General features: G+C 39.2%; 20 protein-coding genes and 1 pseudogene across 23 annotated transcripts; 11 read left to right on the plus strand and 10 right to left on the minus strand.

The window, feature by feature from the left end:
• The first annotated feature begins 9,208 nt into the window (after positions 1-9,208).
• Positions 9,209-14,478, plus strand: LOC139935109 (alpha-(1,3)-fucosyltransferase 7-like). The gene is made up of 3 exons (XM_071929570.1): positions 9,209-9,290; positions 12,058-12,126; positions 12,954-14,478. The coding sequence occupies exons 2-3, from the start codon at positions 12,115-12,117 to the stop codon at positions 14,181-14,183; spliced, it is 1,242 nt and encodes a 413-aa protein (XP_071785671.1). The 5' UTR covers positions 9,209-9,290; positions 12,058-12,114; the 3' UTR covers positions 14,184-14,478.
• Positions 14,479-34,538: 20,060 nt separating this feature from the next.
• Positions 34,539-35,579, minus strand: LOC139934417 (galanin receptor 2b-like). The gene has a single exon (XM_071928645.1). The coding sequence runs from the start codon at positions 35,577-35,579 to the stop codon at positions 34,539-34,541; it is 1,041 nt and encodes a 346-aa protein (XP_071784746.1).
• A 5,044-nt stretch (positions 35,580-40,623) lies between these two features.
• Positions 40,624-58,349, plus strand: LOC139934982 (uncharacterized). 2 transcript variants are annotated; one of them, XM_071929418.1, is made up of 11 exons: positions 40,624-40,732; positions 42,147-42,559; positions 43,844-44,019; positions 45,009-45,116; positions 46,256-46,396; positions 47,341-47,525; positions 48,353-48,419; positions 52,086-52,190; positions 53,155-53,226; positions 53,625-53,723; positions 55,236-58,349. In XM_071929418.1, the coding sequence occupies exons 2-11, from the start codon at positions 42,178-42,180 to the stop codon at positions 55,344-55,346; spliced, it is 1,446 nt and encodes a 481-aa protein (XP_071785519.1). In that variant the 5' UTR covers positions 40,624-40,732; positions 42,147-42,177; the 3' UTR covers positions 55,347-58,349. The 2 variants fall into 2 exon arrangements, with proteins under 2 accessions (XP_071785519.1, XP_071785517.1); XM_071929416.1 differs by having other exon boundaries at positions 40,634-40,748.
• Positions 58,350-60,130: 1,781 nt separating this feature from the next.
• On the minus strand, positions 60,131-70,521 carry LOC139934983 (uncharacterized). The gene is made up of 8 exons (XM_071929419.1): positions 70,285-70,521; positions 68,091-68,167; positions 67,012-67,093; positions 66,078-66,594; positions 65,354-65,500; positions 62,424-62,609; positions 61,471-61,665; positions 60,131-61,116 (listed from the first exon to the last, which is right to left on the minus strand). The coding sequence occupies exons 1-8, from the start codon at positions 70,351-70,353 to the stop codon at positions 60,746-60,748; spliced, it is 1,644 nt and encodes a 547-aa protein (XP_071785520.1). The 5' UTR covers positions 70,354-70,521; the 3' UTR covers positions 60,131-60,745.
• A 109-nt stretch (positions 70,522-70,630) lies between these two features.
• On the plus strand, positions 70,631-76,166 carry LOC139934987 (inositol monophosphatase 1-like). The gene is made up of 7 exons (XM_071929426.1): positions 70,631-70,780; positions 71,233-71,366; positions 71,643-71,747; positions 71,864-72,018; positions 72,555-72,663; positions 72,962-73,113; positions 74,075-76,166. Exons 1-7 carry the CDS (start codon positions 70,694-70,696, stop codon positions 74,179-74,181), a joined length of 849 nt encoding a protein of 282 aa, XP_071785527.1. The 5' UTR covers positions 70,631-70,693; the 3' UTR covers positions 74,182-76,166.
• Positions 76,167-76,350: 184 nt separating this feature from the next.
• LOC139934985 (uncharacterized) lies at positions 76,351-82,360 on the minus strand. The gene is made up of 8 exons (XM_071929423.1): positions 82,181-82,360; positions 81,760-81,838; positions 81,157-81,292; positions 80,471-80,626; positions 79,815-80,112; positions 78,707-78,887; positions 78,297-78,590; positions 76,351-77,177 (listed from the first exon to the last, which is right to left on the minus strand). Exons 1-8 carry the CDS (start codon positions 82,258-82,260, stop codon positions 77,031-77,033), a joined length of 1,371 nt encoding a protein of 456 aa, XP_071785524.1. The 5' UTR covers positions 82,261-82,360; the 3' UTR covers positions 76,351-77,030.
• Positions 82,361-82,448: 88 nt separating this feature from the next.
• Positions 82,449-88,578, plus strand: LOC139934986 (large ribosomal subunit protein uL3m-like). Its single transcript, XM_071929424.1, has 8 exons — positions 82,449-82,573; positions 83,458-83,716; positions 84,248-84,352; positions 84,629-84,728; positions 85,567-85,627; positions 86,209-86,320; positions 86,512-86,589; positions 87,063-88,578. The coding sequence occupies exons 1-8, from the start codon at positions 82,464-82,466 to the stop codon at positions 87,306-87,308; spliced, it is 1,071 nt and encodes a 356-aa protein (XP_071785525.1). The 5' UTR covers positions 82,449-82,463; the 3' UTR covers positions 87,309-88,578.
• A 98-nt stretch (positions 88,579-88,676) lies between these two features.
• Positions 88,677-108,518, minus strand: LOC139934984 (uncharacterized). Of its 3 annotated transcripts, none has more exons than XM_071929420.1 (23): positions 107,945-108,518; positions 106,728-107,268; positions 105,915-106,097; positions 104,974-105,708; positions 104,404-104,750; positions 103,661-103,753; positions 103,161-103,247; positions 102,479-102,552; positions 101,820-101,946; positions 101,162-101,235; positions 100,112-100,208; positions 97,403-97,527; positions 96,843-96,930; positions 96,603-96,701; positions 95,897-95,981; positions 95,062-95,125; positions 94,389-94,560; positions 93,164-93,576; positions 92,883-92,931; positions 91,545-91,986; positions 90,892-91,008; positions 90,109-90,215; positions 88,677-89,687 (listed from the first exon to the last, which is right to left on the minus strand). In XM_071929420.1, exons 4-23 carry the CDS (start codon positions 105,599-105,601, stop codon positions 89,580-89,582), a joined length of 3,396 nt encoding a protein of 1,131 aa, XP_071785521.1. In that variant the 5' UTR covers positions 105,602-105,708; positions 105,915-106,097; positions 106,728-107,268; positions 107,945-108,518; the 3' UTR covers positions 88,677-89,579. The 3 variants fall into 3 exon arrangements, with proteins under 3 accessions (XP_071785521.1, XP_071785522.1, XP_071785523.1); XM_071929421.1 differs by having other exon boundaries at positions 106,534-107,268; XM_071929422.1 differs by lacking the exon at positions 106,728-107,268.
• An 878-nt stretch (positions 108,519-109,396) lies between these two features.
• Positions 109,397-124,092, minus strand: LOC139934610 (aspartate aminotransferase, mitochondrial-like). The gene is made up of 10 exons (XM_071928899.1): positions 123,929-124,092; positions 122,110-122,263; positions 120,454-120,582; positions 118,275-118,408; positions 117,103-117,190; positions 116,393-116,461; positions 115,864-115,899; positions 115,221-115,537; positions 114,006-114,156; positions 109,397-112,977 (listed from the first exon to the last, which is right to left on the minus strand). The coding sequence occupies exons 1-10, from the start codon at positions 124,015-124,017 to the stop codon at positions 112,855-112,857; spliced, it is 1,290 nt and encodes a 429-aa protein (XP_071785000.1). The 5' UTR covers positions 124,018-124,092; the 3' UTR covers positions 109,397-112,854.
• Positions 124,093-124,298: 206 nt separating this feature from the next.
• On the plus strand, positions 124,299-132,644 carry LOC139934611 (NADH dehydrogenase (ubiquinone) complex I, assembly factor 6-like). The gene is made up of 8 exons (XM_071928900.1): positions 124,299-124,479; positions 125,871-126,051; positions 126,453-126,551; positions 127,409-127,511; positions 128,302-128,435; positions 129,352-129,453; positions 129,776-129,986; positions 132,506-132,644. The coding sequence occupies exons 1-7, from the start codon at positions 124,334-124,336 to the stop codon at positions 129,959-129,961; spliced, it is 951 nt and encodes a 316-aa protein (XP_071785001.1). The 5' UTR covers positions 124,299-124,333; the 3' UTR covers positions 129,962-129,986; positions 132,506-132,644.
• LOC139934612 (fucolectin-like) lies at positions 129,967-143,001 on the minus strand (annotated as a pseudogene).
• A 1,159-nt stretch (positions 143,002-144,160) lies between these two features.
• LOC139934614 (DNA replication complex GINS protein PSF3-like) lies at positions 144,161-148,583 on the plus strand. Its single transcript, XM_071928902.1, is given in 4 exon segments — positions 144,161-144,558; positions 144,561-144,598; positions 145,650-145,698; positions 145,701-148,583. Coding segments are annotated over 4 exon segments (633 nt in total). The 5' UTR covers positions 144,161-144,197; the 3' UTR covers positions 145,886-148,583.
• LOC139934613 (centromere protein L-like) lies at positions 147,244-158,162 on the minus strand. Its single transcript, XM_071928901.1, has 10 exons — positions 158,081-158,162; positions 156,808-156,970; positions 155,989-156,164; positions 155,127-155,217; positions 154,758-154,957; positions 154,196-154,283; positions 153,038-153,149; positions 151,985-152,087; positions 150,850-150,912; positions 147,244-149,875 (listed from the first exon to the last, which is right to left on the minus strand). The coding sequence occupies exons 2-10, from the start codon at positions 156,968-156,970 to the stop codon at positions 149,807-149,809; spliced, it is 1,065 nt and encodes a 354-aa protein (XP_071785002.1). The 5' UTR covers positions 158,081-158,162; the 3' UTR covers positions 147,244-149,806.
• Positions 158,163-158,348: 186 nt separating this feature from the next.
• Positions 158,349-166,910, plus strand: LOC139934615 (RNA polymerase II subunit A C-terminal domain phosphatase-like). Its single transcript, XM_071928904.1, has 6 exons — positions 158,349-158,667; positions 159,754-159,837; positions 160,841-160,931; positions 161,196-161,321; positions 161,797-162,047; positions 162,515-166,910. Exons 1-6 carry the CDS (start codon positions 158,414-158,416, stop codon positions 164,037-164,039), a joined length of 2,331 nt encoding a protein of 776 aa, XP_071785005.1. The 5' UTR covers positions 158,349-158,413; the 3' UTR covers positions 164,040-166,910.
• A 200-nt stretch (positions 166,911-167,110) lies between these two features.
• LOC139934617 (small ribosomal subunit protein uS17m-like) lies at positions 167,111-168,877 on the minus strand. Its single transcript, XM_071928906.1, has 2 exons — positions 168,648-168,877; positions 167,111-168,009 (listed from the first exon to the last, which is right to left on the minus strand). The coding sequence occupies exons 1-2, from the start codon at positions 168,765-168,767 to the stop codon at positions 167,680-167,682; spliced, it is 450 nt and encodes a 149-aa protein (XP_071785007.1). The 5' UTR covers positions 168,768-168,877; the 3' UTR covers positions 167,111-167,679.
• A 42-nt stretch (positions 168,878-168,919) lies between these two features.
• On the plus strand, positions 168,920-181,411 carry LOC139934616 (N-terminal EF-hand calcium-binding protein 1-like). Its single transcript, XM_071928905.1, has 11 exons — positions 168,920-169,054; positions 170,478-170,502; positions 171,952-172,086; positions 173,266-173,363; positions 174,148-174,284; positions 175,451-175,569; positions 176,515-176,630; positions 177,307-177,416; positions 178,088-178,165; positions 178,561-178,652; positions 179,231-181,411. The coding sequence occupies exons 1-11, from the start codon at positions 169,010-169,012 to the stop codon at positions 179,275-179,277; spliced, it is 1,002 nt and encodes a 333-aa protein (XP_071785006.1). The 5' UTR covers positions 168,920-169,009; the 3' UTR covers positions 179,278-181,411.
• A 1,924-nt stretch (positions 181,412-183,335) lies between these two features.
• On the plus strand, positions 183,336-189,783 carry LOC139935002 (uncharacterized). Its single transcript, XM_071929444.1, has 2 exons — positions 183,336-184,311; positions 185,183-189,783. Exons 1-2 carry the CDS (start codon positions 183,965-183,967, stop codon positions 185,610-185,612), a joined length of 777 nt encoding a protein of 258 aa, XP_071785545.1. The 5' UTR covers positions 183,336-183,964; the 3' UTR covers positions 185,613-189,783.
• A 605-nt stretch (positions 189,784-190,388) lies between these two features.
• Positions 190,389-212,753, plus strand: LOC139934596 (vacuolar protein sorting-associated protein 35-like). Its single transcript, XM_071928879.1, has 17 exons — positions 190,389-190,436; positions 191,732-191,830; positions 192,347-192,443; positions 193,496-193,619; positions 194,319-194,501; positions 194,998-195,211; positions 196,091-196,174; positions 197,001-197,110; positions 198,019-198,115; positions 198,750-198,898; positions 199,417-199,693; positions 201,988-202,077; positions 202,908-203,030; positions 203,720-203,899; positions 204,850-205,089; positions 206,518-206,661; positions 206,858-212,753. The coding sequence occupies exons 1-17, from the start codon at positions 190,434-190,436 to the stop codon at positions 207,035-207,037; spliced, it is 2,394 nt and encodes a 797-aa protein (XP_071784980.1). The 5' UTR covers positions 190,389-190,433; the 3' UTR covers positions 207,038-212,753.
• An 8-nt stretch (positions 212,754-212,761) lies between these two features.
• Positions 212,762-222,313, minus strand: LOC139934597 (cystine/glutamate transporter-like). Its single transcript, XM_071928880.1, has 11 exons — positions 221,730-222,313; positions 221,095-221,304; positions 220,266-220,391; positions 218,057-218,159; positions 217,570-217,614; positions 216,714-216,837; positions 216,313-216,419; positions 215,609-215,705; positions 214,796-214,945; positions 213,939-214,116; positions 212,762-213,150 (listed from the first exon to the last, which is right to left on the minus strand). The coding sequence occupies exons 1-11, from the start codon at positions 222,136-222,138 to the stop codon at positions 213,077-213,079; spliced, it is 1,623 nt and encodes a 540-aa protein (XP_071784981.1). The 5' UTR covers positions 222,139-222,313; the 3' UTR covers positions 212,762-213,076.
• Positions 222,314-224,510: 2,197 nt separating this feature from the next.
• LOC139934993 (uncharacterized) lies at positions 224,511-231,222 on the plus strand. Its single transcript, XM_071929433.1, has 5 exons — positions 224,511-224,753; positions 225,769-225,970; positions 226,796-227,007; positions 227,824-227,988; positions 228,311-231,222. The coding sequence occupies exons 1-5, from the start codon at positions 224,612-224,614 to the stop codon at positions 229,186-229,188; spliced, it is 1,599 nt and encodes a 532-aa protein (XP_071785534.1). The 5' UTR covers positions 224,511-224,611; the 3' UTR covers positions 229,189-231,222.
• An 8,887-nt stretch (positions 231,223-240,109) lies between these two features.
• LOC139935359 (uncharacterized) lies at positions 240,110-242,915 on the minus strand. The gene has a single exon (XM_071929902.1). The coding sequence runs from the start codon at positions 242,866-242,868 to the stop codon at positions 240,112-240,114; it is 2,757 nt and encodes a 918-aa protein (XP_071786003.1). The 5' UTR covers positions 242,869-242,915; the 3' UTR covers positions 240,110-240,111.
• Between the last annotated feature and the right edge of the window lie 18,684 nt (positions 242,916-261,599).

The raw sequence follows: 261,599 nt of genomic DNA on the forward strand, positions 1-261,599 counted from the left end.
TGCAGTGCATAACCATAACGTGTAAAAATGAAACCACTCGGTCGTGCTTACAGGCCGGACGTTATTTCACCCCGAAACCGTTCCCATACCCTGCAGGACGGAGACTTGTTCAGTTTCCCGCATGCGCAGATTGATTTTTCCGCTCCCTTACCGTACTCTCCCTCCTCCCGTCTCGAATCGAAAGCTCCCTATCCTCATCTTGGGAAGGTGGAAATAAACTCAAAAGAGGGCGCTATCAGACGAAAATTTTCAAAATTATTGCCGTATTGGAGCAGATTGTGTGCCCCCCTGGAGATTCTGTCCTCATATGGCGAACTGTGTACACATTTCTTCTGATAGCGCTCTCTTTTGAATCAACCTCCTTCAGCTCACAATCTCCCGATAGGGGGGGGGGGGGACACACAGAATTTCCGGGGACAGATTTCCCTGTTTACGTCTGCAGTTTACGTCTGCATTGCAGTGATTTATAGGGATGTCAGACAACTCGTCCCTCGGACAACTCGCCCGTTCGGACAACTCGACGGTTCAGACAACTCGACTTTGAGACAACTCGAGGGATGGCTAAGACAAGTTGACGGTTGAACGGTCGACCTTAGTAACTGACAAATCCTGCATTTCTATAATTGTTTTAATCATTGTGTAACCCCCTCCGTCTCAGGCGGTACAAAAATTAAAAAAATATGGCTTGACCTGGCTCTATAGCTCTTTTAAGATTTACTTATAAAGCAGTTCCGGCCGTCACGGCCATCCGTCGACTTGTCTTGGTTCTAAGTCAAGTTGTCTGACGGTTGAAAAAAAAACCATTCGTCGAGTTGTCCGAACGGTCGAGTTGTCCGACGGACGAGTTGTCTTAACATCATTTATAGATGCTTATACTAACTGTTTAGTTTATGCAATTAATAATGTACATGAGCGTAGGCCTACTTTGGTTTATCACGTCGCTTTATAATTGAAGTATTATTACTATTATTTTTTGTTGTATTACATTTGGCTTGTGGGCAGATCGAGAACTTATCAGCACCTTTTGCTACAATTGCCAACGTTGAACCTGGTTGGTCGGAATACAGAATCAAACGCATTACCAATCCCTTAATTTTTTAAATAAATATAAAATAAGGAGATGCACGCTACGTTATTGATGCTCCCTTAAAGAGTCATTGCCTGATTTTATGCCGATTACGATCCAATGTTATCTCAATGTTAAATTGCTAGTTTATGTGGTAGGTTAAAGTTATTAAAGCTGTCATTTTATTTGGAGTAATAAATTAAATACGAAAATAAAAAAAACAGACCTCTGACGTACATAAATTGCATGTTGCCACAGTTGAGCAATTCACATTCATTAGATCATACGGGTACGCACGTGTACGTGGGTACCATATGTGTACGAAGGTACAGTAAAGTCTCGGTCACAAGCCACCGTGCGTGTTTTTAGTCCGTACGTTTTTTGGGGGAGGCCTCGGCCGCCACGTTTTTCTGAAAACGTGGGGAGGGAGTGGCAAGAGCAGGGAGGGAGTAGGCCTGCGTCAACGCACGTCACTCGCACGGTTTGCGCAAGGTGTAATTACGTGGCCCGCACGCCACGCCTGGCCGTGAGCAGTTGCGTGCATCGTACGTTGCGCACGTGGTAAGTGAGTTGTACATGCTTACAACGTACGATCATCTTGCGATTGCCACATTATCGTACGGAGGCCGTAATTACACGTGCCGGTCACGTACGGTGTCCTTACTAACTGGCATGTCAACCATTTCAACAACCCGACAACTGCGAGAAACTCCGGTTCTATATAGGTAGACTTTACAGTGGAAACAACTGCCAAAAAGGTATTTTCTTAAACGATGACCCTCTACACAGTTTTACAATAGACTGTTAAAGTCTCTCGCGTATCGGAACGAGAAACACGTTAAACGAGAAACCTTCGTTTCTGAAATCAAATCTTTGTTTTTAAAATATACTATATTGAATTAATTTCTACACAATTTTCTGCCTGTGGCAACAGAATTTCCGGGGACTCATGGCATCGAAAGTAGATACCGATGCTAACGTTTACCCTTATGGGGGAGTGGCTCTGTAGCTGTGACTGGATAACTGTACTTTCTTTCTTTCCCCAAACCCTGTACACTGCAAATTTGTTGGTCAAAAAATGTGTTGGGTAAATGCATTACTAATTTGTTGGTCACAAATAATGGACGTTGGTTAAACAAAACCGTTGCCCAACACGCTTGGGCAAAGTTGACCAAATTATTGGTAAACTGGTTGGTCCAATGTATATATTATTGTAGTTGGGCAAGATTTGCCCGAAAGTTGGTCAAAATTACCACAGTAACCAATAGTGTTGTGCACAAAGCTTTCTGGTTGTTGGGCAAAGTTACCGGTGTGCAATATTGTAACAAAACTGTAATGATTTAGTATTGTAGTGTACATGTACATGTACAACGTTCGTACTGTATGTAGTAGTGGTAGGCCTACACACACACACACACACAAGCAACATCATGGCGGCTGGCTGTCAAAAATACTCTTCGAGATTGGGGAATGGAGTGCTTCTCTGAAACGTTATAAACTGCTCACAAAAAGTAAGGAAACTTTTTTCAATCCAGTATATTTGTTATTATTTAATACTCTCTTTGTATATGGTATATATCAATGCAAAGCTGAACTGTTCCTCTTTAAAATGATACCACAGTTGCAATGATTACATGTTGCTGGACTTGACCACGTTAATGAGAATGAGACAAAGTCACAAATCAAATGTGCCAAAATCAGCAATTTTGTGTTACTGTGTGAACAATCAAATTGACACTGTAATTCAAACAAGCAAGACAACTTACTGATCTTAATCCACTTTATTGAGACAAGAAGTTTGGTATAGAGCAAGACAACTTACTGATCTTAATACACTTTATTGATACAAAAAGTTCAGTAACAAGTGGATGATCCGAAGGCGTTGATGACAGCATGGCACCTTCTTCTCATGCTGCACACAAGTCTTGTGATGCGCTTATGATGAGGGATGGCGTTCCATTTTTTATTAAGGAACCTGGTTAGGTCAGCCACAGTTGATGTGGCGCGGACAGTGAGGCCAAGCTGGTCCCACAGATGTTCCATGGGGTATTCAGGTCTGGATGGACTGTAGCAGGCCAATCCATCCGGTGCACCCCAACATTTTTCAGGTAGTCAGTCAACAGTAGGGATCGATGGGGGCGAGCGTTGTCATCTTAAAATATGGCATTTGGTCCAAGAGTCTGCAAGTATGGGACTGCATTCGGCTGTAGAATATCGTCTTGCAAATACCCATCAAACAAGATGTTTTTCATGAGATGAGGGTTAATTGTGTCCGATGAGCTCACTGGTGCAAATCATCGTGTAAACCATTAATGGTTCTGAAAAGCTTGATCGGTTCGATTATTGAGCATTACCTATTGACCATTCACAGACAACGGTAATTTTGGCACATTTGATTTGTGACTTTGCCTCATTGTTATTCGTGTAGCCAAGTTCAGCAACATAATATCATTGCAAATGTGGTATCATTTTAAAGAGGAACAGTTCAGCTTTCCATTGATATATACCATATACAAAGAGAGTATTAAATAATAACAAATATACTGTATTGAAAAAGGTTCCTTACTTTTTGTGAGCAGTTTAGGTTAGAATCAAAAACAACCAATATTTAAAGGTTTACCCATATAATACACTGATTCATGTGTAGTGACACAGTTTAGTTTTTCAGAAGTAAAGTAGGACGGAGCCCACCGTGCATAGTTTGATGTTTACTCCCGTGTTGGGGAAATGGCTGAACAGTCCGCTGTCGTTAACGATCGAAAGGCAAGGGTTAGATTAAATCCGTTGTGTTCCGGACTGTTTGATCGGGCTCAGTTATCTCGACAAAATTATATAGACCCAATATTATTCGGAAATTGTCATTTTAAAAAAGCAAAAAAAAAAAAAAAAAAAAAGGCAATGAACACTGTTGATTGCTGACTCTTTTACCAAGTTACTTCTGACATGATAAATTTATTTACCTTTAAATTGTGAGCTATATAATTTGGGCCTTTTGGATTTGAGGAATAATCCATTACAAGACATAATGCAGTATTAAGTCAAGAAATAAAATAATTTTTGCAACGCAGTATATAGTCAGAATTAGATTCTTTCAAAATGCATTTATTATCACACCAAGGGCATTTTACCGCACAACAGTTACCGACTTGATTTCAAGACTACATACAACCCGTAAAAAGGTATTGTTATTATTATTGTTATTATTGTAACACGGGGAAAACAAGGACACGTCATGCGGCTCGGGGCCAACAAAAGTAAACTTCCATGTAAAACTCAAACCTCCATGTTCAACACAAAGAGCAGGAAATTGGAACCAACAGTGGCTGTTTTCACGACCTGCATGACATTAAATTGCGCTATTGTTATTCAATAACTCATTATTTCAGGTTCAGAAACGATAATCCCCATAGGAGCGATAAGTGCGTCTCGTTAACGGCTACCAGGAATTGTGTTTTTTATAAAAGGATGAACACAATTAGTTTTAAGGGTTTCGATAGATTGCTTGTCAAATATTTGTGGCGATGATATTATTTAACCTAGTTTATTTCGCTTTCATCACGATGATTATGTTAACAATTCATGACAATAGTAATTAGTCAGTCCGAGCATTTGACGCTTTCGGTGACCTAGAATTTTGTCATCTACATTGTAACAGCCATTTTATGTAGACATTGGGTCGACCACTGGCAGGCCGACCATGCGCACACACAAAATGGGCATAGCACATTATGATAATGATGGCCGCCTGCAGGCACTGCAAAACAAGTTGGTCAAATCATTTTACCCAACAGTTGCCCAGCTTCCAGCAGATTCAACAAAGCAGAAGTTGAAGCAGAAGTGAAGAGGAATGACTGGCTGAAAACATTATATACTGCACATATCAGATGAATCCAGTGTTGAAAGAGTACCGCAAATTAGATGCCCTTTCCGAATTGAAGTTTTTGTTGCATCATATTTTACATAAAAAAAGGGCCCTCATCTTCCTCTTTTTGGAAAAAACCGGACGATCAACGGTCTTGTTTTTTTGGCCTAACCAACAATTGGATAAAGGAGTAACCAACAAATAATCAATCATTGCTACTTTTGTTGAGTAACAACCTTTGCCCAACACGGTTGCCCAACGTTGGTTCAAATATCAACTGACTACATTATTTGGCAACATCTTAACCAACATAATGGTAAACAAACTTGCCCAACTATTGGGTAAAATGATTTGACCAACTTGTTTTGTTAAACTGTTTGCCCAACTATTAGATAAACGTTATTGCCCAACCACTGTTGGTTAAGTTATGCCCAATTATGTAGTCAGTTGATATTTGAACCAACGTTGGGCAAAAAAGTTGGGAAATTTTTGACCAACGGGATTTGCAGTGTATTATTCACAAGAACGAATTAACAGGAGCTCGTTAATCATAGTATGTAGATCACCTCTAGGAGAAAGGAACTTTGATTTCAAACTCGGATTGCTAGGACAATTCGGATTTTTAAGCCCGGGTTGGTGGTGCTCGAAGCCTTGGTTGGCAGCCCACCTAGGAGAAGGAAGCTCTGATTACAAACCCGGATTGATGGGGCTCGTAGGCTTGGTTGGCAGCCCACCTAGGAGAAGGAAGCTCTGATTTCAAACCCGGGTTGATGGGGCTCGAATCCTTGGTTGGCAGCCCACCTAGGAGAAGGAAGCTCTGATTTCAAACCCGGGTTGATGGGGCTCGAATCCTTGGTTGGCAGCCCACCTAGGAGAAGGAAGCTCTGATTTCAAACCCGGGTTGATGGGGCTCGAATCCTTGGTTGGCAGCCCACCTAGGAGAAGGAAGCTCTGATTTCAAACCCGGATTGATGGGGCTCGAAGGCTTGGTTGGCAGCCCACCTAGGAGAAGGAAGCTCTGATTTCAAACCCGGATTGATGGGGCTCGAAGGCTTGGTTGGCAGCCCACCTATAGGAGAAGGAAGCTCTGATTTCAAACCCGGGTTGATGGGGCTCGAATCCTTGGTTGGCAGCCCACCTAGGAGAAGGAAGCTCTGATTTCAAACCCGGGTTGATGGGGCTCGAAGCCTTGGTTGGCAGCCCACCTAGGAGAAGGAAGCTCTGATTTCAAACCCGGATTGATGGGGCTCGAAGGCTTGGTTGGCAGCCCACCTATAGGAGAAGGAAGCTCTGATTTCAAACCCGGGTTGATGGGGCTCGAATCCTTGGTTGGCAGCCCACCTAGGAGAAGGAAGCTCTGATTTCAAACCCGGGTTGATGGGGCTCGAATCCTTGGTTGGCAGCCCACCTAGGAGAAGGAAGCTCTGATTTCAAACCCGGGTTGGTGGGGCTCGAATCCTTGGTTGGCAGCCCACCTAGGAGAAGGAAGCTCTGATTTCAAACCCGGGTTGATGGGGCTCGAAGGCTTGGTTGGCAGCCCACCTAGGAGAAGGAAAACTCTGATTTCAAACCCGGGTTGATGGGGCTCGAAGGCTTGGTTGGCAGCCCACCTAGGAGAAGGAAGCTATGATTTCAAACCCGGGTTGATGGGGCTCGAAGGCTTGGTTGGCAGCCCACCTAGGAGAAGGAAAACTCTGATTTCAAACCCGGGTTGATGGGGCTCGAAGGCTTGGTTGGCAGCCCACCTATAGGAGAAGGAAGCTCTGATTTCAAACCCGGGTTGATGGGGCTCGAATCCTTGGTTGGCAGCCCACCTAGGAGAAGGAAGCTCTGATTTCAAACCCGGGTTGATGGGGCTCGAATCCTTGGTTGGCAGCCCACCTAGGAGAAGGAAGCTCTGATTTCAAACCCGGGTTGGTGGGGCTCGAATCCTTGGTTGGCAGCCCACCTAGGAGAAGGAAGCTCTGATTTCAAACCCGGGTTGATGGGGCTCGAAGGCTTGGTTGGCAGCCCACCTAGGAGAAGGAAAACTCTGATTTCAAACCCGGGTTGATGGGGCTCGAAGGCTTGGTTGGCAGCCCACCTAGGAGAAGGAAGCTCTGATTTCAAACCCGGGTTGATGGGGCTCGAAGGCTTGGTTGGCAGCCCACCTAAGAGAAGGAAGCTCTGATTTCAAACCCGGGTTGATGGGGCTCGAAGCATTGGTTGGCAGCCCACCTAGGAGAAGGAAGCTCTGATTTCAAACCCGGGTTGTTAGGGCTTGAAGCCTTGGTTGGCAGCCAACCAAAGAGAAGGACAATTCTGATTTCAAACCCGGGTTGATGGGGCTCGAAGGCTTAGTTGGCAGCCCACCTAGGAGAAGGAAGCTCTGATTTCAAACCCGGGTTGATGGGGCTCGAATCCTTGGTTGGCAGCCCACCTAGGAGAAGGAAGCTCTGATTTCAAACCCGGATTGATGGGGCTCGAAGGCTTGGTTGGCAGCCCACCTAGGAGAAGGAAGCTCTGATTTCAAACCCGGGTTGGTGGGGCTCGAAGCCTTGGTTGGCAGCCCACCTAGGAGAAGGAAGCTCTGATTTCAAACCCGGATTGATGGGGCTCGAAGGCTTGGTTGGCAGCCCACCTAGGAGAAGGAAGCTCTGATTTCAAACCCGGGTTGATGGGGCTCGAAGCCTTGGTTGGCAGCCCACCTAGGAGAAGGAAGCTCTGATTTCAAACCCGGGTTGGTGGGGCTCGAAGCCTTGGTTGGCAGCCCACCTAGGAGAAGGAAGCTCTGATTTCAAACCCGGATTGATGGGGCTCGAAGGCTTGGTTGGCAGCCCACCTAGGAGAAGGAAGCTCTGATTTCAAACCCGGATTGATGGGGCTCGAATCCTTGGTTGGCAGCCCACCTAGGAGAAGGAAGCTCTGATTACAAACCCGGGTTGGTGGGGCTCGAATCCTTGGTTGGCAGCCTACCTATCAGATTGAAGAAAAACTCTTAATTTAAACCTGGGTTGGTGGGGCTCGAAGCCTTGAGTGGCAGCCTTCCAAAAAGAAGGACAATTCTGATTTCAAACCCGGGTTGTAGTGGGGCTCGAAGGATTGGTTGGCAGCCCAGGGCCACGTTACTTCAAAGTAAAATGATTCCCAAAATGTTTGATACTATCGAAAGCTGGTAAACTTTAAATATTTGTTATTGGCAATAGGTTTAAGAGTGATTACAAAACGTATACAATATAAAAGCACTTTAAATTGCCTGACGCCGAACGACGTTATTGTTTGTCTAAAATTTAAATTGTTAGTTTTGTGTGGTAGGTAAGGTTATTAGCTGTCAGTTATTTCACTGTAAAGAAGTCGTTCCAGATAAACAAAAACAAACGTAACACTTCATCAAACTATAAAGGTACAGAGGGTGCCTCTGTACCTTGGGCCGGGTGAGAGTGAGATGGACGACGTCGTAGAAGTAGAGTTCAAGCAGATGCTTCTCAATACACTTCCATTGTGCGGTAAGTTAATACACGTTACACGAGGAGTCTCACACTCATTTAATATAATCATTTTTTTACGGTATGAAAAGTATCAATTTTAAACGACCGTAGTCAAACAAACATACGGCCCAAAATTTACAAACAATCGATATGTGACGTTCAGTCATGATGTGTAGACAATTAATTCAACAATAAGTTTGACAATTTTTACATGAAATTTTAAAGCAATGCGCATTGTTATTTCCAACTATGAAATGCGAGTTTCGTTCCGTCAAAGTACAAGACAGACTAGCGCAACATGCACTCATCAACGTAAACCCCTCCGTGGAAAGTGCATCACGGCATCATGAGCAGAGCACATCTACTCTGTCTGAAGACTTGAACACAATTGTTTGTTTGTTTGATCGTTAAAATGGGGAAGCTCCACTGTCATCCGTTTGCATTAGGACAAATTAGTTTCCTGCAAGATGACCACAGGTGATCCTTGGGATTTATGGACATTCAACCACCTCCCCATCAACACTCTTCGTTACAAATACTTCTTTTAGTACAGTTTTCAGGTATTATTATCACTTCAGAAAACTTATTGGCGAAAACACTAGGGCAACACAAGAGGGCGCTAGACCAAAAAGGCGTAACTTTGGGGGCAGAGATCTATTGAACATAACACAGTGAGTGATATACAGCTCTATATGGTTTGAAGCGCACAACAGTTTCCCGGTTGAACGAACAACTTGGTTTGCAGAAGAAAAGAAAAAAATGCATTTACTTTAGAATTGTTGGTGTAATGGAGGACCTCCATGGTGTCATAGACTTGGTTTAAGCTTGGTTCCAGTAGGGTCTGTAGTTTGGTTCAGTCGCGTGGTCGCATACAGTCAACTTTACTACACACCAGGTAATTAATTCATGTGTATTTCGTTTATTGCCAAAGAGAGCTTACATTCGCACTTTTGATTAAATGATCGATTGCATTTAATAGGCCCTATCTATATAGTTATTTTGTTCAAAGGAAAAAACATTCAGTGTGAATCATTTCACGTGAGATTTGGGGGTAAGTAGGTTCGAAGAACGGTTATAGCCTCGGTTTGTTTAGTAAAATAACGTCTATATAAGAGCTGTATAATCAAACTTTAATGAAATCATTTTACCCGAGCATTTAAAGGCAGTGGACACTATTGGTAATTGTCAATGTGCATAAAATAACAAACCTGTGGAAATTTGAGCTCAAATGGTCATCGGAGTTGCGAGATAACTATGAGAGAAAAAACACCCTTGTCACACGAAGTTGTGAGCTTTCAGATGGTTGATTTCGAGACCTCAAATTCTAAACTTGAGGTCTCGAAATCAAATTCGTGGAAAATTGCTTCTTTCTCGAAAACTACTCCACTTCAGAGGGAGCCGTTTCTCACAATGTTTTATACTTCCAACCTCTCCCCATTACTCGTTACCAAGTAAGGTTTTATGCTAATAATTATTTTGAGTAATTACCAATAGTGACCACTGCCTTTAACAATTGTTATGATTAAAAACGTATGAAAAGGAGGGAATTTGTATTCTTTCCGGCTACTCCGAAAACAGTGCGTTCGAACAGAAGTCGCTGTTCCAACATCACACTTTCAAGTGTGGGAAATCAAACTGCCTTGTGGGGTGCAGCGAGTGGCTTCGAGTTTCGGTATAATAAAGTGTCAACATCCAGCCCCTCTTCTCGGCACAACTTTGGGGTGCGTTCGTTTAGCTTCCCTGGGTCGACCCCGACGTGTGGCGGTTTTTTCCCCAGGACGAACGTGTGCAGATAATTACCCACGTTCGTCCTAGAAAAAAAAAACTCCAACGCACCTGGGTAGACCCAGGGGAGCTATTAAACGAACGCACCCTTATTTAAACACTAATTTTTGGTAAAGTGCTGTCACCCACTGGTTTCTTTTATACTGACTTGATACACGCTTGAGTGCGTCCATTGAAGTCACAGCTCAGTAAACGTCATATTTAATCACCAAAAAACAGCCACACACACACAGCGTGGGCATGCACATTTTTGGTATACAATCCTGTCTTTTTAAACGAGTTATTTAGCAAAATGCCTGCTTGTTCGATAACAGACTGCATTAACACTACACTCCCGTGATTGTGAAAACACATTTGATTTAAGGCAGCCTATCTATGTATTTTTCGCGAATGTTTATTGTAGGTGGATTTCAGGATGAAAAGTTGTCCATCGCATCACACTTAAAGTTGTGAAACTTTGAAGAGTTTTTTTAGACAATAGAAGGCCGCTCGCCGAGTTGACAAACGCGGCATTGATATAGCCATCATTAGTCTGGAAGAAAAAAAAAAAAAAAATGAAACTTGCCCTTGGGTGTTTTTGGTTGTCCACCGTTTTAACATTTCCTTGCTGTTTGCGAAATTTTGTTTCAAAATAGACCCTATAGTGTTTCAAAGGCCCAATCAGTGATAACTTGTGGTTGATTATAACATGGAATCTGTCATGCTATAATTTCAGATTGTTTGTGGCCCTGTGTTTGAATAAAATTGCGATAAAACGTGAAGGTTAAAATCATTCATATAATCAAAGTTGGTTTAGAAACAAGCTAAAATCTGTCTAAAAAACTTGGTATCAAGGGAGGACAGCCTCATCTGCTCACACGATTTATCGTCTTTTATAACACCCCTGACAAATATTCTTCATTTTCATTGGTTTAGAGCGCGTCACATGATATGTCTTAGTTTTACTAGACGGCGGTCGTGTGATAGTGCATCGTTTGCCGTGTGATAGCCCGACGACTATATATCACACGCCGCGGCGTGCAGTATATACTCAGACGTCTAATTTTTACCCACCTCGAACCCAATCAGTTGTGCATCTGTGTATTTGAAACGCGCGTACGAACGTTAAATGTAAAAAGATGATTAGTCTGTGGGGAGTTAAAAAAAAATATTGACTTCTTTAACTCGGGCTATGGTTAAAAACTCCGACTCCCTCGGTGATCCCCGCACCGTTCCATTTTCCCTCGGCTGCGTCTTGGGAAAATATAACGCTCCGGGGATCACCTCGGGAGTCGTAGTTTTAACCATTGGCACTCGAAACAGTCAATATTTGTATTCTAGTTTATTGGGGAGTTTCTAAAACCGAAACTTACTCATTTGTCTGCTCATTTGATTATTACCTATTTTAAAGTTAGAAAACAATGTTACATCTACATGAGACGAGGTGAGAAGACAATGAAGAAGTTTCATTTTTAGAAGTGGGAGGAAAACCCCAGAGAATTTTTCCAGGGAAAACCAAGACGTCAAAATAGGGACTAAAAATCCACCCACATAGTGGCCCCAGTAGGATTCGAACCGGGTCCCTAGAGGTGGAAGGCAAGGCAAGACACCATGACTGCGCCACCACTGCGCCAAACTGACTAAAAATATTCAATTGTTATTAGGCTCGCGGTAACACAATGTGTGTATCTACTTGGTGGGTTGATTATATTTTTTTCTTTCCCAGTTCCGAAAAATCTACTCCGCGGTGGTAGAATATAAAGCAAGAAGTTCAGAAAAGAACAAAATAATGGTATACCCAGCAAGTAGATTCACATGCTGTTACTACAAGCCTATAACATTTTATCAATACCTCAATATGTAATGCCTCAAATCCCATTATTTTTTATTCATTTCAGAATCGGCATTTTGTTTTGAATATTCCTCCTGTTGGTGCTATAGCATTCAAGCTCAAAATGGCGACAGCGGTGAGTGAAGTATTCTTTAACACATTACTCGCAGTGGTATATTATTTCGGTACTTTTTAGTTCTCCATCTCATCTCCATCTCCATTGGTTCAGTCAGCAAAATATCCTGCCGGATACATCTACGCTAACTTTAGTTTACTATTTGAATTGCTTTTCGAAAGTTAGTTCGCAGTGAAATGTTTTATGTCGTGAGCGAAAAGGCCATATATGGGCCATTTAGTTTAGTGTGTTTCCAGCGAGAAACTTTTCTGACCATTCCATGATCGTCTGCTCGGAAACCAGTCTAATCGTCCCAGCAAAGTTGCCCGCAGGGTCGCACACTACAAAGTCGCCTCTAGAAAGTTTGTCCCCTCACTTACAAAGTCGCCCCTCTCAAAGTAATCTCCTCACAAAGTCGCCCCTGGCAAAGTCGCCCCAGCCAAAGTTGCCCCCGATATTCGCTTCTTGATTGGGGCGAGGAATCAGAATGGTTGTTTACTTTTCCTTTGTTTTTAGAGTGTTGTAATAATTGTTTAAATTTTCAAACTACTTTATTTACTTAAGTACTGGTTGTCTTTTTGTATTCAATTTCAAGCCCTTCTTGTCATTTTTACTGTTTCTTTGTTTCTTTAGTTTGGGTGATGGGATGTAATTATACATTATTTACTTAGTTTTAAGTTACTTGTGAAATCGAGTTGGTCGATGTGCTACTCAGGATGTGACACGATTAAAGGTAGTCAGAGTTTTGTAAGAAATGTATGCTCCAAACACTCATAAGACTTTAAATCCACACTAATTGTAAAACTATTTTTTCCAATACAGTGTTCCATTTTTTTTTCTGTCTTTAGAAACAAATCGTCTGTGGCGTTTTCAGTGTCGGTCTGATTATACAGGGATATTACTGGACGACTTTACCAAGCGTCTATAAAAGTGTAAACATGACGAACAATCACAAAGTTGCTCATGATCCGCCTCCTTCACGATTATTCCACAGCAAAGTACTGTCCACAAATACCAAATTACTAACAAGTAATCAAACTACCACTGCCAAGAACATTTCACCGAACTCTTCAGCATCCGAGGGCCAGTGTCATTACAGGGTCCAATTGATTGGAAGCCGCGGGTTTCGAAGATTAAATGCTAAAAACATACGTTGTGCCAATCACTGTAATCTTGAGCTCTCATTCGCTGATGGAAAGAAAGTCCTTGCAGGGATGGATGCAGTTGTCTTCATTTTGAAGAGCAACCTTAAGGGCGTGGCCGCACCCGCAAACCCCACCCAGGCGTGGATATATCACTCACGGGAAAACCCGCGAAACGCCGGCAGAGGTTTCACCCTTCCAGTCCACGCCACCTGGACGTACCACCGGGGCTCTGAGATCAGCGCTCGGTATGGATTCTACGAACCAGGGGTGCCTATGACAAATCAGACAAAATCACCCGAAGAATGGGTTGAAGGAAAAAGCAAATTGGTCGCGTGGATAGCCAGTAACTGTTACAGCACTTACTGGCCAAGGACTGCCTTTGTGCACGAATTGAAGAAGTTGATTCCCATCGATATGTACGGAAGATGCGGGAACTTAAAATGCGACAAAAAGAGGAAATGTTCGGTGGACTTGTTGCACCAATATAAATTTTACCTGTCATTGGAGAATACGGAATGTGGTGATTACATTACGGAGAAGTTTTGGGGGAAACCGCTCCAGCAAGGGGCTGTCCCGATCGTCAACGGCGCCCCCAGGAAAGTTTACGAGGAACTTGCACCGCCCAACTCATTCATTTACGTCGGTGACTACAAGAACATGAAAGAGCTAGCGGATTACCTAAAACTGTTGGACTCCAAACCTGAGCTGTATGCCCACTATTTAGAATGGCGATACAAGGGTAGGAGCATTGCAGTCCCGAACCCAAGGTGGACCCCCTCCGCCTTCTGCAAAGTTATACCGATAATAGAGAAAGTTAAACGGGGAGAGTTGAAGAGAGTACCGGTTAGAAACAGCCAATTCGCAAAATCGTGTAGGGCTTCAAACAGGGGTCAACCAGTGTCAAATTTCGGTGTAAAATGGGTCCCTTGGTGAAACACAACAAAAAGCATACAGGGAAACATCAATTTTTCAAGGGTTTTTGAGGTATTTTTTTTTTTTTTTTTTTTTTAACGTAGGCTTAGTGTTTTTATTGGGTGTCAGGACACTTCGTACCTTTGCCACTTCGTACCCTGGACACTTCGTACCTTTTCAAGGTGCGAAGTGACTTTGGACACTTCGTACCTTGGACACTTCGTACCTTCTTACAAGACACTTCGTACCTTCTCACGAGTCACTTCGTACCTTCTCACGAGACACTTCCTACCTTCGTACTAATTTGGGATTTCTGCATCGTTTATGATTTTTTTTATGCCATGATGTTTCAGTGAAACACCACAAACGGTAAATGAAAACGTGTATATTTATTCACAATTCTTGTCTCCAATGATTCAACTTTACAAGATGGCAAGAGCGCAGACTGGCGGTACCACCCGTTCTGTACAAAGAGATTTAATCCCGCTCGTTAATCGGCCGTCCAGCTGGAGGTCCTCTATCTTTTTCCACTGGTCAGACAGGGGCATTGTCAGAGTATTCTTTTGTTACTCTGCGGTTTTGCGGGTCGTTCGAGCGCCAGTCTGCGCTCTTGCCTGCTTGTAAAGTTGAATCATTGGAGACAAGAATTGTGAATATACACGTTTTCATTTACCGTTTGTGGTGTGTCATGGAAACATCATGGCATATTTTTACATTTTTTGTGACTTTCCGGTCACTATAGCGGTGGTTCAAAATGTGGGTATTAGCACACGAGGGTGGTTGGTATTCAATTGTGTTTTTCGATTTGGTGGGCACAAGTGTACACAATTTTTTTCAGGTCTCAAAGTTTTTTTTTCTGTATTATATCCATACGACATACGACACCATAGTTGAGTGAAGAACCAAGTGCGCACGCGCAAACTCACATACGCCAGGTCGCCCATTGTCTGTATAAGGTATGTGGGTGATTACGAGGTGTCGTTAAACGACCGCGGTACCGCAGGTTCGACTTTTGAAGTCCCTTCGTTGGAGCTCCTTCTCTTCCTTCCTCCATGGTATAACCATAGAGGTAGCTACCTCCATGGTATAACCGTTATTGACGTACAGTTGTTATACCTCTGATGGGGATGGGTTTGTAGTTATACGGAATGGGAAAATGCGGCAACATTGCTATAACAGTGATTGGTATACAGCGGGCGGACACCTTAGCATAATGTGATTGATATACAGGATAACCCTGTTGGGAATGGGTTAATACTTATAATTAACTTATATTTATACGGAATGGGAAAATGCGGCAACCTTGCTATAACAGTGATTGGTATACAGCGGGCGGACACCTTGGCATAATGTGATTGATGTACAGGATAACCCTGTTGGGAATGGGTTAATACTTATAATTAACTTATATTTATACGGAATGGGAAAAGGCGGATACCTTGGTAAAACCGTGATTGACATACAGCGTATACCTTTAAGAGAATGGGGGGTGTAATTATACGGGATGGGAAAATGCGGACACCTTGGTAAAACCATGGAGGAAGGAATAGAATGAGCTCGAACGACCCGCAAAACCGCAGAGTAACAAAAGAATACCCTGACAATGCCCCCGTCTATAACCTGTGGGAAAAGATAGGAGACCTCCAGCTGGACGGCCGATTAAAGGGACACACCGGCCGAATTGGGCTATTTGGGCTACAAAATAGACTAAGATATGACTTCAACGGTCTTCCAGGAATGAAGAAGAACAGTCCTTAAAAAAAATCATCAAGTCTAGCCGTTTTTGAGCATTTTAAGACAAAAACGCAGGTCGCGTGATTGTTCTAACCAAAAAGTGGTACAAACAATCACGTGACCTTCCGGGCTAGTTTTACTTTCAGCTGTCTAAAAGTAACTTACTTAACCAAATTTATATCTTTTTTTTACAAAATTATTTACGAATAATTGACGAAAAAGATCATGTATTCAAATTATCGCTACAAAATGTAAATTATGGTGAAAATGGAACGTAAGATTCACATTCAAAGAGTCCGTGTAACGGAAGCTTGTTATATGGCCGCTTTGGTTTTTTAAAATTATTTTTCGCTAAATACGAGACATTTTGATAATTTTTCTTACAGCAACCATCTATAAAAACATTATTTATGATTCTACACCCCTAAATTGCGTAAACGGTGAGCCGGTGTGTCCCTTTAACGAGCAGGATTAGATTTCTTTGTACAGAACGTGCGGTACCGCCGCTCTGCACCGTTGCCTTCGTGTAAAGTTGAATCATTGGAGACAAGAATTTGTGAATTATACACGTTTTCATATACCGTTTGTGGTGTTTCACTGAAACATCATTGCATATTTTTTTCATTTTTTTTTTACTTTCCGGTCACTAGCGGTAGTTCAAAATTTGGGTATTAGCACACGAGGGGGGTTGGTATTCTATTGTGTTTTTCGATTTGGTGAGCACAAATGTACACAATTGTTTTTCTGTATTATATCCATACGACATACGACACCATGGTTGAGTGAAGAACCAAGTGCGCACGCGCAAACTCACATACGCCAGGTCGCCCATTGTCTGTATAAGGTATGTCGGTGATTACGAGGTGTTGTTAAACGACCGCGGTACCGCAGGTTCGACTTTTGAAGTCCCTTCGTTCGAGCTCCTTCTATTCCTTCCTCCATGGTAAAACCGTGATTGGTATACAGCGAATGGGAAATGTAATGGGAATGGGTTTGTAATTATACGGGATGGGAAATGGGAATTAAACAAATCTCAGAGACCTATTTTTGTTCTTATATTGATATTTTCTGTTCAGGTTGCATTTTGTTGGCACATTTAGTATTTTTGTTAATGTTTATTGTTTGTGAAGCGCATTGAGGGTTCATACTCGTCTGTTTTTTATAATACTGTAGTCGATGATAACTCGTTCATCACACGATTTACCTGTGGACGCCGCCATGACAACTCGAGCAAAACAGAGTCGACTCAGCCCTGCACTAAAATCGACTACTTTTGATTGCTGTGCGCAGGTATGGCATGACGTAACACTACCGTATTTGGTAGTCCGGAGCTTTGAGCACACCAGACATATGAGACCGCGACACCGGTATTATTTCCGTTCTTCTTGAACATCTTGCAATTGTTCATTTACGCCTAAATTTAGCTAAAATCACGCAGCCTCAAAATAATCGATATGAATCTTGGCTCACCTTGATTCGTTTTAAAAGTTAATTTAAAACGCACCAGCAACACAAGTTTGAGTTGAACAATTAAAGAGTCGTTAATACGCGTCCGTTATTATTGTGTCTGGCTGTTGTCATTTCAAGGGTTGCTATAGTTACAAGTTTAATAGTGACTACATTGTACACTTATTTTTACTCCATCATTGCCAACTCTTTTCGGTGATATTGAAGTTTTTTTTTGCAACATTCTAAAATACAACATCGAGACGGGTTTTTCGTAATTTATATAAACAGCTAGATGGGTGCGATCGATTAGCTTCCCCGAGAACGACCCCGGTCTGCCCCCGGTACGTTTGTGCCCTGCTTGTGGAGTGGGTCACTTGGGGCTGGTCCGAGGTGCACGACGTCTCCACTGGTGGGCGAGTGATCGTTCAATGGGAGATTTTGAGAAATTGCCATTGTTTACGTAGTTATGAGCATGCGCACATTATCGAGAACAACGGATTTTACCTGGTAAGTCTGCTGCCACCAAGCGTCCTGAAGTCACCACTTAGCTCTTGTCATGGGCTCATCCCAATGAGCTCCGCAGGGTCGACCCGGGGAAGCCAATCGAACGCATCCATTATGACAAACTGAAAGCTTTAAAGGCAGTGGACACTATTGGTAATTGTCAAAGACTAGCCTTCACAGTTGGTGTATCCCAACATATGCATAAAATAACAAACCTGTGAAAATTTGAGCTCAATCGGTCATCGAACTTGCGAGATAATAATGAGAGAAAAAATACCCTTGTCACACGAAGTTGTGTGCGTTTAGACCTCAAGCTGATTTCGAGACCTCAAGCTTAGAATTTCGTGGAAAACTACTTCGTGCTCGAAAACCATGCACTTCAGAGGGAGCCGTTTCTCACAATGTTTTATAATATCAACCTCTCCCCATTACTCGTCACCAAAGAAAGGTTTTATGGTAATAATTATTTTGAGTAATTACCAATACTGTTCACTGCCTTTTAAATTGGGATTGCCTAATTTGATACTATGTTTTAATGGTTGATTCGATTATAGAGTGGATGGTGTATTAACAAAAACTTACATTTCCAAGAATGACCTTTCATTATTGAGAGACAAATATAGGAAAGCGGTTCTTGAAGTGAATGGATAAATAAGAGCCAGCGAAACATTGAAATGAAACGACCACTTGTCGTAAAAAAAGTATTAAAATGCAAATTTTGAATAACTTGTGCTTATTTTATGTGGGGCAATATTTTAAAATTTGGAAGTATAATCTTCATGGCACATATACTGACGTCATAATTTAAACAGAGCGTACTTTTATAATTTTTTTCAAAGATTACATTAAAAGCAATTGTTTTACCTTCCCCACTGTACAGGGCGTGTCCTCTGGATAACAGTACAACAAAAACATAGACTCTTTAAAATGTTAGTCAAACAATGCAATCAATGTCCAGCGGACCAATAATTATTGGCAGTTAACAAACACCATGTATTGGTCGTGTGATAACTGCAGACATGTCAATAAATCACACAAATAGCCACCTGAGAACGGTCTGTATAACAAGTCCCGCCTACGTCCCTGGTATCATACATTTATTTTTTAATTTAATAACACATGTTTGCTGATGCAAGAAGCAGTGTACCAACTTTCCTTAGACGCACGCCATCTTTGGAACGCAGAATATGCAAATCGAGTGACGTCACCACTTCGAGAGTGGGCGGGTCGACTGGTGCCTTTGAAAAGTGTATGAGAAGAGCGTGTTATTCATATTTCTTTTGGAGTGCTGCTTCAAAAGCTACCACCGCGTCGTAACTGCGTTTGTCATTTCAACTCGTGCCACAACTGAAAGGTATGAGCTGAAATTTTAATTCAGCAATCTTGAATTGAGAGGAAGTTAAAGACTTGTGCGATTTTAGTGGCATCATCTACTTCTATTGAACATTTCTTTCCACCCACTTCCAAGATACCAACTGAACGATTGATATCAAGTGAATAAACTGATTTTTGCACACACAAAATTGTTCCGAGATGGTTTGTGTTCTCTTTTTGACGGTCATTTGTTTGCTTTCGGTCGGGGCAGCCAAGCTCTGTCAAAATGCAACCGCCGGCACCTCTCGAAGCCTGTATTTCAGTGGCATAGCCGACTTGATCCTACACGGGTACGGATACCGAACCTTGGCGGGTATTTCGGTGATCAGCTGCGGCAATTTGTGTCTGTCTGATACTCGATGTTTCTCCATCAACTACTCCGAGCAGGATAAGGTGTGTGAGCTGAACGGGGCTACAGCGTCGCAGTACCCGCCGGCTATGGTGGAGTGGAACGGTAGCTACTATTATGGACCAGAGGAGGTAAGGTAGACAGTTTACGCAGTAATTTTGCATATTGAAATATTTATATATACTGTTGTCTTATTAGTGAAATCCGTACCTGATCACAAAGGTGTGCATATACTTAGCTATAACTAAACGAAAGCTTTTGTAGAGCGCATATACCATCAATTTCGCTAAACTGTTTACTATGTGGCAATGAATTAGCCGTTGAAAGTTGCTTGCAATGATGACGTAATAAAAATGCAAAAACAAAAACCGATGGCCTACTGCTTTTACCCTAGCAGAGTATTTTCAAATGCTTAAAAAGGAAAACAAAATGGTTTCTCATAGCACTTTGGTTTGTTGCGTGCACTAGTTGGTAGGGGTGGGTACGATCTAGCTGGTTGCACGAGTTGGTTGCAGTAAGAGTTGGTTGGACGATTGGTTGGCATACGAGCTGGTGGCGAGTATGTTGGAGAACGAGCTGATTGGATGAGTTGGTAATAGGGGTACGAGATGGTTGGACGAGTTGGTTGCGTACGAGTTGGTTGAACGAGTTGGTTGCAGCATGGAGGAAGGAAGAGAAGGAGCTCGAACGAAGGGACTTCAAAAGTCGAACCCGTGGTACCGCGGTCGTTTAACGACACCTCATAAAAATCACCCCATACCTTATACAGACAATGGGCGACCTGGCGTATGTGAGTTTGCGCGTGCGCACTTGGTTCTTCACTCAACTATGGTGTCGTATGTCGTATGGAAATAATACAGAAAAAAAACAACTTTTTTGAGACCTGATAAAAATTGTGGACACTTGTGCCCACCAAATCGAAAAACACAATTGAATACCAACTACCCTCGTGTGCTAATACCCAAATTTTGAACCACCGCTAGTGACCGAAAAGTCACAAAAAATGTAAAAATATGCCATGATGTTTCCGTGAAATACAAACGGTAAATGAAAACGTGTATTTTCACAATTCTTGTCTCCAATGATTCAAATTTACACTAAGGCAACGGTGCAGTCTGGCGGTACCACACCTTCTGTACAAAGAGGTCTAATCCTGCTCGTTGATCGGCCGTCCAGCTGGAGGTCTGCTATCTTTTTCCACTGGTCAGACAGGGGCATTGTCAGGGTATTATTTTGTTACTCTGCGGTTTTGCGGGTCGTTCGAGCTCCTTCTCTTCCTTCCTCCATGGATGCCAGTAAGAGCTGGCACGGACGAGATGGTTGGAGTACGAGCTGGTTTGATAAGTTTGTTAGAGTACGGGCTGTTTGGACGAGTTGGTTGGAGTACGAGCTGGTTGGTTGAGTTAGTAGAGGACGAGCTGGTTTGACAAGTTGGTTGGAGTACGATCTGGTTTGGCGAGTTTGTTAGAGTACGAGCTGGTTGGATGAGTTAGTTTAAGTAAGAGCTGTTGGACGATTGGTTGGCGTACAAGCTGGTGGCGAGTTTGTCAGAGAACGAGCTGGTTGGATGAGTTGGTAGAGGACGACGAGCTGGTTGGACGACTTGGTTGGCGTACGAGCTGGTTTGACAAGTTGGTTGAGTACGAGCTGGTTGGACGAGTTGGTTCAAGTAAGAGCTGGTTGGACGAATGGTTGGCGTACAAACTGGTTTGCGAGTTGGATGGAGTACGATAGGGCATGGAGTACGAGCTGGTTGGACGAGTTGGTTGGAGTACGAGCTGATCGGATAAGTTGGTAGAGGACGAGCTGGTTGGACGACTTGGTTGACGTGCGAGCTGGTTTGCGAGGTGGATGGAGTACGATATGGCATGGAGTACGAGCTGGTTGGACTAGTTGGTTGGAGTACGAGCTGGTCGGATGAGTTGGTAGTGAAGACTTCGTTTGAGTACGATTTATAGTTGGCGTACGAGTTGGTTTGAGTACAAATTGCTTGAAGTGCAAATTTGAAGAAAAAATAAAGTTCGAGTAAGAGGGAGACTGTATATTTCCCAATCGACTTATATTTCGTTTTATTTCATTTGATTTGCAGCCGATGTTTATGAAACAGCTCAAGCTAATCCGAACCCACATACGAGGTATGTCATTATATCTCTCCCCCCCCCCCTCAATATTAATATTTTTCCCTCACTTGGTGCGGTAATTGAAAACAGTAACTTTGCATGGTGGAAATATGATATGGAAAGGTTTGCGGTAACACCCTGTAAAATGACTATCTCTAGGGTGGTTCTGAAAAGAAACCTTTTTTTGCAACTCGACGTTTCGATCAGTATGTTCTGATCGCCTTCTGGAGAAAGCGCTGATCGAAACACTGAGTTGAAACCAACGGTTCTCTTTAGAACCACCCCAACTCGTTAAGAGATAGTCATCACATGGTGTTACCGAAAACCTTTCCATATTGTTCACTGTGTCTTCATCAACAGCTACACCTCGTCGCATAGATTCACACGACTCTGCTTCGTCCGAGTGTCAAAGAGCCAACCAGCACCTGTGTCAACCATGGGAGATACATCAAGCCTACGAGACTGGCTACTACCGAGACATACATGTACCTATTGCTACCAGCTTCTGGTACTCTGTACCTGATAGCAAGATCCTGGTGAACACGACTGGAGTGTCCTACACAGAATACGATACATCAAATCTAATCACTATAACGAGTCAGAGTTACGATGTTACTGACCGTAATGGACAGGCACAAGCTTGCTCTGATTTAGACGCTAACCAATGTACACTGGCCGAGTTGAAGGAGGCATACTTAAGAGGCTATCGACAACCATACAGTCAATGGCTTTACTTCTCAGTACCCGAACGTGATGCCCAACTGTACAACGATGGCTGTTGTGGATACTCAGGTGACGAGTGCTATGAGGGCATTGTAGCAAACACACCGAGGCCACGTTCCTCTTGTCCGGTGTTCTGCTGCCCAACGTTGAGTGAAAAAGTATCTTCTCCTGCCATGTGCTGCCCCGGGCTCATCATCCCTCGATACCCCATCATCACACAAGAGCTGTACGCTAAGGAAGACCGTGATGGGATGGCGAGTGCTTGCTCTGCTCTGCAAGCTCACCTGTGTACCCTTGCCGAGTTGAAAGAAGCCTACATGCAAGGGTACCGTCAACCTCATAGCCACGAGCACGACTGCGAGGAAATCTGGCATTATTTTGCAGAGCCCAACCGAGACGCCATACTGTACAATGACGGATGTGGTCCCTACACAGGGAACGAAGATGAGTGCTATGAAGACATTGTGGCACACACTCCAAGGCCATATAACTATGGTCGAGTGTTCTGCTGTCCGCGGCTTCTTTAAAGCCATTATACACTTTCGGAACAGAAAAAAAAAAGTTCACAGATTTACAAATAACTTACAGGGTTTACAGAAGGTAATACTAAAAAATAGTAAAAGACTTCTCTTGAAATATTATTTCATGAAATGCTTTACTTTTTGAGAAAACATTTAAACAATATTATCAATTCTCGACAACGAGAATTACGGATTATAGTAAACACATGTCATGACACGGCGAAACGTGCGGAAACAAAGGTGGGTTTTCCCGTTATTTTCTCCAGACTCCGATGACCGATTGAGCCTAAATTTTCACGGGTTTGTTATTATACACGAATTGTGGGCCTTTGGACAGTACTGTTTACCGAACGTGTCCAATGGCTTTAAACAATAAACATTTAGAACTGCTCATATTGATCCTTGTCGTTTAAAGCTACAGACAAAAGCTAAGGGAGAAAACAAAACAAAACATGTACTTTCTTTAAAAAGGTAGAAATATATACACAATATAATACGACAGAATGTTAAAATATCGCGCGTATCGGAACAGGAAAGCAATTAAACGAAGAACCTTTCTTTCTGAGGGAATCAAAATATATTTGTTTTAAAATATACTTAATTAGTTTTTCGCCCCGTGGAAACATATTCTCTTGGACTACATGTCACAACGGCCATGTGAATTATGTATTCAAAAAAAAAAATTAAAAAAAAAAGCCCCGGGTCACAACAATCTGGGTCACAACCTTACCACAACACATACATGATTTTTAAAAATCTTTTCTTTCTATTTTGGTTCTATGGACAATAAAAATGGCGTCTGATCTTATATCTGTGCTTTATTACACATCTTGAAATTGTTCATTTTCATACGCTTCATATAGCTACAATCACACAGCCGCAACAAAAATCGATATGGATCGCAGCGACCTTCCTTTGTTTTTAAAGTTAATCAAAAACGCATCAGCAACTCAAGTTTGAGTTGAACAAAGAGCCATACTAATAACGCGTCCAGTCTTATTATGTAGCAATCGTCAGGTCTATGGTTGAACACTCTTTTTACTCCACCATTACCGTTTCAACAACTAGCCAATTCTTTGGTGAAGTTTTTTTACAAATCTAAAATACAACACCGGGACAGTTTTTTTAAATATATGTCAACAGATAAATGGGTGCGTTCCATTAGCTTCCCCGGGTCGACCCCGGTCCTGCCCCGGTACGTTTGAATAGCTTAGACGGCATTCAAGGGGCTCAGCCGGGTCAGCCCTGAGTGTCCTGCTTGTCGAACGAGTCACTTGGGGCTGGTCCGAGTTGCACGACGTCACCACTAGAGGGCGAGTGGTCGTTCGATTAGCTCTTTCTATTTCTGTCGACGCGGGGGCTAAATTTGTTTTTCATAAAACGACATTGCAATGATTTGGTAAAAGAGCAGGCCAATTTCATTTTGACGTAATTTGACGGAAAGAGCCAATTTTGACGGAAAGGGGGAAATGTCGTTTGGAAAAGAAAAAAAATCGCGACCCGGGGAAGCTTATCGAACGCATTCATTACGACAATCTGAAAACTTTCTTTGTAGACTCTACTTAAATGGGATTAGCATTTGATACTATTTGATACCATGTTTGTACTGATTGATTCCAACATAGAGTGGATGATGTATTTACAAAAACTTACACTTCCAAGAATGAACGTTCATTATTGAGAAAGAAGAAATACAGGAAAGCGGTGTATACAAACATACAAGTGACTGTACAAGACAGTGCATGATAAACAAGAGCCCGCGTGAGGCCGAGTCACACTGCAGCGATAACGAAAACGAAAGTGATAACGATCATGACGCAAAGAGAACGCATTCAATTGGTTGAATGAGTGTATGCGTATATTTTGCGCGGAGCAATTCAACCAATAGACTACGTTCGCTCCTTGCGTCGTGATTGTTCTCGTCTTCGTTATCGCTGCAGTGTGACTCGGCCTTCAGTTGTCGTAAAAAGTATACAATCGGCAAATTTTAATTTTATTTTTTTTGCTTATTTGTGTGTTGCTTTATTTTAATTAATAAGGGAATCAATGTGTGGTGAAGAGGTTTTCAACTAGTGGTTTAATCCCAACGAGGCCTGGTTCTTGATAAGTTTACCGAGACGAAGTCGAGGTAAATTATCAAAAACCAGGCCTCGGCGGGTTTAAACCACGAGTTGAAAACCGATTCAACACACTTTGATTCCCATTCATAAAACAATACATTTTCGGTCAAAAAATAAAATAAATGCAACAATTATAATTGTTCAATGATTTATTTCAACACAACAGCCCTCCAGCTATGAAATAGTAAGGCCCTCCGCCGCCCTCGGGTAAACAACTCCTTATAAGTGAATGTTGTGCGCGTCGTGCGTATCGCGTGATTTGACACAACTGCCCCGGCCGTTGCTCTCGACCAATAGGAATGAAGAAACTGTCTTATAATCACAGGTGCAAGCTCGCGTGCCATGCCCATGTTTCAACACTTTTTACTGGTCATAAACAAAGGTTTATACACACCCACGCCACGCGCTCTCCACCAATAGGAATAGCGAAACTGTTAGAGGTATTTATGAATGATCTTTAAAGTATAATCTACATGGCACATTTTATACTGACGTAATAATTTAAACAGGGTGCTTTTATCTTTTGGTTTTTATTCAAGATTACATTCAAAGCAAATTTCTACCTGTTTAGCGCTTTTCCAATCGAATAATATTACAAAGAAAAACAAGACTCTTTTGAATATTAGTCAAACAATGCAATCAGAGTCCAGCAGACCAACAATTATTGTCATTTAACAATACATCACCAATTTGGTTGTGTTATAACTGTAGACAATGTCACAATTTACACGAAATAGCCACCAGAGAAAGATCTGTATATAAGGTCCGCCCACGTCACCGGTATCCTACATTTATTTTTCATTTATTAACACGTATTTGTATTTGCAAGAAGCAGGGTACCAACTTTCCTCAGATGCGCGCCATCCTTTACCTTGGAGTGCATATTATGTAAATCGAGTGACGTCACCACTTCGAGAGGGCGGGTCGACTGGTGCCTTTGAAAAGTATGAGAAGAGCGTGTCTTTCGGGTTTTCGTGTTTCAAAAGCTACCGCCGCATCGTCACAGCGTGTGTCATTTCAACTCGTGCCACTACTGAAGTGTGAGCTGAAATGTTGATTCCGAAATCTTGAAATTAGGAGGAAGTTAATGCGATTTTAACGGCACTTATATTGTTCTATTCTATTGAACATTTCTTTAACCCAATTCAAAATACCAACTGAACGATTGGTACCAAGTGAATAGAATGACTTTTGCACACACTAATTGTTGCGAGATGGTATGTGTTCTCTTTTTGGCGGTAACTTATTTGCTTTTGGTCGGGGCAGCAAACCACTGTCCAAACGCAACCACCGGCACCTCTCCTCGAAACCTGTATTTCAGTGACTTGGCCGACTTGATCCTACACGGGTACGGATACCGGACCTTGGCGGGTATTTCGGTGATCAGCTGCGGCAATTTGTGTCTGTCTGATACTCGATGTTTCTCCATCAACTACTCCGAGCGGGATAAGGTGTGTGAGCTGAACGGGGCTACAGCGTCGCAGTACCCGCCGGCTATGGTGGAGTGGGGCGGTAGCTACTATTATGGACCAGAGAAGGTAAGTTGACCATTGACAGAACGGGGTTTGTAAATGTAGTACACAGTTAATTGGGCGTATCGGTTAAAAAACAAACCGAAGATTCACTTCTCATTTTCTTCACCGTCACTTCCCTTGGACCCCATTTTACGTTTTTATGCCATAGCCGGGAGCCACCAGCGTATGCAGTGAAATCTTAAACAGCTACCTCAGCAGATGTTTTCAACGGAAATGGTATTTTTAACTTGTTTATAATGCAATTGTTCACCATTTAAATGTAACTTTGATATGTGTACACTTCTGAATTTTTCGTAATTATCGATTAAAATATCAGGCCCCAACCGAAAGGTTTGGGAAAACTAAAAACACTTCTGCCATTGAGAGCGCGCGTCAAAGGATAATGCCGCTGATGTCATCTCTGGGAGCTTGCTTTGTTATGCCTCAACGCTGCAGCAAAGCGGCTTTACAAATTGGATCTCCCAGAGATAACGTTTTGAGAGTGATTAAGTAACAGGGCTTTTCGGAAATCTCTCAGAAAAGCCCTGGATAAGGGCATTCGAAATGATTGTTTTTTGACGCAATTGAAATCTTTTTATAGTCATATGACTCGATTTCCCTATTCTTTGAAAAAAATTTAAGTGAATTTCACCAAAGTTTACGACTTGACATATTACAATACGTGTTATCCTCCAATGAAGTAATATTGACATCAGCTATTAACAGTCTTCCTTACATTCCTGACACATAATATCAACAGGGAGATGATTTTAGCTGTGCTCATAAAAAGGTCGTGCGAGATTGAAAAACTATTGTTTGGAGTAACTTCGGACTCGTGAGCAAAAGACCTGAATGTAAATTTCTAGTTTCTTGGTGATAACGTTTAATAGCCAAATGGAAAAACGCAATTCGTACATGTTATGGGAGCGTGTGATGCATGTATTCAGTATCAATGCGACCCCGGTTCCTATCGAGCCGTAATTAGTATTAAATGACAATAGTAATTATGTAGTGTTCATTTGTCTTTATAATTGTCGGCTTCGCTGGCAATACTTATTTCCAAGGACGAACTGCGACAATGATTGCTTTTGCCGAAGGATGACATTTTTTTAAACTATAACCAAAGTGCAGGATGGCATTAATGGAAATATCGGTGTAGATTTCCACCTGCTTAATTTCAAAGCCACAAACAAAACGAAACAGCATGCCTACGTGTCAGTCAGCCCAGAAGACAGTGACTGCGAACATCATGTGACACAACGAATGCCTGAATTGGTCAGCTAAAAGTAATCAGTAACCTTCAAGTATTGGCCGCCATGTGTTGATCAAAAGTTCTACAGGCAGAAGACAACTCTTAAAAATGTGTAAAAAGAAAGCTACAATAATATGAGCAAAATAAACAGCTACCATGGTAACAATAGGCCATTTCAGATGTTAACGCTGTGTGCATTCAATGACGTCACAACAATGACAATAATGCTATAAAACTGTTGTAAACCACCAAATTGCCAATGGATGAACAATTATGCGCTGACCTGGCCCTGGCGGCCTTACACTTTCGTATTATACCACAGAAGGGTCCTAATATGCCTACAGGGCTAGACAATGACCATACTTTTTAAGTTACTCGCACCCTTTATGACGCTAATTTAACAAAAGCATCAATTGATTTGTTTGCCTTTACCCAACCTGGTAAATTAATATTTGCAGCTGCAGCAGGAATTATGTGTGAACAACACTAAACAAAACTTATGACTTGTTTTCCCCCTTTAATTTTCAGCCGGGCTTTGTTAAACAGCTTCAGATTATCAAAACCAAGATACCAGGTAGGTCTAATTTTGTGTAATTTCTAAGATAACTTGTGAGTGTGCTCTCTTGGTATGTTACTTGACAATATTGTGTATACTTTCTTTACGATGTCTTCAGATTCGCACCACTCAGCTTCTGACGAGTGTCAAGGAGCCGGCAAACATCTCTGTCAACCATGGGAGATACATCAGGCCTACAAGGCTGGCAAGTACCAAGACATACCTACTGCTACCAGCTTCTGGTACTCTGCACATCAGGCCTACAAGGCTGGCAAGTACCCAGACATACCTACTGCTATCAGCTTCTGGTACTCTGCACTCGGTAGCAAGGTCCTTGTGAACGCGACTGGACTGACCTACCAAGAGTACGATGCACCAGACCCAATCATTGCGAGTCAGACCTACACTGTTAATGACCGTGATGGGCAGGCGCAGGCTTGCTCTGACTTAGACGCTCACCTCTGTACACTGCCCGAGTTGAATGAGGCATACTTGAGGGGCTACCGACAACCTGACAGCAGCCAATGGTTCTATTTCTCGATACCCAACCGCGATGCTCGACTGATCGACGATGGATGCAATGATTACTCAGAGTGCTATGAGGGCGTTGTGTCAAACACGCCGAGGCCAGATCCATCCGGTCCAGTCATCTGCTGTCCAGTCCCGAGTTCAGAGAGTTCTTCTCCTGCTATGTGCTGCCCCGGGCTCATCAGCCCTCGAGACCCCATCATCACAGAAGAGGTGTACGCTAAGGAAGACCGTGACGGGATGGCGAGTGCTTGCTCTGCTCTGCAAGCTCACCTATGTACCCTTGCCGAGTTGAAAGAAGCCTACCTACAGGGGTACCGTCAACCTTTTCACCAACCCGACAATGTCTTGAATTCACTCTGGCTTTATTTTGCAGAGCCCAACCGCGATGCTAAACTGTACAATGACGAATGTGCAGCACATACTAGTACGACAGGGCCCGTAGTTGAGTGTTATGGAGGCATTGTGGCACACACCCCGAGGCCTGACGACTCTGGTCGAGCTTTCTGCTGTCCGCAGCTTCCGTAATGAGGGACAGGTAACACAAACATTGAAAAAGGTAAAAAGAATACTGCAACTGTGTTGTTCCCTTCCCTCGAAATAATGTCACGTTCCCCCTAGATATTACTTTGTTCACCGAAATGTTAAAATGGTGTCTGATGCTGGTGTGAATATTAAGAAGTAACTATAAGTACGAAATAGTACACTTGCGAGTATACAACAATGTATAATATCTCTTTTAAGGGGGTGCTAGCTATGATGAAAAGAGCCGGTGTCGCATGCAATTCTGCCTTTATGCAATACTAACCGGAGGACATTATTGCATGTGCAATAATGTCCGCCGGATGGTTTTCCATATGCAATCGTGTCCGCCCGGACGCTGCTGCATAATGCAATTGTGTCCGCCCGGACACATTTGCATATGCAGTTGAGTCCGCCCCCGTGCAAAACCATCCTTGCAGTTAAACGCCCTTGGTCGACGGAACATGTTCGCCTTTTCTTTTTACAAGCTAAGTGCATGTCATGAATAACATGGCAAAATATGTTCGGCCTTTGGGTATTCGCTGCAATCATCAAATACGTGATGCATAACGTAGGTTCAGTGCGTGCACGCATGCTTACGCGCGCACATACATGCATACAGTCATGTACATGTCCACCGGACGGTTTTTGCATAGCCCCGGACACGTTTGCATGTGCAAACGTGTCCGGAGTGGACAGTATTGAATGGCGGACACAATTGCCTCTGACACCGGAGTAGTCTCGACGTTTCAAAGTATACTCAGTGCTTGTCTTCAGGAGATTGCTGGACTAGTGGTGGTTTGGCTGAATTATCGCTGGAGGGATGCACATTAAACTGGGTGGGAAGAATCCAACTTGTACATCCCTTCAACCACCACCAGTTATTCAGCATTCCCCTGAAGAGTAGCAGAGTTTGCTATTCGAATTGTCGAGACTACACCGGCTCTTTTCAATTCGATTCAATTAAATTCAATTCAATTAAATTCATTTCGATTGAATTTATATATTTATTGTTAAACTTCCCAAGAAAAATATCGACAATTACATGTATAACAGAGTGAAGCAAAGATATCATTAAGTGTAGTAAACATTAACAGCAAATACTACTTCAAAACAGTATAAATAGTTGTACTCCTCTTCCCCTGAAATGTAGTCGTTGTTCAAGACTCTCCTGGATTTGTCTCAAGAGGGCGCGCTATCACCCCCAACGCGCTATCAACCACGAACCGCTATCAACCAAAAACCGCTATCATAGGGAGTCTTGAGAGTCTTGAACCAAGACTACCTGAAATGTTATTTCGCCCCTTCGAAGTAACAATTTGAGTGTTTCGACGCAACGAAGTGATCGCGGGGAATGAAAGGTTATTTTGAGGGAACGAAATATTTCAACTTCTTCTTTACCTTGTCAATCTTATGTATTACCTGTGTCCATTAGGGGCTCCGTACAATTATCTTAATCGCGTACAGATAAAAAAAAAAAAAATCACGGCCAAAAGAAAACTGTTCAACACTTAACTAAAAAGGAAAGGTTCGTAATGTTTACCTACATAACGTTTACCTACATTTCAATCGTTTTGTTTTTCTTGCCTTACTACAGAAAAGCAAACTATACTACTATGGTAGTAGACACTTTTTTGTTCAAGCACAATGTTCCGTTTAGAACTAAAGCTTATTAGTTACACAACACTATAAATGTTAACCACATTACGCCAGTTCTGCGCCAAGTTCACTGGTTGCCTATTGATTCGTAAGTTCTCATTTTAACATACAACGCCTTAAATGGTTTAGCTCCTAAGTACATTAGTGATATCATTATGTGTTAAGAAATCATCCACGTTCTAAAAGTGAGTTGTGTTTAGCTTTTCCCACGTTACAAACATTGGGTGACAGATCATTTTCATAGGCTGCCCCCACACTATGGATTGAACTGCCATCTGACATTCAACACGTTCAATCCATTGACATGATTAAGGGAAAAGTGAAGACTTATCTTTTTAATCTTGCTTTTTTGTAAGTTTGCTAGTCTATAATTTGTCTATACGTTTTATCTAAAATGTTTTTAATACTTCTTGTTGATGCGCGATTGGTCATTATTGTGGAAATAGCGTATTTTGATTCTCGAATTTAAGTATTGTTACGAAGTACATGTACAAGCTTTCATAAAACCCTGCAGACCGACACACAAGCTGTATTTGTGCACAAGAACACGAACAAAGACAGGCTCTAGCATGCTCTAGCCGACAATGTATACGCTCATACAAGACGTTTAATAATAATTTCACATACACGAAAATTTGGCATTGAAATATGATGCTTATCACTAACACTAGGATGAACATTGTAAACAACAACACTGTGCAGTCTCATTTACATTTTAATGATACCACAACAAATATATAAAGCACGCTTATTAAGGGGAACAAACCATTCGGTTGTTATAAAAACTAACCTGTGAACAATTCATTTCTAAATAGCATTTTAAAAGATATCGTCGAAAATCTGGAGCGCCGGGAAGAATAGTCTGTCATTGCGACACACAATCTGAGAAACGTATCTGACAGAAACGATTCTCAGATTCAAATTCTTGGGGATAAAAACCGACATAATTTTCCTTAAAGACACTGGACACTATTGGTAATTGTCAAAGTCCAGTCTTCTAACTTGGTGTATCTCAACATATGCATAAAATAACAAACCAGTGAAAATTTGAGCTCGATTGGTCGTCGGAGTTGCGAGATAACTATGAAAGAAAAAGAAAAAAAACCTTGTCACACGAAGTTGTGTGCTTTTAGATGCTTGATTTCGAGACCTCAAATTTAAAACTTGAGGCCTCGAAATCATATTCGTGGAAAATTACTTCTTTCTCGAAAACTACATTACTTCAGAGGGAGCCTTTTCTCACAATGTTTTATAATATCAACCTCTCCCCATTACTCGTTACCAAGAAAGGTTTTATGCTAATAAATATTTTGAGTAATTACCAATAGTGTCCACTGCCTTTAAAGCCTTTGGACACTTCTGAACAGAACAAAAATTAAAAGTTCTCAGATTTACAAATAACTTACAGGGTTTACATGCATATGGTAATGGTGAAAGACTTCCCTTGAAATATTATTCCATGAAATGCTTTACTTTTTTAGAAAACATTAAAGCAATATCAGTTCTCGGTATCGAATTTAATTTAACCACGTGTCATGACAAAGCGAAACGTGCGGAAACAAGGGTGGGTTTACCCGTTATTTTCTCCCGACTCTGATGACCGATTGAGCCTAAATTTTCACAGGTTATTTTATATATAAGTTGTGGTACACGACTTTTTTGTGGGCCTTTGGACAATACTGTTTACCGATGTTGTGCGATTGCTTTAACCACATTTTAAACTTCAATGTGAACAGATTCTCAAAACGCTGTATACTGTTATGTGACTATCTGGGTGCGTTTTGGCAGTCGTAACCAATAACTGTTTCGCTTGAAATTGTCATTGGTTAAACACTCGATCAGTGATCGAAACAGTAAAGCCCGGTTCATACTTCCTGCGAATGCTTCGTAAGATGCGAATTTCATTGCGTCACAAAGGGAAATGGAGCGCGTACCGATTGTTGCATCACCAACAGTTTGTATGATGGCGTAGTGATGTTATGAGGACTAATATTAAGAAAGTTGTTTTACTTAAACCAGTATGCAACCTGTAAGCCTGAGCGTAATCTTATAGAGCTGCTAAGCACGAACATTAATTTTTGCCCAGCAAGAAATTTCTTCCTTGATAAAAAAAACCGGATTTCCAACCCTCTATTTGTTGCACTTTGCTTGTTACTGGCATTCGGCTGTTGTTTGCTAATCCTGACAATCACGTGGATATTTAAATCGTGTCTTTATCAAGAACAAACATTCATGCTAAGCAAATGTGTGTGCTTAGCAGCTCTATGAAACTGGGCCAAGGTCTGGGAGATTGGAGTCACGGAACTTTTAATTGTTTATATTATATGTAAGGTTAGTTATAAATTAATCAACAAAGTTTCAGTGCCTATGTTTAATTTGAAGTTTAACCAAAAGTTAGTTGTTCAAACCATTCATTTTAAGAGTGATATACACAACGTATACATTCCCTTTATGTGAATCTAATAATTACATAATTCAGTGTCATAAGTAACTATGGAAATGGTTGAGGCAAAAGTTTTGCCTTCAATACAAATAAATACGCAAAATGAGCCTCACCAAAGCTTTATTGTGATTTGTTTTTGTGCAGCGGTTGTTAGGGCAGTGGACATAATTGTTAGTATTGCTTAAAACAATTATAAGCATAACAACTTACTTGGTGACGAGTTATGGGATAGGTTGGTGGTATAAAACATCGTGAGAAACGGCTCTATCTGAAGTAACGTAGTTTTCGAGAAAGAAGTCATTTTCAACGAATTTGATTTCGAGACCTCAGAATTAGATTTTGAGGCTTTCTCTGTGAAACACAATAATTGTTTCATATGGTGAAAACCCAATTATTGGGGCTTTTTTTACGAACGACTTGGATACGAGATTTATGTAAACAAAACTGTGCCATATCCTTAGGGTCTGCAGTGATTATTTCGCATACAGTCATGACATCGTGACGTAGAGGGCAAGTCGTTTAATCACTTTGGCGTGGTGTATTTTTAATGAGTTGGGTGGGCGGGTCGGGGGTCGGTGTTATACGGATCTGTCCCCGGAGCATGTCGGAAATTCGAAGTGGCTGAAGGAGGGTTCGGACAAAAATTTGCGCTATCGGAGGCAGTTTGTACACAGTTAGTTCGTCATAATGGGAGAGGGAGGTACATAATATCTGGAGACAGAACATTCTGCCACACCGGCAACAGACCATAAGCAGACATATACAAAAGTCAACGTTACTACCAACTAAAGGTGTCCATGCTCAAAACGACTTCGTTTGCTGCCACCTAGCGTCCAAAGCTTTCCATTAAAATAAACACAAGATGGGTTTAAACAATATGATACTTTTTAACGATAGGTGGCAGCAGACTTACCAGGTAAAATGTCCATTGTGTACGTAGTTCTGAGCATACACACTACAGAGTCTGCTGCCACCAAGTGCCCTGAAAGTCCCTTATTTGACGTGATTTTACACACCCCATGGGCCCTTTGATATACCGGCTACATTAGCTGTTGAAACTACCGGGGCCACTGTGATCACGGCTCCACCAACTTTATTACTCCGGACACAGCGGCAAAATAGCTTCCTCAACTCACCCTGGAACCTTTTGTACTTAAACAAATAGATCAATGGATTGATACACATATTCAGAAGAACGAACACAGTGAAAGTGAAATGCATCGAGCTGCTGAAATCGTAGTCATTCCCCATGTTGTACAAAAGATAAGCAAACTCAGTTGGTGTCCAGCAGACCGTATACGACACAAACACAAAACACAGCGTGAAGGTGACGTTACGTTTGGCCCGTTGGAACGTGTTTACGTTGGCGTTATCTCGCTTACTTCTCGATCGTAACGTAATAATTATGTTGGCGTAACTGAACGTCATGATGCTGAGCGGAATCAAGTACTCGCAACAGAAGAACACCGTGCCTCCAACGGCCTGGGCAGCTGGGCTCGGCCACACAGCGTAGCATTGACCATAGGTGACTTGATGTAAGGCCGCCCAGTACGATTGGTAACTGAAGCCGATGATCCAGGCCAGTAGACGGGCTATATTAGCTCGACGAGTCGTGATCAACGACCGGTGTCGGACGGCGTGGCAAATCGCGAAGTACCTCTCCAACGAGACGAAGAGGAGATTTACAGTGGACGCGATGAACAGGGACCACATAATGTACTCGGAGAACCACAATCGACACGCCAGCTCGGTCACAACATCACCATCTCCCCTCTTGGAGAATTGGGGCCCGAGTCGCAGTATCAGAAACAGAAAGGAATCGATCAGGTCGATCATGGACTGGTTCAGAATTAGAAGATTGGTGACCGACCCAAAGGTGCGGCGTTTGATCCAGAAGGTGACGCAAACAAGCCCGTTGCCGATCATCCCAAACACACCGATGAACGCGTAGATTATGGGGAGAACGTTGTCGACAAAAGTCGCGCCAATGTCCGGCGCAACAGTAACCTCATTGGTGTCGTTATCCATTAAGTGTGATACCTCCTCCATAATAATATTGCATTCGATAATTATTCGTTAAAGATAATCCCACCAGCTGGCAAAGGCCCTTTATAACATGACAAATCAATGAAACTTTGCTGTTACAGCAAGGTAAAAGATGCTACAACATCTGCCGGACGACACGCTGCTCCTCTAGCGTCCAGCAGTTGCTCCGATGACATTAAAATACGATTGCGCAAAGTTAACTCAGCTTGTCAGCATTTTTGGGCGTTGTAATCGTTACTCCAGGCTTTGGTGAACCGCTGCTAACTTGCCGAAGAATCAGCCCGCCGGACAGTTACGACTGGTGGTCTCTAGCTGCATGTGTGATGTGGCGGTTAACATTTATTGCTCGGCAATAAAGATTCCCAGCTCGCGAATCCCCCACCCCCCCCCCCCTCATCATCACCAATATCCTTCAAGATCTATGTGCTCCTCAGAAAAATCCACAAATTATGAAACATTCCAGCTGCCACACTCGACCCTCGAAAGACGTTGGTTTAATCTCTGAAGTAATCAAACGCGCAATTAGAGATGTCCCACAGTCGGAATGAGTTTTATAATCGCCTTGCCACTCGAGCTCGATTGCGTCGATCATCTTAAAGGCAGTGGACATTATTGGTAATTGTCAAAGACTAGCCTTCACAGTTGGTGTATCTCAACATATGCATAAAATAACAAACCTGTGAAAATTTGAGCTCAATCGGTCATCAAAGTTGCGAGATAATAATGAAAGAAGAAAACCCTTGTCACACGAAGTTGTGTGCGCTTAGATGGTTGATTTCGAGACCTCATGTTCTAAACTTGACTGGTCTCGAAATCAAATTCGTGGAAAATTACTTCTTTCTCCAAAACTATGGCACTTCAGAGGGAGCGGTTTCTCACAATGTTTTATACTATCAACCTCTCCCCATTACTCGTCACCAAGAAAGGTTTTATGCGAATAATTATTTTGAGTAATTACCAATAGTATCCACTGCCTTTAATACAACAACACATTCTTCATGTAATTCCCTCACAGCTGCTTGTATACCGCTGAAGTGGTTAATATGATAATTGGGCATCTATGAATTCCAATAGATGACGAGATTCACACACTTAATATTGGGCATTACGGGTGTCTTTGAGGTCATCGTTCGCTCGGCGAGTGAACCAAGCATTTGATATAGGAGAGATAACGTGTGGTGAATCGTCATGACTTCTGAACAAAACCCGGAGAATGACTTCTCGTGTTTTTGGTGGTTTTTTGGGCACAGACGATTGATGCATAATGTGCTTACAGTTACTCGATTCGTAAACTATTTTTATTTTGTGCGGGAGACACAGACACACCCACACCCACTTACTTTGTGAGTTAGGTCATTTACCAAAGACACCATTCGCAAGACCGTGCTCGGGCCCAATGCGACAACGATCTCTATTGAGGATGAATTGGGACTGTCATAAGTGTTTTTTAGATAAATATGTATACATTATTTTTATCCCTCCCCATTTTCTACACGGCATCAGTTGAAAATTTAATTTAAATTTAGTTTATCTTTTTTTATTTTATTAGTTAGCAAACTTGTCGTAATGGCAGAACGCACCCATGCCAATCAATAATTGTTAGCACTACTTCTCTGAATAAAAATTATCCAATACAACCGATCATCGCAAGCATCTTTTTGCGTTATATATTTGGCTTGCCTTTGTTTCCACTAGCAGATCTGTCTTACATCCAAATATTCCGACGGATTCGAGAAAGTCATATCATAAGAAAGCGAAGCTACACTCTCATTTTTTTTGAAAATGGCCTTACAAAATTCAGTTTCACCAACCATACTTCATAATTAATGGAAGAACGTGTCTAGATCGTGGAATTTGTACGTAGTAATTCTACACACATAGTTTTGTACTCACCGTCTGTTGTGGAAGTTTGAGAACAGTTTTTGAGCAACAGCCTACATTCTCGAGGGTGTCATTGTCAGCATCTGCGGAGAGGAAGACCAGATGCCATCAATCAAACATCCTCAAATAAAAAAAAAACACTAATTTGACATTAACTTTTCATAATATTATGTTTAAAATAAATATTCGATGTATTTTTGTAATAAATCGTAAATAAATTTTAGTGTGTATTTTTTATATAACATATTTTGTTAGAAACGCACAACCATAACGCATTTCACTGTACAAATATTTGTTTTTATACAAGTGACAATAAAACATTATTATTATTTTTACAAGTAGGAATGTGTTGGTTTTAAGCCAAAAAAAGGCAACAACATATTGAAGAGTATAAAAACACACATCCAAAGCAACACAATTTGTTTTAAAGACACTGGACACTATTCTTATTCTGGTTTTATTTGTCTTGGCAATTTTAAGATTAACAGTAGGCACTTTCCATCACGGTAAACCTAGAACAGATTTTTTTTAAATGATCTGCAGTTATTCGTTTTCCTAAAGCGTTTTCTGAACTCAAACCACAAACCAGAAACTCGTTAATTCTTCATTCCTTTCAGACGTTTCGTTCCATCTTGCGAGATAAAGCCAACTGAGTTCTTATTGGTTCGGCCCGGTAGGTTTTACGTTATTAATACATTGGTTCAACTCATTTGATCTTTCCTTAAGTTTAATTTTTACATGTACACATTTTTATTTCATCTTAGTATTGTATTTGTTATTATTTTACTACCCCCCCCCCCCCCCCCCATTTTAACTCGTATTGGTGTTTCTGCTTATTATTTGTTTTGGACAATTTAAGGGTCTATGTACTTTTTAGTTGGTTAATGTACATTTTTATAACAGAAAACACAATGTTCACGGATTTACATTGAGCTTACACGGTTTGGGAATGGTGATGGTGGAGGGCTCCCCTTGGAATGTTGCTTGCTGGTGTGCTGTGGGTTTGGGGGATGAGTGCACGGGGCAATGTCGCAGGGTTAATTTTCGTCTCAGTTTTGGCATGTATGGGATTGGCCAGTTATGGGATGTTTGGGATAATATCATGGCTGGTTGATGGGTTTTTGCATGCTGAAGACGAAATATGTTTTGTGACTTGTTTTGCCCATCTCTCAGGGGCTGCAGTTTCTCGGTAAGTGGTATTTCGGGGGAGGCTTTCGACTGTCATTGTCTTCGGGCCCTGTAGGTTTGGTGTGAATCTGTAGACATTTTGAACAAGTACCTTGTGTAATTGCTTTTTACTGCAATATTTTAGAATGTTTAATGTGTAGTATATAAATGTGTATTTTTTTATGAGCCAGGTCTGGGAGGGCACATCTTTTTTTATGACAGTTTTTTTTTATACTTTTGCCCTTCCCTGGACGGCCTGTGCTTGTTTCATTGTTTTGCTTGTCCGAAGAATTAAAATAGAAATAAAATAAATAAAATCAAATTGGTAATTGTCACAGATGGGTCTTCTCACTTGGAGTATCTCAACATAGCCATAGCTTAATAATGAATATGAAAACAATTTAATATTTGATACAATAGTCATCATGGCAAAGAATTTTTATAGTACAAAACTATAAAACGAATCAGGAATAAGAAAGATACACTGATTAGTCAATTGTAAAACAAAAAAATTAAAAAAAAAGTTAGTATACAGTATTATATAATTATTAAATCAATTAGGCAAGTTCTCAAATCACAAATTAATCAGATTAATTTTTAAGCGAGAACATTAAAGGAACACGTTGCCTTCTTGGATCGGTCGAGTTGGTCTTTAGCGTTTGTAGCCGTTTGTTATAAAATGCATATGGTTAGAAAGATGGTTTAAAAGTAGAAAACAATGATCCACACAAACTTGCCTCAAAATTGCGTGTTTTTCCATTCACTTTACGAACTAACACGTACGGTCTTGACTCCTCTAAATGGCCGACGTGTTAGTGGACGAGGTAAAAGGAAAACCACACAATTTCGAGTCAATACTTGTGTGGATCATTATATTCTACTTTTAAAATATCTTTCTAACCATATGTATTTCATAACAAATTGTTCAAACACTTTTCAAAGACCAACTCGTCCGATCCAAGGCAACGTGTTCCTTAAATTGTGAGAAATCAAGAGCATTACAAAGAAATATACAAGCAATAAAGTCAAATTGGATAGTCTTTTTCAACTGGACGGTTTTGGTCATTATTAGAAGCAGCTAAAGTAAAATCAAAGTTTATAGAGTAACATAACCAATCAGAAAAGAAAGAAAATTGAGATAGGGGGTCAGGGGCTTGGTCACATGTTATCAGTTTAAATAAATTGTCTGAACTTACCCTATATAAAACCAATGAACATATCTGTTAGACATCTCCAATTTTCATTCACAGACCAAAAACTTGATATAAAAAAGGTTCCTTTAATGTCCAACGTATTGCATGCACTTTACACTTTACTTAAGTTCCATAATATTGCAGTCCAAAATATCAATCAACTGTGCTAGGGCTTTGGTTGGCACCGCCGTTCATACCTGCAGGATGACAAAGCAAAAATAAATCATACTCGTCAAAAAAGTGTCACTCTATGCGTCAAAGATGAATACGAATTATGCCTGTGCCATTATAACCAACGGAAACCTGTTCATTTATTTTTACAAAAAGGACTAGGTCTGGTCTGTTATATGAATAAAGCATATTAATATTCTTTATTTAACAACGAATGAAAAAGTAGTGGCAGGATACGGAAACTAGTCCAGAATTGAACAAAACAAACTGATATGTGATTCCCTGATCTGTGCATTACCGTTTACGCAGCAAAGCTTCCAACCAGCTACAGAAAAGGTCTCCGTTTTTGACTCCGTCTTTATAACTAAACAGCGGATATCTAAATTCCAAAAATTTGACGACTGAAGCTCAAAAGCTTCCTCTACCAAATATGCCCTGAAATATTGTGTGAGCTTACAAGTTTTATCGATGATTTAAAATACAAAAAACTTCACAAAAATTACCGTGGTCTTGTTTCTTGAACATGTTGGAGATGACAGTTTTAATTCATGCGTGGCGCAATTTTTTTCATCGTTGTTATTTATAGAGTGCGCCCTCCAGAGTTTGTATGAACTTTGGGCCCCCCGCGGGAAGAGTACTGTTTCTCTCTGTAGTACGACTTACGTGCAACATTGGTGTTTGATTTATCCTGTTCCAGTCTCCAGTCGTTTTCTTCGCAGGCAGCCGCTGAGGTTCTTATTGAAGGTAAAAAGTTATCAAGGTATGCAATGATTGTCCGGAATGTTCCTCCACTTGTACTCACTTTTGTTCAAAAAACTAATTGAACTGGGAAGAACTGTCAATGTCATGATGTTTTTTTTATTTTCTTTTAATCACAACAAGCTTTACTCGGCCATGTCGGCTCGCCTTGTTGAATGTTGGTTTTTATATTGGGGGCCATTTTTCTGTTCCAAAAGTGGAATTAATTTTTATCTAATAATGATTCAGTATACCCATAGCTAAAGAAACAATGGCCAGCAGTAGCACCAGGTCCAGATAACTAACCTAAGCTAAGGCCTAGCCCCCTAGCTAGACTAGATTCTAGTCTAGAAATAGAATCTAGATAAGACTCCCTCCCCTAGCTAGGGCGCTAGGGCTAGCTAGCTAGCTAGATAGATAGACGCGTACTAGACCCAGTAACTGGGGCGCTGTTACTCCTTTTTTCGAATTTTGACATTTTCTGTCGTTTTTTGAATTTTGACATTTTCTGTCGTTAAAGTTAAACGGTGGTGGTGAGCTTTGAAAAATCTCACGCATAGCTGGCCTCTAGTTGCGATAACGTAACGGCCGCCATCACATCGGGAGGAGGGTTACGTTATCGTAACTATACAGAATGTAGGTAGAGTCAGTACAATAATTTATAGTCAAATGGAAATAGGCTTACTAAATGTACAGCCAATGCCATAGCACTGTTTTAAGAATAGCTAAATTCTATACCTAAGAATAACGGCTTCTTAATCTTAGTTAGATATATAGTTATAATACTAATAGGATGGCGGCGACGAAGAGTTTCTGAACAATGGCTAGAGCTTGGTAGCAAATAAATAAAAAGCATTTATTATTTTATGTGTCTAGCTAAATTATAGTATTTAGTAAGTTGAGGGGGTGTTAAAACCAAGTCTATAATTGGTTGTGCATTGTGTGTATTCCTACCTATATATAGAACTATGAGGTTCAGGGGTCGAAATTGCCACTAGCCCGCTAGCCCGGGACTACCAGATTTACAGCCGGGCTACTGATTTTTCCAGTTTGATAGCCCGACGGGCTAGTGGAAAAACAAAGCAAAAATCATCATTACAAATAACAAAGAACTGTGCTATGGTGTATTGTAAAGTTTGAGCCGTGACGTGAGACATAATGTGTCTTTCGGGCTACCAAAATCTCATCAGGGCTACTAAAAATTATTGGTTACTAGCCCTGCTGACTACCATGACAATACACTTAATTTCGACCCCTGAGGTTCATTCTGCTGTATCGGAACAAAATCATAAAATAGTTCTGTAGATAGTATGCAGCTGGGTTCATTGGAATCCGTTCATACACACATCATTTTATGTTAACTAAATTTAACACAGTTGACATAAAATAATTTTAATTGCTTTTTTATTTTATTCCTCAGAACTCAAACCTAAACATCGGCTTGGTATAAAATGGAGAATGCAATACAAGTTATTGTACATGCGGGCAACATCGAAGAAGACTCTGTGGCATTACAGGTGCAAGAATGCTCTGATGGCACAGCAGATGTACAGAGCGAAGTTGTTAACTTCGGTGGCGGAGACCTCTTCAAAGTCATCGTAAAAAATGACTCAGCAGGAGGTCAAGTTGGCCGGGACGAGTCCACACCGTTCATTCAGACCAACTCCGCTCAGGGCAGCACGTATCATACTTTATTTGATGTTGCGTTGTCAGAGCGATTTGGATATGTCTACAGTGTGGAACAGGCACAGAAACTAAGGCGAAAATTTGAACTGGACAGCAATATTTCATTTGTGGCTACAAACAATATAAGGGTCAATTTTGGGCAAACAGGTAAGCATGACAGTAGCAGTTTGTGGGTTCCTTTCTCTTCCAGTTCACTAATAGAGCGAGGCATAGTCTTGGTGCAAGACGTTCTTTTGTTGTTTGTAACATTCATGCACACTCAACACTGCATTAGGTGATGCAACAGTGCCCACTTTCTGTCGATGGTTCGTGGTAACATTTTGTGGATAGAGAGAATCGCGATAGTATAGTGATAATGAACAACAGCGTCTTGCACCAAGACTAGGCGAGGCACTGCCATTTTTCATGACTTAAAGGCTGGAAGACACTGAGGTTGTACCTGAATCGGCAGCTACAGACTATTGCTTGAAAGCCATTATACAGATTCACAGATTTACAAATAACTTACAGGGTTTACAGAAGGTCATGGTGAAAGACTTCTCTTGAAATAATGCCTTACTTTTTGAGAACACATTAAAACAATTATCAACTCTCGATATCGAGAATTACAGATTTATTTTAAATACATGTCATGACACGGCGAAACGTGCGGAAACAAGGGTGGGTTTTCCCGTTATTTTCTCCCGACTCCGATGACCGATTGAGCCTAAATGTTCACAGGTTTGTTATTTTATATATAAGTTGTGATACACCAAGTGTGGGCCTCTGGACAATACTGTTTACCGAAAGTGTCCAATGGCTTTAAGAGTAGTGCTTTAGCATGCTGTGGCCGAATTGTGAATTCAAATTGTGGTGGCCAAGTATCCTTGAGCAAGACTATAACTGCTCCCCGGCAGGTATGCCCTAACTCATGGACCCTGCCGAGTAATGAAGTAAGTTGAAGTAGAGGGATGTACTCAGCTTCAATGGACGATGACACAGAAATCTAGACCAGTACATTAGCTGTATAGCTGTAGTGTAGCCACCAATCAGTACATGGCCTGGGGTGGATTTCACAAAGGTAGTCATAACTTAGGGCTAGGCTAGGCAATGCTAAGAGATAGGACTAGTCCTAAGTTAGGACCAGTAACTCATCCTAACTTAGGACTGGTCCTATCTCTTAGCATTGCATAGGACTAGTCCTAAGTTAGGACTACCTTTGTGAAATCCACCCCTGAATGGTTTGTATTTATGATTGGCATGGCTAATGGCAAACTAAAATTACACTTTTTTTATCATCGGGTTATTTGGCAAAGTAATTTAGAAAAACCTCAGGAGCTTCCAGAAAAAAGGAAAAGTGATAAATAAAAAATCTCCCTTCCGAAGTAATGACGATAACTTTATTTTTGCATTTCTCAAATAATGTTGATAAATGTTTTTTTGTGTGCTAAGAACTGAGTGAAACAAATCATCGCATCTTTTGGGAAGATTCAATGCAAGAAACAAGGAACTGCTCAAGGATCCAATTTGATGGGGTGCCATTCATCATGCTAGCCAGGAGAGTTCTGGACTGCCAGCACGGCCGAAAGTGGAAAAAGGCTCTCAAAAAGAGAAAGGGCGATTCTAAGGTTTGTTTCGAGATTTTTACTTTATTTTTTGGGTTTAACAAAGAATTGACCAGAGTGGGATTCGAACCATCGACGTGCAGGTTAGCAAGCCGGCGCTCTACCAACTGAGCTATCTAGCCCTACATGTATGTTGGCGGTAAGGTGTCCCTATTTTGTCAATATCTTTGTTTGGGGTGCCAGTCGGATGCCGTACAGCTGTTAACTGTCGTTTAGCCAGGGATCACACCCAAATTATGATACAACCTGGGAATCGGCAGCCATGGAATAACCTTAAAAACACTGGACACTATTGGTAATTGTCAAAGACAAGTCTTCCCACTTGGTGTATCTCAACAGATGTATAAAAAAAAAACCTGTGAACATTTGAGCTCAATTGGTCATTGAAGTTGCAAGATAACTATGAAAGAAGTTGTGTGCTTTCAGATGCTTGATTTTGAGACCTCAAAATATAATTTTGAGGTCTCGAAATCAAATTTGTGGAAAATTACTTCTTTTACTTTAGAGGGAGCTGTTTCTCACAATGTTTTTCAACCTCTCCCCATAACTCGTTACCAAGTAAGGCTTTATGCAAATAATTATTTTGAGTTATTACCAATAGTGTCCACTGCCTTTTAGTGGATGCAACTTTTTGTTTCAAATACAGTGTATCAATATAAACCACAAGGGAAACTGACTGGGTAAATTTTATTTTGTTTTATTTTTGTTGTGGTTTTTCTGCCGGTACACTTACGAATGAGTTTGGCTGTTTTGGGGTTATCCTTTGATAATTTTGTGATGTTTTTCCTCCTTTTTTTTGTTTATTACATTGTTTAACCTCCTGATGTTGTGTATGTAGTTTTGTCAATACATTTAATTACAATTAACACAAACGCAATCAATCAGTCAATCAATCTATCAATCAGCGCATTTTGACAGAAGGAATCAGGTTAGATATATTGGTGGTACATTATTGAGAAAGTAGGTTCCATTTCATTTCTTTATTTCTTAAGAGTGAGAGAAAGAGAAGGAAGAAAGAACCCCACACCAAGGAGACGAAGAAACTTGGATGTCTTGCCAACATAACAATGCGAGAAATTATCTGTTTTACAGACTTCAAGGTATTGAGTTTGTGTTATTTGAATTAACAGTTAAACTAATTTATTGATTTTTAAAGACACTGGACACTATTGGTTATTGTCAAAGACCAGGCTTCTCACTTGGTGTATCTCAACATGCATAAAATAACAAACCTGTGAAAATTTGAGCTCAAGTGGTCGACGAAGTTGCGAGATAACAATGAACGAAAAAACACCCTTGTCACACAAAGTTGTGTGCTTTCAGATGCTTGATTTCGAGACCTCAAAATCTAATTCTTAGGTCTCAAAATCAAATTCGTGGAAAATTACTTCTTTCTCAAAAACTATGTCACATCACATTAGAGGGAGCTGTTTCTCACAATATTTTATACATTAACTGTTCACCATTACTCGTTACCAAGTAAGGTTTTATGCTAATAATTATTTTGAGTAATTACCAATAGTGTCCACTGCATTTAACACATCAAACAGCACAATTAGCACGGTTAATAGGATAAACAGGAAACGAGAAGAAATGTTTAGTTTTTTATGTGGGAGGACAACCCCATACATGGGGAAACCCCACACCATCAGGTCGAAACTGAAAACTTAATCCATAACTGAGGTAGGATTCTAACCGGGGTTCACAGAGGTGGAAGGCACGCTAGTGAAACAACCTGATTTCCAATGTACTGCCCGTTTGCTTATTTACGAAATTAAACACAGAAAAGCAATCACACTGATTATTGTCTTTGACCCTACTTAAAAAGGGAGAAACTACAGTGAAGAGTAATAATTTATGAACTTAAAATTCAAGAGAAGGACATTTAACCCCCCAAAAATGCAGACTTCTTTAGGAACATTTTTGGTTTTAATTTACATTCTGATGTGGATAGGCCTTACCATTTCTTGAATTTTATGACCAAAGGTTTGTTTTTTGTTGGGGGGGGGGGCTTTTTAGCTGTTTTTTTGTGTCTAAAGATTCTAAAATGAATTGACTTGAATTATCAACAAAATTACAACAAGTAGCTTCATCGAAATGAGAGAATAAACCTGTGCTCCTAAACATGACAAACTACAAATTCTTATTTGCATTGTTGCTGTTGTTAATTGTACAAACACAGAATTAACCGCAAGTTACTAAAACTGCGTCATCGGTTATTTGTGAACAACGTTTTTAGATTGATAATAAGGCTGAACACAGAAGAAAACGTGCTTCCAGAAAGCTGAGGGCAGCCCTTGAAGCAGGAAAAGCCACCGGTGAAAGGAGAATTTATGTTGACCTACCAGAACTCGCAGCTCACAACCATCCCATCGATGAGGTAAATTTATCCCAACTTGCCTTAATATATTGTGTTGAACTCAACATTGAAGTTACCCATGAAAAACCCTTTGTTTTCATTTTATGTTTTGCAATCGATGCCATAGTATTGCCGCTTCAAACATTTAAAAAGTGCAGGGCTCAAATTTGGGGTTGAAATTCCACAATTCAGAATCTTTTACTGGACCAGGATCTATCTTACAAGACCCGAATCAAAGTGAAAAGAGACTAGATTCAAAATGAGAACAGGTATATCGTCTAAACGGTTTCATTTAAACAAAAACACTTTTTATCTGTTTGTTAGCATTAGATGTCTATAGTATTGCCTCTTCAAAAATTTAAAAGTGCAAGGCTTAAATTTGGGATTTAAATTCCACAAAACTGCAGGACATGTAGCTCAGAATCTTAAACAGCCCAGCATCTTTTTATTACAAGACCCACAAATGAAAAGAGACTAGATAGAAGCAAAATGAGAACAAAGATTTATCATCTTGGCATGACTGTTTCTTTTGAACACTAATAGAAGAACTATAATTTTTCCTGATTTCAAGAATTTCAAAAATGTCTCCTGTTGATTCACACAAGCATGCAATTGCCTCTGATAATGCCACTCCTTTGGCAGTATAGGGGGGTGTAGGTTTGGGGTATAGGTTTGTTTTCTCATGGAAATGCAGGCTCAACGTCTTATAAAAAACATGACCAATTCAATTTAAACAAGTTTTAAAAGTTAGTTTTTGTTTTTGTTGCTGTTTATTGAGCTTGAAGACCAATGTACTCAAAACCACTAGTATTGCCGTTGCTGTTGTTGTGCCTTTCTCATCATTCAAACGTAGTCCCACATACCTTGCAGGAAAAAACTACCGCCTTGAGAGTTACTGATGCGCAAATATGAGCGCTACATAAGAAGCCACTATTCACTATTATTATTTATTTTCATTTTGGCAGAACTTTTGTCTACCACATCAACCTCTGGATGAGCGTGTTTTAGAGAAGCTTGAAGAACTTGTGGGGCAGGGTGTGGTAGAAGTTGAAGAGATGAAGCAGACACTACAGCTGTTTGTCAAGAACGACATACAGTTCCCACCTACTTTGTCTAATAGGCGTTTCTATCCCAGCAGATCAACAATCAGGTGGAATGACACTTTTTTTACAAAATCAATTTATTATTTTTTCCTTGACGGTGACACCATGTGTACAATCGCTCTAAGGTAGTGGTGTTATTATTTTCCAATGTGAGTATTTAGTGTTGCTATAGCTCCTCACACGGGCTCCAATGATCCGGAGACTGATTGAAGTCTGTATGCAACTTGTATTCAAGTCTAAGTTACTTCAGTGACGTCAGATCAACAAAAAATCCATAAGCCTTTTTAATATGTGTCGGACACAATACTACGACACTATTAGATTTTGGTAAGTTTGTCTGTATACACCCAAATCAAACGGTGTACCTACTCCTATAGTGTTCCGCCATACCTCAAAAAGGCTATTGAGATTCTACACAAGGTGTCACCGCTAAACCTCATCTGGGCCCAATGCATAGAGCTGCTAAGCACAAAAATTTGCTGAGCATGAAATTTCTTCCTTGATTAAAACAGGATTACCAATCAAATTTCCTTTAGTTCCACATTGCTTACTGGTATTCAGCTGTTGTTTGCTTATCCTGAAAATCACACGAACATATGGTTGGTAATCCTGTTTCGCGCTTAGCAAATTCATGTGCTTAGTAGCTCTATGAAATTGGGCCCTTATTGTCTTACTCCCATTATGCAAAGTTTCATATCCTAATTAATATCAATTGAATAAATCAAAACAAGCTTTAGAGAGGTGTATGCAATTCAAAACCCATTTCTGACAAAAGGTGCACCTCAAATTAGCTGCATATTTGTTATCATGGTGCCTCCCCTTTCTATATCAACATTTTATTGACGTTTTCAAATTCTTTATTGCTCTATTAAAGATCTCATATACGCAGATGTCGTTTTCAGAGGGTCCGTACAAAGGAAGAACAAGAAGAGATAGCAAAGGTAAACAAAAAATGTGCACAATATTTTTGGGGTAATTTTTGGAAAATATGTGTTGCATTTTATTGATTGTTTTCTTGGTTTGATTAAATAATTGTTGTCATGGCAAACGTTCAAGCACACCGGACTCAAGCTCTGATGTGGCCAGTAGAGTATTGATTCGACCTGTAAAATCAATGGTGAGGGAAATTACCATTTTAACACTGTGCCGTCAAACGTGTGGCATATCCTATAGCAAGTATAGTCCATCAAAATCAGCAAATGTGTCTTTGAGCTTGTGTTCGCTTTGATTGCATTTTTTATAATTTCTCTTTAAATGTTGTATATCAATTTAAACTTTTAAATGCATGGTATTAGTTACACATTTTTTAAATACAGGGAACTCATTTTCTGTAATACCTTTTAGACTGTGACAAAAAAAAATATTGTTAAGGGATGACAACTGACAAGCGAATGAGAAAATAAAATGAGCTGTTGTCTGAATTCAGGCTTTTTGATGTGTTGCAGGGATGTGATTGTTCAGCCTTTTGGCTGAATTCAGACTTTTTATGTCGACTTGGTGTAGAAAATCAGACAATATTTGTTTCCACAAATAAACAAATCCTGCTCATCGGTCTAATTTTCTGGTGCTTTGGATGCTGTTTCCAAAAGCTCATTGAAATATATAACCCTAGGGGTTACCAAGCGGCAGAAATGCCATCATTTCAACATACCTTTGAATTTGTATCCAGGTTTCAGAATTGTTTTTGTTAGTAATGACTCTCACCCCAAAAGCTCCTTGAAAACTCCATGGTTTATCAGAAGGTTGAAATGCTACCATTTCAATCAGGCCTGTTTCAATGTACCTCCTTAGAGCTGGATCCAAGTTTCAGATTGTTTTTGTCCGCAATTATTCTCACCCCTGTTGTCATGATTAAATTTCAAACAACTGGGCCAGTTGGGCCTTATTGATTTGGTTGGTGAGAAAAGAGACTTAGCTGTTGCAAACTGTTTACCATCCAAAAGGACCTCTTGTATGAATGCAAAAAAATAGTTAATGGCCTGACTTTTCGGCCTCAGTTGAGTCTTTCTTGAAGGCTAAATGATTTGATTTGTGTTTGAGATGCGAGGTAAGGAGTCCCAGGGCTGTATTGATTATGACTGATGAGAATCTGAAGAAAGGAGCAACTAGATGGAAGGGTTTGCCCCCCATTAGTTTCAAAGTGAATTTTTAATTGTCAATCTTTATGGTAATACAGATGTTTCAGGCATGTAGTGATTTTTTTATGGTAAATGTTTATTATTGATCATAATTACAGTTTACAAATGCAGTGAAACTAATTGCAGCGCCTTCATGTTTTTCTATGAAAACAAAAACCTGTAAGGGGGTACATGTGTGGGTGATATTCTTCCACTGGATGGCATGTGTTTAACAAGTGTTCTTTGGAACAAGTGTTCTGTGGAAGTGTTATTCTTGTGAATTGCTTTTTCTCCCAGGAGCACCTTTTCTAAGTGTAAAGTCATTGTCAAATGATTTATAGGCAAAATTTATTTTTTTGAAGCAACATTTATTTTAGCCAATACTATCAAGAAATAAACGGTAAATTCACCTGTGAAAGTTTTAGTTGAATAAAATACTGTGAAGTCAGGCAAAAAATAACTGTTACAGTATTTTACTCAAGAATAATGAAACCATTTGTGTTATTAAGTGCGGGTGACAGCGGGTAAAACTGTACATGTATCTGGCTGTTCAAACGGACGCCACAACAATTTCCAAAAGTCTCAACCATGTTTATAAGAGAATCAAATTTCTCAACATACTTTGATTGATTTCTCATTGATAAGGGCACTGCATGCCTGCAAAAGTGTTTTGCCGGAAGAAATTACACAATTACCGGTACCGGGGTAATAATTTTTTCAGGGTCACAATTAATAATCCTGCAATGAAACAGATTATTTTCTTTTTCACCGTCATATATAATGCATTTAATCTACTCCTTAGTCTTACAAACACTTGGATTAAATAATCAGAAGGCCTCTGCACAGTACAACCAAAATAAAATATCTACAGATTTTACATTTCACAAACTATAAATCATGGTGGTTTTGTCAGTAAAATATAATAAGAAAATACATCTTGCATATTTTACTGCAGTTTAAACACCTTTCACATCAAAAGATTCGCAGCAAATGGTTGGGTAAAATGAAATTATTGTTGGTAACACTCCACCCCTCACTTATAAACATAAGATCCGCCCATAATTTATAGTACCGGTAAAAATGTATTCTTTGGAATTCGAACGGTTTCCAAAAGAATCGATACCACGAGAATAAAGTAAACCAACCTCGCACCCATAGTTTACTTTATTTCTAACCCTGTTTACAAGAGGCTGGCAGCCTCGTGCTGCTCAACGCACTCTGGGGACGAGGCGTAAAATAGACTGGTACCCATGTTGGCGTTTGTAACAAATGCCCGGCTTAACGTGTAGAGGAGTTCAGGAGAAAACACGTACAGAGACCGAAATGTCAAAGGTCACAGTTTACTGAGGAGGAGCGGATCTCCAAAAATTTCAACCGCCAAAAAGCTAGATACAAACGCACTTTTCGGGACAAATTGTCAATACTTCTTAAGCTGAATAGCAAGTTATCTCTATATAAGACGGGGTTATATTTCGTTGGGCTTTTAAAACAATTTTAAAACGTGAAGGGTTGTTGCAGAAGAAATTGTTGTGTTGCAATCGCACAACAGGTCGAGTTGGTACACAAGTTACTTTTCACTCTGTATTGTAAATTTTCCGCACACCCAGCGGTGTGACATATTGACAATAACAAATCACTCACTCACTGTGTAGTGCAATTCAGAAAAGAAAGATGGATGCAGTAGCACAGGTAGGACTTTAATTTAAGTTTAAATGTGTGTATAGAATAATTAAGCTTTTTCTCACGATTCATTCATTTGAATTGAATTTTTGATTGAGTTTGATTGACATTTCATTTTCAGTTTCATGAATATAGTTTGTTGTTTTTGTACTTCTAGGAACTATAAGGCTCCCCTGTGAGCCTTATAGGGGTCTCATATTTAGGGCCTCCTTAAGTTTAACGCTATACGTTCTTCAAATCAGCGTTTATGGGTGAAAGTTTTACGACCGTTAGACAGCCAGAACTGAAGTTTCCTGTGTACTGTACACCTAAAGCTTTCCCCAACCTACTCAATATACATTCCTAATGCTTGCATTTCCTTTTTGTTGAGTGAAATTCAATAACATCGTCAAAAAAATACAATTTTCTGCTGATATGATTAAAATTTCTTCACTAAATAATAAAGCGGATCCTAAAATAAAGTGTCTGAGTTTAGGGAAACAGAAGATGGACCCCCCCCCCCCCCCCGATCTGTTAGACTGAGTCTGAGGTCATCATGCAACAACAAGCTCTTTGAGAGCTACGGGGGAAAGGGGCCTTTCCTTTGTTGGCTCTAGTACAGATTACCTGAACACAGAGAAACAGACAACATCTCGTTTTTTTCAGCAGCAACTGAAACATTTTTCAGAAAGGCCTTTTCATGAACTTCAGTTTTTTCTTTTCTTTCAGACTGCCGCCTTTAAAAGTTCTCAAAGATATTTTGCGCCTATTTATTACACTACAGATCTATAATGTGTTTTTCCCCTCCCCTCTCGTTTGTCTACCTTGCAGATGAAAGCAAATCAAGTTCGCGCTGAAGAAATTGGGAAGAGTTTCTGCGAAGCATATTACAAAACTTTTGATGCTGACCGTGGGCAGCTAGCAGCTTTGTATCATGTAAGAAAATATACATCTACCTTGGCTTTAATTTTATGTTTTTTATATTCAGATTTTATTTTATCAATATAAACCACAAGGGAAACTGACTGGGTAAATTTGTAAATGATTTTTGGGGTTGAACAAAGAATTGACTAGAGTCAATTCTTTGTTCAACCCCAAAAATCAGATTTTATTTAATGAGGTATTTGCACTTAACACTTGAATGATTCACCTTTTTATTATACATGTAATCTGGCCTGATGCTTTGTAGCTGGAGAGCAAGAAAAGTTTGCTTAAAGTAAAGGGCAACTCAAATAAGTGAATATGCAAATTTGTTCTGGCACATTTCAAAGGGCACCAAGGCAACAGACCGGGTAATGGAGGCAGTTGACTCTGTGAGAGAGGCATTCACCATTGTAAAATACATGGACATGGGTTTTCAAATTAGGTGTGTCTGATGCCTGTTTTGTGGTCGTAGTTGGTAGCCTTATGTGATAAAAAATATGCCTTTTTTTGCTGTGTTCATGTACAGCACAAATTCTCCACACTCTGCAATACATCAAACTAAAATCAAACAGTACTGACATCAAATTATAATGTTAATGTTTTGATGCTGGGGGAAGGTCTGTTTTGACAGTGGTAATAAGTTGGTCGTATCTGTTAAGTTTGTAACTTGTATGGCCATGGTTCGGGTTGTTTGCCTTTACAAGCAATTTTAATGGCTTTTTATTTCACTGGTCTTCGGTCTGCTGGCTTTTGCCCTTGTCCAGAGTTCATATTTGATGTTTTTTTGTTGTTTAACTCTTAACTAGCTTTCCGTACCTCTTGAAAAGAATTTTGATCGGTCCTCAAAGTGTTTTTGCTTGGTTTATATTGTTGAAATTGGGCCCAGATTCCTTGCTCTATGGTCATAATCTGTATAAAAAAAAAGTTGTCGAAAAGATATTTGATTTTAACGAGATATTTGATTTTGTAATTTCAGCCAACACACTCTATAATGTCATTTGAAGGTGCAACATTCTACGGTGCTGCAGATATCACTAATCATCTAAAGGTAGGTTGAGTAAAGGAGTAAATACAAAAACCAAGTTCTACATTACTCGGGCTTAACTTGTCTGCACACAAATTGTAGTGCTGGACTTGACATAATGTTGTGATATTTAGAGCTCCAAAATGAGAGAGTGTCACAATCTGTCACTAACTCATTGACATTTTTGCAAAAGGAGACTCCATGATTTGCAAGAATAGAGCTCCAAGATCTTTGGTGAAATTTTTGTTAAACTAAAGCTTTAAAATGAAAGAGTGTCATACGCTGGTCTTGAGGATATTTCTCCCAAATTTAGACCTTGCCTCAAAGACTTTGGGAGGGGGAGGGGCAGGGGGAGGGGGTGATAGGCACAAGCCTGCTAAACCAATCCCAAACATTAAATATTTCCCGTCATTTTGTTTCAGGCACTTCCTTTCCAGACGGTTGCACATGCAATGACTTCCATAGATTGTCACTGTACGGTAGATAACAGCATCCTAGTGGCCGTGTTAGGACAGCTAATGGTAAGTTTAACATGGAATGTAGTGCAGAGGCCTTTCTCAAACCGCGGCTTGGGCTCTGGCTTTATAGGCTCCATGCTCTGTCTGCTGATGTTCGAACCACCGGTTGCAATACGTGCTGTTCCAAAACAGCAGGCTAAAGGCCAAGCTGCGTTTCCACTGTGTAAGCCTGAGCCCAATCCGAGGTTTGAGAAATGCCCCTGGCCTCTTTTTAAACCCACTGCACACACAGGAGATGTGGTGGTGCCCTTTGCTTTTGCTGTGGCACCCTTTGCAAGGTTTCAATGAAAGTTTAAATTTTTCTCAAAGAAGTGCCTCTTGCCATAGAAAAATTGCTGTGCCCCATCGAGGCCTGCGCCCAATTTCATAGAGCTGCTTAAGCAAAAATATTTGCTTAAGCAGAAATTTCCTTGCTTAATAAAATCAGAGTGCCGGCAAAGACTCAACTCAATTGCTATGCTAAGTAAACAACAGCTAAATACAAGTCACAAGCAATGTATATGTCATGAAATTTTGTCCAGTAACATGTGTAAAATAAGCAAGCTATTTTCGTGCTTAAGCAAATTTTTTGCTTAAGCAGCTCTATGAAATTGGCCCCTGGTAGTGATCAGACATGGAATGTTTCATTCAAAGCCAAAAGTTTTTTTACAGCATGGTATTCCATTTTTCATCCAACAGCTTTTAAAATATCAATTTGTTGCAAATGTACCACCAATCTCAGTAACAGTAATTGAGCAGACTTTGTGCTTAAAGCCATTATACCCTTTTGGTACAGAAAAAAAAAAAAAAAAAGTTCACAGATTCACAAATAACTTACAGGGTTTACAGAAGGTAGTGGTGAAATACTTCTCTTGAAATATTATTCCATGAAATGCTTTACTTTTTGAGAAAACAGTAAAACAATATCAATTCTCGTTAACGAGAATTACGGATTTATTTTTAAACGCATGTCATGACACGGCGAAACGCGCGGATACAAGGGTGGGTTTTCTCGTTATTTTCTCCCGACTCTGATGACCGATTAAGCCCAAATTTTTACAGGTTTGTTATTTGATATAGAAGTTGTGATACACAAAGTGTGGGCCTTGGACAATACTGTTTACCGAAAGGGTCCAATGGCTGTAAGCTTTTTTGGCTTACCGGGCTAGAAAAGCTGTGCATTTTACTTGCCCCCAGGAAGGGTTAACAACTCGGATTGTAAGCATGAATCATCGCACAATATTTCTTTCTGATATGTTAATGGCAGTGATTACAATCACACACACAAAATAAATTAATACATTTTGAAAATGTACGATTCACATTTGAAATTTGAATAGAAAGAAATATGAGCATTACAAACAAGTAGGTTGCATAGTTTTTTGTAGTCCACAGGGCTAGCTAGTTATAAATGTACAAACCATTCAACTTACATTTCAGTTGTAAGTTTACTGTATTAGACTATTGTTTACCCCCCTAGTATCCAAGTCCAATTAAATTCTACAAATAACTATACATTCTGATCTTCTTTCACAGGTGGACACCGACCCCAAACAGACCTTCCATCAGACGTTCATGCTGAAACAAGACGGAACCACATTTTTTATAACCAACGACATGTTCAGAATCGGCCTGCATAACTTCTGATTGTCCCCTCCACTATACAGCTGCTTAAAAAAAATTAAAGAACAAATGAAGTACGATTATAATAAGCGTTGACGATCCTCGTCCATCATTTCGTACTGCGTGGGTTCGCATTTCATCGGTCTGGGACAACATTTGGAAAGCACACCTTTTGAGCGTCGTTCATGAATTTTGTCAACTTTCCGTATGGAGCAAAGCTTTAAGAGGACTTTTTTTGGAAGATCTCCTAGGGCATTCTTTCCTTTCTAAGTACACAGTTTTAAGTCTAGTGGTGACAACAACTGGGCCCAATTTCATAGAGCTGCTTAAGCACAAAAATATAGCTAAGCAAAATTATGCTTAGCAGAATAAGGTTACCAGCCAAAGTACCATTGTCACATGTCATGTGACATGGTACAATTTGTGACTGGTATCCTGCTTAAGCAGCTCTATGAAATTGGGTCCAGATTACCAAGTGCTTCAATTGTGTCTCTACGCCAATCATCACATAGCTTTTAACACCAAACTTTCACTGAAAGTTTATTTATACTGTGCCATGGTTGCGCTCCCAAATTATTTTACAAAAAGAACAATTAATAATAATAATCCAATAATCAGTGTGGCTACTACACCTGAGGGTATAATGTGCTTTTAAGCTGCATATTTATATGCAATAATTCGTCTATTCAATGTGCCAATAATATTAGAGGATATGATATTACAGTCACAGTGTGAAAGGGCAATGTCCCACAACGCAACATACAGCTAACAGTTTCTGGCAATGTCTAAAAAGGTAACAATACTTCACATCACTCTTTGGGTTGGGTGAAGACAATGCAAGGAAAAAAACATAAACATTGTGACTATGAAGAGTTCCTTTTGCATGCTGTACAGTTTGTTGCCTTCAAGTTGCCTGTAAAAGACTTTGCCAAATGTGACAAGGCCTTCGGATTTATAACGTTAGTCCATGAAGCCCTCAGAATCTGATAAGCTTGGTGTATTTGTTTCTATGCTGAGATACAATTAAGTATTTAAGGGATTAGGGACAATCGTTGTGTGATCGATCTGTAATTTCTTACAAGCATGGTTTGATTGTATGTACTAATAATACTGATTTAATGTTTTAAAAAAAACTGTTGAAAAGACCAGAGAAGGATGTTTACCAATTTGCTTGTGGTTTGGGATAGCAATTTCTTTCTTCATATAATAAAATTTCTTGTAAACATATCCTAACTTTTTAAAATTTGAACTGAATGTGATTTACGCGATAAAAGTTTCAATTGAAAGAAATTTGGCGATGCTGCAGAGGCGACATACATAGTGCTCACTTCTGTCATTGCATTGCAAAGTTTTCTGAAAGTAAAACCTGCAGAGTAATTACCGCTACTGAATTAGTAAATGCAGTTTACAAACGCAACATGGGGATTGCCAAAGTTTTCAACATTTTAATTCTTCACCACCAGAGCTTGACTGCTCGGACATGACACACTCCATCTTAGTGTTTTGTGAAATCAAACACAGGGCTTACAAAGAGGTTGCAGTTGAATCATTTCAAACTGGCCACCTAATATTTTGATCTTATTTTGACATTTTTGTCTGCAATAACTCTCTCATTGCTTGTTTGACACCGTTTTTGTGATGTATCGGTCACGGTTGCAGTTGGCCATTGCATGAAGTTATATGGATTCTGAAGTGTATGTGTACTACGTTGTTTCTTCAGAAGCGAATCAAAGACTTTGAAAACAGTGTTTTAGTATTTGGTTCAAAAGGGAATGCTGTGAGACAAACATGTACTTGTAGCTAGTAATTTGTTTTTCAAAAAACTTTGCATTTTAACATGTGTTTATTTGATGGAATTACAAAGTTTTACGAGAATTATTCATTTGGTTCAGAGAAATTTTGATGAGAAAATAACAATGTATGTTATATCGCACTAACTACATATTGTCACATTTTGTGAAAGCCAATTGTTACACTAACTCAACATGGATTCATAGATTTATTCCAATGGTCATTGATTACAACAATAAGTACATTCAGCGTAGGAGAAAAAAACAAAATCAAAGAAAATATGCAACTTTGTTCTGGGGAGAATCCTTAACTGCCTAGAACACACAACTCTATGTGCTTTTTGTTTTTCTAAAGCACTGAAAAAAAAGGAAATTGGATGAGAAGTTGCATGCCTGTAAAAAGAGCCGTTCAGACCAGTTTCCAAACATAGAGTTGAATTTTTTTGAAACGAAGCAACCCATCATGGTATTGTGTTTTTTATTTTTTATTTTTTATTTAAGGATTGCAGAAATGTTGAATTTGGTCACAACATCTGTTGACACTTTTGAATGTTTTTCTTGCATTCAGCTGTCCATGCAAACCAGCTCGGTTTGTTTATCAATAGAAAGATCTATCACTGAAATCGGGGGTAATGCTGTGTGAATTAACAGAATAAAGAAGTGTTAAAAAGACCAGTTTATAATAATTAGAAGCCCTATATATAGACAAGTAACCAAACAAAATGGCTGTTTATCCATGATAAGTGGTTCTTGAGCTGTTGTCTGTTAAATATTGGTTCTAGTCGATTATCAGCGCGATGTTCTGGACAGGTTTTTTTCCATTACATGTTATTCTAAAAAGTATTCAATGCAGAAAAGATGGAGAAGCCTTCAAAATAATCTGGTGTTAATGTAATCAGTAAGACTCTTAAAGGGGCTTTTATGGTCAAAGCAGGCAGGTGGCTATACATGGAATTGTGAACTCTCACCCATTAGCTGCCAATGGAGAGCCGGTGCATGCGTGCTGTAAGTGAGAGTCCATAATTCTACGATCATGACAACACAGCCCCTTTAAACTTTAAATTAATTAATGCATCGTTAATGATCATAAACAAATAAAAGTAGTTGATCCATTTTAATTGTAAACAAATAAATTTCAGCGCAAATTATATCGATTGGCAAACGAAAAATGCATGTGTCATACTAACCAATGATGATATTACTGACATAAAATAAAACACTTCAGTGACATTTTGTACATGTAGCGTCAAGAATCGATGTCTTTATTTATGTCATGAAATGCTCAAAATAATGATTTCTAAAGAACAAATATTTGTAACAACGTATCCCTAACTTGAGGCCTTCCTAGAAACTCTTTAAAAAGGGAAAAAGTCATGAAAAACAGAAATAATTTACTGTTGATACTGTTAATGATGAATTCTTTAGAGAGCAGCATACTTGGTAATCTACTCAAAATAGTTGTTAGCATAAAAACTTACTTGGTAACAAGCAATGGAGAGCCGTTGACAGTATTAAACATTGTGATAAATGGCTCCCCCTGAAGTAACGTAGTTTTCGAGAAAGAAGTTATGTTCCACTTAACTATTTGAATTTGATTTCAAGACCTTAGAATTAGATTTTGAGGTCCCGAAATCTGAAAGCAGACAACTTCGTGTGACAAGGTTGTTTTGTCTTTCATTATTTTCTCGCAACTTCCACTACCAGTTGAGTTCAAATGTTCACAGGTTTGTTATGTTGTGCATATGTTGAGATACATCAAATGAGAAGACTGGTCTTTGGCAATTACCAATAGTGTCCAGCGTTGGAAGGAATTAAGAAATGTCCACTGAGTGACTCAAAACACTAATTAATGGTAATACATGTACACAGTATCTACATGTATTTTCCATGAATGGTTGAGTAGGATACAAATTTTAATTTGGACCATGGCACAAAAAAAAAATTCATGTTAAATATTTCAGGAACTACGCAGAACAATTACAGTATCCATCTACATATTCAAACTTGGTGACAAATTTGAAAAACTTAATGACAAATTTGAAAAACTTAATGACAAATTTGAAATAATTTGAAACTTTAAGGCGACAAAAAAAACCACAATATTTACATTGACACTAATGAACAATGAGTTGACTACATTTATAATACAAGTATACACATTTCCAACAAACTCTCTGAAAGCCTCATTTGATTTTTTTATGCATTTTTTATTTGTCGTACTACAATGAGCAAAACTGGGCGGTGACTAGGGTCAACTAAACTTGACCCATAATCAATTTCGATGTCATCTGAACGTTGCAGGGTTCGACTAGCTAGTCCAACTAAGTAAACCAAGCCCCAGAGCACGGTTTCTGTGGTCAACTCTCAAAAGTTCAATCATCATTTCAAGACGAAGGCTAGTTTATGTGACAGAGAAAGTGTTTTTAGTTCTAGCACTATCTTCTGCAAGGGGTAGAGAAATACAAGACATTGGAAAATGACGGGCCAAAATGTTAACACAGAGCATCTTTTAGTCTAGATCACTTCCAATCTAACTCAAAAACACCGCTTGCAGCAGATATTGGCGCTTAAAATATTGCCATTATTATTATTATAATTATTATTATCATGGAATGTATCTATTACAAATCAATGTGAACAATGGTCTTTTGTAAACCTTGTCTTAAGCTCCAACTCCAGCTGTGCTCTTTCATCAATTGTTGTTAAAGGAACACGTTGCCTTGGATCGGACGAGTTGGTCTATTAAAAGCGTTTAAAACCGTTTGTTATGAAATGCATATGGTTAGAAAGATGCTTTAAAAGTAGAATATATTGATCCACACAAGTATCACTCGAAATTGCACGGTTTTCCTTTTACGTCGCGAACTATCACGGTCGGCCATTTATGTGAGTCAAAATTTTGACTCCCATAAATGGCCGAACGTGTTAGTCGACAGAGTAAAAAAGAAAACCACGCAATTTCGAGGCATATTTATGTAGATCATTGTATTCTACTTTTACAATATCTTTCTAACCATATACATTTTACAACAAACGGTTACAGAACGCTTTTCAAAGACCAACTCGACCGATCCAAGGCAACGTGTTCCTTTAAAAAAAAACAGTGTACATTTTGCACGCCGTTTCCAACATCAAACATAGTCTAGAGCAGAGGTGTGGAAAATTCCCCCGCCCAGTCTGCTTTTCAAGGAGACTGCTTAGGAAAGGGTGTTGTTATTCTTGAAGGTCTTGGGCAGGTCCGATACCATCCTGGGTTTCTTAAAACCCGTCCTGCAGGAGTCTTGAGCATTATATACACACACGGTAGCAGCAACAAAATCAGACGTGATTTTTGACACTCTTCCAGTTGATGCAACTGCAGAAAATCTTCGGGAAACAGTACAAAGCAGCAAATTTTGAGTGGCACGCTCAATTTTGTACAGAATCAGCCTGCACATAACTGCTGTCTGGTGTTTACCCCAGTCGGCTGTCAGCCAGCTGATGGCATTGTGATGAATACAGCTGGTAACCATTCAGGTGCAGTTAGTTGGTTACCAACTATACTGCAGCGCACCTATATGTTACATACCAGCTTCTGTTGGTATCCGACTTTCATACACCAGCCCCTGATGGAGTTCAACTGCCGTATACCAGCTACTGTTGGTACCCCGCACCATACTGACCCTGGCTGTACCCTCCGTACCCACCACCTTGTTGGGGTACAGGACCAGGTCCGACTGATCCCACAGGTACAGGGCCTGGGGGTCCCTGGCCCGGAGCCTGGTTGTACCCGTACCTCCCCTGGGGACCTTGGCCTGGTGGGTAACTCCCATAATTCCCTGGCTGGGGTTGTGGCTGAGGCGGCTGGGGTGCCTGTTGGGGAGGGGGTGGTCCGGGTTGTTGTGGGGGCGGTTGGCCTTGGTATTGGTTGGTGTATGGTTGGCGGGGTCCCGGCTGGGGATACCCGGCCTGCTGAGGCGGGTATTGCTGGCCGTAACCTGGTCCTTGTCCGTAGGGCGGTTGACCTATTGACCAATACAAACAACAACAATCTTGAGTTAAATATTCATGAAATCTACAGGGGGGTTGATTTCTGTTGATAGTATTTCTCTAGGCCTGCTGTCACCTTTCCAAAATACTCTTTACGAAAAAAGTGAGATTTTTTACTTCCCCCCCCCAGAATAACATGATGAGGAATTTACATGCACTAATTCTTAAAAATCTTCCACTTTTTATCTCTAACAGATGCTTGGTCGGACTTTTTGCCGATTTGACCTGAAAATTCAGTTTTAAAATTGTAAAGCTATTTTTAAAAAGTATTAAAAAGTTATAAGCTTTCATTTTCAAACACACAAACAAACAAACAGACAAACAATCACCTGACTGTGCAGCCTGCCGGTACCCGGTCATAGGCTGCTGGCCTGCCATCATCTGACTAGCCTGGCTACCATTCTGTGATGACCCACCCATCATGCCCTGTGCCTGCGGTGGATACCTCTGCTGCGGCATGTGGAACTGTTGCTGGCCAGCCGACTGGTTGCTGGGTATGCTTTGTTGTGGGGGCATCATGCTGCCTGAAAATAAAAGAACGGAGAAATAATATCTGAACAAAATTATGTCTGCGAAAGTTATAGTACATTTTATGGTCCAAGAAAAAAGAGAGATGGTTCTCGAGATGGATTTAGTGGGATGCGCTACATACTTGGCAGCACAGGCTGTAAACGTGCAGTTTTTGGAACCGTTCCATCGTTTTAATCCTATATAACATGTATAAAGTATTCAATTCAACAGCGTTCATTTCAAAATACACAATCAATATAAATACAACCTAAATATACAAGAGTTTTAGGTATGGGAGACTTTTGGAACACTTGGTGGCAGCAGACTTACCAGGTAAAATCCATTGTTCTCAGTCATGTGCACACGCTCAGAACTACGTAAGCAATGGAAACTTACCTGGTAAGTCTGCTGCCACCTAGCGTCCTAAAGTCTCCCATTGGGGACACAGCCAAGGAAGCACAGCTTGTGTTTGGGAGTGCCCATACACGGATGTACAAAATAAAACTAACATCTGAATAATTTATTTTAAAAGGTGGTCGCGTTTTTTGAGACTCGATCTGAATGATGTGTATGGCACAATGCTACCAGGGTCTACTCATCTTGAGGTTATTCTACAAATGCTTGCCCCGAACCATTTGACATAGCAAATGTCTCTATAGTCTATAGAATTCAAATGTAAGCGATAATTTGTGACTAAGCAAGTCATTGTACCAGACATTATTCAAATCCGACTCGCAAAAAAAATGGCTTATTGACAACGAGTGACACCTACCTTGTGACTGGGGCATGGCGGCGTGGGAGTGCGCCGACGCCCCCTGGGAGATGCTTGGATTGTAGCCGCTTTGCATGCTGGGATTAGGAGGCATTGTGGGATTGCTGGGTACGTTGGCGGCCGGCATGTTGTTATTAACGGAGCTGACTGGGGGACCCATCAGGCCCTGCTCACTCATCGGTGGAGCTGAAATACCAAGAAAAAACCCAGATGGGCTTCAACACACCTTCAACCATTTTGTCAACCAAAAGATCGTACAACTAAACCCTAAACCTACATCCCCACCACCACTAACAAATTTCCCTAAATTTTGTTTGAATTTTGTATTTTTTTCTTAAATTAAAACCTATCACCATAAGTACTGCTAAACCAAACTAACAGTGGCTCATACTTAAATGAACCAAATGTATCAGAGCACAGAGTATCTTTGGTGAAGCTTATCGATGGATATTGCATGCCTGAGCAGTTTGGGTTGTAGAAATAAACCTAGGTAGGGAAAAGAGACCTCAAATAAGCATGCCGGCAAGATCCAGCCGATAAAACCTACAATCTTTAAGAGAAAGCGTGTCAACTGACCACATGGTGTAAATTGTTATTGAGAACGTTTCTGTTTCTTGTCAGGTTTGTCAAGTATGCATTAGCTACTTCCTACTAACATTTTATTATTATTTATTATTAATATTATTATTATTTATTATTATTAAGTATTATTTATACATGGTAGCCCCATCAGTGTAAAAACACTGTTCTCTCTGGGGGCCCTGTAGAAAAGCAATACACCGAACAGGAGATAAACAAATACACATGTATAAATAACAAACCCCACAAAAGCCACAACAGCACCCTATACCACCAGGAACAAAACAGAGAGAAAGGGGCAACAAAAAGCCAATTATGCAAAACAAATCAATGACTCCGTAAACGCCAGTAATATTTTCCGGCTGGTTAATTCAACCACATGAAAACAATTCAACGGCATGGATTATTTATGGTGGCACCAGCTGTCCACAAAACCTTACAGTGCTCATGTGTGTGCTATGCCTATGTACATGGCAGAGGCTTTCACTTCATAAAATCATATAAAAATTGGTGGCTGATCTTAAATAGTCAGAAAATAAAAGGGTTAGCCCCTATGCCTCAGTGCAAAGTAACAATCAAGAAACACATGAATTCCACACACACAAGCAATTGTATTCAATCTAACATAATATAAACCTAGGAAAACACTACAATACTCAAAGTGCTTTACCACATACTTAAAATGAATCAAATAAAAAGCAATATGGGGTAAAACAAAAATAGTTAGAATTTAGCACAATTAAAGGAACACGTTGCCTTGGATCGGTCGAGTTGGTCTTTGAAAAGCGTTTGTAACCGTTTTTTATAAAATGCATATGGGTAGAAAGATGTTGTAAAAGTAGAATACAATGATCCACACAAACATGCCTCGAAATTGCGTGGTTTTCCTTTTACCTCGTCGACTAACACGTCGGCCATTTATGGGGGTCAAAATTTTGACTCCCATAAATGGCCGACCATGTTAGTTTGCACAGTAGAAGGAAAACCACGCAATTTCGAGGCAAACTTGTGTGGATCATTGTATTCTACTTTTAAAACATCTTTCCAACCATATGCATTTTATAAAAAACGGTTACAAACGCTTTTGTTTTGACCAACTCGTCTGATCCAAGGCAACGTGTTCCTTTAAAAAAAAAAACGCTTCTCTTAAGATATATACTCTTAGAAAATTGCAAAGATGAAAGGACACAGATTGACAGCAATAATACATTTTTAAAAGCAATGAGAAAAGTTATATGAGATAATGAGACAGATAAGAAAATGAGAGAAAAGGAAAGAGAGATTTTGTGATAATTGTATTTAGGATAATGATAATAACAAGAGCGATAGTCATTAGAGAGTGTTCTTTACACTGAGTGGCCAATAACATAATGTTACAAGAGAACAGGCCAGCCGTCGATTTCACAAAACTCTTCCTAACTTAAGACTAATCTTATAGGACTTAGGACGAGTCCCAACCCTGCACTGTAGCATGCAGACCTTAAGATTAATCCCAAGTTACAGGACGAGTTCTTTGTGAAATCGACCCCTGGCACCTACAAAGGCCAAGACCAGGGCAACAAAGCTCATGGCCTCTGTGTTATTCAAGGCCTGAAAGATTGAATGCAAACAAACCACAAGGCTTAATAAACAAAAAATATTAACAAAGGCAAGCAATTAATAATAAAAAATACTTAATACTGTGCTTAGTACTACATTTCTAAGCGCTATGATGGTGTTGGCCTTCAAGACTATAAAAGTAAAACCAGGGAAATAGCACTAAACAATACCAACAAAATCAAATCAACAGTTTTAAGCAGGTAAATATAATAAACATGAGACAGATCAATTAAGTTATAAATAGTCAATTCAACACCATGTAATTTCAACCCCAGACAGGGCTAAATTTCATAGACTGCAGTAAGCACAACAACCTGCCAAGCATAGACAAGCTTGCTCAGCAGAAGTGGGTCACCAGCCAAACTACCGCTTAGTTCACAATGAAGTGACTAGTGCCCCACTATTTTTATGCTAAGCAAAGAACTTTGCCAAGCAGAATAGCTCCACAGATCTGCTTAAGAAGAAAAAGTAGCTATGGAAAACAACAAATATGCTTTAAACTGAATAAGATCACCAGCTCAAATAAATAGCATGCCTCTTGTGTCAGATGTGACTGGTATCCTGCCAATTTTTGCTTAGCAAGTGACCTTTTCTGCTACAGAGCTCTATGAAATTGAACCCAAATAGGGTACTAATATAAGCAGTACATGGTGCCTTAAAAAAAAAAACACGAATGAAAAAAGCGGACAACTGAAATTGAAATGTTTCAAGAGTATTCTTAAATACGACCGTCAAATTAATTGTATTCCTACCTTGGCCCGGCTGTTCCTGCGGCATTGGACCCCTTGGGAAGCTGCCCATACTCTGTGTATTGCCTGCTGTGCTGAAGTTTGGCATGTTACTGCTGGTCGTGCTCGCTGGGGGCCCCATAGAGGTCGGCCCATCAGCCATCTGGGCACCTTGGGGAAGTAAATATATACAAACACGTAAATCTCACAATTGAACCACTCCAAATCCTTGTAGCCCTGCCAAAAAGGATTCTAAAGGAGGGAGGGTCTTGGGTCCAGATTACAATTGCTTATTACTGGGTCAGGAATTTCAATCTTATCCAAGTCCAAAGAATTGATGTGGAAAGATATACATGTATAGCAAATGAGGATGTTGGAGGATTGAGGTCACCTGCTGGCAAAATTACAACAGGATTTAACAAATATATATATATATATATATATATATAATATGAGAAAAAATATCATAATAATAATGAAAATATTAGTTAATCTATAGCATCTTTAATAATATTGTATCTTTACACTTTTTCATAAAATTAAAATAAATGTAACCCACAAGGGAAACTGACTGGGTAAATTTGTAAATGATTTTTTGGGGTTGAACGAAGAAAAATTGACTAGAGTGGGATTCAAACCAACGACCTCCACATTAACATCCAGAGGTCGGTCGAATCCCACTCTAGTCAATTTTTCGTTGTTGAACCCCAAAAAAGAAATAAATAAACAAACAAGTAAACAAACGAACCAGGCTTTCCTTGATTCCTTCCCTGCATCTGCCCCATGGGGATGCCCGGCGTTGTTGCCGGGGGCAAGGTAGCTGGACCAGCACTCATCTGTTGTTGTTGTTGATGCTGCTGTTGCTGTTGCTGCTGCTGTTGTTGCTGCTGTTGTTGCTGCTGCTGCTGTTGCTGTTGTTGTTGCTGCTGCTGTTGTTGTTGTTGTTGTTGTTGTTGCTGTTGTTGTTGTTGCTGTTGTTGTTGTTGTTGTTGTTGCTGCTGCTGCTGCTGCTGCTGTTGTTGTTGTTGCTGCTGCTGTTGTTGTTGTTGTTGTTGCTGCTGCTGCGGGGTCATGGGGGTTGGTGGTGGGGGTTGTTGTTGCTGCTGATGCTGTTGCTGCTGGTGCATCATGTTATCTTGCTGTGAGTTGACCATCCCGCCGGGCCCCATCGGCGGAGGGTTAGGGGGGTTCATGGCCTGAGGAGGGGGGTTCATGGCCTGAGGAGGAGGGGCAGAGCTCATATTGGAACTGCTCTGGTTTGGACCCTAAACAAAACCAGAAAAGAAATATTTATTTATGTATTTATACCAGCCAACACAAATTCCTTACATATACAAATAAAACTTCAATAATTTGGATCCAGAATGCCCCCAAGTTTGGAAAAATCCCGGGGAAAACCCTACAGTTATTAATGATAACAATATAAGCGAAAACTTTTATCAAGTGAGGGAGTGCTTCATGGGGGAATTAATAATTATTACAAACAAAGAACAGATCAAAGAGGAAGGGCTGTAACAAGAGTTTTGTTCACGGGAATCATCCAGAATTTGTATTAATGGTTTAAACATTCATACATGATTCCCAAATGCGAGAACACATACAAAAAAAAACACATTTAAAAGTGATTTCTTTGTTGCATACCCTTTGTTGGTCTTGGTTTGTCAGTTCCAGTTAAGACTTACCCCAAGCAGGTTCTGAATCCCTTGATTGGAATCAGCAATCGTTGCTAGGTACACTAGATTCCTGTGCAGTATCTGTTGGTACCTGAGAATGGGACAAAGAAATAGTCCAATAAATAATAATAATTTGGGAGGCTAATCATCCTAACTCGCAGCTAAGAGCTGCATTGTGAAGGACGCGGCTACAACATGTTCGGGAAGCTGGCATTCAAGGGTGCCTTTGGCAGCCAGCCACATCAACCCGTTATGACCACGGAGCACAGCCAGAGATCGAAAGTGTTTGATCTTTCCCGAGGGAGGAAACCCGGATGTTTGAAAAACCTTCGTGGCAACAGCAGAGAACCAACGCACAACTCAACTCACATATGGCCCCGACCGGGTATCGAACCAGGGTCACCTTGATGAGAGGCGAGTGCTTTACGCACAAGCCAAACCATGCCTCGCAAATTAGGTACTCATGACAGTGTAGTGGCCTAGCAGTCTAGCGTATCCTACTTAAATTCTGAGTAAGTTAAGAGCATCCCCCAATGGAAAACATCACAACAACTTTTTGTTAAGAAGACAATTGGATAAAGAAATTCAAGTTTAATACATGGAAGGAAAATCCCCTAGGAAAAACCCACGCAGTTAGGTAGGGACTAAAAACCCCAATCCACATGCAAGGCTTGTCCGGGTATCAAACCGGGGGTAACACAAAGGTAAAAAGCAGGGACAGAAACCACTGAGCTAAACTGACTGCCCTATTGACTGCATCATCTGAGATAAGTTTGAATCCCAGTCATGACATCCAATGTCCTTACATAAGACACTTACAGAGGGTCTGCGAGTACTCTCAGAAAAGCAAACAACCTCATGGAGAGAAGACAAGGAAGGAAGTTTCAGTTTAGAGTGGGAAGACAAACTTGAGAGAATTATGCATTCCAGGTTGAACTCACACAGTTAAAGGCAATGAATGAATACCCAATACACATGGTGCTCTGATGGGATTCAAACCAGGGTCCTAGAGGTGGAAGTCGAGGAAAGAGACCAATATGCCAACCTGATTGACCTATGACCTCAAGAAAAAAAGGCCTAATACTTACTGGGTAACCTCTGATGCCCGTCCCTTGTTTTGATAATCGACGATTGTTTGAATCAGCTGATTATTCTCATCCAACATCTGAAAACAAAATGAGGGAAATATTTTATTGCTGCAAAAATATCCTAAATCTCAAAAATATTTTCGTTCACTACAGACCAACTTGGTCTTAAAGGGTCATATTTCCTGGTTAAACTATTTCCCATCCACACAATGTTTATAATAACAACGGTGGAAATAGTACAGCTTAGTTACAATAATTGGAATCATATTAATACAAAAATTTTTTCAATTTACGACAAGTCAACAGATACAACGTCACTGGATGGGAGAGCACCAACATTTATTATCCTATCTTATCCAAATTTAAACAGATTTTACCTAAAACCTATCCACCATTTTGGGTGTTTTCTAAGCACCATGATCAAAGGCAAAGCAACCCTTTCAATTCTTTTCTAGTAAATGCATTAAACAACAAAATAACCTGTTAACATTTCATTTTGAGTCACAGATGAATCATGAGTGAGATGATATAGTAAGGTTTGCGGTAACACTATGTAATGATAATCTCTAAATGAGTTGGGGTGGTTCCGAAAAGAACGACGTTTCTCCAGAAGACGATCAGAGCATACTGATTGAGTTGAGTTGAAACTTATCATCAAAGGTTGAGTTGAACCAACAGTTCTTTTCAGAACCACCCCAACTCATTTAGAGATTATCATTACATGGTGTTACAGCAAACCTTCTATTTCTATATTGTATTTCCACCATGCAAAGTTTCAAATCCTATTATATGAGTGAGATGATGAGTTTGTTATGTTTGTGGTATTTCATGAAAAGAAAGCAGTGATCCAATGGAGAAGGCAATACCGTCATAAAAAATGTTGTTTTGTCGGCACAGTATACAGAGCCCTCTTTGTTTGATGGGTAGCAAACATTATAACAAAATTACCCAATTTAGCGTAGGATTGCACTCACTCCCTCTTTAGTATTTGCTAACACCAATGCATTCTGCAAATGATTTTTTTTTTAAATAGGCCTAACTAAGCCTAAGAAGACTTGAAGCAAAAAATATCCTTCACAATTTACCCACACATCCCAACACATAGGCTAAATACATTAAAGATGCTATGTCAGATTTTTGGCCCCAAACATTAAAAAATAGATTTTGTTTGAGTGAATGGTATTTCGAAGAGTATCACCCACTATAACGAAAAAAGTTTAACGTTTACTTTTAATGGTAAGGAACCATGACAAAAATTTAAAACGTTTCTTATAAAACACATAAGCATTGGTCACGTGATATATTGTCGGGATCCCGACAGAAACTAATTTTGAGCATTTTATTTCACTGTTACTATTAATTGGCGGACTCTTTCGAGCAATGACTCAAATGAAAGCTTGTAACTTTCTCAACCCCCATCAAAATACCTTAAAATTGAATTTTAAATCAAAATTTTTGGGTCAAATCGGCCAAAAATCTGACATAGCATCTTTATAATTGATAGTATAGTCTATAGACGATGTGACCTATGTTTACATTCAAACTGCCCTCTGTTGACAAAACACTATATACGTCATGTTTGGGCACTGAGTTGCGTATAGTCATAGTAAGATTGCGTACACTTTCTAGCTGGCTGCCAAAAACACAAAGGTTTTGCGCGGGGGTATGTGCGCGAATCATGTTATGGTTTTCGTGTGACGTCAGAGGTCACATCGTCTATACAAATCACATGATTTCTTTTTCTCATTCGAGGAATTGAGGATTTTGTTTTTAGGAAAAATTTATTAATACATCGTACATGATGCAGTCTGTCTGAAATTGCGGTATGCAAATTAGCATTTACCAACACTGCCTAGAAGAATAGTAGGCTAGTGCAAACAAAAAAAACAGCCCCCCCCCCCCCAAAAAAAGGCAATTTTTTTTTTTTTAATAAAGTAAAGACTAAAGTCATTGTAACAAATTCTTAACAACATTGACAACAAACAAAACAAGTTGGAATTGAAGTTAAAATCCCGGAAAATCCCTGTGACTCCCGAGTCCTTTTCACTACCTTGTCTAGCCCACCTCAGCATGATACTTGATAAATTCAGTTGACAGTGTCCGAATATTATGGTTTGTCTATCTCCGGATTAAGCCCCCCCCCCCCCCCCCCCCCCAGTACATTCTTGACGATAAGGAATCATGCATCACTAACCTTTTGTATTGTTGCCTGGTCGGGAACCGATTTACCCCGCTGTCTGGGCGGCACGAACGCAAGTGACATTTTCCCCACAGCTGTTGCAGTTCGTGGTGGAAATGATAGCTGAAAAACAAACCAATACAATTTACTACAGAATTTCTCTACCGTTGGACTCAGAATCTCGGAAATTGAGCACTAAACCGCCAGACAATTTGCTGTCAATCGTGCGTTTTAAAAACACGCTGTGTAATTATTTTTTCTTCTTTATGATCGCATGTTATGGCGCCCTCCATTGACTGAAACAATCAGCTGGTTTAAAATAAATAGAGAGGGCGCTGTTTCATTATTTGTTTATCAGAAATTCACACACGTCAAGTAAACAGGCACAACACCACACGGAGACACCCCGATACCGGGTAGAATTATGGCAAATTTACAAGGAAACCCAAGTTCAACGGTGCATCAGGAGTACCTCAGTGCTGCCGTCGAAATTGCAAGAAAAGCAGGAGAGGTAAAAATATATTTAGAAATAAATTAATCATAATTATTTCATAAAGAATGATAAACATAGTCTCATTCAATTCATATAATTATAATCATTTAAATAAATTTAAATTATATTATTTCATAATTATTCAATTGACAAAATAGGGACACCGCCAACAAAATAACTCAGTTGGTAAAGCGTCGGCATGTTAATCCGGAGGTCGTTGGTTCGAATCCCACTCTTGTCAATTCTTTGTTCAATCCCCCAAATCAATTTATTTATGTGTAAACTTTTTTCCCGTTTCATTACGGAATGTAGAACCGACTGACCATAAATAAGGCAAGTGTTAAATGAGGCATATAGGGGCCTACTCGCTTAAAAACTAACAACAAAAACCTCTGTCACATGTAAGTTATTTGCTAATCTAATGGTTGTACTGTATTATATAGTTTATGGATCACTTTCTGTTTCAACAGGAAATTCGTACCACATTCCAACTCAAAAAGACAATTGAAATCAAGAGTTCACCGGTTGACCTGGTGACCGAGACGGATCAGAAAGTGGAGAAACTCATCATCTCCTTCCTTCAGAATAAGTTCCCCGATCACAGGTACAGACCGCTTGCATCTGTGCATTGGCCGCCATCTTTGATGAATTGTGCATGCATGATCATTGTGCATGCATGATCAGTTTGCACAGCCAAACTGGTTTCCAATGTTTTACATCAAAGATTTTGTTTAACTTTTTTTAATTTTTTATTTTATGCAAGTCGCCAGACACACAAGGCCTGAAGACTGCTTCAAGGTGCGGGCTACAAATCATAATTATTTCATAATGGCCTGATGTTTCGCCCCTAGCAGAGTCTTTCTCTATTTTTGTCTTGCAGTTTTATTGGTGAGGAGTCAACAGCAGCTGGAAGTCATTGTGAACTAACAGATAATCCAACATGGATTATTGACCCGGTGGATGGAACTACAAACTTTGTCCATTGGTAGGTTTTGTAGAGCTCACCGGAATCTATTAATAGTAATACTCTGTTACTTCTCTTTCTCTTTTTTTTCTCCAAGCGTATGCAGAAAATTTAAACACCCTTTTTCTATTTTGCAGCTTTCCATTTGTGGCAGTCTCAATCGGACTGTCAATAAATAAAGAGAATACCGTTGGTGTGATCTATAACCCAATACTGGATGAGATGTTCACAGCAATAAAAGGAGGCGGAGCGTTTTGCAACGACAAGCCCATCAGCTGCTCAAAGCAAGAAGGTTACAAGTGCTCAAATTTGTTATATTTAATTTTTCAATTATTTTTTCATCTCATTTAATGAGGGGCACATTGTACTCGAATCTCTCAAAAGTTTGCTGTTGGGAATTGCTCCTTATCCTTTTAAAAAGTTAATCATGCACAAAGACAGTGTTTTTTTTTAAGGCCTCTTGACATGCACTTCACGGAACATGGTCTGCCACTTTGTTGAATAGCAAATTTGGTTCTTAATAATAGCGGACCCTATTGCGTCATGAAATTAAACCAAAAACACACTATTCAAGGGATTTGTATGAATCATTCTTTGTAGGGTTGTGCAGATCATGGTAAAACCAACATCTTTAGAAAAAAAGAATTATCAACATTGATGATTCACCCCCCCCCCCCAGATATCTGTAAACAGTGTTTAGCCATTGCTGAGTTGGGAAGCAGTCTCGAATAAAGCTCATGTCAAGACCAATACTTAACTGTACATGGTCAAACCAACATTATCGTTAAAACCTTTTCACAATGTTGATAATTTCTTTTCTTCTTCCAGATGTTTGTAAATGTTTAGCCATTGCTGAGGTGGGAAGCAGTCGCGATAAAGCCCACGTCAAGACCAAGTTAGGCAACATTGCTGCCGTCATTGATCGAGGGGCTCATGGGTAGGTGTTTTCTACTTATAGTGTCATAGAAAATATCACCACAAAAGGAGAGCAAAAGCACAATTTGCTTACCGATAAATAAACTTTATGAAATGGTACTTTGGCTTGTAACTGAGCCCACTTCTTGAGCATACAGTTTTGCTTAAAGCAAACAAATTAACAGGATACCAGTCAGAAATGGTGCATGTGACATGGTATTTTGGCTGGTAACTTTATTCTGGTAAGCATAAGTTTGTTGTGCTTAGCTACCTTTGTCTTTTTTTTTTTTTTTTAATGTGTCTCGTGTTTTGTGATCCAGATTACGATCTCTAGGATCAGCAGCCCTGAATATGTGTCAGGTAGCGAGGGGTGGAGGGGACGTTTACTTTGAGCATGGCATCCACTGCTGGGACATGGCTGCAGGTGCTGTCATCGTAACGGAGGCTGGTGGAACAGTCATCGACCCAAAAGGTAAGAGATTACAATTGGACTATTATTAGAACTACAAAAACCTTATGCGTAAAACTACTGAAACCTCAGCACAATTAAAGGCACTGGACACTATTGGCAATTACTCAAAATAACTGTTAGCATAAAAACTTACTTGGTAACAAGCAATGGAGAGTTGTTGATAGTATAAAACATTGTGCGAAATGGCTCCCTCTGAAGTAACGTATAGTTTTCGAGAAAAAAGTTATTTTCCACTAAAATATTTTAACTTGATTTGGAGACCTCAGAATTAGATTTTCAGGTCTGAAATCAAGCATCTGAAAGCACACAACTTCGTGTGACAAGGGTGTTTTTTCTTCCATTATTATCTCGCAACTGCGACGACCAATTGAGTTCAAATTCTCACAGGTTTGTTATTTTGTACATATGTTGAGATACACCAAGTGAGAAGACTGGTCTTTGACAATTACCAAAGGTGTGCGGTGTCTTTAACGGAGTAGTTGAAAAACAGTAGTAGGCCTAGCGACTGGACTAATGATTTAAAAGTCGCGACTACAACACTAGTCGCATTAGTCGCCCAGGACTACTCCGTATTAACTTCACTACCACGGAGTGAGTTCTTAATTGTTTGCAGGACCGCTGCTAAAACATAGGATTCGAACTGCCTCTAGCTACCGGGCAATCTCGGTGGTCTTGTTGGTATGACACTGCTCTAGAATTGCAAAGGTCGTGGGTTCGAATCCCACCCGAGTAAAAATGCCTGTGATTTTTTTTCACAGGACTCGGGGGAAAGTACTGAGTATACAGTGCTACACACATTGGTGTATATGGGTAAAAACCAAAAATTAATATTCTTTATCCCCGATGCAAATTTAACATCTATTAAATTCTTAATTGTTCTCACTGTTTTGACTAGCTTGCTCCAGTCATTGTCAGGCGACTGAATTATTAATCAATTGCAATGATTGTTTTTTCACTGTAGGTGGGCCGCTCGATTTGATGAAGCGAAATGTAATAGCAGCAAGTTCTCCACAGCTTGCAGAAACTATATCATCATGTCTAACCCACATAGAGTTCCCCAGGGACTAGTTCTAGGGTGTTTTTTTATTGTGCACAAGGTGTAGTCATTTAGAAATTTAACAAAGAATATGCAGAGACATTGAGTGCATACTGTGGTATGCATTATCGGCGCCCGCACAGGATTAATAGGTGAGCACAATATACTGAGTTTGAAATCTACCGAGCATGAAAGATTTATGAGGAATATCTGACGTCCAAAATCAGTACTGTCCAATACCCACAGCAAGGAAATGTATGCGGGCCATGGAATCTTAAACCTGGTTAGAGTAGTAGATTACAGGAAATATTTGAATTATGGAGGTCTTAAATTTTTCTTGCCCTAAAACGGACCCTCGGGACTCTGTATCTGCATGATCTGTGTACAGCACAGAGGAAGAAGTCTACATAGGACTAGGTATCAATGTGTTCAACATTGTACAATGCTTCCACAGTGGGCAAGGAAGGCAAATCAGGGGCCGCTTTCACAAAGAGCTAAGATTGATCTTAACTGCAAAACAATCGCGGTTGCTTAAGTCACAATACAAATCGCTATGGTGATATTGACAATTTGTCTAATGATGAATTGTATTGCTTTGTGAAATCGACCCCAGCTCATTAACCTCTGGGCTTTTGGCAGATTTGTTAAGAGTAAAACCTTAGTTGTCACCCATTTGTCAACTGTGAATAAAAACAGGCAAGTCAAAACACTTTCCTTTTCAGCAAGGCCAACTAGAATTTTGTTAATTAGTTAAACTAAAATGTTAACTAGTAAAATTACAATGTGGGGCACGACATAGCCTGGTGTCAAGCACTCGGGACTCAAGCTCTGGTGTTTCTGATCACCATAGAGTGGGTTTGTGCCCCGGTCATGACACTTTTGTTGCCACCCATTCACAAAATGCGAGTAAAAGCAGCAAGACCAATTAAAATTTTGTTAACTAGTCAAACTACAAAGTAAACTATGTAATTAAAATGTCGGGAGTGACATGGCTGAGTTCAGTTTCTGGTGTTTCTGATCATCATAATGTGGGTTTGATGCCGCCCCCCACCTCATTTTAAACACTACACGACTGCCATTAGTTACTGCAGCATGCAATACGGTTGGAAAACATGCTCATGTATACCTCATTACCTCTAAATTATTTCATGATCACAAACTGGACAACCATCCGTCGCAAAAAAATAGAGACGTGAAATATGATGAAAGTGCTTTTATAAAGAATATTATCCGTTGTTAAAATTTTGTAATTAGATAAATGAAATAAATATAACTCATTTAACTAGATTGTGTATTTACTTTGATGTACGAATATTCCTATTATCACACTACTGCCAAAGTAGTAGTTCAGTTTAAAGGCACTGGTAATTGTCATAGACGAGTCTTCTGGATAAAATAACAAACCTGTGAACATTTTAGCTCATCAATTGGTCGTTAAAGTTGAGAGATAATAATGAAAGTAAAAACACCCTTAAAGTCACACAAACTTGCATGCTTTCAGATGCCTTATTTGGAGACCTCAAAATCTAATTCTGAGGTCTCAAAATCGAATTTGTGGAAAATTACTTCTTTCTGGAAAACTACGATACTTCAGACTCAGAGGGAGCCGTTTCTCACAATGTTTATACTACCAACCTCTCCCCATTACTCGTTACCAAGTAAGTTTTTATGCTAATACTTATTTTGAGAACAGTATTTTGAACCTGGAACATCGAAGAGCGCAAGATAGACAAGAGTGGAAAAAGAAAATTCGTGGAGCCAACGTCCTGCGGGATACGGTGCAAGATTGATTGACGAATAGTATCCACTGCCTTTAAGTTTTTTGTTATCATGTACCGCATATTGTCAGCTAGATGATGTTGTCTTTTAGATTATGTTTCAATAAACTGATGTTAAAAGACATTTTCTGTTCGGAACACCAAATTCATGCTTGTTGTGTTATATTAAGGCACTGTAATAAATATCAGACAGTAATCATGGTACTGTCTTAGACCCTTGGCAGGATATAATGTTAAAATTTACAAACAATAATCTAAAAATGAACACATTTCAAAATTATAAGGAAAGAAAATTCAAAAATCCTGCAATTTCGCAGTACTGTTTACTGTAAATACAGTACAACTTTACATGTATTTTATTTTGTTCAATGAAAATTAGAGACAAACTCTGGCAATCTAATTAGTGAATGTAAGGAATGTACAATTTTTTTTGCTATGGAATTGTACTGTACAATTCATGCTCAAACATGAAGGGGCCATTCAGATAGGTTCAACGTTTTCAAAATGTTCATTGTTGATCTTATTTCTTAATTGGTTTGACCCATCTAACCACACCAACTTTCAAATTTTAAAGACAGTGTACACTATTGGTAATAGTCAAAGACCAGTCTTCTCACTTGGTGTATCTGAACATATGCATAAAATAACAGACCTGTGAAAATGTGAGCTCAATTGGTCGTCAAGGTTGCGATATAATAATGAAAGAAAAAAACACCCTAGTCACACGAAGTTGTGTGCTTTCAGATGCTTGATTTTGTGACCTCAAATTCTAAATCTGAGGTCTTGAAATCAAATTCGTGGAAAGTTACTTCTTTCTTGAAAATTATGTCACTTCAGAGGGAGCCGTTTCTCACAATGCTTTATACTATCAACCTCTCCCCTTTCCTCATTACCAAGTAAGTACCAAGTGTCCACTGCCTTTAAATACTGAACGACTACCCCATACATGTACACTGACATGACCAAATAAAATAGTCTCAAATGAGGCAGATATTTCAAATTAAATTTCAGCCATCTCAGGAGATTTCCAATTCAATAGCTTTCTTCTGGCGTCCAACAGGCAACCTATTCAAGTTATAACGATGAATATAGCATTGGGAGTGTCACCTTAGTTGTTGGTTCTGTCTGGCCGCTTTAAATCGAGACACTTTCTTGGGCGGGGCTGGTGGTTCACTACTGGTAGGAGGCAAGTTTACTACTTCAGGAACGACCCGTGTCTCCTCTCTTTCTGTTACTTGACCTGAGAATGCCTGCATTTGGAGGGAAAGTCGAGACCTTTACCAGGTTGTTCTTTATTTACACACGGTTAATTTTCATGCAGACATGTAGTGTTGTAGGTCTCAAGATCGATTCAATACCCAATTTGTTGAGGCCTTAACTGCTTCCAGGTCTAAATTTTTTAGACTCCGTCTCCGTCTCAGTTTTGGAGCAACGTTTTGGGTTTTTTGTGTCGAGACCTTTCAAAGTGTTCACTGAAGTTTTAAAAATCTATAAAAAAACCCAGAACAAATAGAAGAAGGAACCCAACAGGGCCCAATTTCATGGCTCTGCTTACCACCGAATTCTGTGCTTACATTCACGATTCCCCGCTTACATGCCAGCGCCGAATTTCTGCGCTTGCCTTGTAAGCGTAGAATGCATAGTAACGTGGAGTACGCACGCGCAGAAGCCAAAATTCACCGCTATCCCGTAAAATATGCTTGACGTAAGCATAGAATTCCCTGCTTCTGTAAAGCGCCAAATCTGTGCTTACGGTATGCAGATCCATGAAATTTGGCCCTGATTTACTGTAATTTTTTTTAAACTTTTGCTGTTTTTTTCTGGGGCCAAACAAATTGGAAATCTAATTAAAAACAGTGGACACTATCGGTAATTGTCAAAGACTAGTCTTCACAGTTGGTGTATCTCAACATATGCATAAAATAACCAACCTGTGAAAATTTGAGCTCAATCAGTCGAAGTTGCGAGATAATAATGAAAGAAAGAAAAAAACTTGTCACATTAAGTTGTGTGCTTTCTGATGCTTGATTTCGAGACCTCAAATTCTAAACTTGAGGTCTCAAAATCAAATTCAATGAAAATTACTTCTTTCTCGAAAACTACGTCAGTTCAGAGGAAGCTGTTTCTCACATTATTTTATACTATAAACCTCTCCCCATTACTCCTAATCAAGAAAGGTTTTATGATGATATTTATTTTGAGTAATAACCCAAAGTGTCCACTGCCTTTAAAGTAGGCAGAATGCCATGCTTGTTCACGTTCTTGGAAACTTGGGTCTCGCCCTCGATCAGGATCTCGGAGGGGATATATTGGTTGTGGTCTCAAACCTCCCATTTCCTGGTCTTGACCTGTCATCACTTTAAACTTACCGAGGGTGGAGCTGGGAGTATCACATGATTTTTTGCCTCCTTTTTCTGCATCCTTTCTGGCTCCTCTGGTGCCCTAACCAAATGGGATCTTGGCCCACTCTTGAGAATTGATTTTAAGGGCCGACTCTTCCCATCGGTTTCATCACAAGGTGCAGCTTCTTCGAGCGAGGTCCCTCCCCCTGGATTCTGACCCATTGTAGTTAGGTACTGCTTGTAAATGTCTGCAGGGCTGTTAAGTGTAGTTGAGATTTCAGAGGGAGCACAGGCAGAGGGCGATTCCTTTGCAACAGGTTTCTGAAACAGAAGTTGAAATATGCCGAGAACGTCATTGTTTGCCATTTTTGTGGTACTTAGTGCAGAACAAAGAAAATTACATTAGAGAGTATACAAGACCCCAAAATAAGCATTACCTCGGTATCCGTGACAGCCTTGGTATGCCTGAAGGTGATTGTAGTCGGCTTAGGGTGAACGGTGTCATCGTCTGAGTCTGATTCTTCATACTCATCATCTTCCCATCGAACATGCCGACCCATGTCATCCCCACTCTGCGCAGGGTTGGGATTTTCACTAGGTACAGTGTTTTCGTCTTGTCTGAACAGGAAAGAACAGAAAGACAGGAGAAAATAACAGTGTAAGCTTGTATTTTGTTGGGCCTCTCATTTCCTTAGCCCATGCTTACAACCTATCCCCATTACAATGCACACCCAGACACCAGTGTGCAGATTGGCTGTCTGGGACAAGACAAAATTTATGTGTTTTTATTTAATGACCTCTGGCCGCCCTCATTGACCATGTCCCACTAACCCAGTGTATAAACATCCTGTTTTCCCATACTATTCATTCTCGTCTACTCTCGTCCACAGACCCTCCTGGTTAGCCCAGTGAGAAATCTGGCACTGTGGCCCGATCCAGTATTCTTTTCTCTAATCCTGCCTTCTCTTAACTGATCTTGTATGTTAAGCCTTATACAGTTCTTTAAAAAAACAATACTCTGTATGTCTAGCCCAAAGAAAAGAGTCTTTATCCGAGTTTTATTCTTAAGTGTTATCAGCCAAGTTTAATCGTGACACCTGCAATTTTCAAGTGTTACAACAGCAATGACGTTAAAACACCCTCGGGCCTCAAAACACTTCAGCTAACGAAGATATCACCAGACCATGTTCCTACACCAGAGCACTTGGACCTTGGCATTTGATTTGTTGACTTTAACTCACCGCTGTGACCTACACCTTGACCTTTTTACCCTCAAAATAATTCCCCCCCCCCCAAGTTTACAAGTCAAAATGGCACATCTTAAACATAAGCTACAATCCGGAAACTCCAAGTTCATAGACAGTTCCAGCGCTACAAATTTTTTGTTTTCATTAGTTGTACAATACAGGTTAACCAAACACATGAATCATAGCACAAGTTTCAGACAGACATGTCTACGCGTTACAGTGCATAGACCGCTTTTGATTTTTCCTTGGATTTGTTACCTGAAAGAAATGTTAATAATGATTTCACACGCCAACTTACCGTGCCAACTCGTCTAACTCCTCTTCTCGTCTTTCGAGCTCATCCAACCTCGCCCACAACTCAGTCATTCTCATCCCTGTTGCCTCTGCTTGGTCCCCCTCCTCCACTCCCACCCTGTCGCCCTCCCCCTCCTCCCTCGTCTTGGCTCCACCATCTGAGTTGTGCGATGTGATGGCCTGCCCTCGACCACCCATCAATGGTTGATTTGACCCCTGACCCTTGTCCCCTTGATGACTCTCTGAGCTCTTGCTCTTTGTGACGCCTGAAGCCGCAGTTCTCTTCTTTGTTTTTCGTTCCTCTATAAAGTTAAAAAAAGTTCATAAAAAAAAGTTAACAAGTTAAAAAATTAAGAAATAAATAACCTCTCTTTTTTTGCTACATTTGATCCAATACCTTAACTAAAAAAATGTATATGCGACATGGCCCAAAAAAAAACTTAAATCCAAGGTTAATAATTGCATGAGTGATTTACTAATCGTCCGCGCAATTTTCTATTGTGGCCCATGTGGGATACTTCTCCACTGCCCACCCTTGGTGCTTTAGTTTGTAATAATCTATACAAAGTAATACCTCTGAAAATGAACAAGAAGTTTTCAATGGCTTTTCCTGGCATAAAGGCCCTATGAAGCATTTAATGAAGATATCAAGAAACTGACCTCTCCATCTAGCCTCCTTCTCAGGGTCGTAGTCCTCTCTAATGTCAACAAGATCACCCTTGTTCTCGCTCATGTCTTTTAGTTCTGATGTAAAACCAAGCCTGGATTTCAAGAGATCTGACTGCTTGGCTAGATCTGAGAGCATGCTGTCCACATCTGTAGATAAAAATTGCAAAATAAATAGTTAGTGGGCTGATGCTTCTACCCTGCAGAGTTTTTCTCGACACTTTGGTCAAGCAGTTAGCTATCTAGGTGGTTATTTATCAAGCATCAAGCACCCGAAGACTTACAAAATATAAAGGGGAAAGGGAAATTACCGTAGCTATTAAGTCTCTATCGCACAAATAATAATTCTGTGTTAAATTTTTGCTTTTTTAATATATCTAGTTTACCCCAAAAGAGGCTGCAAGCCACTCTTGGTTAGGGGCCTACGACAAGAACAAATTGAAGGTAAATACAAATAATTTTTGAACTTGCCTTCCACTTATGAGTCTCATGGTTTGTCAGAATAATTAATTTTTGTCATAAGAATTGCCTAAAAACAATGAAATTAGCGTTTGTTATATATTTTGCACAAACCAATGTCAGGTTTAGAGCCAGAAGTAGCCTATAACTTATTTGTATTGGATGAAAAACTGAATATTAATGATTGCTACATTGGGATTTCCTCTTTTGACTATACTTACTTTCTTTCCTTCTGTCAACTATTTCACAAGCCTGCTTAGCGGATCTTTCACAAAACCAGTTGTCCCCGAGTAGAACCATGATTTCATTTGTGTGTACGATTTGGCCAGGCATGAAGGCAACAGACCCAAAGGGAACCTGGTAGTGATAAAAAAGCAGCCAGAATAATACCAAGAATAACATCATCTACAGAATAATATCGCCAATAGTATCCACTGTCAGACTGTAGTATCCAGAATAAGTTGTGATAACGTAACCCTCCTTCCGACTCCTCCTGCCTAGCGGCCTTCGGGAGGAGGGTTATGTTATTGCAACTAAATAGCCTATAATGAGTCATGTTTTAAAAACTCCAAAGTTCAACCCTATTGCACAGTGAACAGTTTCTGGATCCCAGCAATAGTTGGGTCCCAACTTTTGTAACACTCGAGTTAGTTGGGACCGATCCAAACTAATGTATAGTGCGGACGATTCCAAGTTTTTTTATAAGGAAACAATTGAGGTTTTTTTTTTTTTGGGGGGGGGGAAGAGGGTTGAGCTTTTTTAGATGTGCATGGGTGCTGACAGAAATTTTGTCTTTCTTTTACATTTTCTGTGAATATTTTTACCATGATATTATGAGACACTTTGTCCGGCAGAGATCTGAGCCTGTCTTGAAGTGCAGTGTAGTCATCTTTAAACTTCTCCCTGTCAATAAAGCATATAATGGACGGGTAACTTTCCGTATGGCGCCACCACTTTTTCACAAATTTTTACAAAAAGAGACATTGAGGTAAATTAGATACTGTATTATTTTTCTATGTAGGGAAAGGTTTCCGTATGGCGCCACCACTTTTTCATTCGATATGAAATAATATAGTATCTAATTTACCTCAATGAGATATCCCTTTTTGTAAAAATGAGTGAAAAAGTGGTAACGCCATACGAACAGTTATCCACGATGAAAAATAAAAAGAAGAAAAACAATTAATTTAATTTTTGAAAGGAAAGGTAAAAAATAAATCATAAAATGTCAGAAAATTCACTCACCATTTCTTAGTTTTCAACTCTGTTTCGTCCAAGCATCGTTCAATCTCTTCCTTCAGACGAGATACGTGTGCAGGGTCCATGATATTGTCTCAACAAATCTCAAGCTATGCTCAAGTTACGGAAGAAAATTAAATGTATTTCTGCCTGGTTTAGACCGCCGGCCCTGGTGCACAGACTGCAAAGTTGTGAGTGAAACAGCCGTCGAAATTTGTTTATGATTTACGCCGCGTTTCATTGGGCGATGTTGAGCAGATAAAATCCAAGTGTCCAATGAAATCTTCGAATGTATAAGAGACTCGGCATTGCAAAGATGGCGGCGCCCATGGTGATCACACGGGTAATACAACTTGGCTCGAAAAACTCACTTTTAAACCTTACTGAAAAGATTTCAAGGTATGTATAATGTATGCTCTGTTTCATCATTTCTTTTTCATCGAACTTACCATAACTGTTAACTGTTATCAAAAGCGTCCATGCCACAAACGTTATTGTTGAACATGTTGATGTTGAATGAACATCAATTCAATGCTCGAGTGCGCGGCCCGTGTGGCGTGTACTGTGCTGTGCGGCCGGCCCGGCGGGTCACTCTCTGTGCAGTTGGCATTGTTGGGCTTTTCGTTGTTGTTGTGAAGATTGATGGTGGGATATGGATAGATGGGAACCCGATAGATGGTGGAAGGGCTAAATCAACTTTGGTTAAAATAATTTTAGAACTTGAATGTAACAAAAAAAACTATGCTGTCCCTTTTTAAAAAACTTTTTTGTTTTTTTTGTAAGCTTTTTTAAATGTTTAAAACAAATTCACCACAGTCTGTATGCGCTATGCAGACCTTAAAACTACACACACCTGTACAGGTGTTATCCTATTCCCAACCTATTAAATTGACTTTGCGGAGTCGGCGTAGAAGTTGTGAGTGAGTCAAACTCAGTATATAGATATCTGCAAGTACTAACAGCCTGCAAGCCAGACTAGTCGAGTCCCGATGTTGATTGCTCCCAAATCGAAAAGTTCTCTCCGTAGCATAGCAGGCTCACCCAATGTTTAAACAATCATGACTCCCATCTACCTACCTTCTAGAACTATATGAGGTTTTCCCCTATCGTCTCCACGATAGCGAAACAAGCTCTAGTGACTAGTCTATACGGTAATTTTTATAGTTCTAGGAGTAGCCCCCATCATGCACACATTCAATTAAATTACAAACTTGCACTGGCAACAGTCGGGAGGATCAAGGTTTTTACTCAAAGTGAAAAAATTATTTATTTATTTTTCTCAGAATATGCAGCTGCAGTGTCCAGAGACGAACATATTACGACTATGATTACGAGTTGGACATCTCTAAAGAAGATGAAGAAGTTATATACAAGTGGAGCAAGATCAAGAACACCCTAGGGCCTAGCCCGCTAAAAGAGGCACCCTGGCCGAGGGGCGAGTGGGTACCCAAGTCTAAGAGATGTGGCCTGCTAGCCATCAAGCTGGGTATGACACCCATATGGACTAAAGAAGGCGAGAGACTAACGGTCACAGCACTTCAGGTATGAAATTGTAGTTTCTAATTTTTAATATAACTTTTTAGAGAATCCATCTTCCGCACAGGTTCATCAAAGTTTCTGAATCTCCCTAAGTCATTTAATTTTGTCACAAAAAAAACCTTACTAGCCCAAATGCTTGGAAGTTCTCTTTGCTAAAGTGAAAGATTTATCTGGACTGTTTTTTTTTAAAGGACATTGCAGTGGAGTTGGATCCAGAAGGATTGAAGCCATAGTGGATTTAGATGTCATAAGACCCAATTAGTGCCCTCACTGAGTTCAATCAAGACCTACCATTGGCTGAGAGTTATGCACGGTTGACCGACCTTAGCGCTGCGATGGCTGCCAATGCAAGGGGTCTATTGGGGTCGTTAGGCGGTATTTGACATAAGAGAAAAGAGATAGGTTGGGTTCTTATGCAGCTTGGCCATCTTGGGATTCAGGTCCCAATTGTCCAGGGGGCATATACATTTGTATTGTTAGCAAGACTGTGATAGATTACAACGTTAAGAAATATTTCTGGGTTTAATTTTTCAGGTAGTGGAGAACAACGTCATCAGTTACACACCTCCCGAGGAGAATAAATTCAGTGACACAAAAGGCTATCTCATTGTTGGTGCCAGGAACGCCAATCCCCTCAAGGTATTTTATCTTTTAAATGATGCACAATGTAACTGTACTGTTAAAGACACTGAACACTATCCCTGTATATGTTTGTAGTGTTGTCATTTAGCCTTCCAGAAAGACTCTGCAAGGGTCAAAGTTTTAGGCCACTAACTATCGGTCATCGGCCCTTTGGGTATGTAGGCAGTTTGCAACAGCTACAACTATTTTTCATAACTTTGTTTTTCAAAGTAATATTGGTAACGATTATTGCCATCGTATTACTGACACTTTATAACTGTTTGCTTCCAACAGAAATCATTTTTCTACTCGGAGCAGTTTAAGGAGGCAGCAGTACCAGTGAAAGATCATTTAGCAAAGTTTAATGTGACGCCCAATGCCAAGTTGCAGCCAGGTACGTATGTGTAGAAGGTCGCCAGCCATGGTTCGAATCCCCCTTTGACCAGAACCTTGCATGTGGATTTGGTATTTAGTCCCAACCAATCTAGACACTTTCATATGATGTCACAAGCCCAAAACAGCACAACAAATTTTGCTTTGCAAAGATGTTTTACCAGGCAGAACACCATTACCATTAGTGCTACCGGTGTGGCGGTTTCAACTTTCCGCTGTGTTCAGTTTTCCGAATTACCAAATACGGTAGCATTACGTCATGCGATGCCTGCGCACAGCAAGCGAAAGTAGTCCATTTTTAGTGCCGTATTGAGTCATCCGTTACCCTCCGGTAGCTGTCATGGCGGCGTCCACGAGTCGAGTACAACTAGCGGCAAACGCGTGGATCGTATGAGTTGTTTTATATGCAAGCAGAGTGTGACCTGCCTAAAGTTGTACCCATGAATACATGTAAAGATGGGGCAAGAGATTATGTGACTATACACATAAAAGAATCGTAATAAACAATTTGGGGTCACTGCTGGGAGAACTACAGTACTTGCCAGGGTACTCGCGGCGGATCTGACAGGTCACCCGGAAAACTGAACACGCCGGAAAGCTAAAACCGTTCGAACAACGTGATGATATGTTCGACTACGTCACCCGGAAAACTGAACATGGCGGAAGACTAAAACCGCCACACCGGTACCCCTGTCTTTTCTTGTTAAGCCAAGAATTTTGCTAAGCAGTTTTTCGAAATTGGGCCCTGATATTAAGAGCACAAAAACTGCAATACAGAGGCAGATTTTGCTTAGCAGATGTACATATTAAAATCTTTGTGGTTTCCACTTTTATTCTAGGTACACCGCTCTTCGCTGGGCACTTCAGACCGGGGATGTATGTCGACTGCCGCGGTAGAACGTAAGTGAATTATTCAGAAACTGAAAAACTGAATGAAGAATAGTGTCCTCAAGCGCATTGAGTTTCAATGTATGTTGTTACTTTTCATCGGCTGTTTATTGATTCGAAAGTTGAATTGACCAATCACAGCTTTGATTATCCAACAGTCGACAGTCTGCCATGCTTGTAATATGCTTAAAGGTGCGGGGCTGCATGATATGTTTATGTCTACATGTATGTGCAGGGTTTTTAACACTGGACTTTGTTGGACCAAGTTCATAAAAGCTGTTTACTGGTAATATTTTATGGCTAACTACAGCAGTAAAAAATGCATAGGTAAAACAGTGAAATGACATAAACAATCATGAACATTTGACAACACAATGAGAGCTTTTTTGACAGCGGTGTGTCACTGATTGACAGTGATTGTCGAGTCACTGATTGACTTTAATACAGTGTTGTGTCAGTGTCACTCATTGACAGTGAATGACTGTGTTTGTGTTGTCACCGATTGATATTGTGACAGTGTTGTGTCAGTGTTTTGTTTCTTACAGAATTTATACAAATGGGACTCCTTTTTGGTTTTGTTTACCCCTCAATAGGATTGACAAAGGTTTCCAGGGCGTCATGAAACGATGGGGAATGAAGGGTCAACCGGCAAGCCACGGAGCCACCAAGACCCATCGTAAAATGGGCGCATCTGGGGGTGGAGGGGTGAGTAATCTGGATTTACATCGAGGTTGTCGTCTCTATGTTGTGGTCTTGGCATTTATAATACTTATATAGGGTTTCCTAACAAGCACTTTATCCCACCCCTAGGAGCATATCAAAGCACCCATCCATTTTATTAAGCAGATCTACATTTTGAATTAATTGATATGATTTTCTTTTCTGTGTTATTGCAGACTCCGGGAAAAATTTGGCCGGGCAAAAAAATGCCTGGACATATGGGAGACAAATGGCAATGGACGTATGGACTGAAGGTTAGTGTATTAAAGTATTAGTAGATGTATAATGTGCTTAAATGAAGTTTTTGAGAAAAAGGTAATTTCTCAAATACCGGTATTAACGCATCTGAAAGCACACAGTTGTGAAACAAGGGTGTTTTTCTTTCATTATTTTCTTGCAACTTCGATGACCAATTGAGTCCGAATTTTCACAGGTTTGTTATTTCATGCATATGTTGGGATACACCAAGTGAGAATACTGGTCTTTGACATTTACCAAAGGTGTCCAGTGCCTTCAAGGGAACAAGTTTACAACCCATCCGCCAGCGCTAGGAGCTGCTGATATTAATATTCCTCATATAACAATCAAGATTGTAGGATGGGGGGAAATATGCACCAGGTAAGGAGTTCCAAAGAGATGCAGTACGTGGAATAAAGCTGTTAGAATTACTCCTATTCATAAAAAAAGCTAACGCTAAAACCAGAAATGACTTTCATTCATATCACAGATCTGGCGTGTAAACACCAAGTACAACATAATCTACGTCAATGGCAGTGTGTGCGGCACAAAGTACGGCTACGTTAAGATCATAGACACCATCCTACCCAAACGGAATGATTTTAAAGACCCCCCTCCGTTCCCTACGTACTACGAGGAAGAACAGTTGGACAAAGATCTGTACCATGAGGATATGTTTGAACACACGGAGCCAAGTATTCAATATGAAGAGGAGGAAGAAATCCCAAGTCGATGAGGAGGTTTTTGCTGGAATAGTGTTATTTCATGCCATCCTTTGGACATTTCCTTTAATGCTATCTTCACAATTCAGGTGTGATATATTACCAACTTTAGTCGGTTTTCTGATTTTTTTTTGCCCTGAAAAATTGTGATTAAATAGTCTGAAGTGTACATTAAAGCCTTCACCATGTGTGAAACTAAATAAAATACCCGTACTTTTTTTTCCCAAAGACCCAATATCATGCCTGTTACATACAGATTGAACTTTCAACGGCATTTTTTATATTACTATCATTGAAGCAATTTCAAACGCAAACATAGTGCATGCTAACTATTCATCATGTACTGTGGTTTTGAAGGATATGTAAACTTTGGTGTCGTTATTGTTTAGGTTATTTGTTATGCAGACAGCAAATACATATGCACAGTACACAGTCAACCCTCCTACTGTCTGGCCAAGAGGTATCTAATGCATTTACACAGTACACCGTCAACCCTCATACTGTATGACCACTCAATTTTAATCCACAACTGTGGTTGTGAATGACACTTGATAGATGAAACCATACCAGCCCGCCAATATGATATCATGTGGTGAATGCATATGGATCATCTCAAGTGGGAACAGTCTAATGGGAGACTTTCAGGACGCTTGGTGGCAGCAGACTTACCAGGTAAAATCCATTGTTCTCGATAATGTGCGCCTGCTCAGAACTACGTAAACAATGGAAATTTACCTGGTGAGTCTGCTGCCCCCTAGCGCCTCAAAGTCTCCCATTAGATCTGAATTCCAGTGCATGCTCATGGACCGTTCCATTGGACCGGCAGAACGTTTCATTGAATTTTCCAATGGAACTAGCGCCTATTCGCTCATGTAAGATTGCTCCTGTGTTTTGTGGGCGTCTGCCTAGAACGTTGTCAACTTTTGAGATGTTCCTCAAGTGATGTGCACAGTTCTGCCACCATACACAACCAGTGCAGTGTAATGGTTTGTTGCTCAAGTCGTTTGAAAATGTTACCAAGACTAGAGAGGTGTTCAAAGTCGGGGTAAATTCTTTTTGCCACATGCTTGTATCAAATAAATTACAGCGTTATAAAAACTCATCAGAGAAAACAGACTAAAAGTCGCAAGTACCACTCAAAGTAGTAATCTTTGAAGAATTTTATTGTAAAATATTATTTTGACAATGCAGTTGTTTACTACACAGTTTCCACAACAAAGTGATAAAATACAGAAAGGACATTTTACAAGATCTGTTTGTAAATAATAAACAAAATTAATTGAACACATCTGGTGCTTTTTGTGATTATTCGAAGTAAGTCATGTTATTAATATTGCACTCTCTACAGATAGAAATACTTGTTAATGTTTATTTTAAAAAAAAAATACTGGATGCAAGTGCGTGCATTGTCGCAAAGTATAATCCCAAGGTGACATTTGGATTATTTCATGTGCCAAGTGAATTGGAAAAGCCAGATTTCACAGACTGATTATCTACTGCGACTTTGCACAAACAAAATGCACCAAACATTTGTTTTATTTAAACTCGCACATGGATCGTTGTCATTTGAATTTTTTTAGGACAGTAAACACACAATTGCTTAGACAAAGGGAAGAAACAATATCATATTGGACTCAAATATGAAGTTCTGGAGGGTAACGTCAGTATACATGACAAATGTAGGATGACACATCAAATGACAACGATCTGTGTGTGCGATATATAATTTAAAACAGGAGCATACAAATCTAGACAAACTGGTAGTGAAAGTTGTTTTGACTAAATCAAGTGTGAACATAAAGATGCTCTTGTACAGTTACCTGTTTCTTAACAATCTTTTTACACATGTGTATGTTCATCGCCTTGGCTCTACATTGAAGTTTTTTGCCAAGACTTGACACATGGTCGGAAAGAAAAGAACAAGGTTAGAGTAGGAATCTTAAAACTTAGTTTTGATGAAGTACATTTTACTCGCTGAAGGGACACAACACAATCTGTGTTCCACACCTCTTGCCTTTCCAGGAACTGCCTTTTGACTCCATGAATTGCAAGGGTCTTGGGTTTGAATCCCACATGGGTAATATGCATGTGATTATTTGTTCACAGAGCTCGGGAAAGTACTGAGTATACAGTGCTAACACACATCTGTGTATATGGGTAAAAACCAAAATAAATATTCCATGAACACCATTAATTATTGTATATACTGGATACTATGAACCCTTCATCTCTTTTCTCATGATAGTCACGCTATGAAGTAAGGGAGGTGACTGGCCATTGGACGGTCACATGACCCTGATGAGGTGAGGATTGCGGTCTTTCTCATATTTCACGGTTCCCGTCTCCAGTCGTTGAGTTCTGATGCATTCTGCAATGCGCTTGTAGGTTGCAGTCTGTTGAATAGAGATTAGACTAAAATATTACACTCCAAATATTGACTGATTCATTCAACATCATGGAAATCCATATGCAAAAACATGCCATGGCCCAGTCTACGGATCCAGCATAAGGTTTGGACGGTAGTGCATTCTGCTCTACCAACCAGGCCTCCTAGTGGATGATACCCATGCCTACATCCTTACAGACTGTGAAGGGGGTATACATGTAACCCAGTGTCGGCCCCAGGAGTAGGTGCCAACGTGTCCCTGGTGACAGTTGATTTGGATTTATAGCCGAAGTGTACCCCCCACTTTGAAGTTGCCATCCATTTTTTTATTTATTTTTTATTACAATGACTAACAACCACCCAGAGTCATCTCTCAGAGACTGCTGTAAACTGCTATAAACCCTTTACACACACATCATGTAACCTACCTTTGGGTTTAGCACGGAGACAACGTCTGTGACAGGTAACAGTTTCCCATGACGAGGATTGGCGGTGAAATAACGCTTACCCTTAATCACGCCATCAGTATCACCGACTGGAAGAGGTATAAATGAGTACACAAATATTATTATACACAATCTGGGAATGAATTTATATAGCAAAAAATCCATCAGTAAAAATGCTCCCTGTGGGATTGATTTCAAAAAGATAGTCCTAACTTAGGACCAGTCCTAGGAGATATTGAAAAACTTAAGGCTAGGTCTAAGTTAGGACAAGCAACTCGTCCTAACTTGAGATAAGACTAGTCTTAACTCTTTTTGAAATCCACCACTTGACTTGATTTCACAAAGGAAGTCCTAACATAGGAATAGCCTTGTTGTTCTTAACCAACTCCTAGGACTAGTCCTAAGTTACGACGATATTTAATAAATCGACCATTGCTCACTAAAACCAATAAGGGAGCGTCTCAAAAGTCGGAACGGTAGGAACGTTCTTTTTGGATCGCAAGAGTATCCCCGCCGCTTTACTTGGACCGGTCCTTTGGACCGCCAGAGCGATCTTTTGGATCGTTCCAAATGCGTGACCGCGTCCAATCTCATGTTAGAACGTTCCTAATGTCATGATTTTGCGATCCTGCGGGCATATGCCCGCACGAACGTTCTTTTGCGCTAGGAACGTGCCCGACTTTTGAGACGCTCCCTAAGCAGCCACTCCCTCCCTCCACCCGACCACCTGTTGGTCCAAACAATTAATTGAATTGCTGTACTGACCTGCCTCATCTAGTCTGATGCCTGTATACAGCCGATGATCATTGTGGTGAAATTCCTTGTCCACCTTGCCGACAAACTTTACAACTCCAGTCAAGATGGCGCCTTTTCTCCTCCCCCCTGTATTAGTAGAAGTATGTACAGTAGTTAATACATCGAGAATGGAGCGCGGGTCAAAAGGTCACTGAATTAACTGCAGTAACAACATTACTTGTTAACCTATTGAGAACATAACACTACAGACCTTAGAAATAACAAATAAATGATGTTTGATATTGTACAGAATCAGGAGCTGCTAAAGTTATATTTTACAGGTGAGTCTATAAGCCTATTCGGAGTTCCAGCTGCGCATGTCTGTTACTGCTGACAACACATGTGTTGCTCTCCCGTGACATTTTGACAATACCAGCGGGTATTGTCGAAAGGTCACTAGAGAGCAAAAAAATTGCATTTTCAGCAGTAACAGACATGCGCAGCTGGAACTCAGAATAGGCTTATTGAGACTAATGACACTAAGTAGGGTTAAACATAATTTTAAAAATTGTGGAGTTTGCAAGAAAGAAAACGATGTTCAAAAAGGAGGAAAGAAATAATGGAGAAATATGGTTGGAAGAGAATGGGAGGTAGTAGGAAGTTTTCTCTGCCAAAGCACAAACCTTTCTTCTTCACACGCACTCTGTCTCCCACTCGGAGACACTGGGCCACCAGAAAGTCATCCTCAAACATCACTGTCCCTTTCTGCATAATGGAAGCTCCCTCAGTCTCCAATCGTGCCATGGACGACTTGGGTCTGAGGTGCGTACCGTTTTTCAATGAAGGGGTGGCAGACCGTGAGGTGGGTGCGTAAGAGCCCTCTGGGGTGTACAAGTCGTATATTGTAGGCATGCCGTCTTCCGCACTGCCTTGTTTATGTAGGAGTCGTAGAAAGCTTCCGTTTGATGTGTTCAGGGAAGTGACCAGGCTGTCTTCGCTTTCCGGAGTATCGAGTCGTTGATAGTCCTCGAGCTTTGGCTGTTTGCAATCTGATTGGCTACCACTGCTACTGCTGCTGTCATATGGAGGTGTGCCAACATCTAGCTGAGTACTGTTGTATGTGAGCTGGTGAGGGTGGAAGTACAATCAGGAATAATGTTTAAAAAGTCTGCAGTGTTTCTTTTATTGATTTACATAGACTTATGTTCAAGTTGTTATTGTCGTCACATGGAGGGGTGACATTATCTAGCTGAGTACTGTTGTATGTAAGCTGGTGAGGGTGTATTGCTTAAAGTCAGTGGACACTATTGGTAATTGTCAAAGACTAGCCTTCGCAGTTGGTGTACAAATGTATCGCAACATATGCATAAAATAACAAACCTGTGAAAATTTGAACTCAATCGGTCATCGAACTTGCGAAATATTAATGTAAGAAAAAAACACCCTTATCACACAAACTTGTGTGTGTTTAGATGGTTGATTTCGAGACCTCAAGTTCTAAATCTGAGGTCTTGAAATCAAATTCGCGGAAAATAACTTCTTTCTCAAAAACTATGGCACTTCAGAGGGTGCCGTTTCTCACAATGTTTTATACCATCAAGTTTTATGGTAACAATTATTTTGAGTAATTACCAATAGTGTCCACTGCCTTTAAAGTGTCTGCATATATAGACTTGTGGACAAGTAGTTATTGTAGTGATAGCGTAATAATGTAGTACACTCTGTCGCTAGCTCTCGCCATCTTGGAGGTAAAACAATTACACAATGGTAAATGCTCATCTATGTATGCACATGATGGGCCCAAAAGAGCAACCTTTTTTTACTTTTGGTCCAAGACGCCCTACTTCTATGAAGTCTTGTGCATAAGGTCTATTGTATGCGTGTAATCAGAATCAAAAGAAAAGGCAGTTTGTGAACGTAAAAACAATTCGCACAACTAGTCATAGCATTTGCCATCGAATGGACACTAACAGTATTTAGAACTTTTTTCCCCCTCTATATAAATGATGCAGTCTGCTCACCTTGGACCGTCTTGACTGTGCTCCAACTTGAATGCCCTTAGAAGGTCTTCTGCAAATAATGACAAGCAATTTGTCAAGAAGAACTTTTGTTAATTTGTTACGATTAACTCCGACAAAGATATCTAAATCTGCACGCTTCAAAATACATCTCAGTTAAATGTAAACAAATCAGTGACCGATACTAATATCCTAAGTTTCAATATGGATTTGGGTCACCGCATAACGAGAATTTCAATATCAATAATAAAATAATGAAGAATTTGTTTACTGCTGTCGCTTACCTTTTTTGAAGCCTCACGATTCTAAAGTTTGTGCCATTGGTCGGACCACCATTCTTCCAACCAATTCCCTGCGACTTGTTCTCTGACTCCACCCACGTCTCTCCATGGTCTGTTTCCAGTCTCTCCTTCACAGTATCCAACTCATGAGACTTCTGCATCACCAGACTATCTTTGCCTACGATCAACTGTTTTAGGGTGTAAATCTCGCACTTGGCGATGTCAAGTTCTTTTTCGGTTGCGTGGAGTTTGGCAAGCTCCGCCTCAAGGCCCTTTATCTTGGTTTTGTTTTCACCATTGACTCGTCTTGTAAGAATCAGGACGGCGTTCCTCTCCTCGAGACGTTTCTCGCAAAGTTGGAGGGTTTCTTTATTTTCGTCCAACTCCTTCTGAAGTGGCGGCAACTTCTTCAATTCCTGAATATTGTAAAAAAGGGAAAATGTCAAAAATAAATTGCATTAAAAACACGGAGATTGCTAAGCTCAATTGTCTTCTGTGTCTTCTGTGCACACCCTCTCTGTCAGCTTTGGTCATCTCATGGTACATGCCTGTTACGTAAGATTATCCAGGGCCCAATTTCATAGAGCTGCTAAGCACACAAATTTGCTTATCATGAAATTTCTTCCTTGATAAAAACAGGATTACCAACCAAATTTTAATTTGTGTCATATTGCTCGTTACTGGTACGTATGGAGATTTGGTCCTGTTTTTATCGAGGCAAAAATTTCATGCTAAGCAAATTTTAATGCTTAACAGCTCTATGAAATTTGGCCCTGATCATCAACAAATGGAGAAGCCTGCTTGTATACATATATATTGGTTTTGAAAGCCCGGTCTACTATGCAATCTGGGGTGTTCCATATGGTTCTATCTTCATTTTCTGAAGAGAAAACCCACTTGCTTCAAACGGTTGCTCAACTTCCTGGGCCCAATTTCATAGAGCTCCTTAAGCACAAAGTTTTGCTTAAGCAAAAAAATCCTTGCCTAGTAATATCAGATTACCGGCCAAGACTCCACTCAATTGTTATTCTAAGTAATTAACAGCTAAATACCAGTCACAAGCAATGTACATGGCATGAAATTTTGGCCAGTAACATGTGTAAAATAAGCGAGCTATTTTCGTGCTTAAGCAGCTCTATGAAATTGGCCCCAGAAAAATTATCTCACAGGAGATAAGGAAGTAGGAAAGGAGTAGGAGAGTCATGAACACAACGCACTCGAGACTTACCAGTTCCATCCTCTCATTGCGTTTTCCTTCATATCTGAGCTGTTGATGTAGATCAGCGATTGCCGCTTTGCCGTTGTCGACCCGTGACTCACACTCGCTCAACTGCTTGTTCAAATCCTCAATTTTCGTCTGATGGTCCACAATCTCCAGCTCACGATCTCGTACTGCACCCCTGGTGATTTTTAAACAAAAATGTTCCTTTTTTTAAGTGAAATGTCTTCACATGAAGATGAGCAGAGCATAGGCTAAGGTTGGAAGCATCAAGTCTAATCTTTATCTTGTTCTTCTATTTTGGGTTCCTTATACATTTTCCATTGGAAGAGTGTCACATACGATCGGGTTTGACACTTTCTTAGAATGACGCTAGGGGTTTAAATATTGTTCACACCTTCATAAGGACCCTATCTTTCGGAAAATGTGTGCATCACAAAACTTAATTTTGTCTTTGAGCCCCTCTTTAAAAAACCAACACTCCTACCCGAAAGTGATTCATTCACAAGCCTGTCACCTGTAAACCTACTTAGTCCTCTTCACATAAAATGCTTTTCTGGATTGTGCACACTTGAAGGTACATCCAATATAAGTACTCTTTATCTTTCAAAGTTTTAACATCGCACTCTTTCTCTTCTGACAAACAACCTTTAACAATTTCTGCGTTAAGAATTGTTCTTACTGGCAGTTTCTGAGAACATCTCTCATGGCTTCCAGATTGGCCTCTGTTCTTTCTGCCTCAGCAACTGAAAAAAAGAAACAATAAGATTTCATCACCGTAGCTCACAAGCCTGAGGACACCTGTACAAAAATTGGTGCTTGCTATGTAAACGGAGTTAAAACCCTACTCTTCCTCGATAAGTGTTCTGGGTTCTTTTACGTAAAATAAAATGTAAACAGAAAGAAAACCATATTAGTGACATCATTTCTTAGAGCAAGGTTTGAGGTAATAGCAGTCAATGGAGGAGTTTCTAGTAAGTACGGTGGTGGGGGGGGGGGAATGTTAGCCTGAGATATGTGTGGTGTGTTTACTGATAAATGGGACAGAGCTTTGACGTTCAGTGTGTCTAAAAAAACACTATACACTAATAAAAAAATATGGAGTGAATTTTGTATCTTCCGAAGGACTAACCTCTCACAAATTAGAAGGCTATTACTGCGCATCCTATGTTTCATACCCTTTACAAAAGTGAGCAGTGCCCACCCAAGCATGAACTATTTTCAGACTTTTTGGTGTCATATGAAAGTTGAATCCATAAGCTATCCATACATACACACCTTTTCCCCCCAGAATCATATACTTTTTATTCAGCAGCAATTTCAAAAGTGTATAGTTGTTTTTTTGAGACACCCTGTATAATATGGGCCACCTGCGGACATAAATGAGGGGCTTACTGAATTTTTAGAGAATAATCCTTATTATCACAAAGCCAACCTGATCCACTGGGGGAAGGGGATTTTTCGTCAAGCCGTTAGCAAAACAAAACTTAAGACTCTTAGAATGGGATGAAATATACCTCTTTCTTCAAGCTGCTCAACCTTGTACTTCAGTTTAGTAATCTCCTTGTCCTTGGCATCAAGAAAGATACTTTTCTTTTCACTCTGCAAAGCAAATTGATACAAGAAGGGACGTCTTATTTTCAACTACAATTATATTATTTTAAATCACAAGATAACAGGTTCAAACCCAGCTCTGGGAATTTTTTCTTCGTTCAACCCTAATGATGATGAGGTATACTATCTGCAATTGAACAATGGTAGCAATCCACACCATTGATGTCACTTGTGGTAAAAAAAACCACCTGGATGTCAGAAAAACATTCCACCGTGCACTATCATCCAAAACAACATCATCACCTCATTGGCCAATCAGAACGAAGTAGCAGTATAGCCTACAGTCAGTACACATGGGTAAACATAAAGTCTGGGCCCAATTTCTAAAAGCCTGTAAGCACAAAAGTTTGCTAAGCATTAAATTCTTCCTTGATAAAAACAGAATACCAACCAAAATACCACAATATTTTAAGGCTAAGCAAACAACAGATGAATACCAGTAACAAGCAATTTGTATCAAAATTAAAATTTGGTTGGTAATCCTGTTTTTACCGCAGAAGAAATTTCATCCTAAGCAAATTTTTGTGCTTACAGGCTTTGTGAAATTGGGCCCAAGACATATGTAACGCACTCATACATTGCAACAACAAACAGGAGTACAATTTATACCTCTGCTCTACTCTTCTCATAAAGTCTTGTGACTTTCTGCAGCTCCCTGCAAGTGAACGCATTCTCAGAACTCAAGGTGGTGTACTTTTCTTCAAAATCCTAAGAAAAAGAACAAAGATGCCTAGCTGAAAAAATTGAAACAACACATGAACAACTTTGACACATCTCAAAAAGCTTTTATAAAAAGGAACATCTTGATTTGGCCATAGGGAGATTAAGAAATGACAGTCAAATGCATACCGTCCGCAGAGCTGACTCCTTCTCAAGTTTTTCTTTGGTGACTTTGAGTTCTTCAGACGTCTTTAGGAGAACTTTGGCTGCATCGTTTCTGTTCATGTAAACAAACAAAAAATAACAAAGGAATCTTTTTAATTTTGCAAACTATTTTAACAACTAGTTCATGTAGGAAGAGGCACAAGGCAGCCAACAAATTTATCTAGAATGGCTCGATGGACAGTTTATTTTGACCGAAACAATTTGGAACACCCTCAATATTTGCTGGCAGATATGCCTCGTGAAATGGAACAGTCCGGAAATTACCTTGTGAATATGTTCTCGTTCTACTATGTACTCTTATCCATACAATATTTGCATCATCAGGCATAATATTGATCCTCGGGGAAAAAAGGAGAAATATTTTGTACATATATTGAGTACGTAGGCTGACCATAGAGTTCTTGCTCTATGCTTACATAGATATTTCAGGCTTTTCAATCACAATTTTTGAAAGATTTTTCCCAGACAGCAAAATCGGAAAACAGACTAAAGTAGGAAGAATATATCATGCCTGCATAGCTTACCTGTGTTTGAGCTGGTGTTGCTGCATGGTGACGATGTGATTTGGTGGATGCCTCAGACTCTGCCCGGTTCTCTTGTTAAACCAGAAAGCACCTACGTGCCGTGTGCACAAAAAAGTCCAATCGTCCTGAAGCAAGAAATATTATTTCATTAAAAACTATCCAAGTTGTGCAAATATATTACCTCATAACACTCCATGATCAACAGTTTTATTCATGGTTTATTAAAATTTGTCTTTGTGGCCAGAGGCAAAATTGCATCAAATTGTACATTATATCAAACGGGATTTTATATTGGAATTTTGGCTCCTGCAACCGTTGTCAAGAAAAACTCATTTTGGTTAGCAATTCCTCATATTTTTCTAATAACATTTTGACAACAATAATGATAGTATCCATTTCTTGAAATTAATATCAATTTATCACACACGAGGGCATCTCAAAGCAGTTATTGTTTGTTGTACTTGGAGCTAGGTTTGGGATTTAACAATGATAAAGTATTTACATCTATATAGCACCACAATTTATTAACACAAACAAAGCTCTAGACCAACTAATTGACAAAAAAAGTTTTTTAAATACATTGTAATGGATTACAAATAACAGATCAATCTAAAAATGTATTATGTATCAATCAAGTGCTTTAAGTCATCGAGATACTGCGAGGTACTTACTTTGAGTATTAGTCCAAGAGATAAACTTTATGTCATTCAATTATTTAAAACAACCACTTCAGCTGGAATAAATACATTTCAGGTAAGTCTAACTGTCTGGTCCTGCCGGGGAGACAACGTTTATCTCAAATATTTACTCGCTAAACGATCAAAGTGTAGATAAATATTTGCCAACTCCAAACGTAGTACCAGACAGTTTCAAGGCATGGTAACTTGTATGTGCTACTGAATGTATCCCATAAAAGTGCCTTTGCCACCTCCCAGAGAAACCATAACCCAATCAATATCCCCTTTTATTGGTTGCCAGGAAGTCTGCTGCCCTCTTTATGCTAATTAGCATAACAACCAACCAATCAATACTCTGCTCATCATGTGACAATGGATGTCTTTACCCAGGGGGGTAAAGTGACTCTGTTGAATTTTGAATGAGGTGCACAGCTTTGTTGGGGAAACTCAGGGACTTTTCTCTGTTCATTGTGAATGGATTTTCAAGGATAGTATTTAGCATGTTTACCTGGATGCTGTTGGACTATAACTGTCTGTGAGATCAGACTGTGGGGACAACAAGCTTTGTGAATGGGGACAGTTATGTGTAAATAAGCTATAAATCACATACTTGAGCTGTCCTGGCTTACAGTTAGATTAATCCCAGAAAAATGGTACATTTTCAATTAAGAGCTTACTTAGTAAAAGTACAAATCTTCTTGAGACATTTGTTTCTATTAAAATGGTCAAACTTTTTTCAAACCTGTGTTTGAATTTGAATGTTTATACATTGCCTGGTCAGCTAAAACAATAGCTAGTAAGTTACTAAAACAAACATAAACAAATATGAACAAAAACAGGCTTTATGTTAATATTTTTCTTCTTTCTTTATGAGATTCCTTTTTTTTCTTCTTATGCATCCTACACAACTGCAGTAATATCTAAGACGGAATAAAAGCTTGATTCACGGGAGAATATTTCAAAGAAAATCAATCACCTTATTTTCAAAAAAGTTGTCCTTTTGCAACCAAATTTTTATTTGCTACATGTTGATTGAAATTAAGCACATGTGATTCAGGTCGTGAAACTGTAAATCCCTGGTACCACATAAAGTTAATCATTGCGTTACTTGTTTACTTCTACAGGTTCTCTTTTATTTTAATACACCATTTTTTTATAGTAATTATTTATCTATTGCCCAGTCTCACTCATGCATAATGTCCATGTCCCTTTTGTTTGTTTGTGTCTGTTTTTGTGTAAATTGTCCTCGTCTTTAGGGAAGAGGGAAAAAAAGCTTTTGCTTCTTCTTTTTCCTTCATGATAATTCCTTTTATCACCATAAAGGATAAAAGGCCTTATACTCAGCGCAACCTTCATTGTACTTGGCATGTGCCCAGCTTATACACACAGGGTATATATATATATATATTGCAAGCATTAAGTTGTTGTTTTCCCTGTGCTGCATAGTGCAGAGTTCCAAACTCATAGCTGTGTTTCTGGGTCATGCTGTATTACATTTAGGTAGCAAATCGATGTATAACATTGTTTTTGTTTCAACCAATCAAAGCGCCAGAAGTTTTGTTTTGGCGGGTTTGTTAATTTTATCTCTCACTTCATCATCACAGTCATTCGTTGGATCAAGTTTCCATTAGTTCAAGTTATTACATGTTTTTCTGAACAATGTTATCACAATGTATTGATTGATGTTGACCATAGAGTTATATATAAGAACTAGAGCGCGCACTGGCCTATATACGCGCCCCGGTATGCGAGCAGGCGGCCATTTTCTAAGTTGACAAAACAGCTATCTCACGGCGTGTGTTTGTGCGGCCATTTTGTAAGTTGAACAAACAGCATCGCGTGAGCGTTCAATAAAAAAAACCTCAAACGTGTATTTCATATTCAATGCGCGTGCAGAATGACGCGCTTGTCATCTTGCGGTCGGTCCCGTGGCGTTTGTGCACGAAGCATCAATCGTGCGCCCTCTAGTTCTTATATATAACTCTATGATGTTGACATGAAATAAATGTATCTGAAATGAACTTCAGCTCACCGTCATTGGGTCTCTAGCAGAGAAGACAGCCACTATCAGTCGTTTGGCTAGAGGAAGAAACTCACTGTAACACACGTTGGAAACCTTGCCTGCTTCACTATACACACAAAAACATTACACCAAAAAGAACACTTAAAGACAGTGGACACGATTGGTAGTTACTCAAAATAATTATTAGCATAAAACCTTTCTTGGTGACAAGTAATGGGGAGAGGTTGGTGGTATAAAACATTGTGAGAAACAGCTCCCTCTGAAGTGCCATAGTTTTGGAGAAAGATATAATTTTCCACGAATTTGATTTCGAGACCTCAAGTTTAGAACTTGAGGTCTCGAAATCAACCATCTAAACGCACACAACTTCGTGTGACAAGGGTGTTTTCTTCTTTCATTATTATCTCGCAACTTTGATGACCGATTAAGCTCAAATTTTCACAGGTTTGTTATTTTATGCATATGTTGAGATACACCAACTGTGAAGGCTAGTCATTGACAATTACCAATAGTGTCCACTGCCTTTAAAGACACTGGACACTATTGGTAATTGTCAAAGGCCCGTCTTCTCAATTTGTGTATCTCAACATATGCATAAAAGAACAAACCTTTAAGTTGCGAGATAATAATGAAAGAAAAACAACCTTGTCACACGAAGTTGTGTGCTTTCAGATGCTTGATTTCAGGATCTCAAATTCTAAATCAGAGGTCTCGAAATCAAATTCATGGAAAATTACTTCTTTCTCAAAAACTACGTTACTTCAGAGGGAGCCATTTCTCACAATGTTTTATACCATCAACAGCTCCCCATTAGTGGTTATACCAAGGTTTTATGCTAATAATTATTTTGAGTAATTCCCAATAGTGTCTTCTGCCTTTAAATTCTCACCATTAGCTTGTTATTCTTACATTCAAATCTGTCTTAAAAATTAAACAAGTGGCACAAGAATATTATGTGTGATATTTTTGTCCTTTCCACAAAGCAGGGGCGTTTTAGAATCTTTATAAAACTGGGGTTATCATACTTCAATTAATAATAATAATTAAATGACGACTTACTTTTTAAAATGTTTACTGATTTCAGAGATGTCTCTTTTGGTGAGAATAAGCCCGAAATCTTCTGAGTTGATGATCTGAAAAAAAAGCAGAAATAAGGACATTTTTAACAATGTTCATTTGTTGACAGATATGAAACTACACATGGATGCTATGGAGGATGAGCCAAAAATTGTTTTTATTTGGTTGCAAATTAGGTTGAAATTGAAAATGCAGATACTTTGTTGTGTATAAAAATATTATACGAGCATACAGTTGGTAGAGCACTTGGTGGTATTCAAAAGGTTGAGGGTTCGAGTCCCAATTGTGCTTAGCTTTCCACTCATCCAAAAAGGGAAATAACAGTGGCAAACTGCTCACCTGGCAACAAATGTTTCTGTCAGTTACAATTCTCAGATTGCGTATTTCAATTACGAATTGTTCTGCCTGGGTGAACATAACTGCTTTTGATTTTCGGCAATATCTCAAAAAAAGTACCATCTTTTATTTTTTTAAAATCCGCAGGTTGAGTTCTCGTTTATACATAACAAAATCCCAGTTTCATAAACCAATGTATACAATCCCTTAGTCTTTTTGACGGCATTTTTTGATAAAGACTTGCCAGGGTCCAAACATGAGGCCACCAACAATGTTTGCGTCTGTGATATACATGTACACTTACTCTGATGAAATCATTGAGATTGATCCTGCCATCTTTATTCATGTCTGCCGTTTCCATGGCATCCCTCAAGGCATCCTCAAAGAGAAAAAGCTCCGGTTGGTTGTCATAGTCAACTGGTCTGTCGGACCTGAAAAACGATCAATCACAAAAAAATGTTGTTTTTTTTTAAATCACAGTAGGTTTGTGGGTTAATTATTGTATACACATGAAAAAAAATGAAAAAACCCCATTAACTTTCATACATTTTTGGGACAATGGTTTTTATTTCATCCCAAATTACCTCTTTCTCTAAAACTGCCTTGTTTTAAATGCGGAACAAAGTTGTTTAATATCAACAGCTCTCCAGTGCTTTTACCAAGTAACTTTATTCTACTTAATTTGTGTACTTACCCAAGGAGAACCCTCATTTTGAAACAATATATTAACTAATCTTGTTGACCCATTACACCATGCGCCACACGCAGCAACTGGCATGGGGACGTCTGTCATGCTCGCCATTTTGGTAGTCAAATTGCACAAAGCATGTTAATGCCGGGCCACCTAAATTGCACATTACACACAGGGACATTGACTCAAAAAAATGATTCAACCAAGAATATTGTGATGATGAATGAAGTCACTTAAAATCAGTCAATAGAGGTTTAAACGAAAATACCTACCGAACGGTTCCTGTGTGTTTGTTGAAGTAGTAGGGTGGTGAATCCTTCCCTCTATCAAGAATGCTCCATGGATTCTGAAATATCAAGAGATATAGATTATCAAAGTTGAAGTCTAAAGTTCGATTCCAAGGAATGACTTCCAAATCAGTCAGGGAGCAACTTTAGAAGTTAAAGGCAGTGGACACTATTGGTAATTACTCAAAATAGTTATTAGCATAAAACCTTCCTTGGTAACGAGTAATGGGGAGAGGTTGATAGTATAAAACATTGTGAGAAATGGCTCCCTCTAAAGTGACGTAGTTTTTCGAGAAAGAAGTAATTTTCCACAAATTTGATTTTGAGACCTCAGAATTAGATTTTGAGGTCTCGAAATCAAGCATCTGAAAGCACACAACTTTGAGTGACGAGGGTCTTTTTTCTTTCATTCTTATCTCGCAACTTAGACGACCAAATTTTCACAAGTTTGTTACTTTATGCATATGTTGAGATAAGCCAAGTTAGAAGACTGTTCTTTGACAATTACCAATAGTGTCCAGTGTCTTTTAACCAATGTTTGTCTGAGAGAGATTAGCTGTTGTAAGCTTTTGTGTTTATATCCCCTTGTGGGTGTTTGCCGAGTTCTCTTGACAGGTAGATAATCTAAACAAACAAACAAACAAACAAACAACTGACAAAATCTCACCCTTGAGTTTGAATCCTCCTTGTTGTAGAACAGCATCAGCAAATACTTTGCCAGAGGGAGAAACTCATCAAATGATACAGGCAAATCCTAGTAAGAAATTTTAAAAACAGAGTTATCAAATACACAACAGAAGTATCAAATACACAATAATAGATCTGATGCACATGACGTCATTTTTGTCGGGTTCAAAGTCAAAAGAAGGTTGCTTATCAGCTTATTGGCCCATCGTGGCACAACTTCCAGATTTTGTCGTGCACAAATTTTTCACAAAGAACCATTATAAAAGTATCAAAATATATATTACATGCATTTTATTAGATTTTCTTTCAAAAAAATTTATTAAACTTTACACACATTTGAACAAATGGGTCTGTAGATTGCAAAGAGGAATAATTTTTGTCAGTCAATATTACTATAAAAAAGGACCCTTAAACAAGTCCTAACCTTTTTTAGTCTATTTCGTGCATATAACAAAACTTTGTTTCCGTTTCTATAATTACCTTAATGTCTTTCCGTCCGCCACTGCAATCCTTCTCCAGTTTTCTTATGTCTTCCGCAGACAGTTCTAGTTCTATTGATGGTGACTTCAGAACCTAAACAGAACATGCAAATGCTTAAATTAACAAAATTACTCTTTGATGCTTTCTGGATAAGGTTGGAAATTAGTAAAAACTTGAAGACCTACAATTCTGCCCCAAATTCATGTAGCACTTTATAAGGGTTAACAATGTAAAGTTGTGGCAAACTTGGCAGCCACTGCCACAAACACAGGAGCAAACCCCTTCCTCTTAGTGTAGAAGGGTTCTTCAACGTGTATTACACAATAAACATGACCTAAGGCTTTATGTCTCGTCCAGAGGATGAAGCAATAATAGTAAAGTGTCTGGCTTCAGGACACAAGGTTCAAGGCTGTGACTCAAACCAATACTCTTCTGGTGAGAAACGCCAGAGCTCGAGTCCGGAGCCCTTTACCACTCAGCCAGGGCACCTTTAATGGGAGACATTTGGACAGTCCTTTTATACAGTTCTTGCCAGCCGGTGTGGCCAGACCTACGCGCGCCGTGCTGCAAAAAAAGGACCATTATATATCCGCTGCTGCCAGCATCTCAAGAGTCTCCCCTTAGCCATTTTGAGGTATGGCAAAGAGTGCAGTGTTTGGTTTGGGTGTATACAGATAGTGTCTTATGAAGGTGTTCCCCAAAACTCAAAATGGATTAATGTCAGCATTTTAAGTTATACTCACCGAGGTGAACTCTGCTCGCCTAAGCCTCTTATCACTATCCATATCGGCGCTGTCAAACACTACAAAGGCCAGCTCCTTGAAGGGATCCTCAAAGCGCCTCGCTTGGCGGCTGAGCATCCTCGGAGACTTCCCAGACTTCTTGCCTCGACGAGGCCTATCACACGACCACTCGTCGTCATCCTCCTCCATCCAGACGGTGGGCCTGAGTTTGACCTTGGGGAGCTTAGCGAAAGGGTCAGCGCATACCTTACGGGATGCCTTGCGCCTCTTCTTCGGAGCTGGTTGATTGGCGGAGGGAGGTCTCGGAGTCAAATCTTCACCAGATGTATTGCCGGTTGCCATGGCAACTAAAGATTTTTTTAACAAATTAGAAAGTTTGTTAATTGAGGATGGAAAATCTATAAAAAAATCAGTTTGATCTTGTCCCATAGCTCAGGAGAAAAATTGTAAAAATTTTTTTTAAATTAAATCAAAAAAATTAAAATAATCCCAGACCAATTGTAGATTTTTTATTTTAATCCTACATAGAAAGATATTGCAGATTTTATCCAAAGTAAAAAAGTGAAATACCTCTCTCAGCTGTCCTGTTATCTCCTTCAAGAACCAATTCCTCTTCATTTGAGTCCTGCAGAAGTAAATTGAACAATCCCTGACTTTGATGATTTGGCTGAAAATTACCCTTTGGCGCAGTGGAAGAGTCTGCTAATCCACCAGGAGATGATCTCGTTGTGCTCAACTCATTACAGTCATCAGCGGAAGGTTCCACACTATGAGGGGAGATATTTTGGAAAGTTTTTGCATCCTCACCTTTTGAAGGATGACCCCCACAGCACTTCCGTGACCTTGGTCTCACCTCAGGGTTTGTGGTATCTGAGGAATTATTGTCCCTGTGTTTCAAAGCATTGCCATGAGCTGCTTCATTAGTCATTCCATCCCTTGAAGTTGAACTGTGACCTAACGGGGTATCTTTAGGGTCAGGGGTCAACTCATTAATGTCCATATCCGAGTCTCTCACAGACAGAATTGAAAGTTTCCTCTCAACAATTTTCGGCCTGTCACCACGCTCCCTTCTGATTATTCCAGGACTCTGATTGGCTGGGTCTTGCATTGTATCCATGGCTGTGACTCGTTCATTTTGAGGCGTACCGTCATTCAGATGAATGACGATTGGTTCCCTCCTGAACGCTGAAGCCATCATTGGTAGAGTCCTGTGAACCAGTGTGTTGCAATGTTTTATTTGCTGGTGTCTGTGTATCTTTGTCTGACTTTGTGAAAACAAGCATTTTGGTCTAAGACCTACATTGTCTGTTGACAGGAAATAAAACAATAAAAAGTGAAAATTATTCACAAGCTTCAAAAAATTAATAAAATTCTACACAACAATACAAATCATTACACTTCACAGAATGGCAAACTGCTTATACACAAAACCATTGTACAGAGCAGTGATGACAAAATACCATCCCAGAAATACAGATATCACACAATTAAAACCATATTCTGAAACTTACCCTTTTACAAAGTCTGCTTATCTTGTGAACGACACAGTCAAGATTGCTATCTCTCGTGCAAGATGACCATTCTTAACGATACGCATGAGCACGTTCCAAAATGGCTTCCGTAATCCTGACAACAAACTCACATTCATCCCCATCAGAAAATAGGTTCCATCTCCAAGCAGTTGATCGAATGCTCTGCAACAAAAGAAAGTTTGCAGAGCTCAGTTTAAATTTTAATGAGAAAAACATATGAAAGTTTAATTAGGATGGCTTGGGACTTGGATGGCTAATAGTTACAGGAATGTCATTAAAATTTCATTTTGACAACGAGATGGTTATGAAATATTCATGATGTGAAACATCATTGTTGGCTGATTTAAGACTAGCATTTTGTTGTGGCCTTCGTGGCTTAGACAGCTTTGTAGCTGCAAAGTGACTTGAACCAGAGACTACATGTGCAAGTAGGGAGTTGCAAGTCTGGCTTCGCTTCTTCTGCGTGTTGTATCCAGTTACAGTCACTTTGCAGCTGCAAAGTTGTCCAAACACTGAAGGCCTTGACAAAAGGCTAACTTGAGAACAAACATCAGTCCATGTTCCAGTGGACTGATTAGGTTAGGACTATTTAGCTTACCCATCTAACCTGACATGAAGACTTCGCTAGGTTCAAAACGCAGGGCCAATCTACCACTTTTTGTATCAAGTCAGCCAAAAGACAATTACAATGGGTTGTAGATTCTAAGCACACTGAGTTTACAAATCAAAACATTCTTGATGTAGGCCTATTATATGAAGCATATCAAGTCAATGCTACTATCCATTTCTCACCATACAATGTCAAACCATGATTAAAACCATGGTTGAAGTTGTTTAATGCTCAGTTCTCCATCTGTCCTCACAGCTTCACACTTTGTACACTTCAGAACACAAAACCATGTTGGTATAAATCCAATACAATGTCACACAGTATGTGTACAATTCTTTCCCAAAGCAACAAAATCCTAGTGAAGATGTTTAATGCTCAGTTCTTCGTCTGTCCTCAGAGCTTCACACTTTGTACATTCCAAGACAGAAAACCCTGTTGGTATAAATCCCATACAATGTCACACAGTATGTATACAACTTTCCCACAGCAACAAAATCCTAGTGAAGTTGTTTAATGCTTATTTCTCTGTCAGTCCTCAGATCAAGAGCTTCACATTCCGAGACAGAATACTCCGTGTTGGTATAAATCCTGACCTCCAATTACAATCCCACAGACGAGAATGAAGAACAAAACTTTTGCGAGGGCAAACGCACTGCTGCAAAGACGAAACCCCGGCTCACTTTCTTGACAATAGTTTTTGTGTTCAGCCAGGTGATTCTCAACCTGTTAGAAAAGATTTCAAGTGGATGTCTTAAGAAAAGGAACACTTCTAAGTGAAGCTGATTAAAGAGAGGCTCAGATACACATTATTAAGGAGGGGGTAAGGGATTAAAGTGATTATCTCCTAATCCTATTAGAATCAGGATCTAATAATGCCCATGGTCTGTTTGAAAATAGACTTTTATCTGGCTTTTATCCCACATAAAAGTAGGGTCATTTGTGATTGAGACCGAAAATGTTTCTTCATAGTCCCATTATAAGAACCGCAATGCTAAAGTTGCAAGAGATGCCCAAAACTCATTGCAAACTTACATTATTTATTTACTTTTACCTTTTTAATAGAATATACAAAGGCAAAAAATAGTTAATGGCCCGACGTATAGGCAGAATATATAAATGTATAATATTTGGGATAGAGACAAAAAATGTTTCTTACATCATCAGGGGTCAATTTCACTAAGAGTTAGGACTAAGTCTTAACTTAGGACTAGTCCTAAGAGATATCAAAAACGTACAGTTAGTCCTAAGTTAGTACCTCGTCCTAACTCGAGATAAGACTAGTCCTAACTCTTTGTGAAATCCACCCCAGTTTCAGCATGAAATATACATGCCCAAAACTCATGCAAACCAATATAATCACAATCAGTTTTTTAATTGAATATCTAAACTTCAAACTTACCGTTTTAAACCAGTGGTTTATGTGTTAAATGCAGACAAGATTCTGTCCAGACAGTAATAAAAGTCATTGTGATGAGTTTAGTTGATATATATTTTATCCATATTTCCCAGTAGCTGATTTCACCATAGAAGCGTGACAGGATGAATAACAGAAAGTGCTCATCCAGATGTTAATCAATAGTAATGGATACGCAACCTGCAAACTTTATGTTGGCAAGATCAAAAAAATGTAGCCTGGTTTAGCCACAATTCTCTATTCCTACACTGTGTGAGTTCAAACGCAATGTGATTTCAGGCTGGATTGGATCCCTCTCAAGTGTCAATATTGATAATCAATATCTTGAACAAACACGCCACACACTGAACCGTCTCTCACCCCCATCAACTCTTTTGTGTTCCCTCATTGTAGGCTTAAGAAAACATGGCATCTTAAAAAAAAACAAAGGTGCATTAGTGACTAGAGGGTGAATATTTAACTCAAGAGCAAACTAAACAGTATTGAGGACAATTGTGGTAAAAATATAGTGAGCTCCGCATGATAGCGCCACTGTGGACAAAAATTGACCATGGCCCAATTTCATAGAGCTTATGCAAAAAAATATTGCTTAAGAATTTTTTGCTTTGCAGAAATGAGCAGAACACCAGTCACAAGTTGTACATTTGACAAAGCAGTTTGGATGATAACCTTCTTCCAGTAAGCACAATTTTGTTGTGCTTTACTATACTTTTTGTTCTTATAAGCAGCTCTAGGAAATCAGGCTCATTTCTCCTTGTGGGTGACTGCTTTATATTCTGACATCATGTTCCAACAACCTTATGTTAAACAAAACCTCAATGTTTACACAACTGGGTTAGGTTTAAGATTAGGAAAATTCACTAGGGGTGTCAGAAAATATTGCTTTCAAAGAGTTAAAACTAGTCTTATCTTGAGTTAGGACGAGTTACTCGTCCTAACGAGTTACTTGTCCTAACTTAGGACTAGCCTTAATTTTTTCTTCGTGAAATCGACCCCAGGAATTGTACAAACCGATTAAATTATCAAATGTGCCCGCTGCATTTTTAAGAGATGATAAAAGACATTCACTCAAACCTTCATAAAAGAATCAACTGTGGTCCAGATAAAACTTGATCTATTTTGGTACGAAACCAAGACTAAGGTCACAGGGGGCCATGGTCCCATATTGCCATAGTCTTGGCATCAAAAGTTTCCATCAACTTTAATATTTCCCAATAGAAGTGCCATTTGAAAAATGAAATTGGTCTTGCCCAGACCTGGAACTACCTAGAAACCATGGCCTCTGTTGCTCTAGTACAAGCCTTGGTGCCCCTTCAAAAGTTTCCCATATACTTTAAAATAAATTTCCAATGGAAGTGCCCTTTGAGAAATACAAAAGGCCTTGCATAACAGGCCTGAACCTTTCCAATAAACAAAATGATACAATATAAAATATAATTCACTTTAAATTCACACATTTATTCACTTAGAATTTGTTTTAATCAACAATGCAGGCAGTTTTAAACACATTTTGAATTGTGGTGGTTCCCACCTTTAGACTATAACTGAATGGGATGTTTTGATTTTAATGTGGAAACTAATTTTAAAATGTCTTTACAAAAAATATTTGTGAATATGGCAACAAATGCATTGAAGGGAAGATGACAGTCCCTTCAAAACGGAATTGTTCAAATCTGTATCAGTTTAAAGCACTGGACACATTTGGTAATATTGTCAAAGACCAGGGGCCAATTTCATAGAGCTGCTTAAGCAAAAATTGTGCTTAAGCACGAAAACAGCTCGCTTATTTCACACATGTTACTGGCCAAAATGTTATGCCATATACATTGATTGTGACTGGTAATTAGCTGTTGTTCACTTAGCATAACAATTGAGTGGAGTCTTGGCCGGTAATCTGATCTTACTAAGCAAGGATTTTTTTGCTTAAGCAAAATTTTGTGCTTAAGCAGCTCTATGAAATTGGGCCCTGGGGCCAATTTCATAGAGCCGCTTAAGCAAAAAATTTGCTTAAGCACGAAAATAGCTCGCTTACTTTACACATGTTACTGGCCAAAATTTCATGCCATACACATTGCTTATGACTAGTATTTAGCTGTTGTTTACTTAGTATAACAATTGAGTGGAGTCTTGGCCGGTAATCTGATTTTACTAACCAATAAATTTTTTGCTTAAGCAAATTTTTGTGCTTAAGCAGCTCTATGAAATTGGGCCCAGCATTGTCACATGGTGTATCCCATTATATGGATAAAATAACAAGCCTGTGAAAATTTGGGCTCAATTGGTCATCAAGAGAATAACGAAAGAAAGAAAAAAACCTTGTTGCGTTACTTTGTGTGCTTCCAGATGCATAATAAAAGGCTTCAGCTGAAGTATTTTATTATTCGAGTGAGAAATTACCTCTTTCTCAAAAACTACATTTTTTCACGGGGAGCCATTTTATACTATCAACAGCTCTCCAATGCTCAATACCAAGTAATTTTTTTATGCTAACAACTATTTGGAGTAATAACCGATAGTGTCCAGTGCCTTGAACTATTTTTACGCTGTTATGTACAGTTCAGCTGCCTCGAGCATCACTGAGCGATGGATACGCGCACTATTATTATACAAGCCACTATTATTATTAATTTGGCACTACATGTACCTTCTCACTGTTCCAAAGACTTTATCAAAGACTAACCATTTCAATTTTAATTTTGGAAAACCTTTATTTGCAAATTTTGTCTAAACTTGCTTACAGCAGATGGTTTCTGTTGCCCAGTCGTAATTTTTGTTCTTCTTTTGCACCACATGCTGGCCACGAGGTCAACAGTGAAGGGATCTGGGAAAGCGTCCATACCTTATGCATGTATGCGATGACCAGCATGTGGTACGAAACAAAAATGGCCCAGTCCAACTTCAGTAGACTTGGTTTCAAGGCTGCGATCGTGGCTGTTAGTCTCCCCGATAGCCAATACATTGATGCCTGAAATATTGCACCCTCTTGTAGATTCACCCATGTCACTATCCTATGAAATTGTGAGTTGGGGCATTTTTTGTGGCTGATGTATTTTTTGTGGCTGATGCAGAGGAATAACCACGATCTAAGACTTGAAATCAAGTCATCAAGTCTACAACTTCAGGAGCAAATAACCCCTAGTGAGTTCAGAGTTTAATCTTTAAAAAACCATCACTGATGAATTAAGTTTACACTCAATTGACAATGGATGTGCCTCAAACAGCAAAGAAATATCTAGCTAACTTAAGGTAGACTATCCAATGGCTGTCTATTTATTGTACGAATGCACACCGTAAAAGTGAAGTTTATAGAAGTTGAATTGTCATCCAAAACTACACACTCAAAACCACTATGTTAAAATCTTTGAAGCATGCATGCTAAGTATTACGTCCAACATACCTATGGATTGTTAGTAATAAGCCATTTTGAGGTATGGTAGACAGAATACTGTGACACTACTTGGTTTGGGTAAACTTTTGTCTGCAGACACCAAAACCAAACAGTGCAGTCCTATAGACCAATCCGACATGCAACGGGATGCGCAAGTGTTGAACACCGCGCGCCATTAGCTCCGGTGTCTTCAATGCCTAGATTTTACACAAAGACACCGCAGTTGTTAATCTTTTCAATAGAGGGCGCTACCAATTTTGTTTTCGTCGGATTGGTCTATAGTGTCTATTACCATACCTCAAAAATGCTAATTGGGGCATGCTAGGAACGGTTAAGGATACAAAAATCTGAGTACTTTATGTGTGAAGAGAGATAGTTACCGAGTTTGTCTAGTGATCTGGGCCCAATTCTGGTTCATACAGAAGCAGGGAACTTCGCACTTACGTCATGGGGTAGCAGGTACTTTTTCGCTTGAGCGCTTGCGTACTTCACGCTACTAGGCATTCTTTGCTTACACAGCTAGCGAAGAAGTTCGGTGCTTGCACAAAAAGCGGAGAATTTTGATCGTAAGCGCATAATTCGGCAGTAAGCAGAGCTATGATGTTGGGCCCAGCTGCCAAGTACAGCTGGTTGTTATCAAGCCTTAACAAACTTTATAGTATTTTTAAAATATTGAAATATTGAAAATAACCATTCTAAAATGATGAAAACAATTTGTAGTATACAAATTGTTTTCATCATTTTAGTACACCTATTTTCATATATCTATGGAACAGGAAACAAGACCAGTATATTAATCTTTAAAATGTTTGTAGGCCCTTTTCGAAATCACGGCTTGGGCTTAGGCTCAGCCTTGGGCTCTGTCAGTAGTTTCGAAAATAGTGCACTTTTAGTACAGGACTTCAAACAGGATCCCTAAACAAGTACCCAAGCCTAAACCGTGGTTTTCCCCAAAATGGCCACATCCCAACATTTTCCTATAAAATTTACAAATTCAAAATTTTCTCAGAGTTTAGTAGAAACTCAAGTTGACAACATGGAAGAAGGAAATTAAAAAAAAAATTCAGAAATAGGAAAAAATTGAGATGCGGTTACAGACCCCTTATTGTTGAAGGCTTTAAGTGGACAAAATATGTTTCCAAAGGTTGACGACACTAAAGACCTTGGTACACTCTAAAGGGTTACCAGTAGCTGCGACCCCACTTGACCTCATTACTGAGGATCTATCAATGGGTTACACATAACTGTATGAGATAAATATATTAATGAGGTTTCAACAATCACAATGAATGAAGATTAAAATTGAACCAAACCGGTACCAGACTATTTTCCTCCAAGCCTCAGTTTGGTTACATTGATCTGATTGGATGAACGTGACTGCATCTTGATTCAAGACAGGGATTTACGGTGATTTAAATTGCCTCCTTGAACAACACCTACATGTAGGGTAGCTTTAGTATACGACTCATTTGAAAGGGGTCTACAAGAATTGTTCCTCTTCATTCCTTCACTTTGTGACTTCGTGCATGGCATGGGCCAAGTAGGCGTTGTTCTTAGATGAGATACCGGCGACGGAAATTCGACCGTCCTTCGTCAGGTAGACCGAGAAATCCTTGGTGATCTTCTCCACCTGAAAAGGAAGTTGAAATAAATTGCATGCAGCCCGAAAAAACACACGAAATAGACAAATTGACCCTTCACGACTGCTCAATTAATTGACCCTTCACGACTGCTCAATTTAAATAACTCTGATAAGACAACCCCTATAATTTAAATTGAACTTTTTTGAAGCTGCAACACTCTATTAAAACCAGTAAAAAGTAAAAACATAATAAAATACCAAACTTCTTATTTTTAAAAGATTTATTCTTAAATCAAACAACATCATCATAAAGCGGAGTGCTAGCTCAGGTTAGCTACCAAAGGTAAAACCCTAATCCTGATCTAAATGATGGGACACCAACGTTGCTTCGTACTTGTCAACAAACGTGTTAATGATAAAACGGGTTATGACTTGTTATGCCTCCAGTTGAGAAAATTGCCTCCGTGAAGCATACAGCCTGGTGTAGTAAAGTGCTTCAAATGTTACATTTGTTCAACAGGGCCTAATAATAATATTAATAACAAATTCTTATGTGGTGCATTTTACAATAACCGTATCAAGGCGTTACATTAGTGCCCTGGGGTTGATTTCACAAAGAGTTAGGACTAGTCCTAACTTAGGACTAGTCCTAGGAGATATTAAAAACGTATGGGTAGTCCTAAGTTAGGACGAGTAACTCGTCCTTAGTCGAAGACTAGTCTCAACTCTTTGTGAAATCCACCCCTGGTGTTTTGGCCAATAACATTCTGAAAATCTTGTTCAGCTCCCTTGGGGTATACAGCCTGGGCTATCATGGCTCTCCAAAAGCTTTTTTGTACAAAGTATCAACCTATGCCCTCACAGGTATTCATTTATAGTAAAGCATCGTGCTTAAAGGGCACAACCAAGTTTTACAACCGAGATTCAAACCCGCACTTTGATGACTTAACAACCAGAACTTAAATTCGATGCCTTAAAACTACTCGGCCATGACAACCAAATAAAGGTTCAATTTTTATTCAAATAGGGGATGGGGACTAAAGGGGTACTCCATCCTAATACAAACATGAACATACCTGGTCTGGTTTGAGTCCAGTGAAGCAGAACATGCCGATCTGATCAGTGATGTGCGACCAGTCCCGGGTAGACCCTTCCTTAGTCAGGTTAGCTACCAGATGGTCTCGCATTGTGATGATACGACCAGACATCAACTCTAACTCCTTCTTCCTGAAAATTAATTGAATGATCAACTTTTTAAGCTAATTATAAGCCCCTACTGTTCTCGAAGTGGACCAACCAATTCAAAACCATCCAATTGGAACACCAGGGTGGCAGCAGACTTACCAGGTAAATTGTCGTAAGTAGTTCTAAGCATGCGGACATTACAGAGAACAACTTATTTCCAGAAAAAAAGTTCCCCATAGCAAGGGTTGTGTAGGTGGCACTACTGTGCACAGAACTAACTGTGTGTTTGCACATGCTGGCATAGTTTACCGTTCAAAACCACAGTTGATGAAATTAATTGGTCGAATAGTAGGAGGGTTAACTGTGTTCTGAGTAGATGTGCTAACACCGTCGTATCAGATTGCAGGCTGCTAACCACACAAAACCACAGAGGATCAAATTGAATGGTCAGGTAGTTAGGAACATTAAAAGTGTGCTGTGAAGATGCATTAACCACCAGGTATCATACTGCAGACTGGTTTTTAGCTTATCTACCATTCAAAACCATTGCAGTCAGATAGAAGGGGGTTAAAGACACTGGACACTGTTGGTAATTGTCAAAGACCAGTCTCCTCACTTGGTGTATCTCAACATATGTATAACAAAATAAACCTGGGAAAATTTGAGCTCAATTGGTCGTCAAAGTTTTGAGATAATAATGGAAGGAAAAACACCCATGTCACACGAAGTTGTGTGCTTTCAGATGTTTGGTTTTGAGACTTCAAAATCTAATTCTGAGGTCTCGAAATCAACTTTGTGGAAAATTACTTCTTTCTCCAAAACTACGTCACTTCAGAGGGAGCCGTTTTTTACTATCAAACTCTCCCCATTACTCAGTACCAAGTAAGGTTTTATGCTAATAATTAATTTGAGTAATTACCAATAGTGTCTACTGCCTTTAATTTCTACACCACCTATTCATCACATGGACTCAAATTTTCTCCTGATTTTTTTCAAGCAAGTGAGGGAAAAAAAGCTAAAAAAGTAAGATTAAAATAGCACATGCTTCATGCCTGCTGATTAAAACTCTTTAAAAAAAAAATCAAGATAAAAACCTAGAAACTTACCATTCTGCATTAAGGTCTGGTGTATTGAGAATAGTGCTTGCAATTCTTGCCCCATAGGCTGGCGGGTTGGAGTACATGGGCCTGATGATGATTTTCAACTGAGACTCGCAGCGCTTGGCCTCCTCAGCATCTGCGCAAACCAGGCTGAATGCGCCCACTCTCTGGCCGTACAGTCCCATGTTCTTGGCGTAGGACTGGGCGAGGGCAACTGTGTGACCCTCGTCCAGGAAATGCCTGAGTGCCCAGGCGTCTTTGGCGAGGTCCCCGCTGGCAAAGCCCTGGTATGCCATGTCAAAGAAGGGGAACAGCTGCCTCTCCTGTTGGAAGTAAGTTTTTAAATATATTTTAATTAACTTGCAAAAACTACTCCGCCGAGTAAAATATATAGCAAGACAGTTCTCTAAAGAACAAACTCTATCTGGCAAGACGGTACACATGGTGTTACCGCAAATCAAATATAATATTGGTACCTCACCATGTAATGCCACAAATTACATATAAATAATGTGAGCTTATTAATCTGAAGGTCACAAGTTCAAATCCATCCCACTCCCATTAAGCTTTTCTTCGTTCGACACAAAAGTAAATAACTTTCTATCCAGATCGTTTCATGTTTTTTTTTGTATCAGTGTTAAAGTCTTACCTTGATCAGTTTGCCCATTTCTTTCCATTGCTCTGGCTGGGGGGAAAATTCAAGGATATGAAATTAATAGATAAAAAAAGAAATTCTTGCAGAGTTTTGACTTTTTTTTTGTTTTTTTTATCACTACTGACTACTACAAAGCAGTAAATCATCTGTTTATCATCTCAATAATTATTATTGTTAAATTAGTGCCAAAAACAAGTGTTATAATTTTTTGGGGAAAAGTGGAACATACGGTCTGCTATTGTACACATCCAAAAAAATGTATCTTATTCTCTCATGAAAAAAACAATCACAGGAACACTTCAAGGGATTTTTTAAGCGAATCAATATATTCCACTTTTTATCATATCCATTTCATAAAAAAAAATCACAAATGAAGTCACTTAAACTAAATTTAACACCCGCCAACACAAACAAGTTTAAGTTTACGTGATTAAAAATGCATTATCAAAAATTAAAGCCTTTTCTCAAACAATTGGCAAAGTACAAGGTTCAGGTCAAAGTTCAAGTTCATCAGGGAGCTTACCTTAGGGTCCACTCCTGTTGGGTTGTGAGCGCAGGCATGCAAGATGATAATAGACTTCTCTGGGATTTTCTGTGGATTTTTAGAAGAAAACACTCTCACTCAAAAAAACAGTCAAGAAAACCCAATTGTTTCCTGTCAAATCCCTCACAACAAAATAATTTACAAAAAGTTTCAAACTTTCCAGACGCTTGAAATGCATCTGGACCCAAATCTGTATCCATGACATTTGTGCATCTTAAAGGCACTATGATGGTAATCACTCAAATTAATTATTATCATAAAACCTTAATTTGTACGAGTAATGGGGAGCTGTTCATACTATAGTATAAAACATTGTGAGAAACGGCTCTCTCTGAAGTGACGTAGTTTTCGAGAAAGAGGTAATTTTCCACGAATTTGATTTTGAGACCTCAGAATTATATTTTGAGGTCTCGAAATCAAGCATCTGAAAGCACACAACTTCGTGTGACAGAGGTGTTTTTTCTTTCATTATTATCTGGCAACTTCGGCGACCAATTGAGCTCAAATGTTCACAGGTTTGTCATTTTTTGCATATGTTGAGATACACAAAGTGAGAGGACCTGTCTTTGACAATTACCAATAATGTCCAGTATCTTTAATACGGCCTTTATCATAAAGTGGTTAAAAAGATTGTTGACAGTTTTTTTTTTTTTCAAGGATACCCAAATAAATCTTTTTCTTTTTCTTACCGAAATATCTTCCATAGCCCCAGCAGCATCAAAGCCACACGTTTCTTTGTCGTAGTACCGATACCCTTGCACATCAAGACCTGCATGCCTGTCGGGGAAAAAGTAAAAAACGATCTAGATTCACTTTGTCAAGTTTTTAACGCAAAGTGTGAATGTAGCTTACTAATAACACATGTATTGCACCGGGCATTTAGGTCAGTTTAAAGGTGAACTTATTCCCTATAGCAATAATGGCTTGCTTAAAGACACAATCGTCACGGCTGTCTCATGGATTTTTCCCAGAAACTCGAGCCATGTTATTGATGTATGCTAAAAGCTTTCAAGCACTATTCTCACACCTCAATCTTGTTATACCTCTGTGCAAATTGTGAAGTTTGATTGGTCGAGAACCAATCATGGCCGTGCAACAAATACGCATTTGTCATGGCTAAAGATGCTTGCTACGCGTAATGCACAGCGCGCCGGGTAACAAGAAAAGTGATGTACACCGTTGGTCAATTTCCAGCGCTGTACGAAACACAGGCGGATTCGAGGGAACAGGTGAAGAATTATTTCTCATTTGAACAGTTCGTCTGCTTATTAAAGGAACACATTGCCTTGGATCGGACGAGTTGGTCAAAACAAAAGCGTTTGTAACCGTTTTGTATATAATGCATATGGGTGGAAAGATGTTTTAAAAGTAGAATACAATGATCCACACAAGTTTGCCTCGAAATTGCGTGGTTTTCCTTCTACTGTGCGAACTAACACGGTCGGCCATTTATGGGAGTCAAAATTTTGACCCCCATAAATGGCTGACGTGTTAGTCAACGAGGTAAAAGGAAAACCACGCAATTTCGAGGCATGTTTGTGTGGATCATTGTATTTTACTTTTACAACATCTTTCTACCCATATGCATTTTATAAAAACAACGGTTACAAACGCTTTTCAAAGACCAACTCGACCGATCCAAGGCAACGTGTTCCTTTAAAGCATTATTAAACTATACATTGCTCCGTTTGAAGATGACAACAGAACTTCGAGAAGAGGAATAACAATGTTACCAAGGTATAACAAAACAATTGTTGCACGCTGTGACTGGGGTCCATGGGTTTTGTACACCCTCCGTGGCAAATGGCACTCTCGACTTCGCCTCGGGTGCCATTATGTTCCATCCCTGAACTATACTTACTTAAAAATTGGAGTATGGTTGCCCCAGGAGGGTTTGGGGAGATACACGGTTCTGTTGCCAGGGAAGAACTTGGAGAGATAGTTTGCCCCGATGCGAAGAGAACCTGTCCCAGATATACCTTGGACTGTTACATTCTGGGGTGAGAAAAACAGTTACTCGTTGAACATTTTGCGACAAAAAATTTATGGATAATAATAATAATACTAGTAATAATAATAATAAAAGTGGCTTCTTGTTTAGCATTCAGGTCCGTCACGCAGTGACGCTCATGGCGCCTGAACATTATTATCCCTGATCACTGGGCCTTAAATTATTCCTTACACCATCTCAGCTCCCTGGGGAGTATACAGCCTGTGCTGCCAAATATGTAATTAAGCTAATCAATCACAAGAACCAAGTAATTACAATTTTTTTTTTCATTTCTAGATTATTATTTTTTTGTACTCAGACTATATTCCTTTCACTTTAGCGCTTGCTCAACTAAAAACATTTTACTACGCAAATTTTACTATCTTATAATCAGATAGATTTTGTAACACAATCAGGGAGATGTACAAGCATACAACATAAAAGGAACAAAATTCCATTTATCAGGAAGATTGTCATATTTGTTCATCGGAACATGAACAAATTTGTTTATTTTCAGGAACATTTCTGCAGAATCAGGGAGAGTTGGCAGCTCTGTTTTGTACTATATAAAAGCTATGATATATTTTTTTTCTCCTTTCAATCTGGTCATGTAAAATCAAATCTGGTCCAGTCTTGTGAGTTCCTTCCCCCACCCCCTAAAAAGGATAAAAATATTCCTGATTTATGAGTTCCTCCCACATCTTCATCATCTTCTCTTTGCAGGTACGAGACGTCAAGCTTCGTGACTTTAAAGTGCTAGACACTAGTTGAGGATCCCTCATTATCAAAAGGATTCAAAATATTATTTTTGTTGAACGTAAGGCCACATAAAAAAAAGAAATTTTTGATCGTTCTTTTTTTTTGCGGATGGGGGAGGGAGGTTTTTTTTATATTTTTTATAAAGTTCTGTTGACATGCCAAATATGAAATCAAGAATCAAGAAATCATCACAATCATCAGATCACTATAAAACAGAGGGTTTGTGTGTTTTTGATGTTTTCAATAGTTTTGTCAAACAAATTTAACTCCTAGATTACATTTTCTGTCAACTTTTTCAAACAACTAAGCACAGTGTGTAGCCCAAGTAAATATTTGAAGAATTGTTCTTGCTTTGCCAACATGAATAAAAACCTTCTTTAATCATCTTTTCAAACCTGTACATTTTGAAAAAAAAAAAAAAAATAGACATTGAGAGTTTGTGAACAAACTCTAGGTGTTCGGTTTCCGGGAGTAAAAGCCTATGATGTGATGGTAAAGCTAAAAGGCATTAAATAACGCCTTTTCAAATAATTTCACAGTCACTTGTACGAAAAGCCCTTTCATATGATGTATAGATTGTAAAAAAATAGCTTATGTGGTTTAGGAAATATGAACTTATAAAATATTGTAAGGGGCATGCATGTTTTAAACGCCTTGACAAAGACTATTCTACATGAAGCTTTTTCGCGCTCTATGGATGATCACTGGAGCGTGACTCTGCTGAACCGCTAATACACTACACGTCGTGTGTATGCCTAAGTGTAATGTTTATGCACATACCAACGGGGGATTTACGTTGTTCTTTAGACGTGAATTCTGAAATTTTTAACCTCTCTTTTCAGCCGAAAGACAAAATAAAAATGGGGTAATGTCTTTGAGGCGTTTACAGAGTTTTCAATGATGATTCCGTTGATGTATTGATTGTAAGTATCCCTAGCGTAGATCAAAAGTTATGATTTTTTGAACTAATAAACTTTGAATTTTCATAACTCAAGAATGGATGACGTCACCATGACGTAACTCATACGGTTTCCTCTCCTAATAAATATCAAACTATGTGCGAAGTTTCAAGTTCATACGAGTTTGGGAAATGTGTTTTTGTGAGGGGACAAAGAAGATTCAGAAGAAGAAGTATTAAGAAGTAAAAAAAAACGAACAAAAATAAGAGGTGTTCCGGGCTGTTGGCCTGAACACCTAAAAATGGGGGTCGGGGGGTTTTGAACAGTCGGGCGGGGACAATCGAAAAAATTTCTTTTTTTATGTGGCCTAATAAATAATGATTAATTCTTACCCTTCCGCTGCTAACAACTTCGCTGTCATCCCCAAAGGCAAGCTTGGCCGAAGCTTTGGTCAGGTCAGGAAGGCCAGTAATACCAAGGTACTCATGGTCAACATTGCTAGCTGCTATTATTGACTCAGCCTGTTATTAAAGAGAGAAAGGGCTGGTTAGAAAATACCCATGGTAGCAAGTCCCTGTTCAAGACTGTGCAACCCAGCTGCAGCCGCTGGCCCAACAAAATCACTAGTTAGTCGATAACTAATTAAAGATGCTATGTCAGATTTTTGGCCAATTTGACCCAAAATTTTGATTTAAAATTCAATAGGTATTTTGATGGGGGTCGAGAAAGTTACAAGCTTTCACTTGAGCCATTGCTCGAAAAAGTCCGCCAATTATTAGTAGTAGTGAAATAAAGTGCTCAAAAATAGTTTTTGTCGGGATCCTGACAATATATCTTGTGACCAATTCTTATGTGTTTTATAAGAAACTTTTAATTTTTGTCATGGTTCCTGACCATTAAAATTAAAAGTTAAACTTTTTTTCGATAGAGCGGGTGATACTCTTTGAAATACCATTCAACCAAAAAAATCTATTTTATAATGTTTGGGACCAAAAATCTGACATAGCATCAGTAACTTTTTAATCAAATAATTTCATTTTCTGTATAGTCCATTCTCTCATATCAATGCAATCAAACAGGACAAGTTTCGATCGTCTGAGAAACTTCTTTCAGCCCAATTAGCTGTGTTAATAGACCTTTTTCACGCTGTCATCATCTTGGTCATGTTCCCTGTCTCCAATAACATCAGTGATGAATGTTAACATTCATTGCGCATGGCACCAGATTATTATTTCGTCCAGCCTCAGTTTGGTTACAATGAGCTGAAATGGAATCAAGTCAAGATGACCACACCGTAATAAAGGTCTAAACTTGATCCAAGACGTCTTTCTTTACAAATCACTTCAAGAATAATTCAGAAGACTTCTCTACTGTCACAAATAGATTTTTTCCAACAACCGAGCAGTAGTTTGTCAAAAAAAGGAAAGTGCCAGGGACTGCAAAACTTTGTGAAATTTGTTTTAATTCCCAATGTCACAGCTGAGAAACCCCAAAATAGGAAATTAGCTGATCAGCTGAAAAGCATGCAAGATTTACCCTTAACCTTTTAAGTGACCTGCCAGCAGAACCAGTTAGCTTGCCATTTTTACTAGTCCATCACATTTTCACCACAGTAGTCCATACTGCAAAGAAACAGGGAAGCTTTTCCAAACTGAACTAGCCAGTCACCACTTGAAATGAATTTCGACTGGTCCTCTTCTGATGTTTTTAACTAGCACTTGGCATACAGACCACTGCTAATGTTAACGGACAGGCAAGACAGAGTTTTTTAAAAACTTGAATCTCCATATCAATGTACCATAATCTTGACCAAAGATTATGGAGCACTGAAGGCGCAAGATGGGGTACAAGCTCTATCTATTGTTGGAACATGAAATACCCATGAGCGCCATTTCTAAAAGCAAATTTTCTGCACTGATCTATTTTTGCATAAAAAGAGTTGCTTGCTGAAATTGCGTTCAGTGCACATTTCACATCAGCCTGTTTTGCCTAAATCTTTCACCTTCGGCACTCTGGTCTTAAACATTTTATCTTGTCTCATGTTTTACCTTTCTTACTGATGAGAGAACAAATGGTTTGCCCTCATCATCCCTGTATGCTCCAACTCCCAGATTCATCTTGTTAGGGTTGGTGTCACGCTTGAATGCCTCGGTGACCCCGAGGATTGCATCAGGTGGGCCCATTTCCACATGGGGCCACCAGCTGAAATTTGCATTTATAACACAGACAGATAAAAAATTAAATGTTACAAGGTGGAATAAATAAACAAAGGCCAATTTTCTATTCCCTTGTTAATTTAGCTAAATATAATTATGAATTAGAAAAAAAGACTGCCAATACAATAGCAAGTTAATCACAAATTGATTGTCTTGATATGTTTTCTATGTTTTGTCCTCTAATTTTTGTATTTTCATTGTTTGTTTGTGAGTGCATGTATGAAATTAAATTTAAAAAAACTTTAGTTTAATAGCTTGCACTGGACGGCTTTTTTGATATCCTGGTGTCATGTGTTTTCAGTAGGATAACAGGAAAATTGTTCACAATCAAAAACTAATTTTTTTTTTTTTCAAAATTATATATCAAATTTTTTAACAATAACACTTACACTTCATGATGTGTTGAAATTTTTCAAGTTTTGGTTTTACTTTGCGAGAGACAGTCCACCATTAACAGTGCTTATGCATGCGCGACATTGGAGCAACGTCACATGTTTTCACACCTTTCATTGGTTGGTATTTTATTGAATATTCAGAAGCTAGTATGGCGTGCAAAATAAATCAAAAATATTATTCAATTACTACTTAACAAATTTAATTACAATTTTTTCCTAAGGCATTTTGGCTACTATATTAGAATCCAGAGATATCATAAGGCATGAAAGTAAAACACCCCACCCCCCTTGAAACACACACACTTCATAACAATCCGTTTTCCCCCATTTCAGACCAGTAATGTTTGGTTTCAGGAGATAAGAAACCAATCTATGATATTTTCTCTTTAAGCCTGATGAAAATACAAACTGTGAGTAAACTGCATAGCTTCTGTCACCGGTGCAGGTTGCACAATCTCGCGGTAAACGGGAATCAAAGTTGGGGACCGAAAACATATGAGGGTCGATAACGTATGACGCTACGATACCCTACTATTTATTATACTAACATGACTAATAGTCAAATACTATCCCCCTGACTGAGTCCTGACTATATAGTATTAGTGTACGAGGTTGAATTGAAAAAACATTGATAATAATGACTTTGTATGAGTTAGTATTAAAGGCAGTGGACACTATTAGTAATTGTCAAAGTCTAGCCTTCGCAGTTGGTGTATCTCATTCTCAACATATGCATAAAATAACTAACCTGTGAAAATTTGAGCTCAATCTGTGATCACAGTTGCGAGATATACAGAAAGAAGAAAACACCCTTGTCACACGGAGTTGTGTGCGTTTAGATGGTTGATTTCGAGACCTCAGGTTCTAAACTTGAGGTCTCGAAATCAAATTCGTGGAAAATTACTTCTTTCTCAAAAACTATGGCACTTCAGAGGGAGCCATTTCTCACAATGTTTTATACCATCAACCTCTCCCCATTACTCGTCACCAAGAAAGGTTTTATGCTAATCATTATTTTGAGTAATTACCAATAGTGTCCACTGCCTTTAAAGTAATATTTTATAATGAACAAATATTGTGAGAACTACTATCCCCCGCCCCCCCCCCTCCATCCCTCTCAGACACCCCCTAACTAATTCCCATAACTCCTCCCACCACATGGCCCCAGTTCCTCCGTTGGGATCATGTCTGGTTTGTTATGACAATTTGTTCAACAAATTTATGTAATTATTGCATTCATTCTCATTATGAAATACCTTGTTTTAGCGGCTGATGTTGTTGCAAATGTCTTTGTGCATTGTTCCCTGAGAACTATCAGGGATTTTGCATGAAGTCTGAGTGCCATTTTCCCGGTAAAATCTTCCGCCACTTGGATATCTACAAAATCTGCTGGTAGATCAGTTTATTCGCAATTGGGCTTGCGTTTCTAGGTATCACTCTTGACTCGATGACACAAAAACTAATGTTCTTATGGAGGAGCAACGAGCACCAAACTACCCATTCGCGAACGGCTAAACTTTTTTTGTGCACGCGCACGACGACGTGTGGTACGTGTTCGTTTCACCGGCGTTTGTTCGTGCATGAAACCGTCGTCTCCTTTTTATATTTTAAACTGGTAAAAAGTTGACGGCTGTTTGTGTAAAACTTCAAAATATTCCAAGATGGCGGCGTCCATGGGAACTCACGCGAGGTTGATTTCCAAGAAAGTTTTGTTAACGAAACATCTTAAATTATGCAAACAAATCACGAATTTTCAACGGAAATCAGTGTCAACAAATAACTCGCAATACTGCATTGATTTAGTGAGGTGAGAATAGAAAAATTTCTACACATCTGTAGAAACTGAGTTTCGACAAACGTCGCGAGACCGCCAATCGTCTGTCTGTTGTGACTTGTGTTGTGTATTTTGGGTCACTGGGTCACTGGGTCACCGCAGCACCACTAGTCTAAGTACACTTATACTACCAGCGATATTCAGTACTTACTAGAAGTAGCAGTGCAGCTGCTCTCTTTAAATTCTACCTCCATGCTCTCTGTTGCCAATGCCAGTCATGTATGCCAGTTGTCGGTTGTTGTGGAACTTGAACATGTTGAAGTTGTTCTTGTTGTCACTAAGTAAAAGACACTACTACTCCCCCCCCCCCCCCCCCCCCCCCCCCCCCCCCGGCCCACTGCTGTGAGTGTGTATAGTAATAGTATGCAAATTCTCAGATGTTTAGTTAATATTTCAAACAAAAAATGGCAATGATGATGGTCAAAAATAATGTTGATCAGGTGATTGATTTACAATTACAATGAATGAATGATAAATGGGGAAAACAATTCAATTTCATTATAAAAATAAAACAAAAAATGAAATTTAAAATGGCTTTGTGTACTGCTGATAATGGGTTGGTGACCCTCCTCGCTGGTACTTCTAGCCATAAGGCTCCCCCGTGAGCTTTATAGGGGTCTAATATTTTCGGCCTCCTTTAGTTTACGCTATACGCCGATTTTAAAAACGTGTAGCGTTAAGGAGGCCCAAAATATTAGACCCCTATAAGGCTCACGGGGGAGCCTTATAGTTTCTAGAAGTACCTCGCTGGGTGGTAATAACGATAACGTAACCCACCTCTCGATGTCGAGAGAAGGGTTACGTTATCATAACAGCTGGGTAGTGGCTTGCAGCTCAAGCATGCTGTAGCCCTTCGCAATTCAACTTCAACTGCCAGAGTAAGGATGATTTATATTTAGCCTTCCAATTTATAATTATTTAAAGGCAGTGGACACTAATTGGTAATTACTCAAAATAAAACCTTTCTTGGTGACAAGTCATGGGGAGAGGTTGATGGTATAAAACATTGTGAGAAATGGCTCCCTCTGAAGTGCCATAGTTTTCGAGAAAGAAGTAATTTTCCACAAATTTGATTTCGAGACCTCAGATTTAGAACTTGAGGTCTCGAAATCAACCATCTAAACGCACACAACTTCGTGTGACAAGGGTGTTTTTTTCTTTCATTATCTCGCAAGTTGGTTCGATGACCGATTGTGCTGAAATTTTCACAGGTTTGTTATTTTATGCAAATGTTGAGATACACCAACTGTGAAGGCTAGTATTTGACAATTACCAATAGTGTCCACTGCCTTTAACTAAGTACTTGAATGAAAGTGTGTTACATTTCATTTCATTGTTGGTTGTGGTTTTTTTTATTCGCGCAGGAAAAACGATTATGAGAGTTTCCTTTGTACCCTCCTGCTACCACAAGCAGCTAGATCCTCTGTATTTGCTCTCAGAGGCTTCAATGTTGAGACAGCGACCGTTAACGACACAGTAACAGAACAGCATATAGGCCTAATGAGGATGCAGTTCTGGAAGGATGTCATCACTAAAATATATCAGGTCTGTTTAAAAAATAACTCCCTTACAACAGGTCTGGTATGAGGTCACAGAGGCCATTTTCTGTTGCCCCAGGTCTTTGCATAAGTGCCCCTTCAAAAGTTTTCTAGTATGTTATATAGGCCCTACTTGTGTAGAAGGATTGCAATAGGCGTCACCGGCCGCCATATTTGATGAATTAAGGACGCGTGAGGAGCTACCAGTGGCTGAGAGTCACGTGTAGCGCGTAGACGTGTGCACTTTTTCATTGTTTTGCATCAAAGATGGCGATAGATGGCGCGTATTAAAACCCATCCAGGCTGAACCCATCTATAGGCCCTACTTATGATATATTCTGCCGAAAAGCCCATGTTATTCATCCTTCATTTCCATTGATTTCTACTGCAATGATCCTATATTTTCAGGGATCCCCTCCTCACCATCCGGTTGCCATGGAGCTGTACAGAGCTGTCCACAAGCACAACCTATCCAAACGGTGGCTGTTGAGAATCGTTGAAGCAAGAGTGAGTATTGCATTAGACTTGTGAACAAGTCGTTAAAGCCATTGGACCCTTTCGGTACAGAAAAAAATATAAAAGTTCACAGATTTACAAATAATTGACAGGGTTTACAGAAGGTAATGGTGAAAGACTTCTCTTGAAATATTAGTCCATGAAATGCTTTACTTTTTGAGAAAACCGTAAAACAATATAAATTCTCGTTAGCGAGAATTACGGATTTATTTTAAACACATGTCATGACACGTCGAAACGCGCGGAAACAATAGTGGGTTTTCCCGTTATTTTCTCCCGACTCCGATGACCGATTGAGCCTAAATTTTCACAGGTTTGTTATTTTATATATAAGTTGTGATACACGAAGTGTGGGACTTGGACAATACTGTTTACCGAAAGTGTATAATGGCTTTAAATGTTTGCCACGTTGATGGCGTCAGCTCTCCTGCAACACTGCTGATGTCTGAGGAGACTGCTTTGGCGAGACTACTGTAATAATCAAACTAAATTGGCATGTTTTCTTTTTATGGTGTTATGTTTTGAAACGTTTTACCGCAAGCCAAATATATATATTGATACCCCACCATGCATTGACTCAAATCCCATATTCAAATGTTTTCTTCAACAACAAAAACATAGTGGGGAAAAGAAAGAAAAAAATTGTGATTGATTGTCAAGATTTGTCTCAATTATTTTGTTTCATGTTGTTTTTGCATCGGTCATAAAGAAATGACCTTTGTATTGCTAGAGCAGGTGTCTTACCTCCAGACCAATGAGCTAGTGTTAGCAGCTAGTACTGCTCAATCATTGGTGCAGAACGGGTGAAAACAAGTAATGTTCAATTATTGTTGTTTACTTTATTACAGGAACAATCCCTGAATGCCAGAACGTTTCAGAGTGTTGAAGATGTTGAGAACTATGCAGAAAACACAGCCTCATCACTGCTATATCTTACACTGGAAGCACTTGGTAAATATAGGCACAGTGTACAATTATAACTTGATTTGAGTGTGGATATTCAATATATTGGAAGTTGAAAAACTAGTTAAAACAGGGTGGAGGCAAATGGATCTAGTTTGTTAACTTCCAATACCAACGAATGGAGTTAATATTGTTTTTCCTCACAGTTCTTTCTAGTCTGGCATCGTTAGGCTCAGGAAAGCGCAAACTGTATGTACGCTACCACCTTTGTTGGGTATGTAGCAAGTGATGTTCAAACTTGAGTTATATACTACACCCATGTGGGACTTGAACCCACACTCTGCAGGTCAGAAAGGCATTGAATCCTGCTCGGCCACAAAACACAAGCTTTGTTTTTCGTAAAACAATGTTGAAAATCTCTGTTAGACACAAAGTGTTAAATGTGTTAATTACTAGTTTGCCTGGAGGAGGGCTAAGTTCTTAATACATGATTATTTCTTGATTCCAGTTAGTTCTTTCAAATTGAGAGATGTCAAATAAAGGTTGGAAAGACGAGGCTGGTTTAGCCCTATAGATTGTCACACTGCAGCCATCTTTGTCCGATTCCCAGACACAATGACTCTGGTAGTTTTAATTCTCAATTTATGAAAGGTGACTAGTAGGACTATTTTCCCTGTCAACCTCAGTTTGGCTGTATTGCGTTTGTGTCCAAACTTCAGGCTGGTCAGTTGTTGTGGTGCAAATCGTTCGTAAAAAATCATGAAGAATTTAGGGCATTTCAGATCAAACTTGTGAAAATGTCTTGTCAATTTTGTGTACAACGATCACACCCCTGCAGGAGTGAAAGATGTGAACGCAGACCACGCAGCGAGCCACATTGGTAAAGCACATGGCATTGTGACACTCCTCAGGGCTACACCATACAACATCAGTAAGCAACAAGTAATGCTCCCTATGGACTTAACCATCAAGGTACGCAATCATTGACTTGTAATCACAAGGGGCCAATTTCATAGAGCTGCTTTAGCAAAAAATTTGCTTAAGCACGAAAATAGCTTGCTTATTTTACACGTTTCTGGACAAAATTTCATGACATATACATTGCTTGTGACTGGTATTTAGCTGTTGTTTACTAAGCATAGCAATTGAGTTGAGTCTTGGCCGGTACTCTGATTTTACTAAGCAAGGATATTTCTGCTTAAGCAAATATTTTTGCTTAAGCAGCTCTATGAAATTGGGCCAAGGTTGTTGGTACGAATCCTAACAAGGTTGTTGGTACGAATCCTACCAAGTTAGCGAACCGTTGATTTCACAGGTTTGGGGTCAAAGGTTTTAGGATGATCCGGGTGGTGAGGAGGATTGAGCCACTCCCCATCCATTGAAATGGCCCATATGATCAGCGTCTCAAATAGCCTCTCCGAATTCGGACTCCAATCTGCCCGGCTTCACATGCCGATCCCCTGTTGGGGACTAGAATAAGTATAAAGTATAGTCGCCTAGTTACTGAGTCACAAATTCTTGATTTGTGCAACTCATAATCATAGACGTCAAAACCAATGTTTGTATGAGAGAGATTGGCTGTTGCCAGCTTAGTTTATTATCTCCTTGTGGGAGTTCACCACGTTCCCTTGGTGGGAACATCATATGAACAAACAAACAAATTGACGAACCTCTGGGTGTAAATTTTTACGGTGGAAGAAGTCATAATCCATGTGTTAATTTTGTTTCCACTGGAATTACACCATTTCTGTTTTGATGAATAGGTGTAAAGTTTGATGTATTCAGCCCTGGAACAATTTTATGTTTTAAACAATTTTAAGAAATCTCTCTATCTATCTGTCTAGATATTTTAACTGGTTTACATTCTTTTCATTTTTATCCCGGTCAGCATAATATATCACATGAGGCAATACTAAGACGAAGTACCGAGCAACCGATGAAGGATGTGATTTATGATATAGCAAGTGCAGCTCATGTCCATCTGGAAAAGGTAGGTTTCGTCCGATTGCTTTTTTGTTAAAGTACTTACAAAATTACCACAATAAAGAGGGCTGGAAATACCTACTGAATCACTGGCCAGAGGAGTCCATGAATTTTAGACTTGGGCCAGTACATTAATACCACAAACAAGTCCTGCAGTCTAGTGTTTTTCAAACACATACTTCCGAAGATTTAATGTACACATAAACTTTTCGACTTCTTACTGAAAGTTAAAACCCAAAATAATATTTGAGGTCTGAAAGTGTCGATTGTGCTATATAAAAACCCTCTTTCCACTTGAAGATTGTAAAAGTTTCTTTACATCTTTTCAGGCTAGATCCTTCAAGTCCAACGTGCCGAAAGAGGCGCTCCCTGCCTATCTACTCACAGCGGCGACCGAGGCTTTTCTTCGGCGCATACAAAAAATAAACTTTGACATTTTTCACAAACACTGTCTGAAGAAGGAACCTCTGATGCCCCTTCTACTTTGGTTACAAAGCAAAAGAAGAAAATATTAAAGACACCGATACTGTTTGTGATTTGGTAAGTCAACGAAGGAAAATACTAAATTTTGTTTCGGCATAAAAAAAAAGTTTTTGGCGTAACCCGACCCTGGGTATTTGTATTTTTTTCAAGGGAAGAAATTTAATGATAAAAATCTATTAAAGACATAAAAATTAAATAAATGTCATCAAGAGTTTAAAAATATACTATTTATTGTGTGTAGCCTTGTTTTGTTTTGTTATCGTGTATACTACCGGCTTAAACAATTGGAAAACATGTCATTTTCGTTGTTGGGAGGGGCAAAAAAAATCCCTACCTACCTTATTTTTTGGAGCCCGTTACGCCAACATGACGCTTTTTTTTTTTTGCCTGGTGTGGATTGTTTGTAGCATTGACTCGTATTGGACAAGGTTAGATGTTCAATATTGAATGTTCAATATTGAATGTACAATGTTGGGCTTTACATTAGTGCCCTGGTCATTGGGCAAATAGTATTCCTGTAATCTTTCTCAGCTCCCTGGGGAGGACAAAGCCTGAGCTGCCCTGGCGCTCAAAAGGCTTTTTCAAGCAAAATATCAACCTCTACCCTCACAGGTACTCATGTATTCCCCTTTGTGAAGAGAAGCAGTTATAGTAAAGCATTTAGCTCAAGGACATAAGTGTCATGACCAGGATTTGAACCCACACTCCGATGACTAAACCACCAGAACTTGAATTTGACGCTCTAAACCACTCAGCCGTCACACCCTATATAGATAACTCATTCTGGTTGTTTTCAAAGGAAGACAATCAGCTGTTGTAAGTATACTGACCCAAATGGTCCCGCATGGGCAAGACGGTAGTTAACCCTCTTACCCTTCCTCCCACTCTTTGTGCAATTATCAGCGAGTGGTCCAACCATTTATGTAACTGCATGGGTTTTTATACACAGAGTTGCGTCACAACTATACATGAACAAATTACAGGGAAAATCTGAACTGTTAATAATAATTTAAATACAATTTATGGTGCTCCTTTAAACCTTACAAACTACCCCAAAGTGCTTAAAAATGTAGAAACTAGACACAATAAAATGACATTATTATAATATTAATTTTCAGCGTTTGGTAATTCCATTAATTTAAAACCCATAGATACTGAAATCCTCATCGTCAGTTGGCTCAATGTCAGTCGGGTTTACATTATGGAGGTGGCACTGACCATTGCTTCTGGCGAAGTCAAAGGTCAGGCATCCGGCGTTGTCCATGCAGTACTTGGCACATTTTATGACGCTTGTGGCCGTCACTGTTGAGAGTGGGTTACTGTGACCGATTGACCGTCCTTTACTGAGCCTGCTGAAAACTTTATTCTTCATCCGGGCATCTTTGAAAATGAAAAAAAAATCCTCATTTTAAAGATTTTCCTCGGTCAATATCATCAAAAACACGGCTTGTTCAATTTTGTTTGAGAATGAATGCTTCAGTATTGTTTGAATTTGAAGCTTTGCATGGTGTGGAGAAATAAGAAGAAACTATAAATAAATAGTAAACTTGCGGGTACAACCATGTGTAAATCTCTTAGGCCAGCAGTCCAGCATTCTCCTGAAGACGAGCAGAGTATACTGTTCGAAACGTCAAGACCCAACCGGCTCTTTACAGAGCCAACACTCACCCTAAGAGATTTACACATGGTTGTACCCGCAAGTTTACTAAATGAATCAATGTGTGGTGAAGAGGTTTTCAACTAGTGGTTTAATCCCAACGAGGCCTGGTTCTTGATAATTTTACCGAGCATAGTCGAGGTAAATTATAAAGAACCAGGCCTCAGCGGGTTTAAACCACTAGTTGAAAACCGATTCAACACACTTTGATTCCCTTTCATAAATACCTTTTAGGTCAAAAACATCATCACTTTTTGGTCAAAAAGTAAAATAAATGCAAAAATTATAATTGTTAAATGATATCTTTCAACACAACGCCCCTCCAGCTATGAAATGGTAAAGCCCTCCGCTGCCCTCGGGTAAACAACTCCTTATAAGGGAATGCTGTGCGCGTTGCGCGTATCGCGTGATGTGGCACAGCTGTTTCAGCCGTTGCTCTTGACCAATAGGAGTGAAGAAACTGTCACGCCCATGAATTAACACTTTTTACCGGTCATAAACAAAGGTGTATACACACCCACGTGACGCGCTCTCCACCAATAGGAATAGCGAAATTGTCTGAGCTATTTATGAATATTTATTTATAGTTTCTTCTTAATGAATGCTTCATTGCATCAGTATTCAATGGTCTAAAGGAGCGGTTCAATTTCAACAGTTTTGTATTCACTGATCATTTAAACTCATTAGGTCGCAAAGACCAATGATTTTCGTAAAAGACAATCAAGTTACAGCAAAATGCTGGATAACCTTCAAATTCCATCAACTGTAAACAGATAGTAGAAATATAATAAGAGAATGGCGAAAACTAGTTATAGACAATAAAATGAAACCAACAAGAATATAGTATTGAAAGTCTATAAAATTAAAAAGTAACATAAAGATTTATTATGAATTATCTTACCCTTGTCACATTCTCCAGATGTGTTCACTTGAACTTTCACCTCTGCCAACATAAGAATGGCGTTTGTGACCTCTGGTCTGGATGTGTCAATGTCGAAGCTCACAAACTTGGCAGTCCTCGGCGGGTCACACAGAAAAGCCGTCACTGTTCCCTGAACAGACTGAGCCTCGGTGGCCGGCAAGCCGCACTGCTGGTTTTCGGTGGGTGTGGGATGAACGCCAGCTCTTGCCACAGCACCCAAGAAGCGATTTTCACCTCGAGATGGGAATAGAGTAAAAAACACAAATCAAATTGGTACTAGTATAGGGTTCATTGAGAATGTAGGTCATTAGACTCCCGTCTCACAACTAATTACTCACAACACCACAGTTTGTTGATAAGATGCCCCTTTTTTTTGCCGCACTTGATGATGTTGAGTTTTTGAAAGGTTTATATTTATTCCTACTACTGTTTGATCTTGTGAGACTCTGGTTCTAAAGGAAAAAATATGGTATTTTTTTGAAGCAGCTTTATGGAATTGGGCACTGGTCTTGGCCTTAGTGCCTCTTTACATTGACTTTAAAGACAGTGGACACCTTTGGTATTTGTCAAAGAACAGTCTGAACAGAACTTGCTGTATCTCAACATATGCACAAAATAAACCCGTGAAAATTTGAACTCAGATTGGTCATTGAAACTGCGAGAGAATAATGGAAGAAAAAACGCCATTGTTGCACAAGTTGTGTACTTTCAGATGCTTGATTTCGAGACCTCAAAATCAAATTCTAAGGTCCCGAAATCGAATTCAAATATTTTTGTGAGAAAATACTTCTTTCTCAAAAACTATGTTACTTCAGAGGGAGCTGTTTCTCACAATGTTTCATACTATCAACAACTCTCCATTGTTTTTTACCAAGTAAGTTTTTATGCGAACAATTATTTTGAGTAATTACCAATAGTGTCTGTCCATTGCCTTCAAGATGTTTCAACTAAAGAGCCCTTTGCAAAATGAAAATGGCCTTGCCCTCTCGAAGATAAGATTCCAGGCCAGACATGCAGTGGCAAAAGGAAACTCTGATTGTCGTTCTTAAAATGGTTCAGAAAAGAGTTGGGGCAACAAAATAAGATTATCAAAATTAACAGTATAGTGTGTTACCACAACATCCTTGTCTGAGTGTTACGATGATTTTGCCCAAGCAGTGTTCATCACCCAAGTCCAGTCGCCACCATGGATGTGGGTCGGTATGGTTTGGAGCTGCAATGGAGGTTCATGCAGAAAATATTAAAGGGAAGGTATATGTTTGGTAATCGCTCTTAAAACTGATGGAAATAAAAATGTTTTGGTTAGAGGTAAAAAGCAGCTTTCAATAGAATAAAGCATTATTTTTTAAGAATCATTTAAAATAATCCCAGAAAATATATTTTGAAAATGAATAAAATTAACTATTGTGTTAATAATAGTGACAAGTTTTCCTGAAGAAGTTGTACTTCCTGTATATTTTCGTTATTGTAAAAAAGTAATGTCATGTTCCTTTTGCTTATAAATATTTAGTATTCTAGTTTTTTTTTTTCTCGACAGTAGGCCTACTGAAGAACTGAAGGACAAGACAAATATTTTACAATGACTGCTAACGGTCCACACACAAAATTCACATTAAAGGGGGCTGTCCCCAAGTGATCACATGTTAAAGACAGTGGACACTATTGGTAATTGTCAAAGACCAGTCTATTCCCTTGGTGTATCTCAACATATGCATAAAATAACAAACCTGTGAAAATTTGAGCTCAATCGGTCGTCGAATTTGTGAGATAATAATGAAAGAAAAAAACACTATTGTTACACGAAGTTGTGTGCTTTCTGATGCTTGATTTCGATACCTCAAATTCTAAACTCGAGGTCTCAAAATCAAATTCGTGGAAAATTACTTCTTTCTCGAAAACTACGTCACTTCAGAGGGAGCTGTTTCTCACAATGTTTCATACCATCAACCTCTCCCCAATACTCGATATCAAGAAAGGTTTTATTATGATAATTATTTTGAGTAATTACCAATAGTGTCCACTGCCTTTAAGCGCCTTCCATTTTCGAAAAAAGGAAGGAGGGGGGTAGCCTTGATCAAGGCTGTTGACGTACTGTGGCCCGGTTCGCTGCACACGCATGCAGTGCATACACAAATGTACATTACCATACATTGTACAGCGAGAACAGTATAGCATAGTCGTGAGTACGGTCGTGTCTTTCTACGTCCAACCTCGCACACGTGGCTCAAACAACAGCCTTGATGGGTTTGTAAAGCTTTATCGGAATTCCGATAAAAGGGTATTCATGATGTGGGCGTGTCATTCTAAACATTGGCCAATCACAGGCGCGATTGAGAATGACGTATTACTGCTAGCAATCATGCCACGTCCATGTGTGTGTGCGTACGCTGGCTGTATGGACATACTACGTGCTTTTATAGCATGCAGTGTCGTGAGCGTGGTGTATTATTAGCTATGATTGTAAAGGGGTCTGAATGCGCTGCCGGACGGGTGAGCCGGACAAGACTCGCCCGGTCGGTAATGGTGTTGAACAACTTCGAACAACTTCCGTTGTCTTGCGTTTCATTATAACACGAGAACTAGCATCATAATTATATTACAACGTAGCTGGTAGATTTGTCCCTGAGTTGAAAGCTGCTGCACTATAAGTGTAACGTTGTAGTGTAGTACTAGTATGGCAAGAGTTAGTTTATGAAATTGAACTTTACTTGTAGTTGTTGTTCAGCCACACGCCATCTGCTACCGTCTGGTATGTTCGACAACACATATTTCCGATCCCCAACTTTGATTTACCGCGAGAAACGTAATAAATAATATATATGTATACAGTAAGACAAAATAAACAGCTGGGTTTCTTATCTCATCTGGTCTGTGTTTGTGCTTCAAGGGGATGGGGTGTGTTGTACTGTCATATGCCCAGCACCTAAGAATTGTTACCAAGTAGCCATCTTGCCGGAAACCCATGACACCTGGATACTTTTTTAACCTTTCTCTAACACATTTGACATGGTCTAATTGTCTTCCTTTTATTTCTCAAGCCATGATTGATGCATTAACCGCGGTTGTAATATTTTGTTGAAAGTTTCTTTAGTGGTTTTGCAAATTATACACCACTGATTTCCAGCGACTTCCAGTTTTGTTTTACTAGTATAGTAGGGATTTCTCCCTCGCCCGCCGCCATTGCAACTACAGCCACAAGCACATGTGTGCGAGTGCTTGCAGAACGTTGTGATTGACATCGCAGCGAGAGTTTAAGGTCAACCAACAACCAATGAGAACGGGTTGTTAGTATACATTAGCATAATGAGCTCCGCCCTAAATTTTGGCAGTTACAAAACCATCAAGGCGCTACTTAGGAAGTACCCATGTACCGTAAGTGTACCGTATACAGATGGTACATGTACATGTACAGTACGTATGTGTACATACGCTGAACACATATTATATGCACTGTGTTAATTAATGTATGGGGGTGCACTGGCGGAATTCAGTGATGGGGACTGGGATTTTGCAGATCGCGGCTGGCTGTAGCGCCTTGATCAAGGCTAGGAGGGGGGCTGTTTGCTCTTTTCTTTTTAATGGCCGCCGACACATTTTTTTTTAATACGAACGGCTGGGCTATTTTTCACAAAACAACTTTTTTTCTGCTGAAATAATCCCCTTTTCAATTTTCGGCAATTTTCGGGAGGAACAAGGCGGCCCGCTAAACAGGAAGCGGGCGGGGATGCTAAACATGTTTTACTTTTTTTTTGTTCGATGTTCCATTTGCGGAGAAGTCACCGAGTGGTCCAAACGTTGTTTTCTTTGTAGAACAAGAATACAAAACTGGTAACCGTGGCCCTGACCGTGAATCCCAGCTCATATAAAATCGTGCGATTAATTAAAGACCTGGCCCCAAGAACAAAATAATGCAGTTTTGCAATTCATTCGGTTTGCAAAAAATAGAAGGGGGTAGATTCTTACACAAGTCTGTGTTACCTCAGCTCAAGTTTGATACTCTTCAAGTGACATTCAAGTACAACATTTTTACCTTGAAATTATAAGACTTGTAATGGGAAACTTTGGAACACTAGGTGGCAGCAGACTTACCAGGTAAATTTCCATCGTTTACGTAGTTCTGAGCGTGCGCACATATGACCGAGAACAATGGATTTTACCTGGTAAGTCAGCTGCCACCAACCGTCCCAAAAGTCTCCCATTGCGTCCCTACTTTTATAACTCTCCTCTCTATTTGAGAATAGGTGCATCATCGAATTTGACCTTGGAGCACCTTTGTACAGGTTAATTAAAGCATAAGGATCGTTTTCTGTTCATTTGCAAAGAACTGACCGAGTGATATAGTCTTATTTTTGTATGCGCCAATACGACGCCTAATTTAGTCTTTATAATTGCATCAGTGATGAAGCAAAACAATTTTTGAAAAAAAATGGTAAACATCAGACAATATAATACAACAATGAAGCAAATGGCAATAATATTGTGAGCACACTAATTGCTAGTTAGCCTTCTATGGAAGCGTAAAATAATTGCCGTGTATGTAAAGTCCAAAACTTACTTTACGTGTACGATACACGATGAGATGTTTATTAAAGGAACACGTTGCCTTGGATCGGTCGAGTTGTCTTTGATAATCGTTCTGTAACCGTTTGTTGTAAAATGTATATGGTTAGAAAGATATTGTAGAATACAATGATCTACACAAATATGCCTCGAAATTGCGTGGTTTTCTTTTTACCCTGTCGACTAACACGGTCGGCCATTTATGGGAGTCAACATTTTGACTCCCATAAATGGCCGACCGTGATAGTTCGCGACGTAAAAGGAAAACCGTGCAGTTTCGAGTGATACTTGTGTGGATCACTATATTCTACTTTTAAAACATCTTTCTAACCATACGCATTTCATAAAAAACGGTTTCAAACGCTTTTAACCATTTAGCCGCTGGACCGCCCATCAGCCGCCATAGCGATACACTGTAGTATGCGGTAGGAGGAAACCTCGCTAGCTTGTGTTTGTAGAAAAAAGGAACATCAACAGAAAACTTGATAGTCATTAGTAGGTCTACGCATTATTGTTAATAACCCATCTAGTTTTTTATAGATCATTATTCATTCTCCCTTCGTAGTTGACTTGTCGAAGCTAATTGATGATGAAATAATTTAGCTATTACACAACAAAATGCTCATTAGTAAACTTATGCCTTATAAAAGCCAGATAAAAGCCTTGAAAAGCTATTGTATCCATTTTATCATTATACAAAAATAATCGCGATAAATATTACCGTATGGTTTTTTATTGTTCCCCAATGAGGACTTGTACAAATATTACCGAAAGGGTCAAAAATTGTGAGTTTAATTGTAAATAATAAGCCTTGGCTATCTTTAAAAAATTTGAACTACGATTTCAGTAAAGTTACTGCAAGAATCTTGAAAAGAAAAACAAAATTATTTCAGCAAACTCGGGCGGTGCAGGGACTAGAGGGTTATAGCCACATGAACCGCCGAGCCGCCTTGCTAGCTTGTGTTTGTGGGGAAAACAAATTAACATCAAAATACCATTTCATAGTCATTAGTCAAGTCAATGGCAAAAGTCATGGGGCCTGTTGAATCAAATTTTAGTCGTTATAGACAAACCAATATCCCTTGTACAGTTGCATTGTAAAATTTCGACGCTAATGATGATGAAAAAGCGGGCCTATTTCTTGCCCCCCCCCCCCCCCCCCCTCAAATGCCCATTAGTGTAAACACAACTGAAATAATGTCTTTCATCGTGATGATATTGTCAAAAAAATGCCTTAGCAATTAATCAGGACGAGCATTGAGCCGGATAAAAGCTTTGAAAAGCTATTTATAAAAATGTATTCATAACAAAAAAATGCCATAAAAAATACAGGTACGTATATAGGCCTAGCCGTTCACGAGAATTATTTGTTATTCCCTTTTAACCCTCTAGTCCCTGCACCGCCCGAGTTTGCTGAAAACCAATTTTTCAAGATTCTTGCAGTAAATTACTGGAATCGTAGTTCAAATTTTAAAAGATAGCCATGGCTTAATATTTATGCACAATTGTTTACCCATTCGGTAATATTTGTATAAAAGTACAAGTTCTCATGGGAACAATAAATGCTCTCGTTAAACGGCTATGGTAATTTTTATGGCGAATATTTTTTTGTAAGGATAAAATGGACACAATAGCATTTTCAAGGCTTTTATCTGGCTCAATGCTCATACTGATCAAATGCGAAGGCGTTAGTTTTCGACAATATCATCATGAATGATTAATAATACAGTTTCCTTTGTGTTTACTAATAAGTGTTTTGTTGGGCAAGTGCTAATAAAACTATTTCATCATCATTAGCTTCGTCAAGTCAACTGTGAAGAGACAAATTAATAATGATCAATAAACAACTAGATGGATTCACCAATGCGTAGGCATACTATTGACTACCTAGTTTTATTTTGATGTTTCTTATTTTCTACAAACAAAAGCTATAGCGAGGTTTCCTCCTACCGCATAATACAGTGTATCGCTTTAGGTGGCTGGGCGGTCCAGTGGCTAAATGGATAAGAAAAGTTATATTAATTCGAAAACTCTTTTGACTGATTTGTAGGCCCTATAGGGGCTATAAAAGCGAAAATGTGTTGCTTAAAACATCTTGAAATCCAAGTTTCAGACTAAAGATAGTTTCATGAATTTGAACACGAAAACAAACCTGTTCACCAACATGGTGGACAAATGAAAAATTGATTCACAATACAAATCAACATAATGTATCATTAAAGGCAGTGGACACTATTGGTAATTACTCAAAATAATTATTAGCATAAAACCGTACTTGGTAACGAGTAGGCCTAATGGGGAGAGGTTGATAGTATAAAACATTGTAACGTAGTTTTCGAGAAAGACATTTTTCCACGAATTTAATTTCGAGACCTCAGATTTAGAATTTGAGGTCACGAAATCAACCATCTGAAAACACACAACTTCGTGTATAACCAGGGTGTTTTTTTTTCTTCTCATTTTCATTATTATCTCGCACCTTCTTCGACCATTGAGCTCAAATTTCACAGGGTTGTTATTTTATTTATATGTTGAGACACACCAAGTGAGAAAACTGGTCTTTGACAAATACCAATAGTGTCCAGTGTATTTAAGGTCCACCTGGTACGTGCGTACATTATTATTATAACAGAATGTGCTTTTAAAAGTGTTTGTATTCATTTGTTATAAAATGCATATGATTAGAAAGATATTTTAAAAGTAGAATATAAGGATCCACACAAGTATCCCTCGAAATTGCGTGGTTTTCCTTTTACCTCGTCGACAAACACGGTCGGCCATTATGGGAGTCACATTTTTGACTCTCATAAAATTAATGGCCGACCGTGTTAGTTCGCAAAGTAAAAGGAAAACCACGCAACTTCGAGGCAAATGTGTGTGGATCATTGTATTCTACTTTTAAAACACCTTTCTAACCATTATGCATTTATAACAAACGGTTACAAACGCTTTTCAAAGACCAACTCGACCGATCCAAGGCAACGTGTTCCTTTAATATAACAGAGAATAAGCCAAAATTATGCTAACAATTAATGAGTTTCATGGAAACCACCACAAACTCAATACTTTCAAAAATATATTGAGATCACTTATCGGCCCTCTGTGTCAGTGTGCAATTTGATTGCAGATCTATTCAACACACTTTGATACTATTGTTACATGGTCACATTTTGTACCTTTAAACCTGTATCCATCGTGTGCTAAGCCGTATCTTACTTTATTGTACTGATTCAGGTCATTTTACGAATTGTGCCTTGATTTATGCTTTATCTAACTTCTATTTGTCAACACCCTTTGTAAGCTTTGATTTTGTGAATAAATTACTTAATTAATTGTTACTGTTTCAACCGTTGTCTTTCTCAGTTGCTGGTTTTCCCTTTCTTTAATTGTTTTGGTAATTCCATTCTTTTTATTAGTCTGCCGACAGCTATATGTAACTACAGCAGAACCTGACTATTATTGCATGTAAAGTACTGTCGTCTGCTCATTTTTCTGTGCCGTTTTAAATGTGATTTTTCAGGGACAAAGACTCAAAATTATTTAGCCTTGGTATCCATCATTTTCGGAATCTTAGGTAAACTAAAGGTAAAAATTATAACCAACTTTTACTGTAAAAAAAATGCCGCTCACCCTTTTGAAATCTGCCAATGCTTGTTTGGACAGCTTTGTTTAGAGCGGCGACCCGATATAAAGGTGACCGGGAAGGAAAGACCGCGCGCGGGGGTCGAGTAGCACCTTTTACAACTTGTTCTCTGATTTTTTTTTTATGAAGAGATTTGGTAGCCGCAGTCGAGATAACATAAGAAATCGCAATCAAGTTGTGTAAACAACCCCAACTTGACCCATTATTCATTTAAACACCTACCTGAGCGGAATGTTTTCAACGGAAATGGTATGTTAACTTGTTTATAATGCACTTGTTCACCATTTTAATGTAACTTTGATATGTGTACACTTCTGAATTTTTCGTTACTATCGATTAAAAAATCAGACCCCAACATAAAGGTTTTGAAAAACTAAAAACACTTACCGTTGACGGCGCGCGTCAAAGGAAAATGCCGATGACGTAATATCATGGGAGTTTGCTTTGTTATACCTCCACGCTGTAACAAAGCGGCTTTACAAATTGGAGCTCCCAACTATGACATTTTGGGAGTGCTTACGTAACGGGGCTTTTCGCAAATCTCCCAGAAAAGCGCTGGATAAGGCCCTTCGAAATGATTGTTTTTTTACACAATTGAAATCAATTTATAATCATGACTCGATTTCCTTATTTAATTGAAAACATTTTAAGTGAAATTCAACAAAGCTCACGACTTGACATTTTCGTTCAAGCATAAAAGTATTTATTGTTTGAAGCTTTGCATGGCGTGGAGAGATAAGAAGAAACTATAAATAAATAAATAGTAAACTTGCGGGTACAACCATGTGTAAATTTGTGAGTCTTCTCCTGAAGACGAGCAGAGTATACTGTTAGAAACGTCGAGAGTATACTGTTAGAAACGTCGAGACCCAACCGGCTCTTTTTTCAGAGCCAACACTCACCCTAAGAGATTTTCACATGGTTGTACCCGCAAGTTTACTATTTATCTATAGTTTCTTCTCATAAAACTATTATAATAACGCTTACCGGTATGTGAAAAAGTGCCCAGGTTGCCATCAACGGCTAAAGCTGCAACTCTCTGTGATACATGCGTTGTACTTTGCGAAGCTGACTTTCCAACAGCATTGAGACCTTTAGAAAGTTTCCATTTTGTTTGCGAACAAAACAGTGCAGAAAATAACTATTGTAGTCCTACAATAATTATAATTAGACACTGGGTGTTGATTACTTACAGTATTAGTGATTGCTGTACACTGATGATCAAAGGCGGGGGGGGGGGGGGCTGGGGTTAGGGTTAGGGTTAGGAGGGGTTGTGGTAGGTGCGTTTACGGGCGGGCACACTCCCTTTTTCTCAAAGAAACAAACCCAGATCTAAAGAGCCTTTGAAATGTCATAGATTTTACCAGATGGCATTTTCTCCCTGGTCCCACAAATGGCAAAGAAGTTGCAATAAATGGCAAAGAAATTGCAACTGTCGTAGTGCCTTTCAGAAAAATGTAGGGTACCCTTTTTGCGGATGGCATTTCTTATGTGCAGACAAAACTAATGTGGCCGGGAGCCGCGCCGTAAAGTCCGCGTTCTTCTCATAAAAAACCTCACATTTTTCAAAAGAAGGGAAACAAAACCCAGCCCCCCTGAGGTAATTGCACCCGAGAGTATCTGTGGGTAAGATGTTTTGTAGGGCCCTAAAGCGAGCGTCCAATGCTCGTTCTCGATGCCTTAATGCACCCATAGTGTCTCAACACATAACGGGAAGGTGTGGCCCTCCTACAAAAAGTCACTGTCGTTTGGACACGTTTGGTAAGCACGCGTTGGGAAAACACACAAATTATTTTGTGCGACAAGGGTGTTTTTCTTATACAAGGCTTCGGACCAATTTTAGCCAATATTTTCACAGATTTGTTACTGTAATGTATTATGCTGGTCTTGACAATTAAAAAGGGTGTCCATGTGTCTTTAATATCTTACAGAATTTGATGGCAGAAAAACTGTCAATAAAACTTTCCCGTAAAAAATACTAACTTTTTGGTGCTCATAATAATTTTCCCCGTGTTCAAATTTACAGACGAGTTTCTGTACCGTCAAAATAAATACAGTTAACATTTTCACAGTGAATCGTCGTCCGATATTCGGTAATGTGGCTAAGGGCTAAGATATGCCCCGGGATACAATTATGCAATCCCAATACAAGGAAGTTTTAAATCCACACCGTAGTCCACTGAATGACCCCACAGAATCACCAAAGTGTAAAGTATAGGCTACTTACCCGTCAGATCACAGGCAGCATGTAGAACAAAAAGTACACCAAAAACAAGGCATCAAAACCCATCCCTCGAAGTTGAAGCTTCCAGCACGACGACAACTTGCCTTCATGAAAGGGAGCTCAAAAACCGCTAGACAACTGACACGGCGGTCCAAAACATTGATGTGATACAGCGTGTACAGCGCAAGAGTTTAAAGGAACACGTTGCCTTGGATCGGACGAGTTGGTCTACGAAAAGCGTTTGAAACCGTTTGTTATGAAATGTATATGGTTAGAAAGATGTTTTAAAAGTAGAATACAATGATCCACACAAGTATCACTCAAAATTGCACCGGTTTCATTTTACGTCGCGAACTAACACGGTCGGCCATTTATGGAAGTCAAATTTTTGACTCCATAAATGGCCGACCGTGTTTTTCGACGAGGTAAAACGAAAACCACGCAATTTCGAGGCATATTTGTGTAGGTCATTGTATTCTACTTTTACAACATCTTTCTAACCATACCGATTTTATAACAAACGGTTACAGAACGCTTTTCAAAGACCAACTCGACGATCCAAGGCAACGTGTTCCTTTAAACTGCCTGTGAAAGTGCGGGGAAATGCCAAGACTATTACATAGAGGCCATGTGAATAATAAGTTTTGTTTCTATCCCTGATTATCCTTGATGAATTAAAATCGTATAAAGGGTGGTATTTCACAAGAAATATATTGTTTTATGAAACCCAACTTCAAAAATATTCAAACAAATAAATAAGCCAACAAAAGACAAGCAGACGTTATTCTTTTGATAAAAAAAACTTTTTCAGTGTTGATAACTTGAAATGTTTAAAAGGGTAAAATCTTTGAGTGGAATTTCCACTCAAATTCCATTTCATGAAAGATTGGCAAGGAAATAATTTAGATCTGAATATTATTCACTAGGCCGAGTACGGAAAGTTAGTAGCATTATTCAGGTATTACTCTTGTTTTATTCAGGTTTTGTTCAGGTAAAAAAAAAGTCGGTTTAGAAAACAAATTGATGGCAATAAAAGAAATTCCCCGCGATCAGTGACCCCCCCCCGCCCCCCAACCACTCACGTCCCGATTCTCCACCCACATAGTATAGCGCCCTCTTCCCGTCGCCAAACTCCAACTAGTCTGTTCCCCATCAAATTTTTCAACAATCCCCCGTAACTTAATGCACAACACGTAAAAGTTACTTGACTTTCCCGCCATATCAATCGGTTTCAAAAGCAAAACACAATTTTGTGTATAGAAATGGCGTATGCATCCGAGATATACACCCGTTTCTTCAGTAATACTGATAACTATTTCAATCTTGAGGACATTCTGTCGTCCCAAGAGAAAGTACCAGTCAAAACAGAACTGCCCATGTTTCGTTTGGGGTTTTTAAACTCGAGTTCTGACAATGAACATATCCTGCCTGGAACAAAAATGGAGTTGCCGTTTTGGCTGGCGACGGGTCTGTGCAGTCGAAAGAGAAAGATCGTAAGCGTAGAAATGCCCAAGTTTTACCGGGCTGGATACAGAGAAATCTTCACTGCAGATGCCAATGTTGTCGATCTTCACAAATTGGGGCCTTACTTCTACTCGTTTGGAACCAAACTGCTGTGTTTTGAGTGAATGAATCGGATGATGTTGCCAAGTCATTACTCCAGGTAAGCTGGAACTTTTGAAGTTTTAATTTAAAACTGTTGAATGTTGGAAGGAAATGGATGAAAAATTAAAATGATCAGCCATGATGATGATGTACTTTCGACTTTGTACGACTTATATATACTACTTATGTACTACCCACTTCTAAAAATAGTACTACTAGTACTACTTTAAGTAGCTAACTAAAACTAAAAAGAGATTGAGCATGTTGAGAGTCATACATACTACGTAGTAGTACGGTAGTTAGTACTATTACGTACTACTACTAGAGTTACTACGTACTAGTGGGGATTCCTACTAGTACTAGTATAGATAGTACAGCATCATCAGTGACAGTAGTGTAAACAGAGGGGTGGGGGACGTGGTTTAGCACAAATTAATCCTTGACCTGGGCCCTGAGTTGAGGTTCGTTCCACTATCGTCCTAGCGGAAGGAACTCCATATCATGGTTCTCTCTAGTACTTTAGGAGTAGTAGGAGTATGTAGGGGGTAACTCCATCCAGCCCAAGTTCGGAAACCTCGCCCCCCCCCCCCCCCCCCCCCCCGCCAAGAAAAATAATAATAATAATAAATAAATAAAAAAAATATATATACTGGTTGTATCGTTACCTCGGTGTGATCCCTGGCTACACGGCAGTTTGCGGTTGAATGGCTTCTGACAGGCACCCCCCCGAACAAAGATATTGACGAAATAGGGAGACTGCCAACATAGGGCTAGATAGCTCAGTTGGTAGAGCGCCGGCACGTTAAACGGAGGTTGTTGGTTCAAATCCCGCTCTAGTCAATTTTTCTTTGTTCAACCCAAAATCATTTATAAATTAAAATGTACCCAGTCAGTTTCCCTTGTGGTTTATTATTTGATATATATAATATATAAATAAAAGGTGGGCGGGGTAGGAGTAAATTTCAAGCAGCGACATAGTCCAAGACAAATAATGCATGACGTACTGGACTACTGAGACATTCAAAGACAATATTTTGTCTTATTGCAATATGCTTTTCTCATTTATTACATTGTATTTTTGATGATTGTAAATCTATTTTCATCCTCAGACATTCATCGACCGCTTCCGTCGCATCATGGACAATTCTCAGAATGCACTGACCAGGAAACATCCAAGCTGACAGACAAGCTGGATGAGATGGAACGATCCCTCTTCAGAGCCAGTCAACAGAGCCTGTTGGATTTCCAGAAGTGGGAAACAAGAAAGATGACGAAGATGTCGGCATCGGACATGGTGACGAGCCACAGAAAGAGGAAGAGAGCAGCAATGGACGAAGGAGATTGACTCCGAGCCAACCTTTCATGGGACATAAAGATATCCCAAAAATAAACTACTCCTCTGGGCTGAGTATTTGTAGTAATTTACTAAAATCAAATCAAGCGGAGTCTATCATTTGGTTTTACCCTTACCTTGATGTGTGTAAGCACTGTATACATTGTACCCAGTACTTTCCCCCCAAGTTCTGTGGAAAAAAATTAACGGGAAAATTACTCAGGAAAGATTCAAACCCACGACCTTTGCTAATCTAGGGCAGATGTATAGACTGTGCAAGTCTCGCGCAGATTTGAACTTCCTGGACCATTGTGGTCCCAACCTTATGGAGTTTTACGTTGGGGAGATTTTGTTTCGTCATTACTTTAGTTTAATGTAGTTTATGACCATAAAAATGACATATGTTGTTAAAAATGTAATACGAATTAACATCATATATAAAAATAAAAATAAAGTCAACATAATAACAAAGAAAATCCGATATTTAAACTTGACCTCGGGTCAGGTTACTTGGTAAAAATTAAGAATTTGTGCCCATCTCCGATCACGAAACTTACGCAGACGCTTGTTTTGGTCGTGCGGGGTGAAAAACCTTTCCATTGGTCGTTTAGTCGTCGGCATCCTCTTTAAACTGCGTCACGCGTTTATCTAACGCCCTTGCGACCATCGTGCGTCCGCGTATAAACCAGCTTTCAGTAGTTTCACAATCGGGCGAAGATTTACAAAAGGGGTTTCAAAAATTTAAGACCAAACAAACATCCTTGTCCCAGAGCTTTACTTTTGTCGATACATAGACTTTAACCGATAATTGTGTATGTGTTTAAAGCTGCTAAAACTAATTTAAACAAGCTCTATAGGGTATTTTTGTGGTTCAGATTCGGCATTAAGAATAAATTAAAGCAAAGATTTGAGTCATACAAAAATAAAATTCTTCGGTTGTCGTGTTTTCTCGCTCCGGTGCGCGCGGAGACTTGCACAGTCTATTGCCAACTAGACCACCGAGATAGCCCGGTAGCTAGACATGCTAGCAGTTCAAATCCTATATTTTAGCAGCGGGTACTGCAATGATTCAATGGTTGATGTAAAATTTGTACGATGATAAAGAATTATTGTTTCGGTTAAACCCTTACACCAATGTGTGTAAGCACTGTATACTCGGTACTTTCCCCAAGTTCTGTGAATAAAATCACAGGCATATTACTCGCGTGGTATTCAAACCCAACTTTGCCAAGAGCAGATGTCCCACAAAGTCACCGAGATGACAACTACGATAGAAACCCCTGACCCTAATCAGCATACAATGCAGCCTGATTTAAAGGGATTGTAAAATTAATGACCATAAAAAGACATACTGTATGACTTCACAGGTGTTCTGTTATTTACAATATTTATTTTACAACAACCTGTCTTATAGCCACGACTTACATTATTAACTAGTTATTAAATTAGTACACGAGTCCAAAGTTCTTAACAAATGCAACTTCAAAACTGTCAAGCGTTTGAGAATAAAATACAAAATAATAGTTTTGCTATTAAGTACTGAAAGTTCTGCCCTCTAGTGTGATTAATTTTTATCCCAACTCCTTTGTGCTTAACTCCATGCAGGCATGGATCCTTCCTTACCCTAACAAAATCTAACACCATGGTAGCTCAACATCCAAACTGTTGGACTCTGATTATGGTGATTGGTGGTATGCCTGATCCTAAGTAAAACATGCTCAGTTTACATCAGTGTTACATGTACAATAATTGAGGTAAAACATTTCACGCCAGCAGAAAACATAACTTTGTTTTGAAAAAGAAGAACAAGTATTGACAGAATGTTGAGTAAAGTTAATGTCACTAATTCTATTCTTAGTAAAACAAGAATTAAAGGCTGTGGACACTATTGGTAATTACTCAAAATAGTTATTAGCATAAAACCTTACTTGGTGACGAGTAATGGGGAGAGGTTGATGGTATAAGACATTGTGAGAGACGGCTCCCTCTGAAGTGCCATAGTTTTCGAGAAAGAAGTAATTTTCCACGACTTTGATTTCGAGACCTCAAGTTTAGAACCTGAGGTCTCGAAATCAACCATCTAAACGCACACAACTCCGTGTGACAAGGGTGTTTTCTTCTTTCATTATTATCTCGCAACTTTGATGACCGATTGAGCTCAAATTTTCACAGGTTTGTTATTTTATGCATATGTTGAGATACACCAACTGTGAAGGCTAGTCTTTGACAATTACCAATAGTGTCCACTGCCTTTAAACAAACCAGAAAAATGTAGAATTATTTTTTAAGACTGCCACCTCGTTATTATAATAAAGAGACATGAAAGAACATAACTAATTATAAGGAGGGGAACCCAGGTCGAATTAAGTTTTGTGGTTAGCTAATTTTTCAATAGATATAGATATATGTAGATGTCTCAAAACTGTTGTCATTTTTACTCTAGCCGTCAATGGCAGTTGTAAAGCTAGTTTTTCAAAATCATGCAATTGGGGTGAATCATAATTAAGTTTTAAAAGCATTGCTGTTAATTTTGTTCACCCGCTCGAGTAGCACAGGCCGACATATTTTTGATATGTCCATTTTCTTGACCACCTCGTACACTCTGGTCAGCTCATAGCCTTGATATCCTAAGCTGGACCATACCACACATCCTACAGGGGGTGTTAATCAACACTGGAGTCTGTGATTTATTTAGATGGGGGGGGGGGGGGCAACACAAAACTCTGCCAATATCTTTGTGTAGCACTGGTCATGTCAATTGTCAATGGTAGATGCAACCAAATTATAAAACTTAAGTAAATAAACAATTAAACTTAAATAAACCCAGGCAATACCTGGACTAAACAACACACTTAAATACAAACAATTAAATAAACACATAACAAACCCATTAACCTGTGGAAAAAGGTTGACAGCATGTGCTGAGAACATACCAACGGGGCGTTGCAACCAATTTGGTCCCTCTTTGTACAGTTTTACAAATTTACAAACTAATATCCCTTTTTCATTGAGCAAACCGTACCATTCACAAGACATGACTGCCAACTGTTATTCATAAATACCCCAGACAGTTTCTGTACACACAACCCACGCACATCAAACAGATTCTTCACAAAGTTTTTTGAAAAAAATAAATTCAAACGCCAAACTTTCAATTGTCAAAGCGTCTATAATTGTATTTTTTTAAAAGTTTTTTTTAACAAAAGGGCATTTATGAATGGGAATAAAAGAGTAGTGACTCGTCCGTTTAAAACCTTGCAGGGTCGCTGCCATGCGATCAAGGCCCTTGCCTTGGGCTCGGGTCTTTATCACACGGCAACGACCCTGCCGGTTTTAAACGGCCGTTAAAGAACTCGTCACTACCCTTTTCTTCCTTTATTTATAACCACAGTGGTTGATGCTGAATGCTCTGACAGCAGCCTCCGGGTTACATTATCACACCCTTTCAAGATTGAAGTTCAAGCTCTGTGTACAAGATGGACAGAGTGACCTGCAGCCGATTTCACGAAACGCTAAGATTATTCCTATCTCAAGTTAGGATGAGTAAGACCCGGTCACACAGGCCCCGATAACGAGAACAAAAACGATACAAATGCAGGACATGCAGGAGCATGGGCGTATTCTGCGTGGAGCATTTCAACCAATAGACTGCATTCTCTTTTTGTTGTTATAGTTAACGTTCTCATTATCGCTGTAGTGTGACTCGGCCTTAACTCGTCGGGATGAGTTCAATGCCTGATACGGCTTTGGATATGGAACTTATCTCGTCCTAAGTCCTAAGATTAATCCTAAGTTAGGAAGAAATTGTTGAAATCGATGGCTGTCTCATAAAACTCTCTTTCCAAAACTCAGTTTTCCTTTATTTCTCCATCTTGCTGCGTTGACCGTCACATTTGTTTTCATGTTCAGCATGCTCTTGGCTTAAACATGACTTCAAAAGTTGTCCATTGCAAGCTCCGTTATGTGCTGCAATACTCCATGCACAGAACTCTCTGCGAGTATCTGCAATGTAATAATAATAATATTTAATAACACTAAAAAAAAAAAAAACTTTCCTGTTCAATGGGCTTTACCATTATTAGTGCCTTTATTTATTTGCTTACTTTACTGTTTCTGGTAAAGCACTGTGGTACTCTGTGTGAGAGTGCTGTTTAAATACCTATTATTATTATTATTATGGATAAAGAATACACACCCAAACCAAAGCACTGGACGTCTTGTATGATTTGGGTATAACTGATTACGTTGGTTTTCACTATTTGGGGGTTTTCCGTCCCAGGCCTGTATTTTATTCCTGTTTTTTTTCCTTCAGCATAAAGGATATTTTCTATAAAAAAAGCTAATTCTGCACAAAAATAAACAAAACCGTGCGTATGCACTTTAATTAAATTGCTAATTCTTTCATAAATTCTAATTGAAAATTCAAGCGGGAAAAAGTAGGTGGAAGGTAGTCTTAAATCACATATTTGACACTGAAATAGCAGAGGGCTAGTATACAAGGTCTACACAGGTAGCAACAAGCCTTCAAGGCCCAATTTCAAACAGCTGCTAAGCACAAAAATTTGCTTAGCATGACATTTCTTCCTTGATAAAAACAGGATTACCAACCAAATTTCCATTTGTCGCATATTGCTTGTTACTGGTATTCAGCTGTTGTTTGCTTGTCCTGAAAATCACGTGAAAATTTGTTTGGTAATCCTGTTTTTATCAAGGTAACAATTTCATGGCAAGCAAATTTTTGTGCTTAGCAGCTCTATGAAGTTGGCCCCTGGTCACAGTGCTAGTCGCTTTTTAGAGGGTCCCTTGGTTCAATTACCAGAAAGAAATAATTCAATTCAATTTAAATTCAATTATTATTCACATCACCTTAAATACATGAAAATTGCCTTCCAGTTTGCATCATAAAAAAACACAGAATTTTAAAAATATAAGTAAAATTCTAAAAATATAAGTATAAATAATAATGATGATCTTACTTTCAGTCTGCCTTCAGAGCCAATGTAGACGAGGGGTGTCCCAATTCTTGATAACGTCAGTCCCTGTGAAGCAGAGCAAGACACACAACCAAATGAACAAGTACACTTACACTTACACTTACAATTTGATGGGAAATGGTAGGCTATGCCTTTAAATACCCCATATCTTTCCAATGTCTATCTAGCTCGTGTTTGAAGACATTCGTTGATTTTGCTCCAATCACATACTTTGGGAGTTTGTTCCATTGGTTTATGACTCTCTGCGAAAAGTAGTCAGATCTGCACTTCAGTGACTTGTCTAGTCTTGGTTTGACACAGTTTCTTAAAATTGCACCTACGTCAGGTGTTCAGTATTTGTGACAATGTTGCCTTTCAGCATAAATCACACTGTTGGTTCATGACTTTTCAAATCATTGTTGTCCATAATCTGTAAACATCTTAGTAAAAAGTGTTTGGGTCTGTCCACTTTTCTGGAAGTGGAAGGCTGTACTTAATAGCTTGCCATTTTAAGTCTTATATTTCGTGCTACCCTTAACAAAATTTAAGACCACAAATAATTGAACACAGGGAACTGCTCACATTTGGTGACTTTTTTACATGCAGTGTTATTTCGTCTCTTTTTGAGAGCTGATACATGCTTCATCCTCTTTATAAAAGACCTAAAACAACTGAAGTTAACACTTTTTAATGCTTTTTAAGGCCTTAAATTTGGATAGTTCAAATTAAGACTTTTTAAAGGCTGTGGACACTGTTGGTAATTACTCAAAATAATTATTAGCATAAAACCTTTCTTGATGACGAGTAATGGGGAGAGGTTGATGGTACAAAACATTGTGAGAAATGGCTCCCTCTGAAGTGCCATAGTTTTCGAGAAAGAAGTAACTTTCGATGAATTTGATTTCAAGACCTCAAGTTTAGAACTTGAGGTGGCGAAATCAACTATCTGAAAGCACACAACTTCGTGTTGCAGGGGTATTTTTTCTTTCATTATTATCTCGACCGATTGAGCTCAAATTTTCACAGGTTTGTTATTTTATGCATTATGTTGAGATACACCAACTGTGAAGGCTAGTCTTTGACAATTACCAATAGTGTCCACTGCCTTTAAGGAGCTGCAGAAACTCTGTATACTCACAGACAGGTGAACCTTGAAATGCTGGAAGAAGTGAACCTCCAGTGCCTTCATGAAGGCTGAAACCTCGTCAGATGTGATGTCTGCCGACTCCCCATCATGAATACTGCAGAGAGTCAAAGTTAAACAGGGAATGTTTTAAGTCGCAAGGGAACAGCGTTGTTATTGTGCCAATCTTAAGCCCGATGGCTACATAAAAGCTGAACATCAATCCTTGCCCATAATCACCTTTCGTGTACATTCATTTCACATCAAGATATGCAGTCAAAGCCTGTGTAATAACAACATTACAGGTGAATGTAAGGTACATAGTACACAGTGCACACTGCGTTTAGCAGAGGACCAAAAGTAAGCTTCCTAAAGGGGCCAATCTGGGGCCAGTTTCATAGAGCTGCTTAAGCTACATATTTTGCTTGAAAAAGCAAAAAAAAACCTTGCTTAGAAAAATCAGATTACCAGCAAAGACTCCACTCAATTGATACATGTATGCTAAGTAAACAACAGCTAAATACCAGTCACTAGCAATGTATATGGTATGAAATTTAACAGTAACATGTGTGTAAAATAAGCGAGCTAATTTCGTGCTTAAGCAAATGTTTTGCTTAAGCAGCTCTTTGAAATTGGCCCCTGATGTGTGTTTTGATTGGTCCGAGGTGATGTTTGTCAGCTGCATCACATCACAATCAATCATCGAACCAATCAAAACACAGACAGGGCAATCTTAACTAACTGCACGATTATCCAACAAAATCATTGTATCCAATGAAATCACTGGTTCTGAAAAGCAACTACCTGTCTTTGTCCTTGCGGATAAAGACGAGAGGACCAGTCTAGGCTGAAGTTAACGAGTGTAAAAACTGACCCAGGATACATTTAAGAGGGGGCTAGACCCCAAATGCTCTAGATCCATCTGCACGGCTTCGTTTTTCGTGGGTGTGACCAATCATAGTTTCAGTTGAATTGGCCATTGGTTAATCACCAGCCAAAGACAAAAACAGTTGCTGGTTACAGCGGCAAAAAAAACGCATAGCATAACAGAAAGGATAATTACTCTACCTGTCCCAAACATTCTTGGCATTGGCAGCTTCTATCGTAAACGACACTCGACTCAGTCCCTCAAGTTCTGACGGGAAGGTGTACAGCAGTTCAACGGGTTTACTCTTGACTCCTAGTGCAGATAGAGAAAAAAATATTTCATCATATTGTGACCCTTGGAATAAGTACGGGCATGAAACGGCAAGTCTGATCATATAGTAGCTCTTTAGTTTTATTGAGATCTGTAAACGGTGAATCTGTTGGGTGAAGACACGCAAAGACGTCAGTTAAGGTCTTCGGCCCAAAACAGAATGCTCATACAAAAGTAACTTCAAAGCAGGGATGTCTTGGTGTGTGGAAACCAAGCTAAAAATGCAAGAATATTTAAAGGTATCATACAGGTTAGCTGACAAATAGGTCACAGACAGTGTTCATGTTTTGAGAGATCTTCCATATACATGAATTAACAAACCTGTCTAAACTTGGGCATAATCCGTTGTGCGAGTCAGAGGAAAATTTTGAAAAAACCATGCACAATTTTCAGCATGTAAACACATTGTTCTTAATTTTGGTTGTAACAACCAAAACCAATTCTTTTTAGGTTTCACAAACTCTAGTTATGGTGGCAAAGGTTAGTGATGTGTTGGTTCGATTCCTTGTTATAATACTTGGTCCCTGAGCAAGACCGTTACTATAATTGCTTCTCTTCACCAAGGGGTAAATGGGTACCCTTCAGTGCAGTGATGGTTCTTGTGATGGATTTAGCTTGGTGTACTACTTTTGGCAGCACCAGCTGTATACTCCCCAGGGAGCTGAGATGGTGTAAGGAATGAAGTCAGTGGCCTGGTGACCGGGGTAAACAATGCTCATGCACCATGGGTGTAAAAAATGGTAGATACCAGAGCAACATTTCTAGTTTAACAAATGTTTCAAACTCACAAAGAGACTTTTAGACGGGTGCCTTTTACAAATGTAGGCGTTTGATTTCATATTCACTTCCTTATGGAGACTGATAACAAACCAGATATGGGGAAACAAAGAGTCTCCATACGGGAAAGACTGGGTTGCTCCACAAGGATTTTGTGTACAAAGTCTATGGGTGGTTCTTAACTCTAGGGACAAAGGAAAGAGCAAAAGACATCTCCACAGGGATGCAAACAATATAATGTGTGTACTGACCTGTGGAAACACCGGCCCACATTGACACCATCCACATAAGGGCCATGGGGTTAAAGGTCATTCTCTTGATGTGGCAATCAAAATGTGTCTGTAAGTCGGAACAAAAAGAAAAGGAATGGGTGTATATAACGATGACAAGGTATAGAACTACTACAAATCTTGTGAATCTTTTCTGCATTTATGCAAATATGTAACTCACGCCTCAAAAAAAAAAACCTGGGACCCACAGCAACTGCTGTGGTGCCCTTTGCAAACTTCCATTACAAATTTCAATTTGCCTCATAGAAGTGCCCCTTTCCAAAATTGCTGTACCCCTTCAAGAACTGTAATTTCTGCGCCAACCTGACAGGATTGGGAACGCACCACATCAAAAAACAAACTAATACAAAGCATAAATGCAATATTTTCAAAAATGAAGAAATCTGTTCAAGTTTTTGGGCAAAACAAAGTCAGAAGCCATTCAACTTTTAAGATACTAGCTAAAAAGCGGTAGAAGAGGGATCACCTTTTAAAGGGATGCGACTTTTGGGTTCAATTATTAAGTATAAAAGAAGCTACACACCTGCAGCCAGGAGACCACATATCTTGTGACTGTTGCAGTCCCTTTAATCATCAGCACAGGAAGCACGGTTAACCTGTCGGCGATTTGGTCTCTACGCTCAGCTCCAACGGAGCACAGTATCGCATGGCAGATGACCCTGGCGCTGACCCCTCGCCCTTGACCTTTGGCCTTGATGGTCAACTCTACTGCCTTTGTGTTATCTAGAATTGCAGGGGAAATAAAACATGAAAAAAAACAGTGTAGATATACTACGTTTGAATCAAAAAATTTGAAAAGCTAAATGTCTTGCTATTAATTTGCATACATGGCAGAAAAATATGTATTTGGCTTTTGTGAAAAAAAAATCAGGTGATAACTGTCTATTTTTACCATCAGAAGTCACAAGTCCTTTGTAAATATTGAAAATTGCCCGGTCGCCAACCTCACTCTCCAGGTCCACTCCGATACCCTTTTGAGATTCCTAAAAAGGTAAAAAATGAGAATAATTACTTTTTATTTCATTGAGTGGAAAAGCCGTCACGTGTCATCCATTATTTTGACCTCCATGTTTGACATTGTCCATGAGAAAATCTAATAATGGAGTCCAATATGAATAACTATTGGACATTTCACATCGTCATTCTCAAAATGATAATTCCCCGCACGTGGTCTTGACAAGAGGTGTGTCTACAAGGAGTCGTCCATATTGTTTTAAAGATGTGTTTTCAGTTTTTTGGGGTGGATGATTTTGCGTGTTTATTTAAAAAATGTTAATAACTGTTTAATGACAAGGATCTATGTGCGGGTAGTTTAAAACAAATATTGAGTGCATTTTGATTGATTATTGCAGATAACAACCAGTAAAAACTGGCTTTTAAATTTTCTCCTCATGAAATGGTTACATTTGTATAAACATACATGTAACAGCACACAATATCGGAGCTCCATTAAAGGAAATAAGTGAGAATAAAACATCCTTTTCATCTGGCAACTCACACCTGTTATCTCCATGCAATAATTCCTTTTCAAACAGTTGAGTGGATCATGCGAAACCAGCAGGGTGCTGACTGCCCTGGCGAATTGACTGCTGATCCATTAAGTATAATGACTAAAGTAATTCAATGTAAACACACCCACTCATTAAAAAGGATCTAAATTTCAGAAGTTCAATGGAGCTTTCTCGATGGAGACAAACAAAAATCTGTGAAAACAAAACAATTCAACTTAACCCCTGTCCCTTCCTCAAACTTACTGCCTGAAGAGCGGCGGATAGATGCTTTGAGTATTTCCTCAGAGCCGCTGTAGTTTGCTGGAAGTTGTTGAGTGGAGTCACCTGATACACATGCCATGTTTTATTCAAGAGATGCTTCAGAGAGTGTGCCTCGCCAACTGGGAGGACTGGTGTCCTCTCTAACTTGCTGGTCTTCCCTGTAAATTAGGATCGTTAAAAAAAAAAAAAAACATTTCTTAAAAAAAAATAATAATAATAATAATAGGTTTCAGGAGAAAGCTGGTTGTGAACCATTGATGTACATGTACCACAAAGCAAAACCTAATGTGTAAGCTCAAATAGATAGTGGCATTTTAATTTTTACTTTTGATGAAAAGGAAGAATTATTGTATTACTTGAAAAGAAGGAAATGCCAGAAAATGTTACTAGAAAACTGAGCTTGATAATCGGTTTTCTGCCATTTTCCAGTCATTATTGGAAGGTTAAATTCTTCTGGATAGTTCTAGCAATAAAAATGGCAGTAAAAAAATTGTTGTCATGAGCCAATTTGGTGCTCACCTAGCATTTTGTTACGGAAAAAGGGTACTTTTTGTGTGCCTTGAAGAAAGGGAATCAAGCTTAAACCCTTCTTGCAGACACACAACGATTTAAGAAATGATGTTAATATTTATTCATTGCTATTCAAAAGTTTGGAAACTCAAATGACCAATTCCCAACCAAGTTTTCTGGACAGAAACAAAATATCTTATAATATTATGTCACAGTCAAAAATTAAGGAAATGATAGACGGATGAAGAAAGAAACTAGAATAACTTGAAATTGAATGCAGTCTGCCCATACCATGAAGCCGTCTGGATTTTGGGGTCTTTGTGTAGGGCGTGTGCCGTCTTGCTGGCCAGGATTTACTCCTACCAGTTGAACCTTGACTCCGCCTATTGGAAGCATTATTGCTGCTATCAAAATGCACAACCTGGGATGGAGGGGTTTGCGTTGATGATGCCATCTACAGGAACAAATAACAAGATAAAAAAATAAACTTCAGTTCATTTTTTGACAAAACAAGAGTGAACTAGACCAAGTAATTGGGGCGCTGTACTCCGTTGACATTTGCGGACGTAGCTAGGTAGCAGACTAGTCATGCTAGTACGACCGACAGATGTAAGAATTGGTTAATTTAAAGGAGTAGAGCGCCCCAGTTACTGGGTCCAAGGAGGTAGCTGGGTCTAAGAGTGAACTATTATGTTTGTTTATGTGTGTAGACAGTTTTCAAATCAAAAAGTTTGAACACTGCACTGGTTAGAAAAACTGGAAACTCCATTTTTATTAAGCGCAATTACTCCTGTAGAACTTTGACTGATGTTCGTTCCACTATTGTTTCCACAGAGAATGAAGACGACAGCGGAACAAACCTCCAGAATGTCAAGTGACAAGACAAGAGTCATAATAGGCCTACATTGATTGATAGTTCTCAACGTCTAAACTGAAGTAGGTAGTACAGTGACTGGGGGCGCTGTATTTCTTTTTTGAAATTTTGACAAATTAATTATCGGTCCTGCTAGTGGCTAGTAAGACAGATAATGTCAAAATTTCGAGAGAAAAAAAAGGAATACAGCACCCCAATTTACTCATACTGCATGTACTAAAGCATAATAAGTTAGCCCATAGATAGCAGATAGCAGATAGCAATAGCATACGTAGGCCTACTTCTCTGCGAATATGTTGTCAATTGAAAATGTATTTGTTTGTGTTGATTGTTAATGTTAATGTTAAAGTACTGCTTTTTGTGTTGGCGGCCTGTTGACGGTGTCTTGACGGTTATTTAATATAAAAACAGTAGGACACCGGGAAACGAAAGTAAAAAGAAATACGTCTTTTTCTTTTCCCAATTTATTTTAATTTATTTGTAATTTTTTGTTTATTCTAAAATAAAATAAAACAGATTTATAAAAAAGGTCAATCCAGCCAGTGATTATCAGATAAACTTTTTTATCTTTGTCATAAAGCACACTCAATACTCATATTGAAATAAAGGAATGTTACTGAATTGAATTGGTAATAAAGACATCATTGGAATTTGTCATTTGCTTTTAGAGATATTTGAATATTCATATACCTGACAAACGATGCATCTTTTCCCAAAGCTGGATTACAAAGTCTCGTCGATCATTCGTCTTGAAATTGATGGTCTGTCTTCGTGAATTTTACAAACAATAGAGGGCGCTCGTCAATACGACCTTCAGTTTTCGAAATCAGCGCGAATCTTTTAGCCTCAATCACATAATACAAAACGCTTAATTGCATTAAACTAATTTAAATAATGTACACAATTGTTTGATTTTTTAAATAAATACGGTTACATCATTTCTTTATTGAATTTCATATTAGACCTAATTACAAAATATTATTATGAAGTTTGACGACCGTTTAGTTAGCCTATTGAATTTTAATGCACGGGCCTAAAATCAAGATGGCGGACCCTTTGATGGAAATTTCCCTCCCAAGCGAAAATATTTGCAAAATTGTAAAATTGAAGGTGAAACCGAAAGCTTCGGTTGCTAAAGGTACTATCATCGCAACCTACAGTCTTCATGGCATTGGGCAGGCTGACAGTCATAAAGATGAGATTCTGAAATTTAAGTCCGATAACTTCGGAACTGTCGAGGAGTTGATGGTCAGCGAAGGAGATGTGGTTCAACCCGGGTAAAGAAATAAAACCTTTTTTTTTTCCTATTTTGTTTACATATAAAAATTGTTTCCAAGGTGCAAGTTTGTTTCCAAGTATTTGAAGAGTCAAATGCAACATAAAAGTGATTTCGTGCACTATGTAATTCTGCAAGAAACTTAAGTTTATATGCATTGGTTTTATCACGAAATAGATGCAACTAAGACTGTGGGTACCTCCCGCCCATTTTACCAACCGTCAGCAAGGGGGCGCTATTTATTTTCTTCAAAACGAATTTTGTTTGTAAACAAATACTTTAAAAAAGTAAGGGCTGCATAAAGAAAAGATGAAGGATGAACAACAAATTAATTGTTTTATTGCTTATCTGTTATTTTAATAAGTGTTATTGTAATAAAAAGTATTAATTATTTATTAATATTAATAAACATAATTAATTATTAATTTAAATAAAGTAATTTTTTATAATTGTTTTAGTTATTTTACTTTATAAAAATAATAACTATTTAATATTGTATTTAACTAACAATAAAATAAGATTAATTAATGTTTTACCAAAAAAACACTATAAATTAACTGATGTTTGTAAAAAAAAATGTGTGGATGGTATTGGTAGGGCAAGTGTAAAAAATAAGTGAAGAGGTCATAGTACGTCCAGTGCTCCACCCACACCTCTCAGGGAAAGATTTCTGTATCCTGCCACCACTTTTTTGCTCTTTGTTTACCAAAGGGAATATCTCCTAAGTAATACAAACTGATTTCATACTGAACATGCTAAATAAAAACGTTTATTTCAGGATACAGAAACCTTTTCTCTCTCTGTGATCCAAGTCACTTTGGTAAACCATAGAGGACTAAGAAGAACAACAACAAAAATTACATAATTTATAGCTAAGGAATATTATTGTTTGGTCTCTGTTCATAAAAACATATATACCTAATTGAAAGTGGAAGAAATTTCCAAAGTGGAAGAAAAGTTCCATATAAAACTAAGGGAGCCTCTTGAGAAATATTATCAAGTACATATTTGTAAAATGCTTTCAGTTCATAATCCAACTTCTGATTTTTGGCTCTCCCTTTTTATTAAACATTATTCTTGTTAACAGGACTACAATCATCAAGTTGGCTAGCTGCACCCATCCTACTGTGATGAAGGACATGTGTGCGGAGTGTGGAGCTGATCTCAGAGAGTGAGTTAGTTACTATAGACCTTTCTTTTGTTGATAAACAAACCGCCTTGGTTGGCATTGAGGGCCAAATGTTGTTAAAACACTTAATCGTATAAACAGATCTTTTAACCAAGTTCACAATTTCTGCAAACTTTCAATGAAATAAAATACCTCGTATTGTTTAAAAAATACAAAAATAATGTTTTTGTAACATTGTTACAAACAGTAGCGATCTGTTTTTGATTTGCATTCATGGCTTTCCATAGTTTTCCAACCAGGGTTGGCAAAAACTCGGGCTTTGACGTTGCAAAAGAAAGGTCTATAAAGTGGGGTCCTCTCAAAGATGAAATTCTAGGCCTGTAATCCTGTTCACAGACCATACTGTGACTGCCAAAAATTTGCATGTTGGGTTACAGGCCTTGAATTTTATCTTTTATTAGAGGGCAGGGTCTTTTTCATTTTGCAAAGGGCACTTTCATTGGAAAATGTCTAAGTATATGGAAAACTTTTGAAGGGGGCACCAATGCCAAGATGAGGGTAATGGCCTCCATATGCAGGCCTGGACTTATTGAAGCGCAGTTTCGTACACAGTTTTAATACCCCCGTTGTGATGTTCATAACTACCCTTGGCCCTGGTGTATAGGCCCCCAAGGTTTCATTGCACTGCATGCAATGGTGGCATTCAACCTGGGTCAGGTTTGCCCCAAAACTTTTTCAGTGACTAGTCAGCAAGATCTGTTACATCTATTAGCTTAACAAGTTTTGTGACCAGTAGTCCCATTTGGCCTGCAGACCACTGTGTAAGCACTGTTCATTTATACATCAAATCACAGATGAAAACAAACTAACATTTGGTTATTTTCGCTAAACCCGGACGAACTAATCTAATGACATTTTCAGAAGTTGGTTTGAAGGAGTGACTCAGTTAACATAACAGGAAATAAATACACACACTCTTCAATAATCTGATGATTTAGTTTGAAATAACTTTTACAATATCTGCTTTTCATTATCATGTTTACAGGGCACAGGGTTTGCCAGGGCAACGGCGACAGACATCCTCAGCTTCTGTTGCCATGGTGCACAGCATCCCAGAGCTTCAAGTGAGCAAAGAGGTCAGTGACTCCGCGAATCTTTGTTTCAAAGTTTATGAAAATACTTTTCTAAAAAATACAGATATATACATGTTTATTTATGTGAAATGTTTTCTCTGCATCTAGCAATGCAAAAGTTTTGGGTTTGAATCCCACCCGAGTGATTTGACTGTTTTAACTTCTCCACGTTATGAATAAGGCCTATACACTGCTTAATACACATCAGTGTACTTGGGTTAAAAGCAAATTATATTCTTTCATTGTTATTACTTTTTGGTATTTCAGGTTGCCTACCAGTTGGCCAAGTTGGATGAAGGGCGGCTGTTGAAGAGTCGTAAACTGGTGCTGGTTGTTGATCTCGACCAAACTATCATCCATACCACAATGGACAATATTGCACCGGACCTACCGGTAAGTAATCATACAAGGCTGCTAGATCCTTATACTAGTCAGTGTTAGATTCAAACACCACTCAGTGTTAATGAGATCCCAACACAACTCAATGTTATGATGTGATCATAAACACAAACCATCGTGAAAGAGTATAAAATAAAATGGCATTTTACACCATTTTAACATGAGGATTGAGACTTGAAACTTTTCCCCACTTTAGCATGAGGTTTGAGACTTGAAACTAGACTTGAAACTTTTTTCCCAATTTTCATTAGATTTCTATCAATTTTTTTTTCTTCAATTTAGTTCACATTTATTTCAATTCTGTCAAATCTTAACACAGCATTACATAATGCATATGCAATATAATACTAGACAGAATGTTTAAACAAGTTGATCAAAATACTGGATTTAACCTTGACGCCCCTCTACTACCATTTCTTGTGTAGATATCAGACTAATCCAGGTATCTCTATCATTGTTTATCTAATAGGGCGTGTGTCACTTCCAGTTGTGGGGCTCCGGGGCACGCCACCCCTGGTACCACACCAAGATGCGACCGGGCTACAAGGCCTTCTTGCAGAAGGCTTCCTCTTTGTATGAGCTGCACATCTTCACCATGGGGGCCCGCCTTTATGCCCACACTATCGCTGCCTACCTGGACCCTGAGAAGAAGTACTTCTCTCACAGAATCCTCTCCAGAGACGAGTGTTTTGATCCCAATTCAAAGACGGCGAACTTGAGGTACGTTTGCTTTGGTATTCTTAGGCAGGTCTGGACATTTACACTGGATCACAAGCTCGAGGCCAGTGGTTATAGCATCGGGCCAGTAAACTCATGACAGGAAAAGTCTTGCGGTCTTTTATGTTTTTCAGGCATTTTCGCCTCAAGTCTGATTTCCAATTTTGTTTGCTCCTAAACAAATAAGAAAAATTGTGATTAAATAGCCTTGTTTTTGTTTAGAAGGGGGTTTAATAGTTTTCAGAGTATGGACTGGTAAATTTCTATCTCTATTTTGTCACAGAATTTAATCACGAGGTGAAACCTTGCTTTTCCATATCACTCGGCCTTTGCATCTTGAAATGGAATAGTCCAGATTTCACTTTGTGATTATAGCTCTGCGACAATGCACTCAAATGCATTCAATGTCTGCTCAGAATTATTTGTACTTTATTGACAGTGGTTGCCCTTTTCTATCTTCTTGATCGCAGGTCAATCTTCCCTTGTGGAGACAACATGGTGGTCATCATCGACGATCGAGAGGACGTTTGGAACTATGCCCCAAATTTAATAATGGTCCCACCCTACAAATATTTTGAGGGTACCGGTGACATCAATGCCCCTCCTGGTCTGACAGATAAGGACTCCAAAGGGGTACCGGGCAAAGGAGACCCACCCTCGGAGAAGGAGGTTGAGGATTCAGCGAAGGAGTCGGAGGTTGAGGAAGGAACGGATTGCACTCAGACCAAGGAAGCTTCCGACGTTGAGATGGACGTTACAGTAAGCGACAAGGAGTTGAAGTCATCTGAGGATAAAGACAATCCGTTGGAAAAAGAAACAAACGTTAAAGATGGTGACGCGGGGAGCAAGACAACCAGTGAAGACAAAACTAAGGAAAACGGTAACCAGAATTCTCAAATGAAGAAGGTGGTGCCCGAAGAGGAAAGTGGCGATAGTGACGATTATTTCCTCTACCTTGCGGACATCCTGAAGCAAATCCACAAAGAATTTTACGATGCATATGATCATCTGCAAGAGCAGCCCGATTTAAAAATTATCCTGCCGGCGTTGAGACAGAAGATTCTGACCGGTGTGAATTTGGTTTTTAGCGGTGTCTTCCCGACGAATATCAATCCTGAACAGAGCAAAGCCTGGAAAGTTGCATCTCTGCTTGGTGCTCACATCAGTCCGAATATAATATATAAGGCAAAGGGATCCACAAGTCCCAGCAATGCAACCACACATGTCATAGCTGCTAAGGCTGGTACCTCAAAGGTACACGCCGCCCAGCGAGCCAAGAACATCCACATTGTGACACCAGAGTGGCTCTGGTGTTGCTGGGAGCGCTGGCAGCGTGTTGATGAACGCTTGTTTAAACTGTTCTCGGGTCACCCGCGGCCAGACTCAGCTTCCCTATCCAGCAGCCGGGCCAGCACGCCGTGTACCAGCGACAGTGAAGCAATACGCAAACTGGCGCAGGAGAAACTTCTAAAGAAGCACAAATCAAAACAGGCAGGTAAAGCCCGAGCAATCTCCGACGGGGAGGAGTATGCAAAACGGCGTAAGCTCTCGCCAGATTCAAAGACTGACACCATCCAGTCCTCGAAGTCAAGAACCAGTGGCAAACAGCGCCAGGTTAGTCTGTCCTCGGAGTACAATCCAGTGTTCAGCTTCTCATCGGAGGAATTGGAAAGCATGGATAAGGAAGTGGAAGGGATCTTTGAAGAGAGCAGCAGTAGCAGCAGTAGTGACTCGGACAGCGGGAACTTGAGTAAGCAGGAAAGCCTCGGGAGCATCACTCAGGCAATCTCGTCCTCCAGTGACGAGAGCCTGACTGCCGAGAATCCTCTTGGATGGACAAAGAAGCAGCTGAACCAGGAGAGTGAGTCGGACCATGAGTCAGGCTCAGAGGACAGTAGCTCGAGTGCTGGGCTGAGTGACTCAGACCCGAGTAGTAGCGATGAGGACAGAATGGCTGCAGAAATTGATGACCTGCTCACGTATAGTAAAAGCTGAAGGAAGGGCAAACATCGTTTTGACAGTATGAGGATGCTGTTCAGCAAAAGACCACCTTAATTTTGCTTTAACCTTGAGGGTCGTTGGAGCACCACTAGGCACCAAACACTTGGCAATAGTTTTTCTCTGTGTTTCTTGTCCTCCACTGTCACTTTTTGATGTTGTCATAAAATTCATTGTACATGTACAATCAAAAAGATGCTTAGAAGAAAAAAGGTCCATTTTAGCGGGTGTGCAAAACAGTTGTAGGATTGAAAATGTTCACAAATTTAACTTACATGACTTTCGTGTAAAGATGGTCATGGTGGCTTCATACAAGGGCAACACGTGTATTACAGATGTTTTGTAAAGCCTATTTCACACAGACAAACTCCTCTGGAAGTTTATTTGACCTATTCACACTTGAATTGCTGACCCTTGCAAACTCCTGGGAAAAAGCAATTTGTTTACCAGTAAATAGCTACCCTTGTATCTTGGGAGTAAGGTTGAACCAGACAAGCCAGGAGTTTAATCATACATAGAGTTAAACTTTCCTGGACAATTTCATCAAATTAATGTGAATGTTGTGAAATGAACAAGGGGTGCTGGTGGGGTTAAATTCCCCAGGTATTCCCTAGGGTTATATTCCCTGGGAATTAGTCAATTGGTGTGAAAATGGGCTTACAAATTGCAAATCTTTCCTTGTCTTTCTCACAATTATATGTACATGTATGTGTTTAAGGTTTCTGCAGACTTGAGAATTAGTACTTTTTTAGAAAAGAGTAATTAACGATGTCACAAAAATGAGACGAAAATCATTGAAGCATGTAGTACAACGTATTTACGCGACTCTCCCGAAAACATTTCTCTGTGATTTTGTTCTCAAAAACTTGACAAAATAATAATGAAGCTGAAAGTTCTACAGAAATTATATTACATTCTCAATCATTGACAGTAGGGATTCATGTCATGGCCAATAACTTGATCTACAAAAGGTATCAAAACCCTTTTAAAGTATATAAAACAACTTTCATTAAGTAGTGTTTGGCTTTTAAAAATGTAGGATCATTGTTTGTTAATGACCTTGATAAAACATTGTTTAATTTTCATCCTATTTTGTTAAAAGAATTGTAATGGCAGAAAAACATCCTGCGAAATTATTTGGTCTGAAGCACCCCCGTTGATTAAAAAATCAATAAAAATTTGTCAAAAACTAGAATCTCCAAAGATTGCTGAATGCTTTAGGCAAATTTTGGTGATTCAACTTTCCCTGGTGTCCGTTTGTGAATGCTACAGCTAGCGATGTGGTTGGTACTCGCTGTCACCTCACTAAACATGGATTCAACGTTCTTTAATGAAAACATCGCAACAGTTTTTTGCTGTGTTCTTAACAAGTGGACACTGTAATCAGATGAGACTATCACTTTTCTGGTATCTTTCTTGATATTTTGCCCTGAAAATCAACATAACGTTGACAAAAACCAACTATGACCCCATCTTTAAGAACTTGTATAATTTGTAAATTGTGTATTGTGGTGTTTAGTGTACAGAAGGTGGACCTCTTCAAATATGTAAATATACTTGCAAACATTAAATTTAGTGTAATGTGTAAATTGAAATATAGAATGTCCCGATATTTTGATATATAGAATTTTGATTTTTCTATTGAGTATTCTTTGTGCATGTTGAAGTTTAGGAATCATGTACAGTATTGGTTTCCATGACGGTGTAAATATCTAGTAATATTTTCCGAACGCCTTTGAGCAGGGCCTCGAAATTTTCTCCAAGCATGCCAAGGCAAGTAATTTTAGCATCGGACCAGTATATCTCATGACCTTAATTTTTATATACACTGTAGGTCTGGTAATTAATAGATAACAACACATCACAGTGTAATATCTTAAGGAAAAGTCTAAAACATCAAAATGCAAACCAGTTTTTAAACTGAATCAATATTACTGCAAGCCCTGTTGAACCATTTTGATTAAATATTCAAAGAAAATATACAAGTATTGGTAATCGTAACAACCATGTTTAATTATGTATTATCAGGGACCTTTTGAAGAAGAAAGGAAATAAAATAAAACCATGATATTATTTCCATATAAATCTCTGATCAATGAAGTGTGTAACATTTTTTCTTATTTTAAAGGCACTGGACACCTTTGGTAATTGTCAAAGACCTGTCTTCTCACTTGGTGTATCTCAACATATTCATAAAATAACAAACCTGTGAAAATTTGAGCTCCATTGGTCGTCGAAGTTGCCAGAGAATAAACACCCTTGTCGCACAATTCAATTAAAATATTTTAAAGAGAAATGACTTCTTTCTCAAAAACAACGTTACTTCAGAGGGAGCCGTTTCTCTCAAAATTTTATACATACTATCAACACTGTTCAACAGCTCTCCATTGCTCGTTACCAAGTAAGTTTTTTATGCTAACAATTATTTTGAGTAATTACCAATAGTGTCCAGTGCCTTTTTAAGAATGCAGAGACAAAAGCTAACATGCGAAGTTAACTTGATGTTTCATTTTAATCGAGGCAATTCTTACAGTGACACTAAAAACTGGGTTTCATTGCACATCAAACAGATGAGAAGAGCTGTCAAATAACACCCAATTGAGACGTTTAGTTTTAAAGTATATTTTCCCAACATAGAGAATATATCACATCACATTGGTAGGCTGATCTTTTGGTTGTCGCCCGTTATTTCTGAGAATAGACCGATCCATTAGGCTCCGCCCACGACGCACGTGTGAGCAAGAACACGTGAGCCTCTCCAACGCCTTTCTGCACAATCTGCCGCGCGCCAAGCATACGCGCACACATGTCGGACCTTATTTGTCGACCTGTGTTGCGTTGTGATAGGTAAATACGCAATGGGGCGGAGCTTAACGGATCGGTCTATTGGTTGGATTTCAAACTTTGCATGGAGGAAGTATAATTAGGTTAGGTTTGCGTTAGCACCTTGTGTAAATCTCTTTAGAATAGTGTTGGTTCTGAAAAGGTCTCATCAGAGTCAACCATCAGCGTTGTCAACCACCGAATCATTCTTTTTAAAACCAACACTACTAAAAAGAGATTTACACCTGGTGCTATCGCAAACCTCACCTAATTTCTGAGAATCCCCTGATATTGTGAGTAAAGGGAAACAGAAAACAAATGTAAATCAAAGTCTTCATGTACACATTTGCATGTATTTTGCTGTTGAAATATTGCGAGCTGAAGGTTTATTCAGTTCCACCATAGCATACACTGCTGCACAAGATTATGCAAAAATCATGAGAAACATTCCAGCTGATTGGAACTACATCAAGTTCTTAGATCATGAAACAGGTGAACTTTGATCTTTGTAGTTCATGGTCCAAAGAAAATATGGCTATCTTTAGGGATGCTTTTCTTCACTGAACTAGACGGACAACTTCTGTGCTTGGTTCGATTGGAGATCATTTTGTCTCGTCACTGGTGTTTTAAATAGCAAATGGCCTGCACACCACTGCAAAGGGAGGACATCCTGCAAAAGTGAGTTTTTCTTTTCCGCAAAAATGTCACAACCAACAGCCGGAGTTAAACCTTTCACTGATTTAACCCACAATATACAATTGTTTTATAAACTGTCTGTAGCGTTCATTGACTTTTCTCAGAGATAAATCCAACATCATACAGGTGTTCCATCCATCTGTCTCTGCTCGATATCTTTTAAGTCTCTCTCTTTTTCATCACTTGAGAGTCTGTCAACAGATCCTTCCGCATCTCCTCCATTTATCACATCCTCCATAGACTCGGAGTCCTCCCAGTATGAGAACGCATCACATTTCTTGCCAGTAATTGGATCTGTCACGTTACCAAGACTGTAGATGATCTGTTCCATGTCGTACTTGACATTTTTGGAACGCTGTATAGGAAGCTTTTTCACCAGGACAATGTCACCTTCCTTGGCCTGTTGCTGAGCATCATGAGCAAAGACGGTCATCCTTTTTGGATAGTACTGGGGAGAAAGTAAAGAAGTATGTTTTTGTGTTAACTATAACAAGTTTCAATGAATTATTACACAAAGAAATAGAATTATTTAAAGCGAGACCCACTTCATATATAATCCAATGTACAATTGAAATAATTATCATCAAAAATCTGGAGCAAGTCCACACATGAAAAATAATCACTGAATACACAAAACTAATCTTTTATTAAGTTTTATTAGACCTTTAATTAGGGGTTAGTAAGTTAGTTAGGCTTTACTTTATAAAATTATATTTATAATTATACAAAAAAATACATTAGTAGGGCTAGGCCTAGGCGTACTTTACTACCATAATTATATTCGAAGTAAAATGTTTGGATAACTTTCCGTATGGCGCCACCACTTTTTCACTCATTTTTACAAAAAGGGATATCAATCAGGTAAATTAGATACTATATTATTTTATTTCGAATGAAAAAGTGGTGGCGCCATACGGAAACTTTTCCAAATGTTTTCTCAAAAATGCTTTGTACTATAAATAAGCTGCTGTAGGCTTCTATAACAAAAAGTTTGTATTGAAGCCAGCATAAGTCATAACTGTAACATTGACCCCCCCCCCCCCATTCCCCCAATCCCACCCCACCCCTCTTTAAAAAAATATTTACCTGCATTACGTATTCGTCCAAAACCAAACGTTCTACTCGAACTTTGGCTGTCTTCCTCATCTTCGTACCAATAACTTGGCCTAAAAGTATCTTCATGTTCCTAAGCTGATGAACTGACATTTTCCTCACACTTCACTGTTGAAATTCAACTGGTTCTTTTTGCCAAGTTACGTCCCCGCTCCTTTCTCTCTCCAGACCAGAAAATAAGAAATAATGAGCAAATTTATGTTTTGTGGCATACCGCCCTCAAGAGTCAGAAAGTTGTCAAATCGGGCAGAAGTTTCGCTGAGTAAAGAGTGAAAAGTGTAGAGTGGTGGTGTTAACTTCCTGAAAAAGCCGACAAACTTGGGTTCAAAGCAAAGATGGAGCCAGTAGAAACACAGAAAGGCATGTCCATATTTCTAGATGTAAGTTGGAGGAGTAGCGATATATTTATGAGGGAAATTAAAACGTTTTGTAATGGTTTAATAATTAAATAATGATGTCATTCTGTTGTTGACATTTTTTGTGGTGCTATTCAATTCAAGTGAACATTCCAGTGCAGGAAAAGGTGAGGGGCGGGGTCACTTTGTCATTGACAATGCAATAATTTTTCTGTCTATTGACAATGAATGTAAACACTTACTGTGATTTCGTGTTCAGCATGAGAGTTAACTAATTTCTAGTCAAACGTCATTGTATTGTAATATTTATTATCCATCATTTTTTTTTTCTCTTTATTTGATTTCAATACAATGATAAAATTGATATGATAAATTTTGAAACAATGTTATTTTTTTTTGTAAAAGAAAAGGCTAAATCATAATTTGTTTATATTATTACATAGTAAATTATTAATAATAAAAACACTTTCTTTCAGAGCGTCCTCCCTCCTTGGTTTGTGGTGTCGACACACTGTTGTGTATTCAGTTCAGTCACTTGTCAGTGTCACTGATTGATAGATAATCGTAACCCTCCTCCCGTCGGGAAGATGGAGGGTTATGGTTATCGCAACTATATGTCACTGACTGTAGTTGTTTTCTGCCAACCATGCCAACTGGGATGCAATGTATGCTTGGATTATTTATGCTCACATTCAGGCTTTTTGCATCTGGATAGTTTAAATCGTATTCCTCCATCCTCCTCACAGTTGCAAAACGAAGATAAAGGGTTTGATTATCGCAACTACAATGGAAACATCATGTTGGCGACAAACAAAAATGGTTGCATTTGAAGCAAAAAAAATCCACCACAGGCCTGGCCACGGTGCCCCTTTAAAAGTTTTCCAAATAGACTTTAAGATTTTTCTTTGTAAAATTAGAATGGCCTTGCCCTCTCAAAGATTTAAAGGCAGGTGACACTACTCAAAATAATTATCAGCATAAAACCTCACTTGGTAACAAGTACATGTAAATGGGGAGAGGTTGATGGTATAAAACATTGTGAGAAACAGCTCCCTCTGAAGTGACATAGTTGTCAAGAACGAATTTGATTTCGAGACCTCAGATTTAAAATTTGAGGTCTCAAAATCAACCATCTAAAAGCACACAACTTCGTGTGACAAGGGTGCTTTTTTCTTTTATAAATATCTCGCAACTCCGACGACCATTGAGCTAAATTTTTCACATGTCTGTTATTTTAAACGCATATGTTGAGATACACCAAGTGAGAAGGCTGGTCTTTGACAATTACTAATAGTCTGATAGTGTCCAGTGTCTTTAATTTCAGGCCTGCCACAAAAACCACCATTTCCATGTAAGTTATTGTATCGGGTGCATAACACCAATGTGAAGTTGCAAAAGAAAGATTTAATTCAAAACTTAATAATGTTGATATTTTCCTCTTTTGCAGGTGTTTCGGCGAGCTGATAAAAATGGTAAGAAGTCACAAGTCTTCCATTAATTTATACTTGATGTTAATACAATACACGCCTGACAATGCATGACAATATCAGTGCTTGAAGTTTACACAGGACTTCAAGCTTGAGTCCAGTAATTACGAGCTACAGCATCGGTCCAACTCACGACAGGAAAACTTTGGAAGCCATGGTGTTTTTCCCCCGAATATTGACATTCAGTTTGTCTGATAAATCTCTTTCAGTTATGTTTAGTATTGAAGAATTGTTAACCATTAAAGGATTTGGGTACTGCTGTAACACAAAACACAATGTCCACAGATTTGCATCAAACTTAAACTGTTTGAAGATAATGATAGTAGAAAGCGTACCTTAAAATATTAGTTGCTGAGGTGCTGTAGTTTTTGAGAAATGAGTGAAACAATGTCATGAATATACGTTTTTAGAAGCTAAAATAATTTTTGTCTCATGATCACTGAGACAGAAACTATTTTCATGATTGTTTTACTCATTTCTCAAAAACTACAGCACCTCATCAGGTAATATTTTCAGGGAAGCTTTCTACTTTCATTATCTTCAAACTGTGTAAGTTTAAAGACACTGGACACTATTGGTAATTGTCAAAGACCAGTCTTCTCACTTGGTGTATCTCAACATATGCATAAAATAACAAACCTGTGGAAATTTGAGCTCGATTGGTCGTCGGAGTTGCGAGATAACTATGAAAGAAAAAAACACCCTTGTCACACAAAGTTGTGTACTTTTAGATGCTTGATTTCGAGACCTCAAATTCTAAACTTGAGGTCTCTAAATCAAAATCGTGGAAAATTACTTCTTTTTCAAAAACTACCTCACATCAGAGGGAGCCGTTTCTCACAATGTTTTATATTATCAACCTCTCCCTATTTCTCGTTAACAAGTAAGGTTTGATACTAAAAATTATTTGGAGTAATTACCAATAGTGTCCACTGCCTTTTAATGTAAATCTGTGGATGGCATTCTGTTTTTTAAATATTTTCTTCAGATATTTTTTTCTCATTTCAATTACTGGTCTTGTAAAACAAATTCTGATCCAGTGAATAAATTGAGCTATGTACAAGCCATGTAGTCTTGTGGAATAGTTTACCCCAAATTCGAGCCATGAATACTTTAAGTTACCCTGTTCTTTCTGGGGTGTCGTGGCCGAGTGGATAAGAGCACCGAACTCAAGCTCTGATGCTTCTGTTCAGCAGAGTGTGGGTTCGAATTCCGGTAGTGACACTTGTGTCCCTGAGCACTTAACTCTAATTGCTTCTCTTCACCCAGGAGTAAATGGGTACCTGTGAGGGCAGAGATGGTTCTTGTGATTGGTTTAGCCGAGTAGTGCATGTATTGCGCACAGGCTGTATACTCCCCAGGGAGCTGGAACAATAAAGTTTGTTTATCTTATCTTATCTTATCTCAGTGTTATTTTTTTTATTGTGGTTCCAGATGACAACTGCTTGTCAGTTGACGAGTTCCGATCCTTCTTTGCGGACGGAGTTCTAAACACTGAGGATCTTGATATGTTGTTCAAGGAGATTGACACCCATAAGACCACAAACATTGACACTGGTGAACTTTGCTGTGAGTAATTATTAATTGTTTTCCCCCATTGTGATTATTCTAGTGGGTAAAAACTCTAGGGCATCATTTTGGACCCACATCTTTAAATGTTTTTCTTTTAAAGTTTGACCCTGAATTAAAACAAGGTCTTTGAAACGTTTTCTACTTTGTGCTTATCTGGTTTTAAATTCCATAATGTTCATTCTGGAGAATTATAAATGGTTATTGTCTGATTTTTGTAAAATAATTTATTAAAATGTTATTTTTTTAACAATTTTGTTTTCATTTCTGATGAGATGTGTGCGTATTGGCTTGTGCATACCCGATGGCCCTACAGACTAGCTTGTGCATGGGGAGAACTCTGAAGTTAATTTAATTAAAGTTAGGGTAATGGTAATACTGTGGAAATAAACCAAGAACAAATTTTACCCAACAAAAAAAGTGAGGCGCTGTAGAATTCATGGAAACTGTTCAGGAAATGGGTCTGGATGCAAATATCCAAATGGTTTCACTTTCACTTTGATTTTATGCTGGCTTCCCTTTTAAAGGAACACGTTGCCTTGGATCGGTCGAGTTGGTCTCTGAAAAGCGTTCTGTAACCGTTTGTTATAAAATGCACATGGGTAGAAAGATGTTGTAAAAGTAGAATACAATGATCTACACAAATGCCTCCAAATTGCGTAGTTTTCTTTTTACCTTGTACACTAACACGGCGGCCATTGTGGGAGTCAAAATTTTGACTCCCATAAATGGCCGACCGTGATAGTTCGCGACGTTAAAGGAAAACCGTGCAATTTTGAGTGATACTTGTGTAGATCATTGTATTCTACTTTAAAAACATCTTTCTAACCATATGCATTTCATAACAAACGGTTTCAAACGCTTTTTATAGACCAACTCGTCCGATCCAAGGCAACGTGTTCCTAATTAACTCCGTGGCAACAAATTCCGGCATCAGGTAGTCAGGGAGCATCAAACTGGCTTCCATATGGAGATGCTCTTTAAGATTTCTAGATAGTGACGTACCCCCAGTAATTCTTTTTCAGGCAATCCTTACGCTGCTGTTTGTTTCCTAAGTATTCCTCTGTTTTCGTAAGTCTTGGTTAGATCATTGTTGTATTCTATTGTTTTTAAAAGTCTGAATGATAAATAAATAAAGAATAAAATAATATTACACTTTTTTTTCTGTTTAACAACCAGCGTACTTTTCAAAGAATCTTGGACCGTACAGAGACATTTATGCTGGATTGGAGGATATCAATGCGTCTGTTTCCACAGCTTTGTTGACAACAGCTAAGGTAAGTTCCTTAAAGGAGAAAACTGCCTCACCTTTTCGGGAAGGAAGTCTGAGGGCCTCCACTTAAACAAGTTTCAATAAGCCATTTGTGAGTTAGGTTTGAATAATGTCTGAGACAATGACTTGCTTTGCCAATAATAATATTAATAACAATAATGACAGCTATTTATAAAGCGCTCTTACACTCGGTACCACAGTGCTATTGACCCCTTGTACGCGCGTCACACGCGGCGACTGATGCCACGCTCACCATGTTGGTGGTCAGTAGGCTTACGTGTCAACGCCGCGTCACCTAAAATTTTAATGTGCACTTCACTGAATATAACACGTTGACATTGACTACCAAAATGGCGCATCCACGATTATTCTGATGATGACGTCAGGTGAAATGGGTCAATACAAGAAACCTGTACAATAAGCAAAGAAATAGAGGTACTAATAATGGTAAAGACAGTTGGTCCTCAGGAATCAACCATTGAACAGGAAAGTTTGAGATGTTTCTTAAAAACTTCCAGTGACTCTGCGGAATGAATTTGACAAGAGCGTCAGTTCCAAAGGCTTTAGGCATGTGGGGAAAATGCGGGATCCCCAGCAGCAGAACGCACCTTCAGAACTGCAAAGAGTGAACTGTCTGAACCAGAGCGAAGGCAAAAAAAAAGTGAATTCCTCAGACTATCGAGGCAGCGAAAAAAAGGAAAAAGTACTGGACGAAGGACTTAGGCCGTTGCGCCCTTCTTCTAAACACAGGGTGACATGTACACTTCATTTTTTATTTAATTGCACAGGAATACCCAGAGAAGAGTTTCCAAGACCAGTTCAGCGTGCGATTTCTCCTGAAGGAGGTACAGAATCAACTAGGAGCCCTGCTCCAGACGGTCAGTGCAGCCTCCGACCATCTTGAAGCAGATGCAGTTAAGAAAAGGTGAGAGAAGGGGCACAAGTAGAAGTACAAAAGACTTAATTTTTACTAAGTTAGCTCTGGTGTTTCTGATCCAAAAGAAAGTAAGCAATCACCTATGGGAGCTAGAAAGAGTCCATATCGTGTCCCTACAGAGTCTAGCTGTATAATAATAATATTGAAAATAACCAGTTTTTAGTTAGCACTTTTCACACCCTAAGGGCGTCTAAACGCGCTTCCAACATTATTACCCCTGGTCACTGGGCCATTTGATTCATTCCTTAAAGGCTGTGGACACTATTGGTAATTACTCAAAATAATTATCAGCATAAAACCTCACTTGGTAACGAGTAACGGGGAGAGGTTGATAGTATAAAATATTGTGAGAAATGGCTCCCTCTTAAGTGACGAAGATTTCTAGAAAGAAGTAATTTTCCACGAATTTGATTTCAAGACCTCAAGTTTAGAATTTGAGGTCTTGAAATCAAGCATCTGAAAGCACACAACTTCGTGTGACAAGGGTTTTTTTTTCTTTCATAGTTATCTCGCAACTCCGACGACCAATTAAGCGCAAATTTTCACAGGTCTGTTATTGTATGCATATATTGAGGTACACCAAGTGAGAAGACTGGTCTTTGACAATTACCAATAGTGTCCAGTGTCTTTAAACCATCTCCACTCTCTGGGGAGTTTACAGCCTGTGCAACAAATATGCGCTACATGTATTTAAGCTATGCAACAAATATGAGCTACTAAGCTTAATCAGTCACAAGAGCCGACTTTGCCCTCACAGGTACCCATTTACCCCTGGGTGGAGAGAAGCAATTATAGTTAAGTGTCTTACTCAGGTACCAAATAATCACGACTGGGACTCGAACCCACACTCTGCTGAACAGAAACACCAGAGCTTGAGTTTGATGCTCTTATCCGCTTGGCCACGACACAAAGTGTATTAAATGGTACCTCCTCAGTGGTATTTTGGGTGATGCACAGAGTCTATGAACCCTCTGATTCTGGAAGATTCTTGGACTTAAAAAAAGGAGGGCACCCGTGACGGCAAGCCATTTTTTAAGGAATGTTCACAAGCATCAAATCTGTTGTAAGACTGGTGTCTCTGAGTGTGGACATTGGATCAATCTTTCTACTTAATTCAAAACCCCTTTTTCTTGCCTCCAATGTATTTCATCCAGGAATGGAAAGACGCAGGTTCACTTTGAAGAGCCGAAGATCAGTAGCACGGCTGGATGGATCGCACGACGGACAAGGAGGCAGCTGTCGACACAAACTAGCGTTCCTTTTGACAGTGAAAGTGAGTAGGCTACCATTAAAAGAGGCCCTGTGTCATCAAAGCGTCAGACAAGTAAGGCCAAGTAAAAAAAAACACCAGTTGATCGTCCGGGTTTTCCCAAAAAGAGGAGGATGAGGGTCTTTTTATGTTGTATTTCTTAAAGGTGGTCGCCAAGTATTTTAATTCAAACTGGCCACCATTCTTCAGCTTAAAGTCACCACTTTATGTAGTTACAAGTTCTTAAAAGATTAGTAAGTGTAATTTGAAATACACAGAAAATGTGTCAAAAAAAAAGAAAAAAAAAAAAAAGAATGCCACCTTAAAAAAAAGAATGAGGGAGGGGACGATCAACTGTTTTTGTTTTATTTTGCCTAAATACATGTAGTTGGAGGAAGACATCAGGACATAATATCGTGCAAAACTTAGAGACAACTTGAAAGACAAAATTGTTCAGGACTTTGTGCCATTAGAACTTTGAGAAAATCTCTTGTTGCAACTATGTGTATAACAAAGAATGTTTTCCTTTCCTGAAATGTGGGATATTTCTGCTTGGCACCAAAGAATGATGAATTAGTAAGCGTCAAATACAATGCAAAACGTATTGCAAGTTCTATGCTTTCTCACAGGGAAACTTTTTTTAATTCAAACTTTTATTTCATCTGATGATGCAGGCATGAATTCATTCTTCCTTCAAGTGAACCGCCTTCAAGAACTTGTGATGAATTAGTAAATAGGAAGCGTCAAATACAATGCAACATGTTTTGCAAGTTCTATATTTTATCACAGGGAAACTCTTTTTAATTCAAACTTTTATTTCATCTGGTGCAGGCATGAATTCATTCTTCCTTCAAGTGAACCGCCTTCAAGAACTTGTGATGAATTAGTAAGCGTCAAATACAATGCAAAACGTATTGCAAGTTCTATGTTTTCTCACAGGGAAACTCTTTTTAATTTCATCTGATGCAGGCATGAATTCATTCTTCCTTCAAGTGAACCGCCTTCAAGAACTTGTGGACAAGATTGAAAATAAAGTCCAAATTGATCCAGTGGATGAAGAAATAGTTACAGACGACAGCAGTCAGGTACAATTCTAACAATCTAAATCAATATATATATTTGGTTTGCGGTAACAACGCATGTGTATTGATCCTGGGATCCCCAGAAGCCTATTGTTTTTGGACCCCCTCAGATGAGTATTAAGCTTGTTACGGCTAAAACAAAAGAAATTTTGTCCGAGCAATAATTTGAAATGGACTTGGCGTATCAACTCCAAACTTGGTTTGTGGATTGGTCATGGGATCCCCCAGAAGCCTATTGTTTTTTGACCCCCTCAGTAAAATAATAAGCTCATTATGGCTAAAACAAAAGTAATATTGTCCGAGCAATAACTCGAAAAGGACTTGGTGTATCAACTCCAAATGTGGTTTGTGGATTAATCATGGGATCCCCTAGAAGCCTTCTGTTTTTGGACCACCTCAGATAAATATTAAGCTCATTATGGCTAAAACAATAACTTGAAAAGGACTTGGTGTAGCAATTCCAATCTCAGCGGGGCATTCGTGTTGTCACACACCATTCTTGTTTTGAGGATGAAGTTATCTTTTGAATGATTTTCACAGTTGTTTAGTTTGAAGTTGGAAACATAGGAGAGATTAACGAAAATTTGAAAATTTCGTTTTGTAAGAAGTGATCTGTCTCTGTCACCATCAAAGTTAGTAAGGTTGTCTAACTGTATCTCGTTTACTCGTTTCCCGGCAGGTGATGCTCGTTGCCAGAAAGCTTTGCGTCGCTGATTCACAAGACAAGGCTTTCAGATCTGTCTTGAGGACCTATTTGGAGGCGGCTGGCAAAGATGAAGGATGCCAAACGTAAGAATCATCATAGCTAATCTTTTACATGTTTTATAGGCGGTCATGCCATGTTAAAGTGTGACAGTTGATTAAACTTTTTTGAACTAGTTGTTTTGACATGCTGAGGCCTGGTACTTACATCTTCACTCACGCTACGGCATCACTCATGTTTCATTTGTGGGATCTCCGTTTTGTATAGCCCCTTTTAGGTAGCTTGGAGGTACATATAACAAAGCAACCTCACACCAATGAAGTCAATGTATTTTCATTTTGACACTCACCGTCGAAGGCAGAGTTGTAGATAGTTTTTCAAAACTTCGAGGTTGCAGCGCGAAACTTGATTATTTATTTCTCATTAAATGTGACATTGCAGGGGATGTTTTCTACTATCACCATCATTAGGCCGTGTAATTTTTATGTAAATCTGTGACCTTCACGATTTGTGTTTCTTACCAATTCTGTAACGTTCCTTTAAGATGAGAACTAGGTATAAATACTTAACTTGGGGCTTCAATAATAAAATCTCCTTTGGTGAAATGTTAACTCTGAAAAGCGCTGGTGCGATCTCTACATTCCAAACTGTAAATTCTACTGGTCTTCAGGGGAAAACCAAACTTGTTAAATATGTTCCCAGGAGGTTGTTTGTTTCTAATACTATTTTTTTTCCATTCCTAATTGTTTTCTTGCAGTTTGAGTGTTCGATCGTACTCGGGGACCAGTAACTTTGTGCTGTATGAGATTTGGGAGTCTGAAGAATTGTGGAAGAGGTAAACACTCAAACCATTTTGCTTTCTTGTTTGTGTATGTGTAACCCTAAAATTTGTGAAATGTTTATTGGTTTGAATACATACCATCGTTCATACCACAGAGATCGTGTTCGCAGTTAAAAAAATGTGTTTGGGTAAAATTACGATAGAAGTTGTACTATTTTTCAAACGGCTGTTTAGGGGTCGGCAAACTATTTTATTTCATTTTTATTAAGACAACAATAAGCTGAATAACATTTTTCATACAGAACTGTAATTTATTTTTTATTTTTTTATTCCTGCACTTACAACACGTTGTGAAAATTGAGAATTGAGTATTCAGCTGTAGTATAAAATTGATGTGTAAACCATTGAAATCATTGTTTATAATGAAATGGTATCCGTTTTATTTGAAGCCATTTCGCATCCGACGCTTCCAAGGCATTCCGTCGTAGCAATGTGGACCATCTTGAGAAACCAGAGATCTTATCCTCCATGGCCATCCCAGGTAAGTTTCTTTGGATCGATTTTATTTCATGTCATTTATTAAAACTGGTTGTGAGCCCAAGGACTCAAAAGAAGTAATAAGATAAAACTTTTAAAAACACTACTTATGGAATCAAAACCTCAGGTAATATTTCTTGAAGGCAATGAGATTATGTTGTGTCCTTTAAGCAGTGGTAATTACTCTAAATAATTATTAGCATAAAACATCATTTTGTAACGAGTAATGGGGAGCTGTTGATGGTATAAAAAAAACTATGAGGAACGGCTCCCTGTGATGAAGAAGTTTTCGCAAAAGAAGTAATTTTTTATGGATTTGATTTTGAGACCTCAGATTTAGAATTTGAGGTCTCGAAATCAAGCATCTGAAAGCACACAACTTCGTGTGACAAGGTTTTTTTTTCTTTCTTCATTATTATCTCGCAACTTTGACTACTGATTGAGCTCAAATGTTCACAGGTTTGTTATTTTATGCATATGTTGAGATACACAAAGTGGGTAGACTGGTCTTTGACAATTACCAATAGTGTCCAGTGTATTTAACTGTACATAACTTGTTGTTATTGTTATGCTCTTTTGCAGCATCTTGGATTTCGGACTCCACAGCTGGATTCAATGGGACCACATAGCTTCACTCAACCTTTACGAAAAAAATAAGTATATTTTAAACAAAACTCATTGTGCACGTTTAGTCGATGCCCATTTTAGTGCACACATTTGAGTGTGCAAGATAATGCATGGTCAATTTGAAATATTTCACGAAGTATGCAATATATTCTCAGCACTGTATTTTACTTCTGTGAGCAGGCTTGGAATTAGCAAATAAAGAGTAAATCAGGGCTGACAATTTTACAACATATTTTATTAAACATTGTGTTCTGGTCACACAGGCACATTAATTTTTGTTCCCCATAATTTCCTTATGGTGTGCTGTGTTTTGGGTTTGGGTGGGGCTATTGTTATTGTAAATTCTATAACTTCATTATACGGGGGTGTACAGATGTTATTCACTGGGTACTTTACACAGTGTGACAATGCCACCCCACAAGGTTCTCTTTGTACTGTTGCTACCCCACAAAGGAATTTTTCATGAAAGAGAATAATTGAACAACAGTGGTACAGCCGGGTAACAGACCCCTTCCAAATGACAGCAACACTGGGCCCAATTTCATAAAGCAGTGAAGCAGAAAATACTGCTTGACAAATTTCTTTGCTAAGCAAAAATCGGGCACCAACCATAACAATGTAAACTTAATGTAGTTTAGGCTGCGGGTAACCTGATTCTGCAATCCTAGTGTTTGTTTAGCGAGGTTGAAAGGAGGTTGCTCATTGGCTGATCCTGTGTGCTGCGCTAACATAATTAAGCGTATTCCATTGTTTCATCATCATTTTACCCTCTATAAATATGGCAGAAGAATGATGAGAGTTAAAGGAACACGTTTCCTTGGATCGGACGAGTTGGCCTATAAAAAGTGTTTGAAACCGTTTGTTATGAAATGCACATGGTTAGAACGATGTTTTAAAAGTTCACCCACACAAGCATCACTCAAAACTGTACGGTTTTCTTTTCACGTCGCGAACTATCACGGTCGGCCATTTGTCCATACGTGGCCCACCGTTTTATAGGACGAGGTAAAAAGAAAACCACGCAATTTCGAGGCATACTTGTGTAGATCATTGTATTCTACTTTTACAACATCTTTCCAACCATATGCATTTTATAACAAACGGTTACAATATGCTTTTCAAAGACCAACCTTACTGATCCAAGGCAATGTGTTCCTTTAGAACGGTTTGTTCAGCATTTATGATATGAAAAGTACTTAGATGATTCCTAGTATGCATTTACATCATGGTTGTTGTAGAGAGTGCATCCATTGGTCACAGCAGAAAACAATATGAAATTCTGTCACATTATACATATATTTTTTTTTATGTATCTTTTAGTTTGTATTACTTTTGTTCATTTGTTAGTATTTTGTAGAAAACAGTATATATTAAGTTTTAGTTTGTTTTGTTATAGTGACAAGTATTATAGGTTGTGGCCTAAACATTTTACTTCACAAAAAAATATATATAATGAATAGGGTAGGTGGCCTTAGCTTCCGATCCAAACCGGACCTTCTTCAGAGGCATAAAACAAGTACAAACAAATACATATCCATTTATAGAAAAAGAGAGAAGAAGAAAAAATATATATATATATCAAGTAATAAACCACAGAGGAAATTGATTGGGTAAATTGAAAAAAAAAGTTTGGCTAGAACAAATACAAATTTAAGAGAGGACTTGAACCTGTAACCTCCAGATTGATTTACCAATTGAGCTATCTAATAGCCCTAATGAATGGCTTCTAAAACACACCCCAAACAAAGGTATTGACGAAATAGGGAGAACGCCAACATTGGGCAAACGCCAACATAGGGCAAGATAGCTCAGTTGGTAGAGTGCTGGTGTCCTAGGGAAATCTATGTGCCGGAGATTGTGGGTCCCCCATATGGGAAATTAACTTAAACAAAAGCAACAACTCATTTCCTTGTGATCTTGCATTCCAAAATAATAACGAAAATTGCTAGAGACTATTAGCCTCATTATGATATTTACTTATAACTACATTGCATGAAAACAAAAATAATTAATTTTCTTCGGCCCATTTTCAATTAAAGGAACACGTTGCCTTGGATCGGTCGAGTTGGTCTTTGAAAAGCGTTTGTAACCGTTTTTTATAAAATGCATATGGGTAGAAAGATGTTGTAAAAGTAGAATACAATGATCCACACAAACATGCCTCGAAATTGCGTGGTTTTCCTTTTACCTTGTCGACAAACACGTCGGCCATTTATGGGGGTCAAAATTTTGACTCCCATAAATGGCCGACCATGTTAGTTCGCACAGTAGAAGGAAAACCACGCAATTTCGAGGCAAACTTGTGTGGATCATTGTATTCTACTTTTAAAACATCTTTCCAACCATATGCATTTTATAAAAAACGGTTACAAACGCTTTTGTTTTGACCAACTCGTCCGATCCAAGGCAACGTGTTCCTTTAAAGAACGAGCAGTTTGACTGTATTTTTGAAATTATCTATAAAGTAAATTATAAATCGTTGTTTTACTTTTCATGGAAATAAAATGTAAAGGGTTTATAGATTATAAGTTGATCATGGTGATTGTTTGTGGGTTTTTTTTTCAAGCTGGTTAGTAATGATGACTTTATCCTGGTTCAGTGACCATATTCTCTCTCAAGTTTGCTGTTCTTGTGACATTGCTGCTCCTGTCAGACTTGGGGTGGATTTCACAAAGAGTTAAAGGCAGTGGACACTACTGGTAATTACTCAAAATAATTATTGGCATAAAACATTAATTGGTGACGAGTAATGGGGAGAGGTTGATGGTATAAAACGTTGTGAGAAACGGCTCCCTCTGAAGTGCCATAGTTTTAGAGAAAGACGTAATTTTCCACGAATTTAATTTCGAGACCTCAGATTTAGAACTTGAGGTCTCGAAATCAACTATCTAAACGCACACAACTTCGTGTGACAAGGGTGTTTTTTTCTTTCATTATTATCTCGCGAGTTCGATGACCGATTGAGTTCAAATTTTCACAGGTTTGTTATTTTATGCATATGTTGAGATACACCAAGTGATAAGGCTAGTCTTTGACAATTACCAATAGTGTCCACTGCCTTTAAGACTAGTCCTAACTTCATTCACTCATTCAATGGTTTATTAAAAGTCTATTCAATTCGCTGCTAGCAGCAGCAGTTAAAACATTACATTAGTAATTAAAATGGCATTAAAACTATTGCACTCAAATACAGGGTTTATAAAACTGTTGACTCTAAATGGGAGGGATTTAATCAATCCAAAGGACTGCAATCAGGGACCAATCCACTTCATGCACCAAAATTAAGCCCGAGGCACTGAAATTTGTAGGACTAGTCCGGGGGGAATATCAAAGTTAGGACGAGTATCTTGTCCTAACTAGAGATAAGACTAGTTGACTTAACTCTTTGTGAAATCCACCCTCATGGGGCAGTTGTTAATAAACAAACCAAGCAGGTTGGCATGGACTACTAATTGTTGGTGTACACCTCAATTGAAGGCCTACAAATTGTGTCAAAATTCAACGTTGCTGGAATTTTCTAACAAATCCAACACTACTTTTGAACAACTTTGTGAAACATTGTTACAAACCGTCTGTTTTTGCTTTGAATTTTAGGGCTTAGTTTTCCAACCTCAGTTGGCAGGATCCTCGGGCTTTTGTGTTACAATTGAAAGTTCAAAAGCTGCATGAGGGCATCACAGCGCCAATTGTGTAAACAAGTTGTCCTCAATTGTCTAGCAAAAGATGATGCAGGAATTTGGGCTTCACAATGTTAGATTTATACCCTATTGTGTTGTACGCTGCAGGGTCTTTATGCCCCTTGTTTTTTCACTGCACATCAGAAATAGATTTTGGAGCGATGAAATAATGTCTGTTGATCTTTCTAATAAAAAATCTACTATTCCAATTTTGATTTAATCGCATTTGGTCAAAATGTCCATCAATTACATATTTCCCCAGTACAGCCTTTTCTTTGTAATAATTTATAGAGGTTTTAAAATAATGTACTTTCCATCCACATCCTTAATCGATTCATCCCATCCCCCTCCAAGTTGGACAGAACACGTCACGAGAGGGGGTACAATTTTCGTCCACTAAAAAACAACAAAAATGTAAAAACGGCAATCATAAATATGGCGTCCGAAGAGTTCACACTGAGGAGTCGCTGATGGTAAATGCTGATAAGACGTGATAATCTGTGACTTAAGTTCGTTTGCTGTAATCCTCAAGTAGGAGCCAGTGGTAACAGAATTTGTGCAAAGTTTGAGCTTGTTCTCATTCCGTAAAAGAGCTAAACAAATACGTCATTTGACAACCTTGGATTGGGTTTTGAACGACGAACCGGTGGCGGTGCTGTGTGTTGTGTGGTTGATCAATTCAAAGATCAAATCAACAACAAACTGCGGAAGTGCACAAACTAAATTCGTGAGTAGCGCGTTGTTAAAAGTGCTTATTTTTTGGCATGCATTTTTGTCTCGACTGTGACAATTTGATGGTTCCCCTTTAAGAACATAAAAATGGTCATGGCAGTTAATTGACACTAACTTAAACCCAATCAAGGTTCAACCAACTTGCTCAACTTTCAAGTTCAAAGAATGGTTAAAAAAAGTGGCGTGCATTTGTGAAGATTAACTTTCATTTGTGTTGTATAAGGTTGCCAGTTGATATCCCTAAACTGAAGTAAATGAGCGAGTAAACCTAGTTGCCACTATGAACACCAAAGTCAAAGAAGAGGACAAAAAGTTCATTGAATGTGTGCGTCAGTTTCCAAACTTGTACAATAAAAAGCTCAAGGAATATCGGGACTTGGATAATGCCTTGTCAACGTGGAAGGCGATCGCCGCAACCTGCGGAAAGGATTGGAAGGAGTGCAAGCAGAAGTGGAGAAAACTACGAGACGCTTATGTCAAAGTGAAGAAGAATGAATACAGAAAGGCCAAAGGAGGCGACACTGCGGAGAAGCACACAACAAATTGGCCACACTATGAATCCATGTCATTCCTTGAAGAACACATCAGGCACAAAGATGTTGGAGAAGTGGATCAGACCGATAATTCGTGAGTGTCTGACTTTGACTTTGAGTACCTATTCCGGAAAAGTTTCTATACTGCCACCACTTGTGCATTTGTCATGCAATCAACAGAATGGTATCTGATTTACTCAAATGAGATGTTGCTTTTTGTTGAAAAAAGCTGGTTGCAGGAGGGTACAAAAAGTTTTCCCCTATTCCAAACAAATAAGAAATTCGTTCTAGAAGTTTTAGTTACATGTAGCTGAATATTTGAGTTTAACTTGAATGTTTTGACAAAATAATGACAATCTCTAAACATTTGAAATGGTGTTTTGAGTCAAATTTTAGTTTGAATATCGAGTCAATTCAAGTTAAAAATAAATTCGCTTTTTAATTTCCTGGTCTGACACAAAATTTACTGGCCTCTCTCTGGCAAGTGATGTGGTGAAAGAAATTGAGCCCTGCGGGTCTTGGCCTTGGTGTCACTTCAAAACTTTCCCATAAACATACACACAGGGCTGTATGCTTCGTTTTTGAAAGGGCAAGGGCACCAAGGCATTTTCTCTTTGGCAAAGGGCACCCTATTAGGAAATTGTAAATTTCTACTGGAGCAATTCAAGGGCACCAAGGCAATGGCAAGGGGCAACGGAGGCAATCGCCTCCGTTGCCTCTGTGAAGTATCAGGCCTGTACACATATGTATGATTTTCCAATGAAAGTTCACCTACATGTACCCTTTGCAAAAAAAATGGCCTTGCCCTCACAAAATTGAAATTCCAGACGTATCCTGCAAAATTTGAGTTAGACTAAGAGTTTGACTGAATGGATTTATCACATTGATTTAAAAACTGAATTTTTAGCCAAACCTCTGTATTTATATTCACATCTTATTTTTTTTAAATGCTGTGTTGTTTTCAGCACTGACGACACGTTGGAATTTGAGGTCGACAATGATCAGAGAGCTCTATGCAACGAGGGAGCATCCGGGAGCAGTGTTATTCCAACAACCATACACATAGCTCAACCCCTCTCGTCCTCCTCCAGGGATCACTTTGGCGGTGCCTCATCTTCCTCTGAAGACTCCCCGCGAGCCAAGAAAGCGAAAAGAATGGACATCGTCGAGATGGCCATTCTGGAAAGCCTCGCTCACAGCCGACCGAGAATGGACACCAACGAAGATGAAGACGAACTCTTCGGTAAGATGATCGCCGCCACTTTGAAAAAGTTTGGCGCCAGAGAAAAAGCGCTGTGCAAATTTAAGATTCAGCAGGTCCTATTCGAACAGGAAGAACTCAATTTTAGTGGAGCTGTAACTGTAACTAGCATTAAGCAAGATGTAAGTTTTTAAGCAGTTATTTTTTGAATAGTTTGAAATTTGTCAAGGTTGAAAGGTGTACAGTATTTTAATTTTTTTTTTTTATTATTATTGTTTTCAATTTTTTCAAGGTAAAACGATGTATTAAAAGAAGTGTTTTTTTTTTTAATATTAATTATTGTTTTTATTTGTCAAGTTTAAGAGATGTTTTTTAAAGGTGCTAATCTTGTTGCAGTTATCCTGAACACTTCAGTGTTACATAAAATTGTCACCTTTAATCAGCCTTGAATTTTAAGCTGGCAGAATGTACAGTACCATGTTATGTAGAATGGGGTGTGGCTTCGAGTTTGGCAGAATTTAATTTAACACACCACTTTTTAAATACATTATTCAGCGCTGGGTTTTAATTAAGCATTCCTTTCAATAACTCAATATTCAGGAATGACAAAGCACCATTATTATCTATTGTGTACCATAGTACCAAATAGAATCAAGGGTTGTAAAATGGCTCAACAAGTTTTCAGATGTGCCCCAGTCTTTTTGATTTGAGGTGTGCGATTCAAGTGCACATTGTTGGTCGTTTGTAGGGTTGTTTGAAACATCAGAATTTTGGGGGAACTTAGTGTTTGCACCTCTTGGATGTTTTAATAAAATGCACGAGTCTGTCAGCTTTTTCACTGAGAGAATTTGGAAGGGTCCTTGGGTGTTTTGTATTTTGGCTAGCAGACCATTGTTAAAGTCATGTTTTCTTCCGTTTGGTCTGTTTGCAAATTGTTTCTACAGGAAGATCTTGGGTCAATCTCATAAAGAGTTAGAAAAAGTCCTGGGAGATACTAAAAAACTTACGGCGAGTAACTCGTCCTAACTCGGAGATAAGACTAGTCTTTTAACTATTTGTGAAGTCCACCCCCAGGTCCTGTAGCTCTTCGGTAAAAAAAACCATGTTGTGTCACTGGTTACATGGTCTGAATAGACTTTTTTAGCAGCTTTTGATTTTATCGATTTTGACACCTTTTTTTTTAATGATACCGCATTGTGTCTCTTATCTTCACTCTATGGTAACTAAACACCAAATAGATAAACTTGGATACGAACTGTATGCCCGCTCTAGTGATTAAAGGCAGTGGACACTATTGGTAATTACTCAAATATTTATTAGCCTAAAACCTTTCTTGGTAACGAGTAATGGGGAGCTGTTGATAGTTTACAACATTGTGAGAAAAGGCTCCCTCTGAAGTAATGTAGTTTCTGAGAAAGAAGTTGTCCTCCACGAATTTGATTTCGAGACCTCAGATTTAGAATTTGAGGTCTTAAAATCAAGCATCTGAAAGCACACAACTTCATGTGACAAGGGTGTTTTTTCTTTCATTATTATCTCACAACCTCGACGACCGATTGAGCTCAAATTTTCACAGGTTTGTTATTTTATGCATGTTTGCATACACCAAGTGAGAAAACTGGTCTTGGCAATTACCAATAGTGTCCAGTGTCTTTAAGCAATTGTTGTTTCGGCCCCAGTACCATGGAGCAATCAACTCAAGTTTATTGCTCCATGCCACCAGTACCAAATTCATGAAATCAGATAACTTAATTAATATAAATCCCCTGAATGTTCTTTGTCACAACTTCCAAATATTGTTTATAAGTTTGATTTACAAATATTTAACTTAAATGTAGAAAAAAACAATTATCAAGAGCAGATTTTGTGCATGCACCAGTAATATAAAATTTGATTTGACCCAAAGGAGTTTCACTAAAGTGTATTTAAATCTTGCCATGAATTACTTTCCTTCAACTATTGACTGTAAACACATTATTAATATTTCAAAGGTCATATTTTATTGTATCAATCAATGCAGCAGCTGTTCACTGAAGTTTCAAATTCTGGAAACAAAACACAATTTGCCTTCAAGAACGAGCCACAAAATGCAATTATTACAACTGAACAGTGGAAGTTTGTTTTGTCTCGATATTCGCTGCAAGTCACACTCATTCAAACATACAAAATAATAATACATGAAGGCATCGTTACATTTCAAATATAAATTTTAGTTATTATTAATCAAACGCTTAGTATTCTGCAAGGATTTTAAAACTATTCTTGAATATGGAAGTTCACTGTTTTTAGGTCGGGATTTCCATACGTCATGTACGTTGGTGTTGCGATATTAGGGAATCTATTCTTGAATATTATGGAAGTTCACTGTTTTTAGGTTGGGATTTCCATACGTTGGTGTTGCGATATTAGGGAATAGGCCTTTCAAGCCATTTGGGCAATTCCACGGTAAAGGAAGGACGTTTTGACTCATTAAACAACATTAAAATCATGGATATCATTAACAGTTCAATTAGTTTCATTAAGCAAATGTCACAGTTTCTTTTATTAATGACTGCCTTCAAAATGGCCTCCTCGTTTTGGCTGAAAAACGTTTAGTTTATAAAATATGAATATTAAAAAGGTCGGTAACGGAAGGACACCATTGGCGTCCTGTTGTTTAATGAGTCCAAACGTCCTTCCGTTACAGTGGAATTGCCCATTTGTGAGTTAGATTTGAAACATGTTCCAGGAATTTGAATGTAAGTGGTAAGTTGTGGTGACTGAGCAAGTCATTGTACCAGACAAGATTAAAATCTAAGGCTGTGTCCGAATTGGTGACTTCGGCTACAGCTACGGCTAGATCAGCGCATCTGTCAGTGTTGAAGAATGGCAGACGCGCGTGCCCTAGCTGTAGCTGTAGCCAAAGTCGCCAATTCGGACACGGCCTTACTTGTTAAAAAGTTTTGGCCATGACATGAACAATCGCTAGTCACTTTCTGAATGAATTTTATGTAACGTAATTTACCCAGAAGTTTCAGCTTCATTAGTCGTCAATTTTTTGAGAAAAAGGTAATGAAAAAGGAGAGTTGTGTAAATTTGTGTGTAAGTGCTTAAGTAACTTTTGTCTCCTGAGACATAAAAATAATTGTTGGGAATTTGTTGTGGTATTGTTTTACTCACTTCTCAAAAACTACAGCACCCCAGCAAGTAATATTTAACATTATTTTCGAACTATGTAAGTTTAATGTAATCTGTTGACACTGTGTTTTGTGTGGTACAACAAGTAACCAAACCCTTTAAGGTCATGTTTGCCAGTATGGTTTTTATTGAGGTGAGGTCAACTAATTTTAAATTGTTTAAGTGTACTCCTCTCTCACAGTCACACCTTTTGGATTGAAAGTCAGCACTTGTATATTTAAAAAGGAAACTTCAAAGTTTTACATTCTGGGTATGTTAGTTTTGAAGTGCAGTTTCCAGTGCATCATTGGACAAAAATTGTAAAAAACAATAAATGGTAACGATGTTCAGAATTCTGAATCGATAGTTTTACAGAAAATCAAACTTAAACAAATATTTTCAATTTGAAAATTTCTGCCATATTAGATCAGATTGCATGTTTACTTATATTCTTGTTAACTTGACAGTGTAACTTCAAGCTTTGTACAGCTTTAATGTGTACATCATGTAAATATTTCTTAGTATTATTATCACACAATTTACAACACAATAGACTCTTTGCTTATATTAATTCCATTGGCTTATAATAATGAATTTGTTTTCTTCTTGAGTATTTATTAACAGTTGTATCCGGGAGTTTACTAGTTGTTAGCTACTTCCTCTGGATATTTTTACATACTCAGTCTACAAAGTAAGACGGTCTAACTGTCGGAAATTGCGTTGACTTTGTGAAACTAGAAATTACACAATTGAATGTTTACTTTTTAGTAATTAGTTGCAAAAAAGCTTGCACACAAAATCTCAGTGTGTGTGCTCATACGATGTTTTGAATTATTAATTGAATGTCATTTTCGGTCAAATAGAAAAATAAAAACTTGTTTTGTTTGAGTTAGACTTGTGGACAAGTCGTTAATGGTCCCACGCGATGAGATAGTCGGGTTGTGGCGGTGCTCTCGCGAGATCACTGCTCTCGCGCGAATTGCTGGTTGCCCGACTTCTCACCAGCAGTTCATGATCTCACAAGCACCGCCACAACTCGACTATCTCACCACATGGAACCATTAACGCCTTGTCCACAAGTCTATGTTTGAGTAGGTTTTCAATTTTTTTAATGTGGACTGTAAAACCGTTCGAGAAAATATTGTTTCTTCACCATAGGTTTTTGTTTAGTTTGTAAATAAACATAATAAAGCTTTTAAGTTTTAATCATCTGTGAAACTGTGTTGTCACTTTGTTTTATTTCTTGAGTACAACTAATGAAGTTCTTGAATAGGGACGTTGCAGAAGTGAAGGGCGCTAATTTTGAAAGAGGCAATAAAGGGGATTTAGTTTGTCAGTTAATGTTGCTGTAACCATAAGCTACAAACGAAGCTACAAACTTAAACTGGGAAATTATAGCCCCACCCCCTCCTTCGCCCTGGTCCGGCCCGGCCAACCCCACTTTCTTGCCCCTTTGTTCAAATCAGATTCTAATTGTTCCTCCATGTTCGATGTCAATTAATTATAGCATTTGGGCAGGATATCAAGTTCTACATTGTAGGTTTTGTTCGGTGCATATTCACTGCAAGCATAGAGTAAGGACTGCAAGCCTGTGTAGTTTAAAATTCTTCCAGCAACCCCCCTTTTTTTCATGTGGCTCACTCCTTCTACCCCGCCCCTTCTAGTTTAGCAACACAATTTCCTAAACCATTCCTTGTGCTTCAGTGATCGAAGTCCTGTGCGACAAAATTTCCCAGCTCTACCGGATTTGCAGAGTTCAGTGGTCCCCCTAACCATTCAATGCCTGATTATGCACGTTCAACTCGACGGGCTACCAGCGATTTAGTATACATTGGCGAGTGTGACACAAGTCGGAGAAGATGGTTCGTAAATTTTCTGTTGATATTGTTTTAAAATTAACTCTTTTGGGGGTGTTCGGCTTTAATGGAAATGTTCTTAATTCGGCTGGGTACTACTGTAACTAGTATGTATGATGTCAGTTAATTAAAAACCCATTTCGCGTATGGGAATAGTACTTGGGTGCTGGTATTTCATGTGGGTTGATGGAGCACCGCTTGTTAAAAATGCACTCGGTCAGTTGACGAGAAGCGAAGGGGGTGGGGATGTGTTCAGCAGTAGCTTGACTAACTCGACCTGCTAGAAGAGAATTATGTTTATGTTACCTTTGCGCTGTAAACTAGCTGTACCAAATACTTCCTACAACACTTAAAGAGATCCTAGTCATTATTTTGAGCAGAAGATTGTTTAGGTCACTCATTCAATTCAATTCTAGCTAGCTAGTTAGTATAATTAATAATCAAACCATTTTTTGTGTGTGATTTACTACAATCGACAATTTACAAACACAAAAACAGCAATCCAATCCAGTGGCTTTGTCCATGAGTAGACTTATTTCTGACCAGGGAGTGACCATATTTTTTATAACCGTAATTTGCCGAATTGGGACGCTCCAAAATATCCTCAACATTGCATCCCTCAGCATATTGTGTTTTGTACAATATGGACACAAATGCAAGATGGATAAATCTGTATTTCTGATCAGACTTCCTTTTTAAAATTTAATACAGGCTAAAGGCCCAATCACACAGGCCTCGATAACGATAACGAAAACGAGAATGTTAACAATGCACGCCCTCCATTGGTTGAATGAGTGTGGGTTTTCATTATTGATGCAGTGTGACTTGGCCTTGACTGCGGTAATTAACAAAAATTATGGGTAACTTTCCGTACGGCGCCACCACTTTTTCACTAATTTTTACAAAAAGGGGATATCTCTTTGAGGTAAATTAGCTACTGTATTATTTCATATCGAATTATGGAAAAACTTTGCTTATGCCACCACTTTTTCACTCATTTTTACAAAGAGGAATATCTCATTTTGAATAAATCAGATTCTATTTTATTTCACAACGGATGAAAAAGTGGTAGCAGGATATGGAAACTTTTCTTATTTATGTTTCAAAGTGTCAGCAGTACTGATGTTGGTAGGCCTTATCCAAGTTGGCAGCTTCTGCTGCAGCTATGGCTGTTCCTACATGTATATGTTGGGACCGATCGCGCCCAACATATATAAGGAAGTTGCTATGGGCGCCCTTAACTTCTGTAGCCGTAGCCTCCATTAGACCTGGCCTAAATTTTCATTGATGTTTTATTACAGCCTCAAACAGCGCAATCTCCCCAAGATGATCAGGAGAAGCTTCTTGATGAGGCTCAACATGTCGTCAAGATGCAGTCCTTCCAGATGAAAAGATGCCTGGTGAGATTCTTTATAAAACCATGTAACTTAAAATCAAACAAGGGTTCAATTTCATGAAGCTTGTAAGTAAAGTAAAAATGCTAAGCTCCGAGAACAGGGCCCACTTTCATTGCTCTGCTTACGGCCAACACATTCACCACTCTCAGCTAACTGTGCAAGTGCCAACTTTCTGTGGTTGCTGTGTAAGCAAAGAATGCTTAGTGATGTGGAGTACGAATTTTGAGCAGTTTGGCGTATGCTCTCCAGTAAGTTGAGAAAGTTAGAAGAATGTTCTAAAAGTTTGCCGGTAAACAGGGATAATAATGTTGTAAACTGCCTTGATCTCGCTATGGTCACTACGTTCGAACCAGTTATTACTATTATTTTGTTTGCTTGTTAGTATTCTCTCAAGGGTTGAGACCTCAGGACAAGTTAGCTTTCCTTTTACGTGTCGCCAACTTTCCATTCACATCATTTGTAGTTTTACTTGTCTCAATCGACAGTCATAGATTGATTGATCTTGATTTCTTTATACAGGACAAAGGCAAGTTGATGGATGGTCTGAAGCATGCATCCAACATGCTGGGAGAGCTACGCACCTCCATGCTGTCTCCAAAAAGCTATTATGAGCTTTGTATCCTTGTTAACAATTATTTTGTCAGCAGCCAACTTTATTTGGGAGCGTCTTTAAAGTCACATGATGTCCCCTTTAAGAAATTTTGACAAACTCTGTGGCAGTGGGATTAAGATTATACCATTTGTCTGTTAACCAGTTAATTTTGATTTGTTAAGCAGTATGTTAACCTTAACCAGTTTAACCTTAACTTGAACCATTCTATAAACCTTTAACCATTCTGTTAACCTGAACCGTTCTGTTAACCTGAACCATTCTGTTAACCTGAACCATTCTGTTAACCTTAACCAGTATGTTAACCTTAACTATTCTGTTTACCTTAACAAGTCTGCTAACCTGAACCATTATGTTGACTTTAACTATTCTGCTCACCTGAACCATTCTGTTAACATTAACCAGTCTGTTTTAACATGGACCAGTCTGTTAACCTGAACCATTCTGTTATTACCTGAACATTCTGTTAATCTTGACCAGTATGTTAAAGTCACCTGGAAGTGGTATTTTTTCAAAATAAAGCTTTTGTCACTAATATATGTGTTTTGATGAGTTGAAAGTGAATAAACAGTTAACTAAGGTTTTAAAAAACCAGTTCTTATGTTATTTACAAATTTAAGAGTAGACCCGACCCGAGAGGGCGCTGTTCGTGACATCAATCGAGGCAGACTTTGCCTGTATTGCGTAGAGTAAACACAATTGTAAAGTACATGTACGGACCAAGTCGTGAGTTTAAAAAAAAATTTGTTTTTTCCGGCAATGCCGACCAGGTGTATTGCTGCTGAATGCAGAAAAACACTTTTTGAAATGTACCAACTCACGACTTGGACATACATGTACTTTGCACGTGTGTTTACTATACGCACTGCAGGCAAAGTCTGCCTCGATTGACGTCACAAAAGGGGTAGGCGTAGTCAGCCCCCCAAACAACTTTAAATCGTGACAAACAATTACTAAAAAAATTGTTTTATTGTTTGTAAGCATATACTCTTATGTTTGAAAGAAAAAAATTCTATTTCCAGGTGACTTTAATGTTAACCTTAACCATAATGTCACAGATATGCAGGTCTGTGATGAGCTTAGATACTTGGAGCAGTATCTACTCGATGAATACCAGAAAGGCCATCGTATATCTGACCTCTACGAACTGGTACAGTACGCCGGAAACATAGTACCAAGGCTGTGAGTGTTATACGCACTATTTATAACTTTGGTTATAATCCCGATTAAGTTATTGCTATTAGCCCAAGTACATTCTACGCCGTGTTCTTCACGTTCTTCCTCATGCAACCTTCTCTTCCAGCATCAAACAGAACCCCCAGCAGGGTGGATATGTGTGCATTACAAGTCTTATTATTAGTATTATTATTTATTAGTAAAGCAGGAGACCAAGCCTTCTCCAATGTGGGCCCGGAACTCACTACCAGATAGCTGCAGAAATGCAAACTCACTTGACTCATTCAAGAAATTGTTTGAAGACTCACTTGTTTCGTCGACAGTGATTTGATTTGTTCTGGGCCATCTTTGATATTGATTTGATCTGTGCTGGAGACATCCAAGTGCTTGCATCCTATGAAAAAGGCACTCTAAATGCCCGCTTGTCACTATTATTATTATTATTATTATTATTAAAGGAACGTTACAGAATTGGTAAGATACAAAAATCGCGTAGATCACAGATTTACATAAAACTTACACTGTCTAATGATGATGATAGTAGAAAACATCCCTTGAAACATTTTTGTCTGAAATGTCATATTTGATGAGAAATAAATAATCTAACTTCGCGTTTGGAGGATATTGCTCAGTGAGCGTTGTATTCATTTCTATTTTGGCATCGATGCAATGCAAAATTTGTAATCGGTCTTTTTTTTTGTACAGATACCTGCTCATCACTGTAGGGATTGTTTACATCAAGACCAGCCAGCACTCGCGTAAAGACATCATGAAGGACCTGGTGGAGATGTGCCGTGGAGTTCAACATCCACTGCGAGGATTGTTCCTCAGGAACTACCTTCTACAATGCACACGGAATATCTTGCCTGATGGTACCAAAGAAGAGAAGTAAGAATACACTTCATCAATATTCAGCTTTATTATCACATCACTATTTTTATAATAGTGTACATTTATAACGCGCAATGTCTGTCGTGTCTGGTGCTAAAATTTCAAATTTAGTGGAGCTTGTTGAGAATGAATTTATGAGACCAAAATACAAGTCATTGTAAGGCTATGTGAGGTGGCCCATATTGCTGCCAGTCCAGCCAGAACACCAGGGCAAACCCCTGCGATAAGTGTATCTGGTATCTCGCCTTGCAAATATAAAAAAAAAAAACAAGAAAACGGGCCGAGTACAGAGCCCTGTGGCACTGAACAAACCTGTAACCAGTTTGAAGTAAAGCCTTTGTAAACAACTCATTGCAGGCAGTTTGTTTCTAACAACTCAATCCAGTCAAAAGCAGCACCCTTTGTATTGTAGCAAAGTTGGTGTTTACTGTGATTTATGACGAGTACAATGATAAATGAATAATATTCTATTAAATTTTCTTCAAACCATCAGTGAGAATGACTCGGGCACAGTTGAAGACTCTATAGATTTCATCCTGCTGAACTTTGGAGAGATGAACAAACTGTGGGTTCGAATCCAGCACCAGGGACACTCGAGGGAGCGAGAGCGGAGAGAGAAGGAACGGAAGGAATTGCGGATCCTCGTCGGCACCAATTTAGTCCGTATCAGTCAACTAGAGAATGTAGACATGAACAGATACCTTAAGGTACGTGGTTTGATCACCATTAAATATATGTTTATCTAACCCTCCCCTTGCTCAGCCGGATTTGTTGACACAATAATTTCAGCTTAAGCAGCTCTACGAAACTGTTCCAAGTATTTCTGGTCCAGTGAAAATTTTAAGCAAGCTCGGTGGTCTTTTGGTATGACAGCTAAAAAGGTCATGGCTTTGAATCTCACCCGAATAATGTGCCTGTGGATTTTTTTCTCTTTTCCACAGGACTCTGGTAAAGTATACAGTGCTCAACAAAATAAGAGTTATGCACAGATTTATACATTTAAAACATATTAAAGTCGCTAAAATCATTTGCAAAAACAGGGTTCTTGAACTCATGGGCAATTACTTTAAGGTGTGTAACTGTGTAATAGACCCTTATCATGCTACCAACATCTTGGTCATGTTCCTTGTATCCCCTTTCAGCAATGAATATAAAAACATTCATTGCATAAATAGAACCAGACTATTTCTCCTGCCAGTCTTGGTTTGGTTATATTGATCTAAATAGTAGAAATCAAGATCACCGCACCATGATAACAGTCTATTGACCGATCCGGCCTGTCAATCAAACTGCGTGTCACCCATTTAACCAATCACAGCAATGATTGTGGTCGCACAAACTCGGTCATGCGTGCGTGTATATTTGGCACACGCGGCAGAGTCGTGCAGAATGTCATTGGGAGTGCTTGTACACGTGTCTTGCTCACGTGCGCGGTGGGCGGAGCTTAGTGGAAAGCCGGAACGGTCCATTGCCCCTCTGATATAGTGTACATGTACCTCAGTGCTTGCCACAATTGTTTGAAATTAACCCTATCTCAGGATGATGATATTATGTGTATTTTTTCTGTGCTTCGTTTGACTTTACAGACAGTTCTTCCTGATATCTTAGAGCAGTGTGTGAGTTGTAGAGACAGCATTGCCCAGGAGTATCTGATGGAGTGTATTATTCAGGTTGGTCAGCTCCTTAGTTTATATCCTTCATCTTTCTATGGGTGCGTTTGTTTAGCTTCCCTAGGGCCACCCCGGTCTGCTACCGGTACGTCCAAATAGCTTTGACGTCATTACGGGGGCTCACCTGGGTCAGCCCCTGCTTGTGGAGTAGGTCACTTGGGGGTGACCGGGGGTGCATGGCGTCACCACGAGAGGGCGAAGTGTGATCGTTCGATTAGCTCTTGTCAGTGGCTCACTCGTGTGAGCACCGCGGGGTCGACCCAGGGAAGCTTATCGAAGCTTAACTGACCCTAGACCCTTGAGAAAATAAAGGGTGCGTTTGATTAGGCTGGTCCCCTGTCCTTATCTGCAAGGATACAGGTGTTGGCTTATATAAATACATGTGTACATGTATATCAGATTTAACTGCGAATCTCTGGAACCATGAAGGCCTTGTGAAATGATGCGAGGTCAAAGGTGATTATGTACATGGGCTGAACAGCAGATCTCTGGCGTAGTTCACGAGTCTCGAATTGTGGCGTCAGATGTTCAGGCTAGGGTTCAATTAGCTTAACCGGGTCGATCCAGGTCTGACCCCAGTGCATTCGAGTAGCTTTGACGTCAAATTTCAACTTGTTTAGGTATTATTTTGTTTAATTTTGTGTATGCTTTTTTATAATATTTTAGCTCTTCATTTCAATTATGTTTCAAACATTTAATTTAAATGTCGGTATACATTTTGAGCTACAATCCCTGCAGTCTTGTGGATCCCTTTGGCCCAATTGTAAAAACAATGAAGAAACCATTATTTTTAAGCTTTTTCTTTGGCCTTCTCAATTTGATACAGGTGTTTCCAGATGAGTTCCATCTTCAGACCCTGAGCCCATTTCTGAAGGGATGTGCCGAACTCAATAACAGCGTCAACGTCAAGAATATTATCATCGCACTCATCGATAGGTAAGAGTCCTTGTGCTATCATTCCATCTTCACCTGGTCCCCTGTACAGAGTCATGAGTTTTATTGATAATCTTCACCTGGTCCCCTGTACAGAGTCATGAGATTCATTGCTAATAGCTGGAAGTGAACAGCCATTTTTTTTTTTGCCCCACCCGAAAATTCCTGGTCATATTGAATATTGCAGTATTTTGGCGATGGTGAACTGTGGATCCCAAAATAAAAAAACTTAAAAAAAACTCTTAGTGTACTTGAGAGAAGAGGCATATGCACAGTGATAATGGCTTATTACTTGGCAGATAATGTTAGGGATGGAGCCAACATCACCTATAACTGTCTAAGATATTGTACATCATAGTTGAGACAGATTACTGCTCTTTGATCTTCTAGCACCTTATTGGTGGATACGTTGGCGACATAATAATAATAATTTGGGGGGCTAATCATCCTTACTCGCAGCTAAGAGCTGAATTGCGAAGGACGCGGCTACAACGTGTTCGAGAAGCAGGCATGCAAGGGCACCTTTGGCTGCCTGCCACATCAACCCATTATGACCACGGAGCACAGCCAAGATTGAAAGTGTTTGATTTTTCCCGAGGTAGGAAAACTGGATGGTCTGGAAAACCCTCGTGGCACAGCAGAGAACCAACACACAACTCAACTCACTTATGGCCCTGGCCGGGTATCGAACCTGGGTCACCTTGGTGAGAGGCGAGTGCTTTACGCACAAACCAACCATGCCACCCATAATACATAAGACTGTATTATTATTATTAGGGCCTCAAGGCTTTGGTTTGGTTGAACCTGCAAGTATTTTGTGGTGAAACCAATTTTAAACAGGTTTGCATAGGTTTGCATATTTATGAGTTTGTAATTCCTTGTTTTTTGGGTTTTATTTTTCCTTGTTGCAGGTTGGCCTTGTTTGCCTGTAGAGATGACAGTGCTGGCATTCCCTCAGAACTCAAACTATTTGACATCTTCTCAGAACAGATTTCTGCTATTATACAGGTAAATATAACAGGAGAAATGATCAAAACTTTGAACATTTTGTCTTGTTTATAATTGAAATTTTCTTTGAAAGATCTTGGTATTCAATCTTCCCTCAGGACTTTCTGATTTGGCTGCTATTTCCCACCTACCTGCCTACCTACAAATGTGGCTTTTATAAATCCTTGTTGTTACCTGTACCTTTAAAAGTAGGGTCATACTTTCATAATGACCCTGATGTATCCTGGTATAAATGTGTGTAATGACAGTAAGCATGCAAAATTTCCTACGTATGAAGTTCCCCCGGTGATTAGAAATCAGTAAAACTGCAAAATTTCCTATGTATGAAGTTCCCCCGGTGATTAGAAATCAGTAAAAACAGCTCGAAAAAATGATCACGTCGAAGGTGACTTTTAGAGAAACAAATTTCTGTGGTGTTCAGTTGTTAAACTGTTGCCAGAGATGCGGTTGGTACTCGCTGTTACCTCACTAACAAACAATGGATTCAATGTGTCAGTGTTTTTTCCTGTTTCATCATCAAGTAGACATTGTGTTCACCTGAAACGTTCACAGGTGACTTTCTTGATAATATTACCTATAAATCCGCATTACGTTGACAAAATCCAACCGAGGATCTGATCTTTGAAACTTTCAGGCCCGACCTGACATGCCGACAGAAGATGTTGTGGAGTTACAAGTGTCCCTCATTAACCTTGCCCTGAAGTGCTACGAAGACAGAGTCGACTACATCGATAAGGTGCTCAACACAACGGTAGAGATTTTCAAGAAGCTTGGCATCGAACAGTAAGTTCACAAACATTCCTCAGGGCTCAACCACTGAATCTTTGTCGGTTGAAAACAGTCACATTAGGATCCATTCCACCCTAAGCCCATATCCATCTACGTAAGCTTAGAAATCCAGTTTGTAATTAAGATCATGCTTATTTGCAGGCCTTATACTTCACGGAGGCAGCAAAGGCGATTGCCTGCATGCCCCCTGGTCATTGCCTTGGTGCCCTTGAAATGCTCCAGTAGAAATTTACAATTTCCTCACAGGGTGCCCTTTACCAAGGAGAAAATGCCTTGGTGCCCTTGCCCTTTCAAAAACGAAGCATACATGCCTGTGTTAGTCCAAGGCATAGATCTTAGAAATGTTCAATTTGTTTCATTCTTTTTTTTTAAAAGATAAGCAGGAAAGAATGCTTGTTTAATATGTGCTTCACTGGGGTTTTGAGTGTCAGCAGTTGTTTTGTTTTTAAAGCATAAATCTCAGTCAACTTTGTTTCGACTCACCCTGTATATATTTGGTTTTCTTTCAACAGTGGGTCGCTAGCACACTCCAGCCCTGTCGCCAAGGAGCTGACCCGCATGCTGAAGATCCCCGTGGACACCTACAACAACATCCTCACCCTCCTCAAGCTAGAGTACTTTGCCCCTCTCTTTGAGTACCTGGACTATACGGGACGCAAGAACATGAGCCTCCACGTTGTGAACAGCGCGTTAGATAACGGGAATCGGGTCCTACTAGCCGACCAAGCTGACATCATCCTCGGGATGGTTGCACCACTCGTCAAGGATCAAGCTGATCAACCAGAAGAGGTAAGAGCATCAAAATTAAGCTAAGAAACCCCCCAATTCTTCCTTGTTTTCAAAATTGTTTTCTGATTATTTTTTTTTTAAATGAAAGTAAGTAAGATTATTAGGATGTAGCCAAAAGTGGTTGGACACCTTTGGTAATTTCCAAATCCCAGTATCCTCACTTGGTGTATCCCAACATATGCTTAAAATAACAAGCCTGTTAGAACTTGGACTGAATTGGTCATTGAAGTTGCAAGAAAACAATGAGGAAAAAAAACCCACTATTTGTGTGCTTTCAGTTACATTAACAAAAGGCTTCAGGCCTGAAGTCGTTTAATATTTGAGTGAGAAATTAACTCTTTCTCAAACACAACGTTTACTTTAGAGGGATCCTACATTTTAGCAATATTAGGTTTTTTTGTAGAACCAATAAATGAAAATATGTACATCTGTATTAAACACTAACGTTTTAAACGTTTGCTAAATTTAAACAAGATCCACAAGAAAAAGGATGAATATAACTCAGTTTTTAACTAAACTGCATTAAAGGAACACGTTGCCTTGAATCGGACGAGTTGGTCAAAACAAAAGCGTTTGTAACCGTTTTTTATAAAATGCATATGGTTGGAAAGATGTTTTAAAAGTAGAATACAATGATCCACACAAGTTTGCCTCGAAATTGCGTGGTTTTCCTTCTACTGTGCGAACTAACATGGTCGGCCATTTATGGGAGTCAAAATTTTGACCCCCATAAATGGCCGACGTGTTAGTTGACGAGGTAAAAGGAAAACCACGCAATTTCGAGGCATGTTTGTGTGGATCATTGTATTCTACTTTTACAACATCTTTCTACCCATATGCATTTTATAAAAAACGGTTACAAACGCTTTTCAAAGACCAACTCGACCGATCCAAGGCAACGTGTTCCTTTAATTATTGTGGTTTATTTTGTTAAATCAGAGGTAATTGTTAAGAAATAAAGAGCAGTTTTGTTTTAAACTCTGATTAAAAAAAAAAAAAGTAGTGCACCACTGACATTGTATGAAAATCACACAGAATCATACAGAAAGTTCTCTAAGGCCAAGTAAAAAAAATACCAGTTGATCGTCTGGGTTTTTCAAAAAGAGGAGGATGAGGGTCTTTTTATTTCTTCCAAAGGTGGCCACCAAGCATTTTAATTCAAACTGGCCAACAATTCAAAGTCACCACTTATAGTTACAAGTTCTTAAAAGATTATCCAGTTAATCTAAACAGAAAAAATTGTCTGTTTGACAAAAAAAATGTAAAATAAAAATAGTTAAAAAAAGGATGCCGCATGCGGCCTCAAAAAAGGATTAGGGAGGGGACGATCAACTTGTTTTTTTTTTTTATTTGGCCTAATACAATGTAGCGGTAACACCGCATAGGGGCTATTTCGGACCAAACAAACCCAGCACTAACATAGTAGTGGCACCCCTGCTATTGCCTTGGGTCTCCCTCTGACCAGTCAGCTGTCACTCAACCTTCACTTCCAGCCACCTGCCACTAGCTGTCAATATCCCCTTTATAGAGCCCCTGGGGGATAGACTCCCATTACTTGTCATTTACCTCTACTGGATATAGACCCAATCTAATGTTATGGGCTACTCAGACAGGCTCCAGCTGGCATCACTGAGGGGGTTTGGTGGTATAACCTCAATAGGCTGGGTGACTGGGTAAAAGGTTATGGTGTACATAGTGCATGTGTACTTCACTGTACATGTGCATGTGTGTACAAGAATATGTAATGTAAAACCATGGTAATATAATGTCCTTGATCTACTGTAGGCATAGTACATGTACATGTATGTACTTCCCTTGCACTGCAATAGATATAAAGGCATGGGGGTAGGAATCGGCTCGAAGACAAAGTATGCCTTTGGTTTTTGGAACTGTTTGATTGTTTTAACCCTATACAAATAATATAGGATTACTCATTGTTGTAATGGGACCAAAAACAGTGGACATGTGATTTTTTTTCTAATAATTTATCATACTCATATTGATTTGTTTATTATTATTACTATTTGATTTTGGCGCTTTATAAATTTTCTTTTGATTGATTGATTGAGTATAATCTTATAGTTTACAGTGTTTGCTATTTAATTGTTCTATCTGAAAGTGTGTGATTTCATATGTTCTGGGAAAAGTAAAGTAAATCAGACACCAAAATGAGGAATAGACAGTCCATGTTGTGTTCAAACCTGTTGTTTTGTGTATATCTGGGAGATACTGGGCCTAGAATTGTTCAGGAAATATCACATTCACCAATTGTGTTCCCTTTTTTATTCTTGCAGGAAGATGCTGATGATTTTGCTGAGGAGCAAGGTTTGATGGGAAGGTTCGTCAACTTACTACAGGCAGAAACGGCCGACCAGCAAGCCATGGTCAGTATAGGATGTACATGTAGATCAATCAGGCCTTGAGCTTAATTATTTATATGTTTTTTAAATAGCCCACCAGGCTAGTAAACTTGTGCATTTTACTTGCCCCCGGGAACTTCAAGTAGCCCAGGGCCCAATTTCATAGAGCTGCTAAGCACACAAATTTGCTTAGCATGAAATTTCTTCCTTGGTTAAAACAGGATTACCAACCAAATTTCCACGTGATTTTCAGGATAAGCAAACAACAGCTTATTACCAGTAACAAGCAATATGCAACAAATAGAAATTTTGTTGGTAACCCTATTTTTATCAAAAAAGAAATTTTAATGCTAAGCAAATTTTTTGTGCTTAGCAGCTCTATGAAATTGGGCCCAGATTTTCAATGTGAAGGGGTGAGACGGTGTGTTAAATCAAGTGGTACAAGTGAAGGTGTGCACTGAAGGGACAATTAGTGAAAGACCTTCTGCACACAACGAATGTAATGCATAACAGTTTTTAACAAATGGAAATTTGCGTCAAGAACAACAATACTAATTTTGGTTATCCTTATACGCCGCTGTGTGTAAGCACTGTATACCCGGTACTTTCCCAAGCTCTGTAAAAAAAAACTGCCTGTGTTTTCATTTTACAGAGCTCGGGAAAGTACTGCATGCACTGTGTACACTGTGCTAACACACATCGGTGTATATGGGTAAAACAAAAATTCAATTTTAGTGCTTGGCGCAATGAACAGAATAGTGCCTTACCAGTAATGGGGGCTCGTTTCGATTTTCACTTGGAGTCGTCCAATGAAACCACCTCCATTAATCTCCCGTTGTTACTGTTTTCTGCAGATGTTACGCACAGCTCAAAAGCATTTCGGCACCGGTGGAGAGAAGCGAATCAAGTACACGTTACCGCCCCTTGTCTTTGCAGCCCATCGCTTGGCCTACCAGTACAAAGACCTGGCAGAGGAGGTATGTAACGAGGGTTATTCATCTGCCCCCCCCCCCCACAAAACCCAACCCATTTCACCCTGTGAATGCCTTTAAGCCTAATGTTTTAACAAAGAAAATACTTCCTGTAAAATCAAAGTTTCAAAATCTTTACCGTACTGTTCCGAGTAGAATTTTCCAGCAAGATGACTTATCATTTTAAACCATTTAATGGCACAAAGATGTTTAAAACAGGGAGACCTGAAACATAAGGGCTAGTTAGCTCAGTTGGTAGAGCACCGGCACGTTAATCTGGAGGTCGCAGGTTCAAATCCAATGTACCATTTGTGACTGCCATCTTGCTTATTTTTGCTTTGCAGAAAATTGTTGAGCATTTATTGTCTGCTTAAAAACTGTCTTTCTTTACCCTGAACTTACATTTATTATTCTGTAAGGGATTGGGCTTTTGTCTTCAGCTGCGTCGTGCATCTGGAACTCTCTACCATTTAATCTTAGATCTTGTCTTTGTACCACAACATTCAAATCTCTTCTCAAATCTTATGTCACAGGTTTTCAAGGACTATTTTTGTTGTGTCTGTTTTTCTTGGTTTGGTTTGTTTTGTTTATTTTTGGTTTTTACTGCGCCTTGAACACCCAGCAGGGTGAATACACATTACAAGTCGTATTATTATTACTGTTATTATTATTATTACTATTATTATTATGATTAGGATGAGAAATGGGAAGCCAAATGCCGTAAGATTCTTCAGTTCAGCCATCAGACGATCTGCACCCTTTCCAAGGCCGAGTGTCCGGAGCTGTCTCTTCGTCTCTTCCTGCAGGGCGCCCTCGCTGCCGGCACCGTGGAGTTTGAAAATCACGAGATGGTAGCTTACGACTTCATGTCACAGGTAAGGAGATATCAAATATTATCTTCCAGTACGCGCTAATCCACTAATCAGATGCTGTAGGGTGGTATAATAAGCTATAACCTTCTCCCAGTTTTTATATTGCACTCTGCGTATTGTGAGTGTCAATGCATCATGCTCTGCATACAGACAGTGCAAAAATTACATTGTTAGCTTTGCGTGTGCATTCTGTTCGTGGCGAAATTTTTAACTTTGCGCGTCGCACGTGTGACTGGAAGATAAATGCGTTATTACACATGCGCTTGTTTAATACAGAAACATTTAGCGCGCATGTGTCCCATATCCAAGCGCTATACTTTTCCGTATTTCACTCGCGCTTGAGTGATAACTTATAATAAACCACCAGGGAAACTGACTCCCATTTCAAATGAGAGGGGTCCAAGTGTAACTGCCAATCAGTGAACTCTAATTGTCCTCTTTTATTTTAATACTTTAAACTTAAAGGCATCGGACACTATTGGTAATTACTCAAAACTCACTTGGTAACAAGCAATGGAGAGCTGTTGATAGTATAAAACATTGTGAGAAACGGCTCCCTCTGAAGTAATGTAGTTTTTAAAAAAAAGAAGTGATTTTCCAGGAATTTGATTTGGAGACCTCAGATTTAGATTTTGAGGTCCTGAAATCAAGCATCTGAAAGCACACAATTTTGTGTAACAAGGGTGTTTTTTCTTCCATTATTATCTCGCAACTTCGACGACCAATTGAGTTCAAATTTTCACAGGTTTACACCAGTGATACACCAGTGAGAAGACTGGTCTTTGACAATTACCAATAGTGTCCAGTGTCTTTAACCCTAACCCTAATTATTGGCCTATACCTCATAACAAACATCTTGTCTTCAGACCACATGTTTTTGAGAAGGCAAGAAATTTCTCAAGAACGCTATATAAGAACCCAGTATTATTATTATTAACGTCTTCTCGATGCAGTGTTTTGCATGTTTCGAAGATGAGATTTCCGACTCGAGAGCCAAGCTGGCCGCCATCAGTCTCATCATAGCCACCCTGGAACAGATCAGCTTCTTCGGTGAGGAGAACCACGAGCCGCTGCGAACGCATTGCGCCCTCATCGCCTCGAAGCTCCTCAAGAAACCCGACCAGTGTCGAGCGGTCGGGATGGTTTCGCATCTCTTCTGGTCGGGGAAGACGCTGGAGAGCGAGGGAGAGGAGGTAAGATTGAAAAAGATAAATCCTCAGCGGCTTGTTTGCAAGCTTGCATGGAGATTAAAGTTGTCCTTCAGACCCCATTTTTACTGTACCCTTGTGTAATCATGACTTATTTGTTTTGACTACAATCTCCTACTCAACATTTGCTCATTTGCATCAATTACATGTACAGAAGGGCAAAGACGCATCTCTTAAAACTTGCTTTTAATTGTTACAATTTTTAATCTTGTAATGGGTACAACAACAATTTATATTCGTTATCCCCGATGCAAATTTCCTTCTATTAAATCTTGTGATTGTTATCCATGGTATTACTTCAATGTCTTATACATTCAGGTTTTGTAATATTTATCCCAGTGAATATGTTGAACTATATTAACAATGCATTGCATGTTGTCTTTGAGTGATATCATTTCTAGTGAGCATAATTTGTTACCCCTGTTATTTTTCTAATAATTTGAGGTATTTTGTTTGCATTGTTATTTCCATTTTTATCCTTGTCACTGTCATGTGTACTTTATGTTATTGTATAATTTAGTAATGTCTTGTTTTGATTGCATATTTTTTGTTCTTTACCCAATCAATTACTGTTGAAAAGTGCATTGAATTGATGTGATTGTATTTGTGCTTAAAAAAACTTGCATTTGTTATTCTCGTTCATTTTATGTGGTGTGTCATGACCAGGCTGTTTAGCGCATGAAATTAATGTCCTGGCAGTTAAGTCACCAGGGTGTTGATTCAAGTCTCATTCATGACACTTGGTCCTTTACTATAGTTGTTTTGTTGTTTTTGTTGTTGTTGTTGTGTTTAAGCCAGGGCTGTAAACTTCCTAGCGCAGGGAGCTGAGAAAGTTTACAATAATGTTATTTAGTACTGAGTATACAGTGCTTTACACAGTGCAAGGGTTAAACCAAAATTAATATTCTCTATCCCAATGCAAATTTAACTTCTATTAAATATCGTTATTGTTATTACTCATTAATGTTTGTATTAATTATGATAGTAGTGTATACATGTATTTAGTTTGTGCATTTTTAAGGTTAAGTACGCCCCTCAGACCCCTGTTTATCATCAGACCCCAAACATTCCTGAAACCCTTTCAACTCCCTATGAGTATGCTTCATTAGCAGCTGGTATAGCTAAAGAAAAGGGAAAAAATTAGCTTTGTTTAACCTCTCTCTGTAAAGAACATGCAAAAATGTAGGTTAGGCCTTATCAAAATAAGGCTGTTGCTATGCCTAGACTATAGCTTCTTAGAGCAAGGCCTAATGTAGAAGTTAAGCTGAGACTAGTAGTAATCAATGATTTTATTTTGAAAACAAAAATTCATCATGGCATTTTTGGTCGATGACCTATTTCTGCCAAATACAACTTAAAGTTCTAAGATATCGCCACAACAATGTTTTAATTTGCTTGAATGCTTTGTTGCAGCTCAAGTTTTCCAAAAATGTCGGTGAGTGTTTGAAGAAAGCCCTACGCATTGCCAAGCAGTGCATGGATCCGACGGTGCAAGTACAGCTCTTTGTTGAGATCTTCAATCGGTACATCTACTACTTTGAGAAAGGAAACGACCAGGTACGAATGGCATTGAACTCTTACAAGTTTTTGTGTTGATGTTCTGAATTGGGACATTGTCAAATAAGAAAATGACTAATCAAACAGTTTTAGCTAACCAGGGAGGTTGAGAAAGACGTCATTTCCCTCATATATTTTCTTTGTTGCACTATTCATTTGTTCATTGTTTTTTATCTTTGTTTTGTTTTTCATCCAGGTAACAGTTCAGATCCTCAATCAGCTGATTGAGAAGATTCGGGAGGACCTCCCAAATCTTGAAGACAACGACGAGACGGAGCAAATCAACAAGCACTTCACCAACACCCTGGAGCACGTCCGCAACAAGATGGACTCTGGAGAGTCGGACGGACCCTCGTACGAGGGCATGGTCTTGTGAAGAGACTCCTATTCACTCACCTCTGGAAAATATTCACATTAAAAAGTGACGAGTTTAACTTCCTACCTTATTCCCATACCTGCCAACTGTTCAGGGGCTTAAGCACAAAAAGTAGCTTAGCACAACATAATTATGCTTACCAGAATAAGGTTACCAGTCAAACTACCAGGTCACATGTACAATCTGTGACTGGTATCCTGCTCATTTCTGCTTAGCAGGCAATTGTTAAAGGGACACACCGGCCGAATTGGGCTATTTGGGCTACAAAATAGACTAAGCTATGACTTCAACGGTCCTTCAGGAATGAAGAAGAACAGCCCTTAAAAAAAATCATCAAATTAAGTCGTTTTTGAGCATTTTAAGACAAAAACGCAGGTCGCGTGATTGTTCTAACCAAAAAGTGGTACAAACAATCACGCGACCTTCCGGGCTAGTTTTACTTTCAGCCGTCTAAAAGTAACTTACTTAACCAAATTTAAATCTTTTTTTTACAAAATAATTTACGAATAATTGACGAAAAAGATCATGTATTCAAATTATCGCTACAAAATGTAAATAATGGTGAAAATCTAACGTAAGATTCACAGTCAAAGAGTCCGTTTAACGGAAGCTTGTTATATGGCCGCTTTGGGTTTTTAAAATCATTTTTCGCTAAATACGTGACATTTTGATGATTTTTTCTTTTACAGCAACCATCTATATAAACATTTATGATTCTACAGCCCTAAATTGTGTAAACGGTGAGCCGGTGTGTCCCTTTAAGCAACATTTTCTGCTCAAGCAGCTCTATGAAATTCAGCCCTGATTAAACTGAATTGTCCAGATTTTTGAGATTACAAGCCACACAAAATCAGAACATTCCTATTTCGGACAATGACAGCAATGAATTTTTTTAAAACAAATTCTGACAAAAGAGGGTCCCTTCTTGTGACAGTAGAGATTTTCTTAAAGGAAACAATGATTTGTGTACATCGTTTGAATACATACATCATTTGTATGTGTACATGTAATAAGCTTTACTCACATGACTTCTTGTGTCACTATCTGTGGACTAAAAAAAATGGCTTTCCCATTTCTGAGGTTTTGATGTTGGCAGGTATGTATCCCAGTGTCAATTTCCATCCTCATCCCTTCACTGTATCTGATTCAAAGGCAGGTACTGTGAGATCTTCTTTCCAAGCTTTTTCTTTCTTCCTTTGAATGTTGGTACTCTTTACCTGCATTGCTATGTCTCACTGTCTTAACCCTAAAGAGACCAAAGCGGCCAGAAAGGGCTAGTACGAAAATGCCCATAGCGGCCGCAAACAGCTCTTAGATCTGACTTGTTTCACTCAAACAAAAATGTCAAAGTACAATTCATTTCCTGGATAACGTTTTCGAAAATGAAAGGCTGAAGTTAATGTTTTTTTAACTTTTATTTTGTATTACTATTTTGTTATGAGATATTGCCTAACATCACAAGGCCAGACAGCTACTTCCAGTAGGTGAGGGTAACACTTAACTGATTTGGGCTGTCCACCCAAATTCGCTGTCACCAGGAACATGTTGCTGCCTACTCCTAGGGCTGAAACAGGCCTCTGAAACAGGCCTCATTGGTTTTCAAAACATGCTGAAACTCTCTCAGCAACTGGTTGTTTAGAGCGTGTTGTGATGCAATTTCCACAGTTTCCAAAACATCAACAAAATGTTGCTTTATCTTTTCTTGTTTTCCTTCTTTTTTTGGTTGACACAAAACAAAAAACAAAACATTTTCTGATGTGAATATTTCCTGACATTCTTTTCTTCTTAGTCTCGTCTCTTTGTCTCGAAAGCAAGGATATTATATTTGACACAATACATCGTTGTGTTTCCTTGTGTATGTATATATGACAATTTTTTTACATAATATCTGTATACAGGCAACAATGAAGTCGCTCATGTCACATGACCCGACAATCTGGATTGTATTGAGAACAAAAGTCTTATTGTTTCAACTCTTTAAAAACAAAAGCTTTAAATAATTAAATGCTGTAAAAAGATAAAAGTCACATCATGGCCCTTCTAAAACCATTAGAAAGCTATTGTGGAAATGATCTACCCATGTGAATATCGCTGAATATGATCGAGCATTGTCACAAAGCTCTGCATTTAATTGGCTGACCAGTTTTACCAATGCTTTATAATGCCATTCGTAACAGGCAGTTGAAGTCAGAGATGATATGAAACCAGTCAATGATAATGAACTGCACGTTTACCAGTTAACCACGTCAATTGTGTCCCACAAAAACACACAGATTTTGTGTAATTTTTGGCTACCAAAAGACAACAAAATTGACATTTGTATTTCCACCAACTGTAGGTTTCCGAGATGAGAGCGTACTTCATGGCGGAAGTCACTCATACAGGTTGAATTCAATCAAATAAGCTCAAAATATTACTTCTAAAAAAAAAAAAATGCATAGTTTACTATGCCATTTTTTTTTTAATAGTAGAAGTCAAATTTCCTACCAGTGTGTATTGATCATCGCTCAAATTAGGTCTCCAGTGTTTATTGAGCATTGTTCATGTTGAGCATGTTCTATGTACATACATAAGCAAAATGTCTGCATATTTAAGAGTTTGGATCATGGGGTACATACATGTAGGTAAACTGCAATGCAATTTGTATATGTGTATAAGTAAGGCACATGGTGGCAGTATACTCAAAGGTTAAGCCACCAAAGCAAAAACATCTCTGAACTGAAAGGAAATCATTCAAATTCTTGGCTGATATGGTGGTTATGCTTTTCTTTTGCTTCATAAGTGCCAGTCGTCGATTTCACCAAACTCTTCCTAACTGAGAATTAATCTTAGGACTTGAGACGTTAGGACGCATTGAACCCAGGACAGGTTACTCGTCCTAACTCAAGATTAGACCTAGGATTAATCCTAGTGGTTTGTGAAATCGGCTGCATGTTGACTTGGAAACAGAGTAAACCTTGAGTGCTGTAGACAGTTTCCTTTTGTAATTTGGGCGATTGCAAAGTTGCATGTCTGTTACAAAGAAGCTTCTGACATACTTGCTAAGTAGGTTTTGTTTGAGGGTACTCCAGCAAACCATGGAGTAATCCTCCATGAGCAAACCTAGTGAGATTTATATTAACAGACTTAAAAACTCGGTAAAATATAAAGACATCCGAGATCTGATGCGAATGGTTTACATGTCAAAGTTGATATGTGCTCAACTGTGAAGTGTATTCTGTGCTGTTTTCAGTTTTTACTTGATTTTTGCTTTTGTACATTCGAGAATTGCTTTGCAAAAGTGATCGACAGATTTTGCAGATTGTTGTCGACAGATTTTGCAGATTGTTGTTGAGAATCTTATGTCATTTACGTTGGTTCTGTGCCAAGAAAGTAGCTTTTCCCAAATATAACTCTTTCCTTAACAGCTGTGCAGCTTGAAGAGATTGGACTTGAGTCATGGGCATTGGCTATTTGTTGAGTTGGCGACTAGACCTTTTTTGTTTTTAATATTAAAGAAACGTAGAAGTTCATTTTGCCAAAAAAGGGCAATAGATAGAACTTGAACAAATTGATTTGACAACCTTGCCTGAGCACTCACAGCAAAGTGACGTGGACTTGTTCATGAGTGCAAACAATCGGTTTCTTGTAATGTTTGTTTATGTGCAGCAATATAAATATAACCACAATAAACAGGTGTTTATTTACTCATGAATACATTTTGTTTATTGAAAAAAACAAAAACATATTTTAAGACAGTTTATTTTGATTACCTCGTTATTTTAAGTGGAGAACTGATATTGTTGGAATTAATTTAGTATCTTTATTTTTTAAAAGCATCCTCTGAATCAGGTAGTATGATTATGCTAAAGTTGAGAAAAAGTTTGACTTACATTCTCATTTCGATAATAAGTTCTCTTTTTGGTATGGAAATGGTAAAGAGCTGTGAGGTCATGTCCTCTGTTGCCCTGGTCTTTGCTTTGGGCCTTGGTGCCATGCCCTCTGTTGCCCTAGTGAAGGCCTTGGCCATTTAAGGTCATGCCCTCTGTTGCCCTGGTCTTTGCTTTGGGCCTTGGTGCCATGCCCTCTGTTGCCCTAGTGAAGGCCTTGGCCATTTAATGTCATGCCCTCTGTTGCCCTGGTCTTTAACTTGATCCATGTCCTCTGTTGCACTGGTTTTGACTAGGGCAGAGAGGCCATGCCCTCTGTTGCCATTGTCTTTGACCTGGGCAGTGGATGGCGTGGCCTCTGTTGCCCTGGTCTTTGCCTTGAGCCATGTCCGAAGTTGCGGATGCGGCTGAATTGGGCAACAGCCCAAGCCAGAATCCCCAACCCTGTAATCTAAAAAATTCTTATTTCTTCACAAGTTTTGAAGCAACCTCTTTGTGAATGAAATTCCAGGCCTGTAAAATGCTACCTGAACATTTTTTGATGAATAGTGCATTCCAATATATAACGTTAACTTTAAACCCCATTAAATGTTACTCGAGGGTGAGAGTAATTTATTACAGAAAGATCTTAAACTGGGAACAAGATTTTAGGTTGTTTCGAAATGAAGGCATTTTTTCTTCATTTTATTAACATCTGGAGTATATATTTTTAGCTCAAGCTTTCAGGAACAGTACCCTCGGCTTCAATCAAAGAACACGATTCCTTTGAATCTGAAGAAAGTAATACATAAGGTATTATACAGGATTTGTGGAGCTGGCAAAATAGTCACATACATTGTTCAAGTTGTGTTTGATCAGCCATTATACATGAAATAAAAACCTGTGAAAATCCATTGCATGAGTCAGGAGAGAATAGTGAAAAACCATGCACAGTTTTCAGCATGTAACGCATTGTCCTTAAAAAAAAAATTTTTGTTTTCAAGTCAGCTTGTTTTTTTTTTGTATGCTTCATTTTTTTGTATGCTGCATTTCTTCATGGGTTTTTAAACATTTGTCTCCAATTTGACTTACTTCACACACAGAAAATGTTCTAGTTTTGAACTTCATAATCAGTAAGTCGTCTTTCAGACAAAAATCATGTTTTTATCCTCACCAGTCCTGCATAATACCTTAACTAATTACTCTTTTTTTAACTGGCAGGTGCATTTTAAAAGTGTCTGGATTCAGATAAAAGTATGGAATTTCTCACCAGTTGTTATTATCAGATGGGTGAACATTGTGTATAAAAACATACCCTTCAAGGGGAATTAGAATAGCATGCAGTAATTGCAGAAGTTAACATTGTCTATCTAATGATCTATCGAAAGCTTGCACGCCCGATGTATGTATAACTGACACGAGTCCCATCGGCATTATCAGAAGTTATCTTCAATTAATTAGTCCATACTTGACAAATGGGACACCTTTTTAGGCATTCAATGTTACTTAGACGTTATTATCACAGAGTTATTATAATCATAAAATTGTCATTATCTGTATCTAAATTAATTGTTGAAATTATGAATAGAAAAAAGTTAATAATAATGTACAAGAAAAACTACTTTTGTTTAGTGTCAACAAACTATTTTGATTTGTTTTTTTCCCTCGGTCAAAATATATTGCAATTGTTATTACCTTCAATCGCTCTCGTGATCTCAGTCAGAAACAAACTACTCGTTTTGTTTTGTGGTAAACAATTTAAAACAAAATAATTATTATGTACTTAGAATTGAGGCAGTGGCGTAACCAGAGGGGTGTGTTGGGTAGCGGAGAGCCCCACCCTTTTTAGAACCCTTGGGTTTTATACATAACCGTGACCGTGACCCCTCCCAACCCCCGACATCATTATATGTCAGAACCCCCCCCCCTCCCACCAACAATAACAAATTATCTGGTTAAGCCAACTACTTATGATGATTTATTTTTTTTAATCTTCGGAAATAATTCTTTATTGGCAGGGGCCGTCAAAAGTTTTAATTACTGTAATCAAAGCGATGTGCCCTCCCAGACCCCTCCAACAAAAAACATACTTGTGCGTGTTTATAGTCACCTTTATGTGCTATAGATTTGTTCAACTTCCCTACACAACCACCACACTTTTCCCCAGCATGTTGTCTTTGTAAAAGTTAATCTAAGTCGAACATTCGTTATCGATTTCTTGATGAACAACCATGAGCAGCTTCTGCAGGAATAACGTCACTCGCTCTATGAGAAGAAAGACGAAAAAATAGAAAAAGAACATGGCGAAACAAAATTTAAATAAATAAATAAAGATGTAAAATCAAGAATCAAAATAGTACTGAATATAAGTGGTGGTTAGATTTGGTGGAAATTTTTAAGCTTTACAAATAAAATACTATATTGTTAGTATTAAATTGATGTGACTTTTCCCAGCTCGAGCCTTTGTCTGCAAACCCCGACCTTTTCTACTGGGGGTAATAAGGCGGAGTTCCCCCATCGCAAAAATAATGCCTCGATCGGCATAACGTGTATCACTATGCAAGTGTCGAGCTGTGACGACTAATCAGGGCACACTTTCACAATGCTGTTAGCAGAAAATAACTTCATGGAATTTTGGATGGTAACCAGTGTCTGTTAAGCAACATTTGTATTTGCTTAACAGGGTTTTATGCTTACGCAGCGTTTTTCGAAATTGGGACGCAAGTACCGAGCAAGCCATGGTCTTTTTCGAATCCACGGCTTTGGCTTTGGATTCGGCTCCACCACACTCCCTTCTCTCGCGTGCTGAAGCAAAGGTACTTTAAAAGGTTTGGCTGAAGCCATGAGCACGTACGCAAAACACACGCAATGTATTGTTAAAACAACCGCGGGGCCAAGCTAGCCTGAGCCTAATTATTTGGAGCCGAAGCCGTGGTTTCGAAAAGGGCTAGTATGAATCTCGACTTTCTGTGTCACAACGCAACTGCAAGCTATTGATACTCATCCCCAAAAGTCTCATTTAATTTTTATTTGTTTTTTTGCGATACTCTTACCTCCTCTATGTACAAGTTGTGGATTCATCTGAAAGACTTTATCGCTGAGCTTCTTGAGCGGGACAATAAGGAATGCCACACTGAATGTCACGACTACCGCTATTGGGTTGACATACACTGAGTATCCGAAGAGCACTAGACTTATTATGAGAAATGTGATTGGGAAGGACTTTGGCACCTGCGTATGGAAAATAAACAAAAAATAGCAATTAAAGGCACTGGGCACTATTGATAAATACTCAAAACGTTTAATAATAATAAATAATGATAATAGTTACAACATTTATAGAGCGCTAAGCGCTATACCCAGATTGACAAAACAGATGGGTTTTTAAGTTGCGATTTAAAACCGTCCAATGAAGGAGCTTCTTGAATGTGGGTGGGTGGCTTGTTCAAGAGTATTGGAGTTATGACTGAAAAGGCCCGATCGCTATAACGTGTCATGGTGCGGGGTCCCGGGGAAAGCTGGAAATGAGCGATTGAAATTAGCGATTTTATGTTAGCATAAAAACTTATTCGGTAAAGAGCAATGGAGAGCTAAAGTATTGTTAGTATAAAACATCGTGAGAAACGGCTCCTTTCTGAGGAGAAAGAGGTAATTTATCATTCAAATGAGAAATTTCAAGGCCCAAGGAAAAGACTTTAGACCTGAAGCCTTTTATTAAGGCATCTGAAAGCACACAATTTGTGCAACCAGGGTTTTTTTTCTTCTTTCATTATTCTATTGGAACTTCGATGACCAATACCGAGTCAACATTTTCAGAGATTTGTTATTTTCTGCTTTTTTTGGGGGGGGGGATACACCAAGTGAGAATACTGGTCTGGTGTAAAATTTCTGAGGGAGTTAGAGTACATACTTCATACGGGCGTTGTATGTCTGGTACTTTCTTCTTCATTAGGAGAAGCACTAAGCACGAAATGGCAACGGATATCCAGGCAAATGAAGCTAGTTGAGACAGGATCCATGTCAAGCCGTCTATGTGAATCATAGCCAAGGAGATTGGAATCTAGACGAGAGAATTAAAACTTTGAATAAAGTTTTAAAAGGAAACTTACCCCCCAAAAAAATTCTAATAGCCAATCATCTGATAAAACACAATGGTATCTGCTGCAAAACTTCTTTCAAAAGAATGTGTTAGTGTACGTTTTCGCTTAGTACCGTATATTATGCATGTGTTTTTTTTTTCTCGGCTAGTGGTGCCGACAGGGGACATATTTTGGAGTGGGAGAGTCTTTGATGATACAAACATGGAAGTTGGCACCGTAATAGAATGTCAGATCGAGAAAGATGTTCAGCTGTAGGGCTATCGCAGACTTTTTGTTATGCCCTTTTAAAATAAAACAAACAATTTTTAAATTTTGTCAAAATATCTGACAACTATTTATATTTTTGTCAAGGAAAAGGCTGCGACGCAACAGGACGGGGAGAAAGTTCAAGAATAAAGTTCGTATTAAAGGCGCAAAACCAAGATTTAAAGCCTTATAATGATCTACAACTTAATACAAAAGCTCGTAATGTTGCAAACCTTTCCTTTGTATAGAGTAATCGCCTATACTTCTTTAAATATATCGCTGACCACGCACACCTGCAAAAGATTCTTATTTGGCGATTTTGACTAAAACTTCTCGAAGTAAAAAGATATCGAATTTGTTTTATTATTGATTCTTACATATGTAAGGAAGCCAGCAATAGGTGTATGTCTTTTGACACTAAGCATGGACCAGATTTCTGGAGCACAGCGTAAACGAGACGCTACCATCAAAAGCCTGAAACGAGAAAAGTAAAGAACGGCTATGACAATTGAGACAAAAGCATTGCCGGCTGTTTATAATTGTTTTAAAAACCCGTAAGTAAAAGTTACAGATATAATTATGATATTTTTTTGCACATTTCTAGTAATGGATCCAATGATACCTCGTATTATAAGTGAACTTAAAATCTTTATACGTCCGGGGAAACCTGTTAACAAGGAGGGTGCTTGCTACAACGTGAACCTACAAAACGGGATTAATAGGTCTATACTCTTACACAACTTATTTAGTTGTTGCAACCCGAACAAAGATATTGACAACATAAGGGAGACCACCAACATAGGGCCATAAAAGCTCAGTTTGTAGAGCGCCAGCAGGCACGTTAGTCCGGAAGTCGTTGGTTCGAGTCCCACTCTGGTAAATTGTTCCATGTTCAACCCCAAATCAAGACAATAACTTCGTACAAACATTAAATTAATAAATAAATGAATAAATAGATTATAAATTTGCAATTGTTACCTTCTCAGTACGAGACCACTTACTTCGTAATAAACAAATAAGTAAATAAACATAATAAATAAAGAAAGAAAGAAAGAAAGAAATGAATCGCAAAATTTCTAACCTTCCACTTCCCATAACGAGGCCATTGAATGAACTCAACGTTGACACGGCGACCGTTACAGGCATCAGCCACGCCCATGTTTCACCTAGCACACGATGTGCAAATATCTGAATGTTTAATCAAACAACCAATAAGTTACAACATTAGTAAATAAATAAATACATACGAATGAAACTTCGTTAGTTAAGCAAACAAAAGGCTTCAATTAACCCAGGTATATATATATCTGCCGTCGATTTCACCAATAGGATTAATCTGAGGACCTTTAATTTACCAGCTGCTTTCACAAATTTACTCCTGAGATGTAACAACTTTTCTTTGAGAGAGTAATAATGAATTACTACTTTCTCCATCGTTGAATTTTGACCAATGCTTAAATTTTGATAAAAAAGGTGATTTACCGTGGAAATTGATTGCTGGCTCATAACCTCCTCCGGTGTTAGAACAGCCAAAAACGCGAAGTTTACGGCAACATAAATTATAGTTATCAGTGGAAGACTGATTAACATGGCCAACGGAACAGTTCTGTAATTGATTGGAAATAGATATCAATAATTAGCCTTTTTGAGATAATAGTGCAATGTTTGGTTTGTGATGCAGACAAAATTACCCAAACTGGTGTTGGTGACAAAATGGCGAAAGAATATTTTGTAAGTTGGCCCCAATCCCATATAAGATTGGTTTGTCTTGTTTCAAACCTGTCACGTATATACCACAAGTCTCTTATATCACTGTTATTTCAATTTTAGAAAATGTTCTTCAGCTAATTCCATAAAGCAATTTTGAGGTACAGTAGAAAAAAGCAGCACTCTGAGAGAACGCTTAGTTTACATTTTTTTACATCGTGAGTTTAATGAGATTTGTGTGTTAATTTGTTAATCTGTTTGTATTTAACAATGTACTTATGCAGGGCCCAAATTGAAACCAGTTATTTTCTACTGATTTGGCTCACCCTGGTTAAATAAAGGAAACAAATAAATGAACAAATAAATAAACGGTGTTAACAGTTGAACGCTTTAAAAATCAAACTCCCTATAGGGCTAGTGGCTAACTTTAAAGCTATACGGCTCCTGTTTTAGAAGGCATGTTTACAAAAACCGTATTTAATAGAAGTATTGCATTGAAATGCATTACCAGTGGCTCAGTTTGGAGCCACCACCTATATACACATACAGCAAGCGGACAGTGTCTTGGTTTTCGTTAAGGTTTGATAAGGACATTGTCATTGGAAGTTATCTCCTAAATATTTAGACCTACCTATTAAGATCCTTAATGTCTTCAGCTATGAACGCAATTACCATCCTGTGAGGACAAAATACAAAAATAAAAAACTCAACATTAATTAGAAATGTTGAATCGTCATCAAGTGTTTGCCTAATCAAATCATATGGTGTTGTGTGTTTTTTCTTGCAATTTCTCTGCATAGAGTTGTCAAAGTGGCACAACACTGCAGCAGAGCTGCCAACATTTGCATCTGCACGTAAATTTCAAACATTCATCTGGAATTACCAAAACGAACTTACACTAGTCCAGGATTTAAATTTTAACAACATTATTAACCTAACTCAACTTAACTTAATTGCGTTTTAAAGCACTTTAACACTGTTCCAAAGCGCTGTACAATCAAATATTACACAGACTGCAGAATAAAAAACATGAGCAGGAACAGCTCATTGATTTAAAAACCAAAACAACAACAACAACATCAACAACAAAGCATTTACTGAATTACTGCGTTACTTACCAACCAATAAATAAATTAATAATATTGAAAAATGCCCTGGCCAGCTTGCTGAACTCAAAGTCTGCCCTGTAGCTGAGCGAATGGTGCCAAACGTCAGTTTTACCTATAAATTGTAAAACGTCAAGAAAGTGTAAGTTCTTATATACGTGTTGGAATTCGTATCCTAAGTTAGTTGGCTTATATTGAAGTCCTTTGCCAAATGCCAATGTGTTTTCTATACTTAAAGAATGAAAACACTTCTTTAGCTCTCACAAAATACAATAGAAAGAAAAACAACTAATTCTGGAAGTGTCAAATCATAGTTTATTGTGCCATTTGCTCCATCTGTTCAATTTTTAAAAGGGAATTAGGTGTTGTAAATCACTCTTTCAATCAATGGCATGCCTTTGGTTTAAGGGCCTACATCAGCGTTTGATAGTGTAAAGTATTTTGAGAAACATTTCCCTTCGAAGTAGAATGTGGTTGTGTAAAACAGGTTTCCCCCCCCCCCAATTTTGAATCTGAGAAGCGTTACCCGCGAAACATTTACCCATTTCTCTATAAATCCTATGGCCTTTTGGGAAAAAAATATTCCAAGGGAAGTTTTGTACCATGACTATCTTTAGATATGAAGTTAAGTTTAGATCTGTAAAATTGATAGATTCAATCTACCTATGTTGGTCATTTTTTATATGCAAGCCCTTCAGTCGGGCTTAATACATTGTGTATTAGTATTTGATTGAAGTTAGACGTTTATCATAATAGTTGTAGGTTTTGAAGCACTTGCAAGTAAATATTATTTTAATGATGCTTAATGTTGAATTCACGAGGACTGTCATAATTCGTCACCTTTTCACAGTTTAATTGGCTGTGAAACCTCCCTTTAAAAAGGGTATTATTTATAGTTACACCCATGTGGCCATGTGGTGCGGGGATTATAAAAAAAATTTCAGTACCGATTTGGCAATAGATTCTGTCCCCCAAACAACACGGTGAACTGTGTATGAGTACGGTGAACTGTGTATAAGTTTCTTTTTGAAGATGCTATGTCAGATTTGTTGCCGATTTGACCCCAAAATTTTGATTTAAAATTCAATACGTATTCTGATGGGGGTCGAGAAAGTTACAAGCTTTCATTTGAGCCATTGCTCGAAAAAGTCCGTCAATTATTAGTAGCAGTGAAATAAAGTGCTCAAAATTAGTTTTTGTCGGGATCCCGACAATATATCACGTGACCAATTCTTATGTGTTTTATAAGAAACGTTTCAATTTTTTGTCATGGTTCCTGACCATTAAAGGTAAAAGTTAAACTTTTTTCGTTAGGGCGGGTGATACTCTTTGAAAGACCATTCACTCAAAACAATCTATTTTTTAATGTTTGGGGCCAACAATCTGACATAGCATCTTTAATTTTCCATTCGGGGACAGAATCTCCTTGGGGGACATATTTCCTTAAGGACACCGGCAGACAGACTGAAGAGGTTATTTATATTTATAAAGCCAGAGGGTTAAGTACGGTTGCTCGTGAGAGTTTGTTTGTTGATCGTAAACATCGCGGAAGTATGATGTTGTTACGAAAGTGACATCGGTCACATTGCGGGGAGGTCACAAACAAGTCTTTTGGCTTACTATGGATTTCTATAGTCCTGCCAAAACAAGGGATATCATAATTTAAATAAATATATATTGTGGTTCACTTAGGCATGAACTTAATTCCTGACATGGCATGTACATTTTGAGGGCTTCTCTTGTTCGACTTTCGAGTACAAGTTCTCGAGGTTCGAGTTAACTTTTTCGAAACTTTCACCTCGAAACTTCAAAACTTCAACATGAAACTCGAAAAAGGCAACATCAAAACTTGAAAACTTCAGGGCGTATCGATGACCGTACTCGAGGTCTGGAGTTTCTGTTTAGCAGAGAGTGAGTTCGAGTCCCGGTCGTGACACTTAGGTCCTTAAGCAAGACACGAACCACTATGTCCTTCGGATGGGACATAACATTTAGGTTCCGTGTGTTGTCCTATGCACGTAAACGAACCCGCGGTGCAGTTATCGCAAAAGGAAAGGTGGTTTGCCCCGGTGTTCCTGGTTTGATCGGCGATCGGCAGCAAATTGCGCCAAATCACCTTGTATTGCCTTATAAACCATTACTGTAAACCATTACATGGTGCGTTGTGAAGGAACAGGCATCATATAGAGTGCTTATAAAAACTGAGTCTTATTAATCTTACCTTGGGATATGGTAATGATTGCCCCGACTATAATGAACAGCAAACCAGCAACCTTGACAGCAGTAAAGACAACCTGCAGTCGCAGAGTCCATCGTACGCTCATGCAGTTCACATAGAAAAGTCCCACTATTATAACAAATCATATTAAGAAGGACATACAAAATAATATTGAGGGTAGCTGCAAGGTGGTGGACTTGGGTGAGGTTGGTGCAGAGGGATTCAATTCGCATTAAACCTTTCTCTAACATCTATCATAGAGTTATTACACTCACGAGCAACTATAATGTTCATGTTTTTTGTGAACAACCAAACCGTGTAAAAATAACAAGCTTGTGAACAATATGTATGGCCTTAATACGTTGAGTGAGTCAGCCAGTTTTAATAAACATGAACATTTTTCATTATGTAAACACAGTGTCCTTAATTTTGGTTTTAGCAACCGAAATTAGCTGTAGCGTTTTCTTTTTTAGGTTATCAGATAGGCCTTCAGTTTTCTCTGATATGACTTCAATTAAGGGATATATTTCACGTATGTTTTTCTTTCTGTGTAGGATACTCTTTATAATCAGTACATTTTCTGATTTGAAACAATGATATAAAAAAAGAAATAAAAAAGAGGATCACTGAGCATAAACTATACTATTTTAGGCATGATTGTGACCACTGCTCGTTTGGTCATTGTGGTCGGTTTATTAATAAGTGTGTCAACCTCCCCCTTTCAATGTCTTGAATGCACCTTGCCAAGGGTTGGGGTAAATTATGTTAAATCATTTGGGCTCGATTTCACAAAGTGCTACGATTGACCACTATGTGACGATAAAATACTCACAAAGTGTGATTGTAGCGACGATGCGGATGAGAGCTTTCGGGGTTCCGAGTGAGCTGGTTGGATAAAACGGCGAGACCAGCAGCGAAGCGAAGACTAAACCGGTCACGGCCGACCCACCGGTCCGAGCGACAACCAGGGACATCCATACCTGGATGTAGGCCGCTCGGTCCCCGAGAGGTCGGTAGAAGAAAATCAGCTCACCTCCGGACTCTTGGAGGAAAGAAAATGTTTAAGAAGGAAACGGTCTCCTCAAAATGGTTGAGAAGTAACGTGAAGTTTCGGAATTTCGTGAACTTTAAAGTGATTCAGTTTAATTTTAGACAATGGTAGAGATAGCTGGGTTAGTGTGATACATGAAACAAGGATGGCAATGGTATAGCACTCTAGATAAGAATAACTAATTGCACAAAAAACTCTTGCTCTGTCCTGCTACAATTTGAGAGTATAGCTGATGTCACAAAATCATACAGCCAAAGAACAAGTTCATTGCTCTATATTACAAAGTAGTTGTTTTTTTTTGCTTTTTCAATGCTTTCTTGTAATGAAATTTTCAAAAGGAAAAGTTTGTGTATAGGCCTACATCCAAAACCTGCTTTTTTCAACTTCGTCAGTTCATTGATTTACAAATCTTGTACCTTTGAAGGCCGTGATCAAATCAGCATAGCATAGAGCTGCGATAGTGCACAAAGCACCACACAAGAAAATCAGCACCGACGAGGACCACACGGAGGTCGAGTTGGCAATGAAGACAGACGGTGACAGGAAGACGTTCGGACCGATGCTCGCCCCAACGATTAGACAAACACAGTGGAAGAGTCCCGCGTGTCGCCGCATATACACCGCATCCTTCGGCGGTGGTGGAGCAAGGGAGCCTCGCTTGGCTGACGCCTGGCACGGGGAGCCCTTCTCCCCGTCATGAAGCCGGCCGGCATCCGCCACCAGACAGTTGAGGTCGTTGGTGCTGGTCCCAGTGTTATTTCGTTTAGACCTTTGCAGACTTGAGCCGCGCGGCTGAAACGAAGTCATCCTTATTTTATCCGGCATTCTTCGTCGAGTGACAATGTAACCTCCTCACTTAAACAACAAATAATCTAATTCCTCTGACTAATAAGTCAACAATCTTCTCAGAATAAGCCGACAATCGTCATTTCGATAAAATTAAAACACTTCTTAGTCCGACTCTATCCCCAAGCATCCAAGTGACTTTTTCCTGCCGCACTTCTTGCCAAACTTTGATTCAATTTTGAGCGTTGAATTCCAGAGACCCGCGACCGACAACCATATGACGGAGATTACAGCGCTACCATGGCAACAGAACAGGTGGTTTTGAACTAATTATTGTCCCGGTTCAGTAAACCGACAGGGGTCGCTCCGCCGCTAAAATCACAAGTTGCCTATGCCTGTGCCTATGTCTATACAGACAGGACCACGGAATCCTTTCTCAATGCTCTAGTGACGGTGAGGTCATTACCCCCACTCAACGTTGCCCCCCCCCCCGAAAAAAAGAAACCATAAATAATAAATAAAAATAAGAGTCATTCGCGACCTAATCAAACGATTTAAGTTGATGAGATAAGAGGACATGGATAACTTTGAACGTATAGTACAGTAGCGAATAGGCCCTAATATATTTCTATCAATAACCCCCCCCCCCCCCCCCCCCCTTAAAGGCAGTGGGCACTGTTGGTAATTACTCAAAATAATTATTAGCTTAAAACCTTACTTGGTGACGAGTAATTGGGAGAGGTTGATGGTATAAAACGTTGTGAGAAACGGCTCCCTCTGAAGTGCCATGGTTTTCGAGAAAGAAGTAATGTTCCACTAATTTGATTTTAAGACCTCAAGTTTAGAACTTGAGGTCTCGAAATCAAGCATCTGAAAGCACGCGACTTCGTGTGACAAGGGTGTTTTTTCTTTCATAATTATCTTGCAACTCCGACAACCAAACGAGCTAAAATTTTCACTGGTTAGTTATTTGATGCATATGTTGAGATACACCAAGTGACAAGACTGGTCTTTGGCAATCACCAATAGTGTCCACTGCCTTTAATGACCCAGCGGTTCAACATGTCCTGTTGTACACATAATTTCAACACATTCTATAATGAGATGATAAATTGAGCCCGCTAAAAATGTCTTGACAAGCGATGGCCACGTTGCCAAAATAGCTTTCTCTATTGACATATATTTCCATCCTCCATGCTCTACTGACTGTGTGCCAAGTTCCAAATGATTTTAATATCAAAAGCAGTTTTCCTTTATCCTTTATCTGCCCATTAGTACTCTTTGGTCACAAACCGAGTTATAAACCAATGGGCATGTAATGCAATTGCTACAAGAAACCATTCAACAATTTCTGCACATTTGTTTAATTTACAATTTTATGAAACTTTTTAAGAGATGCAAATTTGCATAGTAGATAAAGAATATTGATTTGAGTTTACCTCCTGACACCCTTAGGCTAGGCCTACCGTGTGTTAGCACTGTACAGTACACATTGACTGTGATTTTGTTCACAGATATCGGAAAAAGTATTGAGTTTATACAGGTACAGTGAGTGCTAGATCGGTGTAAAATGTATGGGTACAACAAAATAGTGTTAACTTGTTCTAAGAAACCCTTGCTCTAATGTAATGCTCTTTATACAGCAATGCGGTCCATGTGTTTATTCAAATATTTGCATTTGAACTACAGCTTCAGTATGACATATTCCACCACGGTTTACCCAGTTGTCATGCCAACCCAATAGGCCTATGCATAATGAATGAAAAACGGAAAACCATAAATCAGAAGTTCAAGCAATTGGGAAAAAAATATATGAAATGCGACAATAAGTTCTCAACCGCAAAGCGAATACTATGGCTTCCGGGCAATGCCTCCCAAAACCCATAATGGCTTAGTTTGTAACATAACTTTGTGCTATGTGTAAGTAATGTCTTTGTCACGTTCTATTGTACTTGTGTAGGCATTAAATCCAATGTTTTGAAACATGTGCTCAGGTGTATAGTATAATGCTTTGTTTGTATTTGTGGATATCTATTAAAAGGGACTGATAGGGGTTAAACAGCATTCTATTAGTTTTTAAATTGTACATAATATTTCCCCCAACAAAGATAAGTCTGTACAAGCATAGAGAAACCTTAATATCATTATGGTACACGTGTACACATGTACCCCAAATATATCGGCATTTATTGAAAGTTTGCAAATTGTGCACTACTTAATTCTACAGCGGATGAGTTTGTATGTTGTACTTCGGTTCGGTTGTTTTTATGCCGCCCGCAGAGTAGAGAGTCAAGCTTCGTTGCCTTACACAGTTTTGACAAAATCACTGCGCGCCTCAACACAGGACGAGTAAACAGTATCTACATCATTCATTGTCAATTGATGGAGTTGGAATGACGAGGTTGTAGTGACGAATGTTTTCGAACCCGCTGGTCTAAAATTTTAAAAACAAATCCCCATAATAAAGTAGTTTCCTCCGCCCAGGACTACAGGAATTCATCAAAGTTCGATTATGGCATCAGCTTATGGTTTTCAAGTACGGATGGTAATCTGCTTCGTGTGGTCTATCATATTAGTGTTGACTGAACACACCATGGCTTGTCGTCAAAGGGAACCACGGAGCGATCTAAGCAGAAGAATTTCCCTCGTTGAAGGTATTAAAGTTTTTTTTTAATAGATGGAAATTTGCATCAAGTATAAATAATACTATTTTGGTTTTACCCATATATATACACCGATGCGTGCTAGCACCGTATACTCAGTACTTTCATGAGCTCTGTGAGAGGCATATATATACTACTCGGGTGGGAACCCACGACCAGGGCCCAATTTCATAGCGCTGCTAAGCACCAAAATTTGCTTAGCATGAAATTTGTTCCTTGATAAAAACTGGAATGCCATCCAAATTTCCAGTCTTTGCATGTTGCTTCTTACTGGTATTCAGCTGTTGTTTGCTAGTCCTGAAAATCACGTGGAAATTTGGTTGGCATTCCTGTTTTTATAAAGGGAGAAATTTCATGCTAAGCAAATTTGTGTGCTTAGCAGCGCTATGAAATTGGGCCCTGTGCAAAATTAATATTGTAAAAAATGTTAAATTTGCTATACAGAAGGCAAAGTTCGTGGGTTCGAATCCCACCTGTGCAAAATACCGGTGGATTTTCTTACAGGACTCGGGAAAGTACTGAGTACGCATGGTGTTGTAACACATGTCGGTGTACTGTAGGCCTAGGGGTAAAATGTTCATAATTTTGCAGGGAATGGTTCGAGTTATTGGAACCATGCGTTTTTTTCTTTTTCAAGTTGTGCAATTTTCTTGAATTTGTCTTTTTCTTTGCATATATATAGGCCTACACTTTTTTGTTTTTGTTTTAAATTATTGTAAACCAAATAGATTTGTTCCTATAGCCTTTGGTTTGATAGAGTAATTTAACAAACCAAAATAAAGTTAAAGTTGCATGACCCAGTTTTTTTATAAGTTATTCTAATTTTGTAAAAATACTTTTTATCTGAACGAATTTTGACGATGCCATCACAAAACGAAAACAATACAACAACTTTTGCACATGCCATCTTCCAAAAACCATTATGAAAATTATGAAAACAGTTAGGTCTGCAAGCTCATCTTTATTCTTCGAATACAATAATTTCTTTCACGGCATATCCCTACAGAAATGTTGATTTTGCCATCCGACGGCTCTTGCCTGACTACGGAAAGCGGCACGGCACAGTACGGGAAGATCCTCGCGTCGCATGACGACAGCAAATCACGTGACATCTTCAACGTCACTATTTTGTGTGTATACGTCATCAGCGCGAAACCGCCATTCCAAAGGGTAATGCTCGACTTCAGATGGTTCGACGTGTCTCGGAGGTAAGGCTGTGTCACCGAATTAGCGGCTACAGCTATACGGCTACGGCTAGATTTCCGCGTCATCATGCGTTAAAGTATATATGACATCCTTAGCAACACACTTAGTAACAGCCGTAGCCGCTATAGATGTAGCCGCTAATTCGGATACCGTCTAGTGCTACTTTTACATTTCTCTCTTATAGGAAATAATCGATTTTTAGAATTAGCGTCTGCTCCTGTCTTGCATTCTTGAACATTGCAATGTTTAAAAACAAGGGAAATGAATGTTTTACAAACGTTCAGGAATTGGAGGGAGATATTTCTAATAGGCCTACTAATAGGGAGGTTTAGCTGCACGAATTTACCTGGCGTTAACGCGAGCATTTTACACCCCCGAAAACCCTTTGTTTAATAAGGTGTGTAATGAAATACTACAGTTTACTTGCCCCGCCTTCAGGAAAAACTATTAATTTTGACTACATTTAGATTATGGTGACGGGGCTCAAAATGTGAAGTGGGAGTTTTTGACGGACCTATAACTAAGGACGACTTAGTCCATTTTAAATTTAGGAAGCGCAAAATATTGCATGCCGAGCTATTCTCCCGAGAATCAGCCAAGCCAAATCCCGCGGCCATATTCCATAGAGCTGCTTTAGCACAGAAAGTAGCTAAGCAAAACAAAAATAGGCTTACCATAAATAAGGTTACCAGCCAAAGAACTTATATGTCACTTGTACACATTTTGACTGGTATCGTGCTTATTTCTGCTCAGAAGAAAAATGTTCAGCACCATTTTCTGCTTAAAACATCTGTACATGAAATTGAGCCCACGTCTTTTCAACACAGGTACATCGCGGACCCATTATGTGAGCACTCTCACGTGACATTTTACGACGGTCCGGACCCGATGACGTCATCACGGCTACTGAACGCAACGTGCGGCAGCCAGCGACCGCAGTTGTTTACTTCCAGCCAATCATCGCTCAGTATGGTAATTTATGCAAGCGGTAACCTGAGTGTGGTGGACTTCATGGCAGTCTACAGTTCGTTCAGTGACGGTAAGGATACTATCAAAATGACGCCAACATTAAGGTCTTTGGACCAGCAGAAATCTCGCAGAATTAGAGAAAACCCCAAAACAAAGATACCAAGTTTTAACCCCGCATCAACACATCACAGTCTTTGTATTAGATTAATAAGCTTATAGTGTGTGTAGGGGGGGGGGGGGCGGTGCTGTGGCCGGACTTGATTTTGGTGCGGCGAACTTTGGGCGAACTGTGTACACACTTTTCTGATAGTGATTGCGCCCATTTGTGATTCTCCTCCTTCACCCCCTCTCCCGGCCCTTAAAGGGGACAGAATCTCCGACATATGGGATAGATTTCCCTGGAACACAAATAAAAGGTTAAAGTAGGAAACTGTAAAAGGTTTGATGATAGTTTGATACGATGTACATAAGATGCTCTCTTAGGGCCTTGTCACACAGGCAACTTTGAGGCATTACCTGCATGCTACAAGACCGCCATAGGTAGCACATTGTCTTACGATTCACAAGATTGCCTGGAATTGGTTGCCTGTTAATTTCCTGGGCCCAATTCCACATAGCTGCTTCAGCACAAAAAGAAGCTAAGCACACAATAATTATGCTTACCAAAATAAGGTTATCAGCCAAAATACAATGTCACCTGTACAATTTGTGACTGGTATCCTGCTCCCTTTTGCTTAGCAGAAAACTGTTAAGCAATATTTCCCGATAAGCAGCTCTATAAAATTGGGTCCAAGTGTGACATCCATGTCCTCCAGATCTCCAAGTTGTTTTTATTAGTATTTTTTATTATTACTGGTATTTTTCCTTCTTTATCTTCTCACACTAGAACAATTCAGCAATAGTACAGATGAGTCGGAGCCACGCCTAGTTTGTTTATCGACCAATCGGTGCATCCCAAAGGCGTTGTCATGTGACCGACAGGGCGTGTCTAACTGCGGGGACGAAGATTACAGTGACCAACTCAATGAGCTGACGCCCTCGTTTTGCCCAGGTTAGGTTTTTGTCCAGGCTGCATGAAATAGCAAGTCTCTATAAATATTTTACTGTGACTATCTTTTTTATATACTGAAAAATAGTTAAGCAAAGCCTTTTTCTACTCAGACTCTTGTGACAGAGCACGATAGTTTTATACTTTTCTTTTCAACTTAAAATGTTGTTTGGATGTTAGAAAAGTCCGATCAGTTTTAATAGTCATCAGGAAGTTTCAACCCTGTGTCTGTATAATAACAACAATGCGTACCCTTTGAGAAAAAGGTTGTTCACACACTGATATAAACCAACGGCTCTTTGGTGTTTCTCTTTTTAACTTCCAGTGGTGTACGACATCGACTGGATACCCGTCGTTGTAATTGTAGCCTGCATTGCTGGTTTGGTTGTCATTTTTCTCCTCCACTGGTGTTGCTGGCGTCCAGGTTACATACCCTGGTATTTGGGCCGTTTTCGTCGTACACGATGCTGCGAGTTGGGCGGGTGCTGCACAACGCCCAGTCGCCATTTTTGCTCGGGCGTGTGCCCGTGCTGCAACGGCTACCCCTGCGACAAGGCTACAGGGAAAAGACCCGTTCAGAGTAGTGGGACTAAGCCTCCTGGATATGTCAACAACAACGGACTGGGAAGAGAAGGTCACCAGGCTCAACTGAACCCGCGGTCTGAAGGTGGACGTCGTGACGTCAACACCCCGAATAATGTCTTTCTTGTTGTGGATGACGGTCACGGTCCAATCAGAAGCGAAGGCGGGAAAACGAAAACAGCCAGCAGACGACAACAATTTCTACCAGTAGCACACACCAATCAAGCAAGTCGCAACCAACCAACAATATTTCCCTCAGAGGATAATCACCCACCACCCAACGTAAATGAATACCGTAGTGAAAAACCGGTAACGTCCAAAGTTTTAGCAACAACTAGTCCATCTGGACCTGTGTATGGAAAAAGTGCAGAATCCAGCTCACGTGGAGTTAAGTCATCTAAGTTGTTCACGAAAAAGAGAGTCAACCCAACTTTTGAACCGATGAGATCAGCAAAATGGAGCCCGGCTAGGTCTGAGCTTCAACGGGATCCGTTGGGCGCCGGACCGAGAGGAGAGTTCTTCCACCAGGGTAGCAGACGGCTTACCCCCGACGAAGAAACACAGATAGACAACCATTTCCCGGTTTATTCTGATGGAGGCCATGTCAGGGAAGGCAGATAATTAACTGAATTTTGATTTTAAACACGCACTCAATTTATACTACGCGTTAAACGATGACGAATAATTAAGAACAATCGAACCATGTAGGTTTTCTACACTCTGAAAACTCCCAGTTCTGGACCCCTTATATAGCGAGCAAAAAACGTAAAAGTGAATGTCAGAGTGTGTAAAAAATCTCATGTACGAAGCATAAAGTGAAGTTACCATTTTCTCACGTCATGTACGTACGTGCAGACGCTAAAGGCAGTGGACACTTTGCAGTTGGTGTATCTCAACATATGCACAAAATAACAAACCTGTGAAAATTTGAGCTCAATCATTCTTCGAACTCGCGAGATAATAATGAAAGAAAAAAAACCACCCATGTCACACGAAGTTGTGTGCGTTTAGATGGTTGATTACTAGGGAAAATTACTTCTTTCTCGAAAACTATGGCACTTCAGAGGGAGCCGTTTCTCGCAATGTTTTATACCATCAACCTCTCCCCATTACTCGTCATTAAGAAAGGTTTTATGCTAAAAATTATTTTGAGTAATTACCAATGGTGTCCACTGCCTTGAAACGTGAGCATGAAATAATTTAAAGCCCAAAGTGGTGGCGTCATCTAGGAACGACACAATTTTCCGACGTTCACATACACGTTTTTGCTCGCGTAACGTGCAGCTAAACCTCCGTAATAATTCCCTTGTATTTTAATTGGAGTGCCACTTTCATTAAATTGGCAGGTTCGTTTTGCCTATAATACCTTCAGTGAAAAGCTTCTAACTATCTCGAACGTGAAGAAGAGGCTACTTTTAAAAGATTGTTGTCAAAATGTTGGGGTCAAATCGTCCCCAAATCGGACCTACATCTGTTATAGTATATTTTTGTTTCATTGTTTGCTTTAGTGCTTGACCTATGTATGTAGTTTGTTTACTATCTGAGGGAGGGGGGGGGGGTTCTTAAACGCTACGTTGCTACAGCGTTTTCGTTCGGATGAGAAACTATGCAGTATTTGGGCTCATGCGAGTTACGATGATTCCAGGAGCAAATTTTTAAGAGTTGTTGCTAACGTGCTTAAGAAGAAAATACTGCTTATTAATTTTCTGCTATGCAGGCTAATGAGCAGGATACCAGTTACAATTTGTACATGTGACATGGTAGTTTGGCTGGTAACATTATTCTGCTGGTAAGCAACATTTTGTTGTGATTAGCCACTTTTAGTGCTTTAATCAGCTCTATGAAATCGGGCCCTCTTTTAACGTGTTGCGGGGGGGGGGGGGTATGGACGCCCATATATTCCTGTGTTCGCATAGCGTAGAGATCAATTGCATTTTGAAGAGCGCTCTTACATTAATATTATTGTGGAAATATTAGTTGGTAATTAGGCAAAGCACAAACGTTTAACATTTAGGTTCTAATAGGCGTTACCCGCTACAAAATTAAGTCCGCAGTTTAGACAATGTTTAGGTACACCAAAGCTAAAGGTGATTTCATAAAGAGTGCAGCCCGTAAAAACTCTATAACGAGTTAACAATTATTAACAAATCTGCGCGGACATTACAAAATGCTCCGGATCTTAGGCGATATAAAAAAAAAAAAAAAACGCGGCCTTTCGAAAAGAATTTTCACGGTTAGTTTTACTCAGTATATCTGTATTTATGTTTAAAACGAACTAGCGATTAAAATATATGTATATACTTTCCCTTTTAAGGATTATTACAGATCTGGTAAGAAAATAATCGTGAAAATCACAGATTTACAGAAAACTTTACACGGTCTAATGATGATGTCAAATGTGGTGACAATTATTCGGTGGTCTCCATCCTTTTAGGAGACCTCCCCACTTTATAATCTATTAAGTTTTCTCTCTTTAATCTTATATTTTGTCATTTTAAATGATTGATCGGGGATAAATTAAAATAACTAACTAAAACAAAATAGTAGAAAAAATCCCTTGAAGTGTTGATGCCTGAAATGTCGTATTTGATGAGAAATAAATTATTTAATTTCGCGTTTGGAGTTTATCGCACAGTGAGCCTTTAATTCCCTTGTTTGTATTGATGTCATGCAAAATGTGCAATCGGTTTTTCACTTTTTTTCTCGTGACCCAGATTGCCAAACAATTTCAAACTTCTACAGGTTTGTCAGCATATAATTATGGTTGATTACATCTCCCATCAACTGTTTTCTGTTAGCAAAACCAATTCTGTGGTGTTCCTTAGTGGTACATTAATACCGTACAGCCCGTTGTCAGTTCATATAAATCTATATAAACTACGTGACAAATATGTAACTAAACATCTAGACAAAAATTTTAAGAGATTAAACATTATTAAATTATTAAATTTTTCGAGTATCGGTTGAGGAAATAAGCGACGCAATAGATGAATATTTTTTATATATATATATTTTTTTGATGATAGCATTATTATGGCTGAAATGTTGATTTCAGTTTTGATGTTATTTTTCTCACTTTTTCATGACTGTAACCATTGTAACCCTTTATTTTTTATACCTTGGGACCACTATTGCGGATCATCATGTGCATCGTTTATCAACTGTAAAGCCCCTTATTTTTAAAAAGGCGGGTCTGAAATATCACGCGACTATCTTACTGTTCAAGAGCCGGGACCCGTTTCTCGCAATGTGTTATCAACAGCTCTCCATTGCTTGTTACCAAGTATTTTCTATGCTGACAATTGTTTTGAGTAATAACCAATAATGCCCAGTGCCTTTGAAGGAGGCATGGGAAATAAAAAGACCACATCTTGGTAGTTTCAGTACACTCTCTGGTGTGTCAAGAAGGCAGAGTTTTGGATTGAGTTCGGGTACTTTATATATCCTGACTTTCATTAAACGCACACAATTATAAGATCTCTCCTTACATCTTCCATATTGTATGTTGTACTCTCCGATTATGGTGTTTTTATAAATGAAAATAATATTAATTTGTATGGGTTTCCTGGTTAACTTCTCTTGTTCCCCATACCGTGGAGCTATCTTTGTTTTCTATATCTCCATGCCCACATCATGTACCACCATCGATCGGACAGGGTCCAAAAGGGACTGCAGAGAAAACAAGTATACACAAAAACAAACACAAAGGTTATCAATTTTTGGACCAAAAAACAACAACACGTTTATTCAGTATACAACAATTCATTAACATCTGCTTAAAACCCGCCACAATACTTAAATTAATTGTACATGATGACCCCCCCCCCCCCCCCCCCCATTTATGACAAGAACTTTGAAATATGTCGAATGAACTTCGTTCGCATGGAGGTGATTGATTGGACTCCAAGCGACCCGCGCCTGCCTATTTTCGTTCTTAATTGATTACTTTAAAGAATTGACTTACTCTAAAAACTTTCGCATACACATCACAAAACTAGCTTTGTACTTTTACGTTCATGTTAAACGTTATAATCGGCTTTATGCAATTTAAAGGGAGGTTATGAGTTTAGTAATCACGTGTAAAGGCACTTGACACGTTTAGTAATAATTGTCAATGACCAGTATTCTCACGTGGTGTATCCAACCACATGCATGAAAACAAGGACTGTGAAAAGTTGGGCCCAATCGGTCATCGAAGTTGTAAGAGATAATGAAAAGTTAGTATTTTTGCACAGTTTGTGTGCTTTCACATGTATAAAAGGCTTCAGGCTTGAAGTATTTTATTAGGTGGGTGAGAAGTCACCTCTTTCTCAAAAACTACATTTCTCACTAAAAGGTTGAATCTGATTTAGATAGTGTTGATTCCAATTACGGATTATCGATGTTGGGAAATAATGCTCTGGATTTGGGGCAAAATCTCAAAAACGAAACCACCTTTTGAAATGTCCATGTTAGTTTTGTTGTTAAAAAATATAATCTATATTTATGTAAAACCAAAGGTAAACTGTCCCTTTAAGAGTTACCAAATCACATGCATATATACATTATGATAATAAATAATTAATTTAAGATCTAAACATAAATGCTAAGAGAAAACGTTCTCGTCAAAATGAATACATTACAGAATTGGTAAGAAACAAAAATCGTGAAGAGTATACGTTTCTGTCCATAGCTATAAACGAGTCCAATCTGCCTGGGTTTTAAATCAGAGTTTTCCTTCTCCTAGGTAGGCTTTTTTTGCTGTCGTTTATATAAAGCTTAATACGTTGCGAATATCCATAAAACACTTCAGTGTTCAGCTTTTTTACATAAGCCACGGACAGCAGAAAACTGGACTAAAGTCGTATGGCCTCGGAGTGTGTGCCACAATGCCTTCATAGCACTCATCTACGCGCCCTGTATAACGACCACATCCGTCATTGTACATTATGGCGTCGCGGTTGGGCTCTGAAAAATAAGGCCAGACATCTATGCAATTGCCCTGTTGGTAAAAATGTTGACGGTAACCTTGCAGATAGGCTTCTTTCAACTCAGCAAGGGTACATAGGTGAGCTTGCAGAGCAGAGCAAGCGCTCGCCATCCCATCACGGTCTTCCTTAGCGTACAGCTCTTCTGTGATGATGGGGTCTCGAGGGCTGATGAGCCCGGGGCAGCACATGGCAGGAGAACTCCCATCTTTCAGGAATCGACAGCAGTATACTTGACTAGAAGCATAAGGTCTCGGAGTGTGTGCCACAATGCCCTTGTAGCACTCTTTACCTGAGTATCCCCCACATCCATCGTTGAACAGTCGCACGTCGCGGCCGGGTGTATAGAAATAATACCATGGTTTGGGTGTTTCGAATTGTCGATAGCCTCTCAGGTATGCCTCCTCCAACTCGGCCAGTGTACAGGGGTGAGCGTCTAGGTCGGAGCAACCCCCTGCATGCCCATCACAGTCAGTCTTATTGTAGCTCTGGCTCGTAATGATTGGATCTGTGTCGTACTTTTGCGAGAGATAGGTCAGTCCAGTCGTGTTCACCAGGATCTTGCTATCAGGTACAGAGTACCAGAAGCTGGTAGCAATAGGTACATGTATGTCTCGGTAGTAGCCAGTCTCATAGACTTGATGTATCTCCCATGGTTGACACAGGTGCTGGTTGGCTCATTGACACTCGGACGAAGCAGAGTTGTGCGAATCTGTAAGACGGGCTGTAGCTGTTGAATATATATCGAGAAGAATGTAACTGTTTTTAAATACCGCACCAAGTGAGTAAAAAGTTACAATTATTGGAAATAACACAAAAGACATCGTAACATACCTCGTATATGGTTTCGGATTAGCTTGAGCTGTGTCATAAACATCGGCTGCAAAAAACGAAGGAAATAAAACGAAATATTAGTCGATTGAGGTATACACGGACTCATACTCAAGCCAACTGTTTTCCTTTGAATTTTGCACTCCTAGCAACTTGTACTCCTACCGTCTCGTATATCCTACCGTCTCGTACGCCACGTAATCGTACTCTAAAAGTCTTTACTTCGAACTCGTCCAACCAGTTCGTACTCCAACCAACTCGTCCCACCAGTTCGTACTCTAACCAACTCGTCCCACCAGTTCGTACTATAACCAACGCGTCCAACCAGTTCTCCAACCAACTCGTTCAACCATCTCGTCCGACCATCTCGTACTCTAACCAAATCGTCCAACCAGCTCGAAATTTGTTACCAACTCGTCTAACCAGCCCATACTCCAACCAACTCGTCCTACCAACTCGTCCAACCAGCCCATACTCCAACCAACTCGTCCAAGCAGCTCGTGCTCCAACCAACTCGTCCAACCAGCTCGTGCTCCAACCAACTCGTCCAACGCAATGATGACTTTAATAAGGGAATAAAAGGGTAGCGACGAGTTCTTAATACACGGCCATTTAAAGCCGACAGGGTCGAATTGCCGTGTGATTAAGGCCCGAGCCTAAGGCGAGGGCCTTTAGCGCACGGCAACGACCCTGCGAGGTTTTAAACGGACGTTTAAGAACGAGTTACTACTCTTTTATTCCCATTCATAAGTTAATGCCCTTTTGTTAAAAAACGTTAAAAAAATACAATTACACTTTAACAGTTGAAAATTCGAGGTTTGAAATATTTTTTTCAAAAACTTTGTGAAGAGTCTGTTGCGCGTGGGTTGTGTGTACGCGCGCGCGCTTAGAAATAGATTACGCGCGCGCTTAGATCTAGATTACGCGCTGTTACTAATAACTTTACATTGCGTTCCGCGTGATAATCTTGCGCGCCGAACAAGCGGAAGCCAGCCGGTTATAAACACTGGTCATTATTAACCGTTTAAACACCCCCACGTGACGCGCTCTCCACCAATAGGAGTAGAGAAACTGTCTGGGGTATTTATGAATAGTGATTGAAGCACGATGGGCCTATAGATAACACGGGAACATTGAATCAATGTGGATATTTGGTTAGCATGGTTATTTGGGGGTTTCTGTTCAACGTTAAATAAACGTTAATTTAAGCTTAGCAAGGTTAATGATAGATTCTGGTTTACTAGAAAAGTGAAAGATTTGGTTTTAATGGTAGGTTCGTTTTCGGATGATAAATCAATTTTTTTTTCGGTTTGGTGATTGTTCCTACTAAACAGTTTAGCGAAAATTATGGATGCATTACAAATGCTTCCGTATAGTTATAGTTTTGCATATCTTTGTGATCAAGTGATTTCATAAATTAGACATAAATATAATTATGTCAAATGCCAAACTACTGATCGCTGTTAGCAAAACTGCACGATGTCTTACCTCTTCTGGTCCGTAATAGTGGCCATCGTTCCACTCCACCAGAGCCGGCGGGTACTGCGACGCTGTAGCCCCGTTCAGCTCACACACCTTATCCCGCTGATGGAGAATGGAGAAACATCGAGTATCAGACAGACACAAATTGCCGCAACGGATCCCCGAAATACCCGCCAAGGTCCGGTATCCGTATCCGTTTAGAATCAGGTCGGCTATGCCACTGAAATACAGGCTTCGAGAGGTACCGGCGGTTGCATTTTGACAGAGCTTGGCTGCCCCGACTGAAAGCAAATAAATGGCCGTCAAAAATAGAACACGTACCATCTCGCATATTATTGAGTATGCGCGTGCAAAATTGGTATCACGCGTTCAGATGGTATCTTGAATTTGTCAAAAAATTGTGCACCAAATCGCACAAATTTCTCTCCAATTCACAAATATTTTTTTCGGAATCGACACTTCACGTAACACCTTTCAGAGCACGAGTTGAAATTACAAACGCTGTGAAAATGCGGCGGTAGCTTTTGAAGCAACGAACCCAAAAAAAATAATGAATGACACGCTCTTCTTATATACGTTTTGAGGGCACCAGTCGAACCGCCCACTCTCGAAGTGGTGACGTCACTTGATTTGCATAATCTGCCTTCCACGATTGGCGTGCGTCTAAGGAAAATTGGTACCCTGCTAATCGCAAAATACAAAAACATGCGAGAAAATGAAAATATAGGATACCAGGGACTTGGGCGGGCCTTTTTTATACAAACATTTAAAAAGGGCTTGGTTTTTCCTGACTAATATTTTGTGTAAAGTGCTATGTAATGGGTATTGGTAAAACGTGTTTTAATGTAATTACAACAATTCATGCGTTGAAGACTGTCATCACCCACCGGTGATGTGTGTTTACTGTTACTACTTTTTTGAACGTTTCTGTTACGTTCATCAGTTTATGCTTTTTTGCATAATGTCAAAGTTCAGTGGCCACAGCCAATCACCTGCTTGCACCGTAGGAATTTTGATAGGGTGTGGCAAGCCCATATAATAATAATAGTAACAACCACAACCACAACCACAACCACAACCACAACCACAACCACAACCACAACCACAACCACAACCACAACCACAACCACAACCACAACCACAACCACAACCACAACCACAACCACAACCACAACCACAACCACAACCACAACCACAACCACAACCACAACCACAACCACAACCACAACCACAACCACAACCACAACCACAACCACAACCACAACCACAACCACAACCACAACCACAACCACAACCACAACCACAACCACAACCACAACCACAACCACAACCACAACCACAACCACAACCACAACAACAACAACAACAACAACAACAACAACAACAACAATAATAATAATAAGACTTGTAATGCGCACGTATCCACCCTGCTGGGTGTTCAAGGCGCAGTAAAACCAAAAACAAAACAAGAACAAAACAAAGAAAAACAGACAAAACAAAATTAATCCTTGAAAAACTGTGACATAAGATAAGTTTTGAGAAGAGATTTGAATGTTGTGGTACAAAGACAAGATCTAAGATTAAGTGGTAGAGAATTCCAGATGCGTGGCGCAGCTGAAGAAAAAGACCTGTCTCCCCATGAGTGCTGAGACTTGGGTTCGATGAGAAGAAGCATGGTACTTGATCGAAGATTTCTTGATGGAGTGTAAACTTGAAGAAGTTCAGAAATCTAGAGGGGAGCCTTGCCATTAAGTGCTTTGTGGACAATGAGCATCAGCTTGAAGATGATTCGTTGAGAGATAGGGAGCCAGTGTAGTTGTTTCAGAATGGGGTTGATGGAACAGGATTTCATAGACATAGTCACAATGCGAGCAGCAGTAATTTTGAGGCGTTGAAGACGGGAAATCTGGTTGTTAGGAAGACTGTAGAGAAGAGCATTGCCATTGTCAAGGCGAGAAGTAACAAATGCATGAATGACTGTTTCAGTGGCACTTTTGTCCAAGTACTTACGAATCTTACCAATATTCCTGATGTGGTATGATGGCAGAACGATGTTGTTGATGTGTGGTTGAAGTGTCATCGATGAATCAAAAATAACCCCTAAGTTCCGAGCTTACAGCAAAGGAAGCTATCTGAGCATCACCGATGGAAATGTATGGCACTGAAACCTTTGTTAACTGTTGACGTGACCCAAATAGAAGGAACTCTGTCGTCTTATCTACACTTCACTGCATAATACACAATAATAACTCTTCCCCATACACAGTTGTGGCGTTAGCGAAGCACAAGGAGCGACGCCTACTCTTTTATTATATAAGAAAACATAAGAAAACATAAGTATTATTATATTATATTAACTTTACGTCATACCATTAAGCTGACATTGTACCTTCTTTGCACTTTGCACTTTTTGCACATTTTGCACATTTTGCACATTTTGCACTCTGCACATTTTGCACTCTGCACATTTTGCACTCTGCACTGTGCACTAAAAAAAACACATCATTGGGGGAACACGACTTCCAGGAAAAACCAGAGAAGTTACTCTGGAAACCTGTGCCCAAAGACATTCGGAGTCCCCCTCCGTGAAGGTGTTGGACCTCACCTTGGCTGCCAAAATTAAATTTAAATAAATTACCTTACTTATTCCGTAGTAATTAAACTTAACGAGAAGTACGCTGTGAAAGTGCTTGCTAGACTGACTACCAATACTCTTTGTAACTTCCTTTTAAACCTCCCTCTTCACCCCTATTACATAATGGCCACCTGATATGCACAATGCATTACTCGAATTCCTATAAGACAATTATTTCCCGCTATACTACGAACCGCGGGAAATGTGTAGTCTTATCTACACTTCACTGCATAATACACAATAATAACTCTTCCCCATACACAGTTGTGGCGTTAGCGAAGCACAAGGAGCGACGCCTGAATAGAATTTTTCAAAGCAAGAGTGTAGCAGTTAAGAAAAGTGAAACAACTAAATTATTTTACTCATAGACCTATGATGAGCGACTCGAAGCTTCTTTACAAATACCGATGACTTTGAACTACGTAACCATATCTACGAATTATTTAACAACGTTTTGTCTGTCTCTTGCAGAACAACTTTTATTATTATGGAAACCGCTAATGGAAACTTCTATAACCTCTTTCTGTAGTTACAGGCCAAGGCTTTTGCTTACTTGTAGCCTTTTTTCAATAGGGTCTTCAACATACCCATCTTTGCTCTGTTCTCTCCTCCATCGGCCATGCCGCCTGAGACAACGGTCACTTACTTCTTTTTTGGCCGCTGTCGTAGCCCCGCCGGATCTTAGGGAATGTACCCCGAAATTACCGTTAGGTGCTACTGAACCTAACATCTTAAGAATGCATTCCCTAGCTCTAGAATAGCTTAACTTTTTATCTTTTGTTATTAACTTGCAAACATTCTTGGTTCTATAAGCTGGTTTAAACAGGAAATGGTTCGAATCGGAAGTTACACCCGCAACGGACATAAATCTCAACAGCATATTGTATGGACACGCTGAACTTGAACCTTTAGCAATTGAAACCTCATCACCTGTTCTGTACTGATCTGTCTTACTTTTCTGTATGGAAATTACAAAATAATCTGGTTGGATGTTTAAATCTTTACATCGAATGGAACTTAATTCGTCATATCTCAGAAAACCTGCAAATGCTGTAGTTATCATACACAAATCTCTTATTACGATTACGTCATTGCTATTTACAAAATTGTTACAAAGATCCATTATCATGTCGGCAGTGACTACATCTTTTTTAACAGTTTTGTGACCTGTAGTCCGCTTTGCGGCTTCGTGAAGATTCCTGACGAAGGCGTTACTAGTGGGATCGTCCAAGCCGTTTATTTCATGGGCCCATTTGATGCCATAAACGGCCGCCGAAATGACATGGTGCGTTGACCCCGTGTCCAGTAGTTTTGTCAAAAACACTGCGACATGAATTGGTCCTGCTGGTAAGTCACAAAAATTGTTCTGGTTGCAAAATTGTTGCCATCTCTTGAAACTGTTATAGTATTTACAAACTGTGCTGTCGCTTCTGGCTGCCATCATGTATCTGCACATCTTCTCCGCGACGCCTTCTTCACTAACTCCCGCTGTCTCCAATGCCTCACTTACACTGCTCCTCAGATGGATACCTGGTAAAGAAAACAAACATATTATTCCTTTGTCTCGTATTCATCACGTACCGTTTCGGATTGTGTGAATCATATCCTTGCCAACAGGCTATATTTGATTCAGAATACAATTTTCAAAGCGATTAATTTGAATTTCAATGGATTATCTACAAAAATGCCATTACTGCCGGATCCTTTGCGGATCACATTTGAACAAGGTAACACTTCCTTAGCTTTTACAAAACTGTGAAAAACCTCTGGTTCTGCGACCAGCGAAGGCCAAAATGGAGACGATCTCCATAGGGGAACAACAATAGTCCCCTTTGCCTTGTCCTTTTGCATTTTCTTCAGTGTTCTCAGAATTAATCTTGGTGGCGGTACCAACCAGTTACATTCGTTTGACCAATTCTTAGTGAATGCATCTACGCCTTCCGTTCCAGGACACCACCACCTGGAGTTAAACCTCTTACACTGTGAGTTCAAATTTGATGCAAACCTGTCTATGGAGTGTGGACCCCAAACTATGTCCCAATAAGCAAATACTTCTGGCTGAATTTGCCAGTCATCACTGTCGGTTGTTCTGCTGAGAGTATCAGCCAGTACATTATATTTCCTTTTAATCCATTCAGGTTTAATAACTATACTTTTCTGCTCACAAAATCGATTGATATTTAATGCAATTTGCTGAAGATTAGATCGTCTGCTACCCGAATTTATTATTCTCTTCACATTTTGATTATCGGTAAACAATTTAACTTTCCTGTTTTCCAACATTTCAGTGTTGCTTTTCAGTACTCTTTCTACTGCTACAGCTTCTCTCCAACTGGAGCTTTGCTGAGCCTCTTCTTTGTTCCATGAATCCATCACTTCTGTGCCTTCAAGTAAGGCTCCCGCACCAAGGGAAACATACCCGCCATATCCAATAGCGGATGCATCACTATATGCTTCAATTACATGATCAACTTTACTTTCAATACTTAAACCTTTGTCGTTTAAGGTTCTAACCTCCTTCTTCCAAAATCGAATCTCCTCATAAGCCTCATGGTCTATCTTTACTGGGGCATTCCAGCTTGCCCTTGTATCGATACAACGATACAGTGCACGAGTTTGCAATCTTACCAATCTTCCTATAGAATGTGTTAAAGAAATAATCTGACCAACTGCTGAAGCTGAAATTCTGGCTGGAATCAAATGACACTTATCCGAATCCATCTGATAAATAATTGACTCAAGCATCTTTTCAACTCTATCAATTCTATTTGGTACAGCATGTAATGAACCCGAGGCCATGAGCCAGCTGAAACCCAACCATTGTGCACTTTGCGAAGGTTCCCAGACGCATTTCTCATGCGAGATCAGGAAACCCAAATCCTGCAATGATTTCTGCACTTTGTTACTGAGTATGAGTCCTGCTTCTAAAGTACTACTACCCGCTAGCCCATCGTCTATGAACATGATAATCTTATGACCTCTAGACCTCCACAATGTAAGAAAAACTTTCATCATTTTAGTGAAAATGTACGGTGCAGTTGCCAATCCAAAAGGAAGTACATTGAACTGATAGTAACGTGTTACACCTTCTTTGTCCCATGAAAAACCGAGATATGGTCTATGCTGCACAAAAATGTCAATATGATGATAAGCTGACTTGAGATCAAAAGTAAACAAGTAATCCCCTGTAACAAACATTTGTTTTGCAACGGTAACATCTTCATACTTAAACTTGAACTGTGCCAAATGAGGGTTGATATCTCTGCAATCCAAAACTAGTCTTGGTTTACCATTCTTACTGAAAGCAACCGTCAAGGGATTGCCACATGATGGTTTGTGTAAGACTTCAGAAATACAGCCTTTTTCTTTTAGTTTTTCAATCTCTGTTGCAACGAATAACTTGTTCTCCAAAGCCGACCTATTGTTTTTCAAATGAAAAACACCTGGTAGTGTTCTAAAGGGTATTCTATACCCGTCTACAATAACTGCCTTTATATGTTCATTTACTTTCGCTTCTTCCCAGTGTTTTAAGGAAGCCTTTAGTCTACCTACTGTTGTTAACACAAACGATTTATTTGGTACACCTTTTGTTTCCTTGATTAACACCGATGGTTCATAATCGGTTTTCTGATTCCAGTCAAAACTGAGATCAATAATAGAACAAAAATTATCACTTATCTTATCACTTGGAAGTTGTCGTCTCTGTGGGCACGAATACTTCCAATGCCCTGGCTGGCCGCAGTTGAAACAGAGCCCCGGTTTCTTGGCTGATGTCACGCTGCTCACGCTCGTTTGTTGAGTGTTTGCTCCTGACTTCCCGGCAGGCTGAGAAGCCGGCCATGATGAAAATCTTGTGGATTTCTTTATTCTTTTGGCCTGCTCAATCTTCAGCTTCTTACTGGCTCTGGATTCAGCCCGGTTGATTTTCTTTTCGTCGTCAGAATCAGAGGCCAGTGGGTTGGTTTCATATTCATGAACAACCTTCCATCCGGACTCCGATACGTCGGCCATTCTGATCAGCTTTTGGCGATGATTTATCAAGTTTATACCTTCAGATATGCTGTTGATAGCCTGTGGAACATCTTTGAGGTTTGTCACGCTCGTTTCTGCTTCTCTCAGCTTAGTAGCGACTTTTGCATTGAATTTAAATTGATCCTCGCAGCTCTTACGTTTGAACGTATAGCTGTCATTTGCTAAAATGTTCTGCTGAATTTTCGCAAGTTGACTCTCCGAAAGATCTTTCTGTACATCGCTTATCTTTGTTTCAAAGCAAGTAAATTTCGACGAAATTAGGCTATCTAACTTGCTTAAAAGTGCTGTTTGTGAACTGGCAACAGCTTGCTTTACTCTTTCGTCGATGTAGTTGGCTTGTATTTGGCTTTCCATGTCGATCGGAGTAGACGCCCTACAGCAACTTAACGAGAAGTACGCTGTGAAAGTGCTTGCTAGACTGACTACCAATACTCTTTGTAACTTCCTTTTAAACCTCCCTCTTCACCCCTATTACATAATGGCCACCTGATATGCACAATGCATTACTCGAATTCCTATAAGACAATTATTTCCCGCTATACTACGAACCGCGGGAAATGTGTATTATCATCATTTAACTTCAGGAAGTCTTGTTGTGTCCAACGTCGAATCTCTTGGATGCATTTCTCAAGTCTTGCAATAGATGCATTGGCGCTTTCTTGAGAAGATTTAAATGTGATGTATAGCTGAGTGTCGTCTGCATAGACATGGTAATTCAGATTGAATTTCAGGATGATGTCACGAATCGGTAAAGTGTACAGTGTAAACCACTGCGGGCCGAGTACGGACCCCTGTGGCACAGAGTAGTTCAAAACAACAGGGTCCGATATCGCGGTGCCAATACATACATGCTGAGTTCTGTTGTGGAGATACGATTTGCACCAAGCTAGGGCTGTGTCCTCTATGCCAAGGTGATTCTGGAGCCGAGAGAGAAGGATGTTGTGATCAACAGTGTCAAACGCAGCACTCAAGTCTAGCAGGACTAGTGCTGTTAGGTTACCACTGTCCATTGCAGAAAGAATATCGTTGCTCACACTGACTAGTGCAGCTTCTGTCCCATGGAAAGGCTTGTATGCTGACTGAAACACGTCGGACAGGTTGAAAGCATGAATGTGATCAGAAATGCGTGATGAGACAACTCGTTCGATGACTTTTCCAAGATATTTTAAGTTTGCAACTGGTCTGTAGTTTATGAATACCTCATTGTCCAAGTTTGGTTTTTTGATGAGCGGTCTGATGTAGGAAACTTTGAGGCTATCGGGGAAACAACCGGAACTGAGTGATTCGTTGACAAGATTAGTGATGTAGGGTACAAATATATCGATGTTCTGCTTTATCATGGATATTGACACTGGATCCACCTCACAGGATTTTGAAGAAGATTTCGAAATAACCCTTTGAATCTCAGCAACAGTGGCAGGCTCAAACACAGATAGTCTACACTCTGGTTGAAGTTGTGGCAATGTCTGCGGCACGTTGTAAGGGACTGATGAAAATGATGAGCGGATGTCTGAAATCTTGGTAACAAAGAATTTCTGGAACTCATTTGCCAAATCCTGGTCATTGTATAGGTGGATGGAAGGACGGGGGTTTTGGGCTTAAGCAACAACTTACCAATTATCTTGAACAGCTTCTTTTGATCTCCTTTTGTTTGTGCGCAGGTACGGTACCTGGGTGCCGGTATTTCTAAAAGTGATTTCTGTTCCTGGTATCGTTTGGTTAAGTTCGCTGTATTTTTCGTATAGTCAACCCCCGCTAGTTTTCGTTGCCGATTTCGTAAGTAGTATTTCTCCATTGTATAATATTTAATGTCACTTATTTCAATTGTATAAATGTATTGGTTACTGTAGTAATTACTTCCTTTCTATTTTGATGATTTGGGCCATTTGGAGTTATTTTCTTGTCCTAAAGCTATTCTGTATTTACTTAGGATCTTAAATAGACCCGACAGTATAATTTGGTGCCGTTGGCAAAGTTGTTTATTCTTCGAAGTCATGTATTTTTGACTCATCATATTTGTTTTTTAAATTACCTTTATTATCCTGTGTGTATTTCCCAACAGTTTTTGTTCTCTCAGTATGCCGCCGTAAACTCCCGTGAACTCCCGTAAACTCCCGTAAACTCCCGTAAACTCCCGTAAACTCCCGTGAACTCCCGTGAACTCCCGTGAACTCCCGTAAACTCCCGTAAACTCCCGTAAATTCCCGTAAACTCCCGTAAACTCCCGTAAACTCCCGTAAACTCCCGTGAACTCCCGTGAACTCCCGTGAACTCCCGTAAACTCCCGTAAACTCCCGTAAATTCCCGTAAACTCCCTTAAACCCCCGTAAACCCCCGTAAACTCCCGTAAACCTCTGTACACCACCGTTACGTTTCACTGTGTTGATTGAAGTGATTGAAGTTGATTATTCAAGTTCACCAAATTTGCGTATTGTATACTTTTAATGACAAGAAGTGGGCGTTTCATTTCACCATTGTTTAACGGGCTGTGGTTGTATCCTGCTAACACCCTGCACTAAATTGATGCTTCCCGATTTGTTAAAAACGAATACAATCTGCCCCGAATTGTTTATTCTTTCCGCGTACCAATATATCTCCGTGTTGTAGTCCATAGCCATTTAGCTTAGATTGATCTGTCGAAACCCGTTACATTTTAAAAATTAAATGTGAACGTATGATTAGGGTGTTGATACTGCAACATGTAGCAGATTTTAGTCATCTGTGACTACTAACCAGTTATTAACCATATGGCTCAACCACATTGAATGTGTGACGGCATATTCCTATGGTGGTTTTTAGGGTGTGTTTTTTCGTCGTGTCCCTTGTATTTTTAGCATGGTTAAACAAAATTGTGCTTTTTATCGCTGATGCAAGCAATGAAAAACAATTGTAATGATTATTAAAGTGATGTTTATAATAAATTTAAAATTTGAAATTGAAATTGAGAAAGAAACTAGGCCACCATCTCTTTCTTGACCTCGGCACGTTGGTTATTTTTGTACCAACTTTGATGTCTTACTCAAATTAGTGTTGCTCCAGTAAACAATTTAGAAGCGGAAGCATTGAGGCCAGTTTTTATTTTGGGCTAGTTCGTCTGTTACTAATATCTATTAAGACCGCCAGTAGAGGTAAACACGTTTTGTTTTTTTCTCCCTTTTGTGACTGAGACTACCGGTAAAGACTCCTCTCAATGAAGCGAAAATCAGCCATAGGTATATTGAAAAATGAAAGGTACTGGACACCTTGGGTAATGGGCAAAGACCAGTCTTCTCACTTGGCGTATCTCAACATATGCATAAAATAACAAACCTGTAAACAATTTGAACTCAATTGGTCGTCGAGGTTGCGAGAGAATAATGGAAGAAAAACCAACCTTGTCGCCCAGGTTTTGTGCTTTCAGATGCTTGATTTCGAGACCCTGAGCTGAGGTCTCGAGACAATTCAAATAAAAAAATTAGTGAGCAATTACTTTTTTTCTCTCAAAAGCTACGTTACTTCAAAAGCCGGGACCCGTTTCTCGCAATGTGTTATACTATCAACAGCTCTCCATTGCTTGTTACCAAGTATTTTCTATGCTTACAATTTTTTTTTATTTTAGTAATAACCAATAGTGTCCAGTGCCTTTAAAGGAGGTTTGGGAAATAAAAAGACCACATCTTGGTAGTTTCAGTACACTCTCTGGTGTGTCAAGAAGGCAGAAATTTTTGGATTGAGTTAGGGTACTTTATATATCCTGACTTTCATTAAACGCACACAATTATAAGATCTCTCCTTACATCTTCCATATTGTATGTTGTCCTCTCCGATTATGGTGTTTTTTCTAAATGAAAATAATATTCATGAATTGTATGGGTTTCCTAATAATACTCTTCGGTTAACTTCTCTTTTACCTGTCGTTTTTTCCGGTACATCCTTGCCTTTTTGAGAAGTCAATTCATTTTGATCCTCTAGTTTGCCATAAGCTCATCATTATTTTAACCAGTGATGATGGTTATCCAATTAGAATATCCATTTTGAAAAGAATCTGCAAAGAACGCTGGTGCTTTATCAAAAGTTGTTATAAATATAGTAAATGTGTGCATATTATACAAATATGCACCTGCAATTTAGGGGTCTCAAAAATAGTGTTTGGTTTGAACGTGAGCAGAACGGGACTTGAACTTGCGACGTAACTTATTTTAGGGAGAACGCCAAACGCTGCTTAACTCGGTTATAGAGCGTTATTCGGATGTCGCAGGTTCATGGACCGTTCTCCTCAATTTGTGAGTGTTGATACTGCAAGTTTGGTGTCAGATTTAAGCTATCTGTGACTACCAACCATTGGAAAGATCTAAAATGCTAACCATTGGAAAGACCCACCCCTTTTCTGTTTCTCTCCTTCTGTTAAAGTCACCTGGAAATATATATTTTTTTCTTTCAAACATAAGAGTATATGCTTACGAACAATAAAACAATTTTTTTAGTAAATTTTTGTCACGATTTATATGTTTAAAAAATATATAAAGTTGTTCGGGGGTTGACTCCGCCTACCCCTTTTGTGACGTCAATCGAGGCAGACTTTGCCTGCAATGCGTATAGTAAACACACGTGCAAAGCACATGTACGTCCAAGTCGTGAGTTGGTACATTTCAAAAAGTGTTTTTCTGCATTCAGCAGCAAAACACCTGGTCGGCATTGCCGGAAAAAACGATTTTTTTTATTTTTTTTTTGAAACGTACAAACTCACGACTTGGTCCGTACATGTACTTTGCAATTGTGTTTACTCTACGCATTACAGGCAAAGTCTGCCTCGATTTACGTCACGAACAGCGCCCTCTCGGGTCGGGGTCTACTCTTAAATTTGTAAATAACATGAGAACTGATTTTTTTTAAACCTTAGTTAACTGTGTATTCACATTCCACTCATCAAAACACATATATTAGTGACAAAAGCTTTATTTTGAAAAAATACCACTTCCAGGTGACTTTAGCCTCGGTGAATATTTTCCACCAATTATTTGCTAAAAGCTGCAAAAAAAAAAAAAAAAAAAATCAATTTTCAAGCCTAATCGTTCAGCTCCATAGTTTTACTATGGGGTAATACAGCTTTTATTCATCTGTGACTAATAACAATTTTAACAAACCGTGGAGAGCAAACACCCAGATCTCGCTCCAAAAGTACCGGTAATTATTCCACTCAAGGCCGCCGAGCGATATCAGGCAATATTGAAAAGTTAAATATTGAAAAATAAAAAGACCACATCTTGGTAGTCTAAACACAATCTGTAGTGTGCCAGAAAAGCAGATATATTTACGATGAGTTGGGTTTAAAGTATACTGCCTTTCAAATAAGAACAAGCAATCAAATCCTCCTTTTATTGGGGACGTTTAACTGTTGATTGTGAAAGTAAATTTGTCCCCTAACGTCAGTCACATTATTTGAAGCAGAATAACTGTGATGATGGTATCGGCTGCCCCTTGGAAGACTGTACACTGTATTGCATTGCGTTGATATGAAAATAGACTATATAGACTACTTTATTGACAACTTGTTTTATTCTTTTCACATGTGGGCGTCCCGTTTTACAATTTACTCTGATTTTTGACAACCTCTTTCTAAATAAGCGAAGTAAATATCACAATGAGTATGCATAAGTCGACTGCAGCAACATTTAAATTGGGCATCATTTTTGTTCTCAATTGATTACTTTAAAGAATTGATTTACTCTAAAAACTTTCGCATACACATCACAAAACTAGCAATTTGACATTGTTACGTTTATGTTGAACGTTAAAATCGGCATACAGGTAATGTTAAAGGAAGTTATGAGTGTTCAGTATTAATTGTGAATGAAAATCTCTCAAACCTGTGAAAATTTGGGCCCAATTGGTCATCGAAGTTGTATATGGAAAAGAAACCCAGCGAAAGTCTCATTAAATCACCCTGCCACACTACCCAGCCAACTCACTGTGTGTCGAGTTTAAAGTAGTCAATAATGCATGTATATTGTACACACATAACTTTGTGCACACACCAATTTCGCACGGACATTGACGTCAAGCAGAATTTGATTGGCTACCCCGAAAAAGGGTGCTATGTGTTCCCTTTGATCGGTGGCAAATTTTGACCAATCACAAATGTTTTAATATCACTAGATAGCTGAATAAACTGGCCAAGTCCTGTCACTTGCCCCGTCTTCATCCAACATTTCGTTTTCACGAGAGGGCCTCTTACAAAAGGACAAGCCGAAAATTGTCAGCGCGTTCGTGTGCACGGCATATAGCTCTGTGTGCAACGGAGAGCAAAACGACCATTATTTACAAAACTGAAAGGTGATCTTATTAAGTGATGATCGGTGAAGTGTCATGTCAGAATTCATTTAAACTTTCATATAAAGAAGGAAATTATAAACTTCAAATACGATATCTAAAAAACGCGTCAACCTTTTGAAATTCCAGTTTTGTTGTATATAATCTATTTATAAAACCAAAGGTATACTTTCCTTTTAAGGGTTGCCAAATCACATGCATATAATATACATTATATTAATAAATAACTTTACTTGTAATTCGATTTTAACAAAAAATGATATACTGGCTAATTTCAAATGGGAGTAAAATAGCAACGCGGTACACCCCAAAACTTAGACATATACCAACTAAATGCTGCTGGTGTGTTCTTTCCAGCCACTCATATAACTCATTTTTTTAAATTGTCAACATCTGACTCATTTTCACAGAGCGGGTCACATTTTTTAGTAATTATTAATAGGCCTTATGTACAGCGCCTTTAAAAAATAGTGGCAACACAAACTATTACTAAGAAGTTTACAACAGCTTTCGATAATAAAAGGCATTTTGAGAATTATTTCACCTTGAAATAATGTGGTATTGGAAAAATACATTAACTTTTATCACAACAATCTTGTATATGAGAAGCGTCACTGACTGTAACGGTTTTGACGTTGTTTCTTCCAATTATACGGATCGTCCCTGTTTGGCCAAAGCGCTCTTGATTTTGGGGTGAGACCTCAAAAACCCGACCACCTTTTAAAATAAAGTAATTCACAGATTAGTTCGGTTGAATGTTATCAATAACTATTTATATTTAAAGGATTTGTTAAAAAAGATTCCAAAACCAAAAGTATACTTTCCCCTGAAAGGATGCCAAATCACATGTATATATACATTAAATTCATAAATAAGTTCTTATACATCTAGACAACTTTGACCAAATGGCCGACCGTGTTTGTCGACGAGGTAAAAGGAAAACCACGCAATATCGTCTGATACTTGTGAGGATCATTATTATTATTCTACTTTTAAAATATCTTTCTAATCATATGCATTTTATAACAAACGGTTACAAACGCTTTAAAGACCAACTCGACCTGTCCAAGGCAACGTGTTCCTTTAAAACCTTAACGGATTGGTAATGGGTTGGATTTTGTATTCCGACCAACCAGGCTCAGTGTGCGCAGAATATCATTAATTTCAACGGTGGTGATTGTTACAAAAGGTGCTGATAAGTTCTCGAAATAAAACAGCAGAGTATCTGCTCACAAGTAAAATGTAATAAATGTAATACAACAACAACAGTTAATACTTCAATTATAAAGCGAAATAATCAACCAAAGTACGCTCAAACACTATGTACAATTACTAGTAAGCATAAATCACACACTCCACACGGCTTAAACGGCAGAGGTTAACAGAGAAATTTGTCCCATGAGACCATGTCCCCATAAATCGGGTTAGCATAAGCTGAAGGGAGTTGATTCAAAAGAGGGCGCTATCAGAAGAAGTATGTGCACAGTTCGCCGAATGGAGACAGAATCCCCAAAGGGCATAAAATCTCCTCCAATACGGCAACATATTAAAGTCACCTGGAAATAGATTTTTTTTTCTTTCAAACATAAGAGTATATGCTTACGAACAATAAAACAATTTTTTTAGTAATTGTTTGTCACGATTTATATGTTTAAAATATATATAAAGTTGTTTGGGGGGATGACTCCGCCTACCCCTTTTGTGACGTCAATCGAGGCAGACCTGCAATGCGTATAGTAAACACACGTGCAAAGTACATGTACGTCCAAGTCGTGAGTTGGTACGTTTCAAAAAGTGTTTTTCTGCATTCAGCAGCAATACACCTGGTCGGCATTGCCGGAAAAAAACACCCTTTTTTTGAAACGTACAAACTCCCGACTTGGTACGTACATGTACTTTGCAATTGTGTTTACTCTACGCATTACAGGCAAAGTCTGCTTCGATTGACGTCACGAACAGCGCCCTCTCGAGTCGGGGTCTACTCTTAAATTTGTAAATAACATAAGAACTGATTTTTAAAAACCTTAGTTAACTGTTTATTCACATTCCACTCATCACAACACATTATATTAGTGGCAAAAGCTTTATTTTGAAAAAATACCACTTCCAGGTGACTTTAAAATTGTCGAATTTTCGTCTGACAGCGCCCTCTTTTTATTGTATTTCCACCTGCCCAAGATGATAAGTTATCGTATAGGTGAATCATAAACAGGAGAACAAAATCCCCTCTTACAACGGGCCTGCTGAATTTTTCGAACCCGGAAAATGCTGACACATAGATAGGCCCTAGAGACTGGCACGCGGTTCTTACTTGTACTAATTCGTCGTTAGTTCGTTGTCAATTAAAAGGCTGCCTCTGCAATGGTTGTCCAGCTGATTTCTCTCAAAGTAATTTTCTAATGTGGTATTGTCATCAAACGGGAAATATAGTTTAGGTAACATAAATCAATAAAAACGCTGAAATGTGGCTCGTTTAAAGAAGAATGCAAATAGAAACGACTCTTTTTGGCGGAACATAAACCCTTTTAACGAATTGATGGGGCATCCCTGTGTTCCCCTTTTGGGTGCGTTCGATTAGCTTCCCTGGGTCGACCCCCCGGTTCTCACTCGGGTGAGCATGCCTGCCACGAGCTAATTGAACAATCACACTCGCCCTCTCATGGTGACGTCATGCACCTCGGGTCACCCCAAGTGACCCACTCCACAAGCAGGGCACTGGGGGATGACCCGGGTGAGCTCCTGGAATGACGTCAAATCTAGTCGAACGAACCAGGGACAGACCGGGGTCGACCCAGGGAAGCTAATCAAACGCACCCTATAGATGGTAACCCAATTGTGCCTAAGCCAACCAAATGGATGTTCCAGTGCGATGGTGCCCCGAATGTGTCTTCCGTCTCGCATTTATCAGTAGTTTTTTCATATTTCATGTCTCCCAACAGAATAGTATCGCATAGAATGTCCTCGTTTAGGCGGCACCTCTTTGCCAGGTGTTTGCAGTCTAGAGACAAGACTCTTTTTACAGAACATTATGCTTTTGAGGGTTTTCGGGTTGCTGATGCAAGCTTTAGCGGTGAAGATTAATATGAACACAGTACGTTCTCATTAATTACAAAAGCCGCGGACAGCAGAAAACTGGACTAAAGTCGTCTGATCTCGGAGTGTGTGCGACAATGCCTTCGAAGCACTCATCTACGAGCCCTGCATAGGGACCACATCCGTCATTGTACAGTGTAGCGTCGCGGTTGGGCTCTGCAAAATATAACCAGAGTTTCTTGCAGTTGTCGGGTTGGTGAAGAGGTTGCCGGTACCCTTGTAGGTAGGCTTCTTTCAACTCGGTAAGGGTACATAGGTGAGCTTGCAGCGCAGAGCAAGCACTCGCCATCCCATCACGGTCTTCCTTAGCGTACACCTCTTCTGTGATGATGGGGTCTCGAGGGATGATGAGCCCGGGACAGCACATGGCAGGAGAAGAACGCTCAGGAGAAGAGATCTTTCTACTCAGCATTGGGCAGCAGAATACCGGACCAGAGTAACGTGGCCGCGGTGTGTTTGCCACAATGCCCTCATAGCACTCGTCACCTGAGTATCCACAGCAACCGTTGTTGAACAGTTGAGCATCGCGTCCGGGTACCGAGAAATAAAGCCATTTGATGGATGGTTGTCGATAGCCTCTCAAGTATGCCTCCTTCAACTCTGCCAGTGTACAGGGGTGAGCGTCTAATGCGGAGCAAGCCTCTGCCTGCCCATCACGGTCAGCCTGGTCGTAGCTCTGGCTCGTAATGATTGGATCTGTGTCGAGCCTTTGCGAGAGATAGGTCAGTCCAATCGTGTTCACCAGGATCTTGCTATCAGGTACAGAGTACCAGAAGCTGGTAGCAATAGGTACATGTATGTCTCGGTAGTAGCCAGTCTCGTAGGCTTGGTGTATCTCCCATGGTTGACACAAGTGCTGGTTGGCTCTTTGACACTCAGACGAAGCAGAGTGGTGCGAATCTGTGAGACGGGCTGTAGCTGTTGAAGATATAGTGAAGAATGTAACTGTTTTTAAATACCGCACCAAGTGAGGAAAAAGTTATTGGAAATAACACAAAAGACATAATAACATACCTCGTATATGGTTTCGAATTAGCTTGAGCTGTCTCATAAACATCGGCTGCAAAAATCGAAGGAAATAAAACAAAATATTAGTCGAGTGAGGTATACACGGACTCATACTCAAGCCACCTGTTTTCCTTTGAATTTTGCACTCCTAGCAACTTGTACTCCAACCGTTTCGTACGCCACGTAATCGTACTCTAAAAGTCTTACTTCGAACTCGTCCAACCAGTTCGTACTCCAACCAACTCGTCCCACCAGTTCGTACCCTAACCAACTCGTCCCACCAGTTCGTACTATAACCAACGCGTCCAACCAGTTCTCCAACCAACTCGTTCAACCATCTCGTCCGACCATCTCGTACTCTAACCAAATCGTCCAACCAGCTCGAAATTTGTTACCAACTCGTCTAACCAGCCCATACTCCAACCAACTCGTCCTACCAACTCGTCCAATCAGCCCATACTCCAACCAACTCGTCCAAACAGCTCGTGCTCCAACCAACTCGTCCAACCAGCTCGTGCTCCAACCAACTCGTCCAACCAGCAGGTACCCCTACCAACTCGCGTTTGAATGTATGTATGTAAACAACTTTACCAAATTGTTGAGCCATGACAACGCAATGATGACTTTAATAAGGGAATAAAAGGGTAGCGACGAGTTCTTAATACACGGCCATTTAAAGCCGACAGGGTCGAATTGCCGTGTGATTAAGGCCCGAGCCTAAGGCGAGGGCCTTTAGCGCACGGCAACGACCCTGCGAGGTTTTAAACGGACGTTTAAGAACGAGTTACTTCTCTTTTATTCCCATTCATAAGTTAATGCCCTTTTGTTAAAAAACGTTAAAAAAATACAATTACACTTTAACAGTTGAAAATTCGAGGTTTGAAATATTTTTTTCAAAAACTTTGTGAAGAGTCTGTTGCGCGTGGGTTGTGTGTACGCGCGCGCGCTTAGAAATAGATTACGCGCGCGCTTAGATCTAGATTACGCGCTGTTACTAATAACTTTATATTGCGTTCCGCATGATAATCTTGCGCGCCGAACAAGCGGAAGCCAGCCGGTTATAAACACTGGTCATTATTAACCGTTTAAACACCCCCACGTGACGCGCTCTCCACCAATAGGAGTAGAGAAACTGTCTGGGGTATTTATGAATAGTGATTCAAGCACGATGGGCCTATAGATAACACGGGAACATTGAATCAATGTGGATATTTGGTTAGCATGGTTATTTGGGGGTTTCTGTTCAACGTTAAATAAACGTTAATTTAAGCTTAGCAAGGTTAATGATAGATTCTGGTGTACTAGAAAAGTGAAAGATTTGGTTTTAATGGTAGGTTCGTTTTCGGATGATAAATCAATTTTTTTTTTCGGTTTGGTGATTGTTCCTACTAAACAGTTTAGCGAAAATTATGAATGCATTACAAATGCTTCCGTATAGTTATAGTTTTGCACATCTTTGTGATCAAGTGATTTCATAAATTAGACATAAATATAATTATGTCAAATGCCAAACTACTGATCGCTGTTAGCAAAACTGCACAATGTTTTACCTCTTCTGGTCCATAATAGTGGCCACCGTTCCACTCTGCCATAGCCGGCGGGTACTGCGACGCTGTAGCCCCGTTCAGCTCACACACCTTATCCCGCTCGGAGTAGTTGATGGACAAACATCGAGTATCAGACAGACACAAATTGCCGCAACTGATCACCGAAATACCCGCCAAGGTCCGGTATCCGTACCCGTGTAGGATCAGGTCGGCTATGCCACTGAAATACAGGCTTCGAGAGGTACCGGCGGTTGCATTTTGACAGAGCTTGGCTGCCCCGACTGAAAGCAAATAAATGGCCGTCAAAAATAGAACACGTACCATCTCGCAATATTATTGAGTATGCGCGTGCAAAATTGGTATCACGCGTTCAGATGGTATCTTGAATTTGTCAAATAATTGTGCACCAAATCGCACAAATTTCTCTCCAATTCACAAATATTTTTTCGGAATCGACATTTCACGTAACACCTTTCAGAGCACAAGTTGATATTACAAACGCTGTGACAATGCGGCGGTAGCTTTTGAAGCAACACACCCAAAGAAATATGAATGACACGCTCTTCTCATATACGTTTTGAGGGCACCAGTCGAACCGCCCACTCTCGAAGTGGTGACGTCACTTGATTTGCATAATCTGCCTTCCAAGATTGGCGTGCGTCTAAGGAAAATTGGTACCCTGCTAATCGCAAAATACAAAAACATGCGAGAAAATGAAAATATAGGATACCAGGGACTTGGGCGGGCCTTTTTTATACAAACACTTAAAAAGGGCTTGGTTTTTCCTGACTAATATTTTGTGTAAAGTGCTATGTAATGGGTATTGGTAAAACGTGTTTTAATGTAATTACAACAATTCATGCGTTGAAGACTGTCATCTCCCACCGGTGATGTGTGTTTACTGTTACTACTTTTTTGGAACGTTTCTCTTACGTTCATCAGTTTATCCTTTTTTGCATAATGTCAAAGTTCAGTGGCCAAAGCCAATCGCCTGCTGGCATCTTAGGAATTTTGTTGAGGGTGTGGCAAGCCCATATGTCTGTACGCAGGTACCTGGGTGCCGGTATTTCTAAAAGTGATTTCTGTTCCTGGTATCGTTTGGTTAAGTTCGCCGTATTATCCGTAGTCAACCCCAGCTGGTTTTCATTGCCGATTTCGTACGTAGTATTTCTCCATTCTATAATATTTAATGTCACTTATTTCAATTGTATAAAAGTAATAATTACTTCCTTTCTATTTTGATGATTTGGGCCATTTGGAGTTGTTTTCTGGTCCAAAAGCTATTCTGTATTAAACTTAGGATCTAAAATAGATCCGACAGTATAATTTTGGTGCCGTTGGAAAAGTTGTTTATTCTTCGAAGTCATGTATTTTTGACTCATCATATTTGTTTTTTAAATTACCTTTATTATCCTGTGTGTATTTCCCAACAGTTTTTGTTCTCTCAGTATGCCGCCGTAAACTCCCGTAAACTCCCGTAAACTCCCGTAAACTCCCGTAAACTCCCGTAAACTCCCGTGAACTCCCGTGAACTCCCGTGAACTCCCGTAAACTCCCGTAAACTCCCGTAAATTCCCGTAAACTCCCGTAAACTCCCGTAAACTCCCGTAAACTCCCGTGAACTCCCGTGAACTCCCGTGAACTCCCGTAAACTCCCGTAAACTCCCGTAAATTCCCGTAAACTCCCTTAAACCCCCGTAAACCCCCGTAAACTCCCGTAAACCTCTGTACACCACCGTTACGTTTCACTGTGTTGATTGAAGTGATTGAAGTTGATTATTCAAGTTCACCAAATTTGCGTATTGTATACTTTTAATGACAAGAAGTGGGCGTTTCATTTCACCATTGTTTAACGGGCTGTGGTTGTATCCTGCTAACACCCTGCACTAAATTGATGCTTCCCGATTTGTTAAAAACGAATACAATCTGCCCCGAATTGTTTATTCTTTCCGCGTACCAATATATCTCCGTGTTGTAGTCCATAGCCATTTAGCTCAGATTGATCTGTCTAAACCTGTTACATTTTAAAAATTAAATGTGAACGTATGATTAGGGTGTTGATACTGCAACAGGTAGCAGATTTTAGTCATCTGTGACTACTAACCAGTTATTAACCATATGGCTCAACCACATTGAATGTGTGACGGCATATTCCTATGGTGGTTTTTAGGGTGTGTGTTTTTTCGTCGTGTCCCTTGTATTTTTAGCATGGTTAAACAAAATTGTGCTTTTTATCGCTGATGCAAGCAATGAAAAACAATTGTAATGATTATTAAAGTGATGTTTATAATAAATTTAAAATTTGAAATTGAAATTGAGAAAGAAACTAGGCCACCATCTCTTTCTTGACCTCGGCACGTTGGTTATTTTTGTACCAACTTTGATGTCTTAATCAAATTAGTGTTGCTGCAGTAAACAATTTAGAAGCGGAAGCATTGAGGCCAGTTTTTATTTAAGGCTAGTTCATCTGTTACTAATATCCATTAAGACCGCCAGTAGAGGTAAACACGTTTTGGTTTTTTTCTCCCTTTTGTGACTGAGACTACCGGTAAAGACTCCTCTCAATGAAGCGAAAATCAGCCATAGGTATATTGAAAAATGAAAGGTACTGGACACCTTGGGTAATGGGCAAAGACCAGTCTTCTCACTTGGCGTATCTCAACATATGCATAAAATAACAAACCTGTAAACAATTTGAACTCAATTGGTCGTCGAGGTTGCGAGAGAATAATGGAAGAAAAACCAACCTTGTCGCCCAGGTTTTGTGCTTTCAGATGCTTGATTTCGAGACCCTGAGCTGAGGTCTCGAGACAATTCAAATAAAAAAATTAGTGAGCAATTACTTTTTTTCTCTCAAAAGCTACGTTACTTCAAAAGCCGGGACCCGTTTCTCGCAATGTGTTATACTATCAACAGCTCTCCATTGCTTGTTACCAAGTATTTTCTATGCTTACAATTTTTTTTATTTTAGTAATAACCAATAGTGTCCAGTGCCTTTAAAGGAGGTATGGGAAATAAAAAGACCACATCTTGGTAGTTTCAGTACACTCTCTGGTGTGTCAAGAAGGAAGAGATTTTTGGATTGAGTTAGGGTACTTTATATATCCTGACTTTCATTAAACGCACACAATTATAAGATCTCTCCTTACATCTTCCATATTGTATGTTGTCCTCTCCGATTATGGTGTTTTTTCTAAATGAAAATAATATTCATGAATTGTATGGGTTTCCTAATAATACTCTTCGGTTAACTTCTCTTTTACCTGTCGTTTTTTCCGGTACATCCTTGCCTTTTTGAGAAGTCAATTCATTTTAATCCTCTAGTTTGCTATAAGCTCATCATTATTTTAACCAGTGATGATGGTTATCCAATTAGAATATCCATTTTGAAAAGAATCTGCAAAGAACGCTGGTGCTTTATCAAAAGTTGTTATAAATATAGTAAATGTGTGCATATTATACAAATATGCACCTGCAATTTAGGGGTCTCAAAAATAGTGTTTGGTTTGAACGTGAGCAGAACGGGACTTGAACTTGCGACGTAACTTATTTTAGGGAGAACGCCAAACGCTGCTTAACTCGGTTATAGAGCGTTATTCGGATGTCGCAGGTTCATGGACCGTTCTCCTCAATTTGTGAGTGTTGATACTGCAAGTTTGGTGTCAGATTTAAGCTATCTGTGACTACCAACCATTGGAAAGATCTAAAATGCTAACCATTGGAAAGACCCACCCCTTTTCTGTTTCTCTCCTTCTGTTAAAAGCACCTGGAAATATATATTTTTTTCTTTCAAACATAAGAGTATATGCTTACGAACAATAAAACAATTTTTTTAGTAAATTTTTGTCACGATTTATATGTTTAAAAAATATATAAAGTTGTTCGGGGGTTGACTCCGCCTACCCCTTTTGTGACGTCAATCGAGGCAGACTTTGCCTGCAATGCGTATAGTAAACACACGTGCAAAGCACATGTACGTCCAAGTCGTGAGTTGGTACATTTCAAAAAGTGTTTTTCTGCATTCAGCAGCAAAACACCTGGTCGGCATTGCCGGAAAAAACGAATTTTTTTTTTTTTGAAACGTACAAACTCACGACTTGGTCCGTACATGTACTTTGCAATTGTGTTTACTCTACGCATTACAGGCAAAGTCTGCCTCGATTTACGTCACGAACAGCGCCCTCTCGGGTCAGGGTCTACTCTTAAATTTGTAAATAACATGAGAACTGATTTTTTTTAAACCTTAGTTAACTGTGTATTCACATTCCACTCATCAAAACACATATATTAGTGACAAAAGCTTTATTTTGAAAAAATACCACTTCCAGGTGACTTTAGCCTCGGTGAATATTTTCTACCAATTATTCGCTAAAAGCTGCAAAAAAAAAAATCAATTTTCAAGCCTAATCGTTCAGCTCCATAGTTTTACTGTGGGGTATTACAGCTTTTATTCATCTGTGACTAATAACAATTTTAAAAAACCGTGGAGAGCAAACACCCAGATCTCGCTCCAAAAGTACCGGTAATTATTCCACTCAAGGCCGCCGAGCGATATCAGGCAATATTGAAAAGTTAAAGGAGGTATGACAAATAAAAAGACCACATCTTGGTAGTCTAAACACAATCTGTAGTGTGCCAGAAAAGCAGATATATTTACGATGAGTTGGGTTTAAAGTATACTGCCTTTCAAATAAGAACAAGCAATCAAATCCTCCTTTTATTGGGGACGTTTAACTGTTGATTGTGAAAGTAAATTTGTCCCCTAACGTCAGTCACATTATTTGAAGCAGAATAACTGTGATGATGGTATCGGCTGCCCCTTGGAAGACTGTACACTGTATTGCATTGCGTTGATATGAAAATAGACTATATAGACTACTTTATTGACAACTTGTTTTATTCTTTTCACATGTGGGCGTCCCGTTTTACAATTTACTCTGATTTTTGACAACCTCTTTCTAAATAAGCGAAGTAAATATCTAAATGAGTATGCATAAGTCGACTGCAGCAACATTTAAATTGGGCATCATTTTTGTTCTCAATTGATTACTTTAAAGAATTGATTTACTCTAAAAACTTTCGCATACACATCACAAAACTAGCAATTTGACATTGTTACGTTTATGTTGAACGTTAAAATCGGCATACAGGTAATTTTAAAGGAAGTTATGAGTAATTGGTTGTCACTTTAAAATGCACTTTACATGTCCAGTATTAATTGTGAATGAAAATCTCTCAAACCTGTGAAAATTTGGGCCCAATTGGTCATCGAAGTTGTATATGGAAAAGAAACCCAGCGAAAGTCTCATTAAATCACCCTGCCACACTACCCAGCCAACTCACTGTGTGTCGAGTTTAAAGTAGTCAATAATGCATGTTTATTGTACACACATAACTTTGTGCACACACCAATTTCGCACGGACATTGACGTCAAGCAGAATTTGATTGGCTACCCCGAAAAAGGGTGCTATGTGTTCCCTTTGATCGGTGGCAAATTTTGACCAATCACAAATGTTTTAATATCACTAGATAGCTGAATAAACTGGCCAAGTCCTGTCACTTGCCCCGTCTTCATCCAACATTTCGTTGTGCAACGGAGAGCAAAACGACCATTATTTACAAAACTGAAAGGTGATCTTATTAAGTGATGATCGGTGAAGTGTCATGTCAGAATTCATTAAAACTTTCATATAAAGAAGGAAATTATAAACTTCAAATACGATATCTAAAAAACGCGTCAACCTTTTGAAATTCCAGTTTTGTTGTATATAATCTATTTATAAAACCAAAGGTATACTTTCCTTTTAAGGGTTGCCAAATCACATGCATATAATATACATTATATTAATAAATAATTAATTAAAGATCGAGACAAAAATGTTTAGAGAAAACGTTCTCAAAGTGAACACTTAAAAGTAGATAAAGAGTAGCGAAGTGATGAATGAATTGCCGCCAAAGCTGCTGAAACAATGTACTAAATACGCTAATGACAATAATTATAAAAAATAATTCAACACTACAGAGGTGTACTTGCACTTGGGCTGTCTGGAGACTCTGTAAATTAGGACAATACATGAAGATATTGTTATAGATGTAAAAGCCCTATTAGTCTGCCGGTGACATAACTTATGCTCAAGTCACCGGGTATCGAAGTTTTTGAAAGCAACGCGCCGCAACACGCCACTCTCGAAGTCGTGCCGTAAATTACTCAATTGTGCATATATCTGCTCCCAGGAAGAGCACGCATCCTGGGGTGGATTTCACAAAGGTAGTCCTAACTTAGGACTAGTCATGGGCAATGCTAAGAGATAGGACTGGTCCTAAGTTAGGACCAGTAACTCATCCTATATTAGGACTGGTCCTATCTCTTAGCATTGCCTAGGACTAGTCCTAAGTTAGGACTACCTTTGTGAAATCCACCCCTGTACTACTTATTAAACCTCGAGGGCTTGGTAAAACGTTGAGTTTTGTATTCCGACCAACCAGGATTTTCTATTCTGAGTAGTCAGTGTCAGTGTGATTAATTTCAACAGTGGCAATTATTACAAAAGGCGCTGATGAATTAAATAAATTGAATTAATTGAATTGATAAGTGCTATCGACTTAAAACAAAAGATATCTACCCACCAACAAGTTACATGTAATACATCAAGAATAGTAATACGTACGCGCAAACACGATGTACAATTAAACTCAGATTGCACAAACTAAACAATAAATCAACACAATGCAGACGTAAACGGCAGAGGTAACCAGGGAGATTGTCCCCGGAGATTCTGTCCCCCTATCGGGAACTACGCATGAGCTGAAGGAGGTTGGTTCAAAAGAGGGCGCTATCAGAAGAAAGTGGTATCCTGATCGCTAGGGGGACAGAATCTCCGGGGCTCTTAATCCCCTGCCACACTAGCCTGAACATCTCGACGTCACACTTCGACGATCGTGAATAACGCCAGATACCGGCCCTCAAGCCGGCGTGTACATTCACCTTTGACCTGCATTCATTTTACATAGAGATACACAGTCAAATTCTACACCAACATTACATGCAAGTACATGCACATGGGGCCGAATAAATAAAAACTAGCATTTGCTTTTACTAGCCTTTTACTTAAATCCCTTATAAATAA

This window comes from Asterias amurensis, chromosome 3, assembly GCF_032118995.1.
Source record: "Asterias amurensis chromosome 3, ASM3211899v1".
Classification (NCBI taxonomy): domain Eukaryota; kingdom Metazoa; phylum Echinodermata; class Asteroidea; order Forcipulatida; family Asteriidae; genus Asterias; species Asterias amurensis.

Coding starts and splice junctions, on each gene's coding strand:
- LOC139934982 (XM_071929418.1), top strand. CDS start 42,178: ATGGAGAATGCAATACAAGTTATTGTACATGCGGGCAACATCGAAGAA. Junction 45,117..46,255: donor TCTGTTTTACAGACTTCAAG/GTATTGAGTTTG, acceptor CAACGTTTTTAG/ATTGATAATAAGGCTGAACA. Junction 46,397..47,340: donor ACAACCATCCCATCGATGAG/GTAAATTTATCC, acceptor TCATTTTGGCAG/AACTTTTGTCTACCACATCA.
- LOC139934617 (XM_071928906.1), bottom strand. CDS start 168,767: ATGTCAGTTCATCAGCTTAGGAACATGAAGATACTTTTAGGCCAAGTT. Junction 168,010..168,647: donor TGGACGAATACGTAATGCAG/GTAAATATTTTT, acceptor CTTTCTCCCCAG/TACTATCCAAAAAGGATGAC.
- LOC139934611 (XM_071928900.1), top strand. CDS start 124,334: ATGGCGGCGTCCATGGGAACTCACGCGAGGTTGATTTCCAAGAAAGTT. Junction 126,552..127,408: donor TGAGAATCGTTGAAGCAAGA/GTGAGTATTGCA, acceptor ACTTTATTACAG/GAACAATCCCTGAATGCCAG. Junction 129,454..129,775: donor CTCATGTCCATCTGGAAAAG/GTAGGTTTCGTC, acceptor ACATCTTTTCAG/GCTAGATCCTTCAAGTCCAA.
- LOC139935359 (XM_071929902.1), bottom strand. CDS start 242,868: ATGGAAAGCCAAATACAAGCCAACTACATCGACGAAAGAGTAAAGCAA.
- LOC139935002 (XM_071929444.1), top strand. CDS start 183,965: ATGAACACCAAAGTCAAAGAAGAGGACAAAAAGTTCATTGAATGTGTG. Junction 184,312..185,182: donor GTGGATCAGACCGATAATTC/GTGAGTGTCTGA, acceptor TGTTGTTTTCAG/CACTGACGACACGTTGGAAT.
- LOC139934983 (XM_071929419.1), bottom strand. CDS start 70,353: ATGTCACTTGCGTTCGTGCCGCCCAGACAGCGGGGTAAATCGGTTCCC. Junction 68,168..70,284: donor ACCAGGCAACAATACAAAAG/GTTAGTGATGCA, acceptor TTTTGTTTTCAG/ATGTTGGATGAGAATAATCA. Junction 61,666..62,423: donor CGCCATGCCCCAGTCACAAG/GTAGGTGTCACT, acceptor TTTTATTTTCAG/GCAGCATGATGCCCCCACAA.
- LOC139934613 (XM_071928901.1), bottom strand. CDS start 156,970: ATGGCATCATCAACGCAAACCCCTCCATCCCAGGTTGTGCATTTTGAT. Junction 156,165..156,807: donor AAAATCCAGACGGCTTCATG/GTATGGGCAGAC, acceptor CCTAATTTACAG/GGAAGACCAGCAAGTTAGAG. Junction 155,218..155,988: donor TATCCGCCGCTCTTCAGGCA/GTAAGTTTGAGG, acceptor TTACCTTTTTAG/GAATCTCAAAAGGGTATCGG.
- LOC139934616 (XM_071928905.1), top strand. CDS start 169,010: ATGGAGCCAGTAGAAACACAGAAAGGCATGTCCATATTTCTAGAT. Junction 174,285..175,450: donor GCAGATGCAGTTAAGAAAAG/GTGAGAGAAGGG, acceptor TATTTCATCCAG/GAATGGAAAGACGCAGGTTC. Junction 178,166..178,560: donor TCTGAAGAATTGTGGAAGAG/GTAAACACTCAA, acceptor TTTTATTTGAAG/CCATTTCGCATCCGACGCTT.
- LOC139934417 (XM_071928645.1), bottom strand. CDS start 35,579: ATGGAGGAGGTATCACACTTAATGGATAACGACACCAATGAGGTTACT.
- LOC139934986 (XM_071929424.1), top strand. CDS start 82,464: ATGTATAAGAGACTCGGCATTGCAAAGATGGCGGCGCCCATGGTGATC. Junction 82,574..83,457: donor CTTACTGAAAAGATTTCAAG/GTATGTATAATG, acceptor TATTTTTCTCAG/AATATGCAGCTGCAGTGTCC. Junction 85,628..86,208: donor GTCGACTGCCGCGGTAGAAC/GTAAGTGAATTA, acceptor ACCCCTCAATAG/GATTGACAAAGGTTTCCAGG.
- LOC139934596 (XM_071928879.1), top strand. Junction 195,212..196,090: donor ACATGAACAGATACCTTAAG/GTACGTGGTTTG, acceptor TTGACTTTACAG/ACAGTTCTTCCTGATATCTT. Junction 206,662..206,857: donor TTGAGAAAGGAAACGACCAG/GTACGAATGGCA, acceptor TTTTTCATCCAG/GTAACAGTTCAGATCCTCAA.
- LOC139934987 (XM_071929426.1), top strand. CDS start 70,694: ATGGCAAATTTACAAGGAAACCCAAGTTCAACGGTGCATCAGGAGTAC. Junction 71,367..71,642: donor AATAAGTTCCCCGATCACAG/GTACAGACCGCT, acceptor TTTGTCTTGCAG/TTTTATTGGTGAGGAGTCAA. Junction 72,664..72,961: donor ATTGATCGAGGGGCTCATGG/GTAGGTGTTTTC, acceptor TTTGTGATCCAG/ATTACGATCTCTAGGATCAG.
- LOC139934985 (XM_071929423.1), bottom strand. CDS start 82,260: ATGGACCCTGCACACGTATCTCGTCTGAAGGAAGAGATTGAACGATGC. Junction 80,627..81,156: donor AGTTGACAGAAGGAAAGAAA/GTAAGTATAGTC, acceptor TTTTATCTACAG/ATGTGGACAGCATGCTCTCA. Junction 77,178..78,296: donor TACTCCCAGCTCCACCCTCG/GTAAGTTTAAAG, acceptor CTCCAAATGCAG/GCATTCTCAGGTCAAGTAAC.
- LOC139934984 (XM_071929422.1), bottom strand. CDS start 105,601: ATGATGGCTTCAGCGTTCAGGAGGGAACCAATCGTCATTCATCTGAAT. Junction 103,754..104,403: donor GGCGAGCAGAGTTCACCTCG/GTGAGTATAACT, acceptor TGTTCTGTTTAG/GTTCTGAAGTCACCATCAAT. Junction 96,702..96,842: donor AGGAGTCAGCTCTGCGGACG/GTATGCATTTGA, acceptor TCTTTTTCTTAG/GATTTTGAAGAAAAGTACAC.
- LOC139934597 (XM_071928880.1), bottom strand. CDS start 222,138: ATGCCGGATAAAATAAGGATGACTTCGTTTCAGCCGCGCGGCTCAAGT. Junction 220,392..221,094: donor CGTCGCTACAATCACACTTT/GTGAGTATTTTA, acceptor TTGTTATAATAG/TGGGACTTTTCTATGTGAAC. Junction 214,117..214,795: donor ACATACAACGCCCGTATGAA/GTATGTACTCTA, acceptor TTCCATACGCAG/GTGCCAAAGTCCTTCCCAAT.
- LOC139934615 (XM_071928904.1), top strand. CDS start 158,414: ATGCACGGGCCTAAAATCAAGATGGCGGACCCTTTGATGGAAATTTCC. Junction 159,838..160,840: donor TGTGGAGCTGATCTCAGAGA/GTGAGTTAGTTA, acceptor TCATGTTTACAG/GGCACAGGGTTTGCCAGGGC. Junction 161,322..161,796: donor ATATTGCACCGGACCTACCG/GTAAGTAATCAT, acceptor TTTATCTAATAG/GGCGTGTGTCACTTCCAGTT.
- LOC139934993 (XM_071929433.1), top strand. CDS start 224,612: ATGGCATCAGCTTATGGTTTTCAAGTACGGATGGTAATCTGCTTCGTG. Junction 224,754..225,768: donor AAGAATTTCCCTCGTTGAAG/GTATTAAAGTTT, acceptor ATATCCCTACAG/AAATGTTGATTTTGCCATCC. Junction 227,989..228,310: donor GACGCCCTCGTTTTGCCCAG/GTTAGGTTTTTG, acceptor TTTAACTTCCAG/TGGTGTACGACATCGACTGG.
- LOC139934610 (XM_071928899.1), bottom strand. CDS start 124,017: ATGGCACTCAGACTTCATGCAAAATCCCTGATAGTTCTCAGGGAACAA. Junction 118,409..120,453: donor AAGTTGTTAGCAGCGGAAGG/GTAAGAATTAAT, acceptor TTCTCACCCCAG/AATGTAACAGTCCAAGGTAT. Junction 112,978..114,005: donor CTGGACTCAAACCAGACCAG/GTATGTTCATGT, acceptor CTTCCTTTTCAG/GTGGAGAAGATCACCAAGGA.